The following is a 266597-nucleotide window of genomic DNA, read 5'->3' on the forward strand; positions in this document are numbered from 1 at the left end:
TAGGGTCCCCTTTTCTCCACAACCTCTCCAACATTTGTTTGTAGCTTTGTTTATGAAGGCCATTCTGACTGGTGTGAAGTGGTATCTCATTGTGGTTTTAATTTGCATCTCTCTGATAGCTAGCGATATTGAACATTGTTTCATGTGTCTTTGGATCCTCTGTATGTCCTCCTTGGAGAAGTGTCTGTTCAAGTCCTTTGCCCATTTTTTAATTGGGTTGCTTGTCTTCTTAGAGTGGAGTCGTGTAAGTTCTTTATATATTTTGGAGATTAAACCCTTGTCTGAAGTAGCATTGGCAAATTTTTTCCCATACAGTTGGTTCTCTTTTTATTTTGATACTGTTTTCTTTAGCTGTGCAGAAGCTTTTTATTTTGACAAGGTCCCACTTGTTTATTCTTTCCTTTATGTCCCTTGTAAAGAGAGAATCTTAAAAGCAGCAAGAGAAAAGCAGTTAGTTACCTACAGGAGAGGTCCCATAAGGCTGTCAGCTGATTTCTCAAAAGAAACCTTACAGGCTAGAAGGGACTGGCAAGAAGTATTCAAAGTCATGAAAAGCAGGGACCTACAGCCAAGATTGCTCTACCCAGTAAAGGTATCATTTAAAATGGAAGGGCAAATAAAGAGCTTCTCAGGCAAGAAAAAAATTAACAAGTTCACCATCACCAAACCATTATTATATGAAATATTAAAAGGACTTAAGGAAAAAACCATGAGCAATAAAATTGCAATGAACACATATCAACTGAATCTAAAAAACAAACTAAGCAAATAAGAACGGAGATAGAGTCATGGATACAGACAGCATCTTGATAGTTGCCAGATGGTAGGGTGTGTGGGGGAATGGGTGAAGAGGTGAGGGGATTAAGAAGTAAAAATACATAGTCACAGTATAGCCATGGGGATGTAAAGTACAGTATAGGAAACAGAGTAGCCAAAGAACTTATACACGTGACTCATGGACATGAACAATGGTGGGGGGATTGCCTGAGGGAGTGGGGGGGGGGGTGCTGGGTGGAGGTGGCCATAAGGGGGAAAATTGGGACAACTATAATAGCATAATCCATAAAATATAATTTTAAAAATTCCAATAAAAAACTACTCCATAAAAGTGACAGTCTTCAGTGAGAGTTGCCATGGTTTCTTGCTCCAACAGTGCTTGAATGGAACCTGGTGCTTGACCCCCATCCCAGGCAGCCACACAGATCCATCCTTCTGCCACCTCCTCACAGTACCCTCAGACAGTCCCAATTCCCCCAGCCACCGCTCCAGCACCATGAGGCCACTTGTCCTCAGCCACTCATCATGACAACCATGTCTACCTCACAGGCCCACCAGAACTGCCACCAGGACCCAGAGGCTGCCATAAACCACAAGGACAACCTGGAGCTCTATGCTTCCTATGTCTACCTGTTCACGTCTTACTACTTTGACAGTGATGATGGGGCTTTGAAAAACTTTGCCAAGTATTTTCTTCACCAATCTCATGAGGAGAGGGAACATACTGAGAAACTGATGAAGCTGCAGAACCAGTAAGGTGGTCAAATCTTTCTTCAGGATATTAAAAAACCAGACCATGACGACTGGGAGAATGGGCTAAATGCAATGGCAGTGTCCATTATACTTGGAATCAGTCACTAGTGGACTTACACAAACTGGCCACTGAAAAAAATGACCCTCATTTGTGTGACTTCATCAAGACTCACTACCTGGTTAAGAAGGTAAAATCCATCAAAGAATTGGGTGACCACACAAACAACTTGTGCAGGCTGGAGAGTCCTGAGTCTAGTGTGGTAGAGCATCTCTTTGACAAGCACACCCTGGGAGACAGGAAGGAGAGCTCAGCCTCAGGATGCCTTCCCACAGCCACAGGGGGGACTTCCCTGTCACCAAAGCAGTACATGCATGTCAGTGACCTTTACCTTTTCTGTAACTTGGACCAAATCATCCACTTATATCCTCCATGTGTACCATTCCTTCAAATAAAGTAATTTGGTACCCCCTCAAAAAAAATCCATAAAATCCACAGTTAATGATCATATATTTATTTTTAACATATAACTTTAGTTACACATCATGTACATTTTCCAAATTTGAATATTTTAACCTACTATGTTCTTCACAGACTTTCCAACAAGTGTGAAAAGGAGGCAATAAGGTTAGCTTGAGTCTACCAGTTACAATCCAAGTATAGGATACCTTATATTTATTTATATTTAAGATCAATATATATGATGTTCTCTATACTTAGCAAATGAATGAGACTGAGTAAAATATTAACACAAATTATTAGCATATAATCATGAAAAGACAGAAGGCATCAAGGATATACTTTGCGGTTACTTGTTTTACTGTTCAATGTACCTGTCATGAAAAAATATACATTTTTACTTTTGAGATTAAAATAGACCATCAGCTCATTATCTCTCCTGGCCCACTTTTATAAAAACTAAAATGGCTTTCCCACGTGTGGCTCACTTGAACATATTTGTGAAGAAACAAAAGAATAGCAGTGCTTAAAGGAAAAGGTGTACCCAGTTCTCAATGTGCGTGCAGTTGAAGCCCTCACACAAGTTGCCTTAAAACAGAACAAAAACAACACAAACTCAGTCTATCCAATCATCATACAATGCATTATTGCATCAATTGTTTCATTGCCAGGGCAGAGCTCCCTGAAGGAACTTGAGGATGGAACTGCTACCTGAAGGTTTCCTTATAGTAGTAGTCAAATTCCAACTCAAGTCAGTGTCCTCTGGTTTTCGGTGTTATAAACCCACTTTCTTTAACCTCACACCATTATGAACTTAGCTTAGAGCAAGATAGGAGAACTCAAAAAAACATGAAAAATAAACACCCTCAATTGTTAAGAGCAGAGCAAGGCTTCTACAACTAGAACAAGTCCTCTCAATTAAAACCCTACAATGCCTTTTAGAAAAGGTTCCATTAACATCATGTGTGTTAGTCAATGAAGAAAATAGCTACAGAGCCTGAAAGCAACTACCTACTTGGAATATCTTGCTCACATTCACAGACTGGCTATTTCAGGGTATGCTTATAAGGCAGCTTCTGAAAGCCTATTTTTGAGAAGGTAAACAGCTCTTAGAATCTACTTGTACTGCTTTTAATGGCTGGCCCTCCATGTCTGTTGTTCTTACAGTTGCTCTTAAGAGGGTCACAACTAGATGCATTTCTTAATGCAAACAAGCAAAGCAGGGTGGTTCACATAGTAAGACTCACACTCAAATATCCATCAATGATTGATATGTTGGTATTGGTGGGCAGTCTCTCTTAGCCTATGCCAAAGGAGAAACAAGATATGCCAGCTCAGAACTCTAAAAACTCAAATCCCTACTTCTTCCCACACTGAGTCATAAAACAAAAAAAGCCCTAATAGAACATGAATAACTAAAGTGTAAATTCAAGTGATCCTTTGATCATAGTTTTAAAAGTGTACACCTAAAACAGAATAAACCAATTTGGAAAGAGAAACCAAAGTTACTACAGTTATATTTAACTAGAGTAGAAAAAGGCCTGTTAAATGATATATTTCACTTTGTTCATATTCATAATTTTCCATCTATCTCTGAGTCCTACTTGTCAATATGGGAGGACCTGGTTGAAATTCTTTTTGCTATATATCTAAAATCACCCTTGGTGATATCTAGCCAGGAGGTGTGATTCTAGTTTGTGTTGAACAAATGTTTTAGCTCTAAGGTGTTATACCATAGTTGAGATATTTCAAACTACTGCTTAGAAGACATTTGCAAAAGCTTATCTTAATCACAAAGAACATATCCGTTTCAGATTTTCTTATTGATCTTCTGAATATACATCTATTATCACCATGGGTGTGAGATCATTTGAGAACTAGACAATATCATTTAGAAACAGACTACAAAATCAAGTCATATATGAAGAGAAGGATGCTTTATGAGAGTTCAGACATTGGTAGGAAGTCAAAAGAAAACTCATGTTTTTGATTACTTACCGTTAAGTATGCTGAAATTGAACATTTGCAACCCTAGTAACCAAAGATACACTGAAGAAAACTAACTTACTACATATTGAGTTCATTTCTAGTCTATTTTAGAAGCAAACTCCCATAAGGAATACAGGAAAGGAATCCATTCACAGCAACAGCTCTCAAAAGTTCTGCCAAGAAACTCAGAGTAACTTATTGCATCATGAAAGGTGAGGTGTTCAGAAGAACAAATAGTTCAACCATATTCTTCCCCTTCAGATTTTATTTTTTGCTTCAATCCATGAGAAAAATCTAGATCTAATAGTCATTGAAACGTGTTTTCATAATTTAAGACAGATTAAGTAAATAAAATTTAACATAGAAGAAACCCTTCTAATCTATTTTGCTAGAAGCTCAAGGAGTTAAGCTAGAATCCATAAAATCAGCCTGGCATCCAAACTCTGCCACTAATTACTTCTTCCCATGGATTCTTCAGCTACAACCTGGAGCAGTTTTCTAGAAGAGATATAATGGTAATTTCAATGGCCCAGCCCTCCTATAAATTACATTAAAGGCTCACAGAAGCATTATCAGGAGTTATAATCCTAAACTGAAAGTGCACATCCTAAGAAAACAGAGAAAAGGAGAGAGGATGGGCACTAGTTAGGTAATAATAATGTAAGTGTATGTACATCTACATGCTTATATTTAATTTTTTTTAAATCCACTTCTAAACAACTAATAAATTGTGGTAACTAGAAGTCCAGTCAAGAAGGCTGGGTATAGATATTATTGGTATGTGCTTTAATGCAATGCCTATCTTAAAATATTGGTGACATTATGCAACTCATGGAGCTTTGATTGTCTAACGCAAGATTTTTTCCTTTAATAAAAATCAAACCAACTAAACAAAATCCCAACCTAATTTGGCTTACTCTGGCATTGGCTTGATGGGGGAAATGTCAATATTTTTAAAATACATAATATATAGTAACATTGCTTAGTTTATATGTCTGCTTAATGGATGTGAAGTGCTACCTCGAGTGAGTGTATATGTACTGGAAGATTATGGGATAAAGTACACATGCTAGCCTTTCCTGGATTGAATGTAACCAAAAGGCAAACATGCTGTGAAATGCCTGCCACAAGGACACTGTCAATAAAATTAGTTACAGCTCCCAGATCTCAGAAAAAGGGAAAAGAGGTTAACTTTACATTGACCCATTCATGACCTTAGGAAGAGTTTAAACTGATTCTGAACCCTTCGTACAGGGACAAAAAAAAAAAAAAAAAGGCAGCCAAAGGGGAAGGAAGAAGGTATGAACAGAGAAAGAGTTCAAGCTTTCTGATTTTCAAAATCAAGCCAATTCAAAAGCCTTTAACATGCACAGAACAGAATCAACAATTTGTTTTTATTTGGAAAAACATCATCTGTTTGAGCCTTTCTTTTCTGCCATTAAGCTATTGATGAAGCTTGCCAATGGAATGAGGAAGCATTAAATAAATGCCTACTTTTCTAGAAGCTGTCAACTCTGTTGAAATCAAAGATTTAATCTCATATGCTGCAAACCTAGCCAAACCACTTCAAAAAGGACCCTAGACACATCCCACCCCTCTACTCTAAGAAAGTGTATAGGAGCAAAATGCATGAGAGACAGCATTTCTTGCCATCATTCTCTCAAGGTAATGTTAAAGCCGGCATGCCCTGATCCCTGTGAGGGTTGGTCAATTCCCACTTTCAACTTGAGCTTTCAGGTGAAGCAGCAGCTATCCAAATTTCTACAGGATACTGGCTTCTGCGATTTGAGCTCACTGTTTCACATCACTTACACTGGAGTCAGCTGGGCCCCTCTGAGTGGCACATAAACCAATCACTTCCCAAGGGTATACTTCCCATAGAACCAAATAGCTATATACCCTGTGTCAGAATTGCCTTTCTTTATTACTTCATACCCAATACACTCACAGCCCGAGATAATATAACAAAAACAAAAAGAATTACCAGAGATTGTTGAATGGTTGGTAACAACAATTTTCCCTCTTCTTCCCCAGTTTGAATACCTGGGTTCAAACAATAAATGTTTATTGATACAAACAGTCTCTTAAGCCTTTCATATTTGATGGGTAGTTTCCAAATTCATGCATTTACAGATAGGTTATCCCACAGAGGATAAAAGTAGAGATCTGGCAACTATTTATTTAATTTGATCAGGCAAGGCAGTTACAGCACACTGTTCTTGCCAACAAAATGTACATAGAAGAACTGAGTTATCTGGGTTGGTGACCTAACTGGGCCGAGTTAAATAGATCACTGACAGAACTTCCACTTCACAGAGGTGTGAAGATCCAGTAAGTCTTGGACATTCAGTAGAAAACAATAGTCATGTATTATTTATAGCTAAATATAATATCAAAATGGCACTAAAGAAGCAATTTTTGGTATATGGTGGTAGAGGGCACAGAGCCAGTTTAAATCTGATGCTCATGTTTTATTTTAGTTTTTGTTTTTATTATTGTCATGCCAAAAACTATCCGGTTACAATTTCAATTATTCAGGAAACCAACATACTGTACACGATATACATAACAAAAATAAAACAAGCATCCTGAATATACTGGGTTATGAGGTTTTGGATAAATCGTAAAATCTTTAAATAAATAATGCTCTAAATTATTTGATAAAAGATTGATTTTTGGTAAGGAGCAACATCTAACACCTCAAGGAAATATTGAAGAATTGGAGAGAAATTCCACTGATAATTACAATTTCAAGCGTGATAATCAGTTGTATTTTCCATCCAGTAAAACATACAAGTACAAGAGAAAAGGTGGCGCGGATTCTAACCCACTGCTCACAGCTTTTGACACAGTCAGACATCTATGACATGTAATTGGATTGAAATAGTTGAAGGAAAGATCTTGGCACAGAAGGTCACCCACTGTTACTTGGGTCTTGGGCATCACAACACAGTGACTGGACGAAGTTGTTCCAATTGGTTTTCCAATGCAATTCGTTCTTGATGAACTTCCTGAGTTGTATAAAACAGAGAAAAAAGAAACAAAAAAGCAAAGGAGTCATTTCCTGGGTTCATCTTTACTTCATCAGATATTAAAAAGAAACATAATTAAACCAGTAAGACTTAGGTACCATATGATTCAATGACGGGTAGACTGGAAGGTATCATGTTTATATCTGGTGACTAGACAAAGGAAGCTTCACATTTTGTAATCTCTCGACTTTCTGAAGATGAAATGAAACTGACACATTACATCTTATCATTGCCTCAATCTCACCTTCAGTTTTAAGGGATCAGTGGCTACCAGAAAATGATGTTAAAAATTAAAAGACTAATTAGGAGCAAGTAGAAAAGCAAAAGCCAACTCCTAATGCTGAGAGGTAAAGCCATCATGGACTCAATTTCTAGTTCAGTCTCTCTTGATTCTAACCCAGCACCATACTCAGTCAGGTCTGAGAGATGAAAAAGTACATTGGTCAGTCTTCTACCAAAGCCTCGTCTAGGCTCCTGCACAAAATATGGCTTAAAGTGTGACTTCTGGATAAAATGCAAGAAAAGATTAGCAGTACGCTACTTGGGAAATCAAATTTCCAGCTGTAAAACAGATTTGTTACTGAGGAGAAAGGCATTCTTAGGTAGAATCAAAGTGGGAAAGATTCTGTATAAAAGCTCAATTCTGAGAAGCCCCACAAAAACCAACATGCTAATAAGAGTCAGCACAGAACTCATTTATTCATCCACCCTCCCATCCACCCATCCAACAGTCCTTGAAATCTATCTACTACGGGCCAGATTCTGCTGTAGATGTGATCATACCAGCAAAGAACAAGACAGATCAGACCAATGCCCTCTTAGGGCTTATTATATGCAAATGGCTAAAGAAAGATACAGTTGAAAAACAAGACACTTTCAGAAGAAAACAAATAAAGATGATGTAATAAAGACTAATGGGAATCTGGGAGAAAGGTAGAAAGGGTGGTCAGGGAAGGCTTCTCAGAGTTGCTGCTACTTGAGCAAAGACACGAATGAAGTGAGGGGTAAGTCGTGTGAAGATATGGTGGAAGGATATTCAGGGAGACCAAAGGGCAACTGCAAAGGCCCTGAGGGAGGGAACAAGCATGGTGTGTTTGATGAACAAAAAGGTCTCCGTGGCCAGAGCACAAGTACCAAGGAGATATTGGCAAGAGGTGGAATCAGAGACTTATGCAGGGGTCTTGTGGGCAGAATAAGGAATGTGGAAACCATGCAGTGTGGGGGGATGGCATTGAGGGCTTTGTATCAGGGAAGACACATGGCCTACTTTGGAATTCAGGTTTTTCACACTGGCTACTGTGTAGCAGGGTAAGAACAGAAGCCGGGAGGCTACTGCATGGACCCAGGTGAGAAATGAAAAGGCTTTGGATCAGGGTAGCAGCCATAAAATTGGAGAGAAGTGGTTGGACTGTAGATGTATCTTCAGTCTAGAACTGATAAAATCTGTTGATGAAGCTTGATGTAGGAGAGAAGGAAGGGGATTTTGAGTTGAACAAGTAGGTGCCAGTAGAGGTATTAATTGAGAACAAAAAGACTGGATGAGAAATTAGCATTTCAAATGGAGGAATTAAGCATCTGAGTTGTGTATATTAGATACATTAAGAAAAAATTCAGTAAGCAGTTGTAAATGCATGTCTAGAACTCAGAGGAAAGCGAAGTAGGGCTTAGAAATAAACTAATGATCAATATGTTATGGATGGTCTTCAAAGCCTTTGGACTGTATAACATCATCTAGAAAAAGAATACAGATAGAGTGTTGTGGGTAAAGATGGAATTGAACACATGTACCATACTCATTCCCTACTGGAATTCTACTAAAACAAACAAAAAAAATTTAAGATGTAGACACAGAAGGACAGAATAAACAAAAGGGAAGAGGTAATGGCAATAAAATTTGTAAGCTGACAGGTAAACTGATGAACAGGGAAATGAGTTAGCGAATACAGAAAATAAATATGGGATTCTACCAATTGCTGAGTATGTCTCTCCCAATTATGCATTATGGAACTGGACAAATGACCACAGAGTAGATTCAGGGATCCACTGGATCTACTATTGAGATGGACTTGAGCTACAACTCCACTGACCACCTGACCTCCAGAAGCTCCTACGGATTGGTATGCCACATTGAAAGGGGACAAGCACCAAAACCAAACAAAATACAAAACAACAACAAGGTCACATACAAATATTCATAAAACAGAATGAAGGTTAAAATATTAAAAAGAATTTTTATTCTCATATGGTAGAGAATAAAACTTTTATTCACTTTTTTATTTAGTGAACAGTTCTATAAATTTTAACACATGTATAGATTTGTGTAACTACCACCACGAAGAGGGTGAATTACATTTCCAACAAGCAAAAACTCTCTGGTACTACTCATTGATATCACAGAATCTTACCTCATGCAAAACCCCTGACAACCACTGGTCTTTCCAAGAATGTCAAATAAAAGGAATCATGCAGTGCATAACCTTTTGACACTGACCTATCTAACTCAGCATAATGTCTTTGAAGTTCATCCAAGTTATTGTGTGTATCATTCCTTTTTATTGCTAAGCACTATGCCACTGTACTGTGTGAATGTACCGTAATTTATGTATTCATCCTTTGAAGGACATTTGGATTGTTTCCAGTTTTTGCTATCACATAAAACTGCCGTGAACATTTGGGTATAGATTTCTGAGTAAACATAAGCTTTCATCTCACTAAAGCAGATATTCAGAGTGGGACTGGTAAGTGTATGTATAATATCATAAGAAACTACAAAATAATTTTTCAGTGTGGGGTACCAATTTGCATTCCTATAATCAATGCATGAGAGTTCCAGTTGCCAGTACTTGGTGTTACCACTATTTTCTGTTTTAGCAATTATAATATGTGTATAGTGGTACATGATCATGGTTTTAATTTTAATTTTCCTACTGGCTAATGATATTCAATATATTCTCACATGTTTATTTGCCATCCTTATATACTCTTTGGTGAAGTATCTGTTCAAGTCTTTTGACCATTTTTGAGTTGTTAGAGTTTTTTTTTTTTAAAGACTTTATTTATTTATTTTGAGAGAGAGAGAGAGAGAGAGAAACATCAATGTGCGGTTGCGGGGGGTTCTGGCCTGCAACCCAGGAATGTACCCTGGCTGGGAATCGAACCTGGGACACTTTGGTTCCCAGCCCACGCTCAATCCACTGAGCTACGCCAGCCAGGGCTGAGTTGTTAGAGTTTTAAGAATTCTTCAGCTTTAAGAGTTCTTTATATAATCTAGATACAAGTCCTTTATCAAATATGTAAGTTGCAAATATTTTCTCCCAGTATATAGCTTGTCTCTTAAATCTCTTGACAGTGTTTTTGGCAGAGCAAAAATTTCTGAGTTTGATGAAGTCCAGTTTTTTGAGTTTTTCTGTTATATATTGTGCTTTTGGCATCACTTCTAACCCCAGGTCATAAAGATTTTTTTCCTCTAAGATTTTTTTCCTCTATTTCTTCTAAAAGTTTTATATCTTTGTGTTTTACATTTGCATCTAGGACCCTTTCAAGTTAATCTTTGTATAAGATGTGAGGTTTATATCAAGGTCCTTTTTCTTTTTTACATATGAATGACCAATTACTCAAAAACAATTTGTTGAAAAGACTATCCTTTCTCCATGAATTGATTTTGCACCTTTGTCAGATTTAATTGATGTATTCATGTGATCTACTTCAGAACTGTCTATCCTATTCCATTGATCTATGCATCGATATCTCCAATACCATGATGTCTTGATTACTAAATCTTGATATTAAAGTAATTCTTTCAACTTTGTTCTTCTTTTTCAAATTTCTTTTAATTATTCCAAAAAAGTATCCTGCTAGTACTTTGATTGGTATTACAATAAATCTACAGATCACTTTGGAAAAAGTGACATCACTACTATGTTGAGTCTTCCAATCCACAAACAGCATATGTCTCTTCATTTACTTTGGTCTTCTTGAATTTCTTTTAACAGCACTTTACAGTCTTCAGTATACAGATCCAGTTGCGTTTTTTTTTTTTTTAATTCTCACTGGAAGACTTTTTTTCACTGCTTTCAGAGAGAGAGGAAGGGAGAGAGGAATGGAGGGAAACATTGATCAGTTGCCTCTCATACACTCCTGAACCGTGGATCACATGCATCAAGACTGAGGATCATGCATACCCAGACCAGGGATCAAACCCACAATGTAGGTATGTGCCCTGACTGGGAATATAACCCGCAACTCTTTGGTTATGGGATGATGCTCCAACCAACTGAGCCACACCAGTCAAGGCAGATCCTGTGTGTTTTGGTGACTTTATACCTAAGTATTTTTAAAACTATTTTATTTATTTATTTTTAGAGAGAGGGCAAGGGAAGGAGAAAGAAGGAGAGAAACATCAATGTGTGGCTGCCTCTTGTGCACTCCCTACAGGGGACCTGGGCCACAACGCACGCATGTGCCCTAATTGGGAATTGAACTGATGACCCTTTGCTTCACAGGCCCATGCTCAATCCACTGAGCTACCCTAGCCACAGAAATATACCTAAGTATTCATTTGGGGTTGAGGGCAAGCTATTGTGAATAGTATTGTTTTTCAAATTTCAGAATAAATATTTAATGAATAAATTTTAAAATGTATTCATTATTTATATACAGGAAAATTATTGCTTTTTGTGTGTTGATCTTGTATTCTGTAACCTTTATTCATAAACTCAGAGAATAAAATCTTAAAATACAATTCAATTCTTAAAAACATTGAATATGACAAAAATACATTATCACAATTGATCATTTAAAATTCAACAACACAAAAACTTGGGAATTTAACAAAAGATATGCAATAGCTTTGTACAATCAGAACCACTGAGAGGAAGTTTATAAGATCTAAGTAACTGGAGAGAAGTACTATGCTCAAAGACTGGCAAACTCAACATTGTTTATATGTCAATTGTCCTTAAACTGATCTATCGATTCAATGCAAACTGAATCATAATCCTAGTAGGCTATTTTGTGGCAAATGGCATACCTATTCTAAAATTTACATGAAACAAAGGGCCCAGAATAATCTTGTAAAAGATCAAATTGAAAAATTTATACTACCTGATTTCAAGACTTACTATAAAGCAACACTAATCAAGAATGTGTGTTACAGGTATAAGGATCAACAAATAAATTAATGGGACAGAATAAGAAACCAGAAATAAATTTACATTTATATGTTCACTACACTTTGCCAAGGACACCAAAGTAATCCAAGAGACACACTCCAGCTTCGTGGTTACACACATAAACTCAAAGTGAAGGGATGAGACAGATATTCCATGATGTAGACACAAAAAGAGAGCAGGGGCAGCTCTACTTAGATTAGACCAAATACACTTTATGCTAAAAACTGTAACAAGACAGAGAAGGTCATTACTTAATGTTAAAAGATTAATTCGTCAAGAAAATATAACCATCATAAATATATATGTACCCAACATCAGAGAAGCTAAAGATATTAAGAAATTGAAACCTATTGAAATAATAGTGTCAGAAAATGACCATAACCTGGTGAAGGAAATAGACATGCAAATCCTGGAAGCACAGACAGTCCGAAACAAGATGAATCCAAAAAGGCCCACATCAAGACACATCATAATTAAAAGTAAAAGGTTAAAGACAGGAAATCTTAAAAGAAGCAAAAGAAAAGCAGTTCATTACCTAGAAATGAGCTCCATAAGACTGTTAGCTGATTTCTCAACAGAAACTATGCAGACCAGAAGGGATTAGCAAGAAATATTTAGAGTAATAAAAAGCAACTTTTGGCCAAGATGGAGGCAGTGGTAGATACACTTTGCTCCTCACACAATGAAAAGGACGACAACTACAAAAAAAAAAAAAAAAAAAAAACAGAACTGACAGAAAATTGAATGTATGGAAATCTGACAACCAAGGAGTTAAAGAAACATTCATCCAGACTGGTAGGAGAGGCAGAGATGAGCAGCGGGGGTGGAAAGTACAAGCAGCAAGGCAGTGACTAGAAGATAAGGGTGGGTGATGCAGTGGCTAGTGGACAAGGTGGTCCCATATTTGTGTGCAGATAAACCAGGAGGAACAACTAGGGAACAAGATACACCGTGCAACCCAGAGTTCCAGCAAGGGGAAATAAAACCTCAAAGCCTCTGACTATAAAAACCTCTGGGAGTTGTGGTGGCAGAAGAAACTCCCAGGCTCACAGCAGAGTTCGTTGGAGAGATCCACAGGGTCCCAGAAAGTCTAGAAACTCACCCACCTGGGAATCAGCACCACAAGGGCCCAATTTCCTTGTGGGTAGCCGGGGAAGTGATTGAAAGCCAGCTGGGAGCTGAGCAAGCTGAACTGTTTCTTCTCAGACCCCACCTCCACATACAACAACACAATGCAGTGATGTGGGTTGTACTGCCCTGGTGAACACCTAAGGCTCCGCCCCTTACTACATATCAGCTAGGCCAAGACAAAAAAATATGGCCCAAATAAAAGAACAGATCAAAGCTCCAAAAATAGAACTAAGCAATGAAGAGATAGCTGAACTATCAGGTGCAGAGTTCAAAACACTGGTAATCAGGATGCTCACAGTAATGGTTGAGTATGGTCACAAAATAGAGGAAAAAGTGAAGAACATGAACAGCAAAATAAAGAAGAATATACAGGGAACCAACAGTAAAGGGAAGGAAACCAGGACTCAAATCAATGGTTTGGACCAGAAGGAAGGAAGAAAAACATTCAGCCAGAACAAAATGAAGAGACAAGAATTCAGAAAAATGAGGAGAGGCTTAGGAACCTCTGGGACAACTTTAAACGTTCCAACATCCAAATCATAGAAGTGCCAAATGGAGAAGAGGAAGAGCAAGAATTGAAAACTTGTTTGAGAAAATAATGAAGGTGAACTCCCCCAATCTGGCAAAGCAAATAGACTTTCAGAAGTCCAGGAAGGTCAGAGAGTCCCAAAGAAGTTGGACCCAAGGAGGAACACACCTAGGCACATCATCATTACATTACCTAAGATTAAAGGAGAGAATCTTAAAGCAGCAAGAGAAAAGGAAAAGAGTCACCTACAAAGGAGTTCCTATAAGACTATCAGCTAATTTCTCAAAAGAAACCTTGCAGGCAAGAAGGGGCTGGAAAGAAGTATTTGAAATTATGAAAGGCAAGGCCCTCGATCCAAGATGACTCTATCCAGCAAAGCTATCATTTAGAATGGAAGGGAAGATAAAGTGCTTCCCTGTTAAGGTCAAGTTCAAGGAGTTCATCATCACCAAGCTCTTATTACATGAAATGTTAAAGGAACTTATCTAAGAAAAAGATCAAAACTATGAACAGTAAAATGACAACAAACTCACAACTATCAACAAACAAACCTAAAAAAAAACAAACAAACTAAGCAAACAACTAGAACAGGAACAGAATCACAGAAATGGAGATCACATGGAGGGTTATCAGCAGGGAGGGGGAGTGGGGCAAATGGGGGAAAATGTACAGGGAGTAAGAAGCATAAATTGTGGGTACAAAATACACACAGAGAGGTTAAGAATAGTATGGGAAATGGAGAAGCCAAAGACCTTACATGTACGACCCATGGACATGAATTAAGGTGGGGGAATGCTGGTGGGAGACTGGGTACAGGGTGAAATAAAATAAAGGGGAGAAAAAATGGGACAACTGTAATATCATAGTCAATAAAATATATTAAAAATCATTTGGAGATTTTGAAAAAAGTAAAAATAATAATAAAATAAAAAATATTGTTTAGAAAAAAAGTGATGAAAAGCAAGAACCTCCATCCAAGATTACTCTATCCAGCAAAGCTATCATTTAGAATGGAAGGACAGACAAAGAGCTTCCCAGACAAGAAAATGCTAAAGGAGTTAAGTAATACTCTCACCACCAAACCAGTATTACATGAAATGTTAAAAGGTCTTCTTTAAAAAGAAGATATGAATAAAATGGCAATAAATACATATGTATCAACAACTGAATCTAAAAATCAAAATAAACAAACAAGGAGAACAAAAACAAACTCATAGATACATAGAACATTTTGACAGTTGCCAGAAAGGAGGGGAGTTGTGGGCATGGGTGAAAAATGCGAAGGGATTAAGAAGTACAAAGCGGCAGTAACAGAATAGTCATGGGGATGTCAAGTACAGCACAGGGAATATAGTTAATAATACTGTAATAACTGTATGATATCAGATGGGTAAAAGATTTATTGGGATAATCACTTAGTAAGTTATATGATGTGTAACCACTGGGGTGGTGTACACCTAAAACTAACATAATATTGTACGTCAACTGTAATTGAAAAATAAAAAATGATTTAAGATTTTAAAAATTAATCACATATATCCATGACATTACCTACCAATCCTAATCCTAGGTATTTACCCAAGAGAAATGAGAAGGTATTTGCAAGTTCCGGCCAAGATGGAGGTGTAGGTAGAAATCCTTCACTTCCTTGCACAACCAAAAGGAGGATAACAACCAATCTAAAATCAATAAACCACCAAATAATCAAACTTTATAGAACTCCAACAACCAAGGAATTAAAGAAAACAGAACAACCAGACTGGTGTGCCGAGACAAAGAAATATGGCCCAAATGAAAGAATAGGGCAAAACTTCAGAAAGACAGCTAAGCGATGAGGAGATAGCCAACCTACCTGATGGAGGATGTAAAGCCCTGGTAATCCAAATGCTCACAGAACTGATTGAGGTTGGTTAAAAAATGAAGGGGAAAAAAAAAACAAAAACAAATGAAAGACACCCAAAAATGAAATAAAGCAAAATATTTAGGGAACCAACAGTGACAGGAAGGAAACCAGGACTCAAAGCAATGATTTGGAACAAAAGGGAAAAATAAATATCCAACCAGAACAGAATGAAGAAACAAGAATTAAAAAAAGTGAAGAGGTACTTACAAACTTTTGGGACAGCCTGAAACATTCCAATATCTGAATTATAGGGGTGCCAGAAGGAGAACAGCAGCAAGAAATTGAAAACTTAATTGAACAAATAATGAAGGAAAACTTCCCCAATCTGGCAAAGCAAAGAGACTTCCAGGAAGTCCAGGAAGCCCAGAGAGTCCCAAAGAAGTTGGACCCAAAGAGGAACACACCAAGGCACATCATCATTAAGTTATTCAAGATTAAAGATAAGGAGAGAATCCTAAAAGCAGCAAGAGAAAAGGATACAGTAACCTACAAAGGAGTTTCCATTAGACTATCAGGTGATTTCTCAAAACAAACCTTGCAGGCGAGAAGGGGCTGGAAAGTATCTGAAGTCATGAAAGGCAAGGACCTACATCCAAGATTAAACTATCCAGCAGAGCTTTCATTTAGAATGGAAGGGCAGATAAAGTGCTTCCCAGATAAGGTCAAGTTAAAGGAGTTCATCATCACCAAGCTCTTATTATATGAAATGTTAAAGGGACTTATCTAAGAAAAAAGATAAAAAATATGAACAATAAAATGACAACAAACTCACAACTATCAACAAATGAACCTAAAAGAAAAGAAAAACAATGAAAACAAAAACTAAGCAAACAACTAGAACAGGAACAGAATCAGAGAAATGGACATCACATGGAGGGAGTTCAGTGGGGCGGGGGAAGGGAAGAATGGAGGGAAAAGGTACAGGGAAGAAGAAGCATAATTAGTAGGCATAAAAAGGATGGGGAGAGATAAAAATGGTACAGGAAACAGAGAACTCAGAGAACTTGTATGCACAACCCATGGACATGAACTGAGGGGGGACGGGGAATGCTGGAGGGTTAGGGGGGCAGGATGGAAAGGGGATAGAGGGGGGGAAATTGGCAAAACTGTAATAGCATAATCAATAAAAATACTTTTAAAAAAGAGAATGTAGTTGCACACAAAGGCCAATTCAAGAATGCAGTTTTATACAAAATAGCTAAAAACTAAACCGTTCAAGTATCCATTAATAGGCAAATTGAGAACCAAGCTGGCATATTCATTCAATGGAATACTACTCGGCCATAAAAAAGATCAGATTACTGACACATGCAACAGTATAAATTTCAAAAACATAATATTAAGTGAAAGAACTTTTACACAAAAATCATGTTAAGACACCTTTTCTATAAATCTATAGGCTAGGTGACACTATGGCATAAAAATTTAGAAGAGTGGTTATTTTGGCAAAAGTGGGATAGGAATTGACCAGGAAGGAGCAGGAGGGAGCTTCCTGGGATGATGGTAGTATCTTGTTAGGGGTGTGGGTTCCATAAGTGTACAATTTGTTAAAAACTGAGCAACAGTACCCTTAAGATTTGTGCATTCACTATATGTAAAATTTATATCATAAGAAGTCTGTAAAAATATTGAACTGCAGTTCATTATATGCATGCTAAATATTTAAGGCACATATACAGATGTCTTCAGGGATAGATAAAGGAATGGATATGTAAGAAAATCAAATATAGGCAAGTATTAATTGTAGAAACAAAGTAGTAGCTATAAAAGTATTTACTGTATGATTCTTTCAATGTTCTTGTATGCTTGAAAATGTACATAATAAAATACCAGGGCAGGGGGACTAAAAAAAGAGAAATCAAAGAAGGAAGAGGCAGCAGAGAATGCTAAAGAGGAAGCATCAGTAAAGTAGAAAAAAAATGAGCCAGGTTTGGTTTCCCAAAAGCCAGTTAGAAAAGCGACTTTAGAGGAGGGGATGGCAATTGTGTAGTCTGAAAATCCAAGTAATATTAAACCAGGCCCTTTGGATTTGGCTATTAAGAGGAGGTAATTGGAGGAGGGAAGTCACACTAAAGTGGAGGGAGAGAAAACTGTTGGTGAGGAAGCAGAGATAGTAAATGGAAAGAACTCCTCAGAAATATGGCTGTGGAGGAGGCCAAAGAGACCAGCAACAGCTGAGGAATGTGGGGTCAAGATGATAGACAAAACTGGAGCATGTTCATGTGTGGATGGAAATGAGCCAGCAGAGGATCAGGGGACACAGTAGGTAGAACTGTGAGAATATAATTTAGTTCAAATGAGGTTATGCTAGATTAGGTTGGCCCTTAATCCAATGACCAGTGTCCTCACAAGAAAAGGACGAAGTAAGAAGAGAAATTTGGACAGAAAGAGACACAGAGAGGTGGCCATGTGAGAGTGGAGACAGAAATCACAGTGATGCATCTGCAAGTTAAAAAGGGATCAGTCACATGGACCTAATCCCACATGACTGGTGTCCTTATAAAAAGGGGAAATTTGGGCACAGGCACAGACACTCACAGAGAGAACATGTGAAGAGACACAGAGAGGTGGCCATCTGAGAGTGGAGAGAGAAATCGCAGTGACGCATCTGCAAGCCAAGGACACCAAGCATTGCCAGCCACCACCAGAAACTGGGAAAAAGAAAGGCAGGGTTCTCCCCTAGAGAGAGCGAGCTTAGCTGACACCTAGGCTTCAGACTTTTAGCCTCCAGAGCTATGAGACTAGATTTGTTATTTTAAACCACCCACTTTGTCGTACTTTGCCATGGCAGCCCTGAGAAAGTAATACAGAGGAGATTAACAATGAAGAGGCATGGGTAATAAGAACAGGGGTGATGTCCTTAACAAGGTGATCTGGAACCATTTCCAAGGTACCAAGGGAGGGGCTGGCCTTTGATAGTATTAGGGCCACCCTCTTCCACTGAAATAAGTATAGCATCTTTCAGGGCAGATCTAAATAAGTAAGGGTTTACCCAGAAGCTTCAGACAATCTAGAACGCTTCAAACAGCCCTTATAATAGATTATGTTTCCTTTTAACTAACACATAATACACAAGCCTACATATTAGAGTTACTAGTCTTCCTCTAAACATACAAGAACCAACCAATGAATCTTAAACACAGCAATTCTGTGCCTTCCAAAAGGAGTTTGAGAACCAAGGGGCAAGTCTTACCAACAGAAATGGAACCAGTCAGCCAATGTTCAAAATGAAACAAAACAACTAGATGAAAAAGCCTGGGAATCCAAAATCGGGAAACCCCTTACCTTGAGCTGCTGCTGGAGTTCACTGTTCAGCCGGGCCAGCACCGCATTTGCCTCTTTATTTTTGCGGATAGCGGTCTGAATAGCCTTCTTTTGTTTGGAAGATTGTCTACAAAAAGCACAAAAAGTTCAGTCAAATAGAACTTAGAGGACTCTTGGACTCTTGTCAGAACAATCTGATTCATGACAAGTGCTAAACTAACAAGGGGCTAAATGTCACAGGGCTCCAAAAATAAAATCATATATTCACAAGCAGGCAGGCAGGCAGGCAGGCAGGCAGGCACACACCAAATTAAACAAGTCTGTCAGAATGAATTATTTACACCTAAAGTACCCATTTTATAACTTGAAGAAAAGCTGTGAATAGGGCCTTTTCAAATACTTTGTGTTCCATTTATTCCAAGATATTTTAATAATTATTTCTTCTGGACAAACCATATTAAAAACCGGAATGTCCTTTTTGTGTAGGCTTTAATGGGATTTAAAAGACCTGCGTGTGGCCATTGTGGACAGCTCTGAAGGTAAAACAAAAACATCCTCTTTAGCAAAGATCCTACATTAATTTAAGCAGCCTACGTAACTCTCCTTTATTTCTTTATTATTAGGGATAAGCGCCTGAGTGCAAGTGAACATGTGCATACGCATACACCAGCAGATATAGTTATACCACTTGAGAAATGCACAGAAACGTTTCAATACCCGTATTCCCAAATTAAGTCAATAGTAAATTCATAGAACAGGTATAAATAGGCTGACCATATGTCCCACTTTGCCCATTACAGTCTCTACTTACACTGCTTGTCTGGCCCTAATTATTCTTAGCACTCTCTTTCTCCCTCGAAACTGTCCACAGTTGGAATAATAAATCAACATGGTTGTATAACCTACAACTTCATAGCCCACAGCAAGAAAACACTAAATTCTCAGAGTGAAATGGCAATTTAAGTTCCCTTAGAAAAACAAACATATTTGTAATCACTGAGAGATGAGTTCTAGTCCAGAGCAACTAAACTGGAATGCATTGTGACCACTGTAGCAATCTGATTAATATTCACTGAGAATATTCTCTATGCCAGTCATTCTGCGATTCTCTAGGAAGCATACATACTCTGTTCCCCAACAAATTTGAAGATTATTTTTTCTTTTTTTTCACACAAGGATGTTAGCTATTTGATTAATGAATTAACTTTTTCTAGTGTTTCCTACTGATTCTCAAGTCAAAAACCTCTGCTTTGGCTCATCCAGTCTTACTCTTTCTTGAATGAAAAATGCTAACTCTTCTATGACACCTTCATGGGTCCTCTGAGTTGAAAATAAACTTCTTTCTCTTGCATTTCAGTCTTTTTTTTTAATTGTTCAATTACAGTTGTTCCCATTTTCCCCCATTACTCTCCCCTGCCCTACCCACCCCTCACCTCCCACCCTCAATCCTTCCCCCATTTGTCCTTGTCCACGGGTCCTTTACACATGTTCCTTGATGACCTTTCCCCTGCTTCCCCCCATTATCTCCCTCCCCCCTCCCCTCTGGTTACTATCAGTTTGTTCCTTATTTCCATGTCTCTGGTTTTATTTTGCTCGCTTGTTTGTTTTGTTTACTGGAAAATTTTCACCCTTATATACAGGAAAGGGCCTTCAAAATCTACTTTTTTAAATACATAGACCAGATGGTTTCAGGACAAATGGAGAAGACACATTTCTCTATTCCTTCCAAGAAGTAATACAGTTAAACTCTGGATATAATGCATGAAACATAAGATGACTCCAAAAAGTTGAATGGAGAAGGTAAACTACCTAGGGAACTCAGTACCCAGGGAAACATGTAGCAGGGAATTCCCTAGGTGTGATTTTTTGCTGCATAGGTCCCAGACTGGATAGTGAAGATGTTGGCAATCCATAAATGTCAATGAGGGTGAATCAAAAATAACGCCCCCCCCCCGCAATCCTGCTCTCTCTCTCTAATCAAAGAACTTGGAAAAGGGCAGCTTAGCAACACAGAAATCAGACACAATCTCCCCCCTGATTATAGATATAAAATCTTTAACCAAATATTAGAAAACAGAATTCAGCAGTATGTAAAAAGAATTATATACCATGACCAAAGGGAATTTATTCCAAGGATGAAAGATTGATTCAATATTCAAAAATCAATCAATGTAATCCACCATCCTAATAGGTGAAAGAACAAACATCACATGACCATATAAATTGATGTAGTAAAATCATATGATAAAACTCAACACCTATTCATGATAAAAAAAAAAACTATGAATAGAGGTGAACCTCCTCAACTTCATAAAGAAGTTCTACAAAAAAACTACAGTAATGTCATACTTAATGAAAATCTGAATGTCCTCCCCACAAAGATTAGGAAGAAGACAAGAATTTCTACACACATCACTATTTTCAATATAATGCTGAAGTCTTAGCCAGCACAATCATGCAAGAAAAGGAAATAAAGGGCACACATCTTCAAAAGAAATGAACTTGTCTATATTTGCAGATGACATGATGGTCTATGTAGAAAATCCCAAGGAATCTACAAAATCTCCTAGAACTAGTAAGTGATTTCAGCATGAATGAAAGTGAGTTTACAGGATAGAAGATTAGCATACAAAAATTTAAAGTATTTCAATATATTAACAATGAACACTTGAAAATCAAAATAAAAATATATAATATCATGTACAAAGACTCAAACTGAAATCCTTAGATATAGCAAAACATGTACAGAACTTACATGCTGAATACTATGCAACACTGAAAAAAAGAAATAGAGTAAGACCTAAATAAGTGGAGAAACAGATCATGTTCCTGGATTGGAAGACTCAACATAGTGAAGACATCAACTTTCACCAAATTGTATTTAGAATACATGAAGAACTCTCAAACTCAACAGTAAAAAGAACAATTCAATCAGAAAATAGGCAATGGGCAGGAAGAGACATATCACCCAAGAAGATATATGATGGCAAATACACACATGATAAGATGTTCAACATCACTAGCCATTAGGAAAATGCTAATTAAGACCATGATGGAATAGCACTACACACCTACTAGAACAGCTAAAACAAAAAAATTGTGACAATACCAAATGCTGGTGAGTATGTGGAGGAACTGAATCTCTTAAACACTGTTGGTGGGAAGATAAAATGGTACAGCCATTTTGGAAAACAACTTGGCAGTTTCTTTAAAAAACAAAGCTAGACGTAGCACACAACCTAACAATCACACTCCTGAACATTTATCCCGAAGAAATGAAAACTTATGTACACACAAGAACCTGTACACAGAAGCTCACAGCAGCTTTATTTGTAATACTCAACCAACTAGACACAACCAAAATGTCTCTCAACAGGTGAATGACTAAACAGACTGTGGTATATCTATGCCATAGAATACTGCTTAGCAGTACTAATTGAGATACATATAACGACTTGAATGGATGTCAAGGGTATTATGCCAAGTGCAAAAAGACACATACTGTATGATTGTATTTATATAGCATTATCAAAATGACAAAACTATAGAAATAGAAAACAGGCTAGTGGTTGCCAGGGGCAAGAAATGGCCAAGAAGAGAGAGTAGGTGTAACTCCTGTATCTTAATTACAGTGCTGGTTAAACAAGACTCTACACATGTGACAAAATAGCAATGAACTACTGTTGACCCTTGAATAACACAGGTTTGAACTGCACAAGCCCATTTATATGCAGATTTTTTTCAATAAATACCTGTACTGTTTTCCATCCATGGTTGGGAGTCCACAGATTTGAAAGACTGAGTGGATGCACTGACTGACCAATTTTCTATAGGGCACTTGGACATCCGTGGATTTTGATATCTGTGGGGGGCAGTGTGAGGGTACTGGAACCAATCCTCTGTAGACACCAAGTTATGGGATAGTAAAAATTTGTAAATGGAATTTTGACTTCATGGGGTGTTGATGACCCTAAACCCCATGTTGTTCAAGCGTCAACTGTATACACATGCACTGTCCTAATGCCCATTTTCTGGTTTTGATGATATACCACATTGAGAACATCATGTAGGCATGCAGACAATGCCACACTGGCTGCTGGACAAGCCCTTAAGTGGTACAGGACACCTCCTGGCATTAAAGAGATGAGCAGAATCCATGGAGGCTGGCATAAGTTTAGTCATAGTGCTGTCACTCAACATCACATATCTCCAAACTGCTCAAACCATTCTATTTTCCAAAGTCCATGCTAAGCAGATACATGAGATGTGGGGGAAAACCAATTAAGCCAAATGATTTTAAAGAAAAACTCCACTTTTGACCTTAAGGGCAGATATTAATGATTACACAATCTGAGATCTGTTTATGATATGACTTGTAACTTGGACTCAGTTCCTTTGCCCTAAATAGAGTAGGCAATGATGATATGTAAAGGAGAATTTCTTTCTTATAATAGGCCAGTTCTGATGTTCATTTCCCAAAGAGCTGACGAGGATTTTGCAACTAATCTATTTTTTAGCCTTTCTTAACGAATGTTCTGTTACAGAATTAAGAAAATGATTTGTGACTTTTCTCAATTTTCCCAAAGAGGATACATAGTAAGGACCAATGTAGATGAATATGAGGTCTACTTACTATAGACAATGGATGTCTAAGGGCAACAGAGTTTAACTCTTTCTCAGAACCCTGACTGAGAAAGGACCACATATAGACTAACCACCATGTGCCTGGCTGTCTCTTCTCCTTGAGACTTAAAAAATTACGAATGCTAAGTCACTTCTTATCACTCCAAAATAAACTGGTCTGGGAACCAAAATTGGTTGCATGAAGTCCCCTGACCCCAAAGCTTAACTCCCTGCCATTTATAGCACTATTTGTGTTGCTCGTCGGTTATAGTCGGTTATAGGGGCTCGTCGGTGCCCCTCAGCCTGACACCACATGGTTACCTAACCAACGAGAGAGTATCATGGTAAGGGACAGTCACTGAACAAGCAGATAAAACATTTCCTTTTAAGAAATGGTGCTGGGACAACTGAATGTCCACATGCAAAAGAATAAAGTTGGACCCCTTCCTCATTCTATACACAAAAATGACTTCAAAGTTGATCATAGGCTTCAGTCTAAAACCTGAAACTGTAAAACTTTTAGATGCAAACACAGGAACAAATCTTCATGAACGTGGGTTAGGCAATGGTTTCCTAGATGTGATACCAAAAGCACAAGTGACAAGAGAAAAAAATGGAAAAATTGGACTTCATCAAAATTTAAAACCTTTGTGCTGCAAACAATACCATCAAGAAAGTAAAAAGATAATCCACAGAACTGGAGAAAATATTTGCAAATTAGATACCTGATAAGGTACTTATATTCAGAATATATAAAGAATTCATAACTCAAACATAATGATAAATAATCCAATGTAAGAATGGGAAAAGAACCTGAGTAGACATTTCTTCAAGTAAGATAAATGGCCAATAAACACATGAAAAAAATGCTGGACATAATTAGTCATTAGGAAAATGCAATGAAAACCACAAAGATACCACTTCAGATCCACTAGGATGGCTATAATTTAAAAAAAAAAACAAAAAACAAAAAAAACCATAATAACGAGCATTGGCAAAGAAGAGAAGAAACTAGAATGCTCATACATTACTGGCAGGATTGTACATTGCTGCAGCCATTGTGGAACACAGTTTGGCTATTCCTCAAACTGTAAAACACAGACTTACTATAAGAACCAGCAAATCTACCCCTAGGTATATGCTCAAGACAAATGAGAACATAAGTCCCCATAAAAACTTGTAAACAAATAGTATAGCAGCATTATTCTTAATAGCTGAAAAATAAAAATAACCCAAATGGCCATAAACTAATGGACGGGTAGATTAATAAAATGTGGTCTATCAATACAATGGGAAATTATTCAGCAATAAAAAAGAATTAAGTTCTGATTCATGGTGCTACAACATGGATGAACCCTGAAGATATTATGCTAAATAAAAGAAGCTAGTCACAAAAGACTACATGTATGATTCCATTCACATAAAATGCCCAGAACAGGGAAATCTATAAAGACAAAAAGTAGATTAGTAGCTGTGTGGGGCTTAGGAGAGGGGAGAATGGAAAGTGACTGCTAATGGACACAGAATTTCTTTGGGGGGTGATGAAAATGTTCAAAAATTAGATCATAGTGATGGCTGCACGACTTTGTAAATATATTAAAAACCACTAAATTGTACACTGTAAAGGGTGAATTGTATGCTATGTGAATTATATCTCCATAACATTGTTTAAAAAACAAAAAATACAGACAAGAAAATGAAAAAGCTCTCTTGGTGAACACTCCAAACTGCCTTGCCAATCCACTCTGGAGGATGTTGTAGCCGACACTGACTGACGATCATCAATGCGAAGCAGAGATTCAAGTGGGAAGCTGGAGAATTACATGGAAGAAAGTTTAGCCATGTTTGTCCCTGATAGAGATCCATGCCCTACGCTTGGGGGTGGCTGGAAGATGAAAGCTCTCAGTGACCTATATAGACAAAACATACTTCCTTTAAGCACTGACGGCAGCAGGGCACTATCCATTTGGAAAAACAAAAACCAAAACCATCCTCTGAAAAAGAATGGTACACAGATTTAGAATGGGGCTTTGGCTTCAAAGGCAAGTTACACCCACAAAACCTGTTGCTTTACTTAGTTACAAAAATAGTCATGGGGATGTAAAGTGCAGCACAGAGAACAGTCAATAATATTGTAATAACTATATATGGTGCCAGGTAGGTACTGAAATATGGGGAGGAGGGAACACTTTATAAAGTGTATGATTGACCACTATGCTGTATACCTGAAACTAGTACAAAATGATGTGCAATGCAAACTCTAATTGAAAAATTAAAAAAAGAAAACACCTGTTGCTTTTCTTTCCATAACAATGAAAGAAAATCCACAGCAGTTGCTAAGACCTGCAAGGTCTCTAGACCAGTTTCATGATGGATCTTGAGCTTTGACATTAGTGACCAGTAGGGCTCACTTGAAGTCATACACAGCAACAGGTGTCTGCCCTCAACGCCTTGCTCAATGCCACAACAGAGAAACTGAGGCAAGTGCTAGCTCTTCTTAAGCCAAAGCCTTTGAAAAAGGATTATTTCTTCAAAGCATTGTTCTCTCGGTCCCCACCTACCCTCCAATGTCTGTTAAAGCTGGCTATGGAGACACTGCAGTTGATGATTCTGTGCTGAGATGATCAACAACAGAAAGTTTATGGGGATTAAAAAGATCACGGGGATGTAATGTACAGATTAGGGAAAAGAGTCAATAACATCATAATAAACTATGCACAGTGAAAGATGGTTACTAGACTTACTTATAAGAAATATAAATGTTGAATCACTGTGTTGTACATCTGAAAGTAATATAATACTGTATGTCAATTGTAATTAAAAATAAATTTAAAAATTTTTTAAAAAGAAATCATATCCCACATCTACTGAAAGTTGGGTATGAGGGTCATGAAGCTAAAGCCATTTTCCATGGGAAAACATAAGATAAGACAGGCAAAGAGGGAAAGTTGACAGTTAGATCACTCTTCTTCATAGGAAAATGTGACCCAGCACACGGAGTGGAAGCAGAGGGAGGAAGGGAAAGAAATCAAATCAAATTGAAATACACCATGGTCTTGTCTCCACTTGCCCCTTGGGTCAGGATAGGACCTATGGCTTAGAAGCCTGTTTCTGTGACTGGAAAATGGTAATCCCATCACAGACATGAGTAAGGTAAGACTGCATCCATAAAACCATACCTCTTTATGGTATGAGTATAAATGTAAACATACCTACATGTACATATATATAAAGATTTAAAGGAAGTCTCTGATGCTGCTCTCACTCATCTGTTCTACTTACTTTTGGGCTGTTGGATGGGGTTTCGCAGTTGCTGCAGACGCTGGCCCACCAGCAGTGGCAGAAGGCTCTTGATTTTCTGCAGCTTGATTTTCAGGTCGTAATTTCCTACGGATGGGCTTTGATGGAGGCTGAGAATATGGTACGTCCTATAAATTAAAAACAAAACAAAAACCCCCAAAATGTTAAACATGTAGATGTTTCCCCCATCATGCCAATACCCCTATGTTCCTCTAAGGTCAGGAATGTGCTCTACTGGAAGTCCACTCCCAAGCATATGGGGCTGATTCACTGCTCGGCAAAAGCTGGAGGGACATGGGCATCAGATTCCAGTGGACTTTCTTTCCTGCTGGGTTTTTTTTTTAATGCTTGCAGACTATTACCTCCTTCTTGTCACCTGGAAAAACACAGGAATCAGATTCCAGGGACCCATCCACCCTCCTTTCCTTACTATTGTAAATGCTGTGTCCACCTCAAAACACAGAGCCTTTTCTACTGGAGACAAAATTTGCTCTTGCCTCACTTTGGGCCTTTTTGGAATATGTTCTACCTTTTAAAGTTTATAACAGTCTCAGTCATATGTTCAGCATTTTCCTACCCCCAGTTACTACATGGTGTCTCCTGGAGGGAGACAGTTGGCCTGCTTCCTTGAAGGCACCGGCTTCACCTGTGTTCCTGAGCCAGGGCCCACTCTCTTTCCTGAGAGAAGGGCCTGAGAAAATGGGGAAGGACACGAGGAGTATGAGAAGATGAAGGGACAGCACCATGAATGAGTGATGCTAACCGAGAAAATGACCTGGGACTCAGTAATGTGATTGGGCTGAGGTGAAGAAGCTGAGATGCAGAAGAGACCACAGCACAAAGACAAAGGTGGGGAGACAAATCACACCCCCAAAAGGGGCTCCTAGAGGCTTAGCAGTGTGTGAGGTTCTACTAAAGGCATCTGTCCCTCTGCACTTCACCTCTTGGTCTTGCTAACAGCAAAGCTGCCATATTTAGCTGGGAGGTTGAAGAGGGACGTACAAGCTGCCAGCGACATCAGTGTCCAGCTCAGGAATCATCAGGACCCCATCTTCACAAAGAACCCAGATTCTAGGAAATCTGGGTCATTAACATTCACATCAGGACATGAAAACCTTAAAACAGTAGATGAGCTAACAGAGGCAAGACACCCAAGAGAGGGCTCCCAATGCCACCACAGTGGCACCCTTGTGCTGGCCTTACCTTCTTTGTTGGACTACTCTCTGCAGCTTGGGAGGGGGCTCTGCTCAGTTGGGGGTGTAGCTCGGCCTCGAACCCTTGCTCAGACTGCAGCAAAAGATCAATGAGAAAGATAAAAATGCAAAGCCATAACCACCCAAATATATAATGAGGAGCACTTAGGAAAATAGTCACAATGAGGAAACTGATTTACACCAAGTTGCAGCCAAGCATGGACAGGTCTACTGATCATTGGGAAAACCTTCCATAGACTCTGTTCTTCCCTCCCATCCCTCTTTCAGCATTGCTGAACCTCAGGAAAAGGAGTCATAGGGATGTCTTCTTTAAGTAGACATATATATTGCTAAAAAGTAACACTTCACCAACTCAAACTAAAACTAACAAAGCTTATGGGAAAAATAGGGTTGAGAAAACTAAAATTTTAACCTGAGCACTAATGAAAACAATAAACAGAAAACACTGAAATTTTAAAAATATATTAAATTCCTAATAAAGAAACACTCTAGATTGAGATCCAAGATGGTGGAAGAATAAGTGGGAGCTACACTAAACCTCCTCCCAAGACCAATCTGGAATTACTACTAAGCTGTGGAGAATTCATCCTGAATAACCAAATGAACACTAGCTGGAGAGAAACCTTACAGCCACAGACACACAGATGAAACCACTTCACTACGTGACTGGTAGGGAGTGCAGAGGAGGCGTGAGAGGGCTGGCAGGACTCCCACAGGTGGCAGCTGAAGTTCTGGGCAGTATTTCAGCAGCTGGGGGGTTCCCCCTGAGAAGTGTGGGGTCTGAACCTCAAGATGGGCTTTCCAGCCTACAGTACCACAGCAGGGAAGGAACCCAGATAACATCCACCGGTGAAAAGTAGCAGGGGTTCTCTAGTAGCCAGGGAGAAGCAGCTGGAGATGCAGAGAGACTTTTAAAGGGCCAACAGACAAAATTTTGTTTGCAGCCACTTACCCTGGGCTCTGGCAGAGGGAGAGCAGAGTGTACTAGAGATGCTTAAGGAGACTCTGGGGTTGGGGGATCTGAGGAGAGAACTGAAGGAACAAACAGCTTCCAGGATCCCTGTGCTGAGTAATTCCCCAAACTGCAGGAGCCATTACTCTCAACAGAGCACTCCTCTCTGAATGGCATCAGCCTTAGGGGAAGTAATAGCCCCACCCTGTGATGCTTAAGCCAGGCTGCTGATTACAGCTTGATCAATTTAACAGCTGATCAGTTTAACACCTGATTAGATTAACAACTAAGGGGAAAAATACAAAGAAGCAGTGGAAATGGGAAGACTAAGAAACAGAACCCAAATGAAAGGATAAGAAAGTTCTCCAGAAGAACTAGATGAAATGGAGGCAAGCTATTTATCAAATAGAGTTTAGAGTAATGATTATAAGGATACTCAACAGCATGAGAAGACGACAAAGAAACCTTAAAAAAGGACCACTCACAAATAAAGAATGCAATATCTGAAATAAATGATAAATGGAAGGAATAAACAGTATGTTAAATGAAACAGGGGATCAAATCAGTGATTTAGATGGCAAGGTAGAAAAAAAACACCCAGGCAGAGCACCAAAAAGAAAAAAGAATTTTTAAAAAATGAGGAAAGCTTAAGAGATAGTTTGGACAAAATTAAGTGTAACAACATCCACATCATGGGAATAGCAGAAGGAGAAGAGAGGGAGCAAGGGATCAAGAACCTATTAGAAGAAATAATGATCGAACATTTCTGAAATCTGGTGCAAGAAAAAGACACACAAATCCAGGAAGTTCAGAGTCCCCAAAAAGTTGGACCCAAAGAGTCCTGTACCAAGACGCATCATAATCAAAATGACAAGGCTTAAAGACAAGGAGAGAATCCTAAAAACCACTAGACAAAAGCAGATAATTACCTACAAGGGAGAACCAATTAGATTGTCATCTGATCTCTCAACAGAAACATTTCAGGTCAGAAGGGAGTGGCTTAAAATATTCCAGGTGATGAAAAGCGAGGCCCTACAACCAATGCTACTTTACCCACAAGGCTATCATTTAAAATCAAAAGAGAAATAAGGCAAGAAAAAGATATAGGAGTGTTAACCCCAAACAAGTACTGCAACAAATGTTAAAGGGGGAAGGAGGGAGAGGAGGAGAAGAAAAAGAGAAAGAAAAAAAAACAGAGAAAAATAATCTAAAATTAAAAAGCATTAAATATGTACCTATCAATATCACCCTAAATAAATGTACATGATTTATTACTCCAACCAAGACATAGGGTAGCTGAATGAATAGGAAAACAAGACCCATATATATGCTGCCTTCAAGAGACCCACCGCAGTTTGAAAGATACACACAGACTCAAAGCAAAGGGATAGGAAAAGATATTTCATGCAAATGGAGGAAACGAAAAGCTGGGGTAGCAGTACTTATATTTGACAAAACAGACTGTAAAACCAAGGCTATAATAAGACACAAAGAAGAACACTACGTAATGATAAAGGGAATAATCCAACAAGAGGATATTAACTGTAGTAAATATTTATGCACCCAATATAGGAGCACCTAAATATGTGAAGCAAATCTTGATGGACATAAAAGTATTAGGTTGCAGCCAGGAATGAGTGGCCAGAGGGGAAATAAAGCAGGGCCCTTGCCAATACAATCTAACAAAGCACTTAACACAGGAGGCTAGAAGCAAAGGGGAAACATGTCTCACCAGTTAACTCAGCAGTCCTGAGCTCAGTTTGATAAGATTGTCAGGTGTACAGACCATTACAAGCAAAAGGGCATGTGAGGACAGGAGAGTCGTTGAGACTTTGCTAAGAAAAGGGGCTACTGTAACAATCTTACTGAGTATCACAAGCGGGAATTGCACAGGAGAAAGAGGGGAGCCTATGCTTGGAAAGGGGGCCTCTGTAACAATTTCACTAAGACAAAGAGCCTTTACTAACTGAGAAAGAAAGCCTTCGTAGCTGTACATTATTCCCAATGGAAAGAAGGAGTGGAAGCTAGAAGCCAGCTCCGGTATATAACCCCTGAACCTCAATAATTGATGTACTTAGATTAACTAAGTACCCACTTGTAGTGTCAACTCAGGTGTATACAACAAACTCACTAACTTACTAACAAACTTATGACTTCATTTTCACTATATGTGGAGCATTTAGGCTAGATGGGTACCTGCCTGCAGCTTTGTGCTCATATGTGTTACATAAATAAACTTGCTATCTCATTTCCCTATATGTCTCTCATTTGAATTCATCTCTTCTGGTAAGACAAAAGAATGAGGCGGGGAAGGGAGGCCTCCTGACTCAGTTCTCTCTCCCCCAACGGTAACAAAGAGAGAAACTGACTAAAATACAATCATAGTCGGGGATGTTAATACCCTTTTGACTTCAAAGGATAGATCTTCCAGACAGAAAATCAACAAGGAGACAGCAGCTTTAAATGACACACTAGATCACATGGATTTAATTGCTATCTTCAGAGCATTTCATCCCAAAGCAGCAGAATATACATACTTTTCAAGTGCACAAGGAACGTTTTCTAGGATAGACCACAAGCTAGGACACAAAACAAATCTCAATATATTTAAGATTGAAATCATATCAAACATCTTCTCTGACCACAATGCTATGAAACTAGAAATCAATCACAAGAAGAACACTGAAAAAAATGCAAAGACATGGAAGCTAAATAACATGTTATTAAACAATGAATGGATCAACAAAGAGATCAAGGATGAAATCAAAAGATACCTTGAAACAAATGGAAATGAGAACACAACAATCCAAAATCTGTAGGACACAGGGAAAGCAGTTCTAAGAGGGAAATTCATAGATTAGTGGTCTATCTCAGAAAACAAGAAAAAGCTCAAGTAAACAATCTAACTTCACACTTAAAGGAACTTAAGAATAACAAACAAAGCCCAAACTGAGTAGAAGGAAGGAAATAATAAACATCAGAGCAGAAATAAATGAAATAGAGTTTTAAAAATGATAAAAAAAAAAAAACATCAATGAATCCAAGAGCTGGTTCTTAGAAAAGATAAACAAGATTGAGAAACCTTTAACTAGACTCATCAAAGAAACAAAGAGAGAGGACCCAAATAAAGTCAAAAATGAAAGAGGAGGAATAACAACTGACACCAAAGAAATACAAAGAAATGTAAGAAAATATTATGAACATCTATACGCCAACAAACTGAACAACCTAGACAAAATGGATAAATTCCTAGAAAGATACAGTCTTCCAAAACTAAAGCAAGAAGAATCAGAGAATCTGAATAGACCGATTACATCTAATGAAATGGAAGCAGTAATCAAAAAAATCTCCAACAAACAAAATCCCTGGACTGCATGGCTTCATAGGTGAATTTTATCAAACATTCTGAGAACTAACACCTCTCCTCAAACTATTTCATAAAATTCATGAGGGAAGGCTCCCAAATACATTGTATGCATTGTAAACACACTACAAAAAAAGAAAATTATAGGCCAATATCCCTGATGAACATGGACGCTAAAATCCTCAACAAACCGTATACAGCAATGTATCAAAAAGATCATACACCATGATCAAGTGGGAATTTTTCTGGGAATGCAAGGTTGGTGCCACATTTGTAAATCGATAAATGTGATACACCACATAAACAAAATGAAGGATAAAAACTACATGATCATATCAATAGATGTGGAACAAGCATTTGATAAAATCCAGCACCCATTTATGATAAAAACTCTCCTCAATATGGGAATAGAGGGAACATACCTAAACATGATAAAGGCCATATATGACAAACCCACTGCCAGCATCATACTCAAGGGGCAAAAACTACAAGCATTCCCCTTAAGATTGGAAACAAGACAGAAAGGCCTGCTTTAACCTCTCTTATTCCATATAGTACTGGAAATCCTAGCTACAGCAATCAGACAAGAAGAAGAAATACAAGACATCCAAATTAGAAAGGAAGAAGTAAAACTGCCATTATTTGCAGCTGACATGATATTGTACATACAGAATCCCAAAGATTCTCTTAGAACCAAGAAATTAGATCCACCAAGAAACTATTAGAACTGATAAATGAATTCAGCAAAGTAGCAGGATACTAAATTAATATCCAGAAATTCATTGTATTTTTATATGCCAATAAAAAATAACAGAAAGGGAAATTAAGAAAACAATCCCATTTACAACTGCTTCAAAAAGAATAAACTGTAAAAGAAATAGGAAAAAAGTAAAATATGTAGAAATAAATCTAAGAAAAGATGTAAAAGACCTGTACTCAAAAAATTATAAGACACTGAAGAAAGAAATTGGAAAAGATACAAATACATGGAGGCACATACCATGTTCATAGATAGGAAGAATTTACATTAAAATGTCCATGCTACCCAAAGCAATCTACAGATTCAACACAATTTCAATGAAGATTCCAATGGTGTACTTCACCGATCTGTAATAAACATTTCAAAAATGTATATGGAACCACCAAAGGCCCCACATAGCAACAGCAATCCTGAGAGAGAAGAACAAAGCTGGAGGACACGTGTTACCTAATATCAAACTATAGTATAAGGCCATAGTAATCAAAACAGCATGCTAATGGCATAAAAACAGGCACATAGATCAATGGAACAGAATAGAGAGTCCAGAAATAAACCCACATCTTTATAATTGATTAATATTCAACACAAGAAGCATGCATATAAAACGGGCTACAGATAGCCTGTTTAATAAATAGTGTTGGGAAAATTGGACAGATATGTGCCAAAAAATGAAATTAGATAACCTTCTTACACCACACACAAGAATTCAAAAATGGATCAAAGACTTAAATGTTACACCCAAAACTATAAAAATCCTAGAAGAAAATATAGGCAGCAAAATCTCAAACATTGTTCACAGGAATATTTTATCAGATATATCTCCCCAGGCAAGGGAAACAAAAGAAAAAATAAACAAATGGAACTATATCAAACTAGAAAGTTTTTGCATAGCAAAGGAAACCATCAACAAAATAAAAAGACAACCCATTGACTGGAAGAATATATTCACTGATACATCTGATAAGGGGTTAATATCCACAATTCATAAAGAACTTACAAAACTCTACACCAAAAAAAAAAACAAACCAATTAAAAAATGGGCAAGGGGCCTGAATTGACACTTCTCCGAGAAAGACATACAGATGGCCAACAGACATATGAAAAGATGCTCAACATCATGAATCAGAGAAAAACAGATTAAAACCACAATGAGATATCACCTCACACCTGTCAGAATGGCCACCACCAAAAAAATCAACAAACAAGTGACAGCAAGGATGTGGAGAAAGGTAAACCGTTTTATACTGTTGGTAGGGATGCAGATTGGTGCAGCCACTATAGAAAGCAGTACAGAGATATCTCAAAAAATTAAAACTGGATCTGCTTTTTGACCCAGCAATTCCACTTCTGGGAATATATCTGAAGGAACCCAAAACACTAATTCAGAAGAACATAAGCACCCCTAAGTTCACTGTAGTGTTATTTACATCACCAAGATATGGAAGCAGCCTAAGTGTCCATCAGTACATGAGAGGACAAAACAACTATGGGACATTTACACAATAGAATACTACTGGGCCCTAAAAAAGAAGAAAGTTTTACCCTTTGCAACCTGGATGGTTGCAAATGAATGGACCTGGAGAACATTATGTTAAGTGAAATAAGCCAGTCAGAGAAAGACAAATACCATATGATTTCACTTATATGTGGAATCTAATGAACATACTGAACAAGGAAAATAGGGCGAGCAGATGACAGCTGGTTCGGGGGGAGATGAGGGGGTAGAAAGATTGAGCAAAAAGGAAAAAGGACTCATGGACATGGACAACAGTGTGCTGATTGCTGGTGTAGGGAGTAAAAGGGGACTAAATGATAATGGAAAAAATATAATAAAGATTAAATTAAAAATCTAAATAAATAAATAAATAAATAAATAAAATGTCCATGCTACCCAAAGCAAAAGACAAACAAAACAAAACAGAAAAAGAAACACTCTGGTAGGTATTACTCTTTACCTTAAATAAGGTAGGGAGAGGGTAAGCATGACAGAGAGAGTAAACAGAGGGGTTCCCACAACTAAGTGATACAAAATCAGTCAATGAATGCACAAAGACCGGCCTTAAAGCCTTTCCAGACAGAGCAGGCACCAATCAGCCAAATAAGACCCAGGGAGACTGGGTACTATGTCTTCCCAGTCCCTCAAGTGCCAGGCGGCTACATTCAGCTGTGCTAGAGCACTTTGCTTTCAGCTGCTATCAGCCAGTAATGCACACTATTAACATTCTGGGGGGGAGATTCCTCATTGTGAACCATGATGCCCACATTAAACTGACAGCAGTCCTCTACCCACAAACTAATCTGTGTCGCAGAAACACACTGAAGAACAAGAGCCAGTCTTAGTATACCCACTTCATCCCTAACCCAGCATCTTCTGAATATTGCCTCTTCCTTCCTGGCTCTACTGAAAAGGCTTGGCCCCAAGAGCAATACTGTTCTTCCCTTTACCAGGATCTAGCTGCCTCTGCTAGTCTTCTCTAGACCTTCTGTTCAGCATGGTGCCCTTGACTACCTTTTTAAACGCCAGTCCCTGGCATCTGATGAGCCGTGATCTCCTAATATAATCTTATATGTCTGTTCTTTTGACTCCTCTTATCCCTCAGATGTAGGATGCCTGGAAGTTCTGTCTTCAGTTTCCTGCCTGATTTTCCCCTCCCTGTTCATTCTTTCCCAGAGTAATCCCATCTGCTCCTACATTTTCACCACCCTAGCTAGAAATCTTGGTTCCCAAACAACTCCCACCTGTTCCAAACCCATTACAGGTTCTCAACACGTGTGATTCTTAGTTCCAACTTTTTCTTATAGCCTTCTCCTTTCCATTACAGATAAATGCATTATGACTGTTATTATTAATAAATACTGCAAAACACAAAATACTATGTGTCATATGTTGCTCTAGGTGCTTTGCATGGATTATATCATTTTATCATCACAGCCCAGGGAATAGTTATTATCCCCTTATTATTAGTGAAGGAATTGAGAATCAAGAAGGAATTCACCCAAGATCACACAAATAGCAGGGTCTGAACTTGGGCCTCAGGTCTTAAAGCTGGGTTTGTAACCACTATGCTCTATATTTCTTGAGCCAAGAAATATTTATTGAACAGCTACTATAGGCAGGCCCTATGCTAGCACTGTTACACAATACAAGGATGTAAAAGCCCCAGATCTTGCTTACAAGGAGCTTAAGTCTCATGGGAGATGCAAAGAAATGATCGAGCAAACATACTTTGGTGGAATTAGGACAATGGTGGGTCAGCAAAGACTCGGGCAAAGGCGATATCCCAGCTGAGACCTGGGTGATAAGCAGCGTGCAGCCAACCAGAGGGGCACTGCAGGGGATGGTGAGAAAGGAGGCCTCCTATGCTCTAACACCCAGAATGTCAGCCTGGGGTACCCCAAGAGCAGGGAGGCCAATCCTCAAGATGGAAACCAAAGGACAAACAGGTGTGAGGGGAGCTCACTTTGGTGGATACTGAGTTTAACGAATAATAGGAAACACCCAAGCAAAGCTATCCAGGAGCCATTCACTGTCAGGAGTCTGGGGGATGCAGGCACTCACCCACCTTCCCTGAGGGTTCCGAAAAATGTTATCTTCAAGATCTGCCAGCTTACTGTCGGCTCTATTAATGGCTGAAAGAGGGCCCAATGTGCCCCCAAATGCAGGACTTTCCATGAACTGTGCTAAAAAATTGCAAATTGGATCCAATGTCCTTTCTTGCTTTCTCCCTGAAAAACTCTGTTGCTTGGAAAACCCATACTGTATTTCGCCATGTAATGTGCACCCAAGTTTTTGTGCACATTGTACATGGGATTATTATACTCATGGTATATAATCGTTATACCCATGTATAGTGTGTATCATTATTTTCCCCTCAAAAATCTGGCCAAAAAAGTGTGCATAATACATGGCAAAATATGGTATATTCTGGCCCCAAGTGTATGTGCGCAGCCCCCTGCAGGGGACCACAGGCGTGCACAGCATATTACACCAGCCAGGCTTAGTCACCCTGCCTTTCCAATTGATCAGCTCCCTCCTACTACCGGACAGACACAGAAAAGCATTTTCTCTGAGGCTCCCTTTCCTGGGGAGATGAATGAAGCCTCCTTCTTGTAAAAATATTGAAGGATATGATACATTGTATCCTCTTCTCAAAAAAAAAAATGACATTTCTGAGCACACCAAAAGTAGTAGCTTTCTTTGTCATTGCTTTGGCTTTCTCTTAAGTGTCTCGAAAAATACAAACCCAATGGGCTGGTGATGGGAATGATGAGGAAGCAGTTGTGAGACATATCTGAATTTCTTTTTTCATTTACAAATTTACCTTCCTGAAACGGCATCCAGAGGCCTGAGTTTTCTAGCTCTATGACAAGTAACAAACAATTCCTCAGTGTTATGTCAGTCTGTATATAACCATCAATCTCCTTACCAAGAGACTCAAGACCTCCCCACCCCTTTCTACTGCTCCATGACTGGTTCTAAATGGGTCTGTCTGTTGAACACACAGAGGAGTGAATCTCATGAGGGGCCTGGAACACAGGAATCAGGAAGGGCTTGGAAAGACAGAGCCTCACCAGAGCCAGAAATTATCCCAGGAAAAGAGATAGGGAAAGAAAACTAGCCTGTGGTTTCAAAACAAAAGTAAAGATGAGATTTAGACATGCAAAAGCCTTTCTTCCCAATAAACTACTTTACTTTCTTTCACGAAAATAGTACGAGGCTTACATTAGACTTGGAAACTGGGAAGCAGAACAAACCAGGGAGATTGCTTTTGTTCAGAACTTTTCCAAATTAACAATTTTGGGAAAATGATAACCCATGAAGGCAGGGAAGCTTCAGTGGCTCCCTTTTTAACTCCATGTATTAAAAAGGAGGGAGGGAGAAACAACTCTACTATCAATATACACAATATGCCCTTGTCCGAAAGTTTAGGTTGTCTCCACTGAAATCCGATGCTTGAATCTTGTGCAAAAAACAAATGTTTAGATTACAATTAATATTGCAAATAGCAGTCCTTCCCTCCTGACTCCGGTGTAGCAGCATGCCCGGCCAGGATGTGGTAAGCCAGAAAAAGGTACTTTTAGTCAAGAGCTCACTGAAACTTGACCTAAGGTTCTGTTTAAAAACATATACATATATTTATATTAATACTCCCCTACTCTCAAATGAGAAATATATTTTCGTTCTAATTTTGTAACCAAAAGCCTGAATAGATCACATGGATTTGGAGGTGCCGCCACTCAAGACGTGAAGACTTATTCTGGGGCTTTGCCCATTGCTATGGTTGATGGGACAACATGGCTCCTGCTTGCTTGGCTCCCCAGAAATGGACATAGGCCCCAGGATGCTAGGAATTTTGATTTTCTACCAGAAGAAGGGTTCATTCAGTCATTCAGTTATACAGGCATATATTTCATACATCTTATGTGTCACTTTCAAAAAACCCTTTTACACCAAAGTACTCCCAGACGAGGGGAGTTAAAGCACTCTAGTTCGCTCCTCCTCGGTCTTTCCCTTTCGGATCACATGTTTGAGGGGAAGCCAGCTGTCATGCTGTGAGGACACTCAAGCGGTCCTGCTAAGGAGCCCGTGTTGCAAGGAAGTGAGGCCTCCTGCCAACAGCCATGTGGAAGAACCATCTTACAATAGGACTCTCCAGCCTTAGTCAAGTCTTCAGATAATCACAGCCCTGAGCGACATCTTGACTGTGATATAATGAAAGCCTGAGCCAGAAACACCCAGATTAGTTGCTCCTGAATCTCTAACCCACAGATGCTGAGATAATGTTAACTGTTTTCAGCCTCTGAAAAACCACTCTAGCCTGGAATTTGGGGTCTAGTAGGGTAGAATAAGCATGAGCAGTAGAGAAGAATGGGAGAACTGAAGCTGGACAATGGCAGTGTAGTGGATCATACATGGTCTCACACATCATTGCCCTGGATTGTCTATAAGCCACTCAGCACCATTCCCTGCTTCTTCCCTACACAGCAGAGGGTAGAAGCCTGGAAACTACATTTATGGAATCTCCTTTCAACAGAGTTCCTCATCGCTACTGAGAGCCACACACGTGAAACTGAGAAGGTAAAATAAAAGCTATGTTATTATTGCTCCTCTAGCAGTGGTAGACAGAAAAGCATGGGTTTCAGAAGTCAGAAGGTCTTACAAAGGCCTCAGGCATTTCCCTGCAAATCATTCCTTAGGTGCGTGCTGCAAGCAGTCTGAGCATCTTCAGCTGTTCCCTCAGTTCTTAAAATGTCTTAACTTTTAGAAAGCTGTGACAAACCTAATAGTGGTGGCCTTCCCTCATCTTTGTTCCTCTAGGACATCTAATTCTTTTTGTTTAGGTATCAAATTCCTTGAATGAAATCTCTTCCAATGTGAAATGCACAGGGTGGTTTCTGTTTTCGTAACTACACAGACACATCCCTGTTCAGGATTTGGAACTTATTCTGAGAGCCATGCAGGCAAACAGAATAGAAGCAACCCATACTAGGGGAAGGAAACTCAATTAGAAAGCAAAGGAAGAAAATATAAGCGATAACGGTCATTTAAACCAGTCTGGTGGGAGTGGGCATAGGCAGATTTGAGAGCTATTTCCATTGGAGAATGGATACATCCTTGGTAATTGGTGGAATGTGCTAAGTGAAAGAAAAGAACAATGGCATATGAATTTTAGGTATTGACCTTAGAGGATGGGTAAATAATTGCAAGAGAAAATAGTTTAAAACAAGAGGAAAAAATGTGGCAGCATGTAACTGAGGAACATTAAGCAGATTCATCACAAAACAGTTCTAGAGCAACATCAGTTCCATGAATTGCCTAGAGGAGGGGCTAGCAACCTTTTTATAAAAAGAGCCAGATATTATATATTTTCAGTTGTCCAGGCCATTTGATTTCTGAGTCTCCAGGTCTCCATTGCAATTTTGCAACCCTGCTGGTAAGTTCTAAAGCAGCATAGACAATACAATGAATTGGTGTGGCTGTGCTCTGATAAACTTTATTTACAAAAACAGGTGGTGGGATAGATTAGCATGTGCTGCATAGTTTGCCAGCCCCTGGTCTAGAAGGAAAAAGAATTACAAATAAGCTTAAGAAACACTACATAATCTATGTCCCTCTTACAAATTCAAAAAGCACATTGCATATCACACTCTCCGAAATCCTGTGAGGTCAAGGAAGCCACTCATTTTGGTTAACCCAGCAGTTCCCAAATTTATTTAGCTTCCATTCCTTATTCCCCTGCACCTCCTATTAAATTCCAGTAGAAGTAATGTTCTGTGAAAAACACTCTGGGGAACACTGAACCACAGGCTGAGTTTTAGAGAAACAAAGGAAAAAAATACTGCATTTGACTCGAATGCCAAACGACACGTCCCACACCCAGTCCTTCGGGAGGAGCATTCTCCACATGGTTCGCAGATCCAACTCCAGGGGCCCCCCCCCCGCTGTACACACCTCTCCTCTCATGTTGGCCAAGGGCATGAGGCAGGGTGATGATGCGGTTGCTACCTGGCAAAAATGGGCTCCCTTCCCTCCCCGTGCCCTCTCTCTTTCCCTACAGTAGCAGCTGTTATTCCTGCTGCCAAATACTTTGCATGAATTTATGTACTGGGCTCTTTTAAAACCTTCTGGACACAAACAATAAAAATTATTCATTATAATACTTAAAGCAGATGAACACAACACTGATAAATTATGAATTTTTGTAAGTAGCTTAAAAACAACATGCCTCAGATCCAGGCAAGCCAGCTTTATAGAGAGGTCCCATAGCACCCATCTGAACCCAGATGCTCATCACACCTCCTGACCGGGCTGCTGCAAAAACTTCAGTGGGTCTTTTTCCAGCCTTCAGATTTTCCTCCCAGTCCAAACCACCCTGCACACCACTGAGGAACTACTTTGTAAAGTAAAGCACCTTCTCATCAAAATACTTTCTCAAAGACCCTCAGTGGGTCTCTAAGGCCTATGGCGCACAACACAATCCCTCAGCCAATCAAAGACCTTCCATCATCTGCCTCCAATTTACCTCTGCATCACAACTGCATTAGTTTGCCCATATTGAACCTGCTCTGGGCACATTTTTTACCTGAATCTTCAAACATACCAGAAGTTTCTTCCCAACTCAATTCTGTTTATTCTAGACCATCTAGCCTAGTGGATCCCAAATATAGCTGCAAAGGACAATTATCTAGGGAATTTTTATAAATTACAGACATTTATATACTACCCTAGACTTCCCTAATTATAATCTCCTAAGGGCGGAGCATTAGAAACTTCTATTTTAACAAGCTCCCTGGGTGATTTTTATGAAGCCCAGACTGGCCCAGACCGCCAACTGGGAACCACTGATGGTCCAAACTCTTCATTTCAAAAATGAGAAAACCAAGTATCCAAATGGGGTCCTAGTCTGAAAAAGACCACAAGTTCTCCAGCAAAAACTAACTAGGATTCTTCATTGTTTTCTTTTCCACTTACCATGGAGGGAATAAGAGAGTATTTGCAATATGGTCCCATAAATAAATAAATAATTGAAGCTGAGCGAAATCTTCGGCAATAAGACTTGTTTAACAGTCAAATTTGCAGACCTCTGGCCAAGATGGAGGAGTAGGTAAACACACTGTGCCTCCTCGCACAACCAAAAGAAGGACAACAACAATTTAAAACCAAAAACGACCATAACGGACAGAAAATCAAAATGTATGGGAGTCTCACAACCAAGAAGTTAAAAAAGAAACATTCATCCAGACCAGTAGGAGGGGTGGAGATGGGCAGCCAGGTGGAGAGGACTCTCGGCAAAGCAGTGGTGGAAGAGTAGGGCAGGCAACGCGGCGGCCAGTGGACCCAGCAAAGCCATGGATTGTGGAGCGGGGCATGCAAGGGTGCAGCTGGCAGACGGCAAGGCAGCGCTGCTGGAGCAGGTGGTCACACATTCATGCGCGGATAAACCAGGAGGAACACCTGGGGAGCAAGAGAGATCTCGCAACCCGGGGCCTGAGCGCAGGGAAATAAAGCCTCAAACCATGGATTGAAAATACCTGTGGGGGTTGAGGCAGCAGCGGGAGAAAATCCCAGCCTCACAGGAGAGATCGTTGGAGAGACCCACAGGGTCCTAGAACATACACAAACCCACCCACCTTGGAATCAGCACCAGGAGGGTCCATTTTGCTTGTGGGTAGCGGGGAAAGTGACTGAAATCCAGCAGAGGGTGTAGCAAACGCCATTGTTCCCTCTCGACTCCTTCCCCACAAAGAGCGTCACAACGCAGCTACGTAGGTTGCTCCACCCTGGTGAACACCTAAGGCTCCGCCCCTTACACATAGCAGGCGCAGAGACAAAAAGGCCCAAATGAAAGAACACATCAAAGCTCCAGAAAAAATACAACTAAGCGATGAAGACATAGCCAACCTATCAGATGCAGAGTTCAAAACACTGGTAATCGGGATGCTCACAGGGTTGGTTGAATTTGGCCGCAAATTGGATAAAAAAATGAAGGCAATGCTAAGTGAAATAAAGGAAAATATACAGAGAACCAACAGTGATGGGAAGGAAACTGGGACTCTAATCAATGGTGTACACTAGAAGGAAAAAACAAACATTCAACCAGAACAGAACAAAGAAACAAGAATTCAAAAAAATGAGGAGAGGCCTAGGAACCTCCAGGACATCTTTAAACATTCCAACATCCAAATCATAGAGGTGCCAGAAGGAGAAGAGGAAGAGCAACACATTGAAAACTTATTTGAACAAGTAATAAAGGAGAACTTCCCTAATCTGACAAAGCAAACAAACTTCCAGAAGTCCAGGAAACTCAGAGAGTCCCAAAGAGATTGGACCCAAGGAGGAACACACCAAGGTGCATCATAATTACATTAGCCAAGATTAAAAATAAGGAGAGAATCTTAAAAACAGCAAGAGAGAAGGAGACAGTTACCTACAAAGGAGTTCCCATCAGACTGTCAGCTGATTTCTCAAAAGAGACCTTACAGGCAAGAAGGGGCTGGAAAGAAGTATTCCAAGTCATGAAAGGCAAGGACCTACATCCAAGATTACTCTATCCAGCAAAGCTTTCATTTAGAATGGAAGGGCAGATAAAGTGCTTCTCAGATAAGGTCAAGTTAAAGGAGTTCATCATCACCAAGCTCTTATTTTATGAAATGTTAAAGGGACTTATCTAAGAAATAGAAGAAGATCAAAAACTATGAACTGTAAAGTGACAACAAACAACTATCAACAACTGAACCTAAAAAAACAAACTAAGCAAACAACTAAAACATGAACAGAACCATAGAAATGGACATCACATGGAGGGTTATCAGTGGGGGAGTTGGAGAGGGAGAGAGGGGGAAAAGGTACAGAGAATAGGTAGCATAAAAGGTAGGTACAAAATAGACAGGGGGAGGTTAAGAATAGTATAGGAAATGTAGAAGCCAAAGAACTTATATGTATGACCCATGGACATGAACTAAAGCGGGGGAATGTGGGTGGGAGGGGGTGTGCAGGGCTGAGGGGAATAAAGGGGGGGGGGAATGGGACAACTAAAATAGCATAATAATAAAATATATTTAAAAAATAAAAGTCAAATTTGCAACAAAGGGAGTCAAATGTCATTTTAAAAATAAGTACTTTAATTGCTGAACTAATTGCTAAGTTGTGAATAATTGGGGACATCTTAACAACTCGTAATCTTCATGATACTGACAGATTAGAAAAAGAAATTCAAGCTCTATTTATCACCCAGGAATCCAGGCAGATTCCAAGGCTGGGAATCACAAAGGCAGTGGCTAAATTCTAGGCAGATGAGCAGACAATCCTGCTACAGTCTCTAGGCCATCTCCACCAACTTATTGGTATTTGGAATGTCACTTGGTGCCTAACTTTCACCTGGCCCCCATCTCTGCTAGGTAAGGGCACACCAGAAAATTACATGGTCAAACCCAGGCATAGAAGATGCAAAACCAATGACCAGAATCACACTGGCCACAGCAAACCCCATCATTCCCCCAATCAATCCAAAGGACTGAATTCTCTGTAAGAACAATTACAAAAACCCATTACCAAAGTTGCCTGTAAGAGACAGAAATATGGAGCAGAAGTATAAGCAACACCTAGAGGGTAGCACCTATGTCTTGTTTTATTATCATTTTCCTGATGCCTAAGCTGAATGGCAGCAAATAGCAGGTCTCCTGATCAATATGTGCAATGAGCTAGTAATGAACCCAACACTGTTTCATATTCCAGTGGACAAGTCAAGAATTCATCCCACAGTAACTGGAGCCATGGAGCACAGCAGTTACAGGGCATAGGCTTTGAAATCAAACCCAGGCTTTGCACTTGCTTAGTGTATAGCCTGGTGATGTGCTTAACCTCTCTGAGCCACAATTTCTTTGCCAAAGAAGATAATCCACCTAGACTCTTAGAATTGTGAAGATTAAGTGAAAGATATGTCTACAATGTGATGCATGATTATATAGTAACTGTTCAATAATGGCAGTTATTATCATAATCAGAAGTAAAATTACAATTGGTTTCCCAGGTAGGTCCTGCTATTGCAAGTAGCAGCCAATTCAACATAAGGGACTTTTCCCTTCTTGCCAGAAGATGAAAACCTAAACTGATCAAGTGCGACTCCAGTTTAGATTATAAGCAGATCCACTAAAGCAGGCTACCCATAATCCCAATTTCTGGCACCAAATATTATTGCAACTCGTATTAGAGGGAAGAAACTTTCAAAAATAAAAGTCCTTTCAGACTTTCAGGTTTCATCATGGCTGCCTCAGCACAGAAATCTCAGGCAGTGAATGTCTCTGGTGTCCTTCCTATAGCTGGCCAGTCTGACATTGGAGACACCCAAGGGAACACTAACAGAGAAGCTCAGGGACAATTCTGATGAACATGGATAATCAGTAACTATAATGGGCAACTAATCCCTGGATATAGTAGTGACACATCATAATCCCTTGGAAATTCCTGGAACCCAATGGATTATGAACAACATCCATGAAACAGACTTATTATTACAACTACAGGACTCTTGGCGCTGTATTTTGATCTAAAAGACAAATATTTTGAGCATGACTAGGGTTTGTTCTTCTAGTTCCAATTTCTAGCAATAGAACAGAGACCTGAGTGAAGTCTAAGCCCTGCACTCTACTCATCACATAGCTAAGGCCATATTATACTGCCACCTACAGAGCCAACAATATGGACCTCACAAAAAAGGTGATTTTTGGCAGGATTCTCTTGAGACTCATGTTCCCCAATGGGTAAGGCTAAAGACAGGCGCCACCTGCATGTCTTGTACCACACCACACAGACCCTTACTAAAACAGGCACTTACCACCATCGCAGTTCAAAGGCATCTGGTTATGAGGCCTTTAGAAATCTTTTTTTGCTAGTCCCAGATGTTAAACATATATAGGCCTGGCAACAATACCTAAAGTACATAAAAATCTCAAAGTGCCTCAAAGTCCTAGCTTCACCTGAAGTTTTACCACACTTATAATTTTCAACTTCCTACCCAGTTCCATTGCTCTACATTAGTAATGAAATGTTTCAGTAACATCTTTTCTAATTACTGATAGCTCATATTTAGACTGATAGAAGTCCCCTTTTGGATTGACACCATCCTTCCTGCATAAGCTAGGCCATCAGAAGAACGTAGCTTTACAAACAATTCAATTAGAAATAACTGGCTAGAGAGGGAGCTATACAAATTATGTAAGAGTTAGGACCCAGCGAACATGAAAGAAATTCAGTATTGATGAGGATGTGGAACTGAACTAGGAACACTGTTTGTAGAGTGTGAATCACTACAAACACTTTACAAAACTGTTTGGTGGTATTCAGTAAACCTGAACAGATGCTTATTCTATGACCCAGAAATTCTACTCCTAGGTATATACCCAAAAGAGACGAAAACCTACATCTACTCAAGAACTTGTACATGTATATGCATAGAAGCATTGCTCACAATCGTCAAAATTTGAAAACTACTCAAATGCCCATCAACAGTGGAAAACAGTAATATATTTGCACACACAATGGAATACTATACAGCAATGATCTATAATTACACACAATATGAATGAATCACACAAATAGCATTTAAACAAAAGAAACCAGACACAAGAATATATACTGCATGGTCCCATTTATATAAGGTAGAAAACCAGTAAAACTAATCTATGCTGTCAGAAGCCAGAATATTGGTAACCCTAAGAAAAAGGGATAGAACCTGGAAAATATCATAAGAAGAACTTTCTGGGGTTCTAGTAACATTCTGTTTCTTCACTGCAGTGCTGATTACACATGTGTTCTGTCTGTGAAAATTCACTGAGTTGCATGTTCAATGTGCATTTTTTAATATGCAAATAATACTTCAATATAAAGTAAAAAAAATAAATGTTGTAGAGACAATTTCCTGTAATGTCCTTAAAGTGCCACCTAGTGGTACAAGTTAAATGTAAATAAGAGGGAAGATTCATCTCTAGCGACTTCAAAAATATGTCCCATTTCTAACAGCACATTCTGGGACTGTGCTGAAACAGTGCCCAAAACTAAAAATAATAATAATAATAATATAATAAAATAAAAGCAAATAAAAAGCCGGAGCATACTGGTACCAAGGAGCCAATGATGGTGGTGCACATGGCTTCTCAACTCCACCTTCAATCGGCCACAGTGGGAGGATTTACAACACAGACATCAGCAAAGGCTAAAAGTTGGAGCAAAGGTTTATCAGCATACCAGTTGGTGATACCTACAGAACCTGCTGAGCAGAGCAGGGTCCCCAGGAGACAGTCTGGAGGAAAGAAATACTTTATCCTGCTATCCCTAACAGGCATATTGCCCTCTTCCTCATCTTGAACGTGAGGTCTTAGTCTGGTTTCTTCTAATGGTGCTTGTGAAACACAGAGTTGGGAAGGGCCACCCACAGCAAGCTTTTGAGGCTGCCAGTTGAATAAGGAATATTTGCTCAAGGTTTTGCTCATAAAGTCTGAAAGGCAGAACAGGTTGGGCAGATAAAGGTCCTCAAGGCAAAGCCCTAAACTACAGACACAGAAATCAATTATAGTCCTTGAGTCAGCAGACAGTGAGTTAAAAGGCTAATGGGGAGGCCAATTTGTCTTTCCATTGATTTATCTTCTCATTTACATTATTTTCGGAAAGAGGTGATGATGTGGGTTTGGCCTACAGACTGTAGCTTGCTGACCCCTGATATAGCCTGTGAAAGGTCAGAGAAGTGGGAATGTCATTCTACTAAGTAATTCAGTAAGTAGTTTAGTCCAGCAATCATTCTGGGCTTGTGGCCACTACCTTCTCATTCTCCTGAATCTGTTCTGTTTTCCAACTAGACCCTGCCACTGTTTCACTGGGACTGGAGTGATAATAATTACTAACAGCTCATTGTCATTGAGGGCTGACCATACGCCAGGCACTGTTCTAAGTGCTTTATGGATATTAACTCAGTTGAGCATAATGAGAACCCTATGACAGTAGACACTACCATTGTCCTCACTTTACAGATGATGAAATTGAGACACAGAGAGGCTAAGTAAGTTGCCCGAACACACAGACAGTCAGAGGCAGACATAGAAGTTTGAACCGCGAGCCCACGTTTTTAACTACTCTGTCAGACTGCCTCCTTTGGGCCTGACTTCTGGCTGTCCTCCATTGTCTTTTCTCATTAACATCATAGCACATTTGAGTGCCTTCCCATTCTGCCTCACTTCTGTACTTGCTCCTGCCCTGACACTTAGGAGTGCTTCTTGGTTTCTGTCACTGTATGGTGGTGGGGATCAGAGAAGACAAACAAGGATTCCCTTAGTTCAGGAACCTAGAAACCAACCTTAGCTGACTCCTTGATGGAAAACTGGGCAAATCTGTTAGTTATAGGAAACACGGTAACCAGCTATTGCTTACAAATGTTAACAATAAAGTACAGTGGTACCTTGGTACTCATCAATAATGCATTCCATAACTCATGGCAAGTGCCAAAACTGATGAGTGCCGAAACTGATGAGTACGGACCAATGAAGCATTTCTCTTGGAGGGCAGCATTGAGACTCATACAAGTTCTAGCAAGTGGGACAAGTCCTGAGCAAGTGCTGAGGGCTGAAACACTTTTTCTTGTCAAAGGTCTGATGAATTCTGAAGTCATCAAGTGCTGAGGTGTGAATGTATGCGGAAATGGGTTTAAATGAGACACAGACAAAATGACACTGTTACATGTACACCATGAGAAACTAAGAATAGAATGGCATTAGGCATGAGGTTGAGGAAGGCTAAAGGAGCTCCAGTATAAGGAGCAGCTCCTCCTTTGTGTTCCTGCAGTTCCAAGTAAAATATGGGCCTATCGTAAGTGCATTCCATTAACACCTGATAAGTTATTAGATGAACTTACGGCATCTTCCAAAGCAATGATGTTAGCAAAGTAAGTTTTACATAATAATGTCATGAGCACAAATAATAAAGAGGGAAGAACCTAAGAAAGAAAACAAGCTATCAGTGGCTGGGGAAAAGTTGATTTAAGAGGTTTCATAATGTAAAATGTATCCCTGATAAAGTGTCAACTCAGTTGTTAAGGAGAGGTTAAGAAAATAATTCTGAGATATGGTTGTATAACACAGCACAGTAGGAGGAGCCTGTACTGTGGGGTTAGAATCACAGGTTTAACTCTTACTTGCTGTGAGGGACCTTCAGAAAATTCCTAAAGTTCTCTATGCTTTAGTTTACTTATCTGCAAAATGAGGATAGCAACAGAATTTAATGTATGTGGTTCCTAGGATTAAAGAAATTAATATGTGTAAAACACTTGGAAGAAGAGTATCTGACACATAAGCACTGTACTTAGGAGACTGGTAAATTAATAAAATAAATGAAGAGTCATAATGCCTCTATGGTTTGTATACTTCTAAAATCAGTTTTATAATTAATTATTTATGATGCAGAAGTTCTGCCTTTTTGTTCCCTTTTGGAAGGCAGCATAAGGGTTATACTTGGCCTTTTGCTACACCAAACATGACCCACTGATCAAAATATGAAAGCTCTTTTGGCCTAGATGAATGTAAGTCTGCACTGGGGAAGGCACTTTAAAATAAGCATTTTAGCTTAATATAACAAAATACTTCATATTTAGAAAATTACTGATGGGCATAGAGACGAGTAATTCTTAATAATTTTTGCTTAGCAGATCTATAGTTAATTTTTGTGGCACACAATAAATTATTTTCTCTCTCTCTCCCTAAATGCTTATCATGAAATTTCTAGCACTTCCACAGAAACCATTCTGAGCTCTTCTTGTCTATAAGAGCTAGCTCTGTCACTTACTAGCTGTGAGGTTCCAAGTAGCTCACTTCTACTTTTGAACCTCAACTTCCTCTTCTATAAAATGATATTAAATAACAGATGTGGGCTCCTACAGTTATGTCACCAACAGTGTTAAAATTAAAAAGACTTGGACAGACTGGGAAGCAGATAAAGATCCCTGTGGGGCCAAAACACAAAGTATAGGCCAGGCTGACAGTTCAGAAGCAGGTAGAGGCATCTGGGAGCTGATACCCAGCAGAGTAACAGGGATTTAAATGCCTTACATGAGGTGAAGCCAAAGGCTAAAGTGGCATTTCACTACCTGTAAAGTTGCAAAACCAGGATGGAGTCTGTGAAGGTGCTTTTAAGGCTGTCTGCTTATGAAAGGAAGTGGAAGCAAATATAACACTGCAGCCTGGTCTTAGGCCAAGCCACATCTGGTGCCATCGGCATGATCCCTGACATGTGAACCAGATGGAAGTGCTGAACCTCAAGTGTAAGAATTGGGCCTAGACTAGAGGCCCGTGAGTACAGGTGTGTGGGGTGTGGCTAGTGGAGACTCCCTTGAACTGCTAGAAAGAAAAGACAGGCACTCGGAGAACTGAGAATGAAATTTAAACTCCAATTCAAAAGAAGACTGCTACACAAATTTCCAGAAAGCATGAATAAAAAACTCAATGCTAAAAACAGCCAATAAATAAATAAATAAACTGAATTTACCCCAACAAAAATAAAAATAGAACAAATTTAAAATAACTTTTAGCCCTGCCTGGCATAGCTCAGTGGATTGAGCGTGGGCTGCGAACCAAAGTGTCGCAGGTTCGATTCCCAGCCAGGGTACATGCCTGGGTTGCAGGCCATAACCCCCAGCAACCGCACATTGATGTTTCTCTCTCTCTCTCTATCTCCCTCCCTCCCCTCTCTAAAAATAAATAAATCTGAAAAAAAAGTCTAAAAAAATGGCTACACAAAAATTCAAAAAAAAAATAACTTTTGAAAATTATGTTTAGAATCTTCCCAAAGTTAAGATTGGGGAACACATCTTAAAAAAGGAAGAGATAAGTATGTAACATATATTGGGAAAAGTGAAATAAGAACACATTAATATTTAAAAATAGATTATAAAACCTGGACTCATACACAGTTATATAAAAAGAGTTATTAATTTGGAAGACAGAGATTTCATCCAGAGCCAGCCTAAAGAAAGAGATCACAACATAAAAAGATAAAAGAACCATTACTAAAATAAAAGATTTGTTGACAGGTAGAGAAACATAGCTAATTGGAATTCAAGAAGAAAATAGAAGAAATAAATAGAGATATGATTAAGAGTATTCTAAAATTAAAGACATGATTTTTCCAATGGAAAATGCACACCAAGTGTCATCTTGGAATAAATAAGTTCAAATCTATGCCTAGACACATCACAGTGAAATTGAAACAGAACACGGAAAATAATGATACAATTTTAAAAGCCACCCTAGAGAAAACAAAACTCTAAACAAACCAAAAATAGATTGACAGAATTCTCAATAGCAGCAGCAATAAAATGCCAGAAGAGGAGGTAATATATTCAAAATGCTGAGGGAAAATAAGCTTCAAATTAGAATTCTGTATACAGCAAAATTACCATTTAAGGGAAGGAGCAATAAGAGTTTACTATCCACAGAACTTAGATTCAAAAAAAAAAACACCCTAAATACCATATGATATATATCAGTAAGCTATTTATTTGAACCTCACAATTGCTGGAGTCACCCTAACTATATGATTATGCATTATTATATGTCTTATCACAAGTTCTGAAACCATGATCTCCAAAAGTTACTTGCAATGGTCATTTTATTCTGATAAAGCTGTGAGTGACTTTTCAGTCTAATTGTCGTATCAGAGAACATTTTTTCCTTTTCTACAATCCTTAATTGTAAGAGGAGATCTTTAAAATAAAAACTTCCTAATTTCCCCACCAAAACATCTATTTAAACTTCTACCAATTACTTCGTTAGTCTACAACCAAATGCTTAACAGTACACACTGACATTTAGGACTGGAGTGTCTGGAAACCTTCACAGGCACCTCAATTCACACACATACTACTCACATAGAGTCTCCCAAAAATAGACAATGCACTTGAAGATAGGTAAAGTGTAAATGAATTACTTAAATGATCCCTTTATACTGCTAAGAGTTAGTAGAAATTTCACTGAGGAGTCAAGAACCTCAGAGACCCACGGGGAAGGGAACATTGGCTAGTAACACTGGGAAAGTGGTTCAAAATCCAATCATAGCAAAGGGCTCAATCGCTATGTTCCATGGACCTTCGAGATTATCCTGAGAGAAGAAAACCCTAGTGTCAAAGGTTTACTGTGTACTTTTATGCAGTACAATCAAGAAACATTTCTACGTTCAGCCATTACCCCTCTTTTGCAATACCTTCCATGTAATTATTTTAATAGATGTCTAATATTCTATTAGGTGCATATACAAAGCCTTAACCAGAAATTCTACTCCTAGGTATATTGATAATACTAAATGTCATCATACAACTCTTCATCTCTTTAAAACTAGTTCTTAGGATAAATTCTAATGGCATTTGTTGATAGTTGGGAAACTTTGTGCCTTTAAAAAGAAGGGGTTTAGGCTTAAATCTTTTCTCACCTATTTCAGTGCAAGTATTTCATCACTATTTCTCACTCTTGCCTCTCCTTGAACTTATGATTACAGCCATTTCCTTTGCCTTTTTAATTTCTCACTCAGTGCTGTTTGAGACTAGTTTTCAACTTCCTTTAATAAATTTGTATAAGAGGACTTGCAGAACTCTCCAGATTTAACCAACACATGTTGGTCTAAACCACAACTGTTTCTTCATGCTACACCAACCTGGAGCTATGATTAGCTCTTTGAATAATCGATGAACCCATTCTACAACTAGGGAACATAGAATAAAATGTACTATCAAAGTCAATACAGAAAAAAATACCTTACACAAAACAGAATCATTTTACTGGAGTATTTAACCTTGACAAATTCAAAATAATGTTATCTGCAGTGAGATAAATTTATCAAAACCTGATTTTAATGTAAAATATGGCCTTATATTTTGACCAGAGGACAACACAAGCTTAAATACATTCTTGGTGTTGGGAACTGCCCTGCCTGGTATCAGAAGCTGTAACCCCCCACCAAGGCTAAGGCTGAGGGAATGACCTTGGACCATAAGCCACCAAGGAGATAAAAGCTTATCTCCCTGGCAGGAGCACCACTTCTGCTCCTTTAACTTCATCCTGCCTGGCCCTCAATGCTTGGTCAGTTAGCCCATGATGGGTAAGATTCCCCAAGGGGGGAATGACCTAAGACAGGCACGATCACGTGGGAGGCCCCCAAGGAAGGACTTTGGGGGCTACAGCAAAAGGGAGTGATGGACCCTCGCCCCTCGGCTTTGACATAGCCTGAGTCCTCATTGTCTGGGAGAAAATTTCCTAATCTCTTGGCTGCCTTACTTCCCTTGCTACACCTAAGCCTGAAACAATGACAGAGGGTGGTGCAGCCCTGTGCTGGAAAGGGCGGGTTCCCTGAGTGATTGGGCCTAAGAAAGAACATGTAAAATCCTGTGAAACCTGCTTTGTTTAGAATGCTCTCAATTGAATGATAAGGGTCCAAGGAAGAAGCAAGTTTGTTCCTTAAAGTTTTTTACAGCTCTTTAGCTATCTGACCCTGACTCAAAATAGGCCCTCAGTGTTCCTTGTTATTTGATCCTTACTTCTTGGCAATGAGTAATGAGCTTTACCTGAATTCCTGTGTAAATGAACCCAACAAAAGCCATTGAGGAAAAGGCTCTTGGCCCTTCTCCTGTGAGAGATTGGCCACCTTTCCTCCCCGAGCAGATCATGTCTTTGTAAACTTATTCTCATCCGTGGTGGTCAGGGGGACCCTGCGGGCGAAGCCCCCCACCACCACCACATCTTGGTCCACCTAGCTAAAGTTTTGTCGATTTTGTTGATCTTTCCAAAACACTAACTTTTATTTTCAATGATTTCTCCATTGTTTTTCTATTCTCTATTTCATTTATCTCCACTCTATTATTTAATATTTCCTTCTTTTACCTAGCTTTGCATTTAGCACACTCTTCCTTTACTAGTTTCTTACAATGTAAAGTTAGCTTATTGATTTTGGCTCCTCTCTTTTTTCTAGTTTTATTAAAATATAACTGACATACAGCTCTGTATAAATTTAAGGTGTACTACATAATGACCTGATATACACATATTGTGAATGATCACCATAATGTTTAGTTAACATCCATTCTGCTCATATACCAGTAGTTACAATAACATTTTTTCCTTGTGATGAGAAGTTTTAGGAAGGATCTGCTCTTTTAGCTACTTTCAAGTATACCACACAACAGTGTTAACTATAGTCATCATGCTGTACATTACATCCCCAGTATTTACTTATCTTCTAAGTGGGAGTTAGTACCTTTTGACCATGTTCATCCAATTCTTTCCCCACTACCCCCTTGCCTCTGGTAACCACAAATCTGATTTTTTCTGAGTTTTTTTATTTTATTTTTTATATTCCACATATAAGTGAAATCATACAGTATATGTCTTTCTATGTCTGACTTCTTTTACTTAGGATAATGCCTTCAAGGTCCTGGATCCCTTCTTTCTTAATATAAGTGTTTACAACTATAAATTTCCCATCACTGCATTCCATAGGTTTTGTTATGTTTTATTTTCATTTGTCTCTAGGTATTTTCCATTTCACTTATAATTTCTTCCTTGGCCTATTCATTTTTTAAGAGTATGTTGTCTAATTTCCACATATTAGTGACTCTTCCAGTTTTACTTCTGCTATTGATTTCTGGTTTATTCCATTGTGGTCAGACAAAATACTTTCTGGGATTCTGATCTTTTTAAATTTATTGAGACATGTTTGTGGCCTAACTTATGGTCTATCCTAGAGAACATTCAATGTACACTTGAGAAAAATGTATATTCTGCTGCTGTTGGGTGGAATGTTCTATAGATATGTCTTAGGCTAGTTGATTTATGGTGTTGTTCAAGTCCTCTACTTCCTTACTGGTCTTCTGTCCAGTTGTTCTACCCATTATTGAAAATAAGATACTGAAGTCTCTCTTATTGTAGAACTATTACTCCCTTCAATTCTGTTAGGTTTTGCTTCACACATTTTTTGGCACTATTGTTAGGTATGTATATGTTTATAAATTTATCTTCTTAAAAGATTGACCCTCATCAATACATAATGTCCTGTCTCTTATAATAATATTTGCCCTAAAAGTCTACTTTTTTTGATGTTAGTATAAGCACCCCAGCTCTCTTTTAGTTACTAGTTGCATGGGATATCTTTTTCCATCCTTTACTTTCAGTCTATCTGCATCATTTGATCTAAAGTGAGTAGACAGCACCTAGTTGGATATTTTTTTATCCATTCTGTTGCTGCATTTTAACTAGAGATTTAATCCATTTAAACTAGTACTAATAAGGAAAGATTTGCTATTTATTTTCTATGTCTTATGCCTGTTTTGTTCCTCAGTTTCTCCATCACTGTCTTCTTTTGTGATTGCTTTTTTCCCCTAGTATACCATTTTCATTGCCTTCTCATTTTTTTCTACATATTTTTTCAGTTTTTTTCCTTAGTGGTTACCCTAGGGATTACAGTTAACATCTTAAATACTTAAGAATCAAGTTTGAATTAATACTGACTTAGTTTCAGTAATATACAAAAACTCTGCTCCTTTACAGTCCACTGTCCCTTTATATTATTACTGTCACAAATTGAATATTTATACATGTGCCCATTTATAGATATAAAATTATTGTTATAAATATTTCCCTTTTAAATCATATAGAAATAAAAGAGGAGTTACAAATCAATACTGCAGCCCTACTACTGGCTTTTATATTTACCAATGTAGCTACCTTTACCACTCTTCATTTTTTTGTATGTTCCAAGGTACTGTCTAGTGTCCTTTCATTTCAGCCTGGAAGACTCCCTTTAGCATTTCCTATAGGGCAGGTCTACTAGTGACAACTTCCTTGAGTTTTTGCTTACCTGGCAAAGTCTCAGTCTCCAGTGAGACTGTCTGTGGGTATATAAAGTGCCTCGCCAGGCCACCTGCTGTCATCAGGCTGGGATTAGGAGGCTAGATTGATTCCTTCTTTGGTCCCTTTGAAGCCATCTCTGCTAGGTAGAAAAGCACCACCCTGGGCTGGTTGCCATCAAGTGAGGGACAAAATACCAGACTCCCCAGTCAGTCTCTGTTGACATCAGAGGGAGGGGTAATCCATGGTATTTAGCTTGGGTAGGGCAGTTGTTGTCAAGAAGATGTATACCCAGGTTGGCTGCCCCTTTCCCAATCCTTTAGCTATGCTAGACAGTAGACTTTTCATGGGGCTTTTTTCTATATCTGTTGGTGATTCCAGGTTGTAGGCCTCTATAATGCCCAGTTCAGGATACATGGGAGACTTAAAAAATTTCAGGGAACTCACTGCCATGTCATTCCTCAAGTCCTATGACCCTATCCATTCCACTTTCCTCTTTACATCTTTCAAAGTCCTCATTTTGTTATATTACATCCAGGGTTTTCAGTTGTACTTAGCAGGGGAGAGCAGGGAGAAATGATTCTAAGCCACCTAATCCCCTAAGTGTGTTTTATGATGTTTCATCTATATTTGCAACAAAATTTTTCTTGGACAGAAGAATAAAACACAGAATCAGAGACCTTAAGCACTAGAAGGATCCATCTAGTTTAATTTTCTCATTCTACAGAAAAGGCAGTAAGTCTGTGAGACCAATTTCCTTACTTTCCACAAAGCCATAGAGGTACATAGTCATAGGGCTAAGAATAAGGCTACAGACAGAAACATTCACCCAGTGTTGTACAGCTTTCAGTATGTTCTTTCACCATCAGATGAAGATAATCCTGGGCCTAGATCTTCTTTCCTTAACCACTGAAATATTTATTAACATACTGTGATTTTCAGCTAATCCAGAGCATGCACTGTAATACTTTGGAAGAAAATGAACAGAGTAACACTTTGGAAGGAAATGAAGGTGGTATATTAGGTGATGTATGTTTGCATATTCTCTTCAGAGTAATTACTGAGTTTCTAGTACATGAATACAAAGAGAAATACCTCTTGATATTACCTATAATACCTCTTGAAATACCTATACCACATATGCTAAATTTATATTTTGATGAGTGAAAATCAGGATGTTGTATATACTTTAGAAAGCTCACAAATATACTTACTCTATATAGCCAGTGTATTAAAAGTAATTCGGTAACTAATGTATACTACATAGGGCCACTTGAATATATTATAGCAAAAGGTCCCACAGTATTTGATATATGCCCACTGAGTTTTATGTGATAAAGAAAAACGCCATGAAATTTTAGAAGAAATGACATTTCCACATTGTTTAAAGAATGTTGCTTCCTGTGTTCTTGTAGATGTTGGAAAATTGCCAATTGAGATACTTCATTTTGCACTCTTAAAAGTAGATTTAGTATTGTTAAAATGGATTCAGCATGCATCTTATACTTTAATCAAATTTACATCTTACAAATGTATTAGATAACCCTAGTAAGAGACTTACATAATCACCAGTAATGTCCAAAAAAAAAAAAAGGAAGAGCTCTAAAACTTTTAATTTCTCCCAGGAGAATTTACCATTTTATATCATCAGCTGTATATTAAGTTATGGAAAGAATACTTGAAGTGATAGGATATTAATTTACAAGGACAGGGTATTTTTTTAAAGTACAGACTGTCAAATATTTCAAAAGTTCAGGGCCTACAAATGGCCATATGAGTTTACATGAGCCTCAATCTTTCCTTCCAAATGAAATGAAGGCAATATTTTATAAAAAGTTTTATCTAAAGAAATCTGGCTTTGAAATAAAGCAGCATGCCCAGCATGTTCCTGTGGGGTTCAGTACTGCCTTAAGGACATGATTCTAGGCACATGCCAGTTAGATGAGAGATTAGCCATCTGTGTTCATGGCTAGTCCTTCACAACAGTACATACAGGATCTATGGCACAAAGTGACTAGTCCTTCCAGCAAGACCTTCCCATAGTGCCCTCTGAGACTGTTGATGTCAGTAATCACAAGAAGCCCAAGATTCCTAGGCCACTGTCGGGATCTGGGTTCTTGTCCCCATAGGATCTAAGTATACCCTTTAACCACTTCCCACCCTCTTCAACTCAAGAAAACTTTCCACTGTGCCCTTGAAGAATTCATGGTACAGCATCAACAAATCCCCTAGATTCTCAGCTTCTTTACTGAGCAATCCTTCCTCTTCTGCAATCCTTCCTCTTCAGTGCTTCTCAATCCTGGCTGCATTTCAGAATCACTTGGAGAGCTTCTTAAAGCTCCCAGTTCCTGGGCCTCATCCCACACCAATATCTCTGGGGGTGGGACCCAGACCTCAGTAGGCTTAAAGCCCCCAGATGACTACAGTGTACACAAGGCTTAGTACCCATGGGCTAAGTGACACCCTGTGCTCAGTCTTCAGGGGCTGCTCCCCAGACAGAACTCTCATCAGGAGGCCCTTCCTCTCCCACAGCTCTGGTACCAGCAGGGCTGCAGTGAGCAGGCCACTTGGTTTTTTCACTGCCACCTCCAAATACTAAGTATCTCTCCCCTAAAATCTCACAGCTTTCAAATTCTGGGAAATTCCTAGAACACACGGAGACCTCTTTACATGCCTGTTTCTTTGCATTTGTTTTTTTCTCTACAGTAAAGCTCTGAATGTCTCAGTTACCTAAAAAGAAAAGTTCCCTTGTTTCTTTAAAACTCATTTCATTGGTCACCTCAGCCATTCCACAAAGTCCTCCTCTGTCTCTCTAAGCTTAAAAGTATTGATAAAATGCTTCTTCCACAGTGCTTTCATCTTATAGTGCTACTTTAGTACTCATCAGACTGCTGGTGAGGAACAGCTGCCGTCATACTGTGAGACAATAGTGGTATAAATAGGAAAATTCTGAGTACATTAGTCTGCAGGGAGCCCCAATTCATCAAATATGGTACTAATATAAAACTGAAAAGATTATGCTTTATATCAAAAAACCTTGTCTTTAGTAAAGATAATTACACTGAAGCTGCAGCTCTATCACAATTGCCATAAGAAATCTGGCATGGTATCAACACCATTAAAGGGATTTACGTACTGAAGTACCAAACAGGCCCCTAGCAGAGAACCAACCTACATGATAAGCACCAACACTGTAGATGGCAGGCATTTCAGTTTATATGTGCACAGTGAGCTAATAAGTTCAACTAACTCTCATTTTAATACTGCTCCCTATGAAACAGTTAACCTTAATTACCTTTTAGTCATTTATGCTATGAATCAGTCTTTTTTTGTTCAAGTGTGCCACCTCTTCTGAGCTAAGCCAAAATACCATGCCCTGCTCTCTAGCCTGTCCACAGGAAAACGTGGGACCCCAACCATTTGATTCTTCATACAGTCAATGGGTCCTTCTTGATCTTACCTACAGTATGAAAAATAAAAAGATCTGTTCCTTTGAATGTATTCCTTCTCCTAACGCCAGGGCCCCATTTGTATAACTTAATCCAGATGTTCATATCACAGTGGTGCTTGGTATAAGTAGAGGCCAGATAAATGGTGTTTTATGCTGAAAACTTATACCTCATCTCTCTCTCTCGGTAACAGTAGAGATACACTTTTGGTGTATGTAGAAATAATCAAAATATACCTTTGTGTGCATAGCTGCAAACACACAAACTCTTTTCTCTTATATACTTTAAACCTACAAGTACATCACTGGCCGCACAGTTTTAAAAAGTGTTTCTTTCTAGAGAATAAAATGTTTTCTTGTTTATTATAGTCTAGTTTTCCCCATTTAGCAAGTTAAATAACATGAAAATTTTAAGTCCAAGAATAATCTAAACACATTTTCTATTAATCTCTTCTAAAAATTACTAATAAATATAATGATTTTAATTATACCAGGTTTCCTGGTTTCTACCCTAGGTACTACAGTTTAAGCCCTGTAAAAGAAATCTCTGTAGTTAAGTATAGGGTAAGGCAAAAGGAGTTTACAGTTGTGAGTACACAAAACAGTTTATTCATATATTACTATTTCTTAATTATTATATTATTTTCCATACAAACAACTGTAAACTACTTTTGCCCCACCCTGTCATCCCTGTAGTATATACAATTTTTCCCAAAGTCAGGAAGATTGTCCATATATACAAAGGAACACTAAAATAAGTAACCTTGCAGGCGACTTTAGAGTGTTTAGTGGTAAAAATGACCTCATGAGAGAGAAAACAAGAAGGATGGTCACCTAAGTGAGGAGAAAAAGAGGTAACACTGTCTATTTAGCAAAATTGCCATACGGTACTGGAAATAGGAGACCTATGATTAAATTTAAGTTCTGCTAAAAAGAAAGGAAGAAAAGAAGAGGAAGAAAACAATAAACTGAAAACAACAATTTGAAATCCCAAGCTAATGTGCAGTAAACTTTCTTTTTCACTTTCAGCCCTTCTAGAAAAAACTATTGGCATCAGATATAAAAATTTAACTTTAATCACATAATATAGAGATGAGGTGACAGATGAAAGAGGTTGGGAAATGTTCTTACCAATACCTTAAGACTGGTGTATAATAATGTTTCCTAACCACTAAGCCCTCCAGATATTAATAGGTATTTTATAAATAAAGAGATGAATGGTCACACAAGCGAGGAAATTGCCAGCTTTAACAAAATTGACCAGGTTTCTTTACTGTAGAACTTCAAAGCTTTTCATGGGCTCATATGCACTGGGAATCTCCCAGAGCAGGAATCTCCCAGCAGCCTGCAAATGTGTCTTACCACAGAGCCCTAGTAATGTCTTCCAAAAGACTGTTTTCCCACTAGTAGTTTGGGAAAAAGACTATTCAGGTGCCCCATACAGGTAGTTAGGTGAGTTTTTCCTGGGGCCAATATTCAGAATTGAATCCTGCACAAAGACTAAAGACAATTGTGTGTTTATTGGACAGGACCTCCTCTTTTGAACGTGTGTGCCCCACTTATAGTGAACAAAAGGTGGGGAGTGAGGGGAGAGAGGTGGCATGGGGCTTTCTGCCTGCATATCTTCCACACCTGTTTCTGCAGTCTAAGATCTCCATAGTTAGACAGCTGAGTTGAAGGCTTGGGTTAAGCGCTGGGCTCACTGTTTGCGTGTGATGGGAAATCTGGTAGACAAAGAAGCGGTCTCATACATTAACAGTGACTTGAGAATTCCCAGTTCCCATCAGATCTTCCATCACTTAAACCCCAAAGCAGGCAGGAAGCCCACGTAAAGCAGCTCAGATGAGGACTGCTGATAGCAGCAGTGCATTTCACAACCAGGAAGTAACTATTGGCTCTTGCACAGCAGGAGAAAGATAAGGAGACTGGTCACAAAGGCCCTTTCAGACAGGTCTTCCACTCATTCATCCAGGTGGCTCCCAAGCCCCAGTTTGAAAGCAGCAGCTGGCAGAATGCCCACTAATTTTGCTGTGACAAAGTCCAGGATTACTGTTGGTGCAAATCCAGAGCCTCATCTCATCTAGGTGCTCCTTAAGGGGACATGGTGAAAGCCTCAATTGCCAGTGCAATGAATCACTGTCTTCCTGTACACAGAGACACTCTGACTCCAACGATGGGGAGGGGAGAGACCTGTAGGAGATGGATACCCTCTACAACCAAGTATAAACTAGTACACATTTGCTTGGTTGCTTATTGAGGAAACTTTCCCTTTTCCACATGAGTTTAGGGGGACTGGTTGGATAAGAAGAAACTGAACTACTTTCTGCTCTCTTGGAAACCTGACTAGCCAGTTCTGTGGCAATCCAACCTTGCAAAGGAAGGACAGTGGTAAGACAACTTCTCTACTACCCAGCAGTTAACAGAAATCAACATGTCTCCTACCTGTGATGGACAAGGTCTCGGAGGGAGCGCAGGCGGCGGGGGTAACAATCCTGACTTAGTAGCTGAAAAGAAAAACGTATACTGTTAAGAACCACCAAAAACAAAACACCCTTCTACTTGTTAACTAGAAATAGCAATAGCATTCAACATGTTTAAGTTTTTAAAATCCATCTGGAGGCTTGCCCTAGCCACTGTGGCTCAGTTGGTTAGTACGTCATCCCACAGACCAAAGATCGTGGGTTCAATTCCCAGTCAGGGCACATACCAAGGTTCTGGGTTCAATCCCCAGTCCAGACATGAATGAGAGGGCACCTGATTGATGTTTCTCTGTTTCTCTCTGTCTCTTCCTCCCTCCCTCTTAAAAAACAATGAAAAAGTGTCCTTGGGTAAGGATAACAATTAAACAAAATCCATCTGAAGGCTTAATATTTTTTTAAAAAAAAAAGAGTACATGCTTTTTCTAATCCTTTCCATTTTCATGCTATCCAAAATCCAAGTATTTATATAGGAAATATTTATATAGGCTGTTGTGATTAAGGTGTAAAATGGTAGAGAAAGACACACTCTGATCAAAGGACTAGAATCCAGCAGAGGAAAAACAGTGGATCACTCATTATTCTGCTATTAATTTTTTAGTTTCAAATAATTTAGGTCCTTTTTTCTCCCTAGCTCTGGGCCATTACACTGCTCATTGGCTTAGCAAGTAGGCTGCAGAAACTGAGAGCCAGAATCCCAATGAAGCAGCAATACTACCCTGTGAGTGAGTAGGTCCAGCAGCAGTAGGAGAGGCTCAAAGTGATAGACTAAAATTATATTTATGGATTCCTCAAAGATCTCAATTTTCTTTTGTATCCCTAATCCTAATTATCATTGATAATTAAATCTGTTTCTAAAATAACCTGGCTGGCCCATATGAAGGGTCTTTTGAAAGAAACTTTCAGTCTAATTTTTTTTTAATTTTGCGAGATATAAAGGAAATTTTATTTTAGCCAAACTGTATGAATTGTAGCTTCATGAAAATAAACATCTGCTATTGAATTATAAAGTTCATAATCACAAAGAAATAAGTTTATTAACACATACCAGCAATTTAAACCACATTTTTTACAAACTCCTTAGAAAAGCGCAGTGTGCTCAATATAACTATACATAATTGCTTTATGTGCAAATCTGTAATGTGTGCTAATATTTAGACAATTTTCTGTACCTTACAGATAAACCATAGCAATGTGCTATGAACACTGAAGTTTTTGCAAGTCACTTTTGATTTGACTTAGCTAGATCAGACAAGCTAGAAGATGGAGTTCAGGGCTTTCCACAAAGGTAACTCGGTAATTTCATAGAGATTTTCATTCTGAGCCAGTGCACAAGTATGGTATAACTGTGGGCCCATCAATGGTTTGTCTCAATCTGTCTTCCACTAAAACTTATGAAATACATCAGTTGGTCAAAACTTCAGAGATGATGAGACCTTAAACAGCCTTCAATAACAAAGCACATAGCAACAGAGAATGACAAAAGCCTCAGGAATATCCTCATCAGCACCCCTATGCTATGCGTCCTCAGGGACTGGGCCTTTAAATTACAAGTTACTTTAAAAAACAAAATGCAAATACAAACAAAAAAATCTATACCTGCTTATAAGGAAAAGGCCTTGTACCAGAATAAAGTATTTGTTCAAATAACCCTTTATTAACAAAAGAAGACTAAGAAATAATGCTATTCAATGAAATTGATTTCTGCTTCCAGTCAAGATGGAGTAAGAGACCCGATTTACTCTCCCATTTGAAAGAGCCAAAAATTAACATATATTCTTTAATAATAAACAATTTAAGACACTAAAACAAAACATATAAAACAGTTTTCAAGACACTCGGAAATCAGGCAACAAAAGACAGTGATCTCTGAGAGAGAAGAAAATCATGTGACTGGCTGTCCCTGCTTACCACCCTGAGAGTTACTAGAAACAGGATCCACATCTAGATTCATGTCTAATTGCATTTTTACCATTACTTAATTAAAAAAAATACCCTATTTTGGTAAAAGATGATGTGAGGGTCTGTTTCTAAATATACATGTGAATAAAATTGTATCATCCACAAGTAGTCACAGTTTTGTTTCCTCTTTTCAGTATCTTTATTTTTTGTTTTTTATTTTACTTACCTGGCTAGAACATCTACATAAAGTTGAATTACAATGGTGATAAGGCAGGGGTGTCAAACTCATTTTCACCTGGGGCCACATCAAACTTGTGGTTGGTTGCCTTCAAAGGGCTGAATGTAATTTCAACTCCCTAACTGTTAAGGGGTAGTTACATTTTTACAGTCCTAAAATTATTTTGGCCCTTTGAAGGCAACAGCGAGGCTGATGTGGCACCCCCACACCCCATCCCCCCACCCCCAGTGAAAATGAGTTTGACACCCTTGTGATAAGGGCATTCTTGTCTTCCTTATCTCAAAGGTAAGGCTTTCACTATTTCACTATTAAATGTGGTGTTTGCTTTAGGTTTGTTGTAGATACCCTTTGACGGGCTATAAAAATTCCCATCTATTTTTACTTTGAGATTTTTTTCATGATAACTTGTTGAATTTTAACCAAAGCTGCATCTCCATCCACTGAGATGATGGTATAATTTTTTTTCCTTATAATTTGTTGACATGATAAATTATATTATGGATTTTTTTTAATACTAACCCACCCTTGAAGACCTAGGAAAATCCCAGCTGATAGATTTAGTTGGCAAAGATATTGTTCAGGATTTTTGCAACAATATTTGTAAGCTTGAGAGGTGGGTTTCCTTTCCCATCCATTTATTTTTTAATTCCAGTCAGCTTTTTAGCCCCCTCTTCTTAAATATAAGCATATGAGGAAGTATTCCCAAATACCTGCAGAAAAGCTCCTAACTTCAGATAGAGCAATAAAAATAGAAAAAAAATAACCTCAAAGAAACTTTAAATGCATATTATTAATACTGTCAGAATGATCATTCAATTTATTCCAGAAATGTTTAAAAATTTACTATGTGCTAGACACTGAGGTGCTGGTAAAAATACCAATGAAAAAAATCTCTACCCTCATGAAACTTATATTCTACTAGAAGACAGATAATAGGGTCAGAGCTAGGGATGAAATTTTAAATAGAGTCATCAGGGAATACCTTGAGAGAGAGATGTTATTTGCAAAGATGAAATAATGGGATACTACTGAAAAAAGAACATTCAAAAAATTAAAAAGAACACTTGGAAATTAAAAACATGATAGCAGAAAGGGAAAGCTTAAGCAAGTACAGTAATATCCAAATAAAAAGTCCACAAAGAGAAATAGAGCAAATAGCAGGAAGAAATCAATTAACTAGTTCAAGAAAATTTCCCAGAAATGAAGAATATGACTTTCTAAGTAAAAGAGTCCACTGAGTACTCAAGACAATGGAAAAAATAATAGATCCATGGCAAGACACATCAACATGAAATTTTAAAATACTAGAGTTAGAAGATTCCACAAATTTCTCAATATACTTCTCAATATACCACTGGAAGCTAGAATTCATTAGTAAATGCCATAAAAATCCTAAGGAAAACTTATTTCCACAAAAATTGTATACCTAAACCAGCAGTCTGCATGATGGTTCAATTAAAGATATTTCTTAGACATTCAGAGTCTCAAATTAAGCTCCATGCATCCTGTCCAAGAAAGCTACTCAAGGATGTTTCCTACCAAAACAAGAGAATAAAGCAAGAAAAAGCGTGACATGGATACAAGATAAATGAGATCCAACATGGGAGAAAGAGGGAGGAATCCTTGAATAACACTGTAAGGAGATGCCATGATAAAAACTATGTAACACACATGGAAAAACAATCACTTTAGATTTCTTCAAAAAGATTAATACCTGATATGTCAGAATTTCATAAGAACTTCGAAAAATTGAGACAGTCTAAAGTTGATTCAGGGGCAAGTACATTGAAAAAAAAAAAACCAAGCTGATTACTCACTCCAAGGCAAATGAAAAACACTGTGCAAGAAGCAAAGTAAATAATTTACCATATGGCTCGCATAGCCATAATATACAAACAATAATTATTAATCTGACAAAAAGTATAATATAACTATACTGAGAGAGTGGAAGAGGGGAAAAATGCTTGGGGGGGGAGACTATAGATGATGGCTAACACTGAAATGTCAATAAGAGGTTCTACAAATGTGTTATTTTGAAATATAAAGGAAATACCAAAATAACATGAAAGATCCTGTAGCAGAGTATATTCTTCCAAGTCTTCAGGTATATCAATGGCCTAGGAGGGACTTCTCAGACTTCAGTTTGTTCCCTCGGTTCTGCATGAAATTTTGGACCTTTCCCCAACCCCACCTATCAGGATACCAGCTATGACTATTCACTTTTTCAGCTTCTGCCCTCTCCTTCCAGAAGTCATGTTCACTGACTCTCAGTCAAGAGAAGGGAAAACTAACAGTACCTACTCACTTCACTTCACTCCAGATTTGGAGTAGCAGTAAGAAATCTTAAGATTCACCTACTCCCTCTCATGGCTTCTGAAGGGAGACAGGCAGTTGAGAGTATACCCACAGCCTCAGGGTTTTCCTTTGTTGCCTATCTTTCCAAAGTAAAAATGACATTAGCTCATGCATCTTCTCTTGTTTGGATGCTGCTGAAAAATCTCTTCCATGTGTTTATACTCTGTGTTCATTTCCTTTAATGGTAGGAGATATTAATCTAGCTTCAGTCTACCAATTTTATATGAGATTCACCTTTCACTATTCCCACAGCACATAAATACACTGCCTTGTGTTTAGTAAGTATTCACATAGTGTGTCAATAACGAATTGAATTCAGTAAAAAAAAATCTCTTCTTATAATATTTTTAGTTCATTCATGACCTTATATTAGATTCAAATATTTTATCCAGCATGCTCTAATCAATGTTCTTTTTTTTTTAAAGAAAAAAGAAAAGAAAAACTACACCTTAATGCCAAGTGAAATTGAAAAAATACATTGGCTGAATAATCTAGTGTAGACATGCAAAAGATGACAATGTACCTGTTCATAGTAACAACTGCTTTCCCATTAAGGGCACAGAAGGAAAGAAGAGAAAGGAGAAGAACACTTTTTCCACAGACATTAAAAGCCACCACACTCGTGAAGAAATTACAGCTTTATTCATGACATCTTACAGTTAATGAGGTGAGACACCAGATATCAGCAAGGCTTTATCAAATCAAAAATTTTATAAGTGTAATCATGAAAAAAATAATACATACCCAAATCCTGAAAGAAGAGTTTAAAAGTTCAGGAAAGAAACTGCCATTTAATCCTAAATTCCAAAAACAGTAATAATTTCCAGTGTTTATTAAACCTGTTGAAAGATGTGCATTTTCTGACACTGATTTGCTAAATCTCAGTTTCTTGCTCTCTTCATCCAAAACTCTAACCTCTAAAGATATTTATCCTCTTACTTCATTATGCCTAGAAATTTCCATGCAAAATATTATTCATAGATATTATGGTCTACTTACTAATTTCCTTCAGATTTTTACAAAGCCCCAAATCAGTGACTAAATGAAAACATGTTCTAACTTACTGAGTGGAAATAAAGCAGCAGATGTGGCAATTGAAAGCTTCAAGGAACAGAAAGCCAATTCTTCAGGGGAGTGAAACTTGGAATAACTTCAACTGTGCAAAAAGGCCCCCACCTTCCCAAACTTGGAATATTTTATGAAGAAAATAAAAGCATTCAAATGCCAAAGGAAAAAAAAAAAAACATTTAAAGGATGGAAAATGTTGAAAGAAGCCTGCCAATGGGACCTACACTTTTAAGTATCAATCAAGTAGAGGGTTAGCCATATGCAAAGCTTCAAGGATTTCATCAGCAAGGACCATTCTTCTTGGCAAGTTCATAAAAATGGCTATTTCTTTGTAACAGAAATCACTCTTTCTCTCCTTTTTAATCACAAAAGCATGTGAGAGCCTATGCCTATGATGGTTTCATCTGTCCTACACACCTATGTACATGATAAAATGTTTGCCAGGACTACCTTTCCAACAATACATGTCTTGATCCCCTGGTGATGCTCTACTTACCCCCAAAATACAAGCTCTTTCAATTCTCTCTTAAATGGAACAATTTTTTTCATCAGTTAAAAGAGATGAACTTACACATGCCTTGGAAATATTCAAATACCAATGACTGAGATTGGAAAAGTAATAAGATAAAATTCAGTAATTCAATTTTCTCACTTTACAGATGAGAAAATTAAGGCCCAGGAAAGTAAAATGACATTACCAAGGTCACAAAACTATTACAATCAGGCAGCAATCGATATAACAGTTTGAACCTACTGGACAGGTAGTCCAGTAGGAAAGAGCAGGAAAGAGCATTGAGATGGACGATAAGCAGCTAGACAGGAGTTATTCTGTACCCAGGGAATAAACATATCAGAAGGCTGCAAAACATGAAAGTACTGCAACTTTAAGGAACTAAAATGCTTCTGAATATGCTTGCCCCACAAACTCAGATAAATAAGATGCTAGACACTATCTAAAAGGTGCCACTGTAACACATATTTAGCTATCTGAGTCATGTAATCATGTCTTTATAAGACTATATATGACTCCCCTATTTTAAAAAACATTCCATGTAGTACTGGCATAAGAACATACATATCAACAGAACAGAATGGACTGCAGAAATAAACCCTTTATTCACAGTCAAGTGATTTTCAAAAAAGATGTCAAGGCAACTCAGTAGGGAAAGAAGACTATTTTTCCACAAGTAGTGCTGAGACAACTGGATGTTCACATACAAAGAGGTGAACTCAGACCCTTACCGCACACTATATATAAGAATTAAATCAAAATGGATTAAAAACATTAATGTAATAATAAAATTATAATACTTTTAGAATAGGAGAAAGTCTTCAAGACCTTCAGGTTAGGCAAAAATTTCTTAGATAAGATGCCAAAAGCATGATCCAAACAGGAAAAAAACCTGGTAAATTACACTTCATCAACATTCAAAATTTTGTGCTTCAACAGACACCATTAAGAAAATAAAAAGACAAGTCACAAACTGGGAAAACATATTTGCAAATCACGTATGTGGTAAAGATGCTGGTTATAAAGATGCTCAAGGAACTTAGTGAGAACCTCAAAAGCATAAAAAGATCCAGTCAGACACAAAGGATATACTAATTGAAGTAAAAAAACAATTTACAGGGAAACAACAGTAGAATGGATGAAGCCAAAAATCAAATCAATAATTTGGAACATAAGGAAGCAAAAACACCCAATCAGAACAACAAGAAGAAAGAAGAATCCAAAAAAAAAAAATGAGGACAGTGTAAGCAGCCTCTGGGACAACTTCAAGAGGTCCAACATTCACATCATAGAGGTTCCAGAAGGGTAAGAAAAAGAGCAAGCTATGGGAAATCTATTTGAAAAAATAATGAAAGAGGCCTTCCCTAATTTGGTGAAGGGAATAGACATGCAAGTCTAGGAAGCACAGAGTCCCAAACAAGATGGATGCAAAGAGGCCCACTTCAAGATATATCATAATTCAAATACCAAAAGTTAAAGATAAAGAGAGAATATTAAAGGGAGCAAGAGAAAAGCAGTTAGTTACCTACAGGGAAGTTCCCCAAAGACTTTCAGCTGATTTCTCAGAAGAACTTTGCAGGATAGAAGGGACTGGCAAGAACTATGCAAAGTCATGAAAAGCAGGGACCTACAGACAACACTGTTCTACCCAGCAAAGCTATTGTTTATAATCAAAAGGCAGACAGAGATCTTCCCAGACAAGAAAAACCTAAAAAAGTTCATTGTCACCAAACTAGTAGTATATGAAATGTTAAAGGGACTTATTTAAGAAAAAGAAGATCAAAACGATGAACAATAAAATGGCAATAAATACATATCTATCAATAACTGAATCTAAAAAACAAGCTAAGCAAACAAGAACAGAGACAGAATCACAGACATATGAAGAATTTTTTAAAAATATTTTATTTATTTTTAGAGAGGGTGGAAGGGAGGAAGAAAGAAAGGGAAAGAAACATTAATGTGTGATTAGCTCTCATGCTCCCCCTACTAGGCACCTGGCCTACAACCCAGGTATGTGCCCTGACTGGGAATTGAACTGGTGACCCTTTGGTCCACAGGCCAGTGCTCAATTCACTGAGCCACACCACCTAGGGATAGAACATTTTGATGGTTGCCAGGTGGTAGGGTGTGTGGAGGAATGGGTGAAGAGCAGAGGATTAAGAAGTACAAACAGGTAGTTAGAGAACAGCCATAAGGATGTAAAACACAGTATAGGAAATGGAGTAACCGAAGAACTTATACATGTGACCCATGGGTATGAAAAATGGTGTGGGAATTTCCTGAGGGAGTAGGGGGTGCTGGGTGGAGGTGGGCAAAGAGGGAAAAATTAGGACAACTGTAATAGGAAAACCAATAAAATGTAATTTTTTAAAAAGCTAAGGGTAGAAGGAAAGTATAATTAATCATATGGGAAGGAAAATACAGATGAAGGAAGATGGGCCATAGTTGATCACTGTTGAAGCCAAGGGTTGGGTACACTATTTCTTTTATTTTTATATATATTTAAATTTTTATAACAATTTTTATCATTAAAAAAAGAAACAGATATATTCCTAAAATTTCTAAGTATTTATGAAAGCAAGACTTTCTTTCCTGTCTCCCTGAAGTACTTCAGGAAAATCTGCTCAACTGTAAAGCATGTGGGAGAGAACACAGGAAAACAATATTAGTTACTTACATAAAGAGGGCACTGTATTTATTCTTTAATATATATTTGTAATCCTCACCCGAGGATATATTTATTGATTCCAGAGAGAGAGGAAGGGAGAGATAGAGAAAAAGAAAGAGAAACATTGATTCCTTACCTCCCTTCCTTACCACCCCAACCGGGGACAGAACCGGCAACCTAGATATGTGCGCTAACTGGGAACTGAGCTCACAACCTTTCCGTTTACAGGATGATGCTCCAATCAACTGAGCCACGTCTGCCAGGGTCTTTAATATATCTTTTAAATTTATATATTAGTGTTATTACCTATTGAAAAACAATATGTGCCCTCTCAAGTTAAATTAATATAGATTGCCTTCTCTGATACCAAATCTGCTGCAACAAAGATTTCAACAATGATTCCCCATCTTCACAGGATTCTGATGAAGAACAAAGGAATTACATTCTCTGGATCTCAGTCTGCTTGTCTGTAATATGTGAGAATTGGCCAAGATGACATTTAAATTGTCTTTTGACAATGACACTCTATGATCTTGAATTTCTTTACCACGGTTTACCAATAACTCTTCCTGCACCATGGGATATGTGATAAGGATGAACTAGGTCCCAGATGGAGACATCCACAAAAACCCATGGGATTTAACCTTGGAAAGTCAAGTTTCATTTCTCATATTACATTTGTGTAAATACATTTCTGCTAATCATTTTATTATTAAACTCCTTCCAGTTAAAATCACTAGCTGTGTGTGTACATGTGTGTTTTGAAGAGAAGGAAGGCTGCCAGACAATCTGGAAAAAGATTCTACTATCTTGAAACTGTCTCATTTCTATCATGAATTTTTAAAATGTGACATGTAGTCAGACCAATTTTCAGTCTTAAGCATTTCAAAATAAGTTTGTGACAACTACTCCACACCAATTTCTCAATCACTCTATAAACTTTTTCAACCTGGATTAACCCTACCAGTGTAATAAACTGTTCTAAGACTTCCTAGGGACACAGTTTACAAACTCCTCTCCTATTCTCCATTCTTTTTGCCTAACCAGCAGGCTTTAGACTTTGATCTCCACTTATTCCTAAAATATACTACTCCTCCCTGTGCCCAGGCTGTGGTACTGTGACCCTTACTGAACTCACGTATTCTCATGGCTTCATGTCCAGTTGTCAAGAAATAAAAGAAATTTGGTATTCACATAAAAGGTCCAGGAGGGTTTTGAGTAGAGAGATGACATCATAACTGTGCGTAAGAAAATTAATCATGTTGTTCTATAAAGGAACAAAGCAAGCAAACAGGACAGAAGATTGCTGTAGTAGCCTCCAAGGTAATTGATAGTAAGAAGTGAACCACAGCAGATATCAAAGAACAATCAACAAAATTTGACTCCAAAAATTATATCCATCCTTCAAACGTTAGCTCAACAACCTGCGTGCCCGCCACACCAACACATCCACAGCTCATCCTAGTTAGAAACCACCCAGACTTCAGCACCCTTCTTGCATGTTAACAATAATACTGACTGGAAGAATGTGGGGCCACATCCATATTTCTCTTAGAATTCTCCACAGTAGCAAGCACACAGGAACTGCTCAGTAAACACTGGTTAAATAAATAAGACATTTTTCCTGGTCATCATTACTGAAGTCTATTTAAAGTTTCATACGATTCTAGCAACTCAAATGCATATAAAAATGTGGTGATGTATTGAGAATTGCATTGTTTTATGATATTCTTCAGCTCATAAGGGACATAACAGTCATAAGCTTAATGTCCAACAATAAAAAGAAAATGGTTAAGGACCCAGATAGTGGAGAAGTAAGTGAAAGCTACACTAACCTCCTTCTAGAACCAAACAGGAATTACAACTAAATTATTGAAAAAATCATCCTGAATATTAACTGGACAGAAGCCTTACAACCAAGTACAGACAGAAGAAACCACTACAATGTAACTGGTAGAGAGTGCAGAGGTGCAAGAAGGCTGGTTGGGCTCCCACAGAGTGCAACTAAAGTTCTGGAGGGGTATTTCAGCAGCTGGGGGTTTCCACCTGAGAAGTGTGGGGTCTAAACCCCAACTTGGGCTCCCAAGCCTATAGCACCACAGTAGGAAAGGAACCCAGATAACACCCACCTATGAAAAGCAGCAGGGATTCTGTTTGCTAGGGATAGACAGCTGAAGATCCATAAGCCTCTTAAAGGACCAATGCACAAAATTCTGTTTGTAGCCACGTACCCTGGGCTCTGGCAGAGTGAGGGCAGAATGGACTAGAGATACTTGAAGAAAGTCTAGGGCTCATGGTTCTGAGGAGAGAACTGAAGAAATAGCTGCTAGTATCCCTGGGCTCAGTCATTCCCCATACTGCAGGAGCCATCTCTCTCAGATAGAGCACTCTTCTCCAAGTGGCACCAGCCTGAGGGGAAGCAACAGCTCTGCTCACAGGATTACTCTGCCTGCACTGTGATGCTTAAGCTCTGCTGTGGAGAAGTACAGTGGGAAGATATTAATTGATTAGCCCTACAGAAAGCCTGCCAGCAGTGGCAGATCGCTGAGAACTCTCAGACTTTAGTTGAACCTCCCCCAGACCCAGTGCTGATAAAAAACCAGCCTTGGAGTGCAGCCTGGTTCTTTCTGCATACACCCAGGCCCAACAGAGGGAGCCACATATAGTGGATCACTGATAGTTGCCAGCAAGTTGCCCAGAGCCAGTCACAGGCAGGGTTTGACTCAGGTCTGCACCAGAGTCTTGAGAGTCTACCAAATACTTAGAAAGAAAGACAGAGGCAGCCAAAATGGAGAGACAGAAAAAACAGGCCCCAAATGAAAAAATAAGAGAATTCTCCAGAAAAAGAATTAGATGAAATAGAGGCAGGCAATTTTTCAGATCGAGATTTTAGAGTAATGATTATAAGGATACCCAACAGCATGAAAAAAAGACACAGAAACCATTAAAAAGGACCAGTCAGAAATAAAGAATACAATATCTGAAATAAGTAATATACTAGAAGAAATAAATAGTAGGTTAGATTAGATGAAGCAGAGAACTGAATCAGTGATTTGGAAAATAAGGTAGAAAAAAAAACACTCAGGCAGAGCAGCAGAAGGAAAAAATATTTTTTTAAAAAATGAGGAGAGCTTAAGAAACCTTTGGGACAACATGAAGCATAACAACATCTACATCATGGGAATACCAGAAGGAGAAGAGAGGGAGCAAGGGATTGAGAACTTATTTGAAGAAATAATGACTGAAAATTTCCCTAATCTGGTGAAGGAAAAAGACAGACAAATCCAAGAAGCTCAGAGTCCCAAACAACTTGGACACAAAGAGGCCTAAACCAAGATGGTTAATTGTATCATAATTAAAAGAGCAAGGCTATGGGTAAGGAGAGAATTCTAAAAGCTGCAAGAGAAAAGCAGGTAATTACCTAAAAGGGAGCACCAATTAGACTATCGCCTGATCTCTCAACAGAAACATTTTGGGCCAGAAAGGAGTGGTGTGAAATACTCAAGGTGATGAAATGCAAGGCCCTACAACCAAGGCTATCATTTAAAATTGAAGGAGAAATAGGGAGCTTCCAAGGCAAGAAAAAAAAATGTAGGAGTTTGTTAACAGAAGAAGAAATAAGGAAGAGGAAGAAAGGAAGAAGAAGGAAGGAGGAGGAGGGGAAAGAAGAAGAAGCAGGAGGCGGAGGAGAGAAGGAGGAAGAAGGAAAGAAGGAAGGAAGGAAGGAAGGAAGGAAGGGGAGGAAGGAAAGAGGAAGAAAGGAGGAGGAGGAAGAAGAATGAGGAAAGTAATCTAACAATAAAATAGCATTAAATACATATCTATCAATAATCACATTAAATGTAAATCATTTAAATGCTCCTACCAAAAGACATAGGGTAGCTGAAAGAATAAGAAAACAAGACCCAAAAATATGATGCCTCCAAGAGATCCACTGCAGTTCAAAAGATACACACAGACTAGAAGTAAAGGGATGGAAGAAGATATTTCATGAAAATGAAAGAGAAAAAAAGCTAGGTAGCAATACTTCCATCTGACAAAATAGACTTTAAAACCAAGGGTATAGTAAGAGACAAAGCAGAACACTACATAATGATAAAGGGAACAATTCAACAAGAGGATATACCCCTAGTAAATATTTATGCACCCAACATAGGAGCACCTAAATATGTAAAACGAATGTTAATGGACATAAAGGGAGAAAGCAACAGAAATATACTTATAGTCAAGGACTTTAACACTCCTTTGACTTCGATGGATAAATGTTCCAGACAGAAAATCAACAAGGAGACAGTGGCCTTCAATGACACATTAGATCAAATAAATTTAATTGGTATCTTCAGAGCATTTCACCCCAAAGCAGCAGCATATACATACTTTTAAAATACACACGGAATGTTTTCTAGGATATGCCACATGTTAAGACATAAAACAAGTCTTTTTAAAAAAGATTTTATCTATTTATTTTTAGAGAGAGGGGAAGGAAGAGAGAAAGAGGGAAAGAAACATCATTGTGGTTGCGTCTCGTGCACCTCCCACTTGGGACCTGGCCAACAACCCAGGCACGTGCCCTGACTGGGTTCAAACCAGCAACCCCTTGGTTCACAAGGCAGCAATCAGTCCACTGAGCCACACCAGCCACGACTGCATAAAACAAGTCTTAATAAATTTAAGAAAACTGAAATCACATCAAACATCTTCTCTGACCACAATGCTATGAAACTAGATATAAATCACGAAAAGAACACTGAAAAAAAATGCAAAGACATGGAAGCTAAATAACATGTTATTAAGCAATGAATGGGTCAACAAAGAGATCAAAGATGAAATCAAAAGATACCTTGAAACAAATGGAAATGAGAACACAACAATCCAAAATCTGTGGGACACAGGGAAAGCAGTTCTAAGAGGGAAATTCATAGCATTAGTGGTCTATCTCAGAAAACAAGAAAAAGCTCAAGTAAACAATCTAACTTCACACTTAAAGGAACTTGAGAAAGAATAACAAACAAAGTCCAAACTCAGTAGAAGGAAGGAAATAATAAAGATCAGAGCCGAAATAAATGAAATAGAGTCTTAAAAATGATAAAAAAAAAATCAATGAATCCAAGAGCTGGTTCTTAGAAAAGATAAACAAGATTGAGAAACCTTTAACTAGACTCATCAAAGAAACAAAGAGAGAGGACCCAAATAAATAAAGTCAAAAATGAAAGAGGAGGAATAACAACTGACACCAAATACAAAGAAATGTAAGAAAATATTATGAACATCTATACGCCAACAAACTGGACAACCTACACAAAATGGATAAATTCCTAAAAAGATACAGTCTTCCAAAACTAAAGCAGGAATAATCAGAGAACCTGAATAGACAGATTACACCTAATAAAATGGAAGCAGTAATCAAAAAACTCCAAACAAACAAAATCCCTGGACTGGATAGCTTCAGAGGCAAATTTTACCAAACATTCTGAACATAACTAACACTTCTCCTTCTCAAAGTTTAAAAAAAATGGAGACAACTGTACTTGAACAACAATTTAAAAAAAATTTTAAAAAATTCAAGAGGAGGGAAGGGTATCATAAAATACCCAAATGCATTTTATGAGGCCACCATTTTCCTAACTCCAGAACCAGAAAAGACACTACAAAAAAAGAAAAGTATAGGTCAATATCCTTAATGAACATAGATGCTAACATCATACTCAAGGGGCAAAAACTACAAGCATTCCCCTTAAGATCAGGAACAAGACAGGGCTGTCCACTTTCACCTCTTTTATGCAACATAGTACTGGAAGTCCTAGCCACAGCAATCAGACAAGAAGAAATAGAAGGCATCCAAATTGGAAAGGAAGAAATAAAACTGTCATTATTTGCAGCTGACATGATACTGTACATAGAGAATCCCAAAGATTCCACCAAGAAACTACTAGAACTAATAAATTAATTCAGCAAAGCAGCAGGATACTAAATTAATATCTAGAAATCATTTGCATTTTTATATGCCAATAATGAACTAATAGAAAGGGAATTAAGAAAACAATCCAATTTAAAATTTCTTCAAAAAGAATAAAATACCTAGGAATAAACCTAACCAAGGATGTAAAAGACATGTACTTGGAAAATTATAAGCCCTAGCTGGTATAGCTCAGTGTATTGAGTGCAAGCCTGTGAACCAAAGGATTGCTGGTTCGATTCCCAGTCAGAACACATGCCTGGATTACGGGCCAGGTCCCCAGTAGGGGGCATGCAAGAAGCAACCACACATTGATATTTCTTTCCCTCTCTCTCTACTTCCCTTCCCTTCTGTCTATAAAAATAAATAGAATCTTTAAAGAAAAGAAAATTAGAAGACACTGAAGATATTAAGAAAGATACAAATAAGTGGAAGCACATACCATATTCATGGATAGGAAGAATTAACATAATTAAAATGTCCATACTACCCAAAGCAATCTATAGAGTCAATGCCATTCCTATCAAGATTCCAATGACATATTTTACATAACTAGAACAAATATTTAAAAAATTTATACGGAACTACAAAAGGCCCCACATAGCAACAGCAATCTTGAGAAAGAAGAACAAAGCTGGAGGACTCATGTTACCTAATATCGAACTATACTATAAGGCCATAGTAATCAAAACAGCATGGTAGTGGCATAAAAATAGGCACATAGATCAATGGGACAGAATAGAGAGTCCAGGAATAACCCACACCTTTATAGTCAATATTTGACAAAGGAGGCAAGCACATACAATGGGCTAAAGATCGTCTACTCAATAAATGGTGTTGAGAAAATTAGATATGTGCAGAAAAATTAAACTAAACCTTCTTACACCACACACAAGAATAAATTAAAAATGGGTTAAAGACATAAATGTTAGACCTAAAACCATAAAAATCCTAGAAGAAAGGATAGGCAACAAAATCTTAGACATAGCTCATAGCAATCTTTTATCAGATATATCTCCCCCCTAGGCAAAGGAAACAAAAATAAATAAATAAATGGGACAAAATCAAGCTAAAAAGTTTCTGCACAGCAAAGAACATCAACAAAATTAAAAGACAACCCATTGACTGGGAGAATATATTTGCTGATACATCTAATAAGGGCTTAATATCCAAAATTTATAAAGAACTTAGAAAACTCAACATCAAAAAAAAAAAAACAACCCAATTTAAAAAAATGGGCAAGGGACCTGAATAGACACTTCTCCAAAGAGGACATACGGGTGGCCTGTAGACATATGAAAAGATGTTCAACGTCACTCACTAATCATCAGAGGAATGCAAATTAAGACTACAAAGTGATATCACCTCACACCTGTCAGAATGGTTATCACCAACAAATCAATGAACAAAAAGTGCTGGTGAAGATCTGGAGAAAAGAGAACTCTTTTGCACTGTTGGTGGGAATGCAGGCTGGTGCAGCCACTGTGAAAAGCAGTATGAAGATACCTCAAAAAATTAAAAATGGATCTGCCTTTTGACCCAGCAATCCCACTTCTGGCAATATATATGAAGGAACCCAAAACACTAATTCAAAAGAACATAAGCACCCCTACATTCATTGTAGCATTATTTACAATTGCCAAGATACAGAAGCAGCCCAAGTGTCCATCAGTAGATGAGAGGAAAAACAACTATGGGGCACTTACACAATGGTATACTACTGGGCCATGAAAAAGAAGAGCTTTACCCTTTGCAACAGTATGGATGGATGTAGAAAACATTATGCTAAGTGAAATAAGCCTGTCAGAGAAAGACAAATACCATGATTTCATTCATATGTGGAATCTAATGAGCAAACTGAACTAACAAACAAAATAAAGGCAGATTCAGAGAGAACAGGATGACAGCTAAGCGGGGAGGCATTGAGCAAAAAGGAAAACGAACTCATGGACATGGACAACAGTATGGTGATTGGGGGAGGGGGTATAAGGGAACTAAATAGTAATGGGAAAAAAGTACAATAAAGAAAAGAAAAATGGTTAAATAAACTATGGTTCACATTAATAAAGGTAAAAGTAATAAAATAGAGTATCACCATTTTGCAACTTCAATGAAGTAAGTAATGGGTCTTAGCTGTGGTTTGCTGGAAACAGTTCAAACCAGCTTATAAGAGCCAACTGTGCACATCTGTTCCAACCCCACATTCAGCGACACATCAGTAAGAGTGAAATTGGCCGTGACAGCAGTGTTTATACCATAAAAGTTGGCAAATGGCCAGTTGTTAAACATTTACCAACACACTGCTGGATGTAGGCAACGATCAATACCTGACTAAACCATTATTTGAAAGGCTGCTGGGGATCTTTATCATAATGGATGAATCAGGCTAATAATATGTGAACACACTGATCAAGCAAACATCAAAAAACAGCGGCATTAGACTTCAGGGACCTCCTAATGGGATACAGTAGGAAGTACACAGCATCACTAGGAGGTATTCTTGCCAGAAATAGAATCTGATTCTAATCAAACCTAGATATACCTACTGGTTTAAAAGAAATACAGGAGGTAGAAGAACAGACACCAGCCAAATATGGAATGTGGAACTGTCTACAGGGTGGATAATTTTCCTATGAATGAATGAATATTAAGAGAGAGGAGATTGAAGAGGACTTGATCTATTAAAAGAGACTTAACAGAAGTCAAAATAAACACAATGTGCATGTAGCCCTTGTTTGGATCCTCATTTGAACAAGCCACTATAAAAAACATACTTGAAACAATTCAGGAAATCTGAACACTGGCTGGATATTAGATGATATTAAGGGATTATTGTTAGTTCTGTACATGTAATAAAGAGTTAGTAGTTTTTTTAATGGCCTTATCCATTAGAGATATATATATATATAAAAGTATTTATGTATGAAATTATAACAATATCCAGAATTTGCTTCAAAATAATCTGGGAATGGAGTTTCTCTTTTACACATACTTGAAAATTTCCATAATATAATTCTTAAAGTATATTTCATTGATTATGCTATTACAGTTGTCCCATTTTCCTCTCTTTATTCCCCTCTGCCCTGCACCCCCCCACCCACATTCCGCCCCCCTTAGTACATGTCTATCGGTCATACTTTTAAGTTCTTTGGCTTCTCCATTTCCCATACTATTCTTAACCACTCCCTGTGTATTTTGTACCTACCACTTACGCTTCTTCCCTGTGCCTTTTCCCCATTTTCTCCCTTCTCCTCCCCTCCCCGCTGATAACCCTGCATGTGATATCCACATAATACAGTCTTTTTATACAAAAGAATTACAAAATGATCAGTATTGACATGGACATAATTCTAAGAAATAATGTACTATGAGAAAGCATGGGAGAAACATGCACAATGTGATTCCAGTTATTTTAAAGATAAAAAACATAAAACTCATATCACAGGTACATACATACATACATACATTCACAAATGCACTAGAAAATGTCTCAGGAATACCTTCCCTGGTGAGGTCACTGGGCTCAGTAGAAATAAGGTTAGAGACAGACCTGTAATGTTTGAATTTTATACACCAGAAAGTATTTGTCTATTACTCAAATGAGTTTTCTAAGCATTTAACAAATAAAGGTTTTACTAACACTTCCCACTACATCCTCCAGAGAGTGGAGTCCTGTTCCTCCTCAAGAACCCCTGTTAAAGGACTCAGCCAGCCAGGGACAGCTGTAAAACTGGGGGGTAGATATAAAATAGCATGCACCCTACCCAATAGCAGGATTGGCTGCACCCTAGCCTTGGCAAGCCTTTGTAAAACTCCAGGCTTTTGACTTCCAGAGGCATAAATCACAGCACTGTGCTAGTACAGAACCTTTCCCATAACTTATCCTCAGGGAAAAACACCTATAAAGAAAGAAACAGGAAAGGGCAAGAAGGCAAGGACAGACAGCACATTGCAACCACAGTTTCCAAAGAGTGACACTGGCATATATCTGGATGAGGATGCAGTATACTGGCACAGACAAGCCTGGAAATACCTGGAATGTACTTTGACCTCTGAAAATGTTCATCTAGCCCAACAGCCCAAATACACTTCTCTATATGTTCACAATGAACTTCTAGACTTCAAATCTCATGACAAAGTAACACTATACTGCAGCCAACACCTTCTATGTATCAACTACTGAGAAGCTCAACAGAAACCTCCATGCTCTGTCACTATGAATTTTGATAGTTACTTCTAACAATAGATCCCTACCACAAACAAGATCAGGCCTGAAAGCAAGGATTCAGGTCTAAAAAGCTAGAAGGTATTTCTCGGCTCTTCAAAGGCAAATGACTACAGTGGCAGCCCAAATGGATAAACTGGACTCCATCAGAATTAAAAACATTTGCACTTCAAAGAACACCATCAAAAAGCTTGAAAGGTCAACCCACATAATGAGAGAAAATATTTGTAACTTATATATCTATAATGGGACTTCTATTCAGAATATATAAAGAACCTTTGCAATTCAACAATAAAAAGACAACCCAGTTTAAGAATGGGGCAAAGATTTTAAAAAGACGTATCTCCAAAGATGACATAAACATGGCCAATAAGCACATGAAAAGATGTTCAACATCAGTAGTCATCAGACACTGCAAATCAAAATCATGAAAAGATACCACTTTATATCTACTAAGACAGTGGAGATAAAAAGACAGTAAATAATAAGTGCTTCAAGGACATGAAAAAATAGTGATAATCATACAGTGCTATTAAGATGGCAAATTAGTGCAGCTATTTTAGAAAACAGTTCAGTAATTCCTCAAAATATCCAACACAGTGTTACCACATGACCTAGAAATTCCACCCCTACGTACTCTAGTATATACCCAAGAGAAAGGAGAGCATGTTTACACAAAAACTTGTACATGTATGGATGTTTGTAGCAGCATTATTCATAAGTCAAAAAGTAAAAACAACTAAAATGTCCATCAACTGATAAATGAATAAATGAGATATGCCATATCTATACAAAGAAATATTATATGTCCATAAAAAAGAAATTAAGTACTGCCCTGGCTGGTGTGGCTCAGTGGACTGAGTGCCAGCCTGTGAACCAAAGGGTCACCCATTCGATTCCCAGTCAGGGCACATGCCTGGGTTGTGGGCCAGGTCCCTGGTTGGGGGTGCGCTAGAGGCAACCACACACTGATGTTTCTCTCCCTCTCTTTCTCCCTCCCTTCTCCTCTCTGTAAAATAAATAAATCTTTTTTAAAAAAGAAATTAAGTACCGACACATGCTACAACATGCATAAACCTTGCAAACATTACACTAAGTGCAAGAAGGCAATTACAAAAGACCATATATTGTATGATTCCATTAATATAGAATGTCTAGAAAAGGAAAATTCATAGAAACAAAGTAGGTTAGTGGTTGTCAATGGCTGGGGGTAGGAGGAGGAGAGGAGAGGAAAGGGGAATGAGAGTGACCACTAACGGTATGGAGTCTTTTAAGGGGATGATAAAAAATGTTCTGAAATTGGATAATGCTGATGATTGCATGCTATGAATATACTAAAAGCCACTGAATTGTATGCTTCAACAGGGTGAACTTTATAGTATGTAGATTATACCCTTGGCTGGCTGTGTACTGCAGACCCAAAAGTTCTGGGATAGGGCAGGAATCTTATAACCCTACCAGACTTTTTAATCCTACTAGATTTTAAAAGAGAGCAAGTAGCTCTCATGGGAGTGATACAATATGGAACATCTATAAGGCCAAAGCCATCTGTGTGGCCAAATTCATTCTTCAGAGAATATGAAAGTTAAATTTGGTCTTGAGCACATCTCTTATTCCAAGGAGTTTACCTATTTTCTCAAGTTGCAGAAAGGAATATTAATTTATAGAAAACCCAGGACAGACTCCTCTCAGCTCACCACTCAATAAACACACCTGTCTTCCAAGTTAAAACAGAGCCCTTACCACAACACTTTGTCATCTGTACATTTCACAATGGAGGCTTTGGGAAATCCCCCAAAATTACCCCTCGGTATTGGAGGGACACTGAAGAAGGACCCAAAGAGCATATCAGAGCCTTAAAAGAACACTCTGGAATGCTTCTGTCCCATCTGTTGCAATCTAGGAAGTGGAAGCGGATTGCTCATACAGATACCCTGGATAAAGAATGGTAGGCAAGTTTGAGATAGGTAAACTCAGCCAGGGAAAACACCTCTGGTGCTCTCAGGTACCATCTGTCCATTTACAGCTACAGAGTGAAAAGTACGTTTTTTTTATAATAGGTAATATCTGTACACGAGGCCAAATTTAAAAGATACAAATGATATTCAATGAAAAGTAAGTTTCTCTCTCACTCCCATTCCCAGTCATCCTATTGTCTTCCTCAGAGGTAACCACTGATACCAGTTTCTTAACTGTTCTTCCAGAAACTGCCTATACATTTAAGATCATATTCTGCAGCTTCCCTTTTTCACTTAATTTATCAGATAGCTCTCTCCCTAGTATATACACCTTATTCTTTTTTTATGGCTTCATAAGTTTCCATGGATAATGGATATACCATAATTTCTCAACCATAGAATGAATTTTTATTATCAACATGTCTAAAGCTGAGACAAGATATTAGCTATCTATGGGCAGATACTACCCATGGATGTGTTTCGTTCAGCCATCACACAGGTTTTACCATGTGGATCTCAATATATTTGGCCATATCGGACGTGGTGGAAAGAGGTGTCCACTGTCCTCTCTTATAGTTAGACGGGCATCACTGGGAACTGGTTGCTCTGCCAGCGAGTTTCCAACTGCCTGGCAGCTGGCTATATCCAGGGAACTAGGTTTCCCCCAGTAGATTTGAGTGCAAGTGACTAGGGTTCCCAGTGTGAAGCTTTCAAAGGATGGGTATCTTCCCTCCCCACAATGTCTGCCTCCTCTGCCCAGTGGATGCTCAATGACTGGAACAGGGCTTAGGTGGTTGACCATCACCATGGAAAGCATGGGCTGCGAACCTTAGGCGTCGCTTGGGGATGAGTGGGGCAATGTCAAGAGTGGACCAGAGGAAAGTTCCCACCCCACACAGTGGAACAGAAAATATCCTTTTAAGGAAAAAAATTACCTTATGAAAACAACTGTTTCAGTGTCCCAGGTTCGATTCCCAGCCAGGGTACATGCCTGGGTTGCAGGCCATAACCCCCAGCAACTGCACATTGATGTTTCTCTCTCTCTCTGTCTATCTCCCTCCCTTCCCCTCTAAAAATAAATAAAATCTTAAAAAAAAAAAGAAAACAACTGTTTCAATGACAAAAAGTATGTTAGGGTCCAAAAAGTACTGACCTCACAGTATGATTTTTCTTACAAGAATTTCTATAATGAAATGTGTGTTGTAGCTATTAAGTATGGAGCTATAAAATCTAAACGTCACTGAGCAAGTCCCAAATCTGACTGCCTCTAGATTTTATACACTTGCCTCATTACTGACTTAGGCTATTTTGCACACTTTTTTCTCAAACACAGCAGTTGTGTGGGACTAAGAGAGGATGACTGCATGACCTGGATTCACTATTACAAAGGTGATCTCCCTTTTACATGCAGTGATCATATTATATTAACTTCTCTCTAGGAAAATGCATGCTTTAGGTAAAATGCCAGCACTTACCCATATAGAGTCTTGGGATAGTCTAGATTCCAGTAAATCATTATGTTCACACTCTCTACAGATATCAAAGTTAAAGCCAATGGTCCCACTCTACAAAGTTGACCTTATTCATTTTTATAGATTTACATTCTAAATCAGCCCTTTGTTAATTTTCTCCATAGCATGTTATCAATCTTCATAAACTTGAAGGCATTAATGCCACTCACTTCTAAGCTATTTCCTTAAATCATATCCAAACCCTACATGGAGTCTTTGGACTCACCTCTCTTTGGTCCCTACAGTCTTTTATCCTATTTGCTTCTTTTTTTATTTTAATTGTTGTTCAAGTACAGTTTTCTGCCCTTTACTTCCATTCCAGACCACCCCCCCAGCCATCCCCACCGCCCTCCTGTTTCCACTCCCCTTGTTTTTGTCCATGTGTCCTTTATTCTTGTTCCTGCAAACCCTTCCCCTTTTCCCCTGAAAACTAGTTCCATCCATTCTGTTGCAAAGGGTAGGGGCTTCTTCCTTCTTTCTGCTGCATAGAATATTTGGTTCTTTTTTTAAAAAATATCTTATTTATTTATTTTAGAGAGGGGGAAAGGGAGGGAGAAAGAGAGGGGAGAGAAATATCAATGTGTGGTTGTCTCTCATGTGCCCCCTACCAGGGACCTGGCCCACAATCCAGGCATGTGCCCTGACTGGGAATCGAACCAATGACCTCTTGGTCTGCAGGCCAGCACTCAGTCCACTGAGTCATACAAGCCAGGGCTCCTATTTGCTTCTTGTTTGTGTAAACATCATCACTCCATGTAACCACCATCTCATAATTTTCTCCATTTCCCTCTTTCATTCTTACATCTTGGCATCTTCCCTCCATCCTATTTCTTCTGCACACTATCACTACACTTTAGGCCACTCTGATTGTTTTTCAAAATCCTGTGATTCTCATTTTTCAAAACATTAGCTTCGCTTTATCTTTCCCTTTTGATTCAGGTCCAGATCTTGTTTCTGTACATTCTCTCTTTTTAAAAAGATTTTATTTATTTATTTTTAGAGAGAGGAGAAGGAAAAGAGAAACAGAGGAAGAGAAACATTGATGTGCGAGAGAAACACAGATTGGATGCCTCTCACACATCCCCAACTGGGGACCTGGCCCACAACCCAAGCATGTGCCCTGGCTGGGAATTGAACCAGCGACCTTTCAGTTCTCAGGATGGCACTTAATACACTGAGCCCCACCAGCCAGGGCTGTTTCTGTACATTCTCTACCCCTCTTTCCTTTACCTCTCCTGACTCTCCTACTGTTACAAACAAGGTGGCCCTAGTAGAGTCTGTCTTAAATGATACAGTTGGCAGAAAGATGGGGCACTGGGGGCTAGAAGGACATGGACCCAGTGAAGTAACAGGTTAGTTTAGCTGCCCCTATGGCCACCCTCACATTCCCAACTGCTTCAGAGGAGACAGGTCCAGAACTTCATTGGAAAAATGAAAAGGAGACAAATAGTCCCTGTGGTTAGGCAAAAAGATGTAGCAACAGAAGCTGAGTGAGCCTTCTGAGCAGGCAATTAACAAAGAGAAGAATATTAATAGCAAATAATGATATGAAAAGCTATTTAGTCTCACTAGGAATCAAGAAAATGCAAACATTTGCCTATCATATTGGTAACAATCAAAAACATGAACATTAACCAGTGCCGGCAAGGGTGTGTTTTCTACAGCACAGTTTAGCAGCATATATCTATACTTGAAGTGTCTGTCTATGGCCTATGTCGCAGCAACTCCAACTTGTAGGATTCAGCCCAAGAAAAGAAGTGTGTGAGGAAACAAAGATATGCATACAAAGGCCTTAAACACCTCTCCCTCGTTTATGACGTGGGGCAAAGTGAGACAAGTGGAGTAGTGTGGGAAAGAGAGGCTCCTGAGCGTGAAGCGGGGAGGGAGGAAGGGAAATGAAGGAGAAACAGAGAAGGAAGGGGAGGAGAGGAGGGAGAAGAAAGATGAGGAGCAGGAATGAGCACAGAGAAGGATGAAAAAGGGAGAAAAGAGCGGCTCTGTGAAAAAGGATCAAGCAGAACATGCAGGAGGGAGCAATGCATGAGCATGAGAGAAAAGTGTGGGGAAGGGAGAAGGAGAAGGAGAGGAAGACAAGGTGAGAGAAAATGCCCCAGCAATGCACCATCAATTCTGGTCCATACATGTATCACACAGGCAGTAAAAGAAATGATGAAGCTCTCTATTATGAAATAGAAAGATGGTTAATGGTAAAGTTCAGGATATAGAACAGCAAGCATAGTATGAGCTAGTTGATCAAAAGTGACATATAAACACAAGCGCAGGTAAGGGGTTACTACATGGGCATCATGGTTCTCACTGGGTGCACTATTCTGATAGATTTATACTCTACTTCCTGCTTTCACAGTTTGTCAGGATTTACTGAGTAATTTCTAGCAAAATGCAATACACTAAAGTTCCACATAACTTAGGTCCTTGTAATTTCCAATGAGAATTAACCAACATTGAATCAAATTAAGTAGATGCAATAGTACCACCTGCTCTCTTCTTCAGGTGATCAATTTAAACTGCTCATTAAAATGTCACTTGGGTAAACCGGCACTGAAAAGACAAGGGAAGTAGGCTGTGAATGTAGATGTCACCCATCTAGCTGTTCTCTGGCATTTATCAAACCAAAATGCTTTTCCTCTTGAAGTCATAGCAACATTGGAGATGTAAAAAGAAGCTGTCTTAATTCAGGTTCTCCTAAAAGCAGCCCCTAAGACTAGGACTCGGGAACAGGTATTTCACTTGGGTGTGGGGAAAGTGAGACAGAGCAGGAGGGAAGAAAGCTAAGAAGTGGTGTGTTAATGAGTAAAGTACTACAGCCAGCAACTGGGGCTCGGTCCCTTTGTGTGTCCTCCAAGGATGGTGGGGGACAAATCACAGAAGTGTACCACTGGGGGATCAAGGAAGTCAGGGGGCTTTATCCTCAGACTCCCTTCCCTCATCGGTCTGCTGTGGAATGAATGCCTATGGGCCAAACATCGTGCTATTTGAATCGTATTTATCATCTCACAAAAACCCTACAATTCTGTGGAATATGGGCCCTATTTTACAGATTAGGAATTGGAGATGCAGAAAGATTAAACCACTTGCTGAAAATCATATAGTTAACAGGCAGCTGAGAGAGACTCTGAGTCCAGTCTTGTCTCTTCCTCTCCAGAGTACAATGTCATAAAAGCCACAACACATCCATTCTGCAAACACCTGGCACTCCTTCTGGGGTTACACAGAGAGATGTTTGCGTGTTTCCAGCCTCTCTCCTTGCAAAGAAAATATATTGAGACAGCTGCCCAGATTGTTTTAATCTTCTTGCATCAATACAAAAATCTTCTAGGTCATAATCCACCAGCCATGTAAAATTTTTATAGCATCATCATCCATGGCTACTCCCACTCCAAATACCAGTTACTATGAAATTATGCCAGAATTTGGATCAAAGTATTGGGGGGAAATTCAAGGCAAATTTTTATCTGATGAACTCATGGCATAGAATCAAGTTTCACAGAGAGCTCCAGATCCTAGTATATTAAAAAACATTCTATAACTTTACTGTGAAGAGAGCACTTTATTAGAACAAATAAAACATGCTGAGCTCTGCCGGGACACAGAGGTCACGCTAATGTGTGAGCCAAGGAGTCTTTTCTTGCTTTAGTAGAAAAGATAATAATCTGAAAATCACTAGCATCTGAGGTTCCCTTGATTTAAAATGCACATGGATATTAAAAGGGTCAGGAAATCATTGTATTTATACCTTGCCTACATTAGGCAGTGGAAAGGCCCTTGCTTCTCCCAAAATAACACTTGGGATGGTGCTGTACCCTAGTACCTTCACTAAAGCAATGGCATGGTTCTCATCTGCTGTTCCACAGGTTCCCTAGGCTCCCACTTCACAGGGAGTCAGGAGAGCAGACAGGCCCCACAAACACTTCCCCTCCAAACCCAGCTCTACAGTCGGTGGCTCGAGAAAGTCTCCCAGCCCCAGCAGTCCCAGAGCAGTGCACCTGAAGGAGCCCTTGCCCTATACCCCACCACCAGCCACCTAACCACAAGTCAGATTTAGAAAGCAGAGTCCCCTTAGCATTAAACCTAAGAGGACACAGGACCTTCGCCACAGAGACAAGATACAGAAGATTCTAGCCAGGCATTTCTCATCCAGATCTTTCACAGAAGAACCACATAAGCCTCTGAGGAAATGACAGACAGGAATCTTATATACAAATTACCAGGATACAGATAACAAGATCCCAGCCATGCACTCAGTAGGCTGTCTGGAGTTGAAGCATTTTTATCCTCTTGGTACAGAATTTTGTAATTCTTGATCCCAAGCGAGTGTGGGCATGGCTCCAGACATATGTGATATCTATCTGCCTAGAATTGCTTTCCCTCCCAAGAATCTTATAGCAATGCATAGACCTTCCTGGGATGGGACACAGCCAGGCTGCTCATTCCCTGGGCTCACAAAGGCCTCTGTGGCAGACGCCCATCCACTAACTCCAACAGGAAAGGGATGGGCTGGGATACAAAGGGGCACTTCACCTGGCACACTGGGCTGGAAGACTTTATTCAGATCCAAGGAGGAGGCTCTGGAATGGGTTTTCTGTGGCCGTGGTGGCGGGGTGGGAGGGTCCTCGCCCCTTTTCATGGCCTCTTCTATGGAGGTGCTAGAGTAAGATCTGCAGCAAAATAAGGGAAGGTCAGAAAGGAGACAGCAAAGCTTTATTCTCTGAAGTTGGGTTGAAATGGAAAATACTCACAAAAGTCAAAGTGACAGCAAAGGACTGACAAGCTTGCAAAGCAACCATGAATTCTACCGTCCCCTGGATGCCCCTGTCTGCCATAATGCCCAAACCCCAATCGCGAATCAGAATCTTTTTGAACTTCTTTGCTCTTATTACACCTTAGACCTAAATTTCCTGAAAAGGTTTTGTGAATTGAAATCTGTTTCAACTGGAATTATTAATAAGAATAGCATGTAAACCCTTTCACTTAGGTACTTCCATATTTTAGCAGAGGGGCTTTATGATATTAACTGATTACAGAACTTTTCTCCTGTTTATATGCACATGTGATGACAGGTACATAAAGAATTGGGACAGATAAGTTGAGAGTAAGAATCAAATATTCAAGGGAATATGCCACAAATGAAATTCAGGACAGGAAAGCACACATCAATCAGCCTGAGGGGTCTGGTTTGTCTTACCATGAGAAATACAAGTTTTGGGAAACTTTCAAAGCAAAAGCTTCCTCTTAACTTCCTCCTTCAATCTGTGACAAGGCAGTAGCTACCTAGGCAGCTTGTGAGACTGTAACTCCAATAATGACATTTAAAGAAAAATGAACAAAATAATTTGCCAAGGGTCACGCAGATAGCAAGCTGCATGGGTTTCATTCAAACTGTAGTCCATGTCTGTTTCCAAATTCCATTTTAAAAATGTTCTAATACTGCCTGAATTAGGGAAAAAACCTTTAGGTGGTAGCAGCTACACTATTTATTAGAGACTATTTATCTTCTAAATTAATTCCATTTAGTACATAATTCTATTGCTTGGTAATAGGTTTGTGGATGAATTTCCAATATGATTTTTCTAAGAAGTGGATGTATATACATCTATTCTATTCAGCATCTCAGCCAACTTAATGCCAAAGAAGAAAATGACCTGAGTCAGAGATATGTCCTAGAGATAAATTAATGTCAGAAAACTGTTCTTAGTACTTAGCTATTTAGAGCAGCACTTATGAAATTAGAATCTATCCATTTCTATTATGTAACGTCAGTTCTTGGTAAAGCTGGTTTTCACACAGCAAGTTTTAATTTTCCTGAATGAGTTCTTCAAGATTTATTGGTGGTAGTAGGGGTGTTGTTTGTCATACAATGTTTCAGTCTTTAATAAAGCCACCATAATGGCATGTGACGTGCTCTGGGGGGGTCCCTGTAACACGACTGGCAAGACAGGCAAGGCAAAGACACGCAGGAACTAGCAGGAAGAACATTCTAATACTTTCAAATAAAATAAGAGGAAATCACTCTGAAAGGAAGACAAAGTTTTCAAACGGGAACTCTTGATTTAAAAAGGAAATTAGAGATCTTAGCTAGAAATTAAAAGAATTTTCTATGCCACATAAGTCATTCCATTTTACTTCTACACATACCCAGTGTATTTATATTTTGTTATGGAAAGTTAACTGATTATGAAATAAGTGATACTGAAAAACTGTGGCTGCAACCAATTAAGATGTAAATGTGCAGGGAATCAAGAAAATGATAAATGTAGTAGTGTTAGAATGGTGATTGTCCGTCTTTCCCTTACATTTCTACAAAGCTTTGCTACTCTAAAAAGGAGGATAATGATGATTTGATTCTCTTGGTCTCAGTCAAGACCCAGTTGGGAGTAGTGCAATAAAAACATCCAAATTAGACCAGCAGACCAATTCCTAAAAGAGTAATATATAAAATTTAGCAAGTGAGATTAATAATAGAGTATGTGATTATGAGATTTGGTCGTTTCACTTGCTTTGTGAAAGACAGAGGAAGTCAGCAGAAGAGAAAACTATGAGGTTCAATTTACGGTTAACATAGAACACATAAGAAAATTTCTGCTATTCCAAGGTTTTTCCTGCTACAAGGGCAGATGAATGTTACTATGTGTACATCTTAAAGCCAGTACAGACTAATTTGTAAAATATCCATTCATCCTTTTCAAAAAGGGATGAGTAAATGTGGTGACCATACAGAGAAATAACGACTATGCCTTTTTTTCCTACCAAAATGAATTAGTGTATCTATTGTTTTTTGAAATATGAGTATCAATAGCTTTACCTTCTATGAACAAGGAAACAAAACCCCAATTTGGAAAATCCAGACATAAAAGATACACTATGGAGTAGTACCTCTGATTTACAAGAAAAACAAGATTTCCTTAAATATCAGTGTTTCAAAATATGATCAGATTTAAATTCACTTTTTCAGGAATGTGTCTAGTAGCCAAAGGAGGAAATAGTCACTGAGAACCAAAGGAAAACTTGGAAAAGACACACACACTGTCTCATCTGCAGTCTACTGGTGAAGAGGGGTCCCAACACCATCTTCCCCTCTTCATGTTCTGTTGGTCCTATTAGTGTTTCTCTGTTTGTCCTTGCTCCTCCCTTCTGTTGTCTGATGTCAGCCACAGCTCTGCTTCCCTGTCTCTCCCTCTTCTGCTATCCTCTAGAGACTGAAAAACCATAAAGCCATAAAGAGGCTCTAAGATAGGATGAAACAGACCATAAGTACTGCTTACCTGAAACATCCTGCCTCACCGGAATCACCATAAGCATTTTATTTCCCAACTTTAGATTTGACCACAGACTTCTTACTTCTTGGTATTTATTTTGTCATGACAGTAAATTTCAGTGTTAGTTACCTTTTAACCATATTTCCTTCTTTCCAAGGCTACTTCTCCCTACTTATCATCATCCTGCAACAACATGGCCATATCACACAAGCTGCTTCTTCATGTCAGGTGACCAGAGCGCAGCAGCCACCATCTTCCAGCACTAATAAACACAAACTGAGAGTCTCCTAGTAGCACTGCACGCTCCAGGCAGGCCCCTCGTGACAGTGAACTCACCCACATTCTAAGCTTCACATCAAAAGGAAAAGGAGATTGTGGGTTGTGCTTTGGATTGGAGGGGTTTATTTCTAGTCTGGGACAAGGCACAAAGGGTATTAAAGTAGAAATTAAACAAACGCTACCTGGATCTTGGTCTTGCTTTGAGACTGTTGGACTCCTTAGGAGTGGCTGAAATGAAGATTAATTGTTGTTTGCCTGAGTTTCATTTTTGCAGTTAAACAGGTTTATATACAGTACCTGGACTAGTACAGAACACATCAATAGGTCAACGTGAGGTACAGGTATCCATGTGGAGAACATGACCTCTTCCACAGTATCATTATTCCAGAAATTTATTTCTAAAGCTAAAGGCACAATTAAAGGGAAATAAAAACCAACATGTTTTCCTTTTATCAGAATACTATCTAAGAAGCCATTCTCAAATCAAAGTTGATTAACAAAGAAATTCCAGTCTAAAAAGACAACCTTCTTAAGGGGTTATCTAGTTACATAATGATGGGTTCAGACTTCAGGATTTGTTGATCTATCATAATAGCCTAGTAATAGATTCAGAACCAAACTCCTCTGAAGACTAGAAAGAAACCTTTTAGGCTATATATGTTAAGGTTTTCTTAAAATACACTACCAGAGCAGTATGACCAGAAGAAATCAAAGCTCCCATGAGTAAGTTGCAATGAGCTATGCAGCTTTTCCTAAAAGAAAATATTCTTGTGGCCTATGTCTCTATGACCAAATTGTACAGAGAATACTATGGCATGAAATCATTAAAATATTTTCTTAACCACACAACATTTTCTTATCAAATTTCAATCATAAACTAACGCCTACTTTCCCATCCCAACTTCTTGGGAGTAATTAGAAACATTTACCAAAACATTAATCTTCTTTTGATGTTTTCAATCCTCTATGGAAGACAACTTTAAAAACCACTAGCTATGCTTAGATTTTGCAAACACTGCAATTTTTTCATCATAAAATGTCATAAAAAAAAACTCATACAAAAAGTGCTACTAACTAGGAACAAGAATATAGTTTATATATTGTTTGCACAAATGCTTCTGGGAAGAAAATGTCTCACTGCATCATCCCCTCCTCTTTCACAATGCTCCAAAGATAAAACCCTCCTTGGTATGAGGCAGCCTGGACTTACGAGGACCATTAAGATCTTTCAGTTAGATAAGCAGGGCAGGAAGGGGAACTGAAGTGCTAACAAGGCACAAAGCAAACAAGCAATATACATCCCCTTCCACAGAGTCAGCTGCAGACAAGATATATTTCTCCCAACCTACACATTTTAGCTTATTGTAGTAAGAACGCAGGAATCTTTCAACTCAAACCTCTGGAAAGGCTGGGCAGCCCAAGAAGTTGACCCCTGTCTTGCCCATTGTCATGGAAAACTAACTGCCCCCCCACCCACCCACCTCAGGCAGCAAAAGAAAGTGGCCCAAGGGGAGCCTCTCCTCCAGCCAAGCTGGCTGCCTTGCAGCTGGGTGGACAATGTGAGCAGACTCACCAAAAAGCTGGGGGCCACCCTCTGAGCAGGCTGAGCCAAAGCTGGCTCTTGTGGCTCTCTTCTCCCTCAGACCCCACTGCTTTCCATGAATACGTAGGTAGCAGTCTCAGCCATGTTAAAATACTGTTCAACAAACCAGACCGTGGTGACTGTTCATTCCTTTGTCAATTGCCATTATCTCTGTGGTTTTGCAGGGGTAGGAATGGGTGTGGAAGGCGGGGTAAACCCTGCCAGTGACAGATAGATGAAGTGAGGGGTGCAGATGAGTGGTAGAGACCAGGCCGGAAGTCATGAGGCCCAGGTGCTCCTCCTGGCTACTACACTTACCAACTGTTAGCTCTCTAAACCTCCATTTCCTCACCTACAGGATGAGGACAATGAAAATGCAGCCATGCCTCAGGTAGAGACAATACAGTGAAGGTACTTTAACAACTAAGTATATTTTAGAATTGCAAAATACTACTGTTATAGAGTGCTTCTAGTTTTTCAAGCTTAGAATTCTGGCTTCTAAATTTAGTTCCTGCTAGGACAGCAAAGGAGAGGCAGGTGGGAGAGGGTAATGGAAGGAAAGAACTGCTCTACCCCATAAAACCATGGGGTGACAAATGGCAATCAGGACAGCTGCTAGAATGACCAGTAGCAGTCTGAAGACTACAGTGTAAGGATGAAGAGGCCTAATCCACTAAACATGACTAAGACGTTAAGAAAAAGATCACCACTGTGCAGTGTGTTCTCTTGAATTAGTTGGAATGTAACATTAGCTAAGAAATCTACTAGGCTCCACTAATACATATACTTTCAGCGATTAAAAGGGTAAGGGCATTAAAAAGACGTAAAAAGGATACTCCCGTTCACTGATAATAAAGTCCCATTCCATCTGTAACCCGCCACATTGTCAGCTTCATCACCATTACTATTATTACTATCACCACCTACTGGGAAAGAGCAGGGTGGGGAGATGCCTCTCCTTCCACCTGCAAAAACATATCCCAGGCAGGTCTTGGTGAGTCTCCACAGGTTTCTGATCAGAAAAAGCCGGAGCTCACTATTCTGGTTAAGTCTTCCATCAGCTTCCGAGCCCCTAAAAGTCAGGCTCAGCATTTGGAGCACGTGACTATCTGCAAAAAAATGTGAGGGCTCGTTGTGTTGAAATCCAGGCAGATGCCAATGGGCAGATCATCACTTCCCATTTAGCTGGGAAAGGGAAGAAGAATGCCAGCTTCCTAGAATATTCCAGGCACGTCATCTTCCAGGAAACAGAAATGAGATATGAAAGCAAGCCTTAAGTTGAATTCTCCAAAAGGCAGCAACTCAACTGAGGTGAACTGTCCACATGGCACCGACAGCCATTCAGAATTAGAAACCACCACCTCGAAACTCCAGTGTCTCCCACTAGGAATCCAAGTCCCTTATATCCACTGCAAAACAGGGCAGCAGTGGGAAAATGACTCAGAACCACACGTGCTCCTAGGCAGAATGTGAAACAAATGTAGATGTGCTTTACACACTGTGCCACGCCCTGAGAGGCTTTATCTGGTGACACCACACCCTATTTAATGACGGAATGTTAACAACATCTGAAGCTCGCTCCAGAGAACACATGAGGCTCATGGAAAAAAAACGACAATAAAAAAAAAAACAACAGAAAGTTTTTTCCTCGAAGGCTGCTAGAGAAGCAGCAATTTACCTTACTACATTTAAATAGCTTTTGCTAATAGCGTAACATAAGGTTAAAAAAAAAAACCTGCCTCCGGCATTTCTCCTACACAGAGCATTTCCCCCATGATGAAGGAATTCCAATCAGTTCCAAAGCCAAAAAACTAGGTTTGAGAATTCCTACCACTTTTGGAATCACGGTTAATCTTAATTTTCTGTTTCTTAACATGGCCTTCTATAGGTAGCTGTCACCAAAATAGGCTACTCATCACCATCGCCTGGGGCTGCCTAAAAAATACATATTCTTAGGCCTCGTATCTAAAATCCATTATAGATTCTGATTCATATACTCTTCCCTGCTCTCTCCCCCCACCAGTCCTCTCCCTCCCTCCTCTCTCCCTCTATTCTTCTCTTTTAAACCTTGAATGAACTTTGTGTTTGGGAAATATTGTACTATTACATAAGCCTCAATGTTATATTGACCCCTTTGTTCCAACTTTAAACAAATAATCCTGGGATGATAGCTAACCAAAACAAACATGATTTACTTATTAAATATTAAGAGAGATAAAAAAAGAAACACCAATTTCTTTCATGTCCTCATAATCAGAGCTCCAAATATTAACATTTTCCCTAGCCAGTTTGTTTTTTAACTAAGTTCATCTTGGTTCAATGGTGGGTCCATTGAGACAGCTGAGGACACAGGTCCAGCTATCTCTGTTCAGTTACACTTCCAATTCTCCAAGAACAGGGCAAACACAACTTTTATTTTTCTCCTTGGAATCCACTCCATGTATAAGAACATTTACTTGCTTTCCTGGAGGTGAAATATTAATGAAAATATTGAGATTTTCATTTTGGAAGTGGAAACATTTCAACAGTGGGCCTCCAATTGATGTACCCCATCAATTCCTTCTTCTACACAGAAATCACAATGGCTTGTTGAAATCTTCTCAACTCCAAGCTTTCTCAACTTTATACTTAGTAACAATGAGACTAAATTCAGTGATCCTTTCAATGAAACCTAAATTCAGAACTTTAAGAAGAAATCATCCCCTTCCTGTACCTGAAAAGGAGGGGTTATAAAAAAGCAAAAAGGTTTCCTTGTAATAAAACACAAGACAAATTTGAGAGACAAACATACATACTATCACAAATATACCAATCTTCTACTCACTAAAACTACTGCTTTTTTTTTATTAGAAATAATTACATAAATACGTTAAAATGGTTTTCTCCTACCTGGATTCTCAGACATGTCCTTTGGTAAGGCTTCATCCATAGTACTTTTCAAAGCTAGTGATGTTTTGTTTTAAAAGAACAGAGAGAGAAAGGAGACGAAAAGAAAAAAAACCTATAACATTTTATTTCTCTGGCACATTAAAACAAAGAATCTCTACTAATCACTTATGAAAACATTGTTACAAATTTCTATAATTGCTATACAACTTACTAAAACAATAAAGTACTCTTAAAGTATGAAGCCCTGGCTGATGTGGCTCAGTGGATTGAGCGCCAGCCTGTGAACCAGTCACCGGTTCGATTCCCAGTCAGGGCACAAGCCTGGGTTGCAGCCCAGGTCCCCAGTGGGGGACGTGCAAGAGGCAACCACGCATGGATGTTTCTCTCTCTCTCTCTCTTTCTCTCTCCCTTCCCCTCTCTCTAAAAATAAGTAAATAAGATCTTTTAAAAAAAAAAAGAACTCAAAGTATGGGAGGTTCTCCCAAGAGAACAAATCAATATGTTTAACTTTCTAGGGAGAGTGCCTCTAGTAGCTAGGAGTATTATCAGAAAGTATCAGGAATTCATTCCTGATATCCAGATCAATAACCTCAGAACCTCTCTTAGAGTGAAACCCAGGCTTCAGTATTTTTAAAGCTCACTTGGTTATTCCAATGTGCAGCCGAAGCTAAGACCCATTAATTAATAAAGAATGATCAGAGTACATGCTACTGTAGACAATGTCCAGTTCTACCTCTCCCAAGTAAATATTTAAATAGATAGCATACAATTATTGTTTACTAAGGGAAAACTTGTTTTTCATGTTTAACTCCCATACAAAGCTGTGTCAATGGCAGGTCTTTACAATAAAACTTGAAATAGTTTCACTGATTTTTAGTCTCTTCAGATAGGTCTCTCATGCATGGGCAGTAAATCAATATCAGAAAATAGAAGGAATTCTGGCTTGAGATTTAGAAAATATTGGTTCATATCCCCTCCCTTTTTCTTACTAAGCAATTAATTCATACTGCCTGAACTTCAGCTTACCCACCTCTACATTTTAAGGGATAAACATGTCAGTCTCCATTCAGTTTTGTGAGGACTGGATGAGACAGTGTGCAAGGAAGGACACGGTAGATTATCAAGCATTATATAGAAGTTTGGGGTCGGGGGCGGGGGGGTTCCTCCTGCTCTTCTAGGCATTCCCAGGCAACCTTATCTCTGTGCTTGGTGATAGCTGTAACATGGAACACTGTGTTGTACTGCTTCTCACCTGTGCCATAAGATAGGCAAATTGTTGCTGGGCTTCACATCACAGCCCTACACCCATAGTCACAGAGAATAAAGCTCAGGAACAAAAACTCTCTCCAGAAAATAATTTCCTTGTAGACCAAACCCGTGTACAAATTTGTATTTACACTGATGCTCTGGGATTACATCTGCCAAAATATGCTAAGCCTGAGGGCCAACAGTGAGTAAGGGGCCAATGAGCTGGGGTGGGAGGGCTTTGGGCACTCAAGCTCTTATTACCACTTTATGAACTAGTTTGGGGACAATAATTTGAACTACATAATCCACCCAAATGTGTTCACATACTGATAACTGTCCTTATAGGCTCTACAAGCCAACTATTCTAAGAGAAATGGATTAAGAAAAACAATCAGAATATCCCTAAAGGAAGAAAACTCATTCTTTCCTTACCTTGTTTGTCATTACCAGTCATATCTTGGGTAGGAACAGGAAAGTCAGTCATGTCGTTAATAGATAACTTCTTGAAAAAGGAAAGAAAATTAATTATACAGATTGAATAGAAATTAAGTGATCTGCACATATGATGAGAATGTTTTAAAAGCTATACATCTTGTCAATATCTCTGCTTTCAGTAAGCCCTGACATTTAATACTATTTTATTTTATTTCAGGTGCCTAGTGGGAGATAAGTTAAATTGTATTGAAATATTTATATGCATAGAGGGAAAAAAAATAACAATTCAGATTAAGGCCGGCATATGTATAGATCACATATTAAATCTGAATCCAGTATGGGATGCAGCCAGAGAAACCCATCTTTCAGCATTTCCCCATTCAGTCAAGAACAAACCTGAATTCTATGTACTTTTTCACAATCAGAGAGAGATTCTGACAAGTGGCCCAATAAGGTAGGTATTTGCCAGAATCTGTTAACCAGAGGGTGTTTTACCTTGATTCAAATAGCCTCCTTATTCTGGAATAAGGTAATTTTACTGATGAACAGGACAAAATTTCCTCCTAACTCACTTATGGGAAAAGTCTTCACTTATACTAATAAGATGAATACCCAAATTAATCAAGCATTGATTAATTTAAAATACTGTTTAAAATCTATTACTCTAAATTTATTACTTTGTTTTAGAGACTGTGGGTTTTAAAAAAGATTTTATTTATTTATTTTTAAATAAATAAATAGAGAGGAAGGGAGGGAGAAAGAGGGGGAGGGAAACATCAATGTATGGTTGCCTCTCGTGCGCCCCTACTGGGGACCTGGCCTGCAACCCAGGCATGTGCCCTGACTGGAAATTGAGCCAGCCACCCTTTGGTTTGCAGGCCGGTACTCAAGCTACTGAGCCACACCAGCCAGGGCTATAAATTTATTTCTTAGAAAGTCTCAATTACAAGTGCTCTAAGACTTCTGATAGATTTAAGAATAATAGTAGTGCTTGGTGGTAATATGATCTATGATTTAATCCTCAGGCAGGACATTCTTGGCATTACAATGAAGCACCCAGATGTAATTTCCTATTCAAAGTCTACTAGCTCCAATGGAACAAAAAATGTATCTTAACAGTCCCTTTCACTTTCTTCTTCCACCTAGATTATAAACCAGATCCTTAGTAGAAGAAAATGACTTAGGAGTAGAAAATGCAGATAAAAAGAAAACCAAAAAAGAGTTGAAATTTTTTAAATCTACATAAATGGAAAGATCCCATGCTCATGAGTCAGAAGACTTAATATTATGAAGACGGCAATACTCTCCAAATTCATCTACAGATTGAATGCAATCCTTCTCACTTTTCTGCAGAATTTGGCCAGATGGTCCTAAATTTCATATGGAAATGCAAGAAATCCAGAACAGTGAAAATATTCTTGAATAAGAAAAACAAAGTTGAAAGACTCAACTTCTCAATTTCAAAACTTACCACAAAGTTACAGTAATCAAGACTGTGATGGCTGGGTCAGGGGGAGTGAGGGGGATTGGGGAGAATGGAGACAACTGTACTTGAACAACAATAAAAAAGTGAAAAAAAAAAAGAAAAAAAACTGTATGACTAGCATAACAACATGTAGATGGGATAGAATTGAAAATACATAAATAAACCCTTACATTTATGACCAAGGGATCTTCAACAAAGGTACAAAACAATTCAATGGGGGAAAAAATTTTTTTCAATAAATGATACTGGAACTAACTAAATACTCATACACAAAGAATGAAGTTAGACCTCTTCCTCACAGCATACACAAAAATTAACTCAAAATGGATCACAAACCTAAAGGTAAGACCTAAAACTATAAAACTCTTAAAAGAAAACAAAGGAGTAAATCTTCATGATCTTATATTAGACAATGGTTTCTTAGATATGACACCAAAAGCACATACAACAAAAAGAAAAATACAGACAAAATGAATTTCATCAAAATAAACATTTGTGTTGCAAAGGATGCTATCAAGAAAGGAAAAAGAGAAACCAAAGAAAGAGCAAATACTTGCAAATTATATACCTAGTAAGGAACTCATATCCAGAATATAGAAAGCACACTTATGACTCAATAACAAACAACCCAATTCATAAACAGGATTTGAACAGACATTTCACCAAAAAAGTATACAGATGGCTAATACTGTATTTTGCCATGTATAATGCGCACTGTTTTGCCCAAATTTTTGAGGGAAAAATAAGAATGCATATTATACATGGGTAGTACTAGTTTTGTAGCTCTATAAATGTTTTCAATTCTTTTATTTATGTTTATGTGTTAAAATAAAAGTGTAACTCTAGAAAGCAATAACGATATCCATATGCAAAGTAATACTATTTTTTATACCGGTACATAAAACTTCTTGCACTGTAATATGTTCAAAAATAAATGCTAAAATTCCTTTATTATACAAAAAACAAGTTTCTAAATATAAGTAAATAAGTAAATAAGTAATTGAATTTAAAAATAAAAAAATTTTTTTCCTGAAAGTTTGGACCAAAAATATGGGTGTGCATTATACACAGCAAAATACAGTTAAGTACACAAAAAGATGCTCAACATCATTAGTCATTAGAAAATGAAAACCAAAATCATGAAGTGCCACTTCACTCCCACTAGGATAACTAAAATAAAAAAAAGACAATAACAAGTGTTACCAAGGACACGGGGTAAGTGGAACCTTCATACATTGCTGGTAGAGGAATATAACATGGTACAGCTGCTCTGCACAGCAGTTTGCTAGTTCCTCAAAAAGTTTAACACAAGTTATAATATGATCCAACGATTCCACAATTAGGTATGTACTCAAGAGAAATGAAAATATGTTCACTCAAAAACTTGTACATGAATGTTCATAACAGTAATTTTTTCCAATAGCCCCAAAGTAGAAGCAACACAAATGTCCATCATCTGAAGAATGGAGAGACAAAATTGGGCATATCCATAGAATGGAATACTATTCAGCAACAAAGAGGCATAAGGTACCGATTCAACATGAATGAACTTTTAATACATTATACTAAGTGAAAGAAGCTAGTCACAGAAGACCACGTATTATATGATTCTGTTTATATGAAATGTCCAGAATACACAAATTTGAGACAGAAAAAAGATTAGTGATTACCAGAGGATAATGAATGACTGATTGTTAATGACTACAGGCTTCTTTTGGAGGTGATGAAAATGCTCTAAAATTAAGACTACAGTGATGGTTGCACAGCTGTTACTATAGTAAAAAAAAACAATGAATTGTATAGTTTAAATGTGTAGTTTAAATTGTATAGTTAAATTATGGTATGTGAATTATATCTTAGTAAAGCTGTTTACAAAACAAAGAAATCTAGTAATATAAGAAACCCTGCTTAAGAGGAGTACACCTGAAATTCTAATCTTTAATTCTTGACAGGACATGGTTACAGCTCTGCTGTCTTTAGAAAAAGATGTACTGCTGAGCAAACTTCTCATGACCTGGATCAGCTACAGCTTCTTTCATAACACAAACACCCATATGGTGTTATCCCTCACAGGGTTGGGTCCAACATCTATTTAAACTCCATGCATGCATTCATGAAAGATTAAACAGTTGCAGAAAGAACAATGAATTACTTTAGAAGAATGTGAAATATTTGATCATGCCTATTGAAATGGCTATGACCTATACTGCTCAAATGAACAAACCATTAATTAACCATATTAGTTTACCCCTGAATTTTATTTATTACATCACTATCTAAGATGAAGGACCTCACCCCTGAAAATAAGTTTTCTTGGGTAAGAGGTTTTTGTTGTTCTTTTGCTTTCCTGTTTGTGTAACAGTGAAAAATTGTTAATGGTGGGAAATTGTAACCCACTCCACCATTCCTTTGATATTGTTTCTGCAACTGAGGATTCTAAGTAGCTTTTAACTTGCCCTCTCAAAGGAGCCAGTTTAAAGATATGAATATATATAAAACTTAGCTGCACATAATGTCCATCTCTGTGTAAGTCAGTAGTTAATGTCTCCAAAAACTAGCATTATCTGTCTCTGATGGAAGGGCAAAGGCCATGTGATACCATAGCAAGCTGGAACAAAACATTTATCTAGAGGATAAAAATGTATGACACTTTTAATAAGTCACCTAACCCTCATAATTTTACACAAGCAGGGGGACTCGGCAAACAAAACAACAACAACAAAATAAAGAAAAACCAGGGCAATTGCATCAGAGAGCTGCAGAGGTTATATGTCCTAGCCTGGCAGACAAACCTCTGCCAGACACTGCCAGCAACCCCCGAGTAGACTGAGGTCCATCAAAAGTGGCTATTGTTACATGTTTCTCCATCATATGCAATGCACAGAAAAAGAAATGTAAAAGGGCAAAACTCTTCAAGAGCACATCTATCACTTTTCCTGAAATCACTTTTCATTACATCTTCTTCCCACGAGTAGAAATCTGTTGAGAACAATAGCATGGAGGCTACGAGTCAAAGAAAGAGGAGCAGAGAGGCCAAGAAAGCTGTTAACAGAGAGAGCACTGTAGAAGCAGGCTTGATTTGCTCATAGAGGAGCAGCGGATGTCACCTAAAACACAGACTATAGGCATGGGAGCCCCACTGGAAAGAGTAATCACACACAGTGACAAGAAATTAAAGACATGTTCTTGTATACTGCCTTTGAGTTCCACCATCTTGCAATGGTTTTAACTAGGGTCAGAGAGGTATAATAGGACTCTGTGAATAAACCTCCATTTATTAAACATTTCCAGATTTTTTAGGACAGGAACAGCAGATATCATAAGCTGAAATCACTGCAATCATGATGATGACTGATGATAGTGCTGACATTCACAATAACCATAACAACTCCTATTTATTGATGTATACTGAAGGACCACTAAGCATGTGGCCAAGCCCCTACATCAGTGGCCCACCATGGTGGGAAGTCTCTGGGTTTCTCTTGAGGATCATCCAAATCAGTCTTCATCTGGTCCAAAAGCTAAAAACCCTCAGGGAGAAGGCAGCTTTAAATGTGGTTTGTGGCTCAAAGTTATAGTTCTCAAACCTCATCTCAAAACTGTTCTGGCTCATTATATTTTCTTAATACTCAGCTACTAAAAATATAACTTCACAATGTTTACTTCAAAATTAAAGCTGGGTTAAAGTAAATTACTTGGCTAGCATTTTTCTGGCCTAGTTTGGCTGCACCTCAATTTCACCTCTAGAAAATCAAGACTGTTATGCTTATTTTACCAAATCTAGTTTTAGGGAGAAAAGAAAAAACATAATTATAGATACATCTGGTATCTACATTTGAAAGGATGATCCCCGAAGTAATTACTAACTATGAAGAGAAAGTGTTCTAAAAGCAGATTTTCCAGAGTTTGTAAAACACATAGGCTAATGGATCTAATTCTAACACACCCTTCACTCATTAACATATGGAAATCTTTTACCTCCATCCAATTCAAGTCATGGGGTTGTTGGTCTGCTGGCATGGAATCAGAATAAGAATCAAATAAGGTACACTCCCACTTGGTCTTTGGAAAGGCTAAGAAGAAACAAAAAGAATGCATATTATCATAGCAGGCATTGTTTCCTATATAACAACAAAATCAGCTAGCTCCAATATACTAGTTATGGCACTCATCGTGCTGATGTAGTATTTTAAGTTCTCTATATGTACAACCTGGAACTCCTATCACCCCTTCATCATTTAAACGAGATGAAACTGAGGAACCAGGGAGCTAAGCAACTTACTCAAGGTCATATAGTTGGTAAATGGCTGACTAGGGGCTTGAATTGCCAGCAATCCTGCTAGAAGGTCCATGCTTTTGGCATTCGGTGTTGTAACGTAGTCATTTTCCACATTAACCATCACTATCACTATACTTAAGTTTTAACTATGCTACTAGCATAATGTTTTAGTAGTAACTATGGTGATACCAGAAACATTAAGGAAATACTACATTTTAGCTATTTTTGTTGGAAATAGATGAGATCTTAAAAAACTATAAAATACTCCTTTCTTTTGGTTAGAAAGAATAACAAAAGAGCACAGGTTCTTACTGATTTAGAAGAGAAGAAATAAGTATCATGTTATAAATTTCTAATAGAGGGGCTGTTAGTTGGGAGACTGACTGGATTAGCATGAGGAAAACTGATACTACTAAGTAAGCTGATAATTAACACTCAGTGCTATTTCCTAGAAGTGGATTGTTTCATCACTTTGTCACAAAGTAATTAAGAAAGAAATGTCATTTCAACGACTAGAAAATTTGTCAATATTCCAAAGAGGAAAAGCAGATTGGGGTAGACAATACAGAAGTTACAAATCAAATTTGTCAAGACCAGCTATTAAGAAATCAAAATTTTAATGCTATGTTGATATTATGATTTATAATAAGAAATATGTATTTGATCTTCATCCCCATTTCTGGCACAGAGCTCCCACACTCCTAGGAATTTCCTAAGTAATGAGAGCAACAATGGTGTCTCTTGTTATGTTAATGAAGTGACTTTTCAAACCCACCAAAGGGTGTTGGCCAAGTTGCCATGTAGTTAGAGGACTGGAACTTTCAGCTCCAGCCCCTTATTTCCCAGGAGGGAGAGAGGTGAGGTTGAATGGCCAATGATTTTGTCAATCATGATTATTTAATGAAGTCTTCATAAAAACCCAAAAGGATAGCTAGTAGGTCTGGGGGTTTTTTGTTTGTTTGTTTGTTTGTTTGTTTTTTCCAGAAAGCTTCCTAATTAGGGAACCAGACCACTTCCATGTGCTGCCATGCTGGGCCCCAAGTTTCAAGAAGACAAAAGTTCCTTTGTTCAGCACCTCGCCCTTTGCATCTCTTTATCAGCCTGTTTATTCATATCCTTAACATCCCTTGTAATAAACTGGTATTCTAGTGAGTAAGCAGGTATTCCTGAACGTTATGGGCCATTTTAGAAAATTAATCAAACTCAAGAAGGCGATCCTGGAAGCCTGATTTATAGCCAGTCTGTCAGAAGCACAGGTAACAGCCTGGAGTCACGACTAGCATCTCCTGTGGGGCAGAGCCCTTTACCTGTGGACCCTGATTTCATCTCCAGGTAGATAGTGTCAGAATTGAGTAGAGTTCTGACACATAAGAATTGTTTGCTGGTGTGGGGAAGCATCCACACGTACACATCGGAATTGGGTCCAGGAAATCTCACCACGCTTAAAAAAAGTTTTTTTGCGTCAAGTGTTTAAAATGAATTAGCACTGATGTTAATCCTTTCTCACCCTCCCATCTTCACCAGGGTTTGAAATACCAACTTCCCTCCACAGTAAAGTACTGGCCAGTAAGCAATAGCTACTGTAAACAGTTAAGTACAAGTAGTTTACATTGCTCATCTGGTTACTCTGGTCTGAACTTCACTGATGTCAGATCAGGCAACCACGGGCCCTGGTGATTTTTTCTGACTATAGCAGATGGTCTCACTCTTCTTAGTAAAACCAGCAAAACATTTTTCCAAGTACTATTTCTCAATCCAATCCCAAGAGCAGTTTTAACTGAGATAAAACTTCTCTTTCCAGTTTATCAGTGATCTCACTAGAATTGCATGACTAATGCCCTATCATGAGGGGGTCTTTCTAGGTAAAAAGCTAATACTTTCAAAAACTACAAATGCCATAAATTAACTGCTAAATCTCCCTCCAGCGTGTCCTCATCTCTGCATCTCCACTGTCACCTCCCCAGTGCCAGCCTCCCCACAACTCCTGACTGGACTACTGCCATAACCTGGTCTTCTGGTTTCCACCCTTGCTCCTCAAAAATTGCTCTGTGGTGAGCAACCAGCAGGATCCTTTCAAACAACAAATCCGATTGTGTAAGTTCCTGCTTGAAACACGTCAACATCTTTGCCCATGATTTAACCTCATCCCCATCCCCTCCAGCCCTGGCTCTTTGTGCTCCAGCCACTACGGCCTGAACTTTACATACCTCCGATGCCCCAAGCCCCCTCTCGGGGCTTCTGCAACATACGTGCTGTTCCCTCTGCCAGAGCCCATTCTTCCTCCTCCTTCACCTACATAGCCCTTAGCTCATTCTTCCTGTCTCAGCTCAAATATGTACGGAACTCTTCCCTAAGGTCATATACCCTCTTAATGCAGCCTTACATGAGTCACTGGCCACTTAGCAACTGGTATATTTATGAGGATGGGACAAGGAAAGATAATCTAAGGCCTTTTCCAGGTCTAACTACAAAACTCACACTCTTGATGACTAATCACATTTACTTTTGACACTGTTCCGTCTTGCCGATAATCACCTATGACTAAGCTCTCATGTTTTTAAGAGACCTTGCCTGCCTAAAAAGTGAGAAAGGTTGTTGAAAGCATCAGATGTTTCTGCACCCTGTCAATGAAAACTATACTTCTCTCAGTAATAGAAATCAGATCACTGCCCTCTGCCTCTGAAAAGGGCAAGAGAAACTGTTAATGTGTCCAGTCTTCTGAAGGAATTGATATATTTCGCATACACCATGACTTTTTCCTATCCAAAGGGTTTGTGGGGTTAACTGTCTTATTAGTAAGAAAGACAAAGAGAGTTGACTTCTATTTCAATCTTCTGGTGTGCTAGAATGTTCTATATCTTTATCTGATTGTAGTTATATGGGTGCACACATATGTAAAAATTCATCAAGTGTATATTTAAAAGTACAGCTCTTTGCAGATTTCACTGCATATAGTTTTTTTTTAACTTTTTCATTATGTATAACAGTTCTATTTCATTTCATTGCCCAAGGCCACTTGGGGACACTGGGATATGCCTAAAGATGCCAAGTCAGCGCTTGGCTATATAGGAAGAGAGTCCTCTTCATTCTATATCAGCTGGGAAATTTAGTAGTTGCCTACACCACAGTTTTCATGAAAGGGTAAATGACTTTCGTTCAAATCCATCCAAAAAGTACTGGAATGAAAATAACAAACGGCTCACACCCTGATCATCCCTACTACCCACATTGTAAAGACATGAAAATCTAATATTGGTTGAAGGACAATAACTGTAGATACAAGGACTCCCTCAAGCAGGGGTCCCCAATCCCTGGGCCACAGACCGGTACCAGTCTGTGGCCTATTAGGAACTGGGCCATAAGCAAAGCTCACCTGAGCTCCTCCTCCTATCTCCCTCCACATCCACAGTCGGGGAGTGAAGCTCACCTGAACTCTGTCTCTTGTCATCCTACCTCCCCACCACCCCCTGTTTCCATGAAACCAGTCCATGGTGCCCAAAAGCTTGGGAACCGCTGCCCTAAAGTGTCTGGACATCATTAAAGAAACGAAAATTTCTTGTGAGGTCTGAATGGAAAATGTCTGAGGGTTAGAATCGATCATGAGGCCTTACCTGCTTGCAAGTAGTCTGGCTGCAGAGTTGGAGGGAGGGTGTCAGGCAGAGGATAGCCGTTCTTCCGGGCCACAATGAGATGAAATGCAGCACAGAACTCAGGCAGGGTCAGGGCTCCGTCGCAGTCAGCATCACTAAGTTCCCTAAACATAACAGACGTCATGAGTACCTAACACCGGGCTTAGAGGAAAATTTACTCAGCTTCAAACATACAAACACAATTTCCAGGTTCTCTGGTGGTGAGCCTGTTGAGTGCCAAAACCCTTATGAAATCGCAGGGGGCCACTCAGAGGAAGAACTAGTATGATTGACAGCACTGGTATCAGTAGCACTTTATTAATAAAACTTTAAATTCTTCAGGTTCTCTGGTAAGTCCGTTTTACAACTCGAAGTACACAAGACAGGCAGCCATGACACAAAAAGGAAAATGATGCCCAGGATTTCACAGCTGACAGCCTTTTGGTGAATGTGTGGTATGAAGAGCTCCTGACTTGGTGCTCAAAACAGTCCGAGGATGGGCTGGCCTCAGATCGTTCACAGTTGGCCCAGCCGCTGTACAGTTACTACAGCTCAGGAATGAATGCTTCATTTTTAAGCTTTAAGGAAAAACCTTGAACTTTTCAAGTCACAAAAATGTTGTATCAAAAAGTTGCTTGAGAATCCCCTCCTGGGAAAATATAAGTAAGCTAAATAAATACTGGTTGGATGTTTTCAGATAAAACTAGCAACTAAGGGAGGCTGGAACCAGATAAGACAGAAAGGAAGAAAGGGATCGTCTTGAAAAGGCTTATCTTCGCTTCAGTCATTGTTTTCCACTGAAAGCACAGACCTATTTACTCAGCACAAAAGAAACCTATTTGCCAAGGTAATTAAGACCCTCTAAACTCAACCAGTCTCTAAGGTATACAGAGACAAGCATACTTGTGTTAGGACAAGTAGAGAGATAAGACATATAAAGATGCACTAGGAAGGTGTTACTATTTGAAAGAAAGAGTATCGAAGGTAAGCCCCATTCACGTCCTCCTTCCTCTGGAATATTTAAAATGCACCAGCCCTGAAATAGCAGCAACTCAGGCTGAGGTTTACAGGGACTGCTGCCCATGCTGGATGCAGACAATAACCATTCAGCTTTCGTGTATATAAGACAGGAAGCCTCATGCCATTATGGTTAAGAATGGGAATACTGCCTAAACAGACTGTATTCTTTTCAAAATGGTAACTGCTTTTTCCCCTAGCTTTAAAATCAAATATATGGCTTCTTGTAAAAATTATGGTAGAATATATTGCTAATGAATAAATCTACCTCAGGATCCCAGGTACACTGGCATGCACAAGGATTATTGCAATAGTTTTCCAATAAAATGCAGAAAACATGATAAGCAATTTTAAGTGCTATCAGAATTTTTGGTAAATCTTCATGAAAAAAAGTTTCCATAAATATTCCAATGTTTTAATTATATATTTATAGCTGTGCAGCCTCCGGCCCAGTTGTGAGGAAGAACAGCCCCCATGCAGCCGGGAGTTTACAGAGGGCACCAAGCGTTTTCATAAATGCAAATGGAGCCATCTGGCCCTTCTTGGCACAGCCCATGGGGAGCCAGGGCTGTGGCCAGCTCTGCAGCAAGGTGCAGTACATGCCATAGCTGCAAGTCTAAATTAGGGCTCAGCTGATAAACACCAGCCAAATTTAGGAATCTCACACGCAGCTAGAATAGTTAGATTTCACTTAGTTCCAAGACATTTGTGGACCTTCTGTTCACCTGGCCTGATAAAACACTGTAAAGAATAGTTTTTCAGGGTCCTCTGGTTACTTGCATCACACCAAGTAGAAAAATCTGAAAATAAAATACACAAGATGGAAATTCTCATATAACTACACACATGATTGCTTAGACTGAAAAGGGATCTTGATGAGGAAATTACTTTTTAAATAATGGCTAATATGGCCCTGGCTGATGTGGCTCAGTGGATTGAGTGCCAGACTGCGAACCAAAAGGTCACCGGTTCAATTCCCAGTCAGGGCACATGCCTGGGTTACAGGCCAGGTCCCCAGTCAGGGGCACCTAAGAGGCAATCACACACTGATGTTTTCTCTCCCTCTCTTTCCCCTTCCCTTTCCCCCTCTCTAAAAATAAATAAAATGTTTTTAAAAATCATTCAAAAAATAAAACTTTCGAAATGCAACAGTAGGAACTAAAGAATGAATATGGATGACTATATCATACAATGTGGCATTAATTGTACTTACCATATATAGGAGAGTTCTGGAATGGAAAGCTTTGATTTGGTGAAGAAGTTCTTGGCCACTGAACCTGTCAACAGCCATTGTTTAAAGAAATCATTAATTAGTATCTAGAGAAGCTTTTATATTTAATGTCAATGAATCACCATTTTTTCTTTCAACAATCCCTACCACGTAACCACAAACACAACATTAAAGCAACTATGAATCATGTGGCTAAAAAACAAAGTGTGAACAGCTTTTAAAAACAATATGCAAATTAGAATAGGGCAAAAGAAGCAATGATGTAATACTTATTATGACATGCAAATTATGAGTTCCTGTTTCATTTTTACTGAAAATGTGCAAAATTTTACTAAAAATTCAAAAGACAAATTTCAAAATTATTGAAGTAAAAACCTGTCAAGTACTTTTAATGAAAAAGTAATACAGAATCATGGTAGAAAACAGAACAAAGAAGAAAATTAACACCATTAATCTCATCACACAGACATTAAGACAGGTCTCTTGAGAAAGAGTTTTAGTGAGGTAAAGCTCTTTGATGGCTCTTTAAGAAATTTATACAGGAACCTCTTGCTACTTTCTTTATTCAGTGTAAATTTATCAGTATCAATTTATATCAGGTAGTCATTCCATTTTACATGTTCCAGAGCTGCACTTAAGTCCTAACTGCACTTAAAATGTTGGGCCCAACCATTATTGAGATTGAAATTTTTAGGCTTTCGGCTCTCAAAATAGTTTCACAAGTCAAAAGCCTCAATTCTAACACAAAGAATAGTTGAAGTAAAGTCCCAAGCTCTATTTTAAGTCAAAAGTCATTCTATGGCAATTACGAGTCTTCTCATTGGCCTCAAAACAATGAATTAAAATGGACCCTAAAGCAGGCTTATTTTCCTCGGACAGATTCCTAAGGATCAAAAGCAAAGGGCCCTATATACCAATGAGCCTTTCCCTCAAAAGCATCTTGGAAATAGTGCTGACATATGACTGTTGGCCATCAATGCAATACCTTGTCAAATATTTGTCAGAAATGTCTTCAAAGCCCATTTACCAGCTATACAATGTTCCCTCATGTCATTCTTCTCTCCCACCCCCCCACCCCCGCTTGATATCCTTTCTTCAATTCACGTTACACCCAAACGCACAGCTAAAGACCTGGCCTAGCCTTCAGACAGTTGAGACTGTTACACCCTGGTGTCCCAGAGCGGGTAGGCGTAGCTTATAGGGAAGCCGAATGGTAACAAGTTCAGCTGTGCCCTGGCTACCCCCTGCCAAAAGGGGAAGCTAATAAGAAAGCACCAGTGCTCTGTCCTTTGGTGCTGATGAAAGTTCAAACCATGAGCTGAAACCCTCACTCAAGCTCTACCCACTGTAGAAACCACTGTAGAAACCCCAAGACAGATGCGTTTCCTTGTTTTCTCCAGCCATTTTCATACCTTGCTGGGGAGCCACATGAGGGGCACACAAGGGAGAAGGGAGACTTAAGAGCTCTCAGCAATCAAACATTAAAACATGGGTTCAGACTTGTTATTATAGGAAATCTCTCAGCCCAGTAAACTACAGTTACACAGAGCATTAATATATCAGGGATATAACGGTAGCACACCGAATATATATATATATATATATATATATATATATATATATATATATATATATCCTTTCCAAATAAAGACAAGAATTCAATATAAAAACAGGTGGAGCTATGAGAGTTCACAGAAATAGATGCAACTGACTCAATCATATTTTAAAAGGTTCAACCATGTTTATAAAAGATCTGTATGTTAAAACCACACAAAGATATCATTTATTACCTATCAAATGGGGAAAAATACAAAAGTTAACATGTTCTGATAATAAGAATAGGGAAATAAGCACCCCACACAATGTTGATGGGATGACAAAATGGTAGAATGCCAATAAAGGGGCGTTATGCAATATCTAGCAAAATCACATAATCCAAAGATACACTGACAAAAAATATAAAACAACATGATGAATGCTATTAACACCATAAATATTTGTAGCAAAAGACTAGGTATAACCCTAACAGGGGACAGGCTAAATGAATGACTGCACATTCATACAATTTAGTAGCACACAGCTATAAAAAGGACTGGGAAATATTTCAACATGAGACTATGCTGTAATCACCAGAATACGCTGTTAAGTAAAAAAAGCAAGGTAGAAAAAAGTATAAATGGTTTGCTACCATTTATCTAAGGAAAGATGGAAACAAAAATACACATATATGTATACATAGATATGCACATACATGTATTTGCTTGTATTTTTAAAAACAAACATAAAAATGTTGGTTACCTGTAGGGGCAAGGAAAGAACAAGGTAGGATACAGATAGAAGCCACACTTCTTTCAGACTGTTCTGTAGACTTGACTTTAGAACCATGTAAATATTTTATGTATTTTTAAATCCTCACCCAACCACTTTTTCATTGCTTTTACAGAGAGAGGAAGAAAGGGGGAGAGAGGGAAGGAAGAGAAAGAGAGAGAGATTGATCAGCTGCCTCCCATATATGCCCTGAGACCAGGGAATCAAACCCATAACCTAGGCATGTGCCCTGACTGGAAACCAAGCCCACAACCTTTTGTTGTACAGGACAACACTCCAACCAACTGAGCCACGCCAGCCAGGGCAGAACCATATCAATATTTTACATAAAATTAAAATTTAAAAACAGAATCTCTAAAAATTGAAATCAAAACAAATGAAATGGAAAAGAACAAAGTTGAAGAACTCTCACTCCCTAATTTCAAAACTTACTACAATAATCAAGGGAATATCACACTGGCACTGGGCTAGACATACAGGTCAGTGGAATAGAATTAATATCCAGAAATAAATCCTCATGTTGGCAGTCAAATGAATTTTGACAGAAATGCTAAAACAATTAATTGGTTGTCAAACAACTGGATGAATAAATATGAACCCCTGCCTCATACTGTACAGATAAATTAACTCAAAATAAACCAAAGACCTAAATGCAAGAGATGAATATAATATATATTCCTTCTTAGAGGACATCATAGGTGTAAAATTCCATGCCATTGGATTGGGCAATGATTTCTTAGATATGACACCAAAAGCACAAACAAGAAAAGAAAAACTAGATGAACTAGACATCATGAAAATTAAAAACTTTTATACTTCAAAAGAAATCATTAGAAAAATAAACAGCCAGAGATTGGGGAAAAAGTATTTGCAAATCATATACTTGATAAGAAACATGTATCTAGAATACATAAAGAACTCTTTTACCTCTCAAAAAAAAAAAAAGGATAAAGGACTTGAATAGGCATTCCTCTAAAGAAGATATACAAATGGCCAGTAAGAATATGAAAGGATGCTCAATATCATTATTTATCTGGGAAATGCTAATCATAACCCCAAAGAGATACCACTTCACACCTAGGGTGACTATAATCAAATGACAGGTAATAACCAACGTTGGTGAGGGTGTGGAATAACTGGAACACTCATACAATGCTGGTGGCAATGTAAAATGGTGCAACCACTTTGGAAAACAATCTGACAGTTACTCAAGTGGTTAAACATAGGGTTACTGTATGATTCAGAATTTCCATTCCTAGGTACATATCCAAGATAAATAAAAACATACATCTATACAAACTCTTGTATACAAATGTTCATAGCAGTATTATGAATAGCCAAAATAGGTATTGGGGAAAACTCAAATAGCTATTAACTGGCGAATAGATCAATAAAATGTGGCTAACCCATACAATGGAATTACTCAGACATAAAAAGGAATAAAGTTCAGACTACACAGGACAACATGGATGAACCTTAAAAATATTATGCTAAGTGAAAGAGGTCAAACACGAAAGACCACATAGATTATTTCATTTATATGAAATGCCCAGAATAGGGCCTTGGCTGTTGTAGCTCAGTGGATTGAGCATGGCCTGCAAACCAAAGGGTCACCAGTTCAATTCCCAGTCAGGGCACATGCCTAGATTGCAGGCCAGGTCCCCAGTAGAGGGCATGCGAGAAGCAACCACACATCGATGTTTCTCTCTCTCTTTCTCCCTCCCTTCCCCTCTCTCTGAAAATAAATAAAATCTTTCTTTAAAAAAAAGCCCAGAATAAGCAAATCTATATAGAAAGAAAATAGCTTAGTAGTTACTTATGGCTGGGAGGTGGGAAGAGCAGGAATAAGGAATAATTGCTAATAAGTAGGTGGTTTATGGAGGAGGATAATGAAAGCCTTCCAAATTTAAATTCTGAAAATAATCTGTGAATTCACTGTATACTAAAGCCACTGAGTTATACACTTTAAATGGGTAAATTTTATGGTATGTGAATATCTAAATAAAGATGTTTTTAAAAAGAGATATCACCTAATGACAATATATGAGCCCTTCCTGGCCTTGGTCAAACTTAGTTTTTTAAAAAGCATTTGTAAAATGATCAGGGACATCTAAACAATGAACATTTAATAATAAGTATTAAGGAATTCATTTTTTAACATGTGCCAGTGAATTATGGTTATGTTTTTTAAAAAGGCCTTTTCTTTAGAGATACATCCTAAAAAAATAATACAATCATAGCCCTAGATGTGTGGCCCAGTGGATTGAGCACAGGCTGCTTAATGTCACTGAACTGTATGCTTAAAATGGTAAATCTGGGCCCTGGCTGGTATGGCTCAGTAAACTGAGTGCCAGCCTGTGAACCAAAGGATCACTGGTTTAATTCCCAGTCATGGCACATGCCTGGGTTGCAGGCCAGGTCCCCAGTAGGGCCCACGTGAGAGGCAACCACACATTGATATTTCTCTCCCTCTCTTTCTCCCTCCCTTCCCCTGTCTCTAAAAATAAATAAAATCTTTAAAAATAATAATGATAAATAAGAATACAAGAATAAATTCTGTGTTTTATGTGCTCACAACTGTAAACTTACTTTTTCCTAGCCCATATTTTCAAATGAAATGATCTGGTAATTGCTTCAAAATCATCTGGGGTGAGAGAGGATATAGATAAAGCAAAATCACTGGGGCTATGTGATAGGGGTTTGTTATACTAACCACTCTAGCCATATCTATATTTGAAATTTTGCAAAATAAAAAAAATTAAAAGAAAGTAAAAACATGCCTAACAGCCACCTATTTGTATTTGTCTATTCATTTGTGTACATTGTGAAGAAACTCACTGAAGCAATGGGTAAGGTTAGCAAGCAGCCAGTACATGCAATCTGTGTTCCTGCTTATTTCTTTAAAATCATGTTGTTAGCATTATTAATTTGTTGTATCTACAATATTCTGCCTTCAATAAAGCCATTACTACCAATTATAAAATGACAGCTACACTTATACAAGTATATTTCAATTACACACCTTATTTAACAAAAGAAAATTAGTCTTAGTCCTCACTTCAATGTCAGGTTACAATTATTAAGGACATACTGTTATTCTTCAAAACTGAAGTACAAAAAAAGTTTTATGAATTTTTCTTCCAGAATCTATGATTTCACTATTTGTTTAGTCTTCAGCTCAATAAAATGTAGGCACACAGGAATTAAACCAATTCCTCTCAGCTTGAATTTTACATGAGAACTCAACAAGAATACCTATTTCTGAAGACAACCCAGAAGAACTGACATGTGGACATAAAAATGCTGGCCAATTTTCTTCCCATATCTTAATTTCTCTCAGAAAAACCAGAGGAGAAAGGGTTGAGCCAAAGAAAACGAGCATGAATTTGAACTTCTAAGGCATATATTAATATAACATAAGGAGACTGTGATGCTAGTTCTACAAGGCTGTACCACATCTTTCTCTAACTCTAATATAATTAGTAACCAATTAAAGATGTCGCCTTGGTGTCACACTCTATCATGTCAAGAACTGCCCCAGCTAATAAATCACAGAGTCTAGAGTAGGTTCTCCCAAATTCCTACTTAACTCCTTTAAAACTGAATCATAATTTCCCAAATGTCATTCCCAAGTCTTTTTCTGCATGGTTTGTAGTTGATAAGAAATTTGATCTTAGAGGGAAACAAATTGAAGTCACAGAAAGTTGTCATATGCATTTTGTGTGCACAACTTCTCAAGATGTATACTATTATTTATATGAGACAATGACCTGGGACCCACATTCTCACCCATCAGCCTTCATTACCTGAAATGAAGGAACCCGGGTCTGGCTGAAGGGATCGGAACTGATTGACATAGTACTCGCGCTGCTCTTCTGTTATCCTCCACGGTTCATCTGGGTAATTACTGTTGTTATCTTGGGGTTCTCTCTCCACTGAAAAAGACTTCAAAAATAAATAAGCAAATGCTTAGAGAATCTCTCTTTAGTGAGATGAAGTACGAATATTAAACACCCATAAAAGTACCATGCATTATATGTATTTTTCCTCTAGGGAATAATTTAAATACCTTATAACTAGAAGGTAAACTTCTGAAGGGCCGACCATCATGCTTTGTACTTTTTTGTATTCCCCAAAGCTGTTAACAGGACTGACTGAGCATGAAAGACTAACTAAACACTCAGTGAGGATGAAAATGTTTCCAATGTAATGAAGGAAGGGTGGAAAGATGATTATTCTTATCTTTAAATATTCACATTTTGATCCTTTCAGATAGCTGAGTAGATAAGTAAAATAATGGATTCTTTTTAAACCATAAAATAGTCTAGATAAGATATAACTATCATTTTTTCCTGAGACATTCCTATTGTATAAATCTGGGAATTAAAACTTTTCATTCAAATCCTACTTCCCAAGTCCCACTCAAGAGGCAAGTCAGGATCACCTACCCCCTCATCCCACATTTGTGAACTGGGGTTAATATTTAGGAATGTAGCTAATGTTATACCATTGGGAAGAGCGATGGTATAACAACAAATGGGGTAACAGGGGTGCATCAGACATGCCACTAGGGGGCGTGCAAGCCAAAGTTGAGGCTTTAAGGATGCAAAGAACCGGAGAAATGGTGCTGGAGAAAACAAAGCTTGGCTACACTGTGGGGAAAAAAGCAAACATGGTGATTCTAGGAGGAGGGGCCCAGGGATCCGCTCCATCCCTCCCATCTACTCTAAGGCTAAGGTGCCACTGGCAAAGAGACGCCTTCACAGAACCAAGAGGTCAACACAAGGAGGGTAAGCCATTAGTATGAAAGTGGAGTAGAAAAGAAAGGAAGAGGCATTACTGCTAATAAGCTATCAGGTTGCCACTTATGAGCACACTATCGAGGAATTAATCATTAGGAGGGCATTCTACCCACTATCCCTGGAAAGGAAAGCAGACCATCTCCACCCTGTTCCCCTCAAAAAGCATGCCCCTTTCCAGGAAGCAACTGTTCCCAGAAACACCTGGCTCTCCTCTGACGACATTCAGAGATGAGACCATAAAACTTTCAGCTGTGCTATCATCTTGAGATGTTATCTCTGAAGTTTTCATACTAGGTGAGTTTCTACTAAATGTAAATCAAAACATTTTTTAAATGCCCTGGAAGCCACTATCCACATTTTTAATATGTTAAATTCAGAGGGCTTTAAAATTTACAAAGCATTTCAGATCCCTGTGTCATCCAGCATCTCACAAAATTGGAGAGGTAGAAACAGGAGGTACCATATCCTTTTCCCACATAAGGAAACTGAGGCTTAGAGAATTTGAGAGACTAGTCCATACCCTTAGGTGAACTCCTGCAATCAGCAAATAACTGCCCTCTTATTCATCTGTTGTTCAAAGCTAGGCTCTGGCGTATCAGGTTGTTTTGTATTTTTTTTTAACTGGGTTGCTTCCATCTGACTTATTTTCAGAAAACCCCTATTCATTCCAGTAAGAAACAAACAATATAAAGAAAGAAAGCAAGGAGGATCAAAAGTCAGTCTGAGCACCCGATGGACCACACAACTTTCCAAAACGCTCCCACCAAATTGCACAGCCAAACTGAAATGGTCCAGGCAGCGATTTCTGAATGAACCCAGATGTCTGAGCGGGTTCCAGAGACAGAACCCAGGATTGAGGCCGTCAGTGTGTGCTGGACTGGGTTCCTGGCCAGATGGTAATGTGTAGAGCTACAGGAGCACTGCTCTCCAGGTCAGCACTGACAGAAACAGCTGCAGTAAAGAAAGAAAAATCTAGGCATGGAGGCAGGAGAGAAAAGAACAGCCACCTATCAGTAAACAATTAAGCAGGCTGAGATGGTTCACAAAGCCAGTGGGACGCAAGTGGAAAGCTCAGTCTCACTGCTGTCCTGAGAATGAAGATGCCAATATCTCTGTGGTGTATATGGCTGCTGTGTTCTTACATGGAAGCTACTACTGCCCTGGAATACATTCCCTCCCTCCAGGAACCGAAGCTGCTATATTCCGTTGTTCTTGTTAGTGTCAGCCCATGTTTGTTCTTTCTCCAACTCCAGGACCACTGCTCACTCTACTTCCTCTCCCATGTAACCTCACTCCTGAGTGGCATCAGCGGTCTCTTAGCAGGTCTTGAGTCTATTCTGACAACAGGAATGGACAGAAGAAAGTGATTAATTCCTCTGTTTAAAAACTTACAGGATGACCGATTGCCTCATTTTTCAAAACCCGCCTTCCCCACCTGGCCTTTAGGGCCCTTATAATGTAGCTTCCTCCTAGCTCACTCTCAGCAGGCTTCCGATTGCTCACTCTTCGTGTTTCAGATTTGTGCCTATGTCCTAGGATACCCTTCCTCTGACTCAGCCTGCTCAGATCCTACCCATTAAGTCCCTCTGTCTCAAAGGTTCTCTGATGTACTTGCCAGGCCCACAGCCACTGCAAAGGGCACTGCAATCCCCCAGCTCTGCTGTAATGCTGGGCCTGGCAGCCACAGTGTACTGCATGACCACTTCATCCCTGGGTCTCACCTGAGCCCAAGTGCAGGGGCACACAGCTGCTGGCCTGTGGGATGCTCCAGCATAGAAAGCTCTCCTCTAGTAAGACCTGCGTGGGCTAGGTACTCATTCTTTGGGATGTGGATAAGAAATATGAAGACCAAGAAGCAGGGAGAGCAGACCCTGAACAGCTGCGCCTTCTGTAGGTGTAAGGGCCGTGATGTAGAATAAGGGCCACATAGGACTTAAAGCCCTGAGGGAGCCAGGGCCAAGCACAGGCAGAACCTGTGAGGTAGAGAAGTACTAGAAAGAGTAGGGGTCGGGGACGGTTGTTGGCAGCCAAGTCAGTGGACAGCAAAGACAACTCAAGACAACTAGGGCAAGGGCCTGTTCGTGGAAGACCAAGCATGAACAACCAAGAACTCCTGTTCCTCAAGACCACGGGGCCACTCTTTGTATCTCATTTCTTGGATTCCAATATGAGTCCTAACCCCTCCTCCTTTCTCAGAAAACTGAAGCTGGCAAGAACAGCTCGTTTCCTAAAACCAAAAAGGTCTTACAACAACGAAAGAGGGCATGTGGACATTGTGTAACCTGTACATCGTGCAGCCCTTCTAGCGGCTTCCACTGAACATGTTAACCTATCCCCTTCTCTTTCTCCCTGCTTCCCACAGAATGTTTTTAACTGACTTAACAAACCAAGTGATTTAAGCATCATAAAAATATGAATCCTTATACTTACAGTATTACAGTTTTGAACATTTATTGTTCTTGGTTTTCGTCACTCAAGTTTCAACCTGGAGGGCTAGAACCCTATCGTATACCCCTTTACTCCAGATACAGTCCCTGGAAGGCACATCACAGGTGTCCACTTTTTGACAGGCTCTAATAAGTTCAGGGGTATTTCTTATATTGAAAGAGATGTAGAAATGCTACTCCACGTTGCGTTTAATGGAAGAAAACTTATGAGTCCAGTTCATCATAATCTCAAGTTTGAGATCTATCAAAAGAAGTCCCTAACTGCCTTCCTGTAGTTCACCAGTGGTCTAATGGCTATGGGGAGTTCTCAAGTTCTGTATCCATTAAGCGAGTATTTCAGGGACAGGTAAGGGCATGCAGAAGGGGTAGATCACATTCCACATACCCTTAGACTGAAATATTCCACAAGAAAGCTGATCCACTATAAAAAGCAAAATGATTTGAACTCTGCTGCATAAACAGTGGCCCACTCATTCATTCATCCACAGATACTTATTGAACACTGACGATATCCCAGATACTAGTCACTAGTGAATACACTGATGGGCAAACAGGTTCTTTTTCCCAAGAAGCCTAGAGTCCACTTAGGGAGAAGTACAGGCAATCTCAAAACAGTGAAGTACATGCTATGGTAACAGGGTATGCTAAAGCTCTGCTACTCAAAGTGTGGCTCCCAGACCACCTACGTCAGCATAACCTGGGGACTTCTTAGAAATACAGAACCCCAGATCCTATCCCATACCTAGTGAATCATAAAGTGTAGGAGCAGAACCCAGGAGCTGTGGTTTAACAAGCCCTTCAGGTGATTCAAAGCACACTCAAGTTTGAGAAGCAATGCTATCGACTATGCATGGCAAGGAAGCAAAAGGAACAGCATTTGCAAAAACACCCCAAAAATAAGAGAAAATAGCCATCTCCTGAAAGTAGTTCAGTTGGGCTACATATAATAAATAAGCTCAGCTGCCACTGCAAAGATGTTAATGTAACTGCCTCAAGATCATGCAAGCCTCAAGATCATCCAAACAGAAAGCAGGTCCCAGATCACGAAGGCCCAGGTGTACCAGGTTAACAGGTTTAGACTGTATCTAGAAAACAGGGAGCCACAGCTAAGTATTAAACAAGATGCTGAAATCATCAGATTTGAGTTACAGGAAAAAAAAAATTCAGTGAGGAGAATGGAGGGGGAAAGACTAAAGGTAAGAAGACCATTTAAGGCCATATCAGTAACCACGGCTCAAGGTCAAAGTGATGCCAGGGTAAGGAGGGTTATGACAGAAGTAAGACAAAAAGGTCATAAGGCCACCACCAGAGAAAGACCTATTATAGTAGTCAGGTGGCAGCTCAGGACCTTTCTATCAGCAGCTAGGGGGCCATCTCCTTGCAGGACCCAGAGACATGGAACCATCTCCTCCAAAAGAATCCAAAAGTGAACCACAACAATCAGCCCAACTTTTCAGATAAAGTCAGTCACCTAGGTCAGAATGTCTAATTGCAAAGATTAAAGGAAGGCATTGGGAAACAGGGGTGGGTGGGCTGTGGGGCCTTTGGCTTCCAAGTAGAAACCAGAACCAGGAAAAGCTCCACTTTTGCATGTGCCCTAAGAGACCTCCCCCATTTCAACTCCAGCTCCAGTGGTTTGGTTGGCTGGGTGGAGATATTTGCTGCTTGGTGCCAATTTTGAGCTCTGCCAGCATTTTTAAGAAAAAATAAAAGGAGAGAGAGAGAAATCATCCACATCTGTCTGCTTAAGTCACATACATATGGTTCATTATACAATTTCTCTAGACACAGGAGAATTAGATTTGCTTATATTTAAAACATTCAAACCCTTGGTTTTGTTTCAAGTGAAATGCAAATATTTGGCGCTGCAAGTTATTATCTCTGGGGAAAACAGGCTGTTTATAATGAAAGAGACTTCAAAAGACTCATTAAAAATAATAGTATTAATAAAATCCTAAAAGGTGACATTTACCCCTGAAGTATCTTAAAAATCAAGCATAGCTGAATAATATGAATTGCAAGGAAGCATTGTCAAGGGGAACTTCAGAAAGGTCTGTATATTGTTTCAACCATAGAACATTTCTGTTTAAAATATAATCCCACCCTGGAATCATCTTATAATTGCTGCCCGTGAGTCCAGCCATTTCACTCAAGGGTGTGATGATCTTTTAACAATGTCTTTTAGGTGCCTTAGTAAACAAACCATCTGGAATAGCAAAAGCTATTATTGAGTGGCTACCCACCCAGGAATAACATTTTCTAGGCCCCCTTGCAGTTAGGTACAGGCATGTGACTAAGTTCTGGCCAATGTAACTCGAGCACAAGTGACTTGTACCACTCCCAGGCAGAGCTAGCTCCGTATGGCACTTCTCTATGTCCTTCTTACCCATCGGCACTTGAATGGAGGATGGCACAGCCAAGGGACAGGAGGAGCCCTGGAGCCTGAATCACCATATGGAAAAAAGCTACCTACCAAACTGTTAAGATGACTGAGAAATACACCTATTGTCCTAAGTCATTAAGAAGTGGGGCATATTTGTTATAGCAGTTGTTACCCTAACTAGCCTATCCTTCAAAGAGGGCCCAAAATAAAGACAGGCCTGTGCAGTCCCAACCACAGCCATTCCTGCATTGAAGATGGAAGCATGAGGTCATCTTCATTTTGTAATTTGACCACCTAATGACATTGGATGCTTTTAAGCCCAAATAACTTTCTCATTATAATTTGGTTGTTCATGCAGACTATCTACAGAAGAGAGCACACAGATGCATCTTTGCAGCAGTCTTCCTATGTTTGATTAACAGTAATTTATCTTTCAGGGTATGTAGGAGATTCTGGGGAGGAGGTACACAGTGAAGAAAAAAAGAGGGCTGGAGGAAAACTGTGGGAAAACTGCTAAATGGGGAAATGAAGCTAAATGGAGCTAGAAAAGGAGATGGAGCTCAGCTATTTTGTTTTCGCATTAAACCATTCTATATTATATTCTATAAATCTTGTTTATAGTCTGTCTCCCACCCCACTCTCACTATAATATAATATCCATAAGGGCAGGAAATTTTTTCCATTCTGATCACTTCTACATCCTCAGTGCCTATCAAATAAGAAACACTCAATAAATATTTGTTGAAGGAGTAAACAAATAAATGATTGGTCAGATTTCCAATTCTGGTTCAGATACAGAAATGTTAACCTGAGATCTCCTATAATGACTAGAGCTGAACTTTACATGCACCTATCAAATACCGTTACCCAACAGTAAAGGCTGGGCCCTCTCTCTTACCTATGCAGTTAGAAAACTTTACATCTTTTTTCTTTTTATTTTGAAATAAGTATAGATTCACAGGAAGTTGCAATAAATAATTTGTTTCTATCTGTCGAAAAGTTCATTTAAATTAAATCCTAACAGAGCAATTAGGCTTATCGGCTTTTCCATGGAAACAAATGCACAAAGGTGTCTTTAACCACATAGTGCCAGACTCACTTAGGGATCTATGTTCAACAACTGAGAAGAGGTTCTCTCTGAGTCTATTAGGCAACACACAGTAGCTACTTAAGATAAACAAAATATTTTAAGTTATCATCACAGTCATAGGAGAATGGTAGATCACACATATTCATTACTTTGCTTAGTGCCAGACACCGTAAGAACCTAATATATATGACCTATTTTCATCTTCACAACAATTCTGTGAAGTGGGTCCCATTATTCACATTTTACAGAACAGGAAAGTGAGCGTTAAGGAAGGTAAGTGGTTTACCAAGACCGCACACCTAGTAAACGGTAGAACCAGAACATGAATGGGGGTCTGATACTACTCATAATCATCAAGTTCTATGGTTCTCTCCCTCCCATCCATCCATCCATCCATCCTCTTGCAACAATGGTGCCATTTCCTTTTCAGAACCTCACTGCAATGCCTAAAACCGCTGTGGCAATTTTTCAGATTGCAGATCTGAGCTTGGGCTATGAGTATGCTATACTTACACCTCCCTCCCCATGATCTAGTTTAGTTGTAGATTTTGGCCAGTGAACTATTAAAGTATACAGAGCACTGTCTTACTTCTCACATAATTTTTGCCCATCTGAAATGTTTTCACATCAGAAAAGGATCCTGTAGATAGCCATACCATATAGGCATTCAATCATTTCACTGTTATTTTAGTATGTGGCGCTAGCACTATTTTGATTAACACAAGGAATGCTTATGAGTAATCATTGTCTCCAATTCTTCCATCAGAAGCCAAGATCTGCTGCTCCAGAAGGGCATTTTTCTTTTACAATTGTCAGGATTTTGTTGTCTGCTTAAGAGGATAAAATGAGAAATCAGCAGTAAGAGAAGACTGGTGAGGATGCAGACTTCTAGTACCAATGCGCTAATGTCCCCAGCCCAACCCTTGCCATTTTGGTCGTGGCTGCAGGTCTCTTCTCCCCTATGTCCTTCCCTTAACAGTCAACAGATGGAAAACAGATGTGCCAAGAACTTGGGCTGAATTCAAGGAATGCTTTATAGAGGGTGAGGCTACGAATTAGAGGTGCAAAAATGCTGGTTCTGGAGGCAGACAGACTGGGTTCAAATCTGGGATGGTCACTTCCTCACCATGAGACTTGGGCCAGTTACCTAACTCCTGAGCCATCCATCCCCCACCTGCAAGGTGGTGCCATGGCCCAGAGGGCTCTGCACACCTCTCCAGCCCCATCTCTCTACCACTCCAAGATCTAACACACAGGCCTTTCAGTTCTTTGGCTGTCTCCTCTCCTTGCTATCTACACATGGCACTCTTGCTCACGCACCACCCACTCTGCCTCTCTTAGCATAACTCCCTGCACTGCAGAGGCCGGACAGGTAAAACTACACCATCCCAAGCTTTGCTGCTAGAATTCCAGACAGGACTTACATCCTACTAAACAAATACTCCTACAGAAGACTAATTCAGAAGTGAGTCACATGGTGAAAGAGGCAGGGAACAAAGCATTTATTCTCCTGGTCCAGGTCATGCATGATGTGGCAATGGTAGCAACTGCCCACTTCTGTAGCTTTCTGACTGTGGCAGAAGCAAGCCTCCCTTAGCCATCCAGGTCCTGCTATGTGGTTTGGGGAATTACGCTGGCAAGCTTAGAATAGTCTGAATCTTCAACCCTTCCAAAAATTTGGTAGGGTACCCACATCCTATTTCTCTACCTAAATCCCTATTTGCTTAACCCAGCCAGAGTAGAATCTGTTGTCCACAATGAAGAACCCTGACTAACACATGCCCTTTGTCTAAGCTCTAGACATGTCTTACCACCACATGAGACACTCTTTTCCTCACCTCCCAGCACCATCCTTCTTTTGCCTGGTTAATTTCTAGTCACCTCTCACTTCTTTGTGGAAGCCTTCCCTCACTTTCTAGCCCTAAGTTAGATTTCTCTGTTATATGCTACCAAAGTACGCCCTTGCCTTTAGGGAAATTATCAGTTTTCCATTATATATACAGGGGTGGGATCATTTGATTCACATCCATCTCCCCTCCACTTGACTGCAAGTTCCCTGAGAGTAGGCATCATATTTGTAGTCCCAGGGTACCCCTGCCATGGTGGCTGACCCAATAGATGAGTACAGGATGTAATGTTGTAAGTAGTCTACCTTCCAAGATTGTTGGGAGGCCTGAAATGACATACAAATGCTAATGGACCAGTACAGCTCTGAGCCAAATAAACACTGGGTCAGCAGAGACACTTGCTGGGATAGGCAATTGGGGGTATGACACCACCTGCTCACCAGAGGTCAAGGGCAATACAGATTGGGGCTGATGTGGTGCTATTGTAAAGGAACCTTCCATATTCACAGCCTAGTATTATTAATTACTGAGGCCAAAAGGTCCTAGGGGATATGCTGGAAACAAACAACACTCTCCTTTCCAGCTTTAAAAAGTACTGTCTGAGATCAAGACTTCAATCGGGTGTCTTCAGCTACATCTGAGAGGCTAAATTTACCAAACTGATGTGGGCCATAGCTATTACCAGGGAAATTCTGGACACCATAAGCCTTTAATGCAATGCTCATGCCTTATAGGGAAAAGCAACACTGACCCACAAATAAGGTGTGTTTATTTGCTTTCATCAATAGTCTAACCAACCTGTTGCAGGGATGCTAGACTTCTAATGTGGACCAGCCTACCATTTTGACCCTCCTCCCACTCCACTCCTTAAAGCAGTGGTCCTTGCATGCGCAGTTCACTGCAGGGTTTGTGCTCCTATGAGAATCAAATGTCACTGATCTGACAGGAGGCAGAGCTTAGGTGGTAATGCCAGCTACAGGGAATGGCTGTAAATACAGGTGAAGCTTTGCTCCCTCATTCACCAGCCTGGTGCTCACCTCCTGCTGTGCAGCCTGGTTCCCAAAAGGCCACTGACTGGTATCAGTCCACGGCCCTGGAGGTTGGAGACCCCTGAACTTAAGCATGGATTTTGCACGGCCTTAAGACACAAAATCAGTCCTAATATTTACTGAGGCAATGTCTTTTTTTCCCAAGAACATCTTTCAATTTCTATCCCAGGCATCCTATTCTTATATTCTGGAGTCACCTGTCTTTCAGTGATCCAGTATCTTTTGCCATTCTCATCTTGCAGCACAAAACATTTTTGTCTTTCACATAGAAGTGCGTCCCAGTAAGTAAGTAAATAAATAAATAAATAACACAAGCAATTAACATCACTTTAATTGTTAAGAAGTATGGGTACATGATAAGCACCTGAGGAATACAATAAGAGCTAAAAAAAAAAAGGTTTAGGCTGAGAAAAGTTAATTTCAGTATCAAGTGAAGTTAAATGTTTCAAAAATAAGAAATACAAAATCTGAAAAATAACTATAAGTAGGTGAGTAGGAAGGGGGCTTGCTGCTATGAAAAATAAAACTTGTTTGTGGTAATAGTGACCATTCAGATATCTGTCAGTCCTAGGTAGAGCTGGCAATGAACACAGTGAGGACACAGCAATCTTTTACCTCCTAGGAGATGGTAAAACTCCAGTGAGGGTTTAACATCAAATGGGGAATGAATCTAGTAAAACAAGATGTCACATAAAAAACAAGGAACTTGCATTCCTAAAAAAATTGATCAAACCAGTTCTTCCTGTTACACACAAAGGCAAACACACGTATACTTTCTCCCTCCCTGTTCCTCCCCCTCCCTTTCTTCCTCCTATTTCACTCAGAGGAAGAAAACTGAGCTGTCCAAGCAATGATGACAGGTCAATGCACAGACACACTGTGTAGACATTTACTATCCCTAACAACAGAAGATTTTCCTAGCTCCATAAAGTAATGCAACTTTACTGTCATGAAGGTATAAACAGGAAGTCCCCATTGCAGGCAGCCTGGGACACTCCAGAACTGAAAAGAAGCTGGGTCCCTACTCGGCTTCCAGGGCCTCAGGTGCCCAGGACCCCCTCTCCACCATGCAAACAGCAGTTTTCCACATACACTGCAATCTCTCACTTGTCCAAAGGAACAGAGACACCAGCTTCTGGTTTCAGACTGGTCGAAATGACAAACCAATAAGGAAACACTGATAACCCAAAAGAATAAAAAAAAGGTATAGGATATGAAGAAGCAATTCACAAAAAAGGAAATACAAATGACTCATAAATTTAAGATATCCCACTTCATTAATAATAAATAAAACTAATTAAAACTACACTGAGATATCATTTTTCACCTATTGGATCTCAAAGAACCATGAGATTTTTTTACCACATTGTATTTGCATGGATATGGGAAAATAAAGATTTTCATACATTGTTGGCAAGTGTGTAAATCGATACAGTCTCCAATTCTAAAATCTCTATCAACAATTAAAAATGTGTAGCCCTAGCTGGTGTGGCTCAGTAGGTTGTGTGTTGTCCCACAAGGCAAAAGGTCGCCAGTTCACAATTCCCAGTCAGGGCACATGCCTGGGTGTAGGTTTGGTAGCTGGTTGGGGTGCATGTGAGACGCAACTGATTGATGTTTCTCTCCCTTTCTCCCAACCTTCCCCCCTCTCTAAAAATATATAAATAAAATCTTTTTTAAAAATTAAAAATGTGTAGACATTTCACTTAATTATTCCATTTCTGGGAACTACTGCTATAACAATGCAGTATAATGTTATAATGCTATAACAAAATTTGGCCAACCCAATACTTTTCCTGTTCCCATTAAAACTCTTAGGATGAATAATTTACCTGTGACAACTGTCAGTTCTCTCTGGACTTATGTTTACACCACTCCAACAGAGCCTCGGGGTATTCCTTCTCTCACCATCCTTTACATACATACTTTGGTGTTTATTCTGTTTTTTTTTTTCCATTCGATGGCTCTACTAGTGCTCAGTTGTCTTTAATTTCATTCAAAACAATTTTGTTCGATTGTATTGTGACAGCTGTCATATCACCATGCATTTAAAAAAAACTTGTCAAAAGACGGAAGAAGATACACAACACTTTTGGCATATTATGCTTTATTCTTTCAAGAAAGGTAAAAAAACGCACCTGAAATGCAAAAAGATTTGTGCAGTGTATGGAGAAGGTGCTGTGACTAATCAACTGTGTCAAAAGTGGTTTGGGAAGTTTCTTGGTACTACTGACATTTTGCCCAAATAATTCTTTGCTGTGGGACTGTCTTATGCATTGGAAGATATTTAGCAGGACCACTGGCCTCTACCCACTAGAAGCCAATAGTGGGATATAGCCAACCTACTCAAAATATCCAAATCAATGAAGTTATTGGTGAAAAGAGAGGGGAGGTTAGGGAATACAGAGACTGAGCAAAAAAGAAAAAGGATTCATGGACATGGACAGCAGGGTGGTATTTGCTGGGAGGAGGGGAGTATAAGAGGACTAACTGGTAATGGAAAAATATAATAAAGATTATGTATTTTTTAAAAAATGTGTCTTTCATTTTACAGAAAAAACATAATGGACTTTTTGGCTAACTCAATAGAACCATTCCAAAAGGATTCAAGGAACAGAGGGAATCTACTTCTGGCCCTAAGTACCTATGGTTAAGTCTGTAGCAGGCTAAGAGCCATGGCAAGAAATTCAGACTGAACAAGAATGAGGGGGAGCACAGAGACAAAAAAAATAGCCCAAATGAAAGAACAGATCAAAACTGCAGAAAAAAATACAACTAAGCGACCAAGAGATAGCCAACCTATCAGATGCACAGTTCAAAACACTGGTAATCAGGATGCTCACAGAATTGGTTGAATATGGTCACAAATTAGAGGAAAAAATAAAAGCTATGAAAAGTAAAATAAAGGAAAATGTACAGGGAATCAACAGTGAAGGGAAGGAAATCAGGACTCAAATCAATGGTTTGGAGCAAAAGGAAGGAAGAAACATTCAACCAGAACAGAATGAAGAAACAAGAATTCAGAAAAATGAAGACAGGCTTAGGAACCTCCAGGACATCTTTAAACATTCCAACATCCAAATCATAAAGGTGCCAGAAGGAGAAGAGGAAGAGCAAGAAATTGAAAATTTCTTTGAAAAAATAAAGGAGAACTTCCCCAACCTGGCAAAGGAAAGAGACTTCCAGGAAGTCCAGGAAGCTCAGAGAGTCCCAAAGAAGTTGGACCCAAGGAAGCACACACCAAGGCACATCATAATTACATCAGCCAAGATGAAAGATAATGAGAGACTCTTAAAAGCAGCAAGAGAAAAGGAGACACCTACAAGGGAGTTCCCATGAGACTATCAGCTGATTTCTCAAAAGAGACCTTGCAGGCAAGAAGGGGCTGGAAAGAAGTATTTGAAGTCATAATAGGCAAGGACCTACATCCAAGATGACTCTATCCAGCAAAACTATCATTTAGAATGGAAGGGCAGATAAAAGTGCTTGCCAGATAAGGTCATTAAAGGAGTTTATCATCATCCAGACCTTATTATATGAAATATTAAAGGAACTTATTTAAGAAGAAAGATAAAAATATGAACAGTAAATGACAACAGACTCACAGCTATTAACAACCAAACTTAAAGAAAAAAAAGAAGAATGAGGGGGGAAAGGAGACAACCAAGTTATATAAATGTTTTTAAAGTTATAGGCTTCTGGATTAATATGGTGTCTGACTACCAATGTCTAAAAACCATCCCCTATCTGTTTATTAGAAAACTTCCATGCCCTGGCTGGTGTAGCTCAGTGGACTGAGCATGGGCTGCAAACCAAAGGGTCGCCAGTTCAATCCCCAGTCTAGGGCACATGCCTGGGTTGCAGGCCAGGTCCCCAGTGGAGGCCACGTGAGAGGCAACCACACACTGATGTTTCTCTCCCTCTCTTTCCCTCTCCCTCCACTTCTGTCTAAAAATAAATAAATACAATCTTAAAAAAAAAAAAAAAGAAAAACTTCCACAGAAAACATAGCCCAAACCCCCCACTAGAATGGCAGGGTGGTAAAGTTCTCTAAATATTGTTTGTCATTATTTTGTCTTTGAAACAAAAAGAACAGTGAGTATTGAAAATTTATCCCAAAAGATTGTTAAGTTTGTCACTCCAAAAAAGAGAAGAAAACCTCACAGTACATATATGTGTAGGGTTTTAAAAGCAAGCGTGTTTTGGTTGAAAAATAGTGTTTTTTTTCCTAGTGAGATCTGGCTGGAAGGATCTCATTTGCCACACCTGTCTCCCTAAAGTCAAGTAAAAATATACTGCATATATTAGGATTCTATAAGGATAGTATATTTGCTTATATGTACATAAAGCATTCCTGGAACAATACAAAAGAAACAGATAACACCAAATGCCTCTGGGATGGGAAACCCATAAAGATTGGATGCCCCTCCCTCTAGATGAGTTTCTCATATAAATGAGATGAGGAATGAACCATTTTTAAGAATGAAAAAATGGGTGCTCGCTTTGGCACCACATATACTAAAATTGGAATGATACAGAGGTTAGCATGGCCCCTGCGCAAGGATGAAATGCAAATTTGTGAAGCATTCCATATTTTTTAAAATCCCATGTGTGCACTGAATGGTGTGGCTCAGAGGACTGAGTGTGGGCCTGTGAACCAAAGGGTCACTGGTTGATTCCCAGCCAGGGCACATGCCTGGGTTGTGGGCCAGGTCCCCTGCAGGGAGCAAATGAGAGGCAACCACACACTGATGTTTCTCTCCCTCCCTTCCTCCCTCCCTTCCCCTCTCTCTAAAAATAAATAAATAAATCTCTTTTTTTAATCCCATTTGCTATAGCAACAAGAAAAATAAAGTACCTAGGAATAAACCTAACCAAGGAGGTAAAAGACCTGTACTCAGAAAACTACACAACACTGAAGAAAGAAATTAAGGAAGACACAAATAAATGAAAGCATATACGATGTTCATGGATGAGAAGAATTAACATCGTCAGAATGTCCATACTACCCAAGGTAATTTATAGAGTCAACACAATCCTTATAAATATACCAATGACATATTTCACAGATGCAGAACAACCATTTCAAACATTTATGTGGAACCATAAAGAACCCCAAAGAGCCTCAGCAATTTTGAGAAACAAGAACAAAGTAGGAGGGATCACAATACCTGACATCAAACTATATTAGAAGGCTACTGTAATTAAAACAGTCTGGTACTGGCATAAGAACAGACACATAGATCAGTGAAACAGAACAGAGAGCCCAGAAACAAACCCATGTCTCTATGGTGAATTAATATTCAACAAAGGGGGCAGAAGCATAAAATGGAGTGAAAATAGCCTCTTCAACAAATGGTGTTGGCAGATCTGGACAGCTACATACAAATAAATGAAAAAAAAAATCTCTGTATGTTACAGCCACAGTGTTCTTAAAAAGTTTAGCAGCACAATTTACAATAGCCAAGTGCTGGAAACAAACTAAGCGCCCATCAGTAAATGAGTGGATCAAAAAACTGTGGTACATTTACACAATGCAATTCTATGCAGCAGAAAGGAGAAGGAGCTCCTACCCTTTGTGACAGCATGGATGCAACTGGAGGGCATTATGCTAAGTGGAATAAGCCAGGCAGACAAATACCGTATGATCTCACCTGTAAGTGGAACCTAATCAACAAAACAAACAAGAAGCAAAATACAACCAGAGACATGGAAATAAAGGGCAAACTGACAGTAACCCAGGGTGGGGAGGGGATAATGGAGAAAAACAGGGGAAGTGTTGTGAAGGAACATGTATTACGGACCCATGGTCAAAGCTGAAGGGGCTTAGGAATGAAGGTGGGAGGTGGGTGGGGTGGGGAAAATTATGGCGGGGAAATGGAGACAACCGTACTTCAACAATTTTTTTTTTAAAAAGAATGAAAAAGTGGAAACTTCACATATATAAGAAATATTAGAAAATGTTTGCATTTTGTGTTATCAATGGGAAAAACACATAGATGAACTGAGACAAAGGAGAAACAAAGAAGGCAAAGCAAGGATGAAGAGTAAGGTTCCCACACAGAACATGGACCATATGGGACATGGCCAGCATCTCTGCATGGCCAGAGGACAGAGGGAGAGAAGCAGTAGGCTGTTGTGACTGAAGAGAACAGCAGCAGGGGCCACGCACCAGGCCCCAGAACCGTGTTAGGGAAGGTGGATGATGTTTTGAGAGCAGTGGGTCTTGTGTGACAGGTTTCAATCAAGGGAGTAGGAGGAATCTATTTGTATTTTTCAGATTATTTTCATCTGCAGTGAGGATAATGGATTTAAATAAGGCAACAGTGGAAGCAAGAAGAAAGAAAGGCTGATGTAACAGATTTGGTGACAGAAGATGGCCTTAACTGAGGAAGAATGGGCAGGTAAGAGATATTTAGAAAGTAAAATGGCCAAGACTTGGTAACTGAATGAGACAGGACTCAGAGATAGTGACCAGCATTGTGGCATGTGCCAATGAGTGGATGGAGCCAGGAGCGCAAGAATGAAAGCTAGTTTTCTGGGAAAGACGTTTAAAGTGACAGTGGGACTCTTGAGTGAAGATGACTAGCAGAAAAATATATGTGGTCATCAGCCTCCACATAGCTAAGGAGTAATAGAGTGAGAATTAGATCTAGGACTCACCAACATGTATGACGCAGGTGGAAGAAGAAGAACTAAAAGAGATCAAGAACAGATAGTCATAGAAATGAGAGAAAGATCAGGATAGGATGACATCATGGACACCAAATGATGAATCAGTGTCAAAAGCTGGCAAGGGGTTAATAAGACAAAGACTTAACACTAGGTAGTTTCTGGCAACAGTGGCAAAAACAGAGGCAGTGTAGTACAGTGGGAGTGGCAGGGGCATTTCTAAATCTTATCCCAGCAAAATACCTACATAATGCCTACATAATCTAGATAGTTAGAATAACTTGTAAAAAGTAAACTATAAAACGACCTACAAACTCATGATAATAGATGAAGCAGGAGACATACCATTTTATTTGCGAACCACTGTCCACCATCTACCATCTTAACAAAAAAAAATTGAAATTCCTACAATATTAACCAAAAAGACCCAAAATTTGAGTCTTGATTTTGGCATAAGTACCTCTAAAATGCCAAGCCTGTGAACTGCAACAAAGCTGGCCCAGAGTCCTTAAAAGCCTAGCCGGGACCCAGAGGCCACCTCCTCCCAATCAGACAGGAAGGGCTTGAATACAAGGCCACAGAAGAAGCTACGAGATAGCAAGGCTGCCATCAGCACATTAACATGGCAACATGAGGGGAATTAGTTAGCCTGGTCTGGTCTAGCACCATGCTGAATCCATATTAATCCCCTTCCACCAAGAGCCTTCACTTCAGATCCCCTCACCTACATGACTAATTCAGGTTGGCATTTTGCTTTCTGGGACGTGGAGTTCAGCCAAGCCAACCTGACAGACATAAGAAGGAAACCTAAGAACTAAAGAAAGAAAAACATATCAGCCATGAAAACCACATACTGCTGTCCCAAAATAAGGCCCCTTGCTCTCATCTGAAACAGAAGGCAATGCTCCAAACAGGAGGGGGGGAACTTCACTGATGCCAAATAAACATTAAGGGAATCAGACTGTTGCAGATTATTACAATGAACTGTGAAATCCATTCCAAGTCATTCATATTACAGAAAAGACAACAACTTGCCCCAAGGTCACAGAGAGTTTGGTTGGACCTGGATGAGCACCTGTCTGATTTTCTCTGCAGTATACCTTAAGTCCTTCTAATCACTGCCAAATACTTAAGTCCAGCCTGGCTCTCCCCAAAACTCCAGACTCATATATCCTACCATCTCTGACACTTCCTCTTAGCTATATCTAAAGCTCAAATTCTAACATCCAACGCTGAACTTACAATCTTTCCCCAATACTCCCAACACCAGTTTCTCATCCAGGGCTGCTTAGCTTAACAGATGACATCATCTCCCATATGGTTCCTGAGCCAGAGAATAAGGAATCGTGTCCAATGTTTGAACTCCACTCCTACCACTTCCTAGCTGTAACCTTGGACAAATTAAATAAGGTCTTTCAAACCTCAGGTTTTAACATCTGAAAAATAGGATAACAACAGAAATTACCTCACAAAATAGCTGTGAGAAGTGAACGAGATGATGTGTATAAAATGCTAAGCACAAAGAAAATATCTTTGTGTGAAGTTCCCTCTACCTTCTTGCCTATCTCCTCCAATCCCACTCCTTCACCTGGTTAACACCTATGAATCCTCATTTCAACTCAAATGTCACTCCCTGCCTGCCAAGGCTAGGTCAGAACCATCTCCCCTCCCACCATTTTTAACCATCAAAGCACACTGTAATTTCCATTCACATCACACTGTGATGGTCTGATTAATGGTTATATCCCTCAATAGTCTATAAGCTTCATGAGGGCAGGGAATGGGAGTATTATACCTCACGTTTGTATTCTCAACACAGTACCTAGTATGTAATACATGTTTAGTAAACATCAGGTGAGTGAAATACCCAAGAAGCATGTTTATCAGCAAAAAAATATACCTAGAGATTTGAAGAGAAGTCACAGGACACCAATCCAAGTGAGAGCCCATGGCCATCCCACCTAGGGTGTCAGGTAAAAAGGACCAGTAAGCCCCATGCGACCATTGCAAAGTTCACGATTTACTGCCTGTTTGACCACCATTCTAACCATTCAGAATGTGGCTTCCATGGCACTAGAATATACTCTGCATAAACAAGCACAGCCACACCCTGAGAATTTTTTAGATAAACCCCAGTCCCTCCGATAGCTTTCCTAATGTAACCATCACTCCACCATGGGTGTGATTCTTGTGTTTAAAGACACCTATTTTTGTACCCCAGGACCTTTAAATGCAGCCAACTGCTACATCTGGGACTTATCTGAAGAAACAGCTATCTGTTCTAACTCAGGAGTAAAATTGAGCTCTATGGGGCCTAGGAGAGAATGGCATCTTGGCTCTGCAGTGTGGTGCCAATACAGGATTTTCAGGAATATTTTTTTTACTACTGTCAATGTTTGTTTATGCAGCAACTTTAGAACCTAGCCTCCTTGTAACATGGGACTCTAATGCATACCCAAATATTTTAAAATGCAAGTTTTGACATTGGGCAGGCCTGGGTTCAAATTCTGGTTCTGCCACTTAGGAGTTACAAATAAAACCTTAGACCTTAACCTCTCTCAGCCAGTTAACTCATCTATACTAACAGATATAACAGTACCTAAATACTATAGCTGGCAAGAAGCATTAAATATAAACACTGAACATATGGTTAAATTATTCTTTAAGAAAGTTCTTTGGACACAAAGTACCACTACCTTAGAAGATAAAAGTTCTGTACCATGCATACCATAGTACCCATTCCCAGTGATATTCAGTAAACACCATGATCTTCCTTAGCCTTTGTCTATTCTGATCCAGACACCAGCCCATTTCCTTATGGGAGTTATCTGACACCACCCTGCTATTTTGAGTAGAACTGCCTGCACATAAGTGATCCTCTCCGCAATTTGGACTGTTGAAGTGTTATACAAACCACCCCACTTCCTCTTGTCTTTAGGGTCAAACAGTGAACCAAGTTTTTCCATAACTTCTCTCATGCAGACACACATGCACACACACACACACTTTTTTTGTTGGGAACATGACTTCCCCAGCACAGGACTCAGAGATACTACACAAGAAAACAGTGGCAAATACAGGGGGAAAAAAAAATAAGACTTCTTTATCCAAAGGAAAATAATGTAGAAATGGAAGCTGAAATGTTCTAAGCAATGGTGTAGCCAGGAAAAACTGAAATATCACTTGTGCCTCTGCCACAGTGTTTCTTTTGTATCCATAACATATGGGGAAAAAGTAGCTGCTGCCACTTGTAAAATAATTGTTCTCCAAACAGCATTGAACTAGGCACTAAGGGAGAATACAGAAAAACTATGTCTGCCTTCCAAAAGATTGCAATGCAATTGGAAACACCAAACAAACAGGCAAGGGCTAACTATGCACTGGATGAGCGATAATAAAGAATAAATAAGGCAGAGGTATGATATGCTATTTTGGAAAAAGTAAAGCTCTCCTGAAGAAGGTACCTAACAATTAAGTAGATAAAGGTGCAAGGGCATTTTAGATACACCAAAGCCTAAGAACCAGCCTGAGGTAGTCTACAGACAGCGAGAAACATACAAAGTAAGAAGATTTAAGAAAACAAACAAAAAAACAGAAGTGTAATATTTGCATGAAAAGGGCAATTTTCTATCTTCCTTGGAAAAAAAAAAGAGGGCCCATCAAAAAGCCAGGTCCCCGAAAGTCTCCCATTAGTATAACCCCCTAACATCACTTACCCGGATGAGGGAAGCCTGATGCCGAGGGGGCTTGGCTCCTTGGTTCCCTGATGAGGATCCCTCGGGCTGGACAAGGGGCTGCCTAGCTTCATAAGGAGCTGAAACAGGAGGGAAAGTCAGTATGAGACACAAAGATTCCATCCAAAAATTATGACTTCACATTCCAACTGATACAGTGTGTGCTTTTAAGGGCAGAATTAGCAAAGGAATTAGAGTTTATGTGCATAGAGCCGCCTAGGACAAACAAACCTTGGTACCCCTGGGTACAAATTTAACTGAACAATCTAAAGATATCCAACCAATTTGTGATAAAGCAGGAAAATCTTTACATCAGATTAGGATTAGGAATAAATCGTAAGGGTGAAATGGTGAGAATCTAAATTGTGATAGAAAACAATGATAGTAGTTAGAAAAGTACCATGTCCTAAGTGTTCAAATTCTTAACATAAGGTACATTCTATATATACCCTCCTGTTTAAAAGTCTTCAATTCATTGCCCACCCCCACAAAAAGAAAATGAATATGCATTTTGAACAGTAAGACTCAACATTATTGTTTATTTTGTTTTATTTTTGAAAACTAAATGGCACTGTCTTCTTTTCCTCTTTGGAAAGTATGTAAAACCAAACAGAGAAAAATACAGAAAGCAATAAATGTATTTTATATGTATTATTTTATCTTTTGATAACCAAACTAAAAATAACTGTTACCTTTAAGAAAAAGTTTTAAGCCATAAAAATGAACAATTTTTTTTTATTCCTTTTATTTCCGGAACATTTAATGACCTTGCCAGTAGGGCACAAAAACAGTTAAACATAACCACGTAGTACTCAGCTCCAAGAGAAAGGAGAAATTATCACCCAAGATGACACCATTTCTGATCTGTGTGGGATAACAGTTTGAGCTTTTGGAAGTATGTAAAGAAGTAAAATGCCTTCTTTCTATAGCTTCCTTATAAATAAAATTAGGTAGAGAGAGCAGGGCAGCCTTGTTAGTGCATCACCTTTAACACTGTGTGATCTTCTGAAAACCAAGAAAGTATATAACAATAGCATATCAAGAATAACAAACAACTCCTGGGCTCACATCTGCTTATTGTATTTCATCCAAGAAACTGAAACACAAGATTATAACACATTAAAGTAACAAAATCACTGCCTGGCAAATCATTTAGTGGATTTTCAGACTCTGCTAAAATGATTAAAAATATAAAAATGGGAAAGAAATATATACAGAGAACACATAATCCAAAACTTAAAAATAAATCTCAGCTGGAGGGCAGGTATTGTCTTCAGAGAAAGACTTTTAAGATCATTTCACTTTGATAAAACACCAAGTTAAACTCAATGCTGGAAGGTTTGAATGACAGTAAACTGTACCATGGTTGGGATACTAGGGGGCATAAGCTTTCCCTGATCCCACATGCCTCTGGTTCCCCTCAGAATAAGGGAGCTTCTACTGGCTAGAAGGGAAAGGTGTGGGGGAAGCCATTAGGCCTATGGCTGTAGTCCCTCACCTACAAAGGCTTTCGTTCCTCGGAAATGGCAGACCTATCTCATCGGTAATGCTTGAACAAAGACTTGGCCACGTGGGCCATCATTTTTGGAGAGGTCTGGTCTCAAGGGCAGATTTTTCTTTCTGCTCCTGTGGGAAGCCTGGGTTGGCTACGCCTGCCTGTGACTGGAAAGGTGAATATCTGAAGCTCATGCAATCACAAATCTAAGACGTGCTCTAATCAGCTTTATTGGTAACACAGCTGATATTCAGGCAATCGTTGGTCTCATTCTGCAACTGGATCTGAACTCAGGAGGTAACAAGGTAGGTGTTACTTACTGCTTCTAGTCACCTTCCTCCCAAATAAAACACAAGACATGCAACTCAGTGCAAAAAAAAAATTAATTCTTAGATTCCCTTTACAAGAGGTTTAATAAGGAACTAGAAGTACCATCTTTCTCCAAGAATAGCAATACAAAACAAACCCTGAAGATTTCATCACTGTGAGATTCAATGTCAAACTAACACAGTGTGACATGAGTAACTTCACAATAAAGACTCTATATCTGCAGTCAACCCAGTGAATGACAGCCAGAAGGTGACTTTCAAGAATACTTAAGACTTGCACAAATAAAATGAATTCTAGATTACAAAAACACAAAAGAAAATAGTAGAGAACATTTGAGCACCTACAATGTGCCAGGAACTGTGGTAGGCACAGATATTTACATTTTTTTCATTTGATCCACAAAGCAAACCTCTGAGGCAGAGATTATTCCATTTTAGAGATTAAGGAAACTGAGGCCCAGAAAAGTGAAATACCCATAGTCACACAGGTTAGAAATGGACAGAAATGAGAAATGTAGGCCCACCAACTCTGTCTTTAGGGCCAGGAGATGAACATCATGACCCATGCTCTTAAGTGAGTAGACACCTAGAATTGATACACTGGAATAAAATGTATAAGAAATAGGAGAACAGACATAGTGATTTTGAAATAAGACATTAGATATCAGAAGAACCAAGGAAGAGAGCTGAAAGTAGTTGCCTCTGGAGACCAGAAACAGGTTCAGTGAGACGAACAGTTGTGTTTACTATAGGCATCTAAGTATTATCTAACTACACACATGTATTTCTGTGGTTTAAACATTCTTTTTTAAAAATATGGATAACGTCCTGGCTGGCGTAGCTCAGTGGATTGAGCACGGGCTGCGAACCAAAGTGTCACAGGTTCGATTCCCAGCCAGGGTACATGCCTGGGTTGTAGGCCATAACCCCCAGCAACCGCACATTGATGTTTCTCTCTCTTTCTATCTCCCTCCCTTCCCTCTCTAAAAATAAATAAATACAATCTTTAAAAAAGATGGATAGCCTGGCTGGCATAGCTCAGTGGATTGAGTGCAGGCTGCGAACCAAAGCATCACAGGTTCAATTCCCAGTCAGGGCACATGCCTGGGTTGCAGGCCAGGTCCCCAGTGGGGACCACATGAGAAGCAACCACACATTGATGTTACTCTCTCTCTTTCTCCCTCCCTTCCCCTCTCAAATAAATAAATACATAAATAAATAAATAAATACATACATAAATAAATAAATAAAAATCTTTTTAAAAATATGGATAGCATTGTCTGCCTCTGAGGAGTACAGTTGAGAAGAAAATAATGGACATAAAGATCTCAGCACAATGCCTGGCACATAAGTCATTTGCAATGAACATTAGCTAGAGCTACATCCAGCAGATGAGACTAGCAGGAGCCTGGGAGAGAAGCTGAAGAGAGGCTCAACTATAAACCAGTCTGATGGTGCTCAGTCTGATCTAAAACATACTCAACACATGCCCCACCAGCCAGGAATTATGGCAGAATATTGAACATGGAAATAACCCCAGAAAAATGTGTTACAAGAAAATTATCCAAGTAACAAAACTCCTTTCTGAAAAGGTAGAAACTAAAAATAAGTCTAGAATGCTTAGTACCAGAATGCTAAGGTTTAACAGGTTTTAGATATGTTACTGTCTATACCAAAGGGAACAGAATGGCACAGGATGGCAGAGGAGTGAATGGAAACCACACTAACCTCCTCCCAGGACAAATACAAAATTACAACTAAATTGTGGTGAAATCACCCAGAACAAACGACTGAACAACAGCAAGAGAGAAGACATATAACCTTGGACAGACAAAAGAGTCAGCTTCAGCACAATCTGACTGCACCTGCACAACAGTATACAAGGCGTGGTAGGTGGAATGACCCTCAGTGAACCAGGTGGTGGGCAGGACCCACCCAAGAATGACCCAACAACAATCAAAACCCAATTACATCCAGAGAGCCAACATACACAGCATAAAGGGCATCCCAAGAGCATCAAGTTCAGGAGATCAAGGAGACTGCACCACTGAATCTCACAGGTCTCCTACCATAGAAGTTCACACCATGAACTCAGAGAGTCAAAAAGATCAATTTAAGAAGCAGAAGCAAACAACAAGAGTCTCACAAACAATGGGAAGAGAAAGAAACAGCACCCAATCAAAAGGAAAGGAGGAAGCCTCAGAAGGAATGCTAAATGAAAGAGAGGCAAGTCAACTATCAGAGATTGAGCAATGGTTATAAGGAAGCTCAATGAGCTCAGTGAGAATTACCAAAAACTACAAGGAAACTATGATGAACTCACTGCAAACTATATCAGCATGAAACAGGACATAGAAACTATCAACAAGAGCCAAGAGGAAAGAAATATTCCAAGTAATGAAAAGCAAAGGCGTGCAACCGAGACTACTCATTCCAGCAAGGCTCTCAATTAAAATAGAAGGGGAAATAAGGAGATTCCCAGACAAAGAAGGCTGTAAGAACATACCTCCCCCAAGCCAGCATTGCAAGATATGCTAAAAGGACTGCTTTAAGAAGAGGAAGAAAAAGAGAGAGAGGAACACAGGTACAAATGGGGTAAAATGCCAATGAATAAGTCCTTATCAATAATAATCTTAAATGTAAATGGATTAAATGCTCCAATCAAAAGACACAGAGTAGATGCATGGATAAGAAATCACGACCCGCACATATGCTGCCTACAAGAGACCCACCTCAGGATGAAAGACCTACACAGACTGAAAGTGAAGGGCTAGAAAAAAATATTCCAAACAAATGGACAGGAAAAAAAAAGCCAAGATAGCAATACTCATATCATACAAAATAGACTTCAAAACAAGTGCCATAAAAAGAGATACAGAAGGACACTTCATAACATTCAAGGGAAGGATCCATCTAGAATAAAGAGAAGATGGAGTACAGAAAGAGAAAAGAGAATCCTGGCAACAGAGGTGAATTAAGAAACAAATTGGGGGGAATACATGGAAGCCTGAAGAGAAACTGAGTTCTGAAAATATAGGGAGAGAGAGAGAAGGAAGACATGTGGTCTCCTCTTACCTCTTCACCTAAAGATACATGACAGAAAAGGAAGCAAAATAAAGACAATCCTTTGTGGGGAAATCCACAGATATTACATAAACAGGAACTGACAAAGTTTGGTGTGAATAGTATCAATTAGAAGCAAAAATCTTAAGATAGACCCAAGTTGTATACAGAAAAACTCTCCCTTCCTTTGATTTAAGCAGATGAAGAAGTTTAAATGGAAATAGCTGTAAACATTTTATTTATGAATGTCCTTATTCCCAGCTACAGGGACCTAACAGCCTCCTAATCCATGGCCAGACCCAGGAAACTCAGCTCCTTGAGAAACAGGCGACTGTTCACTCAGACTCCTCTCTATGGGTATGCTGTACAAAGGAGAACCCTCTGGAAGAGTAGCTCATCAGTCTAAGGATCATGATGAATCAGAAAAATCAGGAAGGAGTAACAGAAACTTAGACGACAATGTTTCAGAATGAAAGAGTGACCACAAAGAGATTATCACCTCACATCTAACAGAATGGCTAAACTTGGAAACACTGAGGAAAAAGAAGCCACTGAGAATACCAAATGCTCTCAAGGAGCATAAACTCTCATACATTGCTGGTGGGAGTATACAGTTCCCTTGGAAAACTATTTGGCACTTTCTCATACACCTACCCTAAGTTCAACAATTCCACTCCTAGGTACCAGGGAAATTATAACCTTATATCACAAAAATCCTCACACACAAGTGTTCACAGCATCCTTGTTCATAACAATCAAACACTGAAAATAACCCAAATGCCCATCAATAGAAGAATGGCTAATCAAACTGTGATTCATTCATACAATGGATCACTACTGAGTAACAAAGAGGAACAAACTCCTGAAACACACAACAACATAGACGAATCTCAACTACTATGCTGAGAGAAAGAAAGCAGACAAATAAGAGCAGTCATTCAATATGATTCCATTTATATGAAGTTCTAGAAGGGGCAAAACTAATCTACAGTGGTAAAAGTCAGAACAGTGCTTATATGGGGGAGCAGGGGGTGATTAGAAAGGGGCATCTCTGGGGTGATGGAAATGTTCTACTCTTGATCAAAATAGTGTCTACATGGGTATATCCATTTGTTAAAATTCAAATTGTAGATTTCAAATGGGTGTATTTTATTATTTGTAAATTTGACCTTACTTTTTTTAAAGGAGAGATAAGAAGGCATAAACGCACGAACAACCTTGACAGACACTGCTAAGAGTTAAGAACGATGGAGAGAAACAGGCTGTTTCCTTGCCACTGGGGGAACAGAAGTCCAATTTGAATGGGATGAGGAGAGAATGGGGAATGCAATAGAGGTAGTATAAACAACTTGTTTAAGGCATATCAAAAAGAGAAAGTAGAACTTGGTGAATACTGACTCAATAGAACAAAAATGACTCATCTGTGAATTAAAAACCAAAAAATAGACACCATGCTAGGCACAGAACTCCAACTTTCAAGCCCAAATAAGATTAGGAATTAAAAAAAAAACAACTTCCAAAAATCAAGGAAATCAAGCAGGAGGGACTATAAGAGGACAATGACTTCTCAGCCCCATTTGGTTGCAGACATCAGTTTTAAGAGAGTAATTTCTTGTTACAATATCATCTTGCATTTGCAAAGGCCTTAATTTCCAATCAGATTTCACACTCATATTATCACTAACCCTCACAACATCTCTATAAGATACTATTAAAAGAGAGGCAATCATGGTTCAGAGCAGCTGAATGGCTTGCCGGAAGTCACATAGCTAGTAGCTAGTCACATAAACACACACCTTCTGATTCCAATCAAAAGATTTTTCCATTATGCCATATCTGCTTCTCTCTGCAAGATTACAGCCTCTCTCTTGTCTAGGCTAGCACATGTTTTATATCTGTGTCCCTCTAGAAGTCACCACTATTTTCAATGCAGCAAAACCTACAGAAACTGGGTCACTTTCAGCCACAGTCCACAAAGGAAAAAGGGGGGTTATGGATATCCAATTCTGGAATACCTTTAATTGGTCATATCTTAAACTAGCAGCCTGAGCCCCAGGAGGACAAGATGCTGCAGTGAATTTATGGAGTTTTAGCACTGCAGCCTAGGCAGTGAACTCTGCAAGTCATCCTCAGAACCAACTAACACATTTTAACCACTAACATGGCCAGCACAGCATGAATGTGACCAAGCAGGCAACCAACCCACAACTGGCACTTGACACACTCCTCAGCAAAATGCTTTCCCTAGCATGTCCCTTATTCTTATTTCCAAACACAAGAGCTAAATATTTCCATTTATGGGACCAGTTTTTAACAGTTGGATCAACTGTTTTGCGTTTGCTGTTATATTTTTAATTTCCATAAAGACAGTTATTTTATAAATATGTTTGGTATGTTTGCAGAAAATAATGAACAATACAACCCCTTAATATACGGCTTTTCTTTGTTATGAAATCTGTATATGAAGGATTAAACCACCTAAATCGTTGTTTACAAGTCTAAAGATGAACCAGTTTGTAGGATGGAAAACAAGGCATTACTATTTTCATTTTATTTTTTTCAACCTTGCTTGAAAGAATAAAATTAAACTGAGCTGTGTTTCCAAAGACAGAGGTAATTAAGTCCAGAGATTCAGCAGCTGGCAGCATTGCTGCCTGATAGATTAAGGCGTCTCTAAGACCCTGCCTGAGACAGCTGGCCCACAGATCGCCTCTTACCTGGATGCATCTGCTCCGTGCTGCTCCGCAGTTTACTGTAGCCATGGCTCAAGGGCACCCTCTGGTAATGAGGCGGGGAAGAAGGAGGGGAGGCGAGAGGTGACATCGTGGGAGACTGTGCTTCCTGCTTCAAAGAACCAGAGCAGAGTTCAGAGACAATCACTCGAGAAGCCTGGCACTCTGAGCTGCAGTTATGAACTACAGTGCAACTCTACTATTGGTGAACCAGCTGATTTAACACATGGATGAAATATTTCTCAAAAATTTGTGTAGGTTAAAAATCAGTGTCTGAGGATTCAAAAGTCTCCCAGAGGATAAAATCGCACCAGTGCACTGGTACCTAAATTATTAAAACAACCCTGGAACACTTTCAGTTATTCCAATAATATTTTCCTTTGGAAAATAAGAGACACTGACCACATGAAATAACATTCATACTCCCCAATTTTGATCTCTTTCTGGACAGATTAATTCATCAATTAATAAAGGCCCCTATTTCCTGGATTTATACTCATTAAGTCTTCCAGTAAGTGTGGACATTAAAAAATATTTAAAATGCTTAATGCTAAATATTCTTAAGAGCTTAATATGCCAAGTAAAATCCCAGCTTTTCATTTTTACATTGAGAGGTGGCAAAATAGTTCATTATGGATGAACCACTCCACTAGCCCACTCACAGTAAGTAGGATGGAGCCTTAAACACATTTCAGTTCGAATCTCAATTCAAATGTAAACCTGATGTTGGATCCTGGACAAGATAAGGAACCGTACTCTGCTACTGGGTTTGCTCCTCTGTATTTTTTTAATGCTACCAACAGAGTAGTAATTTCAGAGTATCCAAGTATGAAGAAATGGTACTTTTTATCAACAAACATACTATATAGTTGCTATTAGTCTAAAACATGTGATCTCAGATCATGATTAACACTCTTCTTCAAGAAAAAGAAAACAGTATTTGCTTTGAACTTGAGGTCACACCCATAGACTGGCTGGGCCTAGCAAATAAATCCAGCCTGAAAAGGATGTATCCTTAGTCACACAGCCAGGGAATGGGCATAAAACTATAAATATAAAACTTCAGCAAGACCTCATATATCCAGCATTATCAGGATGAGCCATATAAATTAGTTCAACTTAATTCTTTAATTTCATTGCATTGGAAAAAACATTTTGATTCATCTTCCTAAAATATAACATTTCTTTGCCTTATAGAAGATGTTATATCGAATATAATTTGACTTGTCTGCATGATTCAATATCTTTATTAAAACTATGAGCTGTACCTTGATGACCTCAGGGTTTACTAATGTGTAAGACTATTTACCTCTTCTTGATAGGCTCACTCTTCTGGAATTTTAAATCGTTGTCCCTACCAATCACCACCTGACTTTTAACAATTAGTGGTCTAATTTTAAAAGCCCACCCTCCCTGTTCTTGTCCCTAACTTGCTAAATGTGTAATGGCAGAATTCACAAGACACCATTCCAAACATACTCCCTCAAGAAAAGATTCCCTGGTAAAATAAGTGTAGTAAATACAGATCCCCAGGTCCCTTTACTGTAGGACTTCTCAGGGCATTTAATGTGTTAATGTGCACAATGAGTCTCCAAGACTGAGGATTTACTCTTCCCCCAAGAATAGGATATGAAGCAACATTCTCCAAATATATTTAACCAGAAAAATCTTTCCTCCAGACTTTTTTTTTTTGGAGAAGAGGACCTAATAAAAACTCCTAGAAGGTACATTTCAAAGAACTCATTAGGAAATTGTGATTAGAGAAATCAAGTAAGTATACTAAATCAGTGGCCTTACTTTGGATACAATTCTACATTAAAATAGGCTATAAGGGGCCCATGCATCGGCCTCTATTTCTTGCTACAAGGAAACTTCACTGGCTCACTTCCAAGTCTGTAATTGCATCCCAGATGGTGAGGTTTGCTGGAAGCTTGACAGCAGATATGAGGCACTGCTAAGTGAGGTTTCATGGTCAGAATCAAATGGATGTGCCTGATCAGACAGCTTACCTGTTTATCCTCATCATCCATTCTTTTGAAGGTATTTTTTTCCGAGATTACATATGGAATTTGAACCTTGGTTCCATGCAGCTCAGCCGAGTTCCCAAATCGTATCTCACCTTCAGTCTTTGATATCATAAAGCGAGGCAGCGGCAATTCTTTAGGACCAAAATCAGAGAAGCTCAAGTGAGACTTTATTTTAGAACTGAGAGAAAGGGGAACTCACTGGCCAAACAATGAATCACTTTTGAGGAAAAATTCCAGAACACTAAATATAGATAAAATTTTTATTTTGACATAATAAGGACTCCTATAATAATGTCAAGATAGAAAAACGCTGCAGTTTTACCAAATTATTCTGAATTAACATTTTTCAATGCTATCAAATCTCCGCAGACCTAATCAAATTATTCTGGCTTAACATTTTTTAATGCCATCAGATCTTCACAGACCTAGTTCAGGATTTGGTTGGACTTATCTCCACGTCAGCCTTTAGTCCAGCACCAAGAAAAAGGATGTGGTATTATATAAATGACAAATGGTAGCAAACAAAATTTATATAGCACTTATTATATGCCAGACTCTGTATTAAGATCTGCAAATATTAACTCATTTAATCCTCACAAGTCAACAAGGTAAGACTTTCATTAGCCTTCATTTACAGATGTGGCAATAGACATAAAGGAGCTAAGTAACATCCCCAAGGTCACGGAGCTCATCTGTGGCAGAGCTGGCTCTTAACCAGTGCCCAGTGCTGCTGTCCTACTATCCTACAAAAAGGTCCTTCTTTCCTACAGCTAACTTCCTGGGTAGAACTGTCTCTCACCCTATGTCATTCCTTAAGGAATTTTCACATTCAATCTCCACTTGTCTTTTCACAATGGAATAAGGAAAATGGTATCAAGTTACAGCAATTAGTCCAATGTTCAACCAGATCCTACCGGCAAAACCATTAGCCATACTCACAATACTACAAAGAACTGAACTGCAACGGTCTGGTATATTTACTTATCTTTTAAATCTGACAAAATTATTCTGAAAACAGAAATGATACTTTGGCACACTTTAATTTTCAGCACAGCAAATCACATAATACAAAGAACTCCAAGAATGGGGATAATGTTGTGAACCATGCATTATGATTTGCATCTGTATCCATCATTCAGGATAATTCTCATCAGCGTGCCTTTGCACTTCCATGAGCTCTCTAGTCCCAAAACACAGCTGCACTTCCAATGATTGATGCTGTGCTAAAGCCAGAAAACATCTTACAACAGCAAGCAAGTATCCTAGCTCCCCAGGCAAAGAAGGTCCCTGGTTCTCTAATATCCACATCATGTTTATTTTTAGTTGCTATGTCCACATTTGATTCAAAGAGGTAGGCAATATGACAAATCCCTGAGTGATCAATCAGCCAAGGGCCCAAGAGACAGAAATAGAATAACCAATCTGGAAAAGTAAACCAAGACTCTCCTAAAGAGAGGATGGCTGCCATTTTTAGTGTTTTAGTGTTTCCCAACCTCGGCAACTTTCCAGTACTCAAGAGGCAGGAATGGACTTCATAAGAAAAAAGGCAAGGGAAAAGTAAATCAAATATAAGCTAATCCTGTGGTGTCTTCTCAGAAAGGTATTTGTTTCAGCTCAGTCTGCAAAAGGATCTGAAAAGATGGAACAAGATCACATGAGTAATTTCTACCCTGATCTGCCCACGAGAGGATGACTCTACTTCTGAGTACTTGGGGGGGAGGAATAAGTAAATGGTCAGCATTTGTAAGCTCTCTGACCAGTATTTTACTGGTGTTCAACAGATAAACCTGGTCATTTAACCTAGCTCTGACTAGATGAGGCTAAAGATGCCTAGTGCCAATATTTAAGGAGGTACTAACTCCCAGAGCCATGTAAATGCAGAGTCAACACTTGCAGGGCCCTGAGAGTGAGTACCCCCTAAAATTATGCACCCTAGGCACCTCTTGCTATACCCCAGGTTCAGGTCCTGGTATAACCAAACATGTACTCATAGCTGAAGCAAAGCTCTTGAAAATGGTCCACTTGGCTTTCATTAGAAGTCACTCTCAACACTGGCTACACATTAAGAATCACCTGGAAGGCTCTTAAAATTCCTGATATTCAGGCCATACCCCAAACTAAATACAGTAAATTAGAATTTCTGGGGGTGGCCCAAGTACCTCTATTTTTTTATTTTGCATTTAAAGATCTCTAAGTCAGCAATTTTCAAACCTTTTCATCTCATGGTACACATAAACTAATTACTAAAATTCTGCAGAACACCAAAAAATATATTTTTTGCAAAGCTGACAAAAAATAGGTATAATTTTGATTCAGTAACACCGGATGGCTATTGTTGTGTTGGCTGTTGTCATTTTCTTTTTATTTATTTATTTTTAGAAAGGGGAAGGGAGGGAGAAAGAAAGGGAAAAACATAAATGTGTGGTTGCCTCTCGCACACGCCAATTGGGGACCTGGCCCACAACCCAGGCATGTGCCATGACTGGGAATCAAACCCGCAACCTTTCGGTTTGCAGGCCAACACTCAGTTCACTGAGCCACACCAGCCAGGGTGGCTGTTGTCATTTTTTTTAAGACTTTTATTTATTTATTTATTTATTTATTTAATAAAAAAAGAGAGAGGAGAAGGGAGGGAGAAAGAGCAGGAGAGAAGCATCAATGTGTGAGAGAAACATTGATTTGTTGCCTCTTGCACATGCCCCAACTGGGGACCTGGCCCGTAACCCAGGTATATGTCCTGACAGGGAATCGAACCAGAGACCTTTTGGTTTGTGAGACAATGCCCAACCCACTGAGCCACATGAGTCAGGGCTGGGATTTTTTGGACAATCTAAGAGAAAAGAGGTCAGTGTCCCTGAGTAAAAAGTCAGGTATTGCACGGTTTAAAAATTCTTGCAGCATACCAGTTGAAGATCACTGATCTAGGTGATTATCAAGTGCAGACGAGGTTGGGAACCAGGCAGGGCCTGAGAAACATGACTTCTATAAGAATCCATCAGGAGCTCCAGGTGAGTCAGAACTTGAAGAGTGACATATGATTAAGACTCACTCCCCATGCATAAGCATTCATCTCTTCATTCATTCATCCATTTGACAACTATGCCGAGTGCCCACAATGGCCCACAGTGCAGCATTACCAGATCCTCCTCCTTTCCTCCTCAGTAAGCTCTAGACTAGTGAGGAAGATGTACAAAAAAAGTCAAACTCGTAAAGGAATATTTGCAAACTGATAAAAGTGCTATGAAGGAGCAGATGCTGAAAGAGAATAAACTAGGGAGGAAACTGTTACACAGAAGCATTACCTAACAGGTCCATCCAGCGATTACCTAACCCCCTAGAGATTTGTACTTTTGTTTTGACTTACTATTTACTCTTGATTAGGCATTTTACAATTCTGGAAGGGTAGAGATTAACTTGTAGAAAACTGTTAGCAAGCAATTCTTGTCTAATAGCAATGCAAATGTAATTCCTCTTAGAAAAAGAGTATAATAATCAAGTTTCAGTTGTATTGCCCTATAGGGCATTAATCAATTTTATATATAATTTAGTAATCTTATTCCAGCACTCTCTCTTTCTATGACTGCAAATACTTCTGACTCACTTATACGTTCTTGAACCAGCTTTACTAAATGCTGGTTCTTTTCACTAATCTATTAATTTGACAGAACCTGCTTTAGATAAGAGGGAGGGTACAATCTCTGAATCCTGAAGGATGAGAAGGAAGCAGCCATGGGAAGGAGAAGGGGGAAGAACAAACCACTAGGAACCCAAAGCCTCCAGATAACATGGTGTTTCCTGCAGCAGGAAAGAGATGGTTCAGAAACTAATAGAAGGTCAGTGAGGCTGGGGAACAGATTATAAGCATGGGAGAGAGGTTTCAGATGAGAATGGAGAAGTATGCAGACTACATTATGCAGGGTTATAGATCAGTGCAGGGACATTGACTTTGGAACTATGTACAACAGCAAACCACCAGAGGGTTTAAGGAGGAGGAGGGATGACCTGATGGGTACCTTGAAAAGACCACTGTTAATGCTGTGTGGGGAAAGAGAATGGAGAAGAGAGGAGGCCAGGCACATGCCATTCATGTAGGAAGTGTGGGACTCACAGAAGTAAGGATGGACTCACAGCTCCCTGAGTGTGATGGGGCTACCGCAGCCTTTCAGATTAGGTTACCACGGAGCCTTCTCTTTGGCCTTTATGGTTTGTGTCATCACACATTAAGCTAATGGATTTCAAGTAACAAACTGAAAAATTGTAAATGGAAGCTCGAAGTTTGGCCTGATCTTGCCCTCCTTCTTACTCTTTTGCTGGCTGCAAATAACGTATTTAATAAACCTTTAAATGAATGAAAAGAATCAGAATTGACTGAGTATATTTAAACCCTCAGAGGTAAAAGGCATCAGGATAAAATACAATTGAGAACACTTTATATTTGTGAAAAAGTATTAATCCCATACACAAGTGATAACTTAGAGAACCCTTCCCCCATGGGAAATTGACCTAGACAACCCTCACACCCTGGGAAACTGAACTGTAGATTTGGGCACAAATCAGGTAAAAGACTTCGGTCTAAGTTAAAATAAGGAACAAAAGTGTCAGAAGTTTATTCTTGTATGCAGCAAAGCAATTCTAACTTTTCCAGAAGATGAAGTTGGAAGATACTACAATAAACTTTAATGACCATTTACAATGTAATGGAAACTATCAATGCCTACCACACACCCAAGTGCAATGTGATGTAGGTTTAATTAGAGCAAATGACTAACAGTAGTGACTGTTATGTCTTGTAGCAATAACCACCAAATGTGCCACTGAAATAATACTCCATCAAGAAACCTGTTTTGAGGGGTCGAGACGGGAGGAGGCAGGGAGGGCTGGGGGGTGGGCTGGGATGGGGGTAAAGGGCAGAAAACTGTACTTGAACAACAATTAAAATTTTTAAAAAAGAAACCTGTTTCAAGGAACCAAGTTATATAATACCAAGGGATGCCTTTTGGGACATAATTTTTCCCCATTTGGATAATATTCCATGATTCAGATTATACTCAGGCACTTTATAAACAGAAAAAATAATCAAGAAGAGGCTACTTTGAAAAGCAATGAAAAGCATCGGAAATGGAGGCTCAACTCTTGGCTCCAAACTCTACTAACCTTGCATCCTTAGGCAAGTTACTGTATTTTTAGGACTATAAGACGCACCGGACCATAAGACGTACCTGGGTTTTAGAGGAGGAAAATAGGAAAAAATTTTTGAAGCCAAAAAGTGCGGTAAAATATTTAATAACCTGTGACCCTGCTCCACCGCTGCCCTCCTCCCCGCCCCACAGTGAGCCAGGTACACTACATTCGGACTATAACACGTACCCCCCTTTCCCTTGCAAATCGGGGGTGCATCTTATAGTCCAGAAAGGCACGGCACTTAACAGCCCTAAACTTCGGTTTCCACATCTGTAAGATAGGAATAATAATAGTACCACATTAGAGACTGCCAGTGTTCACCCATAGCTGCTTCTTTTTGCAGGCACATGAGAGAGTTACATCCCCTCCAGTCAGCTCTGCAGTTCAATAAATCATGTGACAAGTTCTAGCCTACGCACTGTGAGCAGCAGTAATACATGAGTAACATCCAGGCCAACACATGAAACTGCTAGGGTGAGAAACTAGTTCCCTGTTATGGCGATTATGGAAACAGGTGCTGTGTTTGGAGGTGCCACAAGACAAAGGAGCCAGGATCACAGGGCCACAACATGGAAGGCAGCTGCCCTAGAGGTCCACTGCAAAGTGGTAAGTGAACCTTTGTTTTGTTAAGGCACTGAGATTTTGGCAGTGTCTGTTATCACAGCTTACCCTAGGCAATGAAAACTGACACGAATACCTAATTTAGGACCTGTGAAGACTACTTGAAACAGTGCCTGCCATACACTAAGCCTCCGATAAAGATTAGCAAAATGATCACAGCCCCCTGATGGTTAGGGTAAAAGGGCTTTGTTTCCCATAGTCCAAGCTATCAGAATCTCATTAGCTATTTGGAGTTGTCCTACAAAGTTGCCATGGACTAACCATAAATCCTGAGCCCACTTCCAAGTCTACCAGGACTGGTGTGAACAGCTGAGTGGTTTTTATCTCAATATGAGGAAAAGGAAAAAGTGCCTGCATAGCTGTGTGGACATATGAAAGTTATTTGTATCAAAGTAAATTAACGGGGGACCTCAGCACATCCCTTGAGTGTTCACCTTCTGCACAGAGATTGGTAAAACCAATACTGAGGCAGTACAAATGATGCCAAGAGTCTGGGGCTTTGTGTTTTGTTCAAGTTGTGGAAAGTGCTCAAGTTTGTGCTCAAATTTGCTCAAGTATATGGTGGGCTGGGGGCAAGGATGGCAAGATAAGAAAATATTAAATCAAAACTTTGAGCCCTGGCTGGTGTGGCTCAGGGGATTGAGCGCTGGCCTACAAACCAAAGGGTTGCCAATTGGATTCCCAGTCAGGGCACATGCCTGGGTTGCAGGCCAGGTCCCCAGTCAGGGACACAGAAAAGGCAACTGCACACTGATGTTTCTTTCCCTCTCTTTCTCCTCCCCACTTCCCCTCTCTAAAAATAAATAAATAAAGAAAGAAAGAAAGAAAGAAAGAAAGAAAGAAACTTAAGAAAAAGCTTTGAGAAGATAATTATATTCTGCCCAAATTTTGGTTCCCCCAAAATACTTACTAATCATCAAGATAGTACTTCAGCAATTGGGGAATTAAAGGATGATCAGAGCTGATATGACCAGAAGAGACAAAGGAAAGAAAAAGAGAATAGTTCCACCCAGACTCTTCCAGTTACTTATTCCCTTGTCCCGAAAAGAACCTTAAATGACATTATAGATTCCTGAAGTGGAAAATTAAACCAAATGTTATTCTTTTGCCACAGGCTCTAGAATTCCTATCCCAATCTCTTTCTGCTAAAGAACAAAATCTATTTTTATGGCAAGTCAGTCAAAAGGAACTAATCTCAGGTCACTCTCTGAAAATTTTCCCCACTTAAAAAAAAAAAAAAGAAACTAAGATAGCTGCTAAGTTTTCTTATGTTAATTTACAGGAGAGTTGGAAAAGGTAAGACAAAATTCCATAAATACTTACATAACAGGCTTTAAGCCTGCTAAAAATGGTTCTCAGAAATAAGTAACCCATCACAGATAATAAAATGTATAACAGGGAGCTACTCACCACATTTAATACTCTCTATCCGCACGGGGAGGCCAGACTGTGCTGCAGCAATTAATTTCAAGGCAACATAAAACTGAGTTGGACCAAAATAACCAACCCGCTTGGCACCACACAGTTCTGTGATCTGAAAACAGACAAGAAAAATGATGCTGAAAAAACCCATCTCATAACAGGAAAATGAGACAAGATATATTATGAAATCTCAAGGATTTCACAGAGCTAACCAAAAATCCATGAAGAACCTATGTGTACAGTTTTCTTTTTCTTCCACTTTACAGGGAGGTTCTCAATTCAGATCATTAAATTCTACCTACTCATTATTCCTCCTCTTTCAACAATAAAAATAAACGTGACAAAGGATGGCTGGCTGTTACTCTTCTTACAAAAGAGAGTGACTTTTTCACGGGGTGGATTCTGATGTACAAAGTCTAGGAAGTCAGTGGTGCAAAAAGAGAACAGATTAGTCATTACCACTACCTGTGGATGATTCCAGTTGGTCAGAATTAAAAGTGATTCTTTTTAAAGTTCTCAGGCAAAATTATTTTCTAAGCATTAAAATCACATCTTGAGTGCTCACTTTGGAGAAACAAAACAGTACTCTACACACAGATATTTTCAAGATATTACAGTTTTTCATTTGTAGATCTTTAACATATATCCTATTAGTGGTTTAAAATAAAAAAAAATTAATCATTCAATGACTTAAGTGTTATTTCAAAGTAATAATATTCAAAAGTTCAGATAATAGTAAGTGAATGTGAAGAACTAAAAGGCACTCCCCACTTTCTATGCCCCAGAGGAAAACACTATATATTCTTTTAGAAATGTTCTATGCATATATGTATTACACATCTGTGTTTTTCGTGTTGTTTGTTCAATACTTTATACAAATACAATAACACATACTATTTTGTACCCTTTCTTCACTTAGCAATACTGTTTTCATGCCTAAAGACATCTCAGCCTGGTTCCCTACCACTCTCAGGACAAAATCCTACCTCCTTAGTATGACATTCAAGCTCCTTCACAACCTAGCCCTAAGCAGCTTTTCTAGTTTAATCCCTGAACACATAAACACACACACACACACACACACAGTGCTGTAGCTGCCTTCAGTTTCTCCCACTGTCCAAACACATCTTGCCCTTTCATATCTCTGTATCTAGTGCACATGCTGAAGAAGATGGGAAACTAAACAGCCTTAACATCAATTGGTTTTCAATGAAGAAAGTACTTAATTTTACGACTTTGGCAAGTTAATTCAATCTGCCTGAAACCTAATTTCTTCATATGTAAAGTAGAAATATTCTCTCCCTCATAAGACTACTGTGAGGGGAAAAAACTAAATAATATACTAAGTGAATCTAATACAATGCTTAGCAATAGTTAATAATTGTTGGGTTCCATCCCATTGACCTGGAACTGGAATCTCCTCCCTCCCCACTAGATTTAATTCCAATATCGCTTCTCTGTTGCTCCTCCCCAAGTCCCCACATACGGTTTATTTTCCCAGTGTATTCTCTGATGATTTGAATGCCCAAAAATGTCCCTCAGATGATGCACTGTCTTAGACTTGCTTTCAAACAGAAGGAGAAAGGAAATTAAGTGGAAAGTATGGGTGAAACAAGCCCAAGCAAGAGTTGAGAACTGTTGAAGTTAGATGATGGATTCATGCAGGTTCATTCTTCTACTCTGTACTTTTGTATACATTTTAAATTATCCATATTCAAGCGTTTAATGTCTACTTCAACACTTAAGATGTTATGTTACAAATACATGTTTATTTCTGCCTCCCATTAAAATGTCTTCTCTCTACGGACAAGGAGTAACTTCCATTCATCTCTGAGCACAAGGATAGGCACACACAATACAGTCAAAATGTTCTCATTCAGGTGAATGAACAAATAAACAAAAAGTAACTGAGTTTTACAATATAATCTCTTATTGTGAATAAAGTATACATCTTCAAGTACAGGCTTGCCCACAAATAGAAAAAAACATACCAACTACATTAATATAGTTCCAACATCAATATAGTTGTCTCACAGAATAATTCCTAATATTAAGAAATTGTAATCCTTGGTATGTGAACAACTTAACAACTAACTATATGTCAGTCACTGTTAATTTAGTACCATTAACTCTCAATTATTTCTTTACCATAAGTACCACATAGAACTGAAAAGCTCTTAACTAAAGGGAACAAATTGCTACTGAAACATTCACTATGGGACTTGGAGAGTAATGCCTGAATTTGACATTAGTAAACCATGTTATTTACATTGGAGTCCGTCCTTTGGTCCTATATACCACTGGAATCACTGCTTTGTAGCCAACATAGAGTAAGTGGAATTGTGATATAGTAAGAACATAAGTGAAGTGAGCCCATGGGTCACTTTGTACATCAGGAGACATGCCAAGAACTTTCTGGAATATTTGAGCCACAAGAACAATAAATTATAAGCCTTTGGAACGTCCATGTGGAACCTCATAAGCTGGAGACTTCTCAATCCCAAAAGCAGGTTAATTCTGTAAGGGTTTTTTGTTTGTTTGTTTATCAAGGTTCAAAATGTTTTAAGTCTAAATACTCCACAGAAAAGCTCTAATTTGTGGGTAAAAATGTTTTAATGTAGTCTAAAGAAAATAAGGTGGTGCTTTATAGCAGATACTGGGTTAGCAGGAGATATTTTATATAACTCTCCTAACAGTCCAAGTTGCCAAGCTTTTCTCAAAATAAAGAAAAAATTAAAATATTATACCTCTTTTTAGTCTAAACTCCAAACCTGTAACACTCAGCTGGATCCGTCTTAGATTACACGCTGTGCAAATTTCTAATACAGAACAAGAACCTATAGACTGGTGTTTGTTTTTTCAGGTGGAAGGCAAGAGATGAAAAAAAAAAGAAATGGATGAAATCGACTTCCTTACAGCTTGCAGATGTACACTGAACTGTAGGGGTGCTGGATATGAATCAGAAAAATTCACCAACCATTTGAGAAGATCTTGGACAAAGTTCTGGAAGAAGATTGAAGGCCACTAAAATAGCTTCCCTCCTACCTAATTCTGAAAGATTAAGTGACTGTGCTGAGTAATCAGTCCACACCCATTCCAGTTTGCCTGATAGACTTTCCTTCCTGGCTGAAATGTAATAAATTTTCAGAACTGTTCAAAGGTCTGAATAAGCTTCTCCCTTTCAAGTATTTTTTTTAAAGACTTCCTTAGAAAGATTTTAAAATTTAAAAAGGCTTGGTGAACCCTGGCTGGTGTGGCTCAGTGGATTGAGTGCTGGCCTGCGAACCAAAGGGTTGCTGGTTTGATTCCCAGTCAGGGCACATGCCTGGGGGTTGTGGGCCAGGTCTCCAGCTGGGGAAAAGCAAGAGCTGATCAACGTTTCTCTCTCACAGTGATGTTTCTCTTCCTCCTTCCCCCCTCTCTAAAAATAAATAAATAAAATCTAAAAAACAGTCTTGGTGGGAGGGGTTGGGAGAATTCACCAATGGACCCCTCTTCTATTCTTTCTCCACTGCAACTGAACAAGTTCAGATTCTTTGGCCACATATCGACTGCTTCAAGAGCTATCCCCAGACTCATGCAATGTCATATACCATCCTCCACATTCCCTCCATGATGTCTTATAACAAGATTACCCCCCAACTCAAAAGGGCTTTCAGGGCTCCTTGTTCCCTTTCCTGTAAAAACTAGACTCCTGACCATGGCTTTTGAGGACCTCCCATACGGCCCAAACTACCTTACCAACAACCCCATGTCCGTTTCCTCCCCACTTTGCATCTAAGGGTTCAGCCACTCCAGATGCCAAGCAGCTCTCAACACATGAAAGCTGTTCAGGTCTCTGGACACCTGGTGTGTCCCTTGCCTGGAAGCTGGATGCCCAACTGTTTTTATTGGCCAGGCTCATCCTTCAAATCACCTCAAGACTAATCTTATCTTTGAAACTTTAATCAGTTCCATATGGCATGTCTTCTGCATTCCCATAATCCTTTTCACTAGCTCTCTACCATATCACTGGCCTTGTAATATAGCAAAATTGGTATTTTGGTCATTGTCTCCACTGTACCCTATCTTCTTCCCATACCTTCCAAATGCCCAACACAAAGCGAGGGCATATTTTTATCTAAACTAATGAGAAAAATGGAGCCAGAGACATGGAAACATGGAACAGACTGATAGCTATAGGAGTAGAGGAGGGAGGGAAATGGTGGAAGGAAGGAGAGGGGACTAGTGAAACAACATGTGTGAATGACGCATGGACATGGACATGGAGAAGGGACTGGCTGTGGGCTAGAGAGGTAGAATGGGTGGGTGGGGCAAAGGGGGACAATTGGGACAACTGTAATAGAATAAACAATAAAATTTCTTAAAGAATGCATTTTTATCATTTGTATCCCTCAAGACTCATACTTTATGGTGCTTGCTATATATTCACTTGTTCAATGAATGTTTGTTGAATTAATTCATTTTCACAGCCTGTAGTAGCAAAATTGTTCTTTCTCTCATCTTGTAATTACTTTTACAAGTGCTTGCTAAATTGGCCTTAAGTCATCTCACACTACATAGCCATAAGAGTACCTGCAAGAATATAACAAAATATTAGCTTCCCTGTTGCCTCCTTTCTTACCACCTTGGAGGAACTGGTTAGGGTCAAAGCATGAAGAAAGGCTTCTGCCACACTTTACTTTTGGTTGGCCAGAACACTCAATTGGTGCTCCAGTGACTGAGCATTCCAGAGATGCACAGCAGTCTTCTTCCTCCCGACCTCCTTGTATTCACCATACCCCCAGGGGATGTCAGCCAGCCCCCCAAGTAGACACCCTCAACAACAGAAATATAAAGGAGAATTTGATTTTGAAGTACATGCTTACAAGTCATACCTCAGCAAGATCTGTCCAGAAAAAGTCCAGCCATTGTTAATATAAGAACATTTTGTGCAACATCGATGTAACCCGGCAGTTAAGGAGAGTGGACTGGAGTGCACATGCGTGAACAATGACAACTTCACTGTACTAGTCAGTGGGGGCAGTCAATGCCACTGGGTGAGCATGTGTACTGTGTGGCCATCACATTCAAAATGACTGAGTGAGTAGAGCAACAAAATGCACCACATTTTACATTAAGCTTGAACATTCCTCTGCAGAGACTATTTGAATGATTCAGAAGGCTGCAGCTACGGGCACTGGTGATTGGCAGCCTTATCATAACAACACGCCCACTCATGCATCACATCTCATGCAGAGTTGTTCGGCAAAACATCAAATCACCCAGGTGACTCAGCCCCGCTACAGCCCAGATTTGGTGCCCTGCAATTTCTGGCTTTTCCAAAAACTAAAATCACCTTTGAAAGGGAAGAAATTTCAGACCATCAGTGAAATTCAGGAAAATACAACAGGGCAGCCGATGGTGATTAGGAGAACTGTGTGAGGTCCCAAGGTGCCTACTTTGAAGGGGACTGAGGCGTCATTGTCCTATGTACAATGTATCTTGTATCTTCAATAAATGTCTATTTTTCATATTACATAGCTGGATACCTTCTGGAGAGGTCTCTTGTGTCCTAAAAATCAAGAGGAACTTCATATCCAATTACCCAATACTAGGTACCATAGTATATGTCTAAACCAAACAACAACACTGTTAAAAAGAGAACAGACATTCAGTGCTTATGCATGATTTCAGACAGAGAAGGCTACCAATAACTGAAAGTATTAATTGGAAATGTTTTGGGCACCTCCCGTTGGAAGCACTATGCTCAGTGCTATGATAGGAAATGAGCAGCACTGAGTAAAACAACTTCTCTCTCTCCCCTCCCCCATCTCCAAATACTTTATTATTTAGCTCCCAAGAACGGGGACATTCTCCTACACCATAATCACCACACCTCAGCAAATCAACATTAATATTATCATACAACATATGATCTATTCATGTCCTCAGTTATCGTAAAAATGGACTATAGAACTGGATTTCCTTTTTCCAATGCAAGGCAATGTTTATACATTACATTTTTTATGTCATGTCTCCTCAGTCTTCCCCTAATCTAGAACAATTCCCCTTGGTTCTTCACGACACTGAATCCTTTCAAGAGTTCAGGCCGGTTGTCCTGCAGAACATTCTACATTTTGGATTTTTCTGTTGCTCTGTGGTAATGTTTAAGTCAAACATTTCTGTGATACTGTAAGAAGTACACATCAGTGAGAGGCACATCCATTGATTGCCAAGCTTGGCCATTTGGCTAAGACAATGACTGCCAGATCTCTCCATTGAAAAAACATGCTTCACATAATACTTTGACACCACATGAATATTCTATCCCCTAAAAAATTGGCTTTTGAATCTGTTAAATATGAATTCTAAGTCAGTTTAGCTAAATTACATTAGCATATATAAAACTGGAATCCTACAGCAAAATCACAAGAAAGATGGGGATGATATTTATTCCATAAGGTAGGTGTCATTACCTCCAGTTTATGCACTAATAAATGCCATAACTCAAAGTTAAGTGATATGTTCAAGGTCACAAGTTCACAGCAAGTACTTAAACCTGTATGTGCCTGAGTCCAAGGTTCATAGTCTTTCCATTACATCAGGAGTTGGAAAACTACTGTGCGCGGCCCAGATCTGGCCCGCTGCCTGGTTTTGTACAGCTCGTGAGCTGAGAATGGTTTTTACAGATGGACATTTGCACTCAATCCGATGATAGGGATCGCTAGCTTTGAATCCTATTAGGTGAAATATTATGACAAAACTAAGAAGCCCGTGCTTCCTGGTAGCAGACCTATATTACGAAAAAAATACTGTACTCAATTATTATTGTTATCATATTTTGAATTTTGTCAATTAAAAAAATCGAGGGAAGAGGGGAGGGTTGGGTGAGTGGGCTGGATTGGGAGTAAACGGGATAAAGCTGTACTTGAACAATGATTAAAATAAAAAAATACGTGGAAGTTTATTTCTCTCTCTTGTTATAAAAACATTTATTTAATACACTCAATTTTGCCTCTTGGCCTACAAAGCCTATAATATTTACTACCAGGCTCTTTATAGGGGGGAGCTGCCAGCCCCTGCATAGCAACACACTGCCTCCCTCACTTATACTTTATCCTTGCAGACACCCTCAGTAGCCATGCAGAAAGGGTATTTTCTTGAAATAATCAGCCACACTAAATAAACGACAACTTAAAGAGTGAATACTCCCATTAGAAGAAAAGAACACATGTATATTCACCCCTCCATTTTCTACCCATTTATACATTTAAAATTTTCAAAAACTTTTGAACAAGGGCTTCCTACAATACTATAAACTTCCACAGCAACCAGTTGGAGCAACTGCATGCCACATTTCGGGTATGAACAAAATCGACGCAATAATTCACATGCTAAAAAAGTTTTGCCTTTTTTTCAGCTTTACAGTGTAACTGAAAAATAAAATCATCATATATTTAAAGTGTTCAAAGTAATGATTTGCTCTATGTAATAAACATTGTGAAATGATTCCCACCATTCAGTTAATACATTCATCACCTCACATATTTACGTTTGTGAGGTTCTGTTTTAGAGTTTGTTGTTCTTGTTCTTGTTGTTGTTCTTTTCTTTTTTTGGTGAGAAGACTTATGTTCTACTCTCTTAGCAAATTTCAATGATACAATACAGTATTATCAACTAGAGTCACCATGTTATACATTAGATCCCCACAACTTACTCATCTTAAAACTGATAGTTTGCACCCTTTTACCACCCTCTCCCCTGGCAACCACCATTCTATTCTGTTTCTATGAATCCAATTTTTTTTTATTCCACATATAACTGACATATCATGCAGCATTTGTGTTTCTCTGTCTGGCTTATTATACTTATTTGCTTTTTATCTCTAAAGGGAGTAGGTGTTATAAATCTTCATAACAATTCTTTGAAAACATCCTTCTGCATTTGTGAACACATAATGATCCAAGATCCCCTGACATGTAAGCTACCCCCAAGTTGCAAGTCAATTTTGGAGGCTACATTGTCTTTCAGACCCCCTCACCAAGATGCCATTTAATTCAGGGATAGAGAGCCTAGAATAAAATACAGGCCAAATCCAGCCCAGATGCTAAAGCAGGCCATATTGACAGAGACTATGGCCCAGATCTGATTTGTCAGCATTCTTGGCACAAGGCCCCAAACTCACTCCGGTAGCACCAGCTTGCCACCGTGGTTCAGATGGAATGTGAACAGGGAAAAGACTCTGAGAGAAAAATCAGGAACTTGTACATTGCTAGTGGAAGCACATATCAGTGTAACATGCAGAGGCTACTTGGCAATATCCATAAGAATCACAATCAACCTCTTAATGTAGCAATTCTACCTCTAGAAACTTATATTCCATTTTAGACAAGCAAAATGACATATTGTACAAGGTCATTCAATACATATTATCTAAGATACAGACTGAAAACACCTGGAGGTCCATCATATAAAATATTAATCAATTGTGCTTCATCCGCACAATACAATTCGAGGTAGCTCTAGTGGGTGTTTGTCATATCTGTAATTGTCCATCATCTGTTGAAAAGCCTTTCTCTGTTTGGAGAAATTTCTCAGCTTGAAAGCCAAGAATCAAATTCCTAGGCTCCTTTGCAGCTAAACTGCAAGCTGTGACCAAGTCTCCACTGATGAGACAGGGCCAACAAGATTTTGCTTTCGAAGTCAGAAATGTAAGCAAAGAGGCTCTGCTAGGAGCTTCCATTTTTGCAGGCAGGAAGCTGTGGTAGCTGCAAGGCTGCCTTCCTGGATCAGGATGGCAGTGAACACAGTTGCAGTGAAGTCATAAGTCATATGCCTGCTGTCTGCTTCTCTGCAGGCAAGAGCACAGGTTGCTTCCACTTCATGCTAGTACTACACACAGCTTCCTGAGTTTTGTTTCTGGAAACAGATGCAGGCCTGTTCCTCCAGCCGTCCAAACAGTTCCATGAGTTACCTAAAGCCCTAATCCCTTTTTGGCTTAACCATCTAGAGTGGATTCAGTTATTGGCCACAAAAAAACACCAACTAAAAAAGAAATGAAGTTCTTTGAGTAATGATATAGACAGGTCATCGGTTGAACTGTTGAAAAGAAAAAAGCAAGGTGCACAATATTAAGTATGGTATCATTTTTTACACAGGAATGATTATAGACGCAGTTACTTATGTATTTCACACACTCTCTTTAGAAGTTGAAGCTAACAAACCTGACTGCCAGCTGCCTCCAGGAAAGGGCACAGGTTGGCCGAGGCGCTGGAGGAGGGAAAAGTTCACTGCATTTCATTGTGTACCTTTTGAATTTTGAATCATGTGAATGGATTATCTATTAAAAGTAAATTTTAAAAAAAAATTTGTGAAGAGACAAAGCCTAACCCCATGTCAGCAAGAAATACAGATGGACCCCAAACCCATTCCTCTGCCACCTGCCCTAATGTGCGATTTCAAAACAAAGCTTCCAGCTAAACAAAACTGCAGTGGTCCTCACTCACTGAGCCCAGACTTTACACACAAACACAATGCTCTTTCCTCTAAGTTGCCAACACAGAACACGGCAGCATCTTGCTCTACAAAAACTGGTTCTCTTTGTCAAAGGTAGCGTTGTTTGACTGGGTGACTGTGGGGAAGGCACCAGGCCTCCCTTGGTCTCAAGGCTCACATACTAGAATGAAAACAGTCAGACTAGATGGAACACAAGGCCTTTTCTAGATCCAGAAATTCTATAAAAAGGAACTCTATTGGGTAAAAGCCATAACTATGGTTTGAACCTCTCCCTCTGGCACTTACCATTTCTACTTTGTATTATGGTTCCCAGTATACCTGCTACATCCCCCTACAAGGCTGTATGTAAGTCTCTTGACAGCAAGTCCTGCATTTTTAAATCACCCTTGCTTTCCCCACAGCACCTATCCCATTGATTTCCACTAGCAAGGCCTTCTGGATTAAATGTCTTCTGAGGTTTACGTCTTCAGCACACTAAGAGAACCCCTCTGCATGTTGTTTTATACCTTTGAATTGTGACTTTTGTGAATATATCAACCTATTCAAAAGAATTTTTTAAGCTTTAAAGGATCAGAGACAGTACCTGATCCCAGAATAGCAAGAGCCTCATGTGAGTTCAGGCAAGTCACCTCATAAGCACCTGATTCCAAGCAACGACAAAGAAAAATAAAACATATCCTCCCTGAACTTTAAATGTACTCAGGGTTTTTTTGTGTGTGTGTGTATGTGGGAAGGGGAACATTTTTGTATTGAAACACAGAAAAATGTTAAGGAGTTGAATGTGAAATAAACATGGTTCTTAAATTCAAAGAATTAAAACTCGGACGAGTTGCTTTGCTTTTTTGCACAATGGAGTAGTATATATAGGTTTGTCAGAGTGATTCTACAGTTTTTATCATACTCCCAGCCTGTTTTCTGAAAATGAGGAAGGGTTACAGGTAGTGACGGCATTTGATGACACTTTATTATAGTTTTTATAAACTAGGCCCTTCTTTAGCAAGCCAATCCCACAGCCTTTTAAGCTGCCCAGACAAATGCGCGTGCACAGCATGCATCTAAAGGTCAGGAGTGCATCAGGACTGGCACCTGCCTGGAAAGAAAGAGGGCTCTAACAACTCCAGGGTGAGGAAAGGGGAAGATGGGAGTGTACCGCCGAGGACAAAGGGAACATCCTCCCCATCATGAGAAAACAGTCACTGTGATGTAGGAGAACAGTTTAGGGACAAAGAACAGTAGAAGCCACAGTGAGAGCGTTTACTGAGGGCCAACTGTGTGCAAGGCACTGACTTAAATGCCAAGAATGAGATGAGATGAAGGAAACACACTCCAACTGGCCTTAACACCAGAACTGAATTAAAATGCAATTACAGCTCAGATTACAATAGAAAAATTCCTTTTAGGATTCTGGGCCAGGTTTCTAGGCTCTGCATATCACAGAATTTCGTACAGCTGGAGGCAGCAAAATCTCAGATGAACACAAATGCACTGCCAGGATTATTACATAAAGCTTTTACTGGTTCTGGCAACTCAGACTTACCTCAGCAGCCAAAGGATTCACTTTTTAGACAATTTGTTTGTTGACACTTTTAGTGCTTTTTCAAAAATGAAACTACAGGTTGGGGTTACTTGGTATTTTTATATGTTTGTTGATTTCAGTCCATTCTATATTTTATATCTTTTATTTTATACACACACACATGGGTGCATGAGTATGCATACTGATATACACATTTCTTTTTATAAGAAACCAGTGCCTTAGTGAGAGGAGTAGAGTGAGCCAGGACATCTCACGCAAGTGGAGCACTGCATATTATACACAGATCCTAGAAATACTTTCAGAGGGAACAAATAAAAGGCCAGTCTCAGATCACACCGGAGTTCTCACTCTCCAGCCTAAATCACAGACTGGGACCCTCCAGCATACTTAAACTCATAGAAAAAAAAATTGTTTTGATGGGGTATGTGCTCTGACTTCATTAATTGGGTTTCTTTGCCAATTCCTAGTGAAGACCCCATCCAGTCGTTGAAATAACAAGTGTTCCTCTCACCTCCATGACATTCTGGCAGCCTCCCTCCTCTAAGGAGACTAAACCCCTCAGAGTGTGCTACTGCAAGGCACTGAAGCTGGAGACAGGCCCCTCCCTGTTCAGGACTATTTTCCCCACTACAGGATTTCAGGACAACCAGCACGCTCAGTCCCCTGCACCATCATGGCAAATGCAGAAGGATTTAAGGGGCTTTGGCCAACCAGCCAGAATCAAGCCCCAAGCCCATCCTGCTATTGGTGCTACTGTGACCTAATAACCATATTATATTGACCAGACTGATCTCTTTCTGTGCCCCAGCTACAAATGTCCATCCTCTTCTCTCTCTAGCTTAATGGACACCCATCATTTGAGACCTGGCCTTGCTCTCACCTGTCCATCCTTGTCCTGCACCTCACCCCCAGGTACCCACTGACACTTCCCTGATACTAACCCCCTGAGTTTTCTCCTACAACTGAGCTGTGCTTGCCAGGAGGGACATTTCTAGGACCCAGGTAGATAGATCTCCTAGCTCCTACCTTGAATCACCTGTAGACACTGTTCCATTAGCCTGGAGAGACTTTGCATTGCCTAATCTGATATAATCCACCCATCTCACAATGGGGGTCTGTCCACAATAGATGAGCTGAGACCTAGGTCCTGATTTCTCCCAAGACACTCTATCCTGAGTACAGTCCACTCTCACTTGCCATGCCTAGAGATTCGACAACTTAGAGCTATCTGACAAAGAACAGCCCCAGCCTTCAAAGGGTTTATAATCTGTTACGGCCTGAATGTTTGTGTCCTGTCCTTCCCCCGCCCCAAATTCATACACTGAAACTCAACCTCCCCACAATGTGATGCTATTAGGAGACAGGGCCTTTGAGAAGTGATTAGAATTAGATGAGATCATAAGGGTAGAGTAGAGCCCTCATGAATGGGATTTGTACCCTTATAAATTCACAAGAGAGCTTGCTTTCTCTCTCTGCTCTCTACCACGTGAGGGCACAGCAAGAAGTTCACAGCCTGCAACCAAGAAGAGGACCATCACCAGAACCCAACTATGGTGGCACCCTGACCTTAGACTTCCGGCTTCTAGAACTGTGAGAAATACATTTGTTGTTTATAAGCCACTCAGTTTATGGCACTGTGTTACAGCAGCCTGAAATAAGACAATCTTACTGGAGTGTATGTATCTAGGAAGTCTGAGAAAAAGGATCAACATTTCTCAAACACCTACAACACACTCTCCAGGCATTGTTTCTCTCTTTTAGGTATCATTTCTAAATACTTAAACTAATCCTACATGAATGCCTTTGCAGACAGGCACTTCAGGGTTTGTAAGGGCTATTAGAATCTAGAAAATGAGAAGCCACCTGAATTGAAAGACCCTGCTGCTCAACAATTTATATTCATAAATGTCACATGAACCAAGTTCACTGTGCAAATAGGCAATCCTTTATGTTCACTGTGCTACCATTCATTCTGTTCTCTCAAGCGGCATGCTATGGCAGTGAATGGAGTTTCTTTGGGCCTAGCAAATGAAAGACATTGCTTTTTGTACCTTGACGGCCAAAGACACAAACAAATTAGGCCCCACTATTTCCTGGCTTTCCAAATGGCCGTGAGCACACGTCTGTGAAATGGAGCAGGTGTAAAGGGTATAACCTCAGAACCACGTATTTTCTCTTAACAGAACCAAGGAACAAACGACAAAGCTGGCTTCATCATAACTGTGCAGTAACCAAATTAGCTTACCAGAGTCCAGAGGAAAAACTAATGTACACTTGCCATTTTTCTTTCAGCTACACGGCATCAAAACCCCCTGCCAATGTTTATGAAAATTTCCACCTTTCCTCAGCTAAAGAAACGTAAAATGTCACTCACTTTCCTGATTTCTTCTCAAGCAGGGTATGAGCAGAGGACCTAAGCTTGGCCAGATACACAGCACAGTTATTTGATTGAGTAATGAGTGATGCGAAGCAGCAGGAAAAGTAGGTCGCTGTTTTCTGAAAACAGCAGCAACACTAGTTCCCAGGGATGGCAGAGGTGCCCAGCCCACACCCAACACCCAGTGCAAGCAATGTGTGGTGCAGCTGGAGGCACCCCACTATTCAGGAGCTATACAGTGCCAGCCTCCTCACCAGATCAACTCCAAGGTATAATATGGCTGTAGCTTTGGTAGTACTGTGCATTTTTCAAGCTTTTCCCCCAGATTCCCCAGAGGAAGAATGAGCTAGGCAATATCCTGCCAATAAATTTCTTTTCTGCTTAAATAACCCACAGGTAATTTCTGTTAATGAGATCATATTACCAAGAATCCTGGATGTTATAGAGGACAAGTCAGAGTTGAGCCTTGACTGATCCAGAATATCCGAACTGTGTCAAATTATCTATTGCTGTATAAAAAACCACCCCAAAACTTTAGTACCTTTTATTTAGTTCATAATTCTGGGGCTCAGCAATTTGGGTGGTGGTAGCTGGACAATTACATTGACCTGGACCAGACTCCACTGATCTCACGTGGGGCTCACTTAGGCTTCCACAATCAGCTCTTGGATCAAAAAGGTGCCTCCAACCTCTTATACATGGAGAAGGCCTCTCATACTCCAGGCAGGTGAGCCTGAGCTTTTCCAAGTGGTGGCAGGGTTCACAAAGCAGCAAGAACTAAAGCTGAAATGCTTCTTCAGGCCTAGGCTCCAAACTTTTATTAGGTTGTATTCTATGATCAAACCATGCCACAAGGCCAGCGAAGGCTCTAACGATGGAGACATAGACACCACCTCTTGAGGGGAGGAACTGCACAGTATTGGGGAAATTTTGCAATGTACCATACCTGTTTGATAAAGACTAGAATGGGGAAAAACTGGTCACAATAAAGATAACCTTAGGGACTCCCCTTTATTAGAACTGCTTATATATAGTATCTGTGCTTTCCACCATTTCCATTAACTACCAACAAATGACAGCCACTGATTCAACAATAGCTAACTAGAATAACTAGAAGCAATGAATGTACAGTGCTGAGTTAGCCAACTCTGTAGCCTGTAAACAGTTTTGTACAGGGCGAGTAAAAAGTGTTCTGAGACCCAATTTCAAGGGGGGAGGGCATTCCCACACTATGACAACGACGACGACGATGACAAGCAAGGTGTTCGAGAATTCAGCTCGCTCTGACACTATCTGCCCAGAAATAGCATCGGATTCCACAGGTTGAGGACTCAGTCCTACAAGAATGTCCTGCCCCCACTTGAGACACCATTTGCAAGCCCAGGCTGTTACCTGTGCTTATGACCAACTGGCTATAAATCAGAGGTTCCTACGACCTCCTCCTCAGGTTTGATTAATCTTCTAAAGCGGCTCCCAGAAGTCAGAGAAACCTTTTACTTACCAGAACATCGGTTTATTATCAAAGGACACGACTGAGGAACAGCCAGATGGAAGAGATGAGAGGGCAAGATGTGGGAACAGGGCACGGAGCTCCTGTGCCCGTTGCACCACTCTCCCAGAACCTCCAGGTTCACTAACCCAGAAGCTCTCCAAACCCAGTCCTTTTGCTTTTTTATGGAGGCTGCATCACACAGGCATGATTGAGTAATTCATTAGCTATTGTTATTGAACTCCACGCCCAGCTCCTCTCCCTCCCTCAGTGGTCAAGAGGCTGGGACTGAAACTTTCAACCTCTTAATCATGTTCGGCTCCCCTGGCAATCGGCCCCCATCCTGAGGTGCTTTCCAAAAGTCACCTCATTAACATTACAAAAGACACCTTTATCACTCTCAGCACTTGGGAAATTCCAAGCGTTTTGGATCTGTGAGCCAGGAACTGTGGACAAAAACCTAATATATGTGAGAAATGTGGTCATCTGAATGGCCAAATACATTTTTTCTTATAAATCATAATATTGCAGTAGGCCTCATCAATCTCTCATACTACATAGGTCATGCTCAAGATCACTGACTAGAGTTTCGAGGCATCTGACACCAGCTCTCTAGCTTTGGGCCTTCTTTGAACCTCATTTTTTCTCCAAAGCTCAAAATCAACATTTTCTGTAGATGAACAAATGGTAGTTAGATCACTTCAGGCAGAGGACTGGTTAATATCCCTAAGTTACAGAAAAGCCTACTATAACTTTAAAGCAATCTAAAAAAGCTCTGCTCTGAATTTGTTATTAGTATCTTAAAGAGGTTTAACCATATCCTCTTCCAAAAGCCACTCAAATTGGCAGATCCCACAAATTGAAATGAGATGTTTCCCTGACAACTGTTGAACTGAGAAGGGAAGGGTTCCTCTACGAAATCTCCATGGAAACCACCCAGTCCTCAAATCTACCATTTTACCTTATACTTTGGCTGGCATTCAAGTACATCAAATCAGGGGGAAAAAAAAACCATAAGGAAGTTGGAAGGACTTTGGTGCAATGAGGAATGTCTATGTTTGGTACAGTGAGATTCTCCAGGAAAAGAAAGCATATTCAGCCCAAATATCTCAGGACTCAAATTCAAAAGCCTCTTCACGCCCGACCCATTTTCAAAATACTTCAAAAAGAGTTTTAAAACATAGTGAACTGGTCTACCTAAGGCTGCTGTGATAAAGCAGCACAAACTGGGCAGCTTAAAACAACAGAAATGTATTGTCTCATAGTTGTGGAGGCTGGAAGTCCAAAATCTAGGTAACAGCAGGGTTGGTTCCTCTCAAGGACTCTGAAGGGAGGTCTGTTCCATGACTCTCTCCCGGCTTCCATTAGCCCCAGGAGTTTCTTGACATGTAAATGCATCATTCCAATCTTCATCTTCATATCACATTATCCCTGTGTGCCTTCAAATGACCATCTTCTTAAGGACACCACTCGTATTGGATTAGGAACCCACACTACTCCATTGTAACTTCATTCTAACTTGATTACATCTGGAAAGACCCCATCTCCAAATCAGGTCACATTCTAAGGCACTGAAGATTAGGATTTCAATATATCTTTGAGGGGGGACGCAAGCCAACCCATAGTACAGTGCATTTATAAAAAGTATTTGATATGACCTGTTCACTAAGTATTTGTTAAAGAAATTTTAGGACCTGGCTGGCGTATAGCTCAGTGGATTGAGCGCGGGCTGCGAACCAAAGTGTCGCAGGTTCAATTCCCAGTCAGGGCACATGCCTGGGTTACAGGCCATGACCCCCAGCAACTGCACACTGATGTTTCTCTCTCTCTCTCTCTCTCTCTCTCTCTCTCTCTCTCTCTCTCTCTCTCTCTCTCTCCCCCTCCCTTCCCTCTCTAAAAATAAATAAATAAAATCTTTTAAAAAAGAAATTTTATAGCTCCATTTAATTTGTGGCTTAATCAAATTAGAAGGTTCATAGTTGGCCACACAGCCACACTTAGCTACAATAAATTGTGCGCAGTGCAACGTTTACTCTGGGAAGCCATGAGCCCACATGAAAACTGGAGTTTCTACTGCAAAAGAGAAGGGGATAGATATCTGGAAACAACCAGAAATCTTTATCACATAGACAGAGAAATCACTCCGGAAAAATAAGTCAGTGTCCAGATACTGTGGCCCTTAGGTCAGGACCCACTGCAAAAACAAGATCATAAAACTTAATGGTGCTTGAAAATTACCTTGGAAGTGAAATTAAGAAACTAGTTTGTGTCTAACAGAAAGCCAGAGGCAAAAGGCACTCAAAGGGCATACAGTGAATAGCATCCCAAATTAGAAGAACTTGAGGAGGAAAGTCAGTTATACACCTTCATACAGGGACTCTCATGGACCCACATAACTCCATTTTAGAACAAAACTGGCCCAGGACCTCAGAACACCACCAAATGTAAAAGCTCTACCTTATTTAGTATTCAATATTTATGATTCTTCTGGCTCTGATCCCTTTAGATACTGTTTTCCTTAAATATTTTCAAATTAAACTTTATTTTGAGCTCATTATAGATTCACATGCAGTTGTACAAAATGATACAGAGATCCTGTGTAACCACTGAGTTTCTCCCAATGACAACATCTTGCAAAACTATTGTGCAATATCACAAGGACACTGACTTGGATACAGTCAAGACAGAGAACATTTCGATCACCACAAGGATCCTTCATGCTGCCTTTTTACAGCCAATTGCTTCCCTCCTGCCCTTGCTTCCTCAACCCCCTGGAAACCACTAATCTGTTCTCCCTATCTATAACTTTGTCATTTAAAGAACATTCTACAAATGGAATCATATAGTATGAAACCATCCAGGATTGGCTTTTTTTTACTCAGTATACGTAATTCTCTGGAGATCCATTCAGGTTGTTGTTTGCATTGATAGTTCATTTCTTTTTATTGCTGAGTAGTATTCCATGGTATGGATGAACCAGTTTGTTTAACCATTCACCCACTGAAGAACATCTGTATCTTTTCCAGTTATGGGTTATTATGAATAAAGCTGCTATAAACATTCATGTACTGGTTTTTGTATGAACATAAATCTTCATTTCTCTAGGATAACTGCCCAAGACTTCAATTCCTGGGTCACATCTGGTAGTTGCATATTTAGTGTGCTTAACAAACTGTCAAACTGTTTTCCAGAGGGCTATATCATCTTACATTCCCATCAGCAATGTATACATACCCTTCTTCCGCAGCATCTGGTGATGTCACTATTTTTTATTTTAGCTATTCTGATAGGTATGTAGTGTTATCTCATTTGGCTTTACTTTGCATTTCCCTAATGGCTAATGATGAATATCTTTTCATGTGTTTGTCATTTGCATATTTTCTTCACTGAAATGTCTCCTGTCTTCTGCCCAATTTCTTTTTTTTAACATTTTTTCATTTTAATTGTTGTTCAAGTACAGTTTTCTGTCTTTTACTCCCATCCCAGCCCACCCCCCAGTGCTCCCCGCCTCCCTCTCATTTCCACTCCCCCCTAGTTTCTGTCCATGTGTCCTTTATACTTGTTCCTGTAAACCCTTCCCATTCTCCCCTGAAATTCCCTCCCCTCTCCCCACCTCTGGTCACTGCCCACCTGTTCTCTATTTCAGCGTCTTTGGTTATATTTCTTATTCAATTGTTTGAGGTTTTTTACATACTGCACACAGGTGTGTTGTTGTTTTGTTTTGTTTTTTTGCCAGATATGTGGTTTGCAAATATTTTCTCTGACTTTGCAGCTTGTCTCTTAACAAGGTCTGTCTCAAAGTTTTTAAATTTGATAAAATTCATTTAATTATTTTTCCTTTTATGGATCATCCTTTGGGTGTCAATTCTAAGAACTCTGTCTACTTCTAGGTCCCAACAATTTTCTATTTTTTATTTTTGAAAATTTTAGTTTTACTTTTTAATCCTTACCTGAGGACATATTTATTAATCTCAGATGGGAAAGGAGGGAGAGGGAGAGGGACAGGAAGAGGGAGAAACATTGATTGGCAGCCTCCCATAGCTCCCTAACTGACTGGGATCAAACCAGCAACCTAGGCACGTACCCTGACTGGAACGGAACCTACCACCTTTTCATGTACAGGACAATGCTCCAAGCAACTGAGCCACCTGGCCAGGGTATAGTTTCATGTTTTACATTCAAGCTTGTGATCCATTTTCAGTTATTTTTTTATGTAAGGTGTAAAATTTAGGTCCAGGCTCTTTATTTTATTTATTTATTTATTTATTTATTTAATTTTTTGCCTACGGATGTGAAACTGATCCAGAATCATGGGTTGAAAAGGCTATCTTTCCTCCTCCATTTAATTGGCTTTTGCAATTTTGTCAAAAATCAATTGGGCATATTTCTATGGGTCTATTTCTAGGTTCTTTGTGCTGTTATACTGATCTATATATCTATCCCTCCACTAATACCACAGTCTTAATTACTACAGTTATATAAGTCTTGAAATTAGGCACAAGAATTCTTCTTTCTTTATTCATTTTCAAAACTGTTTTAGCTAGTCTAGTTCCGTATAAATTTTAGAATAATCTTATCTTTACCTACAAAAAAAATCTTGCTGGGATTTTTGTAGGAATTATGTTAAACCTATATATCAATTTGGGGAAAACTGACATCTTCTCTATGTTGTGTCATCTTTTTTTTTTTAAAGATTTTATTTATTAATTTTTGGAGAGGGGAAAGGAGGGAAAGAAGGAAAGAAATATCCATGTGTGATTGTTGCTCAAACACCCTCTACCTGAGGCCTGGCCCACAACCCACACATGTGCCCTGACTGGGAATTGAACTGGCGACCCTTTGGTTCACAGTCCGGCGCTCTATCCACCAAGCCACATCAGCCAGGGCTGTTGTATCCTCTAATCCATTAATGTGGTATATCTCTCCATTTATTTAGATCATCTTTGATTTCTTTTACCAGCATTGTGTAGTTTCTAGGACACAGGCCTTGTGACATGCTTTGTTAGATTTACACCTATTTTTTTTTGAGTAATTGTAAATGTCATTCTAATTTCAGTAGCCATGTATTCATTGCTAGTATATAGAAATACAGTTGATTTTGTGTGTTTATCTTGTGTCCTACAACCTTGCTGAACTCACTTATTAGTTCTAGGAGTTGCTTTGTAGATTCCTTGAAATTTATACACAGGCAATGTTATCATCTGCAAAGATGGGCAGTATTATTTCTTCCTTCCTGAAATGTATGCCTTTTATTTCCTTTTATTGCCTTATTGCACTAGCTAGACATTCTGGCACAATGTCAAAAAACTGACATGCAGCAGACATCCTTGCCTTGAAAATGAACCAAGGTAGATGTAACAAGAAAGGAAGGGAAAATAAAGTAGTAAATATGTAGATAAATCTAAATTAGGAGTTGGCTAACTAAGGCCTGCAAGCCAAATGTGGCCTGCTGCATGCTTTTGTAAATAAAGTTTTACTGAAACATGGGCATACACAATCATTTACATATTGCCAATGGCTGTTTTGGTGTTACAACAGTGGAGTTGAGTAGCTGTGACAGAGAACACAGGACCCACAGAGGTTAAAATATTTAACATCTTACCCTCTATAGAAAAAGTTTACTGAACTCTGATCTAAATAAATAATGTCTGCATAAAACAACATCTTGCAGAATTTTATAGTACTAAAATATAAGATGAAAACAATATAAGTTGGGGAAAGGGATAAGTGGACTTAAATAAAGATTCTGCATTGTCCAGGAAAAAGAAAAAGAGAAACATAAATAGTAATAATTTTTTTTACCAAAACATCCACTAAACACATTCTCTTAGGTTCAGAAGGTAGAACTTCCATGTCTTCTCATTCCATTAGAACTTACACATTAGCATCATTGGGCAACAAGATGTTATGAGTCTATAATAAACCCCTCCTTAAAATATCTATCAGGGTACTCACCAGGTCCAAACCATCCAACCTCATGCTTCTCACTGCTAGGGTGACCAAACACCCTGTTTGCCTGGGACTAAGGGGAGTCCCAGGATGTAAGATTTTCAGTGCTAAATCTGAGAAAGTCTAAAGTGGTTGCCCTACTTCCAACTCTAATGGCCCATACAAGTGAAATGGACTAAGTGTAGCATGACAAGTTCTTCTCTTTCCCATTCATTTCTATAACCTAGTGAGCAGGTGAGCAGGTGACCAAATGGAACTCACTGAAGTCAAGTATAGGGCCTCTCCTACAGAGATCACTTAACTGCTTTCCAAATGATGCCTTTGAAAGAACAAAAACTCTTTGGTTCCTCAAAGGTGCAGTATATCAACAAGTTAATTGAGGTAGAAGAAAGAAATCATGTATATCTTGTCAGGCTGTTTTCTCACTTTCTAGGTCCCAGTCTCCTGCTAAAGGATACCAGTATGTAGCACAGAAACAAAATATATTTTAATCTAAGAGAATTGGGAAACTTCCAAAGAGCACTGACCTGAAAAATCTTGACAGAGCAGAGGAAATTGATTTTCTACCAAAGCCATGCAGAGGATTAGACTCAGATTGAGGCCAATAAAAGATTTACATTCCATCCAAGTCCCAATATAACATTATGCACAGATGAAAACATGCTTATGAGATGACATAGTTAACATGCATTAGAAAGTTCAAGGTAGAAATCAGCTCTTAAGAATGCTAGTCCCAAAGGCAAAAATACAATATATAAATCGCATAAAAAGTCTTTAATGAATCACAACATAATCAGTCTTTCAAATAGATTTTCATAATTAGTTTTTATTCTCATTCTCTGCCCCTTTCAAAATGATTGCCCTCAAAACTTCAGGATCAGAAAATAGCAACAGTCATGCATGTGTAATGACCAAAAACTCTTTAAATTGATAATGGATACCTTAAAACTTAAAAAAAACAAACACCTCCAGTCTCCCAGCTTTCAAATATTAGACAACTACTCTACCCCCATGTCACCACCCATACAGACAACTGTGAACCTATACATTGTTTTTATTATAACCTCTATTAGTTATGGTAGGATCCCCTGTACACAGATAGAACCAAAAGTAGTACTGGTGACCAGCTTGACCTTGATTAACTGGGGCACCCACACTGAGCAGTGTGCAATGAGAAGGTAAGTCTGCTCATCAGGTGGGCACCTATTCTGGCTATAGTAAGAATTAAAATTAAAGCTGCCTCTTTCACAATGCAAATTTTCTTCAAATCCTGATTGTTTTCGATATTCCTGTCTAAGAAAGGAAATATGATGTATAGGATGTCAAGTCAACAGATAAAGTCAAGAAAAGCTATTACTGTGTAAATGAAGCATGACATTAAGACAGTAGGAGTCAAGAATGAACGTGAGTGAGCCAGCCTCCATGCAGAATTGGTTACATCCAACTGAACACAATTTTGAAAGAAAATGAGAAATACTTAAAGGAAGCAAAAACCTCCAGCCAATGCAATCAACAGTGGTTAAAGTGATGAGTTGATTCCCAAGGTGTAAACATTTTTTTATTTCATGGTTGCACGATTAGAAAGAGTAAATCTATATACCTCTGCACCCAGTCAAGGACCTTCTTTTATTCCCCAAAGCTCAAACCAAGTGTAATAAACAAAAGTATAGTTAAACTGTTTCAGTAAGAAGACCTGTTAATATCCTCAATTTCAGGACAGCTTAATTCAACGTTAAAAATATATAAAAACTCAGTTCTGCATTTGTTTAATCAAATCCCCTTTCCAAGAGCTACTCAAATTGATGGGCATCAAACAGTAACTGGAAGGGGATGCTTCCTAGCAATAGCTGGATGAAGAAAAAGGGCTCCTGCAATAAGTCTCCATGGAAACCACCCAGTCTTTGCATCTACCGTTTATCTTATACTTTGGCTGTCATTCAAGCACATCAAATCAGCAATAAAAATGTAAAGAAGTTGGAAGCGCTTTGGAAAATGAAGAATTCAGTGTTTGGTACAGGGAGATTTTCCAGGAAAAAAAGAAAACACCTGCAGTCCAAACTTCTCAGTACTCAAGAGGCCTCTGCTATTTCAGCCCATTAAAATACAAATCATACAAATGAAGTATGTGCGAATAGCTTTTATATTAAGTATTTGTTTTTGCTGATTAACTAAATGTTTATAAAAGCAAGTTTATATTCTCATTTACATTGTGAATGATTTGGGCATTTTAAAGAATAAAATCCTGGTTTGAGATTTTAGAAGATGAAAAGGCAATGCAATTTATAATTTTGCAACTATGAGAAATAAGGATACAACACATGTGGTAGCCATCCTCCAAGATGGCCCCCATGATCTCCACCTCCTAGTATTCATGATACCCTTGTATAATAACCCTTTCCCACATTGTATCGGGGTTGTCTGTGTGACCAAGAGACTATGGCAAAAGTGATATGTGACTCCTGAGACAGGGACAGAAAAGATATATGGCTTCTGTCATGTTCTCTCTCTCAGATCCCTCTCACAAGGAGAGGTGAGCTGCCACGTCATAAAGACACTCAAGTAGCCCTAAGGAGAGGGTCATGTGGTGAGGAACTGAGTCCTCCTGCCAACAGCTACGTAAGTGAGCCATTCTGGAAGCAGATCTTCCATTTCCAGTTAGACCTTTGGATGACTGCAGTCCTGGATGACAACTGCACTGCAACTTCAAGAGAGAACGTGAGACAGAACCAGCCAGCCTAGCTTCTCCTGGATTCCTAATTCTCAGAAACTATGCGAGATGATAAATGTTTGTTGTTTTAAAGTGCTAAGTTTTGAGGTGATTTGTTACACAGCAATACATAACTAATACAACACAGAATTGTTACCTCTCGGGCACTTCCTTCCTGTCTTTATGTTGAAACCAATACTAAAGAGGTAGTATAATAGTGTGGAAAGAACAGGGTTCTGCAGGCAAACATATTTGGGGCAACTGCTAGGCCCACTAAATTACTTAACTGCAATGCCTTAATTTCTTCATCTAAAGCAAAATAGAAATTGGGACCATCGAAATCATAGAGTACTTGAAAAAAATTAAAAAACATATAAAGGGCCTGGTACCAAAGAAGCATTTATTGTTATGTTAGTCCCTTCCCTTTTTTAAGGGATAAATGATTCTGCTAAAATTGAGACAATTTGTGAACAGAACTACAACTAAACTGAAGTACTGAACCCTAGAAAAGTTGAAGACTCCTTCTCACATGGACACAGGGGAAGACCTCAGCTGTTGCCAAGGTCTGCCACATAAATACAAAAACAAGGCGGCCAACCCTGTCTGCTGAGTGTTTTTATATAATTTATTCCATTTAATCCTTTCTCAATAACCTTTCATTAATCAGGGTAAACTTGGATATACTAAATCAGGATTTCTCAACATAGGAACTATTTGAGGTCTTGGCCCAGATAATTCTTTGTTGTGGGGGCTGTCCTGTACTTTGTAGAACGTTCAGTAGCATCTACCTACTGTGTACCAACAGCACCTTCCCAGGTTGTGATAAACAAAAAATATGTCCGGACACTACCAAATATCTCGGGGCGGGAAGTGCAAAAATCACTTCTGCTTGAGGACCACTGTGCTAATTTAGTATCAAATAGTCACCAAATTTTAATGGCCTAAACTGACATTTTTCTTTGCTCAGGCTACAAAGTTGTTGAGTACTGCAGCTCTGCCCAATACCATTTTCATTCTGGTACCCAAGTTGATGGAGCAGTGCCTATCTGGAGCACCACCGGTCATTGTGGCAGAAGAGAAAAGATACATGGCAAACCACCTGCTAGCTCTTAGAGCCTCTGCCTTGAAGAAGGTCCACATCACCTGCCACCACAGGCCAAAGGCCAAAGAAATCCATGGTCAAGGTGTTATCAAGAAAGAGACAGTGCATGAATATTTGTGAGCAACTGTGTAGTCTATCGATCCCTAAAACATCCAGAGGTGTGGCCATTTTAATCATGAAAAAAAATATTCACCGGTAACTTCACAAAACTCATACCACAGCTTACCAAGATTCAATCCATATCTACCCAACACAAACACACACAAAAATAAATATTCTCTCCACTTTAACAGTCGTCTGCAAACTGTGCTCTATGGAAATGAACAGTTTCTAAAAGTGCATCAGAGATTCTATAACATTCAATTCATTTTAATTTCAATTTTTTTAAATATATTTCATTCTACTCTTAAGTATATAGCCAAAAGAATTGAAAACATGTGTCCATATAAACTTCAGACTTTTACTGTGTTTTTGCAGTATTCTATATATAATTTCCTTAAAATATAAATTTATTGACTATTAGCTAACAATCATTTAATGAGTGATAAATCTAACAGTACAAAGTTCATAATGATCTGTCCCTAGCCTATCAGTATTTTTTCAGCTGCATATAAAAGGAGGGAAGACAATTTATTGACCATTATCAAGACTTAAAATTGTTTTGTGCTGAAGTAGTCATATTTTCAAGGGGTGAAACCATCTCACACACAACAATGAAGGTAGTCAGTCAGACCTGGAATGAGACCATATGAATATGAGATACTTCTCGCTAGCTGAGTACTCCTATACCAGCCTGTGTGTACATGGTATCCTTCAACTGAAGCCTAGCAAGGAAGCCAGCTGTGCCACATTTTCAGAGGTAGACCAGTGGAGGCTAGATCAATGGAAAACTAAGTTAGCTATTTATGTTAGATACAACTTTTAACAACGTAATAAGGCTTCCTGATTTTTCTAAGGCATACTTTTCTAGCTGCCTCCTGGCCTTTGTCTGGTACCTGTAGTGTTGACTAATATGTTTGGTCCATTCTGAATTTTTTAAAAAATAAATATGAAAAGCAAAAAAAATCCATATGTCCACATTCAAACTTATGCATGAATGTTCGTAGCAGCATTATTCATAATAACCAAAAAGTGGAAACAACCCAAATATCTACCATAAAATGGAATATTATTTGGCCATAAAAAGGTGTGAATACTGATACATGCTACATTAAATGAACCCAGGGGCTGGCCATGATCAAGGAACAGACCAGAATGATGCTTCCCATCACAGCAAATTCACTCTGCCACCTTTTTCAAAATAGTATCTTGGAGGGGAAGCCAATTATGGCATTTTATTAAAACTCCCTTCCAGTCATTTTACCTGTGTTGTCTGCATTCATAGTCCTAACCATGAAATTAAATGGTTTCATGGCTAAAGCTCTGATCACTCCCCACCAAGGTAAGTGAGAGAACAGCTCCATGAGAAAAAGTCAGAGTCCCAATTCCCATGGAGCATCCAAACTCCCACCTCTGCCCCACAGAGGACTGTGGCACAGGAAAGGAAGAAGCAAGAGATACCCCATGGAGAAACTTCTGGAAGAGTATGACCCCTACACCACAATCTCCAGGAAAGCGAATGGGAAACTGTCCTCCCCTCCCATGGATTTAACAGTGATCTACTGAATGCAGCCCATCAAAGACTCTCGAAAACCTTTCCTTCTTGAACGGCTACCCATGGTAATAACTTATCCCCAGAAGACAAACCTCAAATGAAAGTCAAAGGTGACTGCAAAGTACTTTGTAGGGCCCACACGTGAGTCAACAGAAAAGAATTACCTTTTAGCCTTTCTTTTTAAAGATTTTCCATAAAAGGCACTTAAATAGGTCACTGCTTTCTTAAATTGTAATCTGAAATTTAAGATATAACTCATAACCTGCACTCTGTTAAGAAAGAGATTCCTTATTTTTGGTGTCATGGACCTGTTACAGGACAAAAGGGGTGAAGGGGGGCTAAAGGCAATATACTATTACCCAAAAGGAACCCCCCAGGTTCCTTATGTCCGCCACCAGAGGATAGAGGTCTCTCAATGCCAGAGATTCATGAAAAGGAAAGGAAATGTTTATTTAATGCTGTACAGACTTAAAGGAGTGACCTAATGTCTTCATCAAAATCGCAAAGTCCCTTAAAACACCCACAAACACACACAGTCCTTCCTTCCCCCCTTTGCCCAGTCTGGGGTACCTTGTCTCAGGAAAAGAAATAGAAGTCTGTGGCTCAGGCAGTCCCCGGTTCTTCCCAGTAATCCATGCTCGGCTGGTAGTCCTCCCTGGGTTCCTGGGACCATCAGCTGTGTCGCCTGGATCTCTGCTAAAGCCAGGTGGTGGTTCCCCCTTCTAAAGCTGCAGGGGTCCCCAATCTGGCAAAGCTGGGAGGTTCTCTCTCCACTGCACCAGCCACGTGGTCCTCCCTGCACAAGGGCTGCGAGAGTCTCCACTCTGCCACGGCCACGTGATTCTCCTCTACATGCCCACAGCTGCGTGGCTCTCTCTGCACAATGGCCGCAAGGAGTCCCCACTCCGCCAAAACCGCGTGGTTCTCCCTTCTCAATGGCTGCGAGGAGGGGGGTCACCATTCTGCCAAAGCTGAGTGGCGGTTCTCTGCTAAAGCTGTAGGAGGGTGCAGCCAAAGGGTCCCCAAAAGAAGGATTTGGAATGGGGTCCAGAACTCAAGGTGTCCAGGTGATTTTAAGATGTCCTCACCCCCAACCCCCCAGGTGTGGGTTGGGGGAAGGGACACATGGAGCAGGGCCATTGAGAGCTGTTTTGCATAGCAACAGCTTTGCACCTACCCTCTGGCGTGGTCATTTAACATATCTATAACCTTTAACTGGTTGCATAGATATGTTAAATAGCTGTGACCAGCTCTGAGCCAGGGGAATGGAAGTAACTTCCCCACCAAGACGTGACTGGGGGGCAGGTCCCCTAAGTTACAGTGCCTGCATAGGAGCTTGGAGAAGATTGGCTCCATGACACGGGACCACACCTGCCCAGACTCATGGTGGCAGCCCAGTAAAGCTGGAAGGATATGAGTTCTGGCATGTGAGGCCGAGTGTGGGAGGAGTGGGAAATGGGGCTGCAGAGGAAGATTGGCCGCAGGGATTTAAACTCAGGCACGGCAGCCACTGAAGAGAGAACCATGTGGCTTTAGCAGAGTGGGGACTACCGCAGCCGTGCAGACACTGTCCCCGATGCAGCCGCCTGCGGCTCCTCTACCGCCCGGCTCCAAGCCCCAGCCAGCTCTGCAGCCATGGCTGCAAGAAGGGGCCACCAGTAAGTGACTCGGGAGCACCGGGTCACCGCCCTGCCAACGCAGCCACCGCCAGGCCTCCGCATGCTGCGCCCACACTCTCACCGCTCGGGCTCAGCCAACCTTGCAGCCACCTCCTCTGGCCAGGACATGATGAGCTCCGCGCTAGCCCTCTTGGTGCTGCTGCTGCTGCTGCCACCGTCGCTCTCCCAGAAAGGGGGATCACCACCCCCCGCCCCCAGCCATGAGAAGAACCACCACGAGGCTTTAGCTGGAGATCCCGGCAACACAACCAATGGTGCTGGGAACTAAGGAAGGCCTGCCAGCTGAGCACAAATTACTAGGAAAAACCGAGAGCTGCCTAAGCCACGGACTTCTATTTCTTTCCCTGAGATACAGTACCCCACACTGGGCAAAGGGGGGAAGGAAGGGCTGTGTGTGTTTGTGGGTGTTTCAAGGGACTTTGGGATTTTAACAAAGACATTAAGTCATTACTTTTAGTCTGTATAACTTGAATAAATAACTCTTTTCTTTTTCACCAATCTCTAGCATGGAGAGCTACAATTCTCTGGCTTAGGGAAAGGTGAACCTAGTACAGGGAGACCCCAGGAGAAACGGGGGTCAATTCGGTAGTATTGTGGGACCCTCTTCCCTGGTGGCCAATCGGGGAGGATCATGGGAAACCACATGCGCAGTAGCTTTAAAGTAATGAAACTACTTGTACATACTTAGTAAAAACCCACTAAAACTAGCCAGGAAGGATCCGCCCTATAAGAATAGAGTCCCTCTAGCCCATGAGGTCAATCTCTGCTTGGAGCTGGCCTGCTCCCATGTTCTCTTCTATGAACTCTGGGTGTTCGGTTCAATTCTTTGTCCCGATCACTAAGAACCTGGTTACCTGTGCCCACCTGTGACAAAGCCACATGGTGATTCTCTCGCAGGGCTGCATGAGTCTCTACCCTGCTAAAGACCGAGTGGTTCTCTCCCCTCAATGACTGCAAGGAGGGAGGTCACCACTCTTCCTCTGCAACCCCATTTCTGACTCCTACAATCAGTTACACCTGCCAGCACTCTCATATCCTTCCAGCTTCACTGGGCTGCCATCGTGGGTCTGGGCAGGTGTGGTCCCATGTCATGGAGCCAATCTTCTCCAAGCTCCTATGCAGGCACTGTAACTTGGGGGGCCTGCCCCCCAGTTACATCTTGGAGGGGAAGTTACTTCCATCCCCCTGGCTCAGAGCTGGTCACAGCTATTTAACATATCTGTGCAACCAGTTAAAGGTTATAGATATGTTAAATGACCACACCAGAGGTTAGCTGCAAAGCTGTTGCTATGCAAAACAGCTCTCATGGCCCTGCTCCATGTGTCCCTTCCCCCAACCCACACCTGGGGGCCGGAGGGGGTTGAGGACATGTTTAATATTTCCTGAACACCTTGAGTTCTGGACCCCATTCCAAATCCCTTTTGGGGGACCCCTCCTGGCTGCACCCTGTTACAGACCCTTTGGCAGTCGGATGAAGCTTTATGGATCCCTTTTACAAATGGTAATTTTAAGTGCAAAAAATAAAACAGGATTACAAGGGAAGCCAATTATATTAAAATAATTATTAAGGTGTTCTATTAATTTGTGATATGTAATACAGGGTAGGGCAAAGGTTGGTTTACAGTTGTTCATATGGAAAATAATGTAATAATAATAATACAGGAATAAACTCTGTGTTTTGCATACTTACAACTGTAAACCAACTTTTGCCCCATCCTGTATATACACTTATTATGGCATTGAGGACCAAGAACTAGTAGAAACCCTAATAACTCAAAATTTTGAAGTAGTGATTAGCATAAATGATATTTCTAAATATCTGCAACAGCTGTGACGCAATGTGAAACTGATTTATTGATGACAAAGTCACAGTTGGGGGCTAACAGTGGTGTGATTAGTTACTTACATTCATTAACTGATAAAATGCTAAATATTCATTGTTAATTAAAATAAAGATGTATTTTTTTCTTCATCCAAGGTCAGGGTCACCTTGAATTTTATTCACAGATCCCTTGGAGATCTGAGAAACCAGGTAAAGAATTGTGTTTTAAAATGAGTAATAACCTAAGATGTGAATCCTTCCCACAGGGATGAAAGTTTTCAGATGTCTGCAGACACCATTTAAAATGTTTTCTTTTCTTTTTTAGAATGTTTGCTTTATGAATGACATAAATACAAAGGGTTGTGACCCTTGTGTTTTTTTAATACTGCCAATGTCTTGTATCCAACACATGAGAAAGTGAACATAAATAAATGAATGGCATCTGCACCTGGGATAAAAGAAGTAACCCATGTTCACTTTTATTCTGGACATGCTCTTGACATAAATCCCGTTGTTCAACTTGGCTGATTCCCTGAAATTTTATATGGACCAGCCCTTAACCATGGGAGGAAAGGCAAAATTTATACTACCCACAGAATTTATCCTTTGCCTACCTCCTACATTTCTTGAGATTGTTCTCAGATTTCTTAATCAATATTGAAGCAAGTAAAATCTCCTGTGGCTATGAATTTTGGCACCCCTAATAGTATCCATGGAAACGCCCTAATTGAAAACATTCAGCTCCCATTGGATCTTCTTATCCCATGAAACATTTAAGAGAATTAGTTTATATCTTCCCACATATTTTACACCCTACAATGAATCTTGCAGTGCTAGGCAATATAGATATGGTATATGAAGGAAACCTGTAATCTTGAGCATTCAAAATAATTCTAAGAAACTGCTTATGGGCATTCAAAAGCCTGACTAGGATGTGTTTGCAATACTTGGTAAATTTAGCATTTTGTTTGTAATATAAATGGCACTATCTAGTTAGGCAAAGCTTATCAGAAATTTCCCTTTATTGAATTAAAAACTGATCATTTACTAATTTATGCCATAGAAGATATAGTGTTAGAAGCCATGAGCCACTCGGTTTCTCACCTTTCCTTTACACATGTTATTAAATGGTCATCAATTTCTAGTTAGAATCAGCATTGCTTTTTCCCACTTTAAAAATCCAGTGCTACAAATAAATCAATCCATAAAAAGATCCAGCTCTATATTTTTCTCTTGTCTAAGGCACATCTGTTTTGTGTTACACATCGATATTAGGATGAAAGAGTAGAGAATCAGATGCTACCATTAAGAAAAGCATTTTATCTTTTTATATCTCTTCTTCCTTGTGTAAAACAGGTATGAGGATGCCATACCCCTCCTGTACCAAAAATTTAGGATTAGTGCAATTGAACCCAAGCCTTATCCTCACCCATTCCACATCTCATAGATGCTGCTCCTCCTTCTGGTGCTCTACAGCTCACTCAGCAGGAGTGGCTCAAGATGAAAAAAAGAAAGAAAAGAAAAGAAAAACACAAGGGCACAGAAAGAGCATGGATACCAGCCAAGGCTGACAGAGTTTCAATAACCTGGGATTAGAAAAGCTGTGCAAATATATTTATTATCAAGATGTTTCAACTTGTTATTATTATCAGCTTACTTTTATTGAGTAAAAGGTCTTCTGTGTTCATACCAGATGCCCAGGAGAACATTAGAAAACCATTTCTGAAGGATGGTGCTCAGTAATCCAAATCAAGCCAACAAAATAAACTTTCTGCTATTTGAACAACCCATCTTCCACATAAAGAGCAGAAAAAATAAAGTACTTCTTTCTTTCAAGGTTCTACCCTGACTGGGTTATAAATATGACCCATAAATACGAAATTATTTATAATTTATAAATAAAATTATAAATACCACAATCTCAATGCCAAATATATTCACCAACATTTAATTGAATTTAACATAGAGGTTTTCATTTCATCACCACCCTGTAAGAAGTGCAACTACGCAGGGATCACCATGATGTGAGAGGCCTAAGCTATGTGAAGAGGCCCAGAAATATGAGATACCACATGGAGAGATTGGCCACAAACACTGAGCACCCATTCCTGAGAGTAAAGAAGTCATCTTGGAAGCGGAACCTCCAGTCCCAGATGTCCAACTAACACCATGTAGAGTATAAATGAACTGCCTAGATGAGACCTTTTGAAATCCCTGACCACAAAATAATGAGAATTATTACTATAAGCCACTAAGTCCTGGGGTGGGTTTTCAGACAGCAATGGAGAATGAAAACAAAAGTCATTGCCTCTTGCATAAGCTTTGGTACCACCAGAGAAGGAACTGTGAGGTTGCCCAACCATTCTCCAGACAAGAGTTGAAAAATGAACAAGGGCCCTTAGAGCTGGCTCAGACCTCGGAGTCACCATCCTTAATTCTCAGACAGAAATTAGTTGCAGCAAGAAATGCAGCACCTGACTTCTAGCCAACTTATCCCAATTGGAATCATTAAACCCCAGAGGCACTAATGGTAAAAGGCTACCTCATTCAAGTATGGTCTCCCAACAGCAGAAGGCCTGGAGTAGGACCCTAAAGTAACCACTGACTCTCTAGATAAATAACCTCTTGCCTCTAGGAATCCTCCCCAATTGTGTGAACCAGAGAAATACTGTAACCTGTTTGGAAGGTACCTAATCAACAATGGGTTATGCAATCTATCAATATGCTAATCTCTCAAGAGCAAGACAGAATAATCGTAGAGTTTGTATTCCACCTACCCCCTACCTGCTAACTGTCTCAAGGTCTTGTCAAACTTACCAAGGAAATAAAACAGACACCCAGTACCACACAGCAAAGGACTTGCCTGAATGAAATAATTCAGGCAATTTGATTATTTGAGTATTTTAAAATCTATACTTGTTTCTTTGGCTCCAGAAAACAAAGACGTATGGCCATGCTATCTATAGTCTATGGTATTGTTAAAATTAGTCCTAATTAATATTCCTAACATAGTTATAAGAATGATTGGGAGTGGGTAAGCCCTCGAAGAACACCAAGGAACATTACTAAAAATAAGGAGCCCTTTCTACTCTGCAAAGTGTTTTTACACTTTTGTCCCAAAGCACTCTTTGAAGAGAAGTTATTTCTGTTATATTCACTTTACAAACCAGGAAATAAAGGACACACAAACACTTCAATGAGAAAGCGCCTTTATGAAACCCAGGCGTCTAACACTGCTAGAATTTAGTGCAATTTATACGTATCTATACCCATCAACCCATGTACAAAAGCATGGGTAATCTGAATGACTATACAACTGGTTAGACAGCCACAATGGAAAATATAACAGGGAACTTAAGCTCTGGTCTGCCACACTAGAACAATAATTTCACCTCTCCTTACAGTTCTCCTGTCCAAAATACCCCACCTTCAGAGGTAATAATTATCAAACTAATGATTCTTTCTCACCTTTCAGAATAAAACTGCTTCCTCCACCAGGATTTAGTTATTATATACTAGTTTATGCCATAATACAGAAATTGCTCTGTCGTATATGGAAAATAATATTTTTATCATAGTCCTAACATGGGAGAAAAAGTTGAGTGACCTTATATTAGGTAACACAGGAAACTGGAGTTCAACATAAAATGAGGTTGCCAGGAACTGGGGGAGGAAGAATGTAGAATTATTGTTTAGTGGGTACAGAGCTTCTGTTTGGGATGATTAAAAAATCCTGGAAATCCATAGTGGTGATGGCTGCACAACACTGTAAATGCATTTAATACCACTGAATTGTACATTTAAAGTGGTTAAAATGGTAAATATTATGTATATCCTACTACAATAAAAATTTTAAGGAAAAAAATACCTGCATAAGGAAATAAAAGTCATAGAGCTAAACCATGCATTAACATTTCATTGGTTGAAAATGACTCAAGAAAGAAAAGTTAAAACAGTTTACATTTTATGTTACATTTATGTTAACTGACAGTTTTCAAAACCTTTTCAATCATAATTTGTCAGTCTAAACACTAATTAAGAGGCTTCACAGCCTCAATTACTCTTATATTTCAGATCTAAAAACACTTCAGACTTAGACAATATTTTAACCAAATGATCAGAATATATTATTTTTTAAGTTAGGTTTTATTGATTATACTATTAGAGTTGTCCTGATTTTTCCCCTTGTCCCCCTCCACCCAGCAGCCCCCAGTCCCTCAGGCAATCCCCCCACCATTGTTCATGTCCATGGATCATGCATGTAAGTTCTTTGGCTACTCCATTTCCTATACTGTACTTTGCATCCCCATGGCTCTTCTGTAACTACCTATTTATACTGCTTAATCCCCTCATCTCTTCACCCACTCCCTCACAACCCTATCCTATCTGGCAAGCATGAAAACGCTCTCCGTATCCATGATTCTGTCTCTGTACTTCATGTTTCCTTAGCTCATTTTTTAGATTCAATTGTTGATAAATTTGTATTTGTTTGCTACTTTACTGTTCATAGTTTTGATCTTCTATTTCTTAGGTAAGTTCCTTTAACAGTTCAAATAATAAGGGCTTAGTGATGATGAACTCCTTGAATTTGACCTTATCTGGGAAGCACATTATGTGCCCTTCCATTCTAAATGATAGCTTTGGTGGATAGAGTCATCTTGGAAGTAGGTCCTTGCCTTTCATGACTTGGAATACTTCTTTCCAGACCCTTCTTGCCTGTAAGGTTTCTTTTGAGAAATCAGCTGACAGTCTTATAGGAACTCCTTTATAGGTGACTGTCTCCTTTTCTCTTGCTGCTTTTAAGAGTCTCTCCTTATCTTTAATCTTGGGTAATGTAATTCTGATGTGCCCTGGTGTGTGCTTCCTTGGGTCCAACTTCTTTGGGACTCTCTGAGCTTCCTGGACTTCCTGGAAGTCTATTTGCTCTGCCAGATTAGGAAAGTTCTCCTTCATTATTTTTTCAAAGAGGTTTTCCATTTCTTGCTCTTCCTCTTCTCCTTCTAGCATCCCTATGATTTGGATGTTGGAACATTTAAAGCTGTCCCAGAGGTTCCTAAGCCTGTCTTCATTTTTTTGAATTCTTGTTTCTTCATTCTGTTCTGGTTGAATGTTTCTTTCTTCCTTCTGCTCCAAATTGTTGATTTGAATCCTGGTTTCCTTGCCTTCACTGTTGGTTCCCCATATATTTTTCTTTATTTTACTTTGCATAGTGTTTACTTTTTCCTCTATTTTGTGACCACACTCAATCATTACTGTGAGCATTCTGATTACCAATGTTTTGAACTCCACATCTGATAGGTTGTCTATCTCCTCAGCACTTAGTTCTTTTTCTGGAGTTTTGATCTGTTCTTTCATTTGGGCCATATATTTTTGTCTTGGAGTATCTGTTACATTGTAAGGGACAGAGCCTTAGGTATTCACCAGGGTGGGGCAACCCACCTCACTGCACTGTGGCTCTGCATGTGGGGGAGGAGTCAGAGAGGGAACAGTGCTGCTGGCTCAGCTCTTGGCCAGCTTTCAGTCCCTTCTCCCGCTACGCACAAGCAAATTGGACCCTTCTGGTGGTGATTCCTGCATGGCTGGTTTTGTATACATCCTAGGACCCTGTGGGTCTCTCCGGCAGATTCTCCTGTGAGGTTGGGAGTTTCTCCATGCCACCACAACCACCACAGGTTTTTACAGCCAAAGGTTTTAAGGCTTTCTTTTCCCATACTGGGGCCCTGGATTGCGCAGTCTGTATCGCTCTCCAGTTGTTCCTCCCAGTTTATCTGCATGCAAGTGTGGAACTGTCCAGTCCTCCAGCCACTGCCTTGACATGCATCCTTTCCACCCCAGCTACCCATCTCTGCCCCTCCTACCAGTCTGGATGAATGTTTCTGTTTTAACTCCTGGGTTGTCAGACTTCCATATAGTTCAATTTTCTGGCAGTTCTGGTTGTTTTTTGTTTTTAAATGTGTCGTTGTCCTTCTTTTGGTTGTGTGAGGTGGAAAAGTGTATCTATTTACATCTCCATCTCAGCCAGAAGGCAAGAAAACATATTTTTAAAAAATAAATGCATGAATGTTCTAAAGTTGATTGTTTTGAATATACTATATCCAATAGGATGAATGTAGAAAATACAATCTTTTATTGGATGAATGTGGAAAATATAATCTTTATCATATACTGAATTTATTAAATTAAAATAGGACAATCAGTACAGGTATCCTAGTTAGGATTATTAAAGTATCAATGCTTACATATTAGTTGAAAGCCCAAAAAATAGAACCCAATATAGTTAAATGTAAATAGAGTTGGGAGAAATATAATTACTGACCTAGCAAAGGAAACATATTAACTAGTAAAATGATAAAAGTCATTACTCTCCCTCTTTTGAGAAGTTATCAGTATTTGTTATGATAAAAACCAATCTCAGTATAGAGAGCTAAAATTGAGTGTATTTGAGATATGCCATAATAGACAAAACTAAGATTATGAAAACAGTAACACTTAGTGGAAGAAAGGAAAATATAATACCTACCAAAAGAGAATTCAAATAGGTATGAACCTGTACATAAGTCCAATCTGCTTTTATTATTCAGTACAGTCTCCCATTCTAGGTGTAGAAGATTATATGGTAGGGTTGGCAAACTTTTTCTGGAAATACTTTAGGGTTCTGTGGGCTACACAGTCTCTGTTAGAACTACTCAACTCGGCCCACTATAGTGTGAAAGCAGCCACAGACAATATGTAAACACAAATGTGGCTGTGTGCCAGTAACACTTTGTTTATGGAAACTGAAATTTGAATTTCATACAATTTTCACATCATGAAACATTTCTTTTACTTTTTGCCAACCATTTAAAAATGTAAAAACCATTCTTAGCTCATAGGCCATCCCTGTCCCCCAAAATAGGGAACAAGATAGAGTTGGCCTATATCCTGTATTTTTCCAGCCCTGGATAAAAGAATGTTTTCAGTATCAGAAACTCTTCAACAAATAGAAAAGCAAGGAGGAGCAACCAAGTCTTAAAACTCCATGATAGTTACCTGAAAAAGAAAGGTATATTAATAAGTAGGCCTCATCTGGAAAATAGTGAGAAAATCAGTAAGAATGTTCATTGGAATTCAGTTCGCTAACACACAAAAAGTCTGAAGAGTAGTAGTAGATACCCAGCAAGCCACTCAGTAAATATTTCTGATATTATTAGCAAAAAAGATATTCATACTGACTCCAAGAGAAAAGACAGAAGCTATGATTCCCTTTATGCAGTGGTACAACGCATACCAGAATTAGAGGGATTACTTTTAGTTCCAAAATGACCAGCCATGGTATTTTCTCAAGAAAGTCTAAAATTCTCAAAACCAGAGTAAATTTTATGTCAGTTTAGCACCAGGAAGCTGTTATTTATGTGTAAGACAAATTTCTAGAAGAAAAGTGAGAGTATAACAAAATGTTTGAGAATTACTGCTCTAAGAAATTGCCCAAAGGATTTTTCAAAGGAAAAATTAAGATTAGGGTCAAGATTCCATCCTTGACTACATGTTGTGAGGCCAATGCTAAAACCAGCAGGGGAACTGACTTTCACCAAGGATATATTCCATTGAAGAAATTGCAAGAATTTAATATTTGATAAACAGCTCAGAGCTCCTCTATTCCACTTAACCACTTGCTACTTCTTGGTTTAAACTGCAAGGCTCTTAGGAAGAACCATGTGTTTGAGAATTAAAGAATCATACTACTTGCCCCCAACCCAATGTTGTGTTACACATCCTATAGCACTGATAGAAAGAATAGAAAATCCACTTATCACCAATCATATTTACTATACCTTCAAAGGAAGGTTTATAATTCATAATTAAACAGAGCGTACTACCAGCCTATTCCAGATAAAATTACATTTTGAGAGAAAAAATAAATACTCATTTTGATTTCACAACTTTGAATAATGGCATGCTGACAAAGCACCCTGCTATACATTCATCCAACCACCTGTCACTAACATCACCCTGGAACACAAAGGGCTATTTTTACATAGTACCCTATGGAGATAGATAATATCCCATTGCCATGGCAACAAATTTTCCAGAACATACGTTAGCCCATGAAGAATGCAAAAGAGAACAAAGCTGTTTCTTTGCATTTGCCTTTACAGTATATGAGAAGTCTAAATTTTTCTAAAGCCTCAGTTTGCTGAGAAGGGCCTTAGTGAGTCTGAGCAACATACAAGGAAATCCTACGTGGATATACATACACGTACAGGAATGCTATCCTTTGGGGAAAGAAAAAAGCCAAACTAATACAAAGCCACACCCCCAAATGTTATATACGCTTTCTATTCCCCTGAACTAATTCATCTCCAGTCCTGAGGTGACCTTTCCCACCATGTGCAGCTTACTCCTGGCAGAATCTTTAGGAAGGCCACTCCACTGCTACATTTTCCCCAGTGCCCTGAACAAGAACAAACATCGCAATTCATGAAATGCCCCCACTCTGACCAAAAAGCACCCCCCCCATATCCAATGAGATAAACGATCCCATAGTCCTCAAGGCTTGCCTGGATAAGTGTGAAAAGCAGCCCAGATGGGCTAGTCGTTCCTATCCAGCTCTCTCCTATCCCTCCTGGAGGTCATAAACCCAGACCCTGTTTGGCACGAATGGACTTCCCTCTCACCCGACACCAGCCATCTTCCCAGTCAAGGTTGTAGCCTGTGTGGCCTTTCTTCTATTTGTCCCCCAGAGCCACTCTCAGCAATTACTCATCCCCTCTGTCCAGGAGGCTGATCTCTGTAAACTTCAAAATCCAGGCACCCTTGCCCTGGACTTCCAGTTGGGTGAAGACAGTGAGAAGCACTGTAGCACATCAGAGAGAAGGGGACAGAGTAGGGTATCTGCCCCTCAGCCCACCATCCCCTCCCTGGCCACAACTCTAGCAATGGCTGAGTTCTTCTAGACTACTGTGTCTACTGAGGAACTATATTTGACAGCTCCAGCAACATTCCCTCCTCTGGCCCCTTCAGAGCTAGGGATGGAACTGCCTTCCTGCTGCTGCTACTCTTTCCATGCCTCAACAGCTCTGCTTTCAGTAAACCCCTCTGAGCATGCTATTTCCTGCAGGGCCCTGAATGATCCATAGCCTTACTCCAATTTCTGATGGCTTCCTTGGCTTCAAGGTTTGATCATCTATGACCTTAGACTGCCCCATATTCTGCTTCACCATAGCACAGGAACTCCTTAGAAATGTCCCAAAACCCTTACTCAGACCCCCCTCAACAGAATCACTCTTTAAGGAAGAATCCCAACATTTACACAGAACTGCTATGAAAACAATAGCTTCTCCATTAAAACAGCATCAGGAAACCTCCCTTTCTTTTTTTAGTCTCTCTTCAACAAAGACTGAATTTCCACACAAATAATTATGAAAAGTATTGCCAGAAGTCACTTAGTTCTGTAACCTTAATAAAGTCATCGAACCTCTGTACCTCCATTTTATTTTCTTCAAACTGGAGATAATAATTACTATCTAGTGGTTTGGTTGTCAGAATTAAATAAAATTAACTTTCTAAAAGTTAAATTAAGAGACAAGGCCAAGTACATGGTAATCAGTAAATAAATGGTAGCTGCTAAACCAGAATAGATTTTTGCCCTGGGGGACACTTGGCAATGTCTGAAAACATTTTTGGTTGTAACATCTGTGGGAAGGACAGATACTTGCATCTAGTGGGTAGAGACCAAGGATGCCATTAGACACCCTACAATGCACAGGACAGACCCCACAACAAAGAATGACCCAGACCAAAGTGTCAATAGTGCTGAGGTAGAGAACCCTTGATCCAAAACAATGAATAAATTAAAAGAATCTAAAACATCTACATGTGCTTTACTACCAGTGCCAAACAGTAATAGGATATAAAGGTACCAGAGTGTATGCCAAGGAGAGGAGTTGAAACATTTTTAATTTGAAAGAGATCCTAAAGGGGAAAAAAAAAACTTCAAAAAGTAAGCACACCAAACATCTCCAGGGGCAAAAAGCTGTTTGCATATAATCATCTGTTTTTCACAAGGCTGACCCTGAATTAAGGGACAAACAGAAAGGATGTTATATTAAATACGTTCTTTTGAAGGCATCAGGGACAAATATTACACATTTAAGAAAGCCTGCTTTAAAAAAAAACAATTAATTGTTGGCATTTATGGAGTTTACTTCAATTAGTCAGGAAATTAACACAGGTAACACAGGTAACCCACGTAATTACCCCCAGGAGGCTGAACAAAAAGATATTTTTCTGTAAATCAATGGCAAAGTGTTATAAACAAATTAAATCAAAACAAACATTTGCTACCAACCTAATGTTAATAGCCTCTTCTGGTCATAAATTAACTTATAAAGATAGCTGGATTTCTCCAGCCAGTTAAAACCACTTTTTCCTTCAAGTTCATCTAGATCTAGCCAGTCTTGGAAGTAGAAATAATAGTGGCAAATAAGAGGCCCAACAGCCCGTGAGCACCTGCTCCAGAGGAACTCTCTGGAGTGAGACAGAGATATAAAAGGCCAGATATAAAGGTCTGGAGCAGAGAGAGCTCAGAGCCAGGATTGCAGAAACCACAGGGTGAAGTCCTGGAGGAGGTAGTTGAGTACTCATTCACTCTGGGCCTCCTTCCCCTTTGCAAGATGGACTCGAGTGGGAGGGACCACAGAGGACAGGACAATCCTGCCCTGGGCTGGCAAGCAGTGCCATTGTTATTCTGACTTTGGGAAAAATGACTCCTTAAGAACTGAAATTTCTAGTCCTGACACCTTGCAATTCTTCCCAGCAGGACTTCTTAACCATTTTTGTGCTGTGGCCCTGTTTGGCAGTCTACATGGACCTCTTCTCAGAATACTGTTTTTAAATGCATAGAATTAAACAGTTAAAATACAGAGAATTATAAAAGAAATATATTGAAATGCAGCTATCAAAATAGTTAAAAAACAAGTTTATGGTAGTTAACACATTTGTTTCTTTATTAACACAATGAATAAAATCAGCCAATGTGTCTAAACTATTGTAAATTGCCATTGACATATCTGAGACAATTATAGTATGTTTTTAAAATATCCTATTTCTTTTTCTTTTTTAAAAATATATTTTATTGATTATGCTATTACAGTTGTCCCATTTTCTCCCCTTCATTCCCCTCCACCCTGCGCACCCTCTCCCACCCACATTCTCCGGCTTTAGTTCATGTCCATGGGTCGTAAGTTCTTTAGCTTCTACATTTCCCATACTACTACTCTTGCCCTCTCCCAGTCTATTTTCTACCTACCATCTATGCTACTTATTCTCTGTACCTTTTCCCCCTCTCTCCTCCTCCCACTTCCCTGTTGCTAACCTTCCATGTGATCTCCATTTCTGTGGTTCTGTTCCTGTTCTGGTTGATTGCTTAGTTTGTTTTTGTTTTAGGTGTGATTGTTCATAATTGTGAGTTTGCTGTCATTTTACTGTACATGTTTTATATCTTCTTTTTCTTAGATAAGTCCCTTTAACATTTCATATAATAAGGGCTTGGTGATGATGAACTCCTTGAATTTGACCTTATCTGGGAAGCACTTTATCTGCCCTTCCATTCTAAATGAAAGCTTTCCTGGATAGAGCAATCTTGGATGGAGGTCCTTGCCTTTCATGACTTGGAATACATCTTTTCAGCCCCTTCTTGCCTGTGAGGTCTCTTTTGAGAAATCAGCTGACAGTCTTATGGAACTCCTTTGTAGGTAACTGTCTCCTTTTCTCTTGCTGCTTTTAAGAGTCTCTCTTTCATTTTTACCTTGGCTAATGTAATTATGATGTGCCTTGGTGTGTTCCTTCTTGGGTCCAACTTCTTTGGGACTCTCTGAGCTTCCTGGACTTCCTGGAAGTCTATTTCCTTTGCCAGAATGGGGAAGTTCTCCTTTATTATTTGCTCAAATAACTTTTTCCATTTGTTGCTTCTCCTCTTCCCCTTCTGGTGCCCCTATAATTCGAATGTTGGAACACTTAAAGATGTACTGGAGGTTCCTAAGCCTCTCATTTTTTTTCACTTCTTGTTCCTTCATTCTTTCCTGTTTGATTGTTTCTTTCTTCCTTCCGGTCCACTCCATTGATTTGAGTCCCAGTTTTCTTCCCATCACTATGGGTTCCTTGTGCATTTTCCTTCATTTCACTTAGCGTAACCTTCATTTTTTCATCTAATTTGTGACAAAATTCAACTAATTCTGTGAGCATCCTGATCAACCAGTGCTTTGAACTGTGCATCTGATAGGTTGGCTATCTCTTGGTCATTTAGTTGTATTTGCTGTGGTGCTTTGATCTGTTCTTCCATTTGGGCCTTTTTTTTTTTTTGTCTTGTCGTGCCTGTTACTTAGTGAGGAGCAAAGCCTTAGGTGTTCACCAGGGCGGGGAAATCCATTCGCTGGGTTGTGAGGCTGTATGTGGAGGCAGGATCCGAGAGGGAACAATGGTGCTTGCTCTGCTCTCTGTCAGATTTCAGTCCCTTCCACTGCTTACCCCAAGCAAACTGGGCCTTTCTGGTGCTAATTCCCGTGTGGGTGGACTTGTGCAAGTTCTAGGACCCAGTGGGTCTCTCCAACGAACTCTCCTGTGAGGCTGGGAATATCTCCCTGCATCTCCATCCCCATAAGTGTTTTCAATCAGTGCCCTGAGGCTCTATTTCCCGCACTGGGACCCTGGGACTGCCCAGTCATCCAGCCACCTTGAGTGCAGTGCCTCACTTTACAAATGCTGCCTCTTTGGGTCTGCCTGTTGCCATCCTGGGCCCAGGGTCTGCCAGCCACCGCCTGCATGCCCAGGGTCCGCCCGCTGTGGTCTCACATGTCCGGGATGCCTTACACGCCTGGTGCCATCGCTTTTTGTGCCTCGACCCCTCTCCACCTGGCTGCCCAACTCTGCCCTTCCTACCAGCCTGGATGAATGTGTCTATTTTAACTCCTTGGTTGTCCAACTTCCATACAGTTCAATTTTCTGTCAGTTCTGGTTGTTATTCTGTTTCTGAATTGTTGCTGTCCTTATTTTGGTTGTGTGAGGAGACACAGTGTGTCTACCCATGCCTCCATCTTGGTGGGAAGTCCTAAAAACATCCTATTTCTACACGCAATAAAGTCAGAGGTCATGCTAATACTACTGTGGTTTGTTGCCTACATGCATAATAGAAACAAATGCTTGATTTCATTTAGGAGTTAGTATAAAGGAAGATGTATTCTCCCCACATTTAATGTCACAGACTCCTGAACTGGGCCCTGCTTTACAGTATTCTGCGCAGGAGTGGGCATGCAGGGCATTCATATCTGCTTTTGCACTTTTTTCCTGCCTCCTACTAGTTGACAGGGGAAAAAAACTGCCTAAAGACTAAAATTGAGCCCTAGCTGGTGTGGCTCAGTGGATTGAGTGCCAGCCTGTGAACCAAAGGGTCACCAGTTCAATTCCCAGTCAGGGCACATGCCTGGGTTGTGGGCCAGGTCTCCAGTAAGGGGCACGTGAGAGGCAACCACACATTGATGTTTCTCTTCCTCCCTTTCTTCCTGCTTTTCCTGCTCTCTAAAAATAAATAAGTCGAGTCTTTAAAAAGAACATTAAAATTCAAAGTAATACCTTAGAAGTCATATATTTGCCTGTTCTACTTGGCATAAGAAAATGAATTATGCATGAGAATGTTTTTAAGAAGATAAAGATATTTGAAATGAGCAGTGAAGCAAAGATATATATTCTGGCCACAAAAAGCTAATCAGAATAATTTTCTGCTTCAGAAAACTCTAAAAGGCATCTGTGGTGAAAAGACCCTAAGGTGCTCCTCACCCCAAATAATTCCCACTTCCTGGTGTCTGTGCTTTTACATAATCCTCTCCCCTTGAGTGCAGACAGAATCTGTGACTTGCTTCTAACCCACAGAATATGGCAAAGGTGATAGGATGCCACTCATCTAGGCCAACTGGAGAGAATCTCCTGCTGGCCTTAATGGAGCAAACAGCCATGTTATGAACTGCCTATGGAGAGGGCCATGTGGCAAGGAATGGCCAGTGGCTTTTAGAAGCTGAGGGTTTTAGTCTTAAAAATCACAAGAAACTGAATTCTCCTGACAACTAAATGGTCTTGGAAGAGGTCCCCAAGCTCCACAAAGGAATGTCACTCAGCTGACTCCTTCAATTCAGCCTGGTAAAACTCTGACCCAAAGACCCATTTAAGCCATGTCAGGACTCCTAACCCAGAGAAACAATGAGATAATAAATATGTGCTTTTTTAAGCTGCAATTTAAACTTATGAAAATTCATTATAAAGCAATAGATAACTAATGCAGTAACCAATAGAGGGGGTGACCAACAATCCCGGTTGACCTAAGTCTATCTTGGTTTGAAAACTGAAATCCCAGCATCCCAGGAAACCCTCGGTTCTGAGCAATACAGGTTTGCTGGTTGCTGCTATGGTCTGAATGCCTTTGTTCCCTGCAAAATTCCTATGTTGAAATCCTAATGCCCAATATAATTGTATGAGAAGGTGGGGCCTTTGGGAAATGCTTAGGCCTGGAGGGTAGAGCCCTGATGAATGGGATTAGTGCTGTTGTAAGAGGCCAGAAAGCTCTCTAGCCCTTTCTACCACGTGAGGACAGGGAGCAAACGTACCAACTATAAACCAAGGAAGAGGGCCCTCACCAAACCTCAAATCCATCAGTGCCTTGATCTTGGACTTCCAACCTCCAGAACTGTGAGCAATAAATATCTGTTGTCTATAAGCTACCAGTCTGTAGCAATTAGTTATAGCAGCCCAAACAGACTAAGACAGTTGCCCACCAATAAACATGTACCAGAGAACTTAAAGATATAAATATGAAATACTAGATACTGGCCTTTAGAAAACTAATAGAAAGTTTCAAAATACTTGGAAGGGAACCAAACCCTCTTTCAAAAGTTTCCGATAATTAATGAAATAACTCAAGATTTCCTCAAAACCAATTTTCTATACCCTTAAAGTAGGGCTGTTCCTAGTTTTAAGTATGAAACTAGGACAATGTACAAATTCATCTTGTATTTCTAGTCTTTACTTTGTTACTTTTTCAATCTCCCTATTGGTTTCCCTAATTATTCTAAATCAGTTCTCAAGCACTGTAATCTTAAAGACTGCTAATGGCTTGATTGCAGGGAAGCATCACTCAGTTTTGCCATTTGACCATAAACCACGGTAACTTCTCTGTCCATATTAAATCCCTGCATGTTCCCATCTCTAACAATTCCCAGATTTCTTCCTTAAATATAAAACCTATGAATCATATGTCTGAGACTTTCTTCAGGATAATAGAAAGGGAAGGGAACAAAGGTGGAAATGAAAATGGAAAGGAATTGATCACGTATCAGTAATTGCCGAGTCTGGGTGGCAAGGGCAGAGGAGTTTAATGTATTTTCCTATCCACTTTGCTTGAGATTTGTATTTTTTAATTTTTTAATTTTTTAATTTTATTTTAATTGTTGTTCAAGTACAGTTTTCTGTCTTTTAGCCCCAACTCAGCCCTCCCCACCCATCCCTCCCCACCTCCTATTTACAAGCCCCCGCCCCCGCAGTTTTTGTCCATGTGTCCTTTATTTTTGTTCCTGCAAACCCTTCTCCTTTTCCCCTGAAATTCCCTCCCCCTCTCCCCTGTGGTCACCGTCAGCCTGTTCTCTATTTCAGTGTCTTTGGTTATATTTTGCTTGTTTCTTTGTTTGTTTTGTTGATTAGGTTCCTGTTAAAGGTGAGATCATATGGTATTTGTCTTTTACTGCCTGGCTTATTTTGCTTAGCATAATGCTTTCCAGTTCCATCCAGATTTTCCATTTTTTAAAAGATGAGAAAATAATAAGCCTATGAAAGCCTAATCAAAGGTCCTCTAACACTCTCAAGACTACCAGTGCGCAGTTTGCTATCTATGAAGGCACTTTTAATATCCATACATGTTTAGAACAGTCCCCCAGTCATGCAACATTCTATATAGAGAAAAATGCCACCTCCTTTCCTTAGGCATAAAGGTCTCTACAGCACCATAATGATGAGTCATTGTAAGCGTAGGTAATGAAGATTTTTAAAGAGGAAACATAAGGCCCTGGCCAGGTAGTTGAGTTGGTTACAGTGTCATCCCAATACACCAAGGTTGTGGGTTCAATCCCTAGTCAGGGTACATACAAGAATTAACCAATAAATTCATAAATAAGTAGAACAACAAATAAATGTTTCTCTCTCTCTCCCTCCCCCTCCCTCTCTTTCCCCCAATCCCTCAAATATCAATTAAGTTTTAAAAAAGAAAACATACCATATTTTGCCATGTATAATGCATTCATTTTGCCCAAATTTATTAGGGAAAAATAAAGATGCACATTATACATGGGTAGTAGTAATTCCATATCTACATAAATGTTTTTAATTCTTTTGTTTATGCTTATGTATTAGAAGTGTAACTCTAGAAAGCAATAACGATATCTGTATGCAAAACAATATCCTGGAATACGATCATTGGTTTAGTTACTAAATATAAATAAATAAATAAATAAAATTTAAAAATTAAAACAAAAGATTTTTTCCCTGTAAGTTTGGGCCAAAAACATGGGTGCGCATTATACATGGCAACATACAGTAAATGAACTAGAGCTACACGTGTCAACAAGGATGAACCTCAAAAACATGATGAGAGGAAAAACAAGTTGCAGGTTACAAAGAGCATGATACTCCCCATTTTAAGTTGAAAAGCCATACAAAACAACATACTGTTTTAGTGACACACACATACATACACTGAGAATTAAAAATTTTTACATATACATATATATATACACACACAATATACATACTCACAAAATATATACACATGTACATATAGTAATGAAAATTTTTTCAAATCATGCACACCAAATTCAGGACAGCAGTAACCTCTAGGGTAGGGATGGAGGAAAATGGGACCAAAAAAGGGGTCACAGGAAACTTTCACACTAACTGGGCTGTTTTACTTCTTATGCTGAGTGGTGCATATACAGTTATTTATTGGGTAAGGCTTTAGTTTTGCACACCTGAAATGTGTTTTTTTTACAAAAATAGAGTCAACAAGTAAGAATTATGCAAATGCCCTCCTTTTAATCAGACAATGATTTGGCTCTGTAACTTACTCTATCTGTTGGCATTCAATCTCTTTTACTAAAAAAAACCCAACACTATCTCAAACAGCATATATTTCTAGTTACTGTTCTATTATGCTGGCCTCCAACTCCCTAAAGTATATGCCACAAAGTGATATAATATAAAGATGCAAAAATAAAAAAAAAGTTTCATTTGCATTTTTTAAAACATAGTTCTGGCTAATAATCTACAACAGGAAAAAGTTCACAAGAATTTTGTCTTTGGCCTATAATTTTCTTTAATGACTAAACAAGAAACCCTGTCAATATAACTTCTTCCCAAAGAGGCCTCATGTGCAGGAAATTTTTAGAATATCCCATACTTCTCACAGCTTTGTTTTACTTCATCTCAATCAGAGCTGCTTAAACAATCAGACATTACTTAATGGCTTTTCTCCCATTCAGTGATTTCCCCTGATAATACAAAAATCAACAGAGTTTTATAACTATTCCCCTTAATGTCTAAGAGTTAACCATCAACTCAGACACAGAAAGACAAAAACCATATGATCTCATTCATATGGGGAGTCTAAAGACCAGCCAACCAACCATCCCTAACTCATAGAGAGAACAAATCGGTGGCTGCTGGAGGGGGGCAAATGGATAAAGGGGGTCAAAAGGTACAAACTGCCCGTTATAAAATAAGTAAGTTATGGGGATGTAATGTAAAACATGGTGACTATAGTTAATAATATTGTATTTTGTGCCTGAAAGTTGCTAGGAGAGTAAATCATAATAATCTCATCACAAGAAAAAAAAATTGTGACTGTGTGGTGATGGACATTAACTAAACTTATTATGGTGATCATTTCACAACATATACAAATATCAAATCATGTTGCACACCTGAAACTAACATAATGTGTCAATTATATCAATGAAAAATAAAGACACTATTTCAAAACAAATGAGTTACCTATCAATAAAAATAACAATTACAATGACTACTTGAAATATGCACAGCATTCCCAAAGACTAAGATACCCATCCTAAAAGACAGATACTATAAAGGAGTCTACAGAGTTTGCTAATTCATTATGTCAAACAAAAAACTTGCCAGTTTAAGGTAGACATTTTATTTCTAGATGTTATATTTCAAATCTTTTCTTACTCAAGCTCTGAAGAATAAAAACACTGACACTGGAATGTACTTTCCGTGAGGACAGGGATTTGTGTTTGATTCATTTCTATAAACTTAGCAGCTAGAACACTGTCTGTCTGATACACAATAGAAACTGAAATGCCTCAAATACCCTTCAAACCCAAACCTGATTCCCACAATACCCTATGCCTTCTAATAAAATGCTAGCCTTTGAATACCAATGAGATACTTCACAAAGTGGGAAACCCATCACTCTTACATTTCTAGTTCTTCACCTTAAAGTATTAAACAAAAATTATTTATCTGTTCCTCAGACATTGGTTATTTTCCTTTTCTAATTTAAGTGTTTCATTCTACTATTTTTCTTTGTAGTACTAGAATCCTGCTTTTAAAATAAATCAGCACATGAAGATAAATACTCATAGAGTCTAAAAGGCCTTTTAAAATAGGCTATTATGATGCTTTAAAATTATTCAAGATGGCATATAAGCACATGAAAAGATGCTTAAAATCATATGTCATTAGGAAATTGCAAGTTAAAAGAACGAAGAGATGCCACTGACTACATACCTATTAAAATAGTCAAAACCCAGAACACTGACAACACCAAATGCTGACAAGGATGTGGAACAGCAGGAACTCTCATTCACTGCTGGGGGTATTGCAAAATGGTACATCCACTTTGGGAGACAGTTTGGCAGTTTCTTACAAAACTAAATATAATTTTATTATATGATTTAGCAATCTTTATCCTTGGTATTTACCCAAAGGAGTTGAAAACCTAAGTGCACACAGATGTTTAGAGTAATTTTACCCATAATTGCCAAAACGAAAAAGCAACCAAGATGTCCTCCAGTTGGTGAATGGATAAAGAAATTATGGTCCATCCAGACAATGGAATATTATTCTGCACTAAAAAGAAATGAGCCATTAGGCTATGAGTGGACATGGAAGACTCTTAAATGCATATGACTAAATGAAAGAAGCCAATCTGAAAAGATTACATACTGTGTGATTCCAACTCTATGAGACTCTGAAACAGGCAAACTTGTGGAGAAAATAAAAAGATCAGTTGCCTGCCAAGGTTTGGGGGTAAGAGGAAGGGATGAAGCACAGAAGTGCAGCACACAGGATTTTTAGGGCAATGAAAATACTCTGCATGATATTATAATGACGGATACATGTCATTATACATTCATCCAAATTCATAGATTGTACATCACCAAGAGTGGAATAAATCACCAAGAGTGAACCATACTGGTAAACTATGAACTCTGAGTGATTATGATGTGCCAATGTAGGTTCATTAATTGTGACACATGTTATCACCCTGCTGGGGGATGTTGACCATGGGGACAGCTGTGCAGGTGTAGAGGCAGTAGGTACATAGGAACTCTGTACTTTCCTCTCAATTTTGCTGTGAACCCCAAATGCTCTGAAAAAGCCTATTAAAATACTTGTATATATTTATTTTTTAAGATTTTATTTATTTATTGTTAGAGAGGGGAAGGGAGGGAGAAGGAGAGGGAAAGAAACATCAAAGTAGGGTTGCCTCTCACATACTGGGGGACCTTACTGGGGACCTGGCCCACAACCCAGGCATGTGCCCTAGACTGGGAATCAAACTGGCCGCCCTTTGGTTCACAGGACGGCGCTCAATCCACTGAGCCACACCAGCCAGGGCTAAAATATGTGTATATATATATATATTTAATAAATATATTTTTTATATTTAAACTGAAAAAATCCCTATGATGATTTACTCCCATAACAAAGTAACAGGGGTAGTGGTTTATTTTTATTCCAAGTAGGAGATAAAATTAAGTATTTTTATAGAATATTTAATCCAGATAAGCTTTTCACCCATCCTGCAACATTATGGTAATCTTAATTGTATGCTGGCTGTTACCATAGAAACTCCAGAGCTGGTTAGTGCCTCCATGATTTGAGCAGTTATACCTGTTGGGCCATTTAATTCTGAACTTACAGGTTCCTGTTTAACAGGAAAAGGCTAAAAACGTCTGCATTTGTTTTTAAAAATGGCTAATACACTCATAGAGAGAGTGCAAATCAAGGTGAACGAAATGTGTGTGTACACACATACACACTCAGACACGCCACACACCACCAAAGAGGTTGGTAAAAATTAAGTGGCTGCTGGCTTTGTTTGAATCTCTTCTGATTACATTTCCCTGTCCAGGATGCCTTTCCTATTAATTTTCACCTGTAACAAGAATGTTGGATTACTGCAATTGTGTTAAGTTAATGGGGAAGGGTGTGTTTTGTTTTGCTGGGCTGAAAGGGGGAGCTTAAAGCTCTGAGATTTACTACAAGCCACCTTCTAGGGAGGTCCCCTTTTGCCAGTCTTCTTGCAAGCAGGCTTCCACGGAACACGAAGAATAGAATCTCATTCACGGAAAGGCACTCTGCCTTGGTTTCTTTTTAAATTATCTATACCTCAAGGAAGCATGGGTTCTGACACCAGGAAAGCTGCCCCCCCCCAACTCCTAAGGAGTCGTTACCCAATATACTCAGTATTACTGACAACAAAATAAGCCTTGATAGGTTCCCAGCTGTCACTTGCTGTGTGGCCTCAGTCATTTATTCCTTTTCAGTTGAGAAACAGTGACAGCACTTAATACATTTAATATGCTAGGGTATTTTCTGAGGGCCTGATGCAGTAACCATGGTTTGTGTTTTAGTGCACCGATTTTTCTCTACTTGGTCCAGCTCAACTGCTTAGCAGCAGTAGCAGAACTGCCTACATATCAAGGACTTCTTAAAGGACAATCAGCCATGCTAAATTCCGTGAATACTAATTATATTTTCAGAAATCCTGAATTCTAAAAGGTGAAAGATTACAGAGTGGCTAAAGTTATGCTCACAGGCAGGCATATGCATGCTCCAGCAACATTTTTAAAAATAATCTACAAGCAACGATATTGCAAGTGAACCATAAAACCCTCAGTGCACCTTTGGAAGTAGATTTTAAAGTACCGCTCCCCACTCTAAATATTCAATTGATGTTAAATTTCATACTGGCTATTGCTTTTAAGAATAAGCTTCATTTCACGTTTTGGGCTTGATATTAAGCATCTCATCACCATTTAGTGCTGGTAATAGCAAAAGACAAAGTGCTTATCAAGTAGTCTTTCTCCAAGCTCCAAGGAAAGCACAAGAGAAAAACAGTATCTGCTGTGGATCAATCCCTCCTCCTTTTCCAGGTTTGGAGCAGCGGAAAGGAGATAGGTAGCTACGACACACGTTACTTTCCAATACTGTTTTCGAGTCCAAGCAATGATAATATGGACAATACAGCTGTCTCCGACAGCGGACCTCTGGGTTCCACCTCTAGCCCTAAATAGGAGACTTGGCTCTGCCCTGCCAGGTGTCCTCTTGCAGCCGTGTGTCCCCACTCTGCAACTTGTCAATCCGGCTTTCCAGTTTAATACTAGCATTCAGAACTATGTTAGTGGGCAATATATATAGTAGATATGTATACAGAGCGGACAACATTTAGTCCTGGGACCCCAGCCCTATGGACACACACAACACACATTCTTCAAGTTCAAATCCCAGTGAAGCACCCCAGCGCCCACTTCTTCCCACCCACTCAGGAGAGGGAAGGGCAGGAGCAGCGAATAGAGGTTAAACCAGACACCAGCCAAAACAAACACCACTTCCAGAACAGGGCAAACTTTGGGTCTGAGCGGCTGCGGAGCCCCAGAAATGGCTGGAGGAGGGAAGGGAGTATCAGTCCGTCTCAGGGGACGAAGACGGGAATCGCACCCAGCACTGCTGAGCTGCAGAAGAGGCTGGTGTCCCCCGGGGGACAAGGGCGTCGCCGCCATTCCCGGCTGCGAAGCCCCTTCTCTGCGACTTGGCAGAGGCATCCAGGTCCCTGTGGGTAGCCTTGTCGTCCCACCTCGCCCCTGGTCCCCACAGAGATGATCCCCACAGACCCGCAGGGGCACGAAGACCTACCTGGTGCAGCGTCTCGGCGGGCAGCTGCGACGCCCGAAACAGGTCAGCCACCGGGCCCGCGGCTGCGGTGGCTGCGCCCGGGGCGGCCCTGGCGGCCTCAGGGGGCCCGGACCCGGGGCCCCCGCTGGCAGTGCCAGCGCAGCGCGCGAAGAGCTCGGAGTAGCACTGCTGCTCCCCGTCGCTCAGCAGTAGCGGCGACCCGGGGCCGCAGCCCGTACCCGCCGCCGCCGCCGCCGCCTCCATGGGGCCTGGAAAGAGGCCCAGCGGAGCACCGTCCCCGGTTGGGGAGTCGCAGCCTTCACCGCCGCCTTCGCCGCCCGAGCCTCGGCCTCGGCTGCCACCGCCCCCACGCCCCGCAGCTGCCGCGGGGCTGCTTCCTCCAGGAGCCCGCCGCCCCGCCCCCGGACTTGAATGTTGTGCCTCCGCGGCCAGGCACATGGAGACAGGCGCGGCAGGAACCAATCCAAGCCTGGGATCGCGCCCCAGCCCCGCCCCGCTGCCCCGCCCGCGCCTCACCTGGTAACTAACTCCCGCGCGCCTCCAGCGCGCCTCCTGCGCTCCTCCACCCCAGCGCAGGGTCACCTGCACCCCACCCCCCCACTGCCTGGCCCAAGAGGGCAGGGGCCCACGCCGTTCCGCGCCCACCCGGCACAGGAGGGGCATCTTTGGCTGCCCGCCCTGGTTGCTTGGAAGGGAACCCACATGGAGAATGGCGCTTTTCAGGAGGCAGGGAAGGCTGTAGTGTTTTCTCCCTAGGATGCTGGAGCAGGTGTCAAACGCACGCCCTGCCCTTCCCAGAAAAGAAATGACGCCTGGGAAATTAGGTTTCCCTTTTTCCACCGCAGTACTGCTTAACTCCTGCAAAGCTGGAAGATCTAGATCGCCATACGAATGGGGTCCCAGTGACTCCCCATAGTGTGCAGGGTGGCAACAGTGTTAGGCCACTTCCTGAGCGATGGCTCAAACCTGGAGTTGAACCTGGAAAAAAAATGACGTTCGTTAAATACTAGAGTAATAGGAGTATAAAAGGCCTTGGGAAGAACTACACATGTGTATGTATGAAGCCTCACTGGGAAACACTAATCCAAAGAAAAAAATCGGTCCAGGGTTATGCACTAATAAAAAACATGTTTCAGAATTTGATTTAAGAGCTATATAAAACTTTCATCCCAAATAGTTTTGCTTTAATTAAAAACAGAAAACAAACAACATCTCAAGAAATAGCATCCATGATATATACTTTGGTATTCTGGTCAACTAAAATAAGGACCAAGGACAGGAAAAGAAAAAACATCAGCAGATGGTTGAGAGAGGAGATACCATAAGAAGAGAAAGGAAATTATGTAAATTTATAAATGATAGCCAAAGTAGTATTTCCCTTTTGGGATCTAAAGAAATAAAATAGAGGACAGAATCCACTCTAAAAGCAGTAAGTTTTTATCTCTTCTCTAAGTTTTCCTTACATGACATTTTGCTTCAGACATACTGTAACAGGGTGCAGCCAAGGGGGGCGGGGCCAAATAGGGATTTGGAATGGGGCCCAGAACTCAAGGTGTTCAGGAAATATTAAACATGTTCTCACCCCTTCCCCTTCAGGTGTGAGTTGGGGGAGGGGGCACACGGAGCAGGGCCTTTGAGAGCTGTTTTGCAGAGCAACAGCTTTGCAGCTAACCTCTGGTGTGGTCATTTAACATACCTTATAACCTTTAACTGGTTCCATAGATATGTTAAATAGCTGTGATCATGCTCTGAGCCAGGGGAATGGAGGTAACTGGGGGGCAGGTCCCCCTAGTTACAGCACCAGCATGGAGGCTTGGAGATGATTGGCTCCATGACACGGGGCTACGTCTGCCCAGACTCACGATGGCAGCCCAGTGAAGCTGGAAGGATATGAGTGCTGGCAGGTGTAGCCGATTGTGGGAGGAGTCTGCAATGGGGCTGCAGAGAAAGACTGGTGCAGGGATTTAAACCCAGACGCGGCAGCCATCAAAGGGAGGACCACTCGGCTGTGGCACTGCAGAGAACCGCGCGGCTGTGGCAATAGACAGGAGAGCCACGCAGCTGTGGACATGTGTGAGAACCAGTGAGAACCACTCAGCCCTTAGCTGAGTGGAGACTCCCACGGCCCTGTGACAGAGAATCACCATGCGGCTTTAGCAGAGAATTGCCACTCAGCTTTGGCAGAGTGGTGACCCTCCTTCTTCAGCCCTGGGGGGGAGAACCACGTGGCTTTGGCAGAGTGGAGACTCCCGCAGCCATTGTGCAGAGAGGACCATGCGGCTGGGCCAGTGGAGTGAGAACCACGCGGTTTTTGCTGAGTGAGGACTCCCGTGGCCCTGGGAGAGAGAACCACAAGGCTTTGCCAGATTGGGAACCCCCGCAGCTTTAGAAGGGGGAACCACCACCCGGCTTTAGCAGAGATCCTGGTGACACAGCTGGTGGTGCCGGGAACCCAGGGAGGCCTACCAGCTGAGACTGATTACTGGGAGGAACCAGGGGCTGCCTGAGCCACGGACTTCTATTTCTTTTCCTGAGATACAGTACCCCAGACTGGGCAAAGGGGGGAAGGAAGGACTGTGTGTGTTTGTGGGTGTTTTAAGGGACTTTGGGATTTTGATGAAGACATTAGGTCACTCCTTTAAGTCTGTATAGCATTAAATAAACATTTTCTTTCCTTTTCACGGATCTCTGGCACTGAGAGATGTCTTTCCTCTGGCGGCAGACATAAGGAACCTGGGGGGTTCCTTTCGGGTAATAGTATATAACCCCAGCTCCCCCTTGTTGTTCTGTAACAATACCAGGAGAGAATTAAGACAGAAGTAGGCTTGGGCCAAGCATACAGGAAAGATAGATAAGTTAGGAGCAGTAAAGACTAACTTAGCTGGGTAATTTCCATTTCAAAATCTTACCATCATTGTATTTTTCACAACTGTAATACCTTTTGAGGAAAACTCGAAGCCAAGAGATCATGTTCATTCCCTTCCTACCTTCCCAATTGTACTCACACTTCCCTAAGAATGACCCACCATTCTAACAGAGGTTAAAAAAGGGACCCACTCCTTGTGATAAATGCCAAACCCTACTTTCTCCTGCAACTCCTGAGAAAAGAAATGTGAGGTATGGTGACCCCTAACATTTGGTAGTTCAAAGCTACATTACCTCCTTTGGGCCTCACAGAAACATTTTTATCTGGATTTTGCAGATGAGAAAATGGATGCACAGATGGTGTGATTTGCCCAACTAAATACTAGATTCAGAGCTGATCTGCATTACTGAATTCAGTTTAATATATTTGACAGATTTTCTTAAGCACCAGATACTGCAGAGATGGGTAGAAAGTCTCACATCTGTGCCTATCAATCCATCAATCAACACTTACTGATATAACAGGGATAACCCTCCAGGAATACTGTGGGGGATTTAAAAAAAAATGTGTTGCTTTCAAGGAGTCTGCAGCCTCACTGGAAAAGATAAAACTAACACAATAAAAACAAACAAAAAATGGTATATAATTAAGTGCTAAATTGTGTACCCTGGGCTAAGTGCTGTGGGGATTTTGAGAAGACAAGAGAGAAAATTCATGAGCCAAAGCTCAGCCAGAAAGGTTTGATGAAGGGGGCCCCAGATGGATGTTGATGAATGGGTGGAACGGCAGAGGCAAGGGACACCACCAAGAGGTAAGATCATTGGAGAGGGAGGAGCCCCCAGAGACTTGGTGGCAGGGAAGAGATGGGTGAGGGACAGCAGGCTGGGACAAGAGTTACTGTCTCCTATAAAGCCAGTTTTCCCTGGCTGGCGTAGCTCAGTGGATTGAGCACGGGCTGAGAACCAAAGTGTCGCAGGTTCGATTCCCAGTCAGGGCACATGCCTGGGTTGCAGGCCATGACCCCCAGCAACCGCACATAGATGTTTCTCTCTCTTTCTCTCTATCTCCCTCCCTTCTCTCTCTAAAAATAAATAAAATCTTTTTAAAAGTTATAAAAAAAGTTTTGAACATTAGTGAAGTTATATACTGTATCCACCCGTGTGGGGGGGAGGGAGGTAGGAAGGAGAGAATGTATCCTCTTCCTTCCTATACCAATTCCATCCTCTGAAGCAAAAGCTTGACAAATAGACAAGGTGGCTGTTCTCGAGCAACAAACAGCTTGTTCTCAGCAGCCCTGCTGGTCTCTTATGTAAGTTATCAGACAGCTGACCTCTCTCCATGGAATGAAACCTTTGGTAGCCGTGGAAATGGCTGAGCAGAAATGTTAAAAGCTTTCTGTGCACTGGGAAAGTCCAACAGTTATGTCAGACAAACTGGAGCCAACATTCGCACTACTCGTTAACAATAGCAAGCTGTCTAACCTTGGGAAGGCGGCTTCCTGCTTTGTTTCCCTGAACAGTATTTTGGATAATAATTACCCTAGCCATGTATTTTCATAGTGCTTTTTTTAAGTCACCCATACCTCAGAGCTTTTTTCTGTTTTAAAGAATAAGAAAAAAATCTTTAGTTATTCAGCACCGCAGTCGTCACAAATTTGAGCAAGAATTATTTATTAAATTGATAAAATTCTGAAAATCACATTTGCAGAAGCTATTCATGTTTCTGAAAAATGTGAGGTTCACTAAATGAGTCAGCGTAGGCTAACTACTGAAACAAACATATAATAATGATTTGTTTCTTGTTCATGGCACAGTCCAAGGGGCGTGGAGGGGTTGTTCATTCAGACACATCACCTAGGAGCTCCTCCATCCCCTGGGACCTCAAAGCCCTGCACTAGATGCTCTGTACCTGACAGTCATAAAGATAAAAAGGGAGCTCAGCACAACTGGCAAGAAAGGGTGCAGGGAAGACTGCTTTCACAGGGGGGTTTATGGACCAGGGCCAGAAGTGGTACACATCCCTTCTCCCAATTTCTATTGGTTACAGCCGAGTCATGTGGTCATACCAAACTGCAAGGGAGTCTGGGCAATGTAGTCAAGCTTTGTATCCAGACAGAAGAAATGGGTTTGGGGAACATCTAGCCAGATTCTGACACAATTACCACGTAAAAATTTCAGACCTATTGTAGACACTGTTAGTTCACTGCCAAGATTCCCGTCATGAGGCAACACATCCATCAGTGAGTGTTTGCTAATGGCTCACAGCTGCTCCTTTCTTTCAAGACTTCCTCTCAGCCAACCTGGAGCCACTTTCAGCGAGGTTATACCTCCAAACTGCCCACAGAGCAGCCCATAGCCCATGGCTTGCTGACAATAAGGAGAAAAAGCCATCCTTTGCTCTATGGTACAAATCTTGCTCCAGAGAGCCCTGTGGGATCAGGCTGAGGCTCCAGCTGAGACTACATCCTTACTTAGCTCCTTCTTCAGCCCCACTGGATTTCCCTCACTTCCCTTTGCCTGAGACCTGTCCCTCAAGACAGCACTTACACACAAATCTCCACTTCAATTTCTACTCCCAGAGAACTCAACCTGAGCCAGGATTTTACATCAGAGAGTAATATGACTCACATCTCATAGAAAAAGCATGAGTGGCACAAGTTGATCTGTAAATATTTAAGTAATTTCAGTAGAGTATATATAGTCTCACACTCAATAAACAAAGACCGCTTTCCCAGCACTACAAACAGAATCCTTTTATGGTGAATATGGGTTGTGGGCTCATTCCTGATTTTTGTTTCCTGCCCTTTTCTATTTTGACCAAGTTGATGTGGCTACGGGGTCATCTAGGGTCTGAGTCTTGGCCTTGCAAGGCCAGAAATACATATTATCACTTCTTTGGAGGTATGGCAACCCATACAACAGTACAGGTACATAAATCACAATTCCAGTTAACTGATTTACATCCACAGCAACATGTTCTGTGAACTGTTACTCTCAGGCACATAGCACTTCTCTCCCAGGTGCATAAATTTTCTCTGGAGATAAGTTTGTTTTATTTATTTATTTATTTATTTATTTATTGCTTCTGGTGTATCCACTGTAACAATATCCACTTCACAATGTGAACAGGTACTGTTACTGTGTTCACTTACAATTCTAGAAGGAAAGGCACAACTTGGGGAAAAAAATTTTTGATACAAAAGTCAGGTGCAATAACTCAAGAGACAAACTTTTGAGCACAGCCTTGATCTACATTTCCACATGGAGGGGGAAAGACTCCTCCACCCAGGACTTAGAGTCTTTCCTTCTTCCTCCTCATTAAACCATTACAGCAATATTTTGTTATTTTGCTTAATATTACACACACACAAAAAGTGATTAAAATAGCAAAAACATGTTAAACATCCAGCTGCTCCCGCCAATAAACATCAACTCTTAGGTTTAAGACAGGGACTAGGAACAATTCAGTAGTCATAAAGTATTAAAAGAGAGATTAAGGCTATAAAAGTTAAAAATAAATGAAGTAGATAAATTAAAATTTTCATACACAGGACTTGCCTGTTCCAACTTCGTAGACTTTATGCAATACTAAGGTTGCGGGGGAGGCGGGATCTTCATAATTACTTGGCATAAGTTACACCAAGGAAATTTTTATTAAAATTAGTATGTGAACTTCTAATAAGAAACACATCCTTCCGTGAGTTTCTTCAACTTGTACAAAGGTTTTATGTATAGATTTGTCACAAGTAACAAGGCTACTTTGCAAGACCCACCTCTCAAAATAAAAAAAGAAAAAACACCAGTGTATTTGTTTTAGTATGATCTTGTGTTGTTGATTTTGCAAAGCAGCATACCAACACTGTGACTGTAGGACTTGCCTGAGGTTGTGGTCACAACTGTAAACATTTGCACGTCAGTAAAAAAACAAGCAGGAGGAGATGGGTTCAAAAAATGTCCGGTACTAGAGCAGTCACTCTGCATTTCTCCTTCTGAATGGGCTCTCCTTTAGCTTAGCTGACCACTACCTTGTTTTCCCCGAGTAAGTGAGGGAACTGGTGCTTGGGAACGCTGTGAATCTACCTTGGAGACAGCGGTGTTACTGACAAGGGACCTGGCCCCCAGGCTAGCCAAGGGAGTAGAAATGCCTACAGTCTTGATCACTGAGATCTTGTTGGTCTTCGTGGCCAGATCATCATTGGGCATGTTAGTGTACTGGTTCCCCATAACAGGACCCATGCTCACTGAAGGGGCCATGATTTCCTGGGGAAACATCTCAGGGAGCTTCTTTCCATCTGTTCCTGACAGATCCGTGGTGTTCTCAATTGCCAGCTTCCTCCCACAGTGTGCAGAGCTATTGTTAGCAACATGAGTCATATAGTGGACCTGCAACTTGCCTTTGGTGGTGAAAGCTTGTCCACATATGTTACACACGAAAGACTTCTTCCTAGTGTGTGTCTGCTCACGAATCTGAAGAGCACTGGCTGATGAGTGGTTCTCCCTGTACCATGTGCGGCCATATTGCTTGCCCTGTTGGCCTGGTTGGGCCATTACCAAAGGTGTCATGCCTGGGGACATGGCTGAGGATCCAGATGCACCACTAACTTCAACTCTGACATGGGCTGGTTGGGCTCGGTCAAATGGGAGACTGCTCCAACCTTCCATCTCAGTGAGGCTATTCTCCAACCTCTCTCTTTTGCCACCAGCATGAGGAGACTTAAACTTGACGCTCTCTGCTTGACTATCTTGAAAAGATGCAGTCTCCCGGACATCTGGACTTCGGCTCTGAGACTGTGGGTCTCCCATCACTGAGGACGAGACGTTGGTCAAGCCGCCCCTTTTCACGGAACGCTTTCCTCTGCTGCTCTGCTGCTGCAGGACCACAGGAGCGGGGCTCACCTTTCCTGGGGCATCACTGGGGGTCACCATGGTGAACCCTAGTGTGGGTGATGCCAAGTGGATGCTGGAAAGAGGCACAGGGACCTTTGAGGAGCTGCTGGGGGCATCCTGGGAGCTGACTTCATCTACATCAATGCATTCAATGTCATTGAATGCATTGTCATTGTGACAGGCGGCGCTTGTGCTGCCACTCTCACTGACCACCATCAGCTCAGAACCTGCCAAGTCACTGGGATTCTCTGGGAGGGGCGTGTTGGGAATCTGACCACCCATGTGCATCCGGATGTGCTGCTGCAACATGACTGCATTGGTGAACTTCTTCTGGCAGATGGGGCACGAATACTGCGTCTTTACGGAGGTGTTAGTCTGGTGAACCCCTAAGTGTATCTTCAGGCTGCCTTTGGTAGAAAAGGCTCGGTCACAGACCGTACACCGGAATGGCCTCTCTTCAGCATGGGTGCGATAATGCATTCTGAGGGAGCTTTGGCAGCTTAAGGCACGGTGGCAAATGAGACATTCATTGGGGTCAGTAGTGGCCTTGTCAACGTTCTTCACTAGCTGCTGCAACTTCAGGGTATGTGACCCCAGCTCAGGTCTTCCTCTCCCTTGGAAACCACCAACCCTCAGGGAACTATGGCTCGGCCCCACCCCAGAGTATATGGATCCATCCTCAATTTCTGGAGAAGGTCTAGGATGCAGGTCTTGGGCTGGTGGGCCACTCTTTAGGTCCTTGGGATTACTCACCAAAAAGAGATTCTGAGGTAGCCCTACATTGGGGGCCCCTGGTACCAAGACAGGTCTGCTGCCTAAAGAGAGACTAGATTCACCTACAGGGACAGGGACAGAGCGTACACAGCGAGCACCACTGCCCATCGCCATTCTGTTGTGGAACTCAGCATGTAGCTGGGCGTTCTCCTTCGCCCGGAGATGTTGATAAAAGTGCTCCTTCAGTGTGCCTTCACTGGTGAACCAGTGACCACAGATAGAGCACGTAAAGAGTTTCTTTCCAGTATGGGAACAGAGGTGGATCTGCAAGGAGGTATCAGTCTCAAAAACCCTGCCACAGTACTTACACACGCGCTTACAGAAGCCAGACAGATTTTTGGATTTGACATCCACCGGGAGCACGTTGGGTGGCTTCTCTTTCCCTTGCTTGGACAGATCTAATGGCGCAGTGGAGAAAGGGCTCTGGAAGAGCACAGAGCTCGAGGTCTCAGGTAGCAAAGTACCTGGAAGGCGGCTAGGGACTACCCTCGACCCATCCGGCCTCAAGGCGGAGGGCATCAGTCCTGAGGACACAGAGCTGGTGGTGGGAAGGATGTTTGTGTGAGGTAGCCTGGCTTGTTTCAAGGTGTCCAGAGGCAAACCTTGACTTCCAGCTTTCTGACTGAGCGAGGCCACTGCTGCAGAAACTGGCTGAGACACACGGTTGCCTAAGGTGTTAAGGTTGTCAGCTCCCGCTGTGCCAGAGTGGGCGGTATTGGCGGCCCACGTGTCCATCTGGATGCGGATCTGCTCAATGAGCTGGATCTGCTGTAGCTGCTGCTTCTGCAGACAGAAGATCTGCTCCAGGACCGATGGGATCCTGTTGGCACCAGGCAGGGAGGCAGGCTGTGCATCCGCGCTCTGCTGCTTCACTGCCACCTTGGTGCCCCACAGTGCTTGAAGAGTCACATTAGTGCTGGTCACTTTGCCTTTGGGTAAATAGCTTGAATCTTGGGGTGTGGGGGGCAGAGTACTCTCCTTCTTTAAGTATAGAACAGACTCCGCCCCTGGCTTCTCCTTCCCATCCCTTGAGCTGCTACCATCCTCCCTGTGACTGTCCTTACTGCTTGAACTCTGTGGCTGGTGGCTCAACACAGCCCCAGAGAAGTCTTCCAAAGGTACTAGTCCCTCACTGTCATTCATGACGAAGACAGGTAGACGTTCAGGGCAATTTTTCTTATGTTCTAAGAGCTCAGAGAAGCTGAAGAACTCTCCACAGCATTTCTCACAGATGTGAGTCTCCTCCCGACGAGGCCTCTTTGCCGGCACTTGGTCCCCAATCATGTCATCACCAGTCCCTACATAGTTCATTGGAGTACCCAGGTCCCCTGCCACAGGTGCTGCTGGAGCTACATCTGTAAACTCTGGGGCCCGGTGCTGTGGCTGTTGCCGTCCCTGGTCTTTCTCCAAGTTGATGTGTTGTGGTTTCACCTGCTTGAGCCTTGGCATGGTGCAAATCTCTGGGCGCCAGGAAAGCTGCAGTTATTTGCCCACTCCGCCACAAATTCCTGGAGTTGGAGATAAATTTTAAATAATAAGATTGCTTCTCAAATATAGAACCACAGACACAAAAGAAGTAAGGACAATCACATGAAAAAATTTTTTTCACAGTCAAGGATGTCTCCAGATAGCATTTTGAGAAAAAGGAGAATGTCTTAATCATTTGGTGCTCAATAAATGATTGACTGAATTAAAGGAGGAATCAGAATTACCTGGGAAGTACTAGAAACACAAGGGCAAAGTATCCTTTCAAAATCTCCTCTCGTAAGAGGCTTATATTTGCCTTTGGCACTAAATCTCCTCCTAGTTTAAACCTACTCTCGTGATGTGATTTTATCTCAACTTCATGTCTTATTTTACATTTTCACTCATTTCTTTATTCTTTTTCCTAGGAGTCCAGCTAGTCACTAGATGTCCAAGATGACACACTCACAGGGCTGTTGACAAAAGGCCCCAGATCCTCCTTGTGTAGGCTTCTCACAAGGCTGTCTGAGTAGCTTCAGGACAAGGTAGCTAACTTCCCCCAGAACTAGTGATCCAAGACAGTGCTTCCACAAACACACTGTCTTTTATACGATGGGGTCTCAGAAGAGACACACCACTTCTGCCACATTCTATTTGTTAGAAGCAAGTCACTAAGCCCCACTCGTACTCAAGAGGAGGAGATCTGATCTCCAGTTCTTGAACGGAATACTAAAGAATTTATGGACACATTTTAAACCACCACATAACTCTTCACAAAACTGGTTCCCAACTATTGTCTTGTTCTTCACAGGCTCAATCTCAAATTTGCAAAGTGCACTGGTTTTGAGTTCAAATCGATGCTTATCTACAGCGTCCGGCACAAATAACACCTCCTTTTTAATAAAATCTTTTATTACCAAATCATGAGGATGTAATCCTGTAACATAACAATACCACACTCATGCACATCATATGGCATTTTAGGCAAAATGTTCGAATTAAAACTATAAATTATGACACCCATATTATTACTCTACCAACCACATTCAAGCAGGCTTTACTTCGGCCAGACCCTGTATTTATAACCTTATAATGAGGACAGGGTTTTTTAAATTCATAAGCATTATTTTAGTTTATTAACTTATTCCAGTAACTTTGGGTTCACAGAAAATAGCTAAACTAGTACAAAGAATGCCTGTATACATTTTACCTAGGCTACCCAAAGGTTTCCATGTTTGCTTTCTTTCTCTCTCTCTATCTCCCCTCCCTCCAACTCTCTTCCTAGATATATTTTTCCTATGAATAAGTTGTAGGCATAATATCCCTTTACCCTTGAATACTTCAGTGTACATTTCCTAAAAATTAGGATATTCTCTTATATAACCACTGTACATAATTGTCAAAATCAGGAAAGTGACTATCATCTAATCTACAAACTTTATTCAATTGTCACTAATTGTCCCATTAATGTTCTTTAGAGTAAAAGGAGGAAAAAACTTTTTTTTCTTAATCCAGATCCAGTTCAAGAACAGATGTTGTATTTTTCACTTCTCTTTACCCTCCTTTCATCTGAAGCAGTTTCTTAGTCTTTCTTTGTCTCATGACCCTGACATTCTTGAAGACTACAAGCCATTTATTATCTCAGCTTGTGAGCAGATAGTATTCAATTTGCTTACAAACCTGCATCTTCATTTCTATGTAAGCTTTGTAAATCATTCTGATAAGCACCCTTAAATATTTTTAAAGTCTATCAATGGCTAGTGAGCCAACTGATAATTTTGAGAATTAATAAAGAGAAAAAAATCAAACATTGATCTTGCCTTCCTTATCAAGCTGTACCACCAGTGAACCAAATAGCAGATGAAATAGAATTATAATAGGAATGGCAGAATTAAAATATCACCATTTTGCAGCCCCTAATGAATAAATAAATCCAAACATTGATCATCAATGGCTGATAATATACAAAGAGAGTCAGACAGCCCTGGCTGGCGTGGTTCAGTTGGTTGGGTATCACCCTGCAAAGGAAAAGGTTGCAGGTTCAGTTCCCGGTCAGGGCACATCCTGGGTTTCAGGTTCCATCCCCAGGTCAGGACACCTCTGAGAGGCAACCAATGGGTGTTTCTTTCTCATATCGATGTTTCTCTCCTTTTCTTTCTCCCTCCCTTCCCCTCGTTCTAAAAATAAATAAGTAAACTCTTTCCCAAAAAAGAGAGTCAGACATTACATGCTTCTGACTAGTCATACACAATGCTACCTGTGAAGCACAACTGCCAAAAAAGCAAACCTCAATCTCATCAAGTCTCTCAATCAGCACTGTCCAAGCAAGCCAGTATATAATCATGTATCTTCTAGTGGCCACAGTAAAAGCAACTAAATATAAATATGTGAAATTAATTTTACTAACATTTATTTAACCCAATATATCTAAAATATTGTCATGTCAACATGAAATCAATATAAAAGTATAAATGGGATAGTTTGCATTCCTTTTTGTGCTAAGTCTTAGAAATCTGGTACATATTTTATATTTGTAGCACATCTCAAGTTCAGCTAGTGTTAAAGAAAATAATTAGTCATATACTGGTTAAAGAGGGTTAAGGTAGACTTTATTCAGGGGGGCTTACTACTACACTGGGGTTTTGCAGTAGGGGAGACAGATTAGGCTCAATTGCAAATACAGGGACAAGTGGAGATTTATAGCCAAGGAGCAGAGTGGGATCAGTGGATGAAATATTACTAAGATGAAACATCAAGGCTAGAGGGAGTTTTCTAGGATTAAGTCAACTGAAGGTAGGCCAGGAGGAGGAGAAGACATTGAGGATAGGGGATAAGGAACTTGATCAGATAGTAAGATTGGGAGATTTTCACTAAACTAACCTGGAAGGATTCTTGCTATAACTGAATTAAGCAGGTCAAGGACAAAGCACAATGCCAGAACCTAGTCAGAAAGGTTCAGAGTCAGAGGAGGTTGACTCAAGTTTAGTCAAGGAGAGACTTTTTGCCATTAGTCACATCTCAAGTACTCAACAACCACATATGGCCAGTGGCCACAATACAGGACAGTGTAACTGTAGACAGAACTATCAATGGACAGGAAATGCAGAAGACAGAAGAATATTTTAGATACCACCACAGAGAAACAAGCAGCCAAAACCAGACAGAGGGACTGTTTCCAAGCCAATTTTTTTCAACAAATAAATGCCGAGGAAGAAGAGAAGATAATGATAAGGAATCTTTACATGGAAAGAGGTTTTGGGTGCAATCATTTAATCATAATCTGTGGATCTTATTTGGGTCCTCATTCAAACAAACTAAAACAAATGTATAGCACTTATGATGCAAATGGAAATTTGAACACTGGCTAGATATTCTGTGATAGTAATTACTGTGATAATACTCTTATAATTAAGTATAAAGGAAGAGTCCTTATAAAGATATAGTGTAAAGTATTTATGAGTGAAATTATATTGTGTTTCAGATTCACTTCAAACAACAAGAGATATAGAAAAAAGTCCCATTTGCCATAGCAACAAGAAAAATAAAGTACCTAGGAATAAACCTAGCCAAGGAGGTTAAAGACCTGCATTCAGAAAACTACACAACACTGAAGAAAGAAGTTAAGGAAGACACAAATGGAAGCATGTACCATGTTCAGGGATTGGAAGAATTAAATTAACATCATCAAAATGTCCATACTACCCAAAGCACTTTGTAGATTCAACGCAATCCCTACCAGTGACATATTTCACAAATATACAACAAACATTTCAAAAATTCTCTTTGGAACCATGAACAACACTGAATAGCTGCAGCAATTTTGAGAAAGAAGAACAAAGTAGGAGGGATTACCATATCTGACATCAAACTCTATTACGGCCAGTGTAATCAAAACAGTCTGGTACTGGCATAAGAACAGACACAGAGACCAATGGAACACAATGGAGAACCCAGAAATAAACCCAAGTCTCTATGGTCAATTAATATTTGACAAAGGTGACAGTAGCATAAAATGGAGTAAAAGTAGCCTCTTCAACAAATGGTGTTGGGAAATCTGGACAGCTACATGCAAAAAAATGAAACGACCACCAACTTACACCTTACACAAATATAAACTTAAGATGGATAAAAGACTTAAATATAAGTTGTGATACCATAAAAGTCCTAGAGGAGAACATAAGCAGGAAAATTTCAGATATTCCTGAACACAGCAATATTTTCACTGATATATCCCCTAGAGCAAGGGATATAAAGAAAAGAATAAAGAAGTGGGATTACATCAAATTAAAAAGCTTTTAGGCAGCTAAAGAAAACATCAGCTAAATGAACAGGGAACCAGCTGTATGGGAAAATATATTTGCCAATGATACCTTGGACAAAGGTTTCAGCTCTAAAATATATAAAGAATTCACACTGCTCCACACCAGGAAGATAAACAATTCAATTTAAAAATGGGCAAAGGACTTAAACAGACACCTCTCCAAGGAGGACATCCAGACAACACAGAGACATATGAAAGGATGCTCAGCATCACTAGCCCTTAGAGAGATGCAAATTAAAACCACAATGAGATACCACTTCACACCAGTGAGAATGGCCATCACAAACAAATCAATAAACAAGTGCTGGTAAGGTTGTAGAGAAAAGGGAACCCTAGTGCACTGTTGGTGGGAATGCAGACTGGTGCAGCCACTGTGGAAAACAGTATGGAATTTCCTCAAAATCTAAAGATGGAACTGTCTTTCAATCCAGTGATCCCACTGCTAGGACTATACCCTAAGAATCCCGATTCATCAATTCAAAAGAACCTATGCACCCCAATGTTCATAGCAGCACAATTTACAATAGCCAAGTGCTGGAAACAGCCTAAGTGCCCATCAGTAAATGAGTGAATCCAAGAACTGTGGTACATTTACACGATGGAATACTACTCGAAAGAAAAGAAGGAAAGAAGGAGGGAAGGAGGGAAGGAGGGAAGGAGGGAAGGAAGGAAGGAAGGAAGGAAGGAAGGAAGGAAGGAAGGAAGGAAGAAAGGAGCTCCTACCCTTCACAACAGCATGGATGGAACTGAAGAGCATTATGCTAAGTAAAATAAGTCAGGTGGTAAAAGACCAATACCATATGATCTCACCTATAAGTGGAACCTAATCAGCAAAACAAACAAGTGAGCAAAATATAACCAGAAACATGGCAATAAGGAACAAACTGACAGTGACCAGGGGGAGGGGTAATGGGAGAAAGATGACAAAGGGTCAAGTCAAGGAACATGTATAAAGGACCCACGGACAAAGACAATGGCGAGGGAGGATTGAAAGTGGAAGGTAGGGGTGGGTAGGGCAGGGGAGAGTAATGGCGGGGGAATGGGGACAACTATAATTGAAGAACAATTTAAAAATTAAACAAAACAAAGTTACAAAGGATATACATTTATATGAAGTACCCAGAATGTGCATATTCTAGAAACTGAAAGAAAATTAGTGTTTACTAGGACTGGAAGGAGCGGGGAATGGGGAGCGGCTGCTTAAGGGGCATGGGGTTTCCTTTTGGGCTGGTAAAACCCTGCTGAAATTAGGTAGTGGTGATGAGTGCACAAGAATGTGAATTACCTGGCTGGTGTAGCTCAGTGGATTGAGCGCGGGCTGGGAACCAAAGTGTCCCAGGTTCGATTCCCAGCCAGGGTGCATGCCTGGGTTGCAGGCCATGATCCCCAGCAACCGCACATTGATGTTTCTCTCTCTCTCTATCTCCCTCCCTTCTCTCTCTAAAAATAAATAAATAAAATCTTTAAAAAAATTTTTTTAAAGTATACACTTAAAAAAAAGAATTATGAAGGAAAATAAACATTAAAAAAAGAGAGAGATTCAAAAAAAAAGAATGTGAATTACTAAATGCCACTTAACTGTACACTTTTAAATGGCAGAAGTGGTGAATTTTATGTTAGGTGAATGTTACCACAATACAAAAAGAAATGTATTTGAAAGAAAAATAAAACTGTAATGGGGGAGCATGTGAGATTATAGATGAAACAACTAAATTAGAGTTGATAATTGTTGAAAGTGGGTGATAGATACATGAGAGGGTTCATTTTTATTATTCTTTTTATGTTGTATATGTCTGAATTTCCCATAATAAAAAAAACTTAAAAACAAACTCAGTCAACCATATGGGAAATTTGAATATGGACTGTGTATTAGATGATGTTAAATGATATTATTTATTTTTAAAGTGTGATAATGACATAAGGTCATAGTGTTTATGAAAAACAATACAGATGCATTCTGTATGATCCACAGGCAACATGACATAATATCTTGATTTTGTATTAAAGAACTCAGGCACAAAAGAAAAAAGCAGGGAAGGACTAGTTTGAAACAAGAATTGTAAAATGTTGACAACTGTTTTAGCTAAGTGATGGGTAAAAGAGGAGAATTCTATCCATCTAATTTTTCATGTTTGAAGTTTTATGTTTGAACATTTTATGTCTTTATTTCTAGAGAGAGGGGAAGAGAGGGAGAAAGAGAGGCAGAGAAACAGTGACATGTGAAAGAAAACATCAATTGGTTGCCTTTCGCACAGGCCCCAACTGGGGACCTGGCGTACAACCCAGGCATGTGGCCTGACTGGGAATCGAAGCCATGACCTTTCAGTTTGCAGGATGACACTCAATCCACTGAGCAGCCACACCAGCCAGGGCTATTTATTTTATATTAAAATAAAATACAATCTTTATGAACACCCTTTAGCAGTCCCATTTTTTAATTCCAATGTGCAAGCTCTCACCTGGACTCCTACATCTAAGTGTTTTCAAACCTTAACATTAGACACCAATATTAAACAAAATAACAATATTAGGTTATGCCTTTCTCTTTGAAAATAGTGACATATCTGGCAATTACTCAAGCCTTTTTTTAAGGAATGTGACCTCATGAGAAAGTTCAGCGCATCTGGCCGACAATGCCTGCCTTCCTTTTGCACTGAAAGAAATTGGAAGAGTATGTTCATTTGAAAAAGGATGTTTATTTCACATGTGGCAGATTATCCTCACAAAACTCCACCCCTTAACTGAAATGGGAGCCAGGAACAGGAGCATCCACTAATAAGCTGGATTTTTTTCTTTTTTTAGCTTCAGAAACTCTTGAGGAAATGTGTGTTTGCAAACAGTTTCTATATTACCACACATGCCAACTCAGTAATGATGAAAATAACAACAGTGGATTAAAGAACTGAAGAGTTTATCACCTCTGTAATTATTTCCATTTTGGAACCAGAGTGCTGTACTCGCATTGATAGAAAAAGGCTTTGATGCACAATGAGGATTTAAAAGCACTATTAGAAAACTTTTATAAGCCTTTTATGTCCCCAGAGTTAACAACTGGGTTAAAATATGTATTTAGGCAAGTCTATGAGAGTTCATCAAATATATAGCATGACCCACTAGGATGACTATAATCAAAAAGAGAGATAATAACAAGTATTGGTGAGGATGCAGAGAAAATCAGACCCTCGCACCGTGCAGTTGGGAATATAAGACGGTGAAGCTGCTTAGGAAAGCAGTCTGAGTTCCTCAACAGATTAAACAGAGTTACCATATGACCCAGCAATGAGAAATGAAAACAAATGCCCACATAAAAGTTGCACGCACATGTTCATAGCAGTATGATTCCTTTATCCATAAAGTGGAACAACTCAAATGTCCACCAACTGATGCATGGATAAACAAAATGTGGTCTATCTGTACAATGAAATATTACTTGATATTAAAAAAGACTGAAGTAACGGTATATGCTACAACATGGATCAACATGGAAAACATTATGCTAAGTGAAATAATCTGGACACAAAGGACCACATATTATCTGATTCTATTTCTATGAAACGACCACAACAGGCAAAGCTAGAGAGACAGAGCGGTTGCCTAGGGCTGGGCGGGGACAGACTGGAGGAAAATGGAGAGTGACTGCCAGTGGCTACAGGGTTTCTTTTGGAACATGATGAAAATGTTCTAGAACCAGTAGTGATGTCTGTACAACCTTGTGAATATGCTAAACCCCACTGAATTACATCATTTGAAAGGGTTAATTTTATGGCATGTGAATTATGTCTCAAATTTTTTAGTGTTGTTAAACTATACAGCATGTCCCTATCACCTCTCCATTATTTCCTTGTCAGAGCACAGAAAGAACAGTGTGTTGCGGGTAGGACAACAAATCTAATTCCTCTCTTATACCTAAATCATGCTAGGAATTTAACTCCCAGCCTATACCAATCCACACTGATACAGACAAGCAATGCTTCACACTGGGGGTGTTGCCTGTCTTGGCCGCTTCATTACATCATGCAAATGCCATGATCACCTTGGACTACTTCACCTAAAAACAAACATAAAGACTAGGCAGGGAGAGCAGTGAAACTGAGCCTTCTCAAAGGGTGGCCTTTTAAATCTTGCCTCCCCCTGCCCCTTTCTTACCCTGGATCAGTCTTCAACAGAAGCCAGTGATTCCTGAGGGCAGGACCACAGGAGGCAGCTCGATCTGGGTGTCCAGGTGGAGAGGGCAGGTCTCCAGACTTTTCTCGGGCTTCCTGACTTTCCCACCCTGCAGAGGAAAGCATTTTAATAGCTCAGTGGGGTCTTGCTTGACACAATGGGTATGTTTCAGATAGGTTTCGAAACTGTATAAACCACATTTTCGTAAAGATAACTGACATTTAAAGAGACTCAGGCTTAAAAATAAATTTCATTATGAATCATTTTGTTAATCACCTCTATTTCTTTGTTGAGTCATCCTTGATTTTCACGTATGTAGCTCAGCAGTCCCTAGCCTTTTTGGGGACTGGTTTCATAGAAGACTATATTTCCTTGGACGGGAGTGGGGGATGGCTTTACAGCCTGCCACCAGATGCAGTTGAATGGTTACTTGCCACTCACTCATAGGGGTTGTGATATGAGTCTGCAAGCAGTTGGTTTATTACGGCCTCTGTGCAGTCCAACCTCTCTGCTAATGATCATCTGTACTTGCAGCTGCTCCCCAGCACTAGCATCACCGCCTCAGTTCTGCCTCAGATCATCAGGCACTAGATTCTCCTCATAAGGGGTGTGCAGCCTAGATCCCTCACATGCACAGTTCATAGCAGGGTTTGCGCTGCTATGAGAATCTAATGCCACTGATCTGACAGGAGGCGGAGCTCAGGTGGTAATGCCAGAGATGGAGAAATGGCTATAAATGCCAATGAAGCTTCACTAGCTTGCCTGTCACTCACCTCCTGCTGTGCAACCGGTTCCTAGGTTCCTAACAGACCACAGACCTGACCAGTACTGGTCCGTAGTCCAGGGGCTGGGGACCCCTGATCTACTTGACTTAAAACACAGAAGACACCTGAAGATTCTTTATTATAGGTACATTTAAACATATATGAATATTTATATCTATAATTCATCACAGAAGAATTTCCTGAACCCAGAAAATCATTGATTCCATTTTAATTTCATGAAATTAATTTAAAACTTTCTTTTTAGCAACTTTCAAACCACACATCCAAAACATATTTAGTAAATAAGTAAGGCAAACTCTAAGTGAGTTTTGTTGTTTTATTTTTCTTTCTTTTTTTTAAATATGTGAAAATTCTCCCTCAAATTAATTTACATAAGAATGAGATAGAGTATAAACATGTAAAATAACAAAATGTTTAATAATATAATTATCTGGCCCAAATTCTCATCAGCAGATGAATCACTACCTATATAAACAATGTTGTATAAACATGCAATAAAATACTATTCAGCTATACAAATTAAGGAAATCCTGACATATGCTACAATATGGAGAGATGTTGAGGCCATCCATAAAGTAAGTCAGACAGAGAAAGACAAATACTCTATCTATGAGTTCACTTATAAAAGGAATCTAAAAACACTGAGCTCAGAGAAACAGAGAGTAGAATGGTGGTAGCCAGAGCTGAGGGGTGGGGGACATGGGGAGTTGTTGGTCAGAGTGTATAAATTTTCAGCTATAAGATAAGTAAGCTCTGGGATATAATGTACAGCATGGTGACTATAGTTAACAATACTGCATTATATATTTGAAAGTTAGTAAGAGGGAAGATCTTAAAAGTCCCATGCTACTGATATTTTGGTAAATCATACTGTTGATGCCAATGGCTCTCCCTCCTACTGTCAAGGCTTTCTTGGTTACCTTCCAACAAGTATCCTCTGAGAAGTGTTGGCTGAGTGCAGTCCTCAGATCACTGGTAATGCCTGGAGTCCTCAGAAGGGGTGTACAGTTCAGGAGTCTCAAGAGGAAAAATAAAACAATTGTGTCCACATACATGCAATAAATTTGAAGTGTAAAATAAATTATGATTTTTCACAGAAACTTCAATTATCATTACAATCCTAAAGCTTGTGCATGCACCATAAAAACTCAATTGATCAGTTTCTTTCAGCTAACATTGAGTTGCTATGGGCATTTGATCTCAGCTAATGTATTTTTATGTCCCCTGTGCATTATTACTTACATTTGTCTAACTTTCATTTTTGTTGTAACCAAAGTACTTCCTCATATTCCCAATTTGTAAAACTGGGTCAGTGGTCCATTGAAGCATGAAAGCAGTTAAGAAAAAGTTATCTATATACTGCAGTGCAGAATAAATTCATAAGAGCACAAGTGCATAAGAAGTCTGTGTGAAAATACAGCTGACTTTGTATTGCTGGGCAGGAGAATCTATAAGTGTGATGGGCAGACAAAAAAGAATAGGAATAAAAAATACAATAATTATATACAAATTAGATTTTGTCTCTAGATCCCCCTGCTTTCCCTATTCCGAAACTGTCACATGGTGGCAGGAAGCCACTGAAGCCTTTGAATACTGTTCACAAACAAAGCACAATGACCTCTCTGGTAAACCAACAGAATTTCCAGAATAAGCTAAAAATTGTGCTTTCCAGGATGCTAAAGGTTCAATTTGTACTACTGCCAAGAACTTTGTAAAACCACTCACAAAGTTAATGGAAATGTTATGCTAAGGAGGAAAATGGAATGGCCAGTTGCCAAAATTCTCCGATCAAATGATGTTGTTGTACGTCCACTAATATCAGTGGTATTCTATATAAACAAGCACTTCTCATGGTGTTTATGTGAATAGATATTTCACATCACAGCTACAGTAAATTTGTTCTTGGCATATAAAATGATCATACATGAGTGAAATGTGCTCAGTGCTTTCTTTTCTCTCTCAATACCCATGTTACACAGCAATTTTTCATTTAGGTAAAAATATTGTAGAAGCCAGTGCTGCTGAAGCACCAGCTAGGCATGCAGCAATGCAGGGCTTTGCTAGGTGACTCAGATTGGTGACACGTGACAGAAAAATAGTTGAAACTGCCTTAAGCCATTGATCATTTATTGTCTCAAGTAACTTCATTCAAGCACTCCAGCAATATCACCACAAACTGTTTGTCTCCAGTTTTCCTCTCTGCCTTCTCCTCTTTTAGCTTCATTTTCAGGCTCCATAGAGAGTCTCCCAGATGCTCTACTTGCACACGCTCTCAGCTTGAAGTCCAACTGGCCACTCTTCCAATAGCCCCAGCTAACATCTACTTAAATCTCCCTGGCTAAGTCTAATTGGGTCACATGCCCATCCATGAATCAGCTTCTTTGGCCAAGGGAATGCTATGCTTTGACTGACCACACTTGAGTCACACCATCCATCTCTGGAACTGGGGATGTATTCAAATCTCACCAAAGCACAGAATCTGAGATACAAGAGGGGTTGGTCTTCCAAAGGAAAACCAGGAAATTGTATCAAGCAGAGATTGAATGAATGATATGGAGGGGGATGGTAAGAGACAATAGCTATAGCGTATGAATAAAGTGACACTTTTTCACACTCCTTTCTTTACTCAGGACAGCCAGATGTCAGCAACCTGCTTCTTCATTCAATGTTGAAATACTCTGACTAAACTGCTACCACCAGTGCCTGTTTTTTCAGTATGCAGTGAAAAGAAATAGGCAGCATATACAAGATGGCTTTTCCATACTGGAGTGTATTAACTATCAAGAAAAATGATGCTCATATAAGCATGCCACTGATTGTGCCAGTAAACACTACTTCTGCATATACCAGTGTTTGCTACTTCCCGACTGCAATTCAGTGATGCACTGAAAACACTGAATATTTTGAGCTTATCATTAGAGATCCAAAATACTGTCATTGCTAATGTTCAGGATAAGATATTGGACTTTTTAGAGAAGATCGGACTGAGGTACAAGTGACTGAATCCACAGGACTTTTTGATCCTCTCTCAGCCTTCGATGAGTTCCTTCAAGCAATGGAGAAAAAAACGACTGCTATATTTGGGGGTATATTTTAGAATCACATGCTATTTTACTCAAACAAGGCAAATTGACCTCATATATATATATATATAGTCCCTTTTGAAACACTAGAAAGGGTGAAAGGAAAATTTTAAAGGCACAGACTTGCAAGGAAACAAGAAGCCCTCTGAAGATGACAGCCAATAGGATAGAACAATAAGACTTTAAAAGCTGGAAGGTGGATGGTCCAATGGTATATGATATAATGAAGTAGACACAGCAATTGCCTGTGAGGTAGAAGTTCAATGAAAAGTAGGACAATCCATGTCATGGAACCCCCCAGAAAAGTTCAGGGACTTGAGGGAGAAGGCCCTCTGAAGGTGGGCTGCAGGGTGCAGCCCAAAGCAGAGTGGCTGCAAGTTCTTTCAGAGGAACAGCTAGACCCCAGCTCTTCATCCTAACCCCACCCATCCCCTAATACAGAATGAATGTGTGTAACAATTTTACTTCACTTATAATAAAGAAATCTTTTACCTATTCAAACAGGAAAAACATGCTGACATAAGTTTGTTAACTTAGCAACAAAGCTATTACTATCCTACAGGCCAATAAAACTATAACCCTGGGAGTGAGCATTTCTATTAGACATCTCTGTTGAACAAAAATATACAAGTTAACATGTAAGTTTACAGATTACAAACCCTAATCAATAGAAAGTAGTATGTCCATCAAAGATCCAGAGTCCAGAGAATAAAATAATCCTTGGGCAGAACTGTTGTACAGTGCTGCAACACGGTATCAAAAGGACATTCAGTCACCCTTTTGCCTTGTTTTTATGTTTTGAATAATTTTTCTCAACAAGAGAAACAGGCATCTTTTTGAAAAGCCATAATCTGAAAACTTACAAGCACTCTCCATATGACAATACCAAGAATATTCTCTCACATGTGGTTGTAACCTTTTCCATGGTGCCAGCTCCTTCCCCTTGGAATATTGGTTTTTAAAACTAATTGTGTAAAACCTAACCTATTGTGTTTGCTTTTTTTTTTCCTGTGTTTATTGCTGTTCAAGCACAGTTGTCTCCATTCCCCTCCCCCGACCTTTGCCCCCTACCCCACCCATCTGTATCTCCCACCCTTGATCCTGACCCTCTTTGGCTTTGTCCATGGGTCCTTTATACACGTTGCTTGACAAACCTTCCCCCTTTTCCTCCCATTATCCCCTACCACCTCCCCTCTGGTTACTGTCAGTTTGTTCTTTATTCTAATGTCTCTGGTTCTGTTTTGCTTGCTTCCTTGTTTGTTTTGTTGATTATGTTCCAGTTAAAGGTGAGATCATATGGTATTTGTCTTTTACTGCCTGGCTTATTTCACTTAGCATAAATGCTCCCCAGTTCCATCCATGCTGTCATGAAGGGTAGGAGCACCTTTCTTCCTGCTGCATAGTATTCCACTGTGTAAATGTACCATAGTTTTTTGATCCATTCATTTACTGATGGGCACCTAGGTTGCTTCCAGCACTTGGCTATTGTGAATTGTGCTGCTATGAACATTGGGGTGCATAGATTCTTTTGAATTGATGTTTCAGGATTCTTAGGGTGTAATCCCAGCAGTGAAATTGCCAGGTCAAAAGGCAGTTCCATTTTTAGTTTTCTGAGGAAATTCCATACTGTTTTCTGTGGTGTTTGTGTTTAAAGAGGACAGAATCAGGCCCACCAGAGTCTGACCATATTTTAAGGAACCATGCCCTAGTAAATAAATGTAACAGGTGCAGAGTTACAGAGTAGAAATGGGCTTTCTCAATGCCTGGACAGGGTCAAGAGACTCAAACCACTGTGTTCATGAGGCTCCCTGGCTCTGCCTAAATAAATGTTTAGCCCTCCAGAATGTTTTCTCTGCATAGATTTCTAGGTCCTCAAAATCCCACTGGCCTCTCTCTTGCTTCCTTTTTCTCCCTCCTCAAACCTCAGCCTGTCCATCTCTGAAACCAAGGCAATCCTAATACCACTGTCGTTTATGGATTTGATATGATTTCAAATCCACTTACTTGTGACAAAGAAAAAAGTTTGTTTTTAGAAGTGAAGTTGTTTTGGCATGAGGATGAAGTCAGTTGTGTCGGGATGCCATCATCTCAACTGTCACTGAGAAGCAGTCCTCAGCTGAGCCTATCGGTCAGAGCCTGTGGAGAAGCAGCTATGGCAAGAGGACATTGAGACAACAAATACTGAGAGTTCCTGAGGACTGTTCAGTCTACACAAGGTGACACTTCAGTGGGCAGCGGTGCTACACAGAGCAGAGGTCTCCAGAAGAGAAGGGACATGTGTTCCTGCCTCGGTCCCTGGAGTGATAACCCTCCAAGCAGCCAGCCTGTTCGCCCGCCAACATAGACGCCTTTGTTCCCTAGCAACGTGCTCCAGCAACAAGGGACTTCCATTTTTTTAATTTATTTTATGTTTTATTGATTTTAGAGAGGAGGGAGGAAAGGAAGGGATGAGGGAAGGGGGAAAGGGGAGGGAGGGGAGGGGAGGCACTGATGTGTTGTTCCACTTATTTATGTATTCATTGGTGGATTAACATATGTCTATCTTTTCTCTTCCTATATAAGTATGTTCAACCCTCTTGACTTTTTTAAAACAAATCTCTCCAGGTAACTTGGAGGCTCATGTGGTATTCTCATCATTTTCTGTGATTCCTAGTGTATGTAGTCACTGGTCATGATCAGAAACCTGCTCCTGGAGGACAGGGAAGGTCCTTGCCATCTCTACATCCCAGCATCTCCAGGAATAGCTACTGCTTGAAGAACTGTGTGATAAAGTAGAGAAGATGCTGGATGGTGTGGCTCAATGGATTGACAACCGGCCTTTGAACCACACGGGCACTGGTTCAATTCCCAGTCAGGGCACATGCCTGGGTTGCAGGCCAGGTCCCCAGAGGGGGGGCGCACAAGAGGCAACCACACATTGATGTTTCTGTCCCTCTCTTTTTCCTTCCCTTCCCCTCGCTCTAAAAATAAATAAAATATTTCTAAAAATAGAGAAGAGACCAAAAAGCAAGCAAACAAAAACCCCAAATAAACAAAAACAATATCAACCTCTAAGCTTTGTGAAAGAGAGACCCACAATCACTTACTACTCTTTCCCCTGTCCCTTGCAATCCGTCTTCTGTTTCCTCCACTGTGCTGCTTTTTCTAAGAGTGTGGATGACATCATAACTACTAACTCAGTGGTCATTTCTTGTTCCTTATCTCACTTCAGCTCCCTGGCCATCTAGAACTGAGAAGGAATTATCAGAGAGGATGAAAGATAATCCAGAAAGCACAATATTATGAAGGTCTACAGAAGAATTTTAAGAAGGAGGCAGTGATCAAATTGTCGAATACTGCAGAGAGATAGGACCAAAAAATATCATCACGTGATTTGGGGCAAGTAGGGAGTGATTTGTTTGGAAAGAGACTGCAGCCACTTGGGACTCGACACTTCCTCCAACTTCCCCTTCTCCAGCAGTTTCCACCATGTAACCATGGTTTGGCATTAACTATGAATACAGGAGGAGGCCTGTTCTCAAACCAAGAATGATGGACAGTTCCGTTTATAACAAATTCCAAGAAGTCTACACTAATAGAACCTTGCTTCAAGTTGTATTTGGGGATATTCTTGTTTTGTCTTTTTCTCCCACTCTTCACTTTCTATATAGCAATACAAAGTGTACAGAGACCACCAGGGCTGCCCTTTAATCCCACAAACCTGGATTTATTCAACTTGCTGAGTAAGGGAGTGTCAGACCAGCAACACAATCCGATGACTTTCTCAGGGTACTCCTGTCCTCCCTCCCTTTACCCTCCACTAGCATGTCCCCTAATACGTCTCTTGCATATATAATTTGGTTTCAGTGTTTGCTTCTTGCAGGGCCTAAACTGACAGGTGTTTAAAAACAAGTGTTCCAAGAGAAAAGAAAACCTAAATGCTTCTAAAGCTAGACCCAGAACCGGCGCAGGGCCTTTTATGACACATTCTATTGTTTAACTCAAGTCACAGACCAGCCACGTTCAATGTGGGAGGGGACTACCAGAGCATGCAGAGTAGCTGCCACAACTGTATACATGTTATACCTCAATTTAGGAAGGGTTTTAAAGTCGTCATTTGGAGATGCTGTAAACTCTGGAGCTGGAGGTAGGTTGTATACGGGGGAGACTGAGCATCAGAGAGAGAGAGCACACCTGAGGCCGCCACCTGGGTTCCTGCCATATGGCAGTGAGGAAAGAGAGCTTTGGAAGTGCCGCTGCCCATGTCTGGCTTCATATGTCAGTTTAACTGTGACCTAGATGCATTCCATTAATGGGCCATTCATCTGTCAGCTCGGCCTTGTAGGCCTCCTGGTGATGGACGTAGGATACACAAAGAATGAGTTAAGACAAGTACCGGTTGATTTCGGCTGATTTTACCTGTGAGCTGTTGCCATAAAATTTCCAATTTAATCATTATTTGAGTTTCATATAAACAGTAATCTAATCTAATTAAGTAATTACATTGCATCAGATTTGGCAGTTAGAAAAACCAAACACACCATTAAGCTGTCTTTTTTTAAAAAAAAAGAGGGAATAAGACTCAAAAGAGACAACAATTCTTTTTCATATATATTGAGCCTTACCAACAAGTGCTTGTAGTCAAAAGATGAAGGAAAAGATATGACAGGAAATAAAAATAAAACTTGAGGTAAGATAAGCAGACTTCACTGAAACACCAAAGTGAGATTGGAGTTAAACCACCAAGATCATCAGGTGGTTGACATCCAGAGGTGTCAAACTCATTTTCACCAGGGGCCACATCCGCCTCGAAGTTGCCTTCAGAGGGCTGAATGTAACTTTAGGATTGTATACATATAACTACTCCTTAACTAGGGGCAAGGAGCTCAGTGCTGCCACTGGGTAGAAACAAGGTGCCAGGCTGGATAAAACAAGGTGATGGGCTGGATTCAGCCCACGGGCCTTGTGTTTGCCACCTATAATAGGCAATCCATGCAGAGGAACCAGCTTAGAGCTCCAGCATGAACAGGCAAAGTATGACCTAGGAGGCCTTAGCCTAAAAGAGAATCTTTTGCACTATAGGTTGTTTGGGCAGACATTTTCTTGGATGGAGTGGGAGTAGGAGGAACTCTTATTTTTTTAAGCACAATTGACATGAAATAAACACACAGACATTAAATATACAGTTCAATGGGTTTTGACAAGTATATACCCATGTAACCACCACCTTAATCAAGACAGAATATATCCTTCTTCCCTGAAAGCCTTCTTGTGCCTCTTTCTAATCAATTCCCATCCAATCCCCAATTCCCTCCAGTTTCTGATTTTTATCACCACAGGTTAGTTTTGCTTGCTCTAGAATTTCATTTGCATGGGATCCAACAGAATGACATCTTTCACTCAACATAATGTTTTTGAGATCCATCTGTGTTCCTACCCATGTCCTATTTACTTACATCCTTTTTATTACTCAGTAGTATTCCACTGTATAAATATACCACTATTTGATAATCCATTCTTCTGCTGATAGATGTTTGAGTTGTTTCCAGGTTGGGGCTTTTATAAATAAAGTTGCTAACAAACATTTTTATATAATGTTTTGGAGGACAAATGTTTTCATGACTCACGAGAAAAATGCCTAATAGTGGGATTCTTGGGTCCTAGAGTATGTCTAACTCTATAAGGAACTGACAAAAAGGTTTTCAAAGGTGAATCATTTTACATTCCTACTGGCAATTCAAAAAAATTCTAGTTGCTCCACATCCTTGCCAATAGTTGGTGTCATCAGTCTTTTTAATTTCAGTCACTGTAGTGATATCTCAATTGGGCTTTAATTCCACTTCTGTGATAATCAATCATGTTGAGCACCTTTTCATGGGTTCATTGGACATTCCTATAGCTTCTTTTGTGAACCGTCTGATTTTAATGCCTCCAATCTACCTGCCTTTTTTACAGTCTGCTTTATCCCCCTTAAAGAAGCAGTCATCCAAGTTTGCTACCTGAAAGAGTTCTGTGATAAAATAGATCAATTCAAGCAGTATATTTAGCTAATATTTTTTAAATTTTTTAAGATTCCATTTATTAGCCCTGGTTGGCGTAGCTCAGTGGATTGAGCGCGGGCTGCCAACCAAAGTGTCGCAGGTTCGATTCCTAGTCAAGACACATGGCTGGGTTGCACGCCACGGCCCCCAGCAATCGCACATTGATGTTTCTCTCTCTTTCTCCCTCCCTTCCCTCTCTAAAAATAAATAAATAAAATCTTGAAAAAAAGAAAGTAAAAAAAAAGATTCCATTTATTTATTTTTAGAGAGAGGGGAAGAGAGAAAGAGAGGGAGAGAAGCATCAATGTGTAAGGGATACATCACACTCCCCCAACTGGGGACCTGGCCTGCAACCCAGGCATGTGCCCTGACTGGGAATCGAACTGGTGACCTTTGGGTTCTCAGGCTGGCACTCAGCCCACTGAGCCACACCAGCCAGGGCTGGCTAATATTTTTGTACTGATACATTTCATTGTTAAAAAGCAAATGCCCTTGCTCAAATAAATTGGTATGACATCCCCAAAGTAAAATGCTGACTGTACTATTTTATTTCCAACTCTGAGGTTTATGAATGCACGCTAAATAAACAGCTTCAGCACAGGCACAACAACTGGAGGCTATGGTCTATTATAAATAAATTATGTTTTTAAAAACCAATGCATTTGCTTTTAAATGAACCCTAGCCTAAGGCAACATTGCAAATCGTAAGTATCTCTGTTCCCTCAAAATGAGGCTGAAGCAACAAGCACATATAACATATAGATATGTGTGTATGTCTGTATATATGCTCACATTACAACATTTCAAAGGTATGTGTGTGTATGTATATGTATATAATATATGTACAGACACACACATACATTAATTGTTCTCAAAAGGCTTTTAGAATGCTTGGCATGAAATAAACTGTAGGGTCTCATTAAAGGATAAAAAGAGAAGTTGTTTGTTATCCATTACAAAGTGTTTCAATAAAGAATCAAAATCTTACAGAAAGAAAGTATTGGATTTCTGAGGTATGTTTACACTAATTCATCTAATTTTAATGTTGGATATCACTAGTGATACCAGGTCTATCTTTGGACTTAAGGATTAATCAGTTTGAATGCTTGATTATTCCTTCTTTGCTGGCGAAGACTTATTAATTGGTACTTTTATGTGCTTTAAGGAATTCAGTATTACTGAAATTTATCATAAATGTGATGGTAGGGAGTCTTACAGTGGTTATCTGGTATGTATGTTTCATTCCACTTGAAATTGACCAAAAAAGATATTTTTTCTTCCTGTGTGTACATTGCATTACACTCACATTACAACATTTCAAAGGTTTCTGATTTTTGCCTACTGTTCTTATATTTGGACTTGGTATTTTCTTGTATATTGGTGCCAATTTGTTGTCTCACAATAGCAACTTGCTTTATCTTCAACAGTTTAGTCATGTTACACTGAGTCACCTAAACCAATACTTCTCAAATCTTCATGTGCATAGGAATCAACTGGAGATCTTGTTAAAAATGCAGATTTTAATTCATTAGGTCTGGGATGGAGTCCAAGTTTCTACATTTCTAACCAGCTCCCAGGTGCTCCTTTTCTGTTAGCCCAATCTCATTTTAGTAGCTAGGGGCTAAGAATAATCATAATCTTGTCCATGCTGGTATTCAAATGTAATTTACCATTACAAAATTTTAACTATACCACATTATGGCAGATAATGTCCTTTAGTTGCCCTTTTGCCCAAACCTAAGAACCTTCTGTTTGTTAAAAGAACTCCCATTTTACTTAAGGCAGCAATCCAACCTTGGTTATTCTGCTCCCTTTACTAAATATCCATTTCCCAAGGGCTCCTTGCATCTAAAGGTAACTATGTGACCCAACACTGACCAATGGGATGGAAGGAAGCAGTCTCCTGGGAGGATTCTGGGAAAGCTTTTATTTTCCGGCTAAAACAAACAGTGAGGCAAGTAACATTTTTCCCCTCAAAATCAAATTAAATCTTAATAGCCAAACACTTTGCTGACACAGGCTATGTTAGTTTCCTGGGGCTGTCATAACAAATTATCAGAAATGTGGTAGCTTGCTATGGAGAACATAGGTTTCTCAAAAAATTAAAAATAGAACTGTCTTATGACCCAGCTATTCCACTTCTGGGAATTCATCCAATAAAACACTAATTCAAAACAATATACACACACTTATGTTCATTGCAGAGTTATTTAAACAGCCAAGATATGGAAGCAACCCAAATGCCCATCAACAGACAAGTGGATAAAACATTATGGTACATTTACACAATGGAATACTACCCAATTGTTAAAAAGAAAGAAACCTTACCCTTTGCAACAGCATAGATGGACCTAGAGGGTATTGTGCTAAGTGCAATAAGTCGGTCAAAGAAAGATAAATATCATATGATTTCACTTATTTGTGGACTCTAGTAAACAAAATAAATAAACAAAACTGAAACAAACTCACAGATACAGCGTGAACTGATGGTTGCCAGAGGGGAAGGGGACTGGGAGACTAGGTGAAAGAGGTAAAGGGATTAAGGAGTACAAATTGGTAGTTACAAAATAGTCATGGGAATGTCAAGTACAGCACAGGGAATATAGTTAGTGGTAGTGTAATCTATGTACGGTGCCAGGTCGTACTGGAAATATCAGGGGGACACTCTATAAAGTATATGATTGTCTAACTACTATGCTGTGCACCTGAAACCATTACAAAATAACACTGAAAGTAGCCTTAATCAGTATGACTCAGTTGGGCATCATCCCGCAAACCAAATGGTCACAGTTTTAATTCCCAATCAGGGCATATGTATGGGTTGCGGGTTTGGTCCCCATTTGGGGCATGCAAGAGACAGCTGATTGATGTTTCTGTCTCACATCAGTGATTCTCTCTCACACTTTCTCCCTCCCTTCCTCTCTCTCTAGAATCAATAAAAGAAAAAAAGAAAAAATAATAACATTGCAAGTAAAGTATAATTGAAAAAAATATGGCAGCTCAAAACAACAGAAACTTATTCTCTAATAGTCCTGAAAGCCTGAAGTCCCAAAATCAACATGTCATCAGGGTTGGTCCCTGTCTCCAAGCTTCTGGTGGCTGCAGGCAATCCTTGGCACTCCTAGACTTAAAGATGCATCACTCCAATCTCTGCCTGCAACTCCATATGCCTTTCTCTGCATCTGTCTGTATGCCTTCTCCTTTTCCATCTTTTATAAGTATGCCTCTCATTGGATTTAGAGCCTACCATAATCCAGAATTATCTCATTTTAAGATCCTTACCTTAATTACATCTCAAAAGGCCCTTATTCCAAATAAGTTTACATTTTTTAGAAAATATCTCATTCATTCATTCATTCATTCATTCATTCATTCATTTATAGAGAGAGGGAAAGAGAGGGAGAGAAGCATCAATGTGTGGTTGCCTCTCACATGCCCCCTACTGGGGACCTGGCCCACAACCCAGGCATGTGCCCTGACTGGGAATTGAACCGGCGACCCTTTGTTTCACAGTCTGGCACTCAATCCATTGAGCCACACCAGCCAGGGCTAAGGTTATATTTTGAAGTTCCAAGAAGACACATCTTTTGGGGGGACCCCATTCAACCCACTATTACAGGCCTAATTTATCTCTTTGGAGGGAGGCCCTTCCTTTATCTCAGAGGAACTCTGGAGCTTATTAAATCCAGGACATTAGGGAAAGGGCTTCTTTTCATCTACAACAGTTACTGTCCAAGCTCCTATGTCTCTATGATAACAGCACGGGTATTTGGTAGATCCACTTATTCCTTGCCAAGCTCAGCTCCAGGGAACCTTACAGTGACTCCTAAAGTACATGGTCTGTCTTCAAGTATCCCTGTGGCCTCCCTGTCAGAGAAGGAGAAGGTCCCCAGCACTGCTGTTCCTTACCGCTTGGTCTTCCCAGCACGTCTGGCTATATAATCTGTGGGACAGAGTACAAAATGAAAATACAGGGCCCCTTCTTTAAAAATTATGAAGAATCTCTAGAGAGGAACAGCAGAGCATTAAACCAAGCACAGAGCCCTATGCAATTATATGGGTTACTCGCTCATGAGCAAGGTTACTCACCCAGCTTCCCAGTCTCCAAAAAGCCAGCTATCCCTCTGGGTTTGGACAAATCCATCAAAATTCTTCCTTCCACTCCCTGTCCCTCTAGCAACATGAATGAAAACAGAAGCTCTTACCTCCTTTTGGGGTCTAGCAACTGGAACTCAACGCAGAGCCAGGCTGGTGGTAACAGAGGCAAGGAGAAGGTTGTCTTAGCAGTTCACTTTCTGAGGAGTACACAGTATAAAAACTGGATGATACAAATCAGAAATTGACAAGTCAATAACTTGTTCTGTTACAAAAAGACATTTTTTTTAAATATCTGCAGGTGTTCTAAAGATGCTGGAAAACATTAGTGTGGGTCTAGCTATTAAAAACAAAGAAAGAAACAATATAACGAACAACTTCCTAACAAAACATCACCTTGCTTTATCTTCTCCGTCCAATGTAAATGACTTTTTAAAAGGTTCCTAAATGTTCTATGGAATAGGGAAGTTACTGACCAAATTCTTCTGGTTTATGTTTCAAAAACTGTCTCCAAAGAAAATGTTAGCCTTGCAAAACCAACCACAAGCTGAAATGCAGAGAGAAAGAGGGAGAGGGAGAGGCAGAGAGGAGAGAAGTTAACTCAGGGTATTAAAAATAGAAATTATAACTAGTAAATAGTAACACCCTGTTCCCTGAGTTTCTCCTTTTCATTGCTTTCAGGAACACAAGTATGAAAAATATTTAACCTGTTAAAACTTTTTCTGAATTTAAGCATTATAACTCTTAACAGGTACCCACTCGAAAGAAAATTGAGTTTTAATTTTTTCACCTAAGTAATTGTTTTATATTTAATATGTCATGTCAAGCTGTTTTGTTTTTGTTAGGACTACAGAGCTATGTATTTCTGCTTTCAGTATAAGTAATATCAGATTTTTCCCCATGAAGTTTACTGTGAAGTTTTCAGAGTTTTGAGCTTGTTGTTTGACAAAGTAAATAAAACAAAATATGTATGATTTGAAAGCATGTTTCAGTTAGTCTCTTAATATATTCAAGCCTACAATTGTATATAACTCACTTAAATAAAAGCAAACTTTATTCCATGAGAAAAATGAAAATATAAATATGTACATAACAAATTTTACTGGTAATTAAATTATCTCATGAAGGAAAATGTACAAGTGATATGTATATGAAAAATGCCTGATTTTACTAGTGATCTTACAATGTACATTTTTTTCCTTTTTGTACGCTTTTACCAACCTCTTCCTATTTTCCCCACCCCAAGACCATGGAGCAACCATCCATCTACTCTATGTTTCTATGACTTTGACTTTTTCTTTTTACATTCCACATGTAAATGAAATGTAAAATTCCACACTGTGATATTCCAAATGTGATACTGTAAAGTATTTGTCTCTCTCTATCTGACTTACTTCACTTAGTATAATGCTCTCAAGTTCTATGTTGTCACAAATGGCAGGATTTCCTCCCTTTTCGCGGGTGAATAATATTCCATTACATATATTTCCCAAACCTTCTTTATTCATTCATTCACTGATGGAAACTTAGGTTGTTTCCAAACCTTCTCTATTGTGAATAATGCCACAATGAACATGTGGGCACAGATATCTCTTCTATATCCTGTTTTTATTTCCTTTGGATAAATACCCAGAAGTGGGACTGCTAGATCATGGGCAGCTCTGTTTTTCATTTCTTGAGCAATCTCCATAGTGCTTTCCATAGTAGCTACAGTAGCTGCACCAATTTGTATTTCCAACAACATACAAGGGTTCCCTTCTCTCCACATCCTCGCCAACACTGTTATCTCTTGTCTTTTGGATGATAGTCATTCTGACAAGTGTGGGGTGATACTGTAGTGTGATTTTGATTTGCATTTCCCTGATGGTTAGTGATGTTGAGCACCTTTTCATCTGCTTGTTGGCCATTTGCATCTTTTTTTAAAATGTACATTAAAAAATTTACCCAAACACCCATTATGCAATAATTGTCAGCTAAGAGACTCTAGAGACAGAAGGTTTGTCCAGAAAAGGTCCAGCCATTGTTAATATAACAAGAACATTTTGAGCAGTATCGGTGTAACCTGGCAGCCAAGCAGAGTGGACTGGAATGCGCATGTGTAAACAATGATGACTTCACTGCACTAGTCAGTGGGGGTGGTAGTGAGCATTGAGTGAGCATGTGCACTGTGTGGCCATCACATTCAAAATGACAGCGAGTAGAGCAGCAAATCTGCATCAAATTTTGCAGTAAGCTTGAACATTCCTTCATGGAAACCACTGAGAGGATTCAGAAGGCCACAGCTGTGGGCAACTGGTGATTGGCAGCTTCATGATGACAACATGCCCACTCATGCATCATGTCTCCTGCAGAATTTTTTGGTGAAACGTCAAATCACCCAGGTGACTCAGCTCCCCAGCAGCCCAGATTTGGTGCCCTGTGACTTCCAGCTTTTCCCAAAACTAAAATCACCTTTGAAAGGGAAGAGATTTCAGACTGTCAATGAGATTCAGGAAAATATGACGGAGCAGTTGATGGCAACTGGGAGAACTGTATGAGGTCCCAAGGTGCCTACTTGGAAGGGGACTGAGGTGTCATTGTCCTATGTACAATGTTCTTGTATCTTCTTTAATGAATGTCTCTATTTTTCTTTGTACATGGCTGGATACATTCTGGACAGACCTTGTATAAATATAAGAAAGATACAGTCCCTACCTTTGAGGATCTTAGAATCTAAAAAAAAAGAAAGAAAGAAAGAAAGAAAGAAAGAAACAGGCATTTAAACAAATTAACACTAAAGTTATGTAGGTGCAAAATTGGAAATCTGTATGTGGTTCTACAGGTTCCAAAGAAGAGAATGTTTGATTCTACCCAATGGGCAGGGTAGGCTTTCTTAAGGATGTACACCCTTTTCTGCCTTGAAAGATGTTTAAAAATCAATGGTAGATTAATGTGTGGGACTCAGAGTTGGTGACTACATTCCACTTGAAGCAGCAGAAGCAATGATATACACTGAGAAATAGTAAGGTGTGTTCAGATATCTATAAAAAGCTCAGCTGCCTGGGATTAAGGTGGGGGAAAGGGTAGGGTGAGATAACTGGAGCAGGTAGTCATATGTCAGAGATGAGGACTCTGAACTTTATCTCACAGGGAATCATAAGCCATGTTAAGTCATTTATATTTATGTCCTAGCCTAGATCATCCAGATTCAGAGAAGCTATTAAACTTAATGATTACTGTGATAGATTGTTAGCAAAATGGTTGCCATCATTCTCTTCTTTGTATCTATGCCTTAGGTAGTCCCCTCCCACTCTGACTCTGGGCTTGGCCATGTGATTTGCTTTGGAAAATGGGACAATAACAAATACGAACCTTGGAAAATGGTTGTACTTTGGAGCTCTTCCTGGGAAGCGTGCAGCCAGTCACTTAGTGAATAAGTCCACTAGCCTGTTGAAGACAGATGACCAGTCACCCTCATTGCCCCAGCCAACACCAGCACCCACTCCAGGTACATGAGTGATGCCATGCTAGACCACTAGCCAATAGTTTTTCTTAATACATACTCATTAAGGAAAATCAGAAAGATAAAAAAAAGAAACATGTCATCCATAGTTGTACTACCTCAGTATAACCATTATAACCTTTTTTAAAGGATCTTTATTTCCAATCTTCTTCTCTGCACAGATTTGTTTCCTAATGACAATTCTATGTGGACAATTTTGCATTGTGCTTTTTAAACTGTATTTTGAAAGTATGTTTTTTCATTTTTTTACTCTTAAAAACTTCCAACTTTAATAGCTGGATGATAGTTCATCCAGTGAATGAACCACAATTTCTTTCTTTTTTAAAAAAATAAGAACATGGTGATATGTTTTAATTTTATTTTGTATTGATTTTAGAGAGAGGAAGGAGACAGAAACATCAATTTGTTGTTCCACTTATTTATGCATTCATTGGTTCATTCTTATATGTGCCCTGAACAGTGATTGAACCCACAACCTTGGCATATTAGGATGATGCTCTAACTAACTGAGCTACCAGGCCAGGGCTGAACCACAATTTCTTAACTATTGTTGGGCAATTTGGCATATGCTGCAATGAATGTGCATCAGCACAAAGCTCTTTTTATATTTAAGATTATTCCCTTAGAATATTCACATTAAGTAATTGGGTCAAAGGGTATGAATATCTTCTAGAACCAATACATATTAACAACTCTGGCAAAGGATTTCATACCAATTTACACATCCATCAACACTGTCTGAATATCCATTTCACCAAAACCTTAAAGACCCCATGGAGTTTTGTTGTTGATTTTGTTTTGTCTTCCATCTTTGTTAGTTTGGGTGAGAAATGAATTCTGATTTCTATTTTAATTATTTTTTCAATAATTAATAAAATTGAAGAGTTGGAAAGCCACATTTCTCAGTGCCTATCACAGCACTGGGGTAGCTGATTTCTCAAGATAACTTTGTTATTATAATCCACATAACAGTTGCTTACAAATTTCTATAAAGGAAAGAATCTAGAAGTAGCTGTCTCTTTGAATCTGTGTTTCCACAGCAATTTACAGACACTGAGAAGATGTCAGTTGTTCATATCTAGGAATGGGCCTACCCATACGAGGATTATTGGTGGGAGGCCTAAACTTCCTCTCATACTACCCATTGGCATTGTTAAAGAAAAACTAGAGCTGGATAGCAGGAAAAGTGGTAAAAACCAATTTTATTCAAGACTACTGCCAAAGAGAAAGGAGACCTCAATATAGAATAGGGCTCAATTCTGAATATAGCATGGGCAAGTGGGAATCTATGGCCAAAGAGCAGGCCTGGGGACAGTGGATAGAAAATTACTAAGAGGACACATCAGGAGTAAAGAGGATTCTGGTTAAACTGACCTAATGGGATTCCTTGCTGAAGATACGCCAGGGTGATCATATATCACCTAGGGGATGGTGAAGGATGGGAACCTGATTAGATATTGAGGGGGATCCAATGAGCAGGATGGGAGGTTCTGGCTAAAGTAACTTGGCAAGGTTCTTGCTAATCCTGGGTTTTACAAGTAAGTGCACAGATGGGCCTAGAAGGTTCAGGAACCTGTGTAAAGTTTGGTCAGGCAAAGACTCTCTCAGCATCACCGGGGAATTCACACCACAATATTGTTGCAATTTATAGATGAGTACCCTAAACCTTGGAGATCTTAAGAAAGTTGCTCAAGAGTCCCATGGATATACAAACATCACAGAATGTAAATAGAGTGTCAGGGCAGGGTGGATGGGATTCCTCAGTTCATAGAACAAAATTAAAATGAAGTAGCAACAAGTATAATATGTCATTACAGGATCTTTCTTGTATATCTCAGACACAATCACTTCTCACATCTGTACTGCAACACCACAGTCCAAACCACAATCATCTCACCACCACTACCACAGTAGTCAGTTAACTAGCTCCCCCGACCCTACCCATGCTCCTCTACGGTTCCACGTCTCCTAAATATTTTAGCAATCTTCATGTTCCTTTTATTCATTTGGCAGACAAGGAAACTTGCATAGATCATTCTGGTCAGCATCCTCTGACAACTCTTTCCTCTTCCGCCCTCAAGGGAATAAAGAACTAAAAGTATGTGAGCCCAAGTTGACCCATTCTCCACCTACTGGACTTGGGCCTTGCCCATGGCTGGATGGGAAAGACAGGCTGACCATTGTCTCAGGCACCTTAAACAGTCTCCCTCATTCTCTTTGCTCAATTCCCAGCCTACTAGATGGAGGGAAAAAACCTCCATTTTGGTTTTCTTTCCATAAATCTTCAGACTCTGCTATGAAACAGGTGCTGTCCTGTTACTAGGGACAGGACAGTGAAAAAGATACAAATGGTCCTAGTATATTGGAGCTTACATTTTTGCAAAGGACACTGAAAAACCAAGTAAATAAATGAGAAAGTTGACACAGTGAGATAAGCACTAGGAAGAAAGCAGACTGTTACATTAGATTAGAAAACAATAAAGAGAAGGCTGACTTAGATTGGGTGGTTAGCAAAGGTCTCCCTGGGAAAATGACATTTAAGCTGAGACTCAAAGAAAGAGAAGGGGGGGATGGGTTTGGGATGTGGGGAGGCAGAAAGTGAATGATAAGTTTAAAGGCACTGAGGTGGAATGAATATTGGCAAGTTCAATAAACTGAAAGAAAACTAGAATGTTCCTGGTTACAGTGAGCGTGACATTTGCCTGAGAGGTAGTCAGGAATCTAATTACATACAACCTGACAGACTACAGTAAAGAGTTTGGGTTTTATTCAAGGTCCAATGAGAAGGTATTGAAGAGTTACTTAGGAAAGAGAAATCATTAAATATCTCTTGATGGTTTCTTGGAAATGGATTGGAATGGTTAAGGGTGACAATGGGAAGACCATGTATGAAACTGTGGTTCTAGTTAGGTGGGGGATAATGGAGGTTGGAACTGGGCTGATGGCCATGAATATGGAAAAAACTGGAGGGATCTAAAGATATATTCTGGCATTAGAACCAAAGGAAATTGCTTTAAAAAATCGACTCTCGCCAAATATTAATAGACTCATTTGTTTCATTAGTAATAAAAAACATTAAATATTCCCTAGATCAAAATGGCAAAAGAAATGTAAAGAGTATTCTAGAAAGAATAAATAAATTATATTGCCATTTTTTATTTAGATTTAAAGAAATTATTCTGAAGGACTTAAATGAAATATGGTATTTAAAATCTATATGAACTGTTGTATTATATAAGTGCCATCAGATTTGGGGAAACACATCATTCTAATTCACCTAAAATGGAAAAAAAAGTTATATTCAGGCACTTATACTTGGATGACTGATGACTCATAAAATGTTTACTCATTTAAAATAGTTTTTCCGTCCTGACTGCTGTAGCTCAGTGGTTGAGTGCCAGCCTGTTAATCAAGGGTTGCTGGTTTGATTCCACAGTCTAGGGCACATGATGCCTGAGTTGTGGGCCAGGTCCCCAGTAGGGGGCACATGAGAGGCACCAAACATTGGCATTTTTCTCCCTCCCTCCCCCTCTCTCTAAAAATAAGTAATAAATAAAATGTTTTAAAAAAATAAAATATTTTTCCCTAGCCAGGTACCTCAGTTGGTTAGAGCGTCCTCTTCATATGCCAAGGTTGTGGTCAGGGCACATATAAGAATCAACCAATAAATGCATAAATGCCATGGCAGGTGGCTCAGTTGATTGGAGTGCTGTCCCATAAACCAACAAGTTGTGGGTTCAATTCCAGGTCAGGGCACATACTTAGGTTATGGGTTTGATCCTCAGTTGGGGCAACCAATTGATGTTTCTCTTTGAAATCTCTCTCTGTCTCTCTCTCTCTCTGTCCCTCTCTCTCTCTGTCTCTCTCTCTCTCTGTCTCTCTCTCACATCAATAAACATATCCTCACATGAGGATTTTAAAAATTTAAAATAAATGCATAAATAAGTGGAACAACAAATCAATGTTTCTCTCTTCCTCCCTTCTCTCTCTAAAATCAATAAAATAAAATATTTTAAAAGAAATTGCTGATTGGATTAGATATAGAAGGTAGAATCAAGGATGGCTTCAAGCCCTGGCTGGTGTAGCTAAGTTGGTTGGGTGCTGTCTGCAAGCCAAAAGGCCACGGGTTTGATTCCCAGTGAGGACATATACCTAGGTTTCAGGTTCAATCCCTAGTTGGTTGGGGCACATTCCAGAGGCAAGGCAACTATCTGACTGATGTTTCTCTTTCACATGAATGTTTTCTCTCTCTCTCTCTCTCTCTCTCTCTCTCTCTCTCTCTCTCTCTCTCTCCCCCCCCCTCCCTCCCTCCCTCTCTCCCTCCCTCTCTCTCTCTCTCTCTCTCTCTCTGTAAAAATCAAGAAACATATCCTCTGGTGGAATGCTGCAAACCACATCTCTGCCAGTAGGGAGAGCTAGAGCGAGAAGTAGGAAGAGTTGACGTCATCGAAGCCCTGCACCTTGACAGCAGCAGTTCCTTCCCACAGCAGCATCTGAATCCAGCTGGCAGCTTTTCCAACATTCTGGCTTCACTGTGACTGCACCTCAACCCCAAAGATAGCAGCACCCCTCCCCTGAGGTCTGGGTCCCAGTCCTCTCATCTAAGTTTCTGAGTTTTAATCATTCCAACCTCTTCCTTTTGTTCACTCAGCCATGGCATCTTACAGTTCTTTTTATTCTTTCATAGTTAATGATTCTTTATATAAAATTGTTTTTATATTACAATCTGTTACTTATTTTAGAACTCAATACAGAATTATAAGATGTCCCTTTAACAGTGATTTCTCCAGGTTATCTGCAGTTTCTCAAGAAAATTCACTGTATAAAAGTTTTCTTTTGCCCAATTATATACTAAAACTCATTTTGGATTTTATACACAAAGAGAACTCTTTTCCAGGTGACCTTTATTTTACTCCAGAACTTACTCATTTTGCGTAAATGAAACTTTGTGCCCTTTGACCAATACTCCCCCTGCTCCCCCTCCCCACGGCCACTGGCAATCACCACTCCATTCTCTGCTTCTACGTGTTTTTGACTATTTTAGATTTCACAGGTGAGATCAGGCGGTATTTGTCTTTTGTCTAAATATCTGATGTGGTTTCTGTCTTCTAACTCATCCTGGTTGATACAGGCCTGAAAAATGAAAATTACCAGCCAATATCACTTATGAATACACATGCTAAATCCTAAATAAAATTCTAGTAAAGTCAGAAGCAAAACAAAGGCACAGCCTGGAAATGGGCCATCCTGGTGAAACAGGCCTAATTAGCTAAATCACTAATTTAATATATTCTTATGGAGCACTGCCTATATGCAAGACACACAGGAACAAGCCACAAGATTGGGAGAAAATGTTACTAGGTAATATATCAGATAAAGAATTTTGTACCTAGAATATATAAATAATTCCTACAGCGCAATAGTAAGTCAAATAACTGAATTTAAAAAATGGTCAGAAGATCTCAATGGACATTTCACCAAAGGAGATAAATGAGTGACCAATAAGCACAAAAGATGAAAAAGATGCTCAACATCATTAAGCAAATGCACAAAGCACTTCACACCCATAAGAATGGCTATAATGAAAAGCAAGGACCTCCATCCAAGACGACTGTCTCCAGCAAAGCTATCATTTAGAATGAGAGGACAGATAAAGTGCTTCCCAGATAAGGCAGAGTTAAAGGAGTTCATCAACACCAAGCCATTATGATATGAAATGTTAAAGGACTTATCTAAGAAAAAGAAGATCAAAACCATGAACAGTAAAATGACAACAAACTCACAACTATCAACAACTGAACCTAAAAATAAAAAAAAAAAACGAACTAAGCAAACAACTAGAACAGGAACAGATTCACAGAAATGGACATCACATCGAACATTATCAGTGGGGAGGAGAGGAGAATGGAAGAAAAGGTACAGGGAATAAGAAGCATAAATGGTAGGTACAAAATAGACAAGGGGAGGGTAAGGATAGTATGGGAAATGGAGAAGCCAAAGAGCTTATATATACAACCCATGGACTTAAACTAAGGTGAGGGAATGATGGTGGGAGGGGGGTACAGGGTGGAAGGCAATAAAGGGGAGAAAAAATGGGACAACTGTAATAGCATAATCAATAAAATATATTTAAAAATAAGTGAACAATATAGACAAATAAAATCTTTAAAATTAAATTAAAATTAAAAAGTGTTGGCCAGAATGTGGAGAAATTGGAACTCTCATAGATTGCTGGTGGGAAAGTAACATGGTGCAGGTGCTTTGGAAAACAGTTTGTCAGTTTATTAAAAAGTTAAACATAAATTTGCCATATGAGCTAGCAATTCTGTTCCTCGGTGTGTACCCAAGAGAAATGAAAATATGTCTATAACAAGACTTATATTCCAAAGTTCATAGCAGCATTATTCATAATAGCCAAAAATTGGAAATAACCCAAATGTCCACCAACCAGTGAATGGAATAGACAAAATGCAGTATTCTGAGGTAAAGTTCATTGCGGAAAGCTGGATAAATTATTGTTTTTTTCCCTTTATTTGATTTTCTAATATTTATCAAAGGTGACCAATGAATTTTTAGTGTTTTTTTCAAATAATCATGATGAATTCATTGATTAATGAACATCTGATGTGTTTAATTTCTTTTCTTAATAGCTTTCAAATTAGTACATACGTATGTAAAATATAGAAAAAAAAAGGAGTCATTCATAATCATATGTACCAGAGGCAACCACGGTTAACATTTGCTTTGTTCCCTTCCAGTCTTTTTTCTACACATACGGTTTTACTGGGTGGGATTCTACTAGATTCCAAATATTTTAGCATTTCTTTAACACAAATGTGAACAATACCATCTGCTAGTAAGCACTAGGGAAAGGACGAAGGGCCATTCTCCAGCCTTCTAAGAGCACAGCACAATGGTCGTGTTATCTCAGCTTAACAATAAATAATACAGTCATTTTCCCATGAATCCTGTACTCCAGGAGCCTGAAGTCTAGCAGGGAAGAAAATATGAATAAAAATAACCATAATTCAAGGTAAAAAATATTAAGTGAACTGCAAGGAAAGTTCTATGGGAGTTGAGAGGAAAGAAAGATGATTTTTACTGTTCACGTCCCTGTCCCAGGACACTGCCTTCCCAGGCTGAGTCACCTCTGCTCTGTAGCATCTGTTAGGATGTTACTATGATTAATCTGAAAAAGAAAGGGACTCTAGATCACTTCTCCCCCTTGTTAGAGTCATCTGGGATTCTTTTAAAGATCTCAGACTGCACCACTGACCAATTATGTCAAAATTTGGGGTGAGATCAGCATTGTAAAAATTCCCCAGAATTTTTATTCCAATATACAACCAAGGTTGAGAATTGACAGACTATTATTGTATCCAAAACCCTATGCTAAGGATTCCAAGATGGCTTTGGAGGAGGTAGAAGCTCTATTCACCTGCTCCTGGCAACAAACCAGATTTACAGCTAAATTATAAAGCATGGATGGACCTGGAGATTATTATACTAAGTGAAATAAGCCAGTCATAGAAAGACAAATACCATATGATCTCACTTATATGAGGGATCTAATGAACAAAATAAACTTGATGAACAAAATAGAAACAGAGGCATGGATACTGGAACAGACTAACAGCTGTCAGAGGGGAGGGAGGTTGGGGGACTGGATGAAAGAAGATGAAGGGATTAAGCAAAAAAAACATGTATATATCACACACAGACACAGACATCAGTGTGGTGATAGCCAGAGGGAACGGGGGTGGGGGTTTGCGGAGGTGAACAAAGCGGGGAAATGAGGATGGAAAGAGACTTTGCTTGGGGCGATGAGCACGGGATGCACGATGCAAATGATGTTTTGTTGAGTTGTGCACTTGAAACCTGTATGGTTTTATGAACAAATGTCACCCCAATAAATTCAGTTTAAAAAATAATTTTTTAAAAAAAGCTTGCAATGAACACTGAAAGCACTATTGAAAATAAAGAAAACCCTATACCAAATTCTATGCAGTGCTGTATGGGGAGTATATAAAATGCCTGTATATGGAGGCACTTCTCTTTTTTATTTTTATATTTATTTTTACTTTATTTATTTACTTTTCAAAATTACAGTTTACTTTCAACATTCTTTTGTACTGCTTTCAGGTGTACAGCTTAGTGGTTAGACAATCACACTCTTTACAAAGTGTTCCCCCGATATTTCCAGTACCCACCTGGCACAGCACTTTGCTTTTTAATAACATGCTATTTTTATAAAGTAATTTTCCTTGTGCATTTCTATGTGTTCAAGCAATTAAAGAGAAACAGGTTAGTCATTTTAACTCATAGCTATTTGTACTTTATTAATTGCCCACTCTAACAGAACTAGTGGAGTTAGGATGCAAATGGACTGCAAGCTCAAAGCATTGGAAGTTAATGATTGACCCTCCCTGTTGTTGCAGGAAGATGCCTCCTATAAGGAATGATTCCAACCTGCACTCCCTTCACCTGGAAGTCTAAAATTCTAGCTTCCTTTTAAAAAATGATTTGTTGGGAAATAATTGCAAACTTACAGAAAAGTTTCAAAAATAATATAAAATAATTCCACATATCCCCTTCACCCGAATTCATCAATTTTACCATATTTTACCACATTTGCTTTATCATTCGATAGATAGATAGATAGATAGATAGATTGATGCAGATATAGTTTTGAACTTTATGAGAGTAAGTTTATTTTTTAAAGATTTTATTTATTTTTTAGAGAGTAAGTTTAGCATACCTCTTTACCACCTAAATACTTCAGGGTATATTTCCCAAGAATAAAAACGTTCTTTTACATAACCACAGTTGAATCTCAAGAATCAGGAAATTTAATGTTGAAATAATACTATTATCCAATCTACAGTTCATATTCAAACTTTTCCCACTGTCCCAATAGTGTCCTTTCTAGCATTTTTTTTCCAGTTCAGGACCCAAACCCAGAGTACTACACACAGCATGTAACTGTCATATCTCTCCAGTGTTCTTTCATCTGAAACAATTCCTCAGCCTTTTTTGCATTTTTTGATTGACATTGACAGTTGTGAGGAGTACAGGCCAGTTATGTTATGGAAGGTCCATCAGTCTGGGTTTGTCTGATGTTTTCTAATGATTAGATTGAGTTTTGCCATTTGTGGATGGGGATACCACATGAGATCTTGGGTGCTTCTCAGGGTACCACATTAGGAGGATCACGAAGTCAGTTTCTCCCACTCCCAGTGAGGTGAACTTGGAAAAGTAGTTAAGGTGGGGTCTGGTGTCTGCCAGGTTTCTGCACTGTAAAGTTACTAATTACCCCTTTTGTAATATCATTGTGGGGGCTTATTGGGCCAGGACTAAAATGAGGTAGGCAAGGTGCTTAAGGCACAAAATGTAAGGAGACTGAGGGGCAGGCAAATGCTAGTCTAGCCCCTGATAAGGAGATATTAGTCTCTCCTTTTGAAAACACCTTATTACATAAGCAATTTATCTGCCATCTCTTATCGGGTTCAGGAGGCAATGTTGCAAACTGAAAATTATGTTATCAAATTTGAAAAACAAAATTGAAGTCAAATCTGACATCAAATTTAATCTAAAAGAGAAGAGGAAGCAGGAAGCGCAATTCAGGTGGATGAGGATAAAAACAACAAAAGCAAAGCAAATGGGAAAGGGTGCATTGGGCAAAATGTCACTGGTGCATGGAGCAGACGGTTTGGGTCAGGGTCACTGTGCAGGTCTCTTAACTGAACCTCCTAAGGCCATGTCTGTCCCCCAGCATGTGACTCGTCTTGTCTCCAAGTGAAAGCCTCCACCCACCTTTGTGCCCTTTTTCTCCCACCATTTACCATAGATTACTGAGCTGTTCTGCTAGAACAAAGCAAGCTCGACCCACCTGGCTGAAGGACTTTGTGCCAATTAAATCCCTGGCCTAGGACACTGTGTTCCAGACAGCCCTGTGACTCCTTCCCTGCCCTCCTCCAGGTTAGTGCTCAGTGTCCTCAGTGAGACCTTCTCTGACCACGTCCCAAATTCCTGCATGTGCCCTCCCACTCCCTAGCTTCCTTCTGTGCTTTGCTTATATCCAGAGCACTTGTAACCATTACAAATGTGTTTCTTTGTTTGATGTACTCCACCCCCACTAGAATGTAGGCTCTACCAGGGGAGGGATTTTTGTCAGTTTTGTTCACTTCTGGATCCCCAGTGCCTAGAAAAAGCCTGGTACATAGAGGTCAGTAAGTATTTCTGTGTGTATGTATATGCATATGTGTGAAAGAGAGACAGACAGACATAGACACACAATGGAGGAGGAAGAAAACCAGATAAAGTTGAGAGGAGGGTTGGAACTTGATACTGTTGACTCTCTAACACGATGGATTTATCATGAAATTAATGAAGCTTAAGGAAAGGTCCTAGCAACATGTTTACATGGCCATATGTTTAAATTTCCAAAAGGAAAATGCTTCAGCTGCCATCGGTGAAAACACCATCTCTTTTCATCCCACTGTCCCTTTCCTCACACTTCTTGTAGTGGTGTTGTCCTGCATCAACTTAGCTCAGCTAGAATTATGTTCTTTTTCTGTATGGTTCTAGGTTAGTGTGGGCCACTGGAGACATTCTGTGGGAGGCAGATATGAACCAACAGCCCTAGTTTTGAAGTTCTGAAGGTTAGTCCAGGGTACCAAGCACTGTGGCAACTCGCACACAGTAGTGTCACTGATCTGATCCCCCACTTGCATGGCACTGGACATTACTCAGTCCCACAACACCTTCAGCTGCCGCCAGATCTCCCCCACTCGGCTCTCCTTCCCACCTGCTGGCCCAGATGACCTAGAGCAACTCCTGCTCAACAACAGACACAGAGGCAACAGCCCATAGACTTGTCCACCAGCACCCACAGCTGCCAAAGATCTAACCTTATATTGAGTCCCTTACTCAACATCACACATGACAGTTCTGCTTCTCCGATGAACCCTGACTGATACACTTCTTCTCATGCTCACTGGTACTGGAGTGGCCATAGGCATTTTGGGGGACCAGCTAAGGGGAAGTTGAATTGGAGATGCATTTCACTAGGATTCAGATATCCTCACATGGTTTACAATCACTACCACAAATGGTTAGGTCACTGACAGCGATTCCAAGTAGCAGTGGCTCCCAGGAATGTGCCTGTGGCCCACTGCCAGCAGGAATATGGCAATATGATGATGTCTTAGGACATCTGACACCAGAAGTATGTGGATAGTGGACAGGAAACACGGTTTAAAATATACAGAGCCAGAAGTAAGTCTATAGAAAGTTCTTCCAATCACATTGTGTGAGGTTTTTGTTTTCCAAATTTTCCGTTTCTGGTATTGGTCAGCTTTTTAACATTTATAATTTGTTATGATCTCTTTGTTTAAAGATTTTATTTATATATAATTCAGAGAGAAGGGAAGGGAAAGAAGGAATGGAAGAGGGAGAAGGAGAGGGAGAGAAAGATCCATCAGTTGCCTCCCATATGCGCCCAGACCAGGGACCAAACCTGCAACCCAAACATGTGCCCTGACTGGAAATCAAACCTTGGACACTTCCCCCTGTGGGCTGACAACCAACCCACTGAGCCATACCAGCCAGGGCTGTTAAGATTTCTTTTCTCATTCCAAATAATTATTCTTTTTGTACCCAATGTATTATTAAGTGGGCATGATTATTCTTAAAGAGGGCATACAAACTGCATAAGCATTGGGCCCCATGGGACTTGGGTCATCCCCTGCTTTTAAATATCAAGCTGGAGCCCTGGCTGATGTAGCTCAATGGATTGAGTGCTGGCCTGCTAAACCAAAAGGTCCCGGGTTTGATTCCTAGTTGGGGGACATGCCTGGGTTGCAGGCCAGGTCCCCAGTAGGGGGCATGTGAGAGGCAACCCCACATTGATGATTCTCTCCCTCTTTCTCTCTCCCTTTCCCTCTCTAAAAATAAATAAAATAAAAAATATATATATCAAGCTGGAGAAGTTGGCTTTTATCCTAGAGGCAATCAGGAACCACACAAGATTGTAGGAAACCTGTATACCAGAATACTGGAGCAGGATTACATTGGCTTGTGAGCTGTCAAATTTTCAGGAATTTTACAAAGTGGTTGATATCATATTGGTAGTTTAAAATCAGCCACCATGGGAGCATTTATACCACAGAAATTGGCAATTGCTACAAATCAGGCCTTTCTCCATCCCCACCCCCAGAGAGCCAGTTGTTAAGCATATACCAACACACCACTGGTACCAAATGATTTCCTTGGTCATAAATCTTCATGAGAAAACATGCCCATGATTAATTTATCTCAAGTGTAGCTGATAGAAATGGGGATTAGGGAGGGGAGAAAGGATAAAGGGCATCACAGAAGACATGTTGCTTAAAAGCATTGAGTACCTGAAGAAGAGAAATAAGAAAAAGGATGGGAAACTCTCGAGACATAACTGCACCCACCCTCCAACTGTGCCTAAGATTAATCCTGCTGATCCACAATTCTACATAGCAGAGATTCTTGAGTTTGTGTGTTGTATGCCATGACTTGGCCACTTAAGGAAGCACCAATTATGACATATACTATTTAATATTCCAAAGTGGATTTAGATGCACTATAGAAGGTCATTGTCTTTGCCTCTGAGAGGACTTCAAAGTGTATATTAAAATAGATATAAATATAAATATTTTCACTGATAGTCTAAAGTTAAATAGTACATATTTTATCTACACTAAGGGGCATGATTATAAAATACACCATTATTTTATATATAAAAAACTAACAGGACTTCTGGCCAAGGCAGAGGTATAGGTAGATACACTTTGCCTCCTCACACAACCAAAAGAAGGACAACAACAAATTTAAAAACAAAAAACAACCAGAATTGCCAGAAAACCAAACTCTATGGAAGTCTGACAACCAAGGAGTTAAAGAAACATTCCACTACACTGGTAGGAAGGATGGAGGTAGGCAGCCGGGGCAGAGACAACTCACGGCAAGGCAGCGGCTGGAGGACCAGGGTGAGCGAGGCAGCAGCTGGCAGACCAGTGAGGCGGTGGCTGGTGGAGCAGGCGGTCCCACATTTGCGTGTGGATAAAACCAGAGGAACAACTGGGGAGCGAGATAGACTGCGCAACCCAGGGTTCCAGAGCAGGGAAATAAAACCTCAAAACCTCTTACTGAAAAAACCTGTGGGGGTTGAGGCAGTAGGAGAAACTCCCAGTCTCACAGGAGAATTTGTTGGAGAGATCCACTGGTCCTGGAACGTACACAAACCATCCACCCGGGAATCAGCACCAGAAGGGCCCAATTTGCTTGTGGGTAGCAGAGGAGGTAACTGAAAGCCAGCTGAGAGCCGAGCAAATGGCACTGTTCACTCTCAAACCCCTCCCTCACATACAGTGCCACAAAGCTGTGACGTGTGTTGCCCCACCCCAGTGAATACCTACGGCTCTGCCCCTTACAACGTAATAGGCATGCAGAGATAAAAAAAAAAAAAAATGGCCCGAATGAAAGAACAGATCAAAACTCCAAAATAGAACTAAGCGATGAAGAGAACTAAGCCAACCTATAAAAGGTAGAGTTCAAAACACTGGTGATCAGGATACTCACAGAAATGGTTGAGTATGGGTCACAAAAATGGTTGAGTAAGGAAAAAATGAAGGCTATGGAAAGTGAAATAAAGAAAAATGTACAGGGAACCAACAGTGATGGGAGGGAACCCGGGACTCAAATCAACAGTGTGGACCAGAAGGAAGAAAGAAACATTCAACCAGAACAGAATGAAGAAATAAGAATTAAAAAAATGAGGAGAGGCTTAGGAACCTCCAGGCCAATTTTAAAGTTCCAACATCCGAATCATAGGGGTGCCAGAAGGAGGAGAGGAAGAGCAAGATATGGAAAGTTTATTTGAAAAAATAATGAAGGAGTACTCCTCCAATCTGGCAAAGGAAATAGAGTTCCAGGAAGTCCAGGAAGCTCAGAGTCCCCAAAAAGTTGGATCTAAGGAAGCACACAACAAGGCACATCATAATTACATTACCCAAGATTAAAGATAAGGAGAGAATCTGAAAAGCAGCAAGAGAAAAGGAGACAGTTACCTACAAGGGAGTTCCCATCAGACTGTCAGCTGATTTCTCAAAAGAGACCTTACAGGCAAGAAGGGGCTGGAAAGAAGTATTCCAAGTCGTGAAAGGCAAGGACCTCCATCCAAGATGACTCTATCCAGTAAAGCTCTCATTTAGAATGGGAGGGCAGATAAAGTGTTTCCCAGATAAGGTCGAGTTAAAGGAGTTCATCATCACTCAGCCCTTATTATATAAAATATTAAAGGAACTTATCTAAGAAAAAGAAGAAGATAAAAAATATGAACAGTGAAATGACAACACTCACAGTTATTAACAACCACACCTAAAAACAAAACAAAAACAAACTAAGCAAACAACTAGAACAGGAACAGAATCACAGAAATGGAGATCACATGGAGGGTTACCAGTGGAGGAGTGGGAGGGGGAGAGAGGGGAAAAAGGTACAGAGAATAAGTAGCGTAACGGTAGGTGGAAAATAGCCAGGGGGAGGTTAAGAATAGTACAGGAAATGGAGAAGCCAAAGAACTTACATGTATGACCCATGGACATGAACTAAGGTGGGAGAATGCTGGTGGGAGGGGACTACAGGATGGAAGGGAATAAAGGGGAGAAAAAATGAGACAACTATAATAGCATAATCAATAAAATATATTTAAAATTTAAAGAAAAATGCTTGCAACTATACTCTAAAACGTCATTGACCATCAGAAGAAAGCTGAAGTTAAAATGTGAAAAATGTGAGTATCAGAATCAGTGAAATATCAAACAGCCCTTGGACATGTCCTAGAGTAAAAGCATTGTTTGAGAAATGAGATTCTAGCTCTGGAAGGGCAAACCATCTACAATACTTAAGGTCACAGGCCTAGTAGTGACAGAATTGGAACCCAGTTATCCCCCTCCCTAGATCAGAGCTCACGGTGACAGAGAATGTCATACCATACGGCAGAAATAGTGCTCAGAGTTAGCCTGGAGGTTCCTTTCAACTCTGAGAAGGTGAGGTATGCAAATGTATGAATCATCCGCAGATAAATCAGAAAATACAATATACAACAGAATGACAGCATTTACTGAAAAGGTCCCCATATCAGGCATTAGTTCCCATTACAGATTTCCAGCAGCTATAATAGTGCCTAGATATATATTTTAAATTTTATTTTATTGTATTTTTTGACTAACATTTTCTACCCCTTATACCTCTCTCCCCCAGCAATCACCACACTGTTTTCTGTGTCTATGAATCCTTTTTCCTTTTTGCTTCATCCAATGCCTAGATATATATATATATATATTAGCATATTCTAGGTTCTCAAAAAATGTTAGATGGGTATATCTTACTCAACATCTATCTCAATGACATTGGGCCAACAGTTACTTCAGCTCTCTGGAGTCTGCTTCTTCATTCACAAAATGGACACACTAATATCCGTTTCTCAGGTGCCAATGAGGGTCACGTGCAGTGAATATATAAATATACCTGGCAAAGTAGCTGGTCAATAGTAATGTTAGTTTATCTCTTAAATTATTGTTGCTAGATTCAAAGTGCCTTAAATGCCACCATCATAAAGCCATTCAGAAAAACCTATATTCCTATATTTTCTACTCTCTAAATGTGCCCAGTCCAGTATAGCAGCCACCAGCCGCATGTGGCTATTGAAATTTATAACTAAATTAAAATTGAAAATTAATTTTCTCAGTCACACTAGCCACATTTCCAGGGTTCGACATCCCCATGTGGCTATGTAGGTGGGCGGCACAGGTACAGAACACTTCCACCCACGCACCAAGTCCCATGAGACAGCGCTGCTCCACACTAGCAAGAGCACAATGCTGCTCACGGGTTTTCTTCTCAAACCCGAGGAAGGATCGGCCCGAACTTCTCTTGATGAACGTATTTGTGCGCCCTCCTGTGGCTAGAGATGGCAACTAGTCTGTGCCTGGTGTGAAGTGGCTCAGTTTATAAAAGGGATATTTCAGAAATCTCTAGTAACCTGACCGCTAGAAAAAGTAACATAAAGCGCACGTACATGCATTTTGAATTATCTAGAGACTACTAAGGAAAATCTGAGAAGGTCTGATAGCGTAATCATATTATTCCTAAACCTGAGTATTTTTTGAACGACCCACACTTACAAGACACTTCCTGTTTAAACAAAGGACACTACATAACTGGTTCAAAGGGAGGGCGGACAAGCAGGACGATTTGATGAATGATTCCAGGCGCTCTCGGTGACAGCTGGCAACACATAAGCCGGAACCTGTGGCTCCCCCACTACGGATAGGGGAAGTGTACGGCACCCACTAAACTGAGGCTCAACTTCCCACTGCGGTGCCTGGTTCTGGGTGCCAGACACGTGGCCCTTTCCAGCACTCCTCTCCACAGCTGGCCCCTAAGCTCAGCCTGCTTAGTGCCAAATCCCAAAAGTGTATTCCCCATCTGTCCTTTTATCACGCCAGATAATTCTTACCATTGCACAATAAAACCGGAGGCCAGTGGCGGTGGGTGGGGCCTCCCCTGGAGCAGTTGATGCCAGAATTCAGCAGCCTTGCCCAGCACCCTCTCCACTGGATGCACAAACCGTGGGGGCACGCAGCAGCCACTGACCCTTCTGCCCCAGGTTTCAGCCTCACTGCTGACGCTCCTGGCGTGGAAAAGAAACAAATTAAACTCTTTGTAAAGATTTACTTTTCCTGAAGACAACATTAATATGGCAGTTCAACCCCACCCCACCCCCAAAAGGTCAGAGCGCCTCTGGGTTGGTGAACAAGTAGAAATGCTGGGAAGGCTTCCCTTTGGGAGTGGGCACGGAAGCTCCAGGCCCCCTTTCCCCATACCTTGCCCTGTGCCTTTATTCCATCTCACTGTTCCTGAGTTTTATCTTTTTATAATAAACCAATAATCTATAACAGATTATTCCAATACCCAACTATCAGTCCCTGATGATACAAAAACATGGCAAACACCCTAATTCATTTTATAAGAACAATACAACCCTACAGTCCAATCTTAAAGAATATAGTGGAAGAGAGAGAACAGAAACCCAAGGTGCTAGATGAAAAACTATAAATAAAATAATAACAAACAATGACAACAAACTCACAGTTATTAACAACCACACCTAAAACCAAAACAAACTAAGCAAACAACTAGAACAGGAGCAGAACCACAGAAATGGAGATCACATGGAGGGTTATCAGCAGGGGAGTGGGAGGGGGAGACAGGGGAGAAGGTACAGAGAATAAGTAGCATGGATGGTAGGGGGAAAATAAACAGGGGGAGGGCAAGAATAGTATGGGAAATGTAGAAGCTAAGAAATTATATGTATGACCCATGGACATGAACTAAAGCAGGGGCGGGGGGGGGATATAGGTGGGAGGGGCTGTGCAGGGCAGAGGGGAATAAGGGGGGGGGGGAATGGGACAACCGTAATAGCATAATCAATAAAATATATTTTAAAAAATAAAAAATAGGTGCGAACCAAAGCATCACAGGTTTGATTCCCAGTCAGGGCACATGCCTGGGTTGCAGGCCACAGGCGCCAGCAACCACACATTGATGTTTCTCTCTCTCTCTCTTTCTTTCTCCCTCCCTTCCCTCTCTAAAAATAAATAAATAAAATCTTTAAAAAAATAAAAAATAATAACAAACATAATTTGACACATTAATAGAATTACTCACCATGGCCAAGTACAGTTTAGCCCAAGAATGCAAAGACTTTTGTTTTTCAGAACATTTTACTTAAAAAGAAATAAAATAAAATCTTACAGATTACAACAATCAGAAAACACAGAGAAATATTTAAAAACAGATCATCCAGTGGATCTAGAGAGTATTATGCTAAGTGATATGTCAGTCCAAGAAAGACAAACACCATATGGTTTCACTGATATGTGCAATCTAAAGAACACTGTAAATGAACAAATAAAACAGAAACAGACCCATGCAGAGAACAGACTGATGGCTGCCAGAGAGGAGTGGGGTTGGAGAACTGGGTGAAAAAGGTGAAGGAATTGAGATGTACAGATTGGTAGTCACAGAATAGTCATGGGGATGTAAAGTACAGCATAGGAAATATAGTCAATAACACCATATTTATGGTGCCAGCTGGGTAGTCGAAATGTCAGGGGATCACTTTGTAAAGCATGTGATTATCTAACCACCATGCTATACACCTGAAACTAATACAAAATCATATTGAATGTAAACTAAAATCGAAAAACAAAATTTTTCAAAGGAAGAAAAGATCATCCAGAATCCTGTCACCCAAATATAGCTAAATCATTTACTAATATAGCTAAATGTAAGGTCACACTATACATTGTGGTATTCCCCTCCTCACCACACACACACAATCATTTACTTAACTTTAAAAGATATGCGATACCCAATGCATAGTTCCAAATCGCAGCTGCCTCCTGGGGTCTGGACAAGAGGTCAGGACCAGCTTCAGGGTTCCTCCACCACAGGGAGCATGCTCAGTTGTAAGCTTTGGGTTGAACCCAGTGCACAGCACTTCAAGTCAGAGAACCCACCCCTTGGATTCAGCACCAACGTGCACACTATGGTCGGTGCATTGTCTCTAAGAGTTCGTGCCAAATCACATTTCCCCACTGTAGCTGCAACTTATCAATCAGGGGTTTCACAAAGAATGTTCTTGAAAGCGAGGTACAAGCTGTGCAGCAAACAGTCTACATTTATCTTAGCGCGCTACGGTCTAGGGAGTAAATACGCTTAGTGTTGCTTTTTCTTTGCTTTTTTAAAAATAGCTTTGAGATACAATTCACATTTTGTACAATTTGTCTATTAAAAATATACAATTGAGTAAGTTTTAGTATATTCACAGGCTTGTGCAACTATCACCACAATCTAATCTTAGAACAGTGCATCCTCCCTAAGAGAAACATGGACCCATTAGCAGTCACTCCCCATTTCTTTCCCAAACCTCCCAACGCTGGATTCTGAACATTTCCGTTTATTCTGAACATTTCACATAAGCAAATCAAATCATACAATATGTGGCTTTTTATGTTTGGCTTCTTTTACTTAGCATAATATTCTCAAGGTTCATCCATGTTATAGTGTGGATCGGCACTTCATTTCTTTCTATTGCCAAATCATATTCCACTGTACAGATAGACCACAATTTATCCACTCATCAGTTGGTTATTTCCACTTTTTGGCTATTGCGCACAATGCTGCTATGAACATTCCTGTACAACTTTTTTTCCTATACAAGTGTTTTCATTTCTCTTGTGCACATATAGGACTGGAATTGTGGGGTCAAGTGATATATGTGTTTAATTTTTTTTTTTTTTGAGGAACTGCCAAAGTGTTTTCCAAAGTGGCTGCACCATTTAACATCCTTACCACCAATGTTTGAGGTGTCCAGTTTCTCCATATCCTTGCCAACACTTTTTTTTATTATGTCTTTTTATTATAGCCCATCTTGTGGTTATGAAGTGGTATCTTGTCGTTATTTGCACTTCCCTCTTAATGTGCTTGTTGGTGACAGGGTTCAGGACACACTGCCCCTGTTTACTATTCTTAGCCCATACCCTTTTTGTCTTAATTACATTTTTCTATGACTGCCCACTCTTTATCAAACTGAGCGTAAAAGCACTCAGGTTTAACTGCTTCTTCAGGTCTTCACTTCCTTATAAAGGCTCCTGTGTCATGTAAACTTATATTAAATAAATGTGTATGCTTTCCTCTTGTTAATCTGTCTTTTGTTACAGGGCCCCCAGCCAAGAATTTGGAAGGGTAAACGGAAACTTTTTTTCCTCCCCTACATTAGTCATTTGTCCATTTCCATTGAAGAAATGCCTGTTCAGATCCTTTGCCGATTCTTAAATTGGGTCATTTGGCTTTTATTATCGTTGTAAGAGTTCTTTATATATTCTAAATACAAATCCCTTATCAGATATATGATTTCCAAAAATTTTCTCCTCTTCCATGGGTTCTTATTTCATGTTCTTAATGGTGTTATTAGCAGCACAGTTTTTATTTTGATGAAGTCCAGTTATGTTTTTAGTCACTTGTGCTTTTGGTGTCATATCTAACAAATCATTGCCTAACCCAAGGTGGCTAAGATTTACTCCTATACTTTATTCTGAGAGTTCTGTGGTGTGAATCCTCCAATTTTGTTCAAGGTTGGGATGAGTTTATCAATTTCCACAGAAAAGTTAGCTAAGAATGTGATAGGGATTGCACTAAATCTATAGATCACATGTGCTATTTTATAACCTGCTTTTTTTTCCTAGTTAAATATATTGTGGACATCTTTCCATTTCAATAATTACAGAGTGTCATGATTTTTCCCTCTGTAATAATTCAACAAATATGTATTAAATAATCACAAGACATAAGGTGGTCTGGTTGCTGGTTACCCCAAGGTGAATCAGGCATATATCCTATCTGTAAAAAGGAGCTTTCTATCTAGGAAGAGAAATAAGGTTTGAATATCACTGTATTCCAGGTATGAGAAAGAGATAGAGAAAAAGCTACCAAAAAGATCACAGGTATGAAGAAGGAGGTAAAGCTTCAATATGGATATAGCCATTTAGCTAGGCTAGAGTTTCCCAACCATAGCACTATTAATATTTGGGGATTACTCTTTGCGGTGGGGGCTGTCCTATGCACTGTAGGATGTTTAACAGCATCCCTGGCCTCCACTCACTGATGCCAGTGGCATTTCCCTCCCTCAGTTGCAACAACCCAAAATGTTTCCCAACCTTGCCAAATGTCTCCTGAGAGGAATAATCGCCCCTGGTTGAGAACCACTGAGCTAGACTTGATATCATTTTTTAACCAAACAAAACTATCTTGTTGTACCTCCTGCACCTCATAAATATGTATTAGGAGACAAACTTTCTCAGAGATACATCCATATGCCATCACTATAGGCCAGAGAACATGTTACAGGTTCAGGTCTTTCAGCATAAAGTACAATAATGATGTAAGTTACATTCAGCCACAGATACATCAAAAATTCCCAATTTACCAGGGAATTCTCCTATTTTCAAGAACCATTACTGATCCTTTTAAAGCAAAGCATGCTTTTGTTGTGGTTATTTACCTGTCATCTCTTAGCTCTAAGGTAACCCTTTTTTGCTCTGCTCTGTGATGCCAGGGCTGAGATTCTGCAAATTGCTTTTCCCAAACTCCAAAGCCATTCGCCTTCCTGGCAGATGCTGTCAATGGCAGGTTCTAATGGGAAATTAGAAGGAGGGAGAAGGGACTTCTGGTTGTCAGCTTCCATCAACAGCCTTACTTTCCCTCCACCACTGCCCCACCCCATGACTTCAGCCTCCAGCTGCTTTCAACCTCCCCAGCAGCACTATACCACCAGGTCCACACAGAGTCACCACCTCCCCCAGCCATGCTAACCCTAACCCTTCCTCAGTGGTGGTGGGAGCAGTGGCTATGTGAAGTGCCTCCACCAGAAGTCCATGTGCTGGCCAGAGCAGGAACTCTCCTCCAAGTTCCCAGGTTCTGGTAACCTCATTTCTTTCCTTGTATTGCCTCAGCCCTAAGTGTGGTAGCTGCTTCTCGTAGTTACTAATATCAGCCTTAGAGGTACATACAGAAAGCAGTGACAAACATCTGGGCTACCTCATTGTCCCCTCTTTCAGTCTTCTAATACCCATGTACCCAACTTTCTCCAGTGCATCCGCCCTCCTGGACATACTTTGTATGGCTTTGTTTTCCTGTAGCTTTTATACAATTGCAAACAAAGTTTTGCCACTTTTTTAGTATCTATTTCCTTTCTAACTCCTAGGTCATGGTCCTCACAGGAGAATCTGTGGTTGAATTCAAGACTTGGATGGGGGAAAGGGAAAGGGTTAGGTGAACATCAGATATTCTTCGGCAGTGAGCAACAAATGGACTCAGGCTAACTTCAGCATAAAGGGAATATATGGAAGGATATGAGGAACTCACAGAATCAAAGGAGCAGATTTGGAAAGAGTGAGAACTAGAGCCATTCCAGAGTTCTAGAGAGTGGGAACCAATGGAGACACCATGCAGCAGGAATCTAGGGAATCCACATTCCAGAAAGGGCTTAGCTTACTGGCCCCACTGGGGTTAAATGCCTAACCTTTTGCTGGTAGACAGCAGGGTATCCTGATAAGCAGTCCTACAAAATTGTAAGAAATGTGAAGAAGGAAGGAGCTCACCCAAAAGAAATTCAGCATGCTATTTCCCAGAGAAAAAAGCAGGGATAATGGTCAGCAATTACAACAAATGTTCACTACAATGAACTGCAGCTGAGGTCTTCTCTTCAGCTGTAAATTGCAACACATTGTATATTCAAACTTGGAATAAAAGAACAATGTGCTTGGGGTGGAAAGCTCAGAGCAATGTTTCTAAAAGAAGGTCCTCCACGGGAAGCCTTCTCATCACTGCTTATGGATTGGGACGAGGCCAGGAGGAGTTTCCTATTCAATATTTTTCATTTGATAAATATTTATTTACTACGCCCTGGTGATTCTAAGTCTAAGCCCCAGGGATTGTGGTTTAGGTCATTTCTTTTATTCATTGTCAATGAGAAGCCCAAGTTGCTGAACATTTATAGCTAGCACCATGGGGTAAGTTGGCCTTTCAGAAATCCAGAGGGACACCCCACGAAAGTAAAATATTAACTCATTTATAAGTATAACACAATTACTGCACTTTATCTAATGAAATATCACAAAAGCAGATGAAAACAAAGTACAAGTTCAAACAAGCACAGTGTGTTACCTATTTTAAAATAACTTTCCTTCAGATCCCACTCATACAATTGCATTAAAAATATTTTAAGAGAAATTACTTAGAATCCTATCACACTAAAACAACTCTCCTCATTTGTCTGCATTACTTTCCTACCATTCCTTCTATATACGTATTTGTTCCCTAAAATGTGTGGGGCGCTTTTTTTCTGGTTATAAGACTAGTGCCTGTCCATTGGAGAAAAATTTTAAATAGATCAATATGTGAAGAATAAAAACCATCATCCATAATACCAGCAACCAAGAGACAATGGCTATTAATATTTTGTGTGTTTTCTTTTGCTGCTAATGATTTGGATGAAAATGATATAGCTGAAACAAAATTGGTATTCTTTATGTTCCTCTTTTGTTTAATTTTAAGATTTTCTGTAACAAGCTTTGCTTTGTAATGAGAAAAACAAACAATAAAGGAATGTATAAAAGAGCATGTGCTCTATATGTCTTGTTCATTCTAGGTATCTCCAGTTCCCAGAACACTGCTTGGCAGTATTTCAAAATATTTTTTGGAATGATTGAGATTTCCACTGAAAACTAGTGAGACAGCGTTGCTAGTGAACACAGAATCACCTGGCAGCCATGTCTGGGAATTAGTCCCCTCTCTCATTCCCTTTGGTAAACAATTCATTCTATCACATACAATCACTTTTGCTGTCCTACTATGACACCAATTGATTTCAAATTCCAACTCCAACACACAAGCTATGTGGCCTTGGCAAGAAACTTTACTACTCTTTGCCTGAACTTCCTCATCTGGGAAGTACTGGCCCAGGTTCTGCGGATACAACAAAAAGATCCTGACATTAGCTCATATTCTGCCTTAGAGGAAAAAGCCTATGAACAAACATGTCAGTGGGGATAGGTGCTATGAGAAAAAAGAACGTGGAGTAAAGGGGGCAGAGAGTGAATACCTATGGGGGCAGACAAGGGCATATTGCTATTTTGTAAAGGGTGCTCAGGGACTGGCTAGAAGTTTCAAAAATATCTTAGCTCTCTCTGGGTAGCTCAGTTGGTTGGAGCAACATCCTGTACACCAAAAGGTTGCAGGTTTGATCCCTGGTCAGGGCACAGATGCAGAGACCTCAGTTACTGTTCCGGGTTCAATTTCAATCCCAAGTCCGGGCGCGTATGGGAGGCAACCAATCAATGTTTCTCCCTCACACTGATGTCTCTCTCTCTTTCTCTCTCCCCCTTCCTTTCTCTAAAATCAAAAACATCCTCAGGTGAGGATTAAAAAAACAATTCGAATGTCCCCATGTTTTTCAAACTTCAAGTTGTGACTAAGTGCAATCACAAATCAATGTACAGGGTATTCTGCATATTTTTAAAACTGAAATAAAATACCAGAGTGCATCTCATGCATTTAATGTCAGCACTGTTTGGTGTAACTCGCTTCAGCTTAGATGGTTTAAGTACAAGTATACTCACCTGCAAAATGCCAGCAGCATGGGGAAATGGTGGTTAACACTACAGTAACTTTGAGGTAAGTGGTCTTAGAGAAAGATACCTAAACAGGGCCTCTCTCAGTTAAAGCAGCCCACACCTTGTGTGTGTGAACCTGTTGGTGCCTTATTCAAGGAGTAGCATAGGCTGAATTACAAGAGAAAAAAAGACAATCAGAGAAAGTGGGAGAAAAGATTAGGACCAGAGCTAAGAAGCTGGGACAAAAGGCAAAAACAAAACTGAACAGTTAAGCAATTCAATAGCGAAAACTGGTATTACATTTTTTTTCATTTTATTTATTTTTATTTTTATAGAGAGGGGAAGGAAAGGAGAGAGGGAGAGAAACATCAGTGTGTGGTTGCGTCTCACTTGCCCCCTACTGGGAACCTGGCCCACAACCCAGGCATGTGCCCTGACTGGAAATGAAACTGGCAACCCTTTGGTTTGCAGGCCCATGTTCAATCCACTGAGCTATACCAGCCAGGGCTGGTATTATGTTTTTGATGCGAAAAAAGTACCTGGCCAGAAAAAGACCAAAAAATTTCAGAGAAACAGAATTGACAGATTCAACTTAACAACAACAACAACAAAACCCAAAGTTAGTGATTACATGCTGTTCATGATACTTTCAGATCATGATAGTGTCTGAATATTTTCAGGAACTTCCAAATAACTGCTCCATCCTCCCTTCTCTTACCCTCAGTGAGGTGGACAGCTAAAGATTTTAAAGATTTTAAAATCTTCTGGGAACATTTCTTTCAATCCTTTAAACATTTAATAGTTTTTGGAAATCATGCCCACTCAATAGAAATAAGTAAAATAAAGGGTCCAGCACAAATCACGCCCCTCTTTTATCACATAAAATCTTTTATTACAAAATCATAAGCCTGTAATTCTGTAATATAACAATATCACACTCAAGCACACCATATGCCATTTTAGGTGAAATGTTCAAATCTCGTGAAAGACATTCACGTACCGTACCAACCACACTCAATTGTGTTACTTCTGCTGGACCCTGTACATTGAAGGAAGACTGGATATCATCTGCCAAACCCTCTTCTGCTTGCACATGAGGAGGTTACCATTGAATCAGAGATGTGACACACAATTATTCCAGAACAAGGTGGGCAGACTAAGACCTCTGGCTAAATCCAACCCTCCGTCTGTTTTGTATAGCCCGTGATCCAAGAATGATTTTCCATTTTCAAGGGGTTGAAAAAATTCAAAAGAATATTTTGTGATACGTGAAAATTGTATGAAGTTCAAATTTCAGTTTCTGTAATGTTTTACTGGAACACAGCCAGGTTCATTCATACTGTATAGGGCTGCTTTCTCACTATAAAGAGCCAGAGTTGAGTGCTTGCCTCCCCAAAGCGTGAAATGTTTCTGATCTGGCTCCTTTTAGAAAAATATTTGCTAACCAGCGTCCTAGAACACGAGGGCTGACTAGTTTAAACACCCTTTCAACTCTCTTCCCTCTCCAGCTCCGCCCCTCCTCAGCTGTGGTCTCTAACAATCCTGGGCCCCACAGGAAGGCAGAGAGAGTATTATAATGGATTGTATGGTATAGAAAACCAGGGTCACCATGCGGTAAATTTCTGTACAAAGGAACATGAGTGGTTCTGCCACCGAATAGGGTAATATCTGAGTACGTTGCCCGATTAGAAAAGTGGACATCACGGCGGCAACTGCACAATTTCGTTTGAGAATCACCATGGTCACTTGCATGAAGACACTTGGAAAATATTAAAAGCATCAAACGTTCCACGGGGTGCTTTTGCAGGGAGAGCCTCTATCGGAGTCTGGATGTAGACTG

The 266597-nt window shown here is 39.8% G+C and overlaps 2 protein-coding genes, 1 non-coding gene and 1 pseudogene across 10 annotated transcripts; 2 read left to right on the forward strand and 2 right to left on the reverse strand.

Moving 5' to 3' along the window:
• Positions 1–1284: 1284 nt before the first annotated feature.
• On the forward strand, positions 1285–1988 carry LOC123829961 (annotated as a pseudogene).
• A 44-nt stretch (positions 1989–2032) lies between these two features.
• REPS2 (RALBP1 associated Eps domain containing 2) lies at positions 2033–204900 on the reverse strand. Of its 8 annotated transcripts, none has more exons than XM_045856070.1 (19): positions 167395–167522; positions 152470–152593; positions 150412–150476; positions 145240–145388; positions 143216–143342; positions 135594–135691; positions 115394–115532; positions 109242–109305; positions 106994–107136; positions 103082–103176; positions 97615–97684; positions 95935–95988; positions 91646–91691; positions 88450–88586; positions 61481–61542; positions 28133–28216; positions 26912–27057; positions 19028–19133; positions 2033–6987 (listed from the first exon to the last, which is right to left on the reverse strand). In XM_045856070.1, exons 2-19 carry the CDS (start codon positions 152472–152474, stop codon positions 6919–6921), a joined length of 1659 nt encoding a protein of 552 aa, XP_045712026.1. In that variant the 5' UTR covers positions 152475–152593; positions 167395–167522; the 3' UTR covers positions 2033–6918. The 8 variants fall into 8 exon arrangements, with proteins under 8 accessions (XP_045712026.1, XP_045712025.1, XP_045712027.1 ...); XM_045856069.1 differs by lacking the exon at positions 167395–167522 and adding an exon at positions 152784–152883; XM_045856071.1 differs by lacking the exon at positions 167395–167522 and adding an exon at positions 152694–152835.
• On the forward strand, positions 129700–129803 carry LOC123830152. The gene has a single exon (XR_006787713.1). It is a non-coding gene; the product is annotated as a U6 spliceosomal RNA (small nuclear RNA).
• A 6495-nt stretch (positions 204901–211395) lies between the features above and the next one.
• Positions 211396–223105, reverse strand: LOC123829963 (sal-like protein 4). Its single transcript, XM_045855867.1, has 2 exons — positions 222983–223105; positions 211396–214559 (listed from the first exon to the last, which is right to left on the reverse strand). The coding sequence occupies exon 2, from the start codon at positions 214498–214500 to the stop codon at positions 211396–211398; it is 3105 nt and encodes a 1034-aa protein (XP_045711823.1). The 5' UTR covers positions 214501–214559; positions 222983–223105.
• Positions 223106–266597: the final 43492 nt, after the last annotated feature.

Source organism: Phyllostomus hastatus, unplaced genomic scaffold, assembly GCF_019186645.2.
Source record: "Phyllostomus hastatus isolate PE091 unplaced genomic scaffold, TTU_PhHast_1.1 phas_scaffold_12, whole genome shotgun sequence".
Lineage (NCBI taxonomy): Eukaryota > Metazoa > Chordata > Mammalia > Chiroptera > Phyllostomidae > Phyllostomus > Phyllostomus hastatus.

What these genes read in the sequence shown, in the direction of transcription:
- REPS2 (XM_045856065.1), bottom strand. Translation starts at nt 204,768, where the DNA reads ATGGAGGCGGCGGCGGCGGCGGCGGGTACGGGCTGCGGCCCCGGGTCG. An exon ending in CACGGAGCAGATGCATCCAG is followed by an intron (nt 135,692 to 143,215) that starts GTAAGAGGCGAT and finishes CTCCTGTTTCAG; the next exon opens with CTCCTTATGAAGCTAGGCAG. An exon ending in GGACATGTCTGAGAATCCAG is followed by an intron (nt 91,692 to 95,934) that starts GTAGGAGAAAAC and finishes TCTTCATTTCAG; the next exon opens with CCACTCCTAAGGAGTCCAAC.
- LOC123829963 (XM_045855867.1), bottom strand. Translation starts at nt 214,500, where the DNA reads ATGCCAAGGCTCAAGCAGGTGAAACCACAACACATCAACTTGGAGAAA.